This window comes from Enhydra lutris, unplaced genomic scaffold, assembly GCF_002288905.1.
Source record: "Enhydra lutris kenyoni isolate GAN:26980312 unplaced genomic scaffold, ASM228890v2 scaffoldscaffold1, whole genome shotgun sequence".
NCBI classification, from domain to species: Eukaryota; Metazoa; Chordata; class Mammalia; order Carnivora; family Mustelidae; genus Enhydra; species Enhydra lutris.
This window is the reverse complement of record NW_019154085.1, coordinates 17,951,292-18,200,573: the sequence shown is the minus strand read 5'-3', so window position 1 is coordinate 18,200,573 and position 249,282 is coordinate 17,951,292. Positions and strand designations below refer to the sequence as shown.

Here is a 249,282-nt window from a genome sequence, read left to right as displayed (position 1 = left end):
GATCTCCTGTTGGATTTGTAGGTGTTTGCAATCTTTAGATAAGCTATCTAGCTGATCTCCCGCTACCTGAAGTAGTCTCAGCCTGCTACTTCTCCGCCATCTTGACTCTGATTTAACATTTTCTGAAAAGGCTTTCCTCAATGTCATGCCTGATAATTAATTATCATTACAATGTCTTATAAACCTCTGCTTTATAGCAGGATCTCAATTCCGTACAGTAGCTCTGAAGTACCAATACATGGAAGTTGGACTAGACCAGCGGAAACTGTAGCCACAGAGGCTCCCAGACAAGTATCTCCAATGATATTTTGGGCTCAGCAAACTGACAACAGCAACCCACATCCTCAGGTGAGTCCAAAAGGGAAAGGAACCAATGCACAAACAATCTGGACCACTTTGAAGGATGCCGTGAGATTCAGTGTGGTGTGTGGAATATTTTCAAGATGTTAACGTGATCAAAGAAAATATTGTTTAAAATAATTTTTTATCTCCAATCATAAGGGGTTACATATTTATTACAGAAAATTTGGAAAAGCCAACAAAGAACAAAATTACAATTACAAACCATGATATAACCACTATTTCAATATTTTTATTAAGATTTTTCTTTTAATTCCAGTATAGTTAAAATACAGTTATATTAGTTTCAGGTGTTGAATCATAATATAGTGATTCAACAATTCTATACATTACTCAGTGCCCATTATGACAAGTGTACTCTTTACTAATATTAATATTTTAATGTTAATATGTTAATATTTTTGTGTACTTCTTTCCCTGCGAATACTTCTGATATAATTTACATCATACTGCAGAGTGTATTACTGATACAGTTCCGTATCAGTGTTTTTGAGCATTTCCCATTGCCATTACAAATCTTCTGACACATTGTTTTGCAGGTTTCATTTAAACGGATGCAACATTATTTAACCCCTCTTCTTTTGTTGGATATTTGAACTACTTCCAATTTTTGCTAAAACTTGAAATTATACTATTGAAATCCTTGTACATTATTCTTTGTACATGATTTCCCAGATAGTTCGGTAGGGTTTACTTCTTTAAGTGGGACAACTAGGATGAGAAGTGGGAATATTTTTAGACTCCTAATACTTACTGAAAAATTATTGTTTAGAAAGGATATACCAAACTGTGCACCCAGTGAATTCAAATAACTATTCCTCTTGATCCTTGTTACTCTTACTTGTAACTTGTTACTATCATCAAATTTTAAACTTTGTTACTTTTATGAGCAGAATATATTTTATTTGCCTTAATGTCCATTTCTTTACTTAGAAGACAATTGTATTTGCTCATCTGTCACTGTCCTCTGCCCAGTTTTATCGATGCATCAGCTTGTTTTATTAATGTATTTGAGCTTTTAAAACTCTAGCTATGGGAAACCTTTCTTTATGGTTGTTTCCTTTTAGTCTAATTTATAATGTGACTTGTTATATATAGACATTTTTAATTCCTACGAAAACATTATTAACCTTTTCTGACTTCTCACACAATTTTATGCTTGGAAAATTTTTCTGCATTAAAAATATCAAATGAGACTTCAGCTGTATTGCTGTAACATGGATTGATTTTTTGGGGGGGATGGGGGTGGTATTAATGTGGCTTGATTTTTTTGGACATTTAAGGTTTAAATCTACCTGGCTTTTATTATGGATGGCACGTTAGAAGGTGAGGCTATTCCCCTACTCCTACTTTTTTACTGAAATAGCCCATTCTTCAGGCAACCCCCAGTAAAATCAGGGCTTGGACATACGGCCTAGTCCTTCCCTCAGTTCCCCAGGCAGAAACAAGAACTGAGGTGATGTTTAATCAGTGTGGCTGGAGTGAGATGATGGATAGGAGAGTCTAGGGCTCCCTCTTCTGGTGTCTTGCTGACATCATTGTTATTTTGATTTTTTTAATTGTTAGCTATTATCAAATTATTCTTCTAGAAGGACTTTAAAATCATTTCTAAGATGCCAGGTTAATCTTACTAGTATTTTGGTTGGATTTGCATTAAACCTGTATTTTGAGGTGCAAATATCTGTCAGTAATGGCTGTATGTGGTTTACTTCTCAGTCTAGGTTTCTCACTGAGGGCACCTGGCTCTTTTACGCTTATTCTTATTTTGAATAAAGACCTTTCCCTTATTTTGAATAAAGAAAAAGTACCTTTTTCTTAATTATTGATGATGGTATACTGGAAAGTTATGGATTTTTTGAATGGTTTTCTTATAAAGAGAAAACTTTCTGAACTCTCTTAATTTCAAATACTTGTCTAGTTTGACTCTCTTGCTTCTAACTAAACAATCATGCAGTGTGTTGGGGGGGGGAGATATTTTGGTCTCTTTCTCTCCAATATTTAAACCTCTCATGTCTACTGCACGTCTTCATTCCCGAGAGAATCCAGATCTTCCAGAAAAATACTGGATAATGCAAGAGATGACGGGGCAGCTTCTTTTTACTTTAAATGGGAGGAGATTTAATGAGGGCACTTCTCTTATGCTTCTCCATTGAATAGGATGGTGTTCGTTGTTGGGTTGAAACTCCTTTTAATTTTATGGAAGTCCTTTTTCTATTTTACTTTTTTTGTTTTTTGTTTTGTCTTGTTTTTGTGGAAATAGGCAATCAGAAGTGATTTTGAATTTATTTCTTTTAAGTCTCCTTTTTAGCCTCATTTGAAATGATCTCATGCTTTTTCCTGTTGGGAGCATTGCACCAGTAGTCCCTGAGAGTAAACGTTCCTGGCATTGCTGAAACCAACACCTATATTTGTTCACAGTGGATCCTTTTTAAGTATGACTTAAATTTGCTTTGCTTATTTCTCATTTAGAATCGCAACATTTATGAGTCAAAATATTCTCTTTCTGTCACTCAACACTCTGTTAGTTTTGCGCATTTTCAGCAGCTACTCCTTTTTCATCTTGTGTCTGAAGCAATTTATCTAAGATAAGAATTATTTTATTTTTTAAAAAGATTTGTTTATTTATTTGAAAGAGACAGTGCAAGCAAGGGGAGGGGCAGAGAGAGAGAGAGAGAGGGAATCCACGAGCCGACTCACCAGGGAATGCAGAGTCCAATGTGGGGCTCGATCCCATGACCCCGAAATCATGACCAGAGCTGAAATGAAGAGTTGCACAACCATCTGAGCCACCCAGGAGCCCCAGAACTATTTGTATCTTAACAATTGATAGAATTTGGGGTACATGGGTGCTCAGTGGTTAAGTGTCTGCCTTGGGCTCAGGTCATCATCCCAGGACCCTGGGATCAAGCCCCACATATGTGTCCTGTTCAGCGGGAAGCCTGCTTCTCCCTCTCCCACTCTCCCTGCTTGTATTCCCTCTCTTGCTGTCTCTCTGTGTCAAATAAATAAATAAAATCTTTTAAAAAAATTGACAGAATTTAAGAGTAAAACCCTAGGACACTGGAGCCTTTATAATATTTAGATAATTTTTTCTCTTTCTTCAAAAGTGATCATCTGTTAATGCTTTGTTCAGTTAACTTTGATAATTTAATCTTCTTGAGAAAATTACTTACTTCCAGAAGATTTTCAAATTAGTTAAAGTATTTTAAACTTACTTTAAACTTTAAACTTACTTACTTTAAACTTTAAAATTATTTAAATTTTATTTTTCAAATCTTCACATTTCTACTCTAATTCAACTCAAATATGCTCAACTTTTATGCCAAAAGAATAAAATCACATTTGTATCAGAAGGATCAAATCAGTTATCTATTAGGAAAACCTATATTTTCAAAATACATAACTCCTGGTCAGTCTTTGGCCTATTTCACATAATCAATCGCATAGTTTTTCATGAAGAGTAGGATGTATAAGGTTAATCTGATGCTGGCAAGCATGAAGTTCATTGTAAAAAAGTGCTTCAGCTAAAAACCATGAATTAATGGCTATGGTGGCCCACACAATTAAATATAATTTGTATTGTTGTCTGGGCGTGTTTTAGAAGACTCAATATTAACACCCTTAAGAAGACATAAAACCGACCCTCATCTACATGTAACTGAGCAACATGAACTTTCTCTTACCTGTTGCTCTCCCAAGTGGTCAGTTCTCACTCCCACAGTACAAGTCCCCTTTGCAGCCAGTCACCTGGATTGTCCACTTAGCGGACCAAGCTCAGCTTTGAGGGGACTGTGGCTAAGTCTACCTCCTACAGGTAAGCTGCCCTCGGCTCTGATGTCTTTACATTACACCAGTGTCCATCAATTCGAAGTCTCTGCCCCCAAACGTGCCCATATAACTTACAGATAAAGATTCCTTCTTCCCGTAGGGGTCTTATGGCAACTCGCTATCACACAATGTGATGCTATTCAAAAGTGGGGGGACGGGGGAGGAAAACCAGTACGTCCACAAATAAGGAAACTGTCAGGAAATTTGGAAGAGAAGACGTAAGGGAAAGAACAAACTTAACAAAAAAAAATTCCAATGAAATTTTTCCATCACAGGAATTAGAGATGACATGTGGGGTGTGTGTGTGTGTGTGTGTGTGTGTGTGTGTGTGTGTGTGTGTGTATGAGAGAGAGAGAGACAGGAATTAGAGATGACATCTCGGTGTGTGTGTGGGGTGTGTGTGTGTGTGTGTGTGTGTGTGTGTGTTCTAAGGTCTGCAAACACTTTATCACGTTTTCAGTCACTTGTTTATTTGCCCGGCCCTCTGCGACCGCACCGGTAGGCGTTCCCTCCAATCAGTGCAATCAATAGAGTCTGACCCTGGGGAAGATCTTCAAAATCGTATCTGTAATGCTTTTCAGTCACCCAAGAAAAACTAAAGTTCCCACGCCGCAGTCGTGCAGGGGGGAAGCCGAGGCGAGGCTGGGCCCTGCGGCCACCCGCGCACTTCCTCCTCCCCCCTGCGCCGCCTGGGGCCGCTGCGCGCGTTAACCCTCCGCGGCCAGAGAGGAGCCCCTGCAGGCCGCGCCGTGGACCTCGCAAGCCCCCTCCTGGGCGCCCGGCAGAGCCGCCGGCTTCCACCTGCGGAGTCGCCCTGAAAAGCTCCTCTAGCTCCTGCTTTGAATAAGGGGAAGAGCCATTTTCACAATGCAGCCCCCCACCCCCGCTTTTTTAAACTAACGTTTCTTCTTTCCAAAGGAGGAAATTTAACAGAAGTTCTGGGTTTGGATTTCTCTCCTTTACTTCACTCTCGTTTCATTCTATCTCACGTCCTTCATGTTTATTCATGCAGTACATTTCTTCCTTTGATTTTAAAAAAAAAATTTAGGGGCGCCTGGGTGGCTCCGTTGGTCCAGCATCAGCCTTGGGCTCAGTTCATGATCCCAGAGTCCTAGGATTGAGCCCTGCATTGGGCTCTTTGCTCAGGGACCAGTCGGCTTCTCCCTCACCGTCTGCTTCTCCCTCCGCTTTTGCTCTCTCTCTGTCAAATAAATAAATAAAATCTAGAAAGAAAGAAGGAAGAATATTTTTATTTATACAGAAAGAACGAAAGAAAGAAAGAAAAAGAAAATTTTTTATTATACAAATAGGACCTCAATCTGTTTGCCTTATAAAAGGTTAAGATATTTCAGGTAATGACAAAGTTATTTTCAACGCTAACTCCCAACCCAGGGCGGGTTCCTACTTCCCCAGAGGTAATCTGTTTGGGGTAGATCTTTGCATTTGTTTGTGGTGTATTTATGCATTTTCAAATATCCGTGCGGGGGCATGTGTCATGTGCGTGCCCAATGTGGGCAAACGTCTGGTATCTATTAATCTTAAAAGCTGAGAATGCTGCCCACACATATATGCTCAAGGAAGCAAGTTCACAGCTCGGTTCACTGCAACATTGCCTGTTCTTTGAAAAAATTGGAAACAGCCTCACGTGTGTCAATTGAGAATGACAACCTAAAGCACAGGACCTATTGCTAACCTGAAATGCTTCTCAACTGCAGAACAACCCATGCCACATGATAACATTGATATTAATAATATAAAGTTCACTGATTCAAAGACTATGTGAGGCATTGGAAGCTGTTTGAGCATTTGAATGAAGAGGCAAATGGGCCCAGGTCACGCCAAGGGGCCACGGAGTACACCCCAACCAGATCGTGTGACTTTATGTCTGTAGTTCAGCTCCTTCTTCCTGCCCTTCCCTCTTCCTTTCTCAGGCTGTTCCCGTAGACCAGTGTTCCCAAGGTAGCCAGTCCCTCTTCAGATCATTTGCAGGAACCAGATGAGGCCACTGAGTGTAGCCACAGCTGCTTATAAATGTAGAGTAATGAAATCCAATCTTCCATCCAGACATGTGGGAGCCAAGGGCCAGTTCATGGTGTCCCAGAAGCTGGGCCAGGCTGGATCTGGTCAGGACTTGCACTTGGGTGCCATTCAGGGAGTAGAATGTGGTATGAAGAGTGACAAGGTTTGGCGGGAAAAACCCAAATGAGAGCTGCTGAGCTGATCACTATTAACGCAAAGAGCCTTGGTGATTTCAAAGAGATAAGCTGTGACTCTCAGTACACATCCATGTGGAGAGCAACAGAAAGTTAAGAAAGTTTAAATAGAAGGTGGCGGATAGAAGGGAAAGATTTTCTCTCTTTTTTTTAAGATTTTATTTATTTATTTGAGACAGAGTGCTCACAAACAGGAGGCGGGGCAGAGGGAAAGGGAGAAGCAGACCCCACTGAGCAGGGAGCCTGATGTGGGGCTCGATCCTGGGATCAGGAACTGAGTCAAAGGCAGACACTTAACTGACTGAGCCACCTGGGTGCCCTGAAAGGAAAGATTTCTTGAGCCAAGGAGGAGAAAGTGATCCAGCTGCTTTTTGTAGATGCTTTTGGGGAAGGAGGTTTTCTGGGCAGGAACCTAACTCAGGCAAAGGACTATTATAATGGATTTTTTAAATCTAAAGATCTTGTTTATGTTGAAATCCTTTAAAGAAAAGCATCATGTAAATATGAGATCATGAAACTTCCCTGTGAGCATATGAACATCTGCATCATATCTGAATCGAAACCCAAATACGACTCACTTTTTAATATGTGTAATTAATATGTATTATATATTTAATTTATATATATAATTATCATATTCCTATGGTGAATTTTTAGGAATGTGGCTTAAATTCAAACTAAAAGCCAAAGATTTATTTTCTGTATTTCTTGTTTCAGACTGTGGTTAGCCTCAGGAATGAACTGAGGAGAACTCATGAATCCATTAAAGCACTCCACAGTGAAAGAAGGTAGGACCCACGTGGGAATGCACAAACACTGACAGCAGAGACAAAGCAAAAGCATTTCATTTTTGCTTTTATGGCAAAAAATTCTACAAAGTTATCACCATGCCTTTTTTTTTTTTTTAATTTGGAAGAAATTCCTTAAAAAGAGAAATAGCCCAATAGGAAGGTAAAAGAGGGCTTTGGCTCTATTTGAGTAGTTAAGGATAACATACATAATCTGGTTAATTATATTAAGGTTGGGGAATGGAGAACAGCATAGGAAAAAGAGAGAAACTGTTATCACTGGTGGTCATAAGAAGCACAACACTGCCTAAAAAACCAGCCAGAGATGACATATAAGAATGTATCTTTGTCATCTGCTATCAAATCCCTGCGCTGACTCCTCTCTGAAAAATCCATCATAAAGATATATTTGAAACTCCAATTATGATCAAGGATTTTAGAGTTAGACTCTCATTTCACCTGAGTGTGACTGTCTAGAAGTTTGCGGGCTTTCCTTCAGAGACACTTCCTTTGGGTGGAAACCCAAACCAGATTCCAAGACTTCTTTAAGATCTTGGAAATTGGTAATTAGGAATTTCAAAGGCTCTAACATTGAGAAATCTTTTGCATTTCCCACTGGTAAGATAATGTCTACAAATTCCACAAATACGCCCACCACAATGATTAAAGGTAAGACTGTACTTTACTCAGCCAATTTTGATTGTATATGCACTCTGTAACAGGGACTATTTTAGGCCTGGGCTGGGGGATATCTGACAATAAGCCAAAAAAGAAGAAAAAAGTTGCCAGAATAAAGAAGCAATAAGCAATTATTAAGCAATAGAGTAATTAATAAATAACTAAAATAATAAGTAAAATATGTCCTATGTCATATAATGTGACTGTCCAGAGGTTTGAAGACTGGAGGTGAAGTCCAAAATCTCAGATCGTATCATGCTGTGTAACAATTAGACCTGGAGACAAATAAAGTAGGGAGGAGATGGGAGGTGTGGGAGGCAAGGTTCGGGGTCCTGGTTTGCAGTTTCCAGGAGGGCAATCAGGGATGGTCTCATGGAAAATACAATTGTGAGAGACGACTTGAAGGACGTGAGAAGTAAGGAGAGCAAGAACCTAGAGAAGGAGGGTTCCAAGCAGAGGGGCCAAAGAGAAGACTCTCAGGGGAGGTCAGGCTTGGTGTGTTAGAGTAGCCAAGAGCTGTGTGTGGGTGCAAGACAGTGTGGGAGCAAGAGGAGGCAGAGAGCAGGTGAAAAAAGACAGGGGGTGGGTCTTGGCCAGTTGTTGGGACTGCCTCCCAACAGTCCGCCTCCGAAGGACTTTGGCGTATTCTAAACTAGGGGGATCATCGGAGAGTTTTGAGCAGAGGAGTAACATGATCTGCTTTATGTTTTATTTTATTTTATTTATCATTATTTGGTTTATGGTTGTGTGTTTATTTTAATGCTTTAAAAGAATTGCCCTGACTGCTTGGTTCATTCTTAAACCAATAAATAACTCGACTTAGGAAGAGGAGCCAAAACAGATCCACAATTCATGAACTGCCTGCCTCGTTGTTCCTTCCCTATCCTGGTCAGGTGTTAGGTGTTTGGCCAGGACATGTATACTTTCGTTCTAAACAGAGTGATTTGAGACCAAAGGATAACAAATCAATATTCAAATTTAAGTAGCTAGTCAAGGTATGCTGCCAAAATTACTCCCTAACAGGCAGGGTGAGTTTTCTAAAACACCTCCAATGCCGACGAAGTTCTTGGTGGAGTCATGTATGTAGGAGGCACGAAGGTCAGCAGTGCGTAGTGAATGGTTGAACAATATGAAACAGCATTGATCAATGTGAAATAATAGCGGAGGCATGGACTTCTCTAGTCTCTTCTCCCACAGAGAAGACTCACAGCCCATGTCGCTAGGGAGCTAGTTAGTTTGCTGACCTCTTTCCCTTTCAGATCACTAAAAGTTGTCCTTTTTGCAGATTCCTTAAAAAACAGTTAAAACGATACAAAGGCAAGTTGCAAGCCATCTATGCCTCGCAGGAAGAAAAAAGTTGCAGATTTGAAACCAAGATTCACAGGCTTACAGCCAACCAGGATAACCTGTGGACGCAGCTACAGCAGATGGGGCAGGATCTCCAGGTAGGAAGTGTGGAACGTCCGGAAGTCGGACCTCAAATCCACTGGCCGTGGGAGGACTTCAGCCTGAAGCTTCTCACCTCATTTTGATCAGCCTCTTCTCTTTCCCTCTTCTCTCCATACCCTCACTTCCTCCCACATTCACCCTCAGACTCTATCCTTCTCCTTCAGACCCACTAGGAGAACTGGTGGTAGTATACTGGTACCGGTTAAGAAACTGTAGATCTAGAGCAAAGCGGTCCTTTACAGCGCTGATGCCTAGCCTCTTGGTCTGTGCTACCTTTTTACATTCTTAAAACATTTTGAGGATCCCAAAGAGCCTTTTTGGGTCATATCTATTGTTCTTTACCTTGATCAAAATTAAAAGTGAGAAGTGGCTTGAAAGTTTATTAATTTAAAAATGAAATAAGCCCATTATATATGGAACAATTTTAAACAGTAACTACATATTTTTTTTAAATTTTAGAAGAGTGGCATTGCTTTATATTTTTTAAAAAATTTCTTTAATATTTGACTTAACGAAAGACAGATTTTCATAACTGCTTCATTCAATCTGTTGCAAGATGTTATAGTTGAAGTATATGAAGAAATCTGGCCTCAGAGATTTGCTGTTGAAAAAGAGAATAATATTTTATTTTATTTTTTAAGGGTTTTATCTATTTATTTGACAGAGACCACCAGTAGGCAGAGAGTGGGGGGGGAAGCAGGCTCCCTGCTGAGCAGAGAGCCCAGTGTGGGGCTCGATCCCAGGTCCCTGAGATCATGATCTGAGTCAAAGGCAGAGGCTTAACCCACTGAGCCACCCAGGCACCCCAAAAAAGAGAATAATATTTTAATAGTCTGTTCACCTCATTGAAGATCTTTTTCTTTGGTAGTACACCAACACATAATAAGTGCTCATTTCTTAAAGGATAGTTGCAGCATTATATCTGAAACTGTATCCACTTCACACACTGTTTCATTAAAATACAAGGTTTTGTTGTGCTCTTTGAATGGATTTTCTACCTATGCATGATTTTGTAGTGTGATACACTGGTAATGTGGAAGTTCACTGAGCTATGCCAAGCTTCCTAATGCTCATTACACATATCCACCCCCATCCTGACAAAGAAATCATATTCATTAATATCACTATTAACCTCACTGGGAAAGTCTTTAGGAATTGGAAATCTGTTAGGCACATGGTAATGAATGTGTTTTCTGAAATTTTGATTTTTGCTTAAAAACTCAACTCTTTTTTTTTTTTTTTTTTTTTTGATTTTTTTTTTTTGTCAGAGAGGGAGAGAGAGCGAGCACAGGCAGACAGAATGGCAGGCAGAGGCAAAGGGAGAAGCAGGCTCCCCGCCGAGCAGGGAGCCCGATGTGGGACTCGATCCCAGGACGCTAGGGTCATGACCTGAGCCGAAGGCAGCTGCTTAACCAACTGAGCCACCCAGGCGTCCCAAAAACTCAACTCTTAAAATTGGCAATACATGTTTTTAATTATTTCCTTACTGTGCCAATCTCACTTCACTCATTTTTGAGAAAATATTTACCAAATATCCAAGTCTGAATTAGAGTCTGCAAGTCATTCTTTTACACCAAAGGCAACTTCTGTGTTTCAATAATATTAGAGGTATTTTACACAGTTCCCATTTCATCATACACAATATTAAAAAGACAAATTGTAATTAAGAAAATCGAGAGTTTTAGGTCATCAAGGATATTCTTGGGGCGCCTGAGTAGCTCACTTGGTTGGGTGTCTGCCTTTGGGTTAGGTCTTGATCCCAGGGTCCTGGTATTGAGCCCCATGTTGGGCTCCCTGCCTTGCAGGCAGTCTACTTCTCTCTCTCCCTCTGCCCCTCCTCCTCTCTTTGTGCTCTGTCTCTAGCTTTATCTCTCTCTCAAATAAGTAAATAAAATCTTAAAAAAAAGGGGGGGGAAGGGATATTCTTAAGTGGAACTGTTCGTTGTTGTTATTTGGTTGTTTTTTAGCTGTGAGAGCATGACGGTGAGGAGTACCATGACCACTAGCACTATTTGGTGTTGCCTTCATTTGTACTAAGACACCAAGAGTGCTTTAACTCCTTTAGCCTTACTTACTTTTGACTTTTCACTATCTGGGCAAATGTCAACATAGTGACCATCTAAGTATCATTGTGAAAATAATTTTGACTTCACAGACCTCTGAAAGGGTTTTAGGGATTTCCAGGAGCCTGTGGACCACACTTTGGGAATTGTGCCCTAGATTTTAAACCTGTGCCTTATTATGACCCCCCCCCCCCGACATACCTTCCCAGGTGCATCCTTATGAACATGCTTTATTGTAATACATTTTAGCTACCAATTCAATAGATGCTGATGTTCTTAGAAATTGCTTATGATATTTTTAGAACCTGAACATTTAGGACCTAGATTTTTTTCCCCAAATGCTTCGTGATTACTCCCTGTGATATTTTTAGAATCTGAGCTGTTGTATCTTTTGTGGATAGTTTTAGATGGACATTGAACTGACAGCATAAAATAAAATCAATAATAATGGATTTGGAAAGGAGAAAGAAAAATCTTGCATTAAATATCCTAGTATGAGATTAAAACTAAACGCATTTATGAAAACGGTAAGATAAATGTCAGTTTCTTCATCAAGTTTTCTTTATTCAGGCAGTGTTACAGTCACTCCCTCCTTCCTCGTCTTCCTGTCAAAGTATGATTTCCAAGGGTGACCATGGAAAGGCTGAAAGGCTTTGCAGGGGAGGAGATTCTTCCCAGGTCAAGAAAGCCACTGAGGATTGTTCAGAATGGGAACCTCTTGCCTCCCCAACCACAACTGACACCAAAGTCACTAAAAGTCACCAAAGTCAAGCAAATGCAGAGCAAGCTCTACCAAATTCAGAATCACCAGAGGCCATTTCGCAGCTGAAATCAACACAAAACACCAGGGCACAAAGCCAAGCACAAAAGATCTCAAAGGAAATCTTTAGCTCCCCAACCGGTTCTCAGGAGCGACTGCCGCGGAACAACCCCCAGATTGTTCCCACTGAAATGAATAGTCCTACTCTGGCACTGGCAAAAAGGAAAGAGACAGTTAACATCCAGGAGGGAAAGGATGAGCTCGAGGAAAAGGAACTACGAGAACTGTTGTCAAAACTTACAGATGCCTTCACTCTAGAAATGCCATCAGGTAATGTTTTCACAATCAACGGAGATAGTGATGGCCAGGGATTCAGGCTGCCTTTAAACACTTAATTTTTGTTACAGCAGGGATGTGCAGAGAGAGAGAGAGGGAGAGAGGATCCTCAAGCAAATTTCCCTGGTGAGCAAGGAGCCCTACACGGGGCTCAATCCCACGACCCTGAGATCATGATCTGAGCTGAAATCAAGTGTTAGGTGATTAGCCAACTGAGCCACCCAGGTGCCCCTAAATACTTGATTTTATAGCATTATCCCAACAGTGCAATTTATCAAGTGAGTAACAGAGTTGGGAACCTTTTGGACATCAGTAGCATCGGTGAACTTGATGTCTAGTATTGCCCAGTTCACAGTGTTTTTGTGAGCATTAATGTTGATAGACCATAAGAGTCTTTACCACAGCACCTGACACAGTCCAAGCATTCAATAATAGTAAATAACTACAAATATTTTAGAAATCAGCAGTTTTCAGAAGCTGAACTGGAGAAACAAAAACAAACCAAAAAAATGAGATGAAGATGTCAAAGACTAAAAGACTTTTCTAGAAAAAGAGTCAAGTTTTATGTGAAATTTAAATTCCATAGCATTTACATTACAAAATATTAAATTATAAAATATAAAATAAGTAACAAATAGTAGATGATTTTATTATGTAGTTAATATTATCAATAGTACTACAACAAATATAACTGGGCAGCCTGATGTTACCACTTACAAGTGGGGGTAATAAAGACCCTCTTCCTAGAGGATCATTGATTAGGTTTCTGTCATGTAAGTAGTACCATCATTAGCATCACTACTTCGTAAGATATAGCTCATTGCTAAATTCTGAAGGCTCTTTTAAAAAATGTTTTTTTAACTATAGTTATTTCTTGTGCTTTGGACTGTCTTATTTATAGTGTTTTGTTACCTTAATATATCTATGCACATATATCCATGTCTTTTTTGAAAGCCTCAGATCTTTTATATTTGAGGGATCATCTAGAGATTTGTGATAAAATGAAGGATAACATTCTCATGTGTTTCTGAATGGGAGGAGGCCTTCTCAGAATATTTCTGAATTGGTGGATGAGTTTGCTAGAGCTACCATAATGAAGTACCTACCACAGGCTGCGTAGCTTAAACATCCCAGATTAATTTTCTCACAGTCCTGGAGGCTAGAAGGCTGAGATCAAGGCGTCCCTCTGTGGGGGGCCCCTATCCAAATTTGCTCTTTTTATGAAGACACCACTCATATTGGATTAGGACCCACTCCACATAACTTTATTTTAATTTAATTATCTCTTTAAAGAATCTACTCCAAATATATTCCCATTCTGAGGTACGGGGAGTGAGGACTTCCACATATGAATTTAGGCAGGGAGACACACAATCCATCCCATAACAGTTGGAGAGCTATAGAATCAGGACATTATAATGTCAGTTGTGTATTAAAGTTGGCAGAGCCCAGTCAATGAAATCATTATTTGGTGATTCTAAAAATATGTGCTGTGAAGAGTTGGAGTTACAGTCCTTGTATTAGAGAAGACAAGATCACAAAAATGTCAGACGCATGCTCAGACTGCCCGAGACCAAGACAGGATGGGAACTCCTTGTGCCTAATTCTGAGGCCGACAGAAGTTTCCTCCCACTGTGTTTCTATCTTTACTTCTTTGGGGTCATGATGAGCACTCAAAGCAAAGTCAACATCTACTTGAACTTCTTTGGAAAATTTCACATAAAAATTTGACTTTTATTTTATAAAAGTCTTTTAGTCCTTAACGTCTTCATTTTTATTTTTCATTAGGTTTCTCCAGCTGAGCTTATAAAAGCTGCTGATTCTTCACAGCCTTCACAAATCCAGTGGGCTGTGTTGCACATTCCAGAATGCTAATAAGCTACATTGACTACACACGTTGGGAAGACATTGTCCCAACACTTAGGCAGTTTTATATCTGAAACTGAAAGATTCATGCATATTTTAAGTTACTTTATCAAAGTCTATTTATTTAAAAAAATCTATATACCTATATATACACACATGATTATATTATTAAAAGGGAAATCAGGAAAGGATAAAGCTTATTTCTACATTTAGATGATGCAATAATGTATAAAGATGCAATTAGCATTGTCCAGTCTTGCAGAAAATGAAAAAGTCTTAAAAAATTACCTCTTCTTCCACTTCAAATTTAAATAAAACCAATGAGATGCTTCTGTTAAAAGTATGCATTATTATACAAAAGTGCTTACAATGTTAGCAAGAAGGTGCACATTTTCCCTTTTTGTTATTATAGTGTGTATATTTTGTGATGATTCAGCAAATGCTAATTGATAAGATTGAAACTGACAGTCTTATTTCTCTTATATCAGCCTTGTTTCCATAATGCTCTTTTTAAAAGATTTTATATACTTATTTGAGAGAGAAAGCTAGCGAGCAACAAAGGGAAAGAGAAAGAGAGCATGACTGGGGGGAAGGAGAGGGAGAAGCAGAATCCCCTGCTGAGCAGGAAGCCTGACGCCAGGCTCTATCCCAGGACCCTGGGATCATGACCTGAGCTAAGGCAGATGCTTAATGACTGAGCCACCCAGGTGCCCCCCTTAATGCTTTTAAGTATCTATGTTAATCTCCATAGCTATTTGCATTTAATAAATACTGTCACGCCTCACTCAAATATTTCTAAGTAAGTTTATATCTTTGTTCGGTCTGGTTTTGAATATGATCCTCTTTGCAAATTCCACTCAGCAATTGGCAATATGGTTTATAAAAGTAGCCTCCATAATTTATGCACATTCTACGCACGCTTATCAAAACTACACCAACCCTAATCAGAACCAGAAGTGTCATAACCACACTGATGAAGAGGAGGAAAGGCAAACAAACTAAGATAGGGTATCGGTTACCTTTGTTTTATCTCTCTGTCACAGATGCGTCCGATGACAGCAGGAAGCTTTTGGTCATTTTACTGCTCCAGTTCTTTTTTTTTTTTTTTACTTGAGGATTATTTGGAAAATTAGAAAGTTCCACTGTTTGTAACATGCCAAGATTTACTCAGATAGTGTCAATGTCTCCAGCCGGTGCTACGATCATCCTAGTGGCTCCGCAGGAGTCCTTGGCTTCACCCAGAATGCAAATCAAATGAGACCCACCAGGAGGCAGAAGCAAAATTTATTTAAGATACATATATAGAGAGAGAGAGAGAGATGAACAGAGTGTCCAGGAGACTCAGAAGGGAAAAGAGGGAGTCTTGTCTTTGCAATTGTGGTGCGGTGCGTGTCTTCTCAGGCTCGCAGGAACCGGGCAGAACAATGGCAGGGTCCAGGTGTCCATCATAAGCACTTATTCCTGGAGTCAGGAGGTCTCGGCATGGAGATGTCTAGCATTGGTGATCTGGAATAGGCACACGATGGCTCTGCCCGTTCATGCCCTCCCATCTGTTGTGTTGGAAGAGACCCCCAAGATATCATACCTCTTTGTCCCTTCCAAGGAGGACAGACAATAAGGGGTGTATAGGTTGGAGATGCATGTTGTAGCAAGAAAAGAAGTAGAAAAGGAAGCAAAGGGGAAAAAATCCCAGCTTTTTCCTTCACAGGTCTCTTCGGTTTCCCTGCCTCCCTGTAGCTGACTGTCCTTTCAGACTGGAGTTTTGCTAAGGATTCAATACATTTTGGAAATTAAGATAAACCTTACATTACTTAAAAGCTTAATAAGACTAAAACAGCAAGCGTGATGGTCAGTTTGCAGGGAGTTGTAGACATTTACTGCATAGAGTCATTCAGTACCAAGACAGGGTAACAGGATGTCACAAGACTATGAGAGTTTAATAGAAAGTATGTAGAAGAGGTTCCCCAAGCCTCTTTAAATTCCAAATATTGGGCTGAAAATCAGTAGCAAACATTTTGCTTACACTTGCAGTAAAGGAATTCAATTTGAAAGCGTCTAACACTATTTGCTTATGTGGTGAGAAAAAAAAGACATAACACTCTAGGTTTATTTTCTCATTAAATGATTTTCATTCCATTTGTGAGTGAAATTTCCTGTGTCATCTCTGAAACCCTTTTCCAAGCTTCTCTCCCATCCCTATTTGTCATCTGTTTGCCACTGTACGTTTTAAGGATGAGAAGGGAAGGCCAGGGAGTGGATGTGGGAGGGTTATTCCTGTCCCTTTCTTCACGGGAGACTATCATCAACACTATTATTATAAATAACCAGAAAATGAGGCTTGAACTTTAGCAAATTCTAAGAACATAAAGGCAGTGCAAGCTCAGGAGAGAGAAGTGTGGCACTCTATCTTTAGCTCACTCATTTATCTTAAAGGTAGTCTTCTCAAATGATTGCCTGGGGATCCCAGGTCAGGGGAAGGGTATACTGAAATCGTATTGAATCTTTCTCTGTCTCTCTCATTCTCTCTCTCAAACATATGTATGTATGTATGTATGTATGTATGTATGTATGAAAAAGTAGAAGCAATTATTCTTGATGGAAGAAGATACAGACCTCCAGTAACTAAGCTCCATGAAGGTAGAAAAAAAAGTCTAATGAATTCATCATTCATTCACTCATTTATTCACTCAACAAATATTCCTCCAACATTACTCTGTGCTAGATGCTGGGCATTCATTTTGAAAGGGGTACATTACGTTGTTAAGATATTCTAGCATTAAAAAAAGTACTCTGGCATTATATGGAGAATGGTTTGGAGAAGGGCAAGGGGGTGAGCACAGAGTCTGGGTAAAATCTGTTGAAATCTAGGCAGGAAGTGGTAGTTTGCCCCGGGGGGATGGGAATACACTTATTGTAATGGGGAGAGCTGAGATGGGGGACTGCACATCAATAGTTCTGTTTGGATCACATGAAGTGTCAGTTTCCTGAGAGACATCGAAATGGGGGATATCAGTGTGTCCATCAACACGTACAATATGGAGCTCACAGAAGTCTTAGTACAGAGTAGATATTCAACGTATATGGGTTTGCTTAATTAGTTATTGTTGTAAGGAAGACACAGGCTCAGCATTTCTGTTTCCCAGCACAGTAATTCTAGACTAGACTAGATCTAGACTAGATCACGTAATACATTTTAATCTCTATATCTATCATTCTGGTAACCTCCTCTCACATCACTGATTCATTCAGAGACCAGATAGATTTTTTAATACATTGAAGTGAATTATTCTCCCATTTGTATTTCCTTTGGACTGTCGATTTCACAGATATTTCTAACATCTCATTAGGCTACCACCTGTGCTGTACATTAATTCAGTCCCGATATGCATGGAATCCGAGGTGTATGCCACGCATCATGCTAGGTGCTAAGTGAATGTATATCTGGCTTTTTTAACATTTCAAGGGACTGAAGCTTAAAAAGAAAACAGCCAAATAGTAAGAAAAACTTCTCACGAATGAAATGGATTTTTGCTCTTCTGTTTCTTTATTTTTGCATTTTAAGTTTTCAGGGGCTGAGGAGCAGAATGTCCTAAAATAAGTTTGTCTCTGGACAAGGTTTTATAATCAGTCAATAAAATATTATTTATTCAAGATTCTTATAATTCTGGAACAATGTTAGAAAATAGATTTAATAAGTCATGAATCCTCTCCTCTTATGTTCAACAGAAAACAGCATAGAGGAAGCCATTATATAAATCATGTAACCAAATTATGTAACTAATGTCTTTCTAAGTTTTCATTCCCTGCAATTTTATTTTTTATTAATTACACCAATAATATTATACTACATGTTCATCGTAGTATTAAAATGTCTAAGTGTACAGGGTTTTTAAAACATGGATTGTTTCATTGTGTCCTTCCCTCCTTGTCACCAGTTTCTCAAAGATAATACCTATTAACAGTTTAGTGAGTTTTCCTTCCAACATTTTTCTCTGTACATTTTATGCCTTACCTTTCTCAAAATAACTTAGATTGTTCTTTTGGCTTTTTTTTTTCACTTGACAATATACCTCAGACATTGAGCAATTTCATTTTTTATCACATGGTACAAATGTACCGTAATTTATTTATTGGTCTGTAATTAAGTTGCTTCCAATTTTTATGACCATAAAAATGGTTTGGTGATTATCTTTATGGACCTATATATTTATATGTATATGTGAATACATTTGTAGGATCAGTTCCTAGAAAGATAATTCTTAGGTTAAAAATTATGCATATCAGTCTTTTGGTTGATAACTGCCACACTGTAAATCTTTCTACAACACAATCCCTATTACAACAGATCATAGGGGACCACTCCAACCATTCATCAGTAACTATACAGCAGAGGTTCTCAGAGCATGGTTCCTAGATCAAGGGCATCAGAATCACCTGGGACCATATCAGAAATGCAAATTCTTGGGCCCCTTCCCTGATACCCTATATTAGTTAGGGACTGCCAGAGGAATGGAACCAATAGGATAGAGATAGGAAGAGGCAGAAAGAGACTTATTTTATGGAATTGGCCCATGTGATTATGGAGGCTGACAAGCCCCTAGATCTACTGTCAGCAAACTGGAAAACTATAAGAACCAGTGGGTGGGGTTCCAGTGCAAAAGCTGGCAGGCTAGAGACTGAGGAAGAGCTGCTGTTTTGATTGGAAGCTGAAGGCAGAGGAAAACTGATGTGGGAGCCACAAGGCAGTCAAGCAGAAGGAATTCTCTTACTCAGCTTTTCTGCTTAATTCAGGCCTTCGACTGATGGGATGAAGCCCAATCACATCAGGGAGGGCAATTAGCTGTAGTCAGCCTGCAGGTTCAAATATTCACCTTGTCCGGAAACACCCCCATAGCACACCCAGAATAACATTTGACCAAACCTCTGGGCTTTAGTAGCCAGTCAGGGTGAGGCATAAAATTAACCATCATAAGTACTGAATCAGAGCTCTTAGAGTAGGAGCCAGCAATCTGTCTTTACACCCTCCAGGTAATTCTGATAGATGCCAGAGTTTGAAGACCACTGCTCGAGAGTGGGCTTTCTGGCTACTCAGATTTGTGCTCAGTGTCATGGAAAAATGCCCTTTAAGAACCCACAACCGGGGCATCTGGGTGGCTCTCTGCCTTCAGCTCAGGTCATGATCTCAGGGTCCTGGGATCGAGCCCCGCATCGGGCTCTCTGCTCAGCAGGGAGCCTGCTTCCTCCTCTCTCTCTCTCTGCCTGCCTCTCTGCCTACTTGTGATCTCTGGCTGTCAAATAAATAAATAAAATCTTTAAAAAAAAAAAAAGAACCCACAACCAAGTGCAATTAGGAATCGATCATGGCAAATAATAGCCGTCTTATTTGTCAGCTGGTAGAGAGAGGGCCTTGTCATCAGGGCCTGGGGAGAGATGGCTTCCATATCTTCTCTGTGTTAGAGCTTTAGCAAGATCAGCTTGAAAACCTACAGGTGCTTTCTCTGAAGGACTCTCCCATTTGTTGATTTCAGGCCTGCAGCCTTCAGTAAACATGGACCTGTACTGTGGAGCTGAGCGGCTGTCCAAGGCCTTCTGTGCCCTTGTTGATCAAATCACCTTGTCCAGCTTGAAGTGATTAGTAGGAATCCAGGCTCCAAGGTCCCTTAGGATGGTGATGAAACATATTTTCCATAATCTGTACTAAAGAATTAAGTGTTTTGCCTCTCAAGAATTTGGTGTGAAGCATGAAGAGTATAAGTTTTATTTTTTTTAATCTCCCTACTCATGTGTCTTAGTTCCTCAGTTCAAAGTAAATCCTTGGGAGTGAGAGGTGGTAGAGGGAGATGGAAAGAAGAGGCCGAGTTGAATCTGGGTGTGCTGAGTTTCCAGCAGAGGGCTATTCTTAATTTAGATACCTTGGTAGTGATATCCAAGTGTGTGATTTACATGAATTCATGCTATTGTCTTCTTCAAATATCATTTAAATTATTGAATTGATGACCAAATTTTCTATCTGGACGCTCCTGACAAGAACAGGCAGAGAACTAAACACACACACACACACACACACACACACACACCCACACACCATTGAGTGGATGCAAAACTGGTGAAATCTGAATAAGCTCTGTGGATTGTACCCATGTCAATGTTCCGGTTGCATTACTCTACTGTAATTATGCAAGGTGGCACTACCATGGAGGGAAACTGGATGAAGAGTATATAGGATGTCTCTGTATTATTTCTTATAACCGTATAGGAATCAACAATGATCTCAAAATAAATTTATTTTGAAATCATGAACATTTCTTGCTAAAATCCTGTATGTGGGGCGCCTGGGTGGCTCAGCGGGTTAAAGCCTCTGCCTTCGGCTCAGGTCATGATCTTAGGGTCCTGGGATCAAGCCCTGAGTCTGGCTCTCTGCTCAGCGGGAAGCCTGCTCTCCACCCCACCCCGCCTGCCTTTCTGCCTACTTGTGATCTCTGCCTGTCAAATAAATAAATAAAATCTTTTTAAAAAATAATAAAATAATAAAATGAAATCCTATATGTGGTGAGTTTGGCTAATGTATCTGTCAGCCTCCCTTCTCTGCATGTATGACTGCAGTATAGGTGCTTAATTCCATAATGTCCAAAGATATAGCTGATAATTGTTTTACTGTTGGAGCACTTAGCTTCTAAGCACCTTATAAGCACTAACTCATTTAATCCTCAAGACAAAACTAGCAAGTAGATATCGAATTTTATGAGGGAGCTATGGCACAAGGAGGGTCAGTAAGTTTTCCAAAGTTTCTTGGCCAGTAGTTAATGATGTTGAGATTTGAACCTGGGTTCTGAGTCTGTACTCTGCTCTGTACTTTCTCTCAATAAATATTGCTCTGATTCTAGTCTTTTACATATTATCTTCATGTGCAATCCATGCTGCATTTAGAGAGGACTTTTTTTTATTTATGTGGACTTTTATTTATATGATCTATAATTTCTAGTACTGTTCCAGAAGAAAATAACGTCCAATTGAATAGGATTAGGACTAGGTTATCCCTGTTCAATCTCATAATATTTGCTTTTCAGCCTATTACAAATTTTTTATTTTTATTTTATTCACTGTCCTTCTCACTTTATCCTAGCTTATTCCTTATGAGTTTTTTTGTTAACATATAATGTATTCCTTAAGAGTTTAATAAGCAACCCCTAAAACACTGATCAGCAAGCCACACTCCACAAGCCAAATCCTGCCCATTGCCTGTTTTGTCCACGCTATGAGCTAAGAGTGGTCATTACATCTTTAAAAAATTGTTGAAAGAGTCAAAAGAAGAATGTATTGGGACACCTGAAAACGATACAGATTCAGATTTCATTGTCCATAAACAAAGTTTTATTAGAACACAACCATGCTCGTTCATTCTCATGGTGTCTATGGTTACTTGTATTCTACAAAAGCAGAATTGATTATTAGTTGCAATAGAGACAGATAGCCTACGATCATGATATTTGCTATCTGATCCTTTACAGAAAAATTCAGCAGCCTCTGTTGAATAGTACCCAGGTGAGGGTAATAATATAATATATTAATTATATTAATATATTAATTATATATATTAACATTAATATATTAATTAATTAATATATTAACACTATTTCTGTGAGCAGGCGTGGCATTTCTTCCATGGTTTATAAGAGATAATAAGTTTACATGATGGTTTTTAGGAATGTGATAAAAGGTATCAGAGAAAGTGGCAGGAAAGTAGAACCATGAGCCCATGTAAAAATACAATATGGCAGCTTTTAACGTGCTCATTCTCCCAACCAAGAAAAGCTGAGGCTGGTTTCCATCCCCACTTCCTTCCCCACTTCATTTCCCTGTTGTTAGAACTTGGTTAATTCTCAATTGCAGCTGTGTCTTCTGATAACCCTTTATTTTCTTTTTTTTGCTTTTTTAGCATCTTTATTGAAGTATAATTGACAAGTATATTGACATAAACTCCATATAATTATGATGCACAGTTGAACTTTTGACATATTACACACTTATGAAACTGTCACCACAGTCAAGTCATGAACATACTCATCACTCCCAAAAATTTCTTCAAGCACTGATTGTTGAAAAGACTACCCTTTCTCCATGGAATTGCCTTTGCATCTTTATCTAAGGAATATCTAAATAAATATTTTCCGATTACATTTAGATGAGGTTTTTAGTTTAAGGAGTCCCCTCAACCTTCCATGAAAAAGCATTTACTGATGTTTCCTTTAGATCTGGAAAAAGCAAGTAAATTGCTAACGTATCTGAAATTCAAACTGATTGTCCAGTATTGGTTGTGAAAGAACAACTGGAAAGAGGAAGTAATTAGAGATAAAAAATCACATTGTGTCTGGATCTCAAATACATTTGCTCATTGGACTTCTGTGCTGTGAACCTCATCAGGTCTGTTCATTTTTCAGGGAAAAATTTTTTATGGATTCTTTTATTATAATGCTGTTCATTTTACTTTTAGTTTGTTTTGTGATGCAAAGTATAACTAACCACTTACAGAGTTTTAATATCTAATCAAAATAGAAAATATGCTGGAGCACATGGGTGGCTCAGTGGGTTAAGCCTCTGCCTTTGGCTCAGGTCATATCTCAGGGTCCTGGGATCGAGCCCCTCATTGGGCTCTCTGCTCAGCAGGGATCCTGATTCCCCCTCTCTTTCTGCCTGCCTCTCTGCCTACTTGTGATTTCTCTATCAAATAAATAAATAAAATTTTTTAAAAAATAGAAAATATGCTAATTATAAAATACTCATGCTTACTGCTATTTTATTAGAGTTTAGATTATCAGTAATGGTAACATCAAATGTCAAAATAAAGATACTCCAATAATGTTACTTGGGGTCCAGAGCTCTTATTAATTTTGTTTCCATTAGAAGAATGCTTTATTTGCCATTTTTGTGCATTTCTTGTTTGTTCTTTGTTTTATATAGTATTCAAAAATATTATTTCAAACAAGAATTAGGTATTACAGTCAGTAACTGGTAATTAATAAATATAGTCCTTTGTATGCTTATACATAAGCAGTGGTTAATGGCTTGGAAGTCATGTAGTGTATTCAGTTAAATGTATGGCCCTCTGGTTCATTAATAGTATCCAGCATCCCAGAACAATTTGTCAGAGTGAATACAAACAATCTGACAAATAATCTGGTCCTCTTTGGAAGCTATTTTAACTCTCAGACAGTGGGATGATCTGACACTAAAGCCACCATTTGAAGGAACATGCTAGCAGGCTAAAAGAATGAAACTGTAAGGAAGTACTCTGAGAGAATGTAGCTTATGATTTATCTCTGGACATTCCCACTATTAAACAAATGATCAATAGTCAAGAAAAACATGTTTGTTTGTTTGTTTTTTAATTCCAAGATGTGAGATAACTATGAGGTGAGATTTATTTTCTCTTTATTTCCAGGCCACTGGTGACTTTTCCAATGAACTTAGACCCACTCCTGTGCAACTGCATGCTTATCAAACCTTCAATCAACTCTTTCTTCTTTAGGAAAGGTGTTCTTAGTTGCTGAGAATATGCACCTGAAAGTAGAGAAAAGGAACTCATTATTAGAGCACCAAATTATTCTCAGGTTAATTAAATATCAATACCTTGATTTTAAAAGAAAGTTTGTTGGGGCACCTAGGTGGCTCGGTCAATTGAGCATCTGATTCATGGTTTTGACTCAGATCAAGATCTCATTGGTTTTGGGATTAAGCCCCATTACAGGCTCCATGCTCAGTGGGGAGTCTGATTGAAGATTCTCTCTCTCTGCCCCTCCCCCTGCATGCTCTCTCTCTCTCTTTCTTTCTCTCTCAAATAATAAATCTCTAAAAATAAAAGAAAGTTTGTTGTTTCTATCTAAGAAACACTTAGTTGTCACTATCTAAGTCTCTATAAATTTTTTGCAAGAATGCATATGTAAATCTCTGTTTATGTGTCCTTTGTAATTTAAATAACAAAGTAAATTATAATAAATATAGTTCCTTGTTAATTAATGTATTAAGATTTTTTTCTGATTAAAAAAGTAAAAATAGTCATTGTATGATTTTTATATTAAAGTTCTTTGTATATGCACTTTATTCCATAATTTAGTTAACTGTTACTTTAAATCGTTTCCAAGTTTTCTGCTGTTATAAACAGTATTACAGTGAAATCCATGTACTGCATTGTTGGCCACATCTCTGAATGTTTCCTTAGGATTGATTTCTAGATGATTAATTTCTGAAGATGTTACTAGGAAATTTCTTGAAATAAGCAGAGTAAAAAATCAAGCATTTGTGAAACTAATGACATATATGTTCCTGAAGCATTGTTTTCTCTAATGCTTGGTGTTTAAAAAATAAACAACAAAATAACATTTGCCAGCTAGTTACACACCAACTGCAAACATCATCAAATTATATATCTAAATTTTAATTTTCTCATCATGAAGGAATGCAAAGATTCACAATTTTTCTAGAACATTAAACAGCCAGTCTCAGGCAGGCAGGTTTTTCTGTTTCTCACTGGCAGAGCAAGGTATGTTGAAGGAAAACACCATTATTTTTTGACACAAACAGGGATATACTTCAAAATCCCTTCATTTGCATTGAAGCCCTTATTAACCCATGAGTTAACCTTAACTCTGTTATTCTCCATTTGGGAGTTATCAGTCTACTCTTTTCCTCAATTTATAACTCTCTCTTTCACTCTCTCTTTCTCTCTGCCTTGACATAATGTGTCATAATTTAGTGGTTAAGCTGGGTACACTCTCTTCACACCTTCTGGACATTTTAACATTCAGTTATTGACTCATATCTTTCTAGACTAAATAATGATGATCTTTTAGTCTTTCCCCAAGTGATGCTATCTCTAGCCCTCAGAATTTTTGGAATTCTCATTTCTGGATACCCTCTGTTCCTGACAAGCATTGTTATAAACAACTACAGTATCCAGGTCACCACCCAGTTCAGTAAGCTGTCTTTGGGGTAAAGCTCTTCCAGACTCTACCCAAGTTAAATACATACCTTTCATTAATTCCTTCCTACAGAATCAGAGAATATTAGAATGGAGAATGTAAAGAGGGCCTTCTAATTCTTTCCTCACCCCTCTTTTTCAGATGAAGAAACTGAGGTCTAAGTAAGTTAATGAAGTTAATTGAAGTTACATAGATATTTATGATTTCTTATTTTCATATTTGTTGGCCCAATATTGACAAACATGATATATTAACATACAAAATTATATAAGAGTTTTATGTTTTTAACAAAATATGATTCATAACAACACACATTTCTCAAGTGTGCTTAAACTATTTAAATTTGAGGACGTCAAAATAACAAAAAACTTTTTGCATATTATGTAGACACATTCATTCTTTCCTTCTGTTCCAGTGATTCGATTTCCCCAAGAACATCACTTCACCTTCACCCCCATCCCAACCTGGTAGTAAATTAATCCCCCAAGGACAATAGAAAAAATTAGTGGAGAATCTGTGCAGCCACTAGAGATTTAATCAAACCTCTTGAGATGAAATCTCAATGTTCCAGCAACTATTTAACTTTTAGACATGGTGTCTCCTTGACCCAAGACCCTCTTTGACTGTGATTATACAATCGAAATGGAAAGTTTTGTTCCCTGATCTGCAAACAATTGTTTACGGCCAACCTTTAAATAACTTCAATAAAGTGAAATATTCCTTCTTGCTACATAGCCACTCTGGCTAAAATTTGCAGACCAGCTGAGTCAACACCAACTCTGTAGGAAGAGAAAAGAAGTGGCTCCTGGAGCTGAAGATAAATCTACTACCTTTAAAAAAAAAAAAAGATAGAAATGTTATGTGGCAATATGCTCAAAAAAATTGCGCATAGCTTCAGACGATTCTGATAGTGACACGCAGGCAAGCCGACTGGAAGCTCTTTTAGAAAAAGACCTTGTGGGGGCGCCTGGGTGGCTCAGTGGGTTGAGCCTCTGCCTTCGGCTCGGGTCATGATCTCAGGGTCCTGGGATCGAGTCCCGCATCCGGCTCTCTGCTCAGCAGGGAGCCTGCTTCCTCCTCTCTCTCTCTGCCTGACTCTTGCCTACTTGTGATCTCTGTCAAATAAATAAAACCTTAAAAAAAGAAAAAGAAAAAGAACTTGTGTATGTATATAATTATTTTCATGTTTGTCTGAATTCAAATATGATTTTCATTTATTCTATAGATATTTTAGTAATTTAAAGTGAGTGCGAAATACCAAAAAAACCCAATAAATATTGGTGGTCACTTGAGTATGACAACTAAATATGTGAAGAATGGGAAAATGAGTCCTAGACTACAAATGAAGAAAATATCCAATTCTATGGATGCTGATGTCTGAAGAGCCTCTGCTTAAAATGGTTTCTAAATATTGGTAACAAACATTGAAGGACACTTATTTTTGTGTTTCTTTAGTAGCTAAGCTGGTAAAAGAATATTTCCTCTAAAAGTGGAAATTGGTTTAAGTTACAATAACACTTGCCAAAATAATAAACTTATCTATAAATAACAGCAGTGGATTATCTGGTTTAATGGATCAGCAAAGCATGAGGATATTTAGCTAGTGAGGTTAAAACAAACTAGATATATAAAGGCTCTATAATATCTTTGGAAAGGATTGACTTAGAACTGTTACTGTTAAGTGCTATTCTAATAGAGAAATTACAGGGATATATAACAATTATAGGGATATATAATTATAGGGATATATAACAATTTGTATACAAATATACAAACAATTCTCACAATAAAATATACAAAAATTAGTTATGCCTCAGTTTTGCACTAGTGCATAAGTAATTCTAAGAGTCACTACCACCCAAACAGCCTTTGCTGAAAGGACTGGAAGCTCATTGGTTGAAACAACATTAAAAAAGGGGAAAAAAATAATATGAATAGGGCTAAGTTATCTATTTCTCAGCTTACTCACAGTGGCTCATTTGTTCTAATCCTAATTCCATAAAGGACGTTTCTTTTATTGCCCCCAGAGAAGACTGTTTTTGAATATAATATTTGCACCAGTGAGAATCTCTAAATTTGTCGGAAGTTCCAAATTACTAAAAATTAATCACTCCACTTGCTGGAAGTTAATTACATATTTGAGATTTGTTCAAAAAGCAACAAGGAGTAAATCTGCAAGCCAAACAATTTTTCTGCCCTTCATTTCACCAACTAAATATATCACAAGGAGCCCCTCCATTTATAGGGAGCATTTTTTTTTTCTATTTAAAAAGGGTGAGAGCTTGTATGTTGTGGATATTCCCCAGACTTCCATTCAAATCTTCCCAAATCCACAGCATGTAAAGACAGGTTATGACTGCTAATATTCAGGCTAATCACTTTATAGTTTTGTGTTGTACTTTGGGAATCATGCTTTTCCTTACTTGTATTTTTACTTTTCCTTGCTGCTGTTCACATGAAGTATGAGAATGAGGAAAATATGTGGATATAAACAGCTACCATGAAATACAAAAGGAAGTGCTATCCTATCATTTGTGTGCTCTTGCATGCTCTTGGGTTCACTCCTGAGAGCACAATTAATTCTCCTAAAGCAATTTCCCTCTTCCTCACAACTGAGCACATTCATATTTGATTGGCCCTTTTGAAAGACATGGGACCTAGAGGTGACCACCTTGATTTCTCCCTGCGTGCTGTGGATGTGCTGCTGAAATCTTCTCTTCCTTCCCAGACAATTGCCTCCTTCCTAAGCCATGGTTCCTGGAGAGGACACAGTCCACATAGATGTCCCAGAAGAGTTGGGCCAGATCCCAAAACAGTGCCCCATGCTTCAAGTTCTCAGAAGACTTCAGGTAGATCATAAAATCCCAGAAACCGGAAACAGTGTTAGAAATTCGAGGCTTCCACATTTCCAGGAGGAGCACTGAAGAAGATTCCCAGCACTGAGGATCAGCTTGGTTAAGAGCCAGCAGGTCTGTCTGGCTATAGCAGAAGAAAGGAGACACACAGCACATTCCCACAATGAGCAAGGAGCAGGTAAGTGTCAAGGGGTGGTAGATCCCTCTTCTGTTCCCAGGATTGGCCATGGCACTGAAACTGCATAGAATGGAAATAAATTACTAATCCTTGCTTGAGCTCCACTCAGTAATGAAAATAATTATGCCTTTAAAAACCTTGGTGCCAGCAAAGGAAATACACCATTGTCCCTAGGAATAGTCTTATCATACCTCCCCTAAGTCCCATTTTTTTTTTTTTTAAAGATTTTATTTATTCGACAGAGAGAGATCACAAGTAGACGGAGAGGCAGGCAGAGAGAGAGAGAGAGGAGGAAGCAGGCTTCCTGCTAAGCAGAGAGCCCGATGTGGGACTCGATCCCAGGACCCTGAGATCATGACCTGAGCCGAAGGCAGCGGCTTAACCCACTGAGCCACCCAGGCGCCCCTAAGTCCCATTCTATCTAAAATGACACATTGCCAAGCCATGTACTATAAAACCAAAATATTTAGATAGGAAGTACTTATTCCTAAGACATGTTCCTTTATGAGATGAGTAAGTGAACTTGTTTTCCCTAGAACAGAGGAACATAATTTAAAAGAATATTAAGTAAAAATTTAAAATCTTGTTGCATGGCTTTAATTATTTTATATATAGTTTAGCCTACTTATTCTAATCCAGGACCCCCATTCAATTAAGAATTTTAATCTATTTTATCCATAGATGTTTTTCTATTTGAAGACTTTCAATTTTTAAAAAGCATAAGAGGGACGCCTGGGTGGCTCAGTTGGTTAAGCAGCTGCCTTCGGCTCAGGTCATGATCCCAGCATTCTGGGATCGAGTCCCACATCAGGCTCCTTGTTCTGTGGGGAGCCTGCTTCTCCCTCTGCCTCTGCCTGCCACTCTGTCTGCCTGTGCTCGCTCTCTCTCTGACAAATAAATAAATAAAATCTTTAAAAAAAAAAAAGCATAAGAATTATAAAATGTTATAAATAAAAATGAACATAAGGTAGTGTGCTAAAAGTAGGGGAGCCAAGAGGTATATATTCAATCCATTAGAGTAGAATCAATTGACATTTTATCAACACCTAAAATGCTCCATGATTCTGATATAATTTTCATAAAGATAATGTTTTTATCATTTTTTTCTTCTTGCTATGAATCTCAAGAATTTTAGTGAAAACATTTGCCTCTCATTCAACTTTTCTGGCTCTCAAAGTCTGCTGTAATAAAATTAAACTATATAGGGGCCCCTGGAAGGCTCAGTCGGTTGGTTGGGCCTCCCACTCTTTATTTCTGCTCAGGTCATGATCTCATGGGTCGTGGAGTCAAGCCCTGCCCCCCACTGTTTGAAGATTCTCTCCCTCTGCCCCATCCCCCCAACTCTGTCTCTCTATGAAAGAAATAAATCCTTAAAAAATTAAACTATATAACACTTTGAAATTATGATGTTACACTTCAAACAAGTGCAATGAGAAATAATGTCCTTAAAATAATACTAATCTAAATTTTCTTTTTTCCAAGGAAAAAAGCTTATCTGACTCTTTAAGACCACACAAAATCACACTTAAACAACTCTAACATAAAGAAAAAACAGGAGGACATACGCAGCTCCCTTTCGGTTTTATCTTGTATTTCCAAACCTCTTAGATGTGAGTATCACGAAGGCAAGCAAGGCACAGCTCATAGGAATATGCCTATCCTGGAACATTTAAGGATAACACCGTAGGATTGAATCCTTCTCTTCTACACAGCAGCAGAACATACTGAGGCACCCTTAAATCAGTATTTGAGAAATGCCTTTGAACATGCTCTTTCCCTTTTGGAAAAGACATGTTGAGATTCAAGGCTATTCAAAAATATTTCAGATCACTTACACAGGATCTCTCCCTGAACAAAATTGTATTCAATACGTCCTCTTCTGAACTAAAATATCAAAGTCAAGTTGCCCCAAAGGCTGTTTATCCTTAGGGAACACGGCCAAGTCGTCAGAGGTTATTGGAAGACAGAGCGCGGGACGCTGTCCACTGTGCTGAAGTTAGTGTAGTCCAGGACTCGCTGTCTGCTCGCACCACAACACTCATCTTACTGGCTCTTTTAGGTTCCCTTCTCAGGACAGTTTTCCCCGAGCCTGGAAGTTCTCAACCCTGGGGTCCTTCGTGCGTCCCGCTACCAGCCCCGCTCTGGGCTCCCTGCGTCCCGATCCCACACCTGGTTCAATGGCCTAATCCTCTTTAGGGCGGAGATGCCAAGGACCTGCTGTGTCCTTTGTGCCCCATTATATTCTTTACACCGATGCTCAACTCCCAGGTTGTAGGAGGGCACCCCTTCGCACTTACCTGCTCAACCCTCCCCGGATTCCCTGGAGAGTGTGAAGAGGAAAAGCGCAGGCTGCTTCCCGAGCGAGTGACGGTCCCCAGCCCCGGCGTCCTGAAGGCTACGGTGCCTCTTAAGCAGTGGGAGTGTTCGGCGCCTCTCCAAGTCTACGTCAAAGCGCCGGGAACTGCCGCCACCTCTCGCCCCCAAGTCCATCTCCGGAACCCTCTTCCTCCGCCCCCCCTTCCCCTGGAGATCTCACTTCAGGTAACAAGCAGGCTTAACCGCACACACCCTCACGGACCCTAATGCACACCTACCCTCCACCCAGTGGAACTGAGTCTATATGCGGTTTGGCTTCCCGGTCTTACCTCGGAAGGCGCGGAGCTCCCGGCAGGAACTGGAAAGTTGGGACTTAGCTCCGCGACAGTCTAGAAGCAAGTGGGGCTCCCCAGATCCCCACGCTTCAGGCGTGCCTTGTTTGAGAATAAAAAGGGAAACTCGTGGGGTCCGAAAGGGCTCTGAGGAAATAGGGCGCCTCTTAAAGACATCTGGGTGTGAATTTCTCCTGCCTACCTGTAGTCCTCGGCTGGGAGGAGAAAAACGCACCTGGGGCAAAGACGGAGGGAGGAAAGGACATGGCCTTGCTGGCGGCTCTCCCTGTCTGGGGACAGGAGACTCCATTACCTCCAGGCTCTGTGGTCTGGATCCCCTAAGGAGTCCGTGTTGTTGCTGGCATCACTTAGGTCAGTCCACACCTCCGTATTCACAGCCGGGTCCCTGCTTTCTGCCTGGGACTCCCTTTTGGTGCTCCACTCACAGTTAAGATCTTACTGTGGGGCTAAACACTGTCAAGAGTCCAGGGCCCTGTAGAACATTTGTGTCCAATTCAACTGAAACACACCCAGCCTGGGGGCCTGAAGCAAAAGTTCTACGCTTGCTCTCTACGTTTGTTTCCAGGGCTTGCTCCTCACCTCAAAACCTTCTAAGTGTCCTAAAAACCACTTGTAGTCTCCATTAGCTGAAGGCTTTTGTGCCTGTTCAGTAGTATCCATGGTTACCTTCCAGAAGGGCACAGGAAGGAGCACTGGCTTGTGGCAAGGTTTACTAAAGGCAAGAACTGACCAGCTACCCAGGGGATAGAGATAGAGCTCCAAAAAGGATTCCTGAGGGGTTCTGGGCTTTTTATCCTGCTGTGAAACTAGATGGAGTGTACTTCAGTTTCTCAATCTATGAACTGAGCATGCCAACGCCTAATTATACCCTAAAGATGGGGGGAAGAAAAAAAAAAGGATGGGGGGAAGATAATAGGTGAGGTCTTGAACTTGCTTCCTGGACTTCAACATGCTCTCAGCCTTTTAGAGAAGTTCATGAGAGAAACGCAGGTGTGGGATCACAGGGAGAACCTTGTGGAAAGGAAAGGGAAAAGAGAGGGAAGAGTAGGTATTTTTGAGGAAGTGACCAATGAACTTCTTGAAGAAGAAATTATATAGGTGTCCTGGGCCAAAAGGAGAGGAGCTAGTCTCCTCTGGGCAAGGAAATCAGCATGAGCAAAGACATGGAGGGAGCATCCATCAGTTCTGTGTTTCTGGGAAGAAAAGGAAAGGAAAGAAGTATAGAGAGAGAAGGAAGAACAGAAGTAAGGTTTTGAGGATTTAATTCTGGTTTGGGGCATGTTGACATTTCCTTTGAAAATATATAATAAATATGCAGTGCTTACTTTTTTTCCAGTGCCTATGTGCCAGGTGCTATTCTAGATGCTATGTATGCTATGTATGCAGAAGGAACAAAACAAAGCCCCTTCACTCATGGAGTTTACATTCTAAAAGGAGTGGGGAAAGAACATTTATATTTTAAGTTAAAAATTATACACACACACACACACACACACACACACACACACTTGGATGGCTCAGTTGGTTGAGCATCTGACTTTTTTTTTTTTTAAGATGTTATTTACTTATGAGAGAGAGCGAGAGTAAGGGCAAGTGAGCTGGAGATTGGGGGTGGGGGAGAAGCAGAGGGAGAGGAACAAACAGATTCCAAACCCAGCACAGACCCTGTGGCCAACTCCAGGCTTGGTCTCAAGACCCTGGGATTATGACCTAAGCAGAAACCAAGAGTCTAGCCTTTAGCCACCTGAGCCACCCAGGTTCCCCTAGCATCTGACTCTTAATTTCAGCTCAGGTGCTGGTCTCAGGTCCTGGGGTTGAGCCCCTCTTGGGGCTCAATGCTCAGTGGGGAGTCTGCTTCTCTCTCTCTCTCTCTCCCTCTCCCTTTGCCCCTCCCCTGCTCATGCTTCTCTTTCTTTCTAAAATAAGTGGATAACTCTTTTAAAGAATTACATATATTTATAATGATTTGTGTTTCCAGTTTCTGTGTTGAACATTGAGTTTATAGCTATATGTCAAATATACTTAACCAGCTAATTAAATAAACAAACAGTGCCATGTATGAGTCAATAATGAGAGTCTATCATTCAGAGGCCATCCAAAATGTACATTTGGTGAAATGTGTCAGATATGGTAAGAAAAAGGAAAAGATTGTGAAAAACTAAAGCAGGATTGGGAAAGGATGTGGAGAAGAGCTATTCTATATAGAATACTGAGAAGCCCTTCCTGGTGAGGAAATATTGAATAAATTCTATTAAGGTGAAAGAGTGAGTCATACATAAACATAGGAACAAATGCTCCACGTGAGGTACAGGGGAAGAATGGAACAAGTGTGTTGTGAGGAGTGTTTTCTGGGCATAGTGGTAGGAAGTGAGGCCAGAACGGTGGTCAAAAACCGATTCTGGCTGCTCAATAAAGAATTGACTATATGGGACAGGGCAGAGGCAGGGAGTACAGTTGGGAGCTGCTACAAAAATTTGGACCAGATATGGTGAATTCAATAAAAGAGTAGCAGTGGAATTGATGAAAGCTAGTGGATTCTGAATATATTTTGATGATTTAAAAAAAAAAAAACAGAACTTATTGATGTCCTGGATACAGAGTGCAAGAAAAAAAGAGAAACTGAAGATGACTTCAACTTTTGAGGGCTAACCAACTGGAAGTTTGAAATTACCCCCAGCCAAGAGAGGAAAAGTGTTTTAAGGAATAAGTTGGGGAAAAAAACATCAAGAATTTGGTTTTCAAGATGTCAGGTTTGAGACGACTGTCATCCAAATGGAGATGCTGAATAGGCAGGGCAAATGTGGAGACTAATGATAAACACTTGGGATGCAGCATTCAAGAAAGAAGTCTAGACTTGGGATTTAGGTTTACCTGTAGGCAATAGTTAAATTTCACAGAAAAGTATGTAAAGTAGGTAAAATAGTAGCCAGAGGATAGAAAGTGAGATATGCCCACATTTAAATGATTAAGAAACAGAGTTAAGGGAACCAGAAATGTGTGGTGCCTTACAAGCCAAAGAGATAGAGATTTTTCACAAAGAAGGAAGAAATCAACCATATCACACAGATTCAGAAACGGGGGTCAATAAAATGAAGACCAAGAATTTTCCATTGGATCTGAAAAGTAGGAGGCTGCCAAGTTTGCTCATTAGGAGAAAATTTCAATGAGTGTTCAGGGAGGAGCGGTGGGCTGAGGAGAAATGGAAATGAAGAAATGCGGACAGCCCCTATGAAGCACTTCTGTGAAGTTTAGAAAAGAAGAGGAAGAAGGATTGGAACGGAAGATTAGGGATTAGATCTTTATTGTATTTATAGGCTGAGGGAGATAAACCATTAGAGAGAAAGGAAGTTGAAATTCAGGAGAGAAGGATGACTAACAATCTCAGAGGAAATAAGAAGCAAGGGGAATAAGAAATTGTTTTCAAAAAGTGGTTAACAGAAGGGGGCATAACTTGCTTTATGAACAAGGAAGGGGGGCTATCTCTGGATATGGATATGTCTGTAGGTAGTATGGTGGGGAGAGGTGCAGGAGTTGAGAGAGATGGTGAGAGATGGTCTCAATTCTCTTAATTAAGTAAGATGCGTAGTCATCCACAAGAAATGAATGAGGGGAGATGTTAAGGAGTGAATTGAAGAGTGAAAAGACTTCGGAATAATTATTGAAGAGAAGAGAGGAGATAAGACAGAAAGGGAGACTTAAAAAAGTACTAAAATCTCAGGCAAAGTTTGAGACCATAAATTTGTAACAAACAATTTTGCATGCATCCTTGGTTTTTATGAGGCAAAATAACTTAACAATGAAGACTTTAATGCTCTGTATCCAAATTGCCTGGGTTTATACCGTATCTTTCTCACTTGCCATATTTCACTGATTCTTAGATGCATTTTTTTTTCACATTTAACACCGCTGAAATCAGAATGTGTCTATCAGCTGATGGTATCTTCCAATTAGAATTGCAGCATTTTCTTTTGCTTTTTCAAAATAATGGGATGTCTACAGCTAATTGTATCTTTGATTTGATGTAAAATTGTGGGCAACTTGACCCCTGTGAAACAGTTTTCCTGCCTGTAAATGGGCAAAAATCTCTCTTATGGCTCGTGGAAGTAAAATTAGATCATACATGGAAAATACTTAAAATGCAGCCACATGTAGCAAATAATTGAGAAATGCTGGTTAATACTTTTCTCCTGCAGTGTTCATCCAGCTGAACGTAGAAGAAAAGAATTTTCTTTTTATTATTTTATAATAATAATATATATATAATTATTTCTTTATATTTCTTTATATTATTTTCTTTATATAATATATAAATATATATTTTATTATATATATAAAAAATAAATATAAATATACATATAATATAAATATATGTAATATAAATATAAATATATAATATAAATATATTATATATTATATATATAAATTATAAAATATAATATAATTTCTTTATATTATTATTACATTGATTTAGTGTTAGAGTTTTGTTGAGCAAATGCTGATGAAGAAGGATGCAAAGGACCAAATGTCATGAAAGCAAGTTAGAGAAGGAGCAAAGGCTGGGGTGGGGGAAGAAAGACTGGAAAGTGGGGGAACCTGGAGGTCTCAGTGAGAGGGGAAAAGGGGCAGCTGTGAGAGGCATAAAGAAAGAAGGTTCTAGTCGTGGAGAGGGACATTTATGTTTCACACTTTAGAGGTGGAACAGCTTTCAATTCTGAGCACAACCACTGAAATGAGTGACTGAAACGGAGTAAAATTAGAGACACTATAGATGAGCTACACCTTCCCTTAAGTCTGAAGATAATGAACTGAAACGGTCGTCCCTATTTAGAGAAGCTGAGGGTGTGCAACACTGCTGTCCCAATGAGGTGGCCTATACCAACTCTTACAATGAGAGGAATGGGTTTAAAAATATATTTTTTAGAAGTCTAGCTTGTGCCTATTCATATACTTTTTAAAAAAAATATAATTACTTGGGACTGGATGTTTTGACCTTCAGTAAAACTTTCACAGTACCACACTGGAAAACATTGCCCTGATGAAACATTTCTCATAAACACAATTTGCCACCTTGCACTCGAAAATTAAATAGTCATTTTCTTGAATACTTTTATTTAGAAAGGGATCCTAACGACTACATACTCTGTTGTAACATATATTTAGTATTCCTCGGTTAACAGAGAAATCTGGAGAGATTCCTAGGAAGAAATATATGTCTTTCATCTGAACCTTATAATCAGCTCAATAATTACAGGAGAAAAATAGCAGACTAATTCTCGAATTTAGATAAAACAAAAGCTGCCACCAAATGATTTGAATAAAACACTTTATACTCTATTTAACATGTAAAAATGCTTAGTTTGATATCTTACCCTTGTGGCTTCATCTCCATAAACTAAACTCTCCCTAACAATGCTGACTTCTTGTCAGCAATTACATTTTACAAAACATCATTTTCATAGAGTTGGTTTCATGTGACCCTAAGGAAAACATATTTTATCCCCTTCTTTCCCCATTTGCTGTTAAGATAAGGGGTTTTCTCTGGGTGACATAGTCAGTAAAAGTTAGAACATGGTCTGTTCCAAAACTTAGCTTTATTCATTGTCATTTATTTGTCTTAAATTGTGCATTTGTACAAACACACGCACTGTTACTCTCTGTTCTCTTCATTGTACAGTCTACCCTCAATCCCCTACTTGTTCCCCAGTACCAACTGTGGGGGAGCATATGGCAGGTCCAACTTAGAGAATCATTTTAATAAGCTTACATCTGGAATCACTCTATAACATCATCATTCTAACTTGTTAAAAATATTCAGGAAACCAACGGGTCATTTAAAATTACAGGATGCCAAAAAAAACCTGGTTCGACTGGCATTTGTCATCCAAAGAGTTGTTTCAGTTTTATGCCGTTGCAGCCTAAGGGCCAAAGAATGACTCCTTGAGACGTAAATCGCAATTAGCTGAATGTGCCCCATGGATCGATTTCCTGATTTTTGCCACTTGAAGCAATTCTCAAAGACATTAAAAGGGACTTCCGATTAATTTTAATGAAATTCGAGAGCAGTTATATGGTAGTTTGCATCTTCAACAGTACATTAATTTGCAAATGATGGGGACAGCCTTTAAGAATTGGATGCTTCTTTAACATTTAGGATCAGATAGTAAAAATAATTACTTTCTCTCATTCTTTTATGCTTTTCCATAATTTGAAGATGGCCATAAACAAGGACAACTTCCTGGAATGCCCACTGGGGTAAGTGGGTGAGTCATTCTTTAAGTGTTATCAGATTCATAAGGACACATTGCAGTGAAGTAGTCAGATGATATTGGACATTGATTCTAAAATGTGCAGAGAAGGAAAGTTACTCAGCATGCAGGAATAGTTCATTCATGTTTTTCCTGCTTGTACAAGTAAAGATACAAGTTGTGATCCTAGGCACAGTGGTGGTTTTTTTCAAAGGTACCTCGCAAGATACATCTATCATTTGCTCATCCTTTCCATTAGGTTGCAAAGCCCCTAGGGATTCTTACGGCTTTGTCAGGAGTTGAGTTTCTCTTGCAATAACCCTAGTCATTCAAAAGTGACCACAGTAAGGCCTGTCTTCTGGGCGACTCATTTCCAAAGGAGACCACAATACCAGTGATTTGTTTTCAGTTTGGTTTATCACCAAAGCAACAACAACAAAAGTCTAAGGTTTTAGTGATAGTAAGCTTCTTTTTCTAAGGCTTCAATCATAGCAGAGTAGCAAAAAACAACATAAAAATGCTACTTCACACAAAGGAGGAGTAACCAGAAAGTCAGGGGCCCAGTAACAATCATGCATTTTTGCCAAGAAGAAAACTTCTGTGAAAAGATCAATAAGGACATAGACCTACATGTTGAAGGCATAAAACATTTCACTCTCACGGTATGAGCAGGGCTCCTGGGATGAGGAACTTTTCCTAGACTCATGTGCCTCTAAGGGAGTTAGCTTTTCTCTGCACCAGATTTTGTTCATACTTTGTTCTGCCACAATTTTTTTCATACCTTGATTATGCACCTACCATATTTTAATTGACATACATGCTTATCTGTTTCTCCTCACCTTCCTACCCTAACCATTCCTTCAGAATGGGAATCAGGTCTAACTACTCTCAGCTTCAGAACCCAATTCACACATAATAACTTCTTAATCAATGTGGGTTTAATTTATTTATGAGAATAGTCTCATTTTGAACCTGAGACTGCAGCAGTGAGTGTCATTAATCAACTTTGGGTTGGTCAAATTTCTTTTTTTTTTTTAAGGTTTTATTTATTTAGGATAGAGAGATAGCAGGAGAGAGAACACAAGCACAGGGGAGGTGGAGAGGGAGAAGCAGGCTCCCCACTAAGCAGGGAGCTTGACATGGGGCTCAGTCCCAAGATGCTGGTATCATGACCTGAGTCAAAGGCAGACAGACACAACGACTGAGCACCAACGTGCCCAGCATTGGTCAAATTTCTTATGTCTGGACAAAGAAATTATAATGTCAAGCAGCCAATTTTGTTTTTTTTTTCCTTTATCCAGAGCCCCAAGTTTTTTATCATGCTTTTGCTGAATGGAGTTATTACTTTGAGATGATTATGAATACATTCTCTGAAATGAAGTTTTTGCTTCAAAGACTATCATCTAAAGGTAAATGCTAAGGATGAAAGTACAAAATCATTTTCCCTGAGGAAAAAATATTTCCCATTCAATGATAAGATTTTAATTTTTAGTCATTAGAAAATGAGAAACATTAAACCTAGTTTGAGACCATTTTTGTAACATGTTGTATTAGCTAGTAATGCCTTTAACTACAAGTAACAGAAAGCCTGACTATAGTAGCTTAAATAAATAGGGATTTATTTTTCTTACCCAGTAGGAAGGCTAGAGAAGAGTAGTACTGGTAGCTGGTACTAATTCAGTGGCCCAAAATATCGGGTCCTACATTTCTTATTCCCTTAAACTTCCTTTAGACTCTCAGGTTGGCTACCACAGCTCCAGGCATCACATCTACATTTAAGGTAGGAAGTCAGTAGAAGGATTGTTTCAGCCTACTTTTTAATCAAGAAATTATTTTTTAATCAAGAAAATGAAAACATTTCTAAAGCATTTATCAACAGACTTAGACCTAAATTCATGAGCTACACCTAGGTCACATGGTCATTTATGAATACAGGTAAGTTTGGGAGAAAGAACTCCAGTGGAAGGGGGTAAAGTACTTTGTCCAGGGAGTTGGGAATGGCTTTTGGGGAAGCAATCAGCAAAGGCAGCCCCAGAAGACGACATGAGCTGATGGAAAACTATGCAACCTTAACCCTACATTGGGATAACTCTTTGGCTGCTTATTTTTTATTTTCTTAGGTCTTAACTTCTTTATCTTAAACATGGAGGTCTTATTATTATTCACCAAACATTACATATTTGAGAAAGAGAAGATGTAAGTAAGAATGCAGTGATAGTAACATAAACTACTTGGGGATGTATATGAAAGCCCCTTCTTCTAGGACTTTGAGCTAACATTTCAGCTGTCCTATGCATCAATGTTTTCTGCAAATTATATGAGTCCAATTAGATAATCCCAAAATTCTTTTCTGTTTTATCAATTACCTATGATTTGTGGTAATAATCCATTTATTAAATAAGTATCTAGAAATCCTGGGGCTTAGAACACTATTGAAATTAAAAATTTGAAGTGGTATAATCATTGTAGAAAGGAGTTACAGATTTCTATACCCCATGAGTAAGTATATACTTCTCAACATAAACACCAGAGAAATGCTTACACTCGTACACTAATAAATATGTATAAGAATGTTCACAGACACACTGTTCATATGGCAAGTACCCAGAAACAACTCAAATGTATAAAGAGTAGGGAATAAATAAATTGTAGTGCTACTTCAATTACTACTTCACAGTAGTTACAATGAATGAAGTACGTCTAGTTGGAACACTATGGATGGTTTTATAAATAAAATACTGGAAATGAAAAGATAAGTCCTGAAAGTTTATATACAAAATGTCAATACCATATTTATAAAGTTAAGACAACTAAAACCAAACAACACATTATTAGGACTATGTAAAAGAATATAACCACACGCTTCAAATGGCAATGAAATTATTATTATAGGAATCAAGGTAGTAATTACATTAGGAGGGAAGAGTTCAATGTACAAGATGGAGGAGTTTCACACAAACAATATTAGTTATCACATTGGATAGTAGATTTATGGATATTTATTATAGGATTTTAAATAAATATGTAGGTAAGTAAATAAATATGTACATGCATACAGAAGTCCAGTGGACTAATGATAAAGTATATCAAGAATTGATTCTGATTATTTATATTTCAAGTAAAAATTTTTTTTCTTTTTTAAAGACTTTATTTATTTATTTGAGAGAGAGAGAATGAGAGAGAGAGAACATGAGTGGAGAAAGGTCAGTGGGAGAAGCAGACTCCCTGCTGAGCAGGAAGCCCGATGTGGGACTTGATCCCCGGACTCCAGGATCAGGACCTGAGCTGAAGGCAATCAAGTAACCGACTGAGCCACCCAGGCGCCCCCTGCTGGGCAGTTTTGGAAACACTCTGGTGAGCTGCTGGTCATAAAGACTGTAGAACTGGGGTGCCTGGGTGGCTCAGTTGGTTAACTGTCCACCTCTTGATTTTGGCTCAGGTCATGATCTCAGGGTTGTGAGATTGAGCCCACATTGGGGTATGTGCTGGGTGTGGAGTCTTCTGAAGATTCTCTCCTTCTTCCTCTGCCCCTCCCTCCTCTTAAAAAAAATAAAATAAAACAACTATTGGACCTGTTCTTTACCTGCCTCGGATGTAAATGTTTCAGACATCAAAAAACAAACAAACAAAACAAAAAAGAAAACAAAACAAAAAAACCCAGTAAAATAGAGGAGGAAATCAAAACAGCAAACAAAGTTAAAGCCATTCTTATCTGCTAAGAGACTCATGCCCTGTCTCTCTGGTCATTTTTGAAAAGTCCTATTTATAAACATGGCCCACCTCATTTCTAAATCACCATAGTTCAACCATACTCTGTCCAGAACCTTAATCCCAGTAGATTGTTTACACCACACATCTACCTTTTTCTAAAATGGTTCCCATGAGAAGGGTTAACCCCATAACACATCCTATATAATGGCCTCCCTCACAGTGAAAGGGAGATGGAGTCATTCTCAGGCTCTCATAAAATCTAGATGGGGAAAAGAGTATTAGGAGGGGTTGGGACGATTCTGTTAGGAGTGCTTCCAGGCTTTAATTTTTCTGTGATGGGAAAAAATTACTTGTTTCAAAAGCAAGAAATCAACGTTATTTTTAGCTATCAATCACATTTTGTGCGAGGAACTCAGTTTTAGATATCGATCACTTTTTGTGCAAGGAATTCAAAATTTATCTTTCTCTTTTACTATAATAAAAGTAAATATACACAAAGTGTTCCAACCAAACTAATTTCAGAGCTATTTAACTAACCTTCAAAATAAGGTTTTTCCAAACAAAGAGACGATCTATGTTATAGCCAAACAAAGGGAAAGTCAGCCAAACAAAGAGATGATCTATGTTATAAAATATTTGTAATAGTCCACTAATATAAGTGATATGTGAAATGTGGATATATGAATTGTTTGCCTTTCCGGGTAACTAACTGGAAATTGTACAAACTTTGATAGTCAAAGGACTTCTTCCAGGGACATTCATCTGTAATTCATTCATCTGTAAAAAGCAAAAGGCTTTTTATTTTATATGGACAGCTACCTACTCGGTATCTATGTCCTGAGAACAAAGCCAAACTGGACTGAATTGACTACATTTTCCTCCTTCCATCTGAGTGTTTGGTCTCATATAAATATTTGAGTACAAAGCCTTCTCAGAGTTTTTTTTAACGTTAATAAAGAAAAATTTATTTCTTCATTTCTAACCATTGCTAATGAAATGTGGCTCCGGGCAATACATCACCAGGAAAGGAGAGGTTATACAACTTTCTGAGAACTCAATGAAATATAGAGCCATTTTGATTATCTGTAACCATGATTCCCTACTTAGAATGGCTTCTTTTATTTCTTTTGTCCAAATCACATTTCTCAAAATGTCTGATGAAATGTCTAAATAACTTACCTTTCCTCTGTGTGGTACTAAGGATGTAATTTGGGGAGTCAAGAACAATTACCACCTTTGCTGTGTTCCACCTTATACCACTCGCACTTAAATCATTGTGGCCCAGAAGTAATACTTTTCTGTGGAGAGTCACCATGGTGTTATTAATAAACAGCTACTCTGCTGATAAATCAATATTTGGCTTCTACTAAGTAGGGGAGTGTCATGCTCATCTCTTGTTCCTGGAATGCCAAATGTTTATAATTTCAGTTTTGGACTAAAGAAAGTATAATTACGGTTATAGCAATGGAAATGAAAGGATTTTTTTTTTTTTTAAACCCATTCTCTTGTTATACAGAGATATTGTCAAAAGTTTCTTCAGGTTTGGATATCCCAGTTTAAATATATCCTAGTGAAGAATTTAAATATATTTAAATATATCCTAGTGAAGCTCCCAGAATTTGGGGAAGTTGATGTTGCCCTTTATGGAAAGCCATTATTGATTTCATACGGGTTGGGATCATGGCCACAGCAGGAAGACTGGATTCACCCTTTCTTGCTAAGTTCTGACTTGGGACCAACAGAATTCAGCTCCTCTGCCGGTATTATCTTTGAGCACATAGTGCCAAACTCACAGAAGCAATCTTCTTCCTCTGCTACATTTATTCCATATTTCAGCCCAGTTTCATCAGGTCTTCGTCTCCCCTGCTCTCTCCCTTTCCCTTTCCCTTTCCCTTTCCGTGGTACCTCTTCAAGAATCTGCCTCTAATTTCATGGCTTAAATTATTACATCTATAGATGGTTCTGAAGTAAATATTTCCATCCTAAACACTCCAAGGTATTCTATATCTTTGTTTCAAATAACATGCTGGACATCTTCACCTGATTTCTTTCAAGCACCTTTCAAGCACAAATTCAACAGATCCAAAATGGAATACCTCTTTGCCTCCTAAATCAGGATTTCCTCCAGGCTGTCCCCATCATCCCAACTACTAGGTATCAAACCTGGCCTTCATTTTTTACCCTTCCTTCTTTCTTGCTTCCCACAACAAGCTGCTCACTTTTGTTGATCCTACCTGTGTGAATTTGTCCCTTCCATTCATTTTTGCCTTGCCAGAGCCCTATTTCAATTCCTTCTTATCCTAGACCTGTGATAGGGGCCTGGCGTCCTAACTGGTTTGTATACAACCTCCTGGCTCTCTGTCCCACACTCCGTCTTATATACTACTGCCAGGCAGCTTCCACTACTCTGGTCCTCAGAAAACTGCTTCCTGCAGTTGCCTAAGAATTGAGCCCACACACCACAGTTTGTAATCGACAACTTTACCTAAGGCTACAGGTCATTCCTCACTTCCTTCCTTTCTGTATACTCTATTCTCTGATAAAACCAAGCTGCTTGGCGAATATTCCAGATGGGGTCTCCTGGGACAAAGACTCTGAGGCAGAGAATAGGGACAAGCAGTTTACTAGGGAGGGAAGGAAGTAGGGTTGGGCAGGAGACGAGTTTCCTCGCAGGCCATGGAGGAGGAGGTTTGGGAGGTGGTCAGGCCCTGAGAGGTGTTCTGAGTTAGGGCTAGAGGTCTGGGTCTTGATAAGCCCTCACTAATCCACCACTGGAAGTGGCCCACCTCAGCAAGGGCAGTTTTCTTCAGTTGAGGCAAACCCCAAAACAGCCAACAGCTGATGCCCATCTTCTGGTGGCATTCCCAGCAGTTAGAGGAACAAATCTTTTCTACTCCCTTTATTTCTCAAAGTAGATCTGAGCAACACATCACACACACACACTGAGGGGTCGCCATCCACCCTCATGACTCACCAACCTGCTTCTTTAGGGATAATATGCCCCACCCATTACATTCTCTAGTCTCCTTTGTAAAGGGGTGTGACTATGTGACTAAGTTCTAACCAGTGCCTGTGAAAAAAAGTGATCTGTGCAACTGCCAGATTGGTATCCAGAACTGGTACTCTGTCCATGTGTCCATCTTCCTTCCTGCTTCCTGGAAGGTGGGGGGAACGCTGGCACAGAGCACTTGTTTCATGGGACACAAGTACTAAGGATGGCACGCGGGAAGATGCACGGTGTTTGGAGTTACCATACCATCTCTGGACTGCTCATGGAAGGGAAAAAAAAAATTCCCATCTTGTTTAAGCCACTGGTATTTTTAGTCTTTGTTATTTTAGCTGAACTTGTACATCCTATCTAGTTCAAGTGATGATACTTTTCTTCCTCATTTCCATGTGTCCATAGTGCACCAATTGCTCAAAACCAGTTCAAATGCTATTCTACCCCGAGAAGTTTGTGGATCTCCTTCCTTCACCTCTGTAGCAGGAAGGAGCATTTTCCTCTGCTGATCGTCCATAGTCATCACAAATAGTCATTCTTTCCCTAGTTCTCAGCTCTTCTGTAAACTGTGATATACTACAGAGCAACATCTGGGCATTGGAATTCCCGATCCACCATAATTACCCAAAGGTCTTTCACTGGGAGATGTTCATAGTACTCATTGACTCAATGGAGTTCTTTTTCGTATCGGATTGAGCATGGCATTCCTATAATCTTTCGCTCACCAGTTTTGTAACCGAAAACTGTTACACTTGTCAGAAGTAACAAAGAAATCCCATTTTTTCTCTCACTCAATGCCCCACACATACTTCAAGCTGGTTTACATATTCCCTCTTAGGTGGAGTGCCATAGGAATACATTTTCAGTCCTGATGCTCTCTTCTCTCTCTCTAGTTCTAACAAGAGGTTAATATTTACATTTAGAGAAGAGAAGATTTTACCAAACAGGTTCTCTGAACTGGGATACTCCCTGTGTCCTAGGGGTGGCAGTGAGTAGTGGAGTAGTTAGTTGTTCCAGCAGCTCTGCAGGTTGGCTCAGCCCACAGAGGTAGGCAGCAAGTGATTCTCTCTGGGCATCTCCTGTTAACACCCTCCTGCTCCTTTTCTTGTGTTACAAGTTCTTTATTCCATGCTTTCTTGGGTTCAGGGAAAGATCCAGAACTGGACTGCCTGTGTCCTGAGTCTGGCCTTGCCATTTATTATAGAATGGTGATCTTTAAGGAAGGTGTTCAACCTCTTCAACATAGAGGGGTTTTTTAACTGTAAAATGGGAATAAAAGAGGGACAATAAAATGTGATTAGACCATGGGCTCTGAAGCTTAGAGTGCCTAGAAGTTTCATTCCAGCTCCACCAGTAGGTGTGCATGTCCGTGCATACCTAGAAAGCAGTGGAAGGAGGAGGAAAGACTTCATTAAGAAGGTAACATTTGAGGTGATGCTTGGGGGTGCATAGGAATTTGATTGGGCTGTGGGAGGAAGAAGAAGTCTTCTTAGCAGAAGAAACAGGCTAAGCCCAGGCCAAGAGATTAGAAAGGACTACTTTGCCCTAATGAACTGACTGTCTCATCCTTTTCTGGAGCCTGCAGGATACAAAACATGGAAGTAGTGGGTGTGCAAACATGCACACACACACACACATGAATGCACACATGCACACGAGCAGGAGAATGAAAACACAGATCCTCAGAGAGACCCACTTGCTGCCTATCTTTCTGGGCTGATTCTTTAGCAGCGAGAGAAAACAAAAGATTCAAGAAATTAACAAAATATGGATGGGGGCTATAGCTTGCTGATTAGATTATGATTATTTTAATTTTCTTTAAATTTTTGTTTTTTTTTCAATTTTTCTGTACTAGACATGTAAATTTTCATAATTAATCAGAAAAAATGTAAGTTGTTCCTTCCTGCTGAATTTTTCAGCTTCTGCATTTCTTTGCTTAAAAAAAATCTTTTTCATGGGGCACCTGGGTGGTTCAGTGCATTAAGCATCTGCCTTCGCCTCAGGTCATGATCCTAGGGTCCTGGGATAGGTCCTGGGATTGGCCCCCAAATAGGGCTCCCTGCTCAGCAGAGAATCTGCTTCTCCCTCTCCCTCTGTCCCTCCCCTCTGCTAGTGCTCTCTCCCTCCCTTCCTCCCTACTTCCGTCTTTCTCTCTTTCTAATAAATAAAAATCTTTAAAAATATCCTCTTAAAAAATATTTTTCTTATTTCCCTGGATCCAGAAAATTACGTAGGACCTCTGAATTAGCTCGATTGGTTGATTCACCCCTAAATTCAATTGGTTTTGAGAGTCAAAGACTGAAAGAAAGACTGTCTTAAGATTTGTGTGGATCTAGTCTGGTACTTCTGGTTGCCAGGTAACAGACATTCATCATCAATCACAGCACTGTCTCTAACAGACTGGCGCATATCGCTTAGGATCCAGGCAGCCACTAAGTTGCTTTAGTGAGCATTGAGACAAAGCCTATTTGCGGATGTATTATTAGTTAGTTGCTCACAAACAGGCATGTCTGCATAAGCTTAGCCCACAAAATACCACCAAAAGGAAGTAGCCCTGGACAGGCCACTTTCCGTAAGTCAACACTGCAAGTAGCAACTCATGTGATCCCTTGCCTGACTTCCACTTAGCAACCTTCTGCCCGGACTGGAAGCAAGGCAGTGTCTGGGTACTCCCTGGAGTGATCAGGCGATTTCAGGGGGCCACACGTGAAAACGTCTTACTAATTAGGGAGAAGTTCCATACTAGGGTCAAGAGGCTCAATCCTATACCAAGACAGTTTGTGCCTGCGGCACCTGGATCCACTCAATATTTTTAAAGTATGAATTGGCTGTACCACATAAAAAATAGGAAATTTTGTATAGAAGTCTGGATTTCTAGCTCCTCTGGAAAAATAAATGAAAGGGCAATAAGGAGCCAATTTTCCACCTGGTAATCACTGGCTAGAGCTGAGGAGAGATAGGGCGCGTGCTCTCCAGCCCAGCTCGGTTTCCCCGCCGCTCTTGTTTCCTAGGCTGCACTGTTCTGCTCATTTGGGTAATTTGTCGAAAGAAGTCCTTGCTTTATGGCCATTTCACCACCATAGAAAACCTACTGCATATAGTCCATGCGCTCTCTCTGTGGGATTTACAATGGCCCCATAGTCTTGCTGCAGACTAGAGGCGTCTCTGATGTTATTTACAATCCAAATTACCTTGAGGCCTGGGCCTGAAGAAGCAAAGAGCTTTGCTGCAAGCTCATTTACCCCCGGAAGACTGGAAGCTATTTAAAGCTCCAAAGAGATCTGAAGAACCCTTGAAATACTCCTGATCGGTCAGGACAAAGATTTTTGTTTGTTTGTTTTATTTTGCTTTGCTTTGCTTTGTTTTGCCTTGTTTTTGTAGGACCAATCGATGGACTCAGCTAATTTGGCTTTCAATGATCATCACCCTCAGATAAATGTTTTCCTAAGAGTGGACGCTGTGGGGTCACAAGCGTAGTCTTTGCAGCCACACCAGGGCAAGTGTGTATGTATGCAATCATCTGATAAAGGAGTATCAGTAGATCCCAGCAGGACAATTTTCTGGTAATGAGAGATCATGGCATTTGCTTTCTCTCCAGAAGTCACATCCGTGACCAAGAACTTATTCTAGTCAAGGAGCCAGACCTGCTGACAGGTTTCAGAAAAGCTCAAGGAATGGCAATCTCTCCAAAGCATAAAAGACAGATAAACACTACTGGACCGGAAGTGCACCCACACTTGGAAAATGATTCTGACACTTCATTAATCGAAGGACCCACTAAATGATGCTTTAAAAATATTAGTGTTTTTTATCCATCCCTTTGCTCCAGACTGAAATCAAGCCAGGGATCTTTATGCGAAGAAAATATTAGAAATTTACAGGTCAGGTCAAAAAGCCCTCATTGTCATCACCGACAGCCCCAAACATTTAAGACTGAGCCATGATGAGCAAGCACACAGTGGGAAAATATTTAAAGAATACAAGATTCTGGCAGGGAATCTTATAGTCATTATCTCCACACAAGCTGGAAGAATTCAGATATCTGAAAGTTCGACTCAATGTTATAGGTTGTTCTTCTTCAAGGAATTCATGAGTGGACTTCCACCAACCAAAATGAGTCTTGGTTAACCTAACAATAAGTTATCATGGCATTAGGTCCAATGGCTCAGCTTTTTTCTCAAATGCCACCTCCCCTGTGAAGGCTTTCTTGATCTCAAGGGCAGCGATAGAGTCTCCCTCTTCTTCTGAAGTACCTAATACTTAACGTCTGCCAGGGCACTTAGCACATTGTATTTACATGTTGCATTTTATTTCCAAGATTAAGAGCTCATTGTTGTGTCCCTGAGATCTGGCACAACACTGTACGATTTTTATAGACCAAGTGTTTGTGAAACATAGGAGGAAAAGAAGGAAAAAGGGAAGGAGAAAGAATGGAAACAGGGACACGTAGCATTCCTTAACCAAGGGTCTGAGCAGCTCTTGCTGGGTCTTGACACATTGCTTCCTGTGCCTTGAGCATGCCTCCCACTCTCCCACAGTGAACTCTTGTCATCTCTCAAGGTAGTTCAAAAGTCACTTCTTTCGGGAAGCCTTCCTGCATCCCTCTCCCACCTGCCCCACATCAGTTCTCATCTCTCCCATTCATGATATTTTGCACCACGTTAATCCTGTATCTTTCTCTTCTAAATTGTGAACAACTTTAGACCAAGAATTTCCTATTGTTCCTTCAATTTCCTTGAGGAGTTCCTGGCATAGAGGCTTCCTAAATAGTTCTTGAATGAGTAAATTGATAAATGGAAGTCCCTAACCCTTGCACATTAACCTAAAGGGTGCCTATCTTAAATTTCAAGTGACTTAAGAATTCCATTTTAAGGGGTGCCTGGGTGGCTCAGTCAGTTAAGTGTCTGCCTTCTGCTCAGGTTATGATCCCAGAGTCCTGGGATCCAGCCATACATGGGGCTTCCTGCTCTGTGGGGAGTTCACTTTTCCCCCTCCCTCTCCCTTGGCACCTCCCTCTTCCTCTGCCTCTTCCCCCCACTCAAATGCACACGCACACGCTCTCTCTATCTCAAATAAATCAATAAAAACTTAAAAAAAGAATTCTATTGTGAGCATATGAATCATCTACTTAATTAATTATTCACATCAAAGTTTTCACTCTAGGGCTGCTGTTCTGTGTCTAGGAAGTTTCTGGTTTCAGACCTCCTTTCTCAGTCAGCATCCAAGGGAGCATGGGGTAGAGCTCATTTCAATGTCAACCTCAAAAACAGAATGACTTAAAGGAAAACACATCAAAAAAATCAGATAATTCTTCTAAAGTCGAACTTAAAATGATACTCTAAAATTTCTTCTGGTTACAAGTATGATACTTGTGTTATTTTAAAGTGTTACTATATTTCTTTTATTACATGAAATGACATAGAAACAAAGAGATTATGGTGAATGGACATAAAATTTCCAAGAGATTATTCAGCTTGGGTAGCAGAGGCTCTTGGAGGGGAATCTTAAGTTAGGGGACTGAGAAGATAAGCCAATAGAAAAATAAACAAGGTTGAGGCTGTGAAAGGCGGGCAGAAGTTTTAGTTACACTATTAAGTTTGAACTTCATCCTAGAGGATATGAAGAACCCCTCCCTGCAAACTTTCAGCAGAACGATGTGATCAGATCAGCCTCTCTGCACATCAGTGTGGTACCAGTGAGTTACCAGAGTCTGCTGAGGTCAAACCAAGAATGGAGGAGACAGACTGAAAGACACTTGTAAAGAAGGAGTATCATTTGGTAAACAATTTCATGTAAGGTGTGAGGAAATTTCTTCCTTTGAATGTTTTTGATAAAACGATTTGTATAACCAAATACTTCTATTTTCTTTGTAGCTTGTTTGTAAATTCTGTACCAGGTCAGAAGTGTGGATCTTATCTCTAGTTACCCCCCTTAGATGCAGAAGAGAGACACTAAAGAAAAAAAAATTGATAATGGTATGATCCTAAGGTGGGCTCCCCCCATTTATGAGGCAGAGCATTTCCAATAAATCCAATGAAACTGATCTAATCAGGAATATGTTTCTCATGAATCAGAGATTTTATTTCGCTCCATTGACTGCTTTAATTTTCAATGAGCCTTTGATTGAGAAGCCCGTGCTAAAAAAAAAACCTCTTGATATCAGGTACGTGGCCATTTAATCACCACCACAAGATAACACAAAAAAGGGGGCCTAAGAAAACTGGTCGAAGTATAAAGCTACAACAATCTATCTTAGCAAAGATTTTAATACACACTTGACTAAAAGATGCATACAATGACTACTGAATCTCCATTCACAGGCAGCCAACGAGATTATGAATGAATTTATTAACTTCAAACAAAACTTGAGGTTGTACACTTAAAAAATTACAAACCATTTAAAAACAAAAATTAACAATGGAAGCAACAATGACTATAAAATATGATGGGATGACTTTAAAGAAAGGTTCAAGTATTATTTGTAAAGTTCTTCAGACACTGGAGTCTTTGAGAAGTTTGTGCATTTCCCATCTTTGCATAGTGAAAACAAAAATGAAAACAAAAAACATACTACTTGGTAAAACTCCACAGCTCTATGTGATTCATGTTTCATAACATGCACCTATGTGTACTGCTCATTTATCTAATAGGAGTAGCACTAATTCAGTGGGCTCATGCAGTATCCCAGGTGAGCAATGAAGTTAGCGCACACCTCCTCATCCAGGTGTCGTTAATTAATGCAGCAAAGAAGAGCGGATGAAATGGGAACTTGTCATCACCGAACGCTAACTCTTGTTGGGTAACAGTAAGACAGCGACACGTTTGGACTTTGAGCTCAAATTAATAAAAAGGACTATTCACACCACAAAAATCAGCAAATGAATGGCATGTGCAAGAGAAAAGACAGCAAAGAGTTTGGAACGACATAACCGAATACCACCCGAAGTAAGTATAATCCATTGTTTACGGTTGGTATGGTTGCATTATCTTTCATCTTCATACACAGGTAGCTTAAAGCTTGTGTATTTTACATATACACACAGATAATTTAACATTGGAACATAGGTGTGGTTACCTATGAAACTGCCAGTGTAACAAAAAGTTACACTGACATTTGCCATTATGTACATAATATTTGGGGACCACTGTGGTCTGATTTAAAACGTAACATCGCACACTTACAATGTTGTCTGTGAAATGCTCAAAAGTTAATAATAGAGATTTAACTTGTTTTGTAACCACTATGGTTTGGTTCTGTGAAGTCACATGTGGTGCCTCCCAAAGAGCAGTGAAATGTGCGTAGTGTAGTCAGTAACAGATGGATTCCGCCAGCAAGTAGGATCCAGCAACAAAGACATAAACAATACGGTGACAGGAAGAGATGCCAAGTAATCTGAGTTTTCTCTGGACTGAAAGAGCCATCGCCACTAGGTGGAGGGACACAGCCCGTGTCTCATGAAGCTGAGAATAAGGCTGATAAACCTTGGAGATAGCCCTGTTGTTAGGACACAAATATACAGCTAGTTCTAGAGAAAGACAGCTGACCTGGGTAGCACCTATTACTCAGAAAGCAGTAACAGGATTGAGGTTAGGTATTGATCTCCTGGAGCATACTGAAAGTAAGGTTTCTGCTCAACAACTGTGATATGGCCACAATTCAATATACCGGGGGGGGGGAAAAACCTCACAGTTTTAAGCAGTACATTTTTAGCACGTTATCCTTTCCAAAATCGAAGCAAAAATTGTGAGACTGGTGTCATGAATCTTGCTGAAACAGGACTGAAAGCCAAATCTAGCAATTCATTTGGTTGTCATGAAATGAATAGACGATGGCGTGTCCTGTTCCTGAAAAGAGGGTGTTAGAGAAGTGCAGGCTCTTGGGGTGGGGAGAGGATGCTTCAGGAAAGCTCGTCTCTAAGTGTCTAAGTGGGTGCTGAGTGAAGGACTCACGTACAAGTTTCTACATTCAAAACCAAGTCAGGACCAGATTTCTTTATTCACGTATATACTATGCCCTTGAACGGACACTATCTTGATCCTAAATGGAAGAAGAAAGTGGTGTCAGTGAAGGAAACTCAAGAGGGACTTGGGAACCCAGAATACATCGGCACATCTGCCTGGAGGCCAAAGATGAACAAATTTGTGAATAGTAGAATCCCATCGCAATCCAGAACATTCCACAGACCGGTAACACACTACGGGCCCCTGACAAGATTTATTGAAAACACACCACACAGACGTAAAGCCCACAACAGCAACACTCACAAGAAGGCAGCCCCTGCTGGGCGTCCGTTACCAGCTTGCCAGTGGGGTTCTACCACATGTATTTCAAGGCGGGGAGATGAAGCATGAATGAGATATTGACAATAACAGCTGTGAACGAAATGGAAAGTGTAACTTTTCCCCCCAGTTTTTTAACATTGAAAAGTTATTTTTTTAATTTAAGGCTTTAAGTTCATCCTCCTTTCACATTAAAGACAGGGAAAGAAAACTGTCAAAACAAAAAATGCAAATCATGAGCTTGGCACTTTTGTGATTCATTTGAGAGCGTGTCTACTTTCTTACATTATATACATACATGTATAATGACATCAAAAAATGTTAGACTTGTCAGTACATATATTTGCATTTACATAATTTTTGTGTTTTTAGTATGGGTTATTTAGTTGTTTGTGTCCCCCCTGCCCCGCTTTTGCTTATTTTTGGTTTCAAGCATTTCATTTCGTTCACGCATTTCCTTGTTAACTTGCACCTGCTTTGTGCCCAAACTCCCTGCATCTGTGGCTACATCTGTCTTTTTTGAAGCAAGCCCCCAAATCACTGAACAACACGTTACCAGAGAAGAGAGAGAGAAAACAGCGAAAAGAACCCAAAAGATGGGGAGCAAACAATAAACTCCAATCTACAGAGAACTTTTACAAGAAAAATATTCCAGTACAGACAAGTGAAAATGATGTCAAAATCTCTTATTTCCATATTTACATTTATAAAAGAACTATACAATAGCATCATAGTTCAAATTCCAGCTCCCATTTCCAAAGGATGCTTGGTCCAGGCGAGCACACGGGGAAAAGGACTCAACATGAGCAGGGGTCCGTGGAGTCTCTCGTGGCTGGCCTAGACAAGGGGGTGAGGGCCGGGCAGCACCCCCGTGTTCCCCGGCCGGTTCACCTCGGGAATTCAGCTGCAGGTTTTGCTGTGGACGGGCTTGCTAGCTGCTTGTTGTAGATAGGCCATGCGGATTTTACCCTTTCGAAAATTAGATCTTCATGCCACTGGAGTGTGTCATCGGTAGGAAAAGAAAAAAAAAATCATGCCAAATCATTTAGAAGGTAGTAAGTGCCAGCAGGCTGAGGAAAGAAAAAAAAAATCTTTTGCTATTTTTTAATGGTTCTTTTATTGCACTTAATTTTCCGTTATTGTTCCTTCTTCCTTTAGTTAGAAAAAAAAAAAAAGATTCTGAAATAGTTCTTTTTATCACATTGTCTTTGATCCCCTTTTCTTGACAGGTGGTAAGAGGGGTTCTTTGAAATTATTTCCCCAAAGGACAGTTTCCTGTTCCCCCATCCCTGTCCCCCAACTTCAGTGCTGTGGTCATTACCACCCAGCGGTCTTGCTCACAGATGGAACAGTTCCGGCAACGGTGCAGCGGGTCTGTCGCACCCAGAATCCAACGGTGCGAGGCACCAGGCTCACCCGCTGCCACCGCAGACTCAGATGGGGCCCTGCTGGGTGGGATCGAATCTCCTCTTCTTGACATTTCTTCCAGAGATGCAGGCAGAGAGGGAAAAATCCACAATATTAATCAGATCATGATGAGAGGAGGAGGATGAGAATGACAACAACGCTAGTTCCAGAGCAAAGTAATCAACTCACACGGGGGGCGGCCTTCCCAAAATAACTGGAGATGCGGGACAGCTCACATGTCTGAGTGTCTTTACAACATCTCTGCTAGAGTCCCTCCATTCGTAAAGACCCAAAGAAGCTTCGAGTTGTGCATTTTAAATCATTGGAAGCCTCCGCAGCCCAATCAGTCTCTTATTTCAGAAGTAAAGGCTACGGGCTAATTTTAACCAGATGAACATAACAGGAAGCGCCCTTCCCACATTCTAGGGGCCTATCAGGGGAGCTACGCAAAACTCCGAAGGGCTCCTCGCTGCCTCCTTCCAGGACTTGAGAGTTCTCTATCAGTGGACTGGCCTTTGCCAAGAGGGCCAAGAGCCTTGTTCTACCCAGTTATCTTGCTGCCTTGATGTGTGAGCTCTTACCCCACCATGGAACTAGCATTTTTCACATCTAGTACGTTGAAAACCAGAGTGCACGGTAAGACAGTACACTCTAAGGAGAATGGACACAGGCTCGGGTTAGTTAAGCAAATGCAGCAGTTAAGCCTAGTGGAAATAAGCAAGTTCAAACGCCTTGCTCACAGTGTCCAGTCTCCTAAACAGGGGTTCCTACGTTGAAAAAGAGAAAAAAGAAAAGAACCGGCAAGACACTACAGGGCAACAACGGAAGTTGGTCGCAACCTCCCCATGGTCTGGCTTCATGTGGGCATCAAGCAAGGGGGCTCATGCATTTAGTCTGCGCACTGGGCGAGTGCAACGCTGCCGTCAAGGCTTCATGCAAGACTGGAGCCCGGGGAGGCCCCGAGATCCCTCTCTCCTCTGCCCTCTCAGGGCCAGCCGCATCTCCTTTCAGCCCTAAGTGCCAAAAAATTACAGCGTGTTCCTCCTCCTCCTCCCCGCCACGTAATTCAAAATAAAAACAATACCAAAGCTCAAAATATGTATAAAGGCATCCCACAAAGTTCTCATTTCTCCCAAGATGACACTTTGATTACTTCTCTTTTGAAAGAACAAAAATCTTAAAAAATGAAACTTGAAAGAAAAATCTCCCTTCGCTTTTAAAAGGTCTCATTAAAAAGGCTTCATTAATGGCCTAAGCCTGCGTCTGTTGGCCTAGCCGGTATTTGCAACAGCGCTACTTCCTTTTTTCCCCAGTCCCTGTCACCTCCAACGACCTTCTTTTGAGTCAATGTTCTTGACTGCGGCTGCTTGGGGTTCCAAAAGGGACCTCTCCCATAATGCATGTGGCAGAGTTTGTTTGCTTCAGAGCACTGGACCTGTGCCTACTACCCACACACACAGCCCTTAAGGGTAGGTGTATGGTGTATAAGGAACAGCTCTACCCGGGAATCACATGGGGAAAAACAAGCACTGCTTGACCTTGCCAAATGACCCTGAAGGACCAGGGGCTCCAGCCAATTTAGCTATCTATTGCTGGAATTGAAGAGAAATGCGAAACTAATGCCCCCTCAATTAAAAACGAATACAGAGGAAAGCTCAAGCCAGATAGTGCTGTGTGTGTAAATGACTACACTGCTCATGTCTAAATTCCCTTATTCAAATTCAGGGAATGGCAGATAACTAGCCATGTCCAAGGTCTTGACTGCAATCCAGCTCATTTTTTAAAGGGAGATAGGAATTCCCATTTCAGCCCGGCATACAGTCAACCTCCAGTGTCCAAAAGCTTGTGCTCCTTGTCAAAGTCAGTGTTGGAAGTTTAGATTGCATTATTTTAAAGAAAATCTATTCTACGGGGTGAATGAGTTCCCCAGGTCAGACCAGGAGGCCATGCCACCCTGTAGAACCATGTATTTATATGGGAAAATGGACCCTGACTACCAACAGGGCACTGTATTTCCCCTACAGCCATCCCAGAGGGAGGAAGGCAGGGCCCTGTGATGAGCACAGAGAGGAACCCTCGCGTAGCAGGCTGACTGTGACTGCTCCTCACGTATCAACGGCAAAACTACTAAGGTGAGCTGTGAGAACTCACCATATATTGAGAACTGCCTGCCCTGAATTTTCTACATGAAAAAAATCTTTTTTTTTTCCATTTTAATGTGAAAGTGCAACTATCACAGGTAGATAATCGCTGTCTCCCTTCCACAACTGTTTCAACTGAATTCCCTCCACTCACTAGGATTGGGAAGACAATTGGGAAGACAACAAACTTTCTCATCATAACCCTTAAGGTATTTCAGGATCATTATACAATATGATCATAATCCATTAGTTTTGCTTTGACCCAGTTTTCATCAATCTTGATGATGTCTGAAAAACCTGTACTTTTGTCTACAACATATGTTATATACATATATATCTATACAACATCAAAACAAAGCTCTCTAGGTAACAACAGCCATCTCTGGTCTGTAAAGCCTCTAGTTCTTTCAAGGTTATTTACCCACTGCTATCACCTTCTTATCTTTCCACAATGAGTTATCACTGCTCACCAAGAATCCATCACTCACGACCCCTCCTAGGGGACCGTTGTAAGCCACCTTTGACAGCGTTCACTTCCCCAGAGGGCTGAGTCAGGGCACTGACCTTGGATCTTCCTGGCCAGGCTGCTAAGTCTGAATGAGAAAGCGCCTAACCCAGGAGCTGCAGGGTTTAAGGAATTAGGTTCCTTGATCCCCACTGGGATATGGTCATGGGATTCAGATACGCAGCAGCTTGGTTTTCCTCATAGGAAGACTACCTACGATTAATTCCATTTCCTAATTCTACAAATATAAAAAAACAAAAGACATTTACTCTTTTGAGAAAAGAGAATGAGCAATATTAAATTCCTTTCGAGTTTCATCCAACTTGATATTCAGAATTTCAACTTTCCTTGTGACAAACCCAGATATGATCCTTTACATATCATTCATGTGAGTACCTTCTCTTTAACCTGTTCTTTAGCACGTCCTCTGAAATGAACACAGGACAAACAGAATTGCTTATGGTCGAGATCAGGCTCAGTAAGAACTTGTAACCCAAGTAACTTCTCATAGAGAGGAAATCACGGTTACTATACAGATTTATTAAAGTAACACTTTTAGCATCAAGAGCTGCTCTGCCAAACGTATGACCACTACTACCACTGAATTACATTGAGAGAGCCAGTGGTAGGAAAGTGGGACATGGTAGCAGGGCTCCATAGTCTGAGGTGTGGTAACATGGTTGGAAGAGCTCAAGGCTCATCCTCAAATCCAATCAACAAGCTGTCTCTGTTACCTTCAAGTTCCTTTCCTATTATCACCTAGAATTTCTCTTTCTAAGCACCATGGCTTATGGTGTTCACATACTTCATTGGCATGTAAATAGCTATATCGCTCACATCTCATTCCTATATTCAAATTTAGGGAATATCCAATAAAAAGCCATGTCCAAGGTGGGAATGGCAATTCTGTTCATTTTCAAATAGAAACTTCAAATCGTCTTTTCATGTATTTTTTACCTTTCCTAAGATTTAGAAAAGATGCTACAGAATGGCCCTTCATCTACTTGATTCTTCTAGTGTCTAGTAAAAGCAACAACCCTAAAAATCGAATCAAGCAGCATTACTATTCAAAACTGAACAGAGTTGACTCATGAGTCTTCGTGAGTCAACCAGGACCAAGGTTTGCAATACTCTGCAGCACAACCCTTAGCTTTAGTCTGTGTGTATAGGTGATGGAGAGGAAAAGGAACATGGGGGCATTGAGCTTGTAAAAAGTGTGCCAAGAAGCTACCTTCATTTTTCACAGGATTTCTCAGAGAAATGAACTAATGCTCCGAAGACTGTGAATCCATAAAAACCACTTCTGGAGTATGGGCTTAACTGAAGTTACTACACATTACCCTGTGTATCAGGATGTGTTCAATAAAATAGCCTATGAAATAAAGCATTTTTTTCCTTCTTGGGAGTTTTACAACATCGCTTATGGAAATCTTTTTTGCATTAAGCAAAGCTTGCAAACTATTGTTCTGCGAGAAAGATGTCATCTAGATGTATATTGTTTTTTATCACAATTATCCTGACCAAACTTCATTATCACTTATTCACACAAAGGTGCACACAGTCACACATGCATGCACACTCACAGAGACTCATGCTTTTTACCACCTATTTCAGAGGAAATATGGCTTAAGAAAAAGTCTGTAGAGAATGGCAGACATTGTCAGGGGTCAGAGCATCGCTGTTTTCTCCCTTATACTTGAACGGGACAGGTATGGTATGACACTTCTTCCACATTTTAATGACTCATGGTGTTCCAGCCCAAGAAACGTGACTTTAGGAAAAAGCAATACTTCCCTTGAGCAGTTAACATGGTTTTCTTTGACCTAAAAGTTTAAGGACCCTCCAATTCTTCAGGCAACTTTGCTACTTGCTTTGCTTTTCTCTTTTAGTAAAACAATTCCAGGAAGGATTTCCAATGACTGGATTTAGAGCAATCTCTTTTACAAACTATTTTCTATTTCTGATCCTAAATGACCTTCTTTTGTATTTACACTGAACTCAGTGAAAAACTCAAAGACTTTCATTTCAACTAGCAAATAACTTCTAGACCAAGAGTCTCCAAAATCCCCAAGTGGGGGGAAAACCCAACCTGCATCATCGGGTACCCAAAGCCTTTTCTTGCAAAGTGGAAGTAGTGGTTTAACGTTTAAGGTAAACCACATGGCGACTGTTAAAATCTAAAGCAAATTCAGATAGCAATCAATAGTCATCACAAAGAGCAGTGGCTCCTCCAAGTTTAAACTTCTAAAATTAAAGCATTATTCTGGTTTTGCTTTTTTCTTTGCTTTAGGTCATAAAGATACTTCACATTATCGTGTGCCTCCCTATAATGTTTTCCTTTACAGTAACTGTTAGGGTCATAGGGCACGGGAAGGGGTATTGGCTTAGCACAGCAGTATGCATGTCTGCACGGTAGTCCCCACTAGGCGGTCAGCAGGGGCTGTTTCTCACCTCACTAGGTGTCCATCTCCCCTTCCTTTTCTCTGTTCTTCTGATGATCAGACATACTTCTCACATGTAAATAATCTGCACAGGGCCTAATCCACTTATATACACAGTGATGAAGGCTTTTCCATTTTTCCCCAAAGAAACATGCAATTCAAGCTGTGCGCTAGGCCAGGCCACTGTTTTGAGGTCCTGCTACAGAACAGTGCTCTTGTCTCCAAAGGCCGAGATGGTCAATTTGGCGTTGGGTGCGGCTGGATAGCAAAAGATGCATAGGACTGTTTTCCAGCCCTTGAAACTGAGGCTTCCTGATGCCAAGAAGGCTTAAGTTTGGGCAGAAGCCAAATTTATTTTTCTTGAAGCATATTTATAAAAAGTTCAAGGGAGCATTATAAAATAATAACAGATCATGGAACTACCATAATGTGCAATGACTTTTTAACAGTAATATGGCACTAAGAAAAAATTTTTGCTTGAATTAGGTTAGCCAAAACCAAAGAACAACAACAACAACATATATGTCTTTTGTTGTTGTTGTTGTTGTTGTAAGGTATCATGACTGACTCATTATCTGGGCAACGTTTTGTTAATACCACAAGGAGAAATTCAAGTTTGAGCTGCCCATTTTGTGTGTGTTTTTGAAAACACAATGATGCCAAAACTACGGTTTCAGCAAACAAGTTCAAGTTTTAAAATATCTCTGTAAAAAGGAAGTGCCATTTGGTAACAACTTTCCAAGTTGAAGCCATTCAACAACTTGTAGGCTTACTCATTAAATCTTAATGTAACAAAATTAGCAGAAAATGTTGAATGTATTGAAATCATCATGTGGTTTGTTTTTCCTTCATAATCAGTTTCTAATAACATTTTATCTGGTTTCAATATTTTGAATTCAGGATTCAAAATGTAAAATAGCATAAAGTTCATAATTGATGCAATTATTCAGATAATTCAAGTAAAAAACTTCTTCTATTGAGTAACCAGATGGAGGCAGAGTGGGCTTTGAATTTAGGTAATGGTCTTATTTCCCACTTAAATTTGTTCCTATAGCTCTGGTTGGGACTTAATTTATCACAGGGAGTATTTGGCACAGGAAGTTTTATCTATAAATCATAGTAATCAAGCCACCAAAGTATGAAAAGACATAAAAAGTAATTATCCAATGAATCTGAGCTATGAAAACACCTAAACTTGATAAGATAGCCTTACAGATTTTGATCATAATTAAGGTTGATTTGTGAATTTCTGCCATGTGTATTTCAACAAACTTAGTTCAGTGATCCATGCACAGTCCAAACTAAAAGGTTACTATGGAAACATACCAGTTAATTTGCAGTTAATTAGAAAATATTTAGGTATCACCACACCACAGATTTCAAATTCCAATGTGAAACCAATTCAGTTGGTTAGGGAATTAGTAAAATTTTTAAATCTATATTTTATAAAATAAGGAAGATTTTCAAATCACAAAGTTATGTATAATGTTATGTGTGAAAAATAATGAACAAATAGTTACTTAGGTTGTGAAAACCTCAAAATGTCAGTGGACTATAAACCAGTTTTAAACAGACACAAAGGATTTATATCCACTTATTTCCGACTACCTAGTTTCCTAATCATCATGTATAAAAAACTTTATCTCAGGATGCTTGCTCCTAAAAGCTGAAGTGTCTTCTCCTGAAGAACGTCTCCTTTGTTCTCCTGAAGCTTGTGCATATGGAATGCCTTCTACATTTCCTGTCCTCCTACGAGCCTGAAGATGACATCTGTGGATCGATGTTTCTTCTTTCCTAACCCATTTCTCAATAAAAATATTTACTCATAGCAGTTTAGTGTTAAACCTAGCAATCTTGTAGCAGGAACTCAAAACTTGGTTATGTAAGCAGAAAAGAGAAGTGCCAGAGCCACTGAGAAGCAGACATGCGCTGTTGCTTACTTAAATCCCCATCCTGTGCCCCCAAGGACAATAGCTGCTACCAGGATGGCACCAGCGATGGAGCCTATTATGAGATTGGTGGCACTAGGACCTGTGACAAAGGATCATGGGAAGAAAGTCATATGAGCCAACGCCTGTCGTTACCACAAGGGAAAGGCAGTTAAGCGGTTTCAGGAAGTAAATACCCTGCATAAAAAAAAAAAAAATTGCTAAACACGTCAATCACCTTTATTGACTTAGCTTAATTGCACTTCCGATGTTACGGAGAGCTACTGCTTGGAGAGGAATGGCCTCCACATCTAGAGTGTCTGCACTGCTGACACTGACCTTCCTTTAACTTCACCTGCCACCAAATTGGAAGCAAATGCACCCCAACAGCCAGCACTGCCCATCTTTCTTCTCCTCCTCCCTCCCAATATCATGAATCAAACAAGCAAAAGAGCACATCAAGAACACAGATGGGTGTGGATTAGCCTGACCTGACCGGCCCATGAAGGCAAGAAAAGAGGGGAAAATATTCTAATCAAGTGCTCTTTCAAGCCCCACACCAAGTGGTCCAAAGGCTACTTTTTTTTTAATCCCCCACGTGGAAACAGTTAACATTTAAAATTTAGAAGGAGGTTACTAATAAAGATCTGACTTTGAAGCCTTGCTCTCAGAGAGGCATTTCTTCACTGTAGGGATCCATACAGTATTGAAACAACAATGGTGGGTGGTTCCAAAGGCAAGACAGGGAGGAACCCTAAAATTCCTCTGGGGGATTCTGTGGGAAACGGAAATGAGATTCTGCAGGTCCAGTTGAGACTATCTTTCGAGCCCCCATTTGCAAGTTGAGGCTTGGAGATAAAAGGGAGCAGAAAGGACAGCAAGACAGAAAACCCAAGGTGCAGTTTCCATCAACTGTTTGAGTCAGAGGTGATACATAGGACAGCACATCCTCTCCACTCACAGGGGAAAATGCCTTATCTCAAGTTCTCAATGTAAGTGACATTGACTTTATCACAAGAATTATTTTGAAAGTCACATCCTTCGGGATGCTAATACATAGGTACAGGGCCCCTATTGGCAGCATACTTCCAGTCCTGACTGAATATCCTGTTCCGGAAGTCACAAAGCCACTTTTGGTATTTTCCCTAAACCCCTCGACTTTGTGACTATATTCATTTCTGTGTAAAAAATTCTCTTTTCTGCTCACATTGGTGCCCTCGACTGTGTACATAAATGGACGCCACTTTGAGCAGCACTAAAATCATGTGCATCACATGTTTTTAATTCAGAGACCACCCAGTGCTTGTCAGGGTGCGCAGAAAGGTGGGAGGACAGCTGCAATGGGGGTTCAAGGATGTGGTCTCTTCAGGATTGTGGGCTTGTGACACATTCTTAAGACTAAGCACTGCAGTCCTACAGAGCACACATCTCAGTGGCCTTCGGCAATGCACAAATAATAATGACTAGAAATAAGAGAGCAAGAAAGGCGGGCTGGTCACTGTGCATTGAGCACTTACTATGTGTCAGGTGCGGTTCTAAGCACGTGACAAGTATTAGCTCACTGGATCCTCACAAAAACCATACGAGGTAGGAAGGATGACGAGGTAGGAATGAAGAAACCGTGGCTTCTAGAATGTAGTGACAGAGGCAAGATTTGAAGACTGATTGGTCTGACTCTAAAGCTTATGCTATAAATCAAGGGTCAGCAAGCTGTAGCCCACTGCCCAAATCTGGCCCCACTTCCTGTTTTTGCGAAGAAATTTGATTGGAAGAAAGCCACACTCATTCCTTCTCTTGTTTACAAGTTGCTTTTGTGCAAAGACAGCAGAGTCACAGGTTGTGGCAAACATCCTGGGGCCTGCAACGTCAAAACTATTTACCCCTGGCCCCTTATGGAAAGTTCGAGAACCCCTGCTCTAACAAAACATTCCATTTATATGTATTTCCTTCCCAACCTTTTATACGGAAACATATTTTGAAACAAACATTGAGAAAATATTTATATTTCCACGTACATTATGCTTTAGACGTGATCTGCACTTTACTAGCTCAGAAAACAGGCTGGGTTAGTATCAATACATAATTCATGAGAAATGATTCCTGATTTACAATTCTAAACTACGGAGTAGAAAAAAAAGCCCCCCATCCCCGCCCCCCCAAGAAAACCCCAAACACACAAAAAAACCCAAACCTCTGTCCATGGAATCCTTAGTGAGTGCATGAACATGACACTATCAGCTAAGCTAGGAAGTTTTAAAACAATGTGTATTGTACCATTGTGGATTTTTAAAAATTTACATCTATGATTTAGCAATTATGGCAAAACTTAGATATAGAAGGAAAACAATCAGCTAATAAACAAAAACAGTGCATCAACCAAGGATAATAAATAACAAATCTATTTTTAGGGAAAAAATACACTCATATCGACTTACCTGTCACAACCAGAAATAGGCACAAACCAACAAGACTGGAAGGGAGGATGAGAACAAAGGCTGGGAACAAGGACCCTACTTTACGACAAACGCCTTGGGGTCTGCCTATCTCTAAGGCTCAAAGGGAAAATTATTAAAACGCATCCCTTAGTTGGTACACTGCAGTACATCACAATTATGGTCAATAAATAATCTAAAAAACACCATCGGAAAGTTTGTTTGTTTGTTTGTTTGGTTTGTTTGTTTTTTAGAAAACTACCTTTCTTTAACAAGGAATTTCACATAAATGTATATAGAAAATTTCCCCTGGAAAAGGAAAGTTACTTCTATATATAATCCAGTCTGCAGATCCAAGGTGAGATTATATAACACAGGGTTTGTTTTCTCTAAAGGTATTACCTCTGCCATACTACTTTCTTTTCTAACAAGTAAAGAGAAACAAAATATCTTTCCCAGTGTTTCTAGCAGCCCTGAGTTAACTACCTCACAGTCCCCAGGAGAAGGATGTGAGTGAGCAGGTGCAAGTCTAGTCAAAGTCCTTTAAACCAGGCGAGAGAAAGTTCAGGTACTCTTTAACACAGAGCAGGACCTTACTGATGTTCAGTGCCCGGCTCTCCTCGGCCCTGAATGGAAGAGCACCCGTGGGCTGTCATTACTGGGACTAAGGAGGAAACTGTGTAATAGGATCAACACGCCTGTAGTTTGGACCAGTTGAGTAGAGGGTATCCGGTGATTCCTTAAGACACTAGTACTTCATCCCTGGGCCACTGGGAAGTGTTACCACTGCCCACGTGAACACAAAGACAGCACATGAAGTGGTATTTCTGTCGTCTGTAAGTGTTCTCTAGAATTAGAGAGAGAGGGGAAAAAATCACAATAATCTTTTAGTCTGCAGATTAGCAACCTCATGAAGGCAATATCCCACGGAGAACTGACACCTATTTTGAGGCTGTAGATCAAGTACACAGTAACCTAAATGAAGGCACCAGAAGAGTTTATATTTCTGTGAGAGATCGACAGGCAAGTGACACACAACTTACTAGTTAATGCACTGGCTATTTTGAAGACAAAACCACCAGATAATTGGCAACTATTCACTGAAGGTTTTGCAAGTTTGGATAAATACCTCTTTCTTCTTCATACTCTTAGGTCCCAAATATTTATGTAAATTTCTAATTTGAAGTATCTATTTTATATGAAAAAAATGAAGGCAATATCCTACATATCTTCTTTGAAAAAATTAAGCCAAAGCCTCCCCTATCACTTTAATTAAATGGAAAATGTATTAGTGACTATCATTCAGATTATCTTAAAAAGAAGCTACAGCTGTTGATAATTCTTATTTAGATACGTGGATCTATTTGACTGGTGAAGATTGCATTCATTAAAGGACTCCTAATCAAACACTCATATAAAAATTTTTTTTTTGCCAATAAAAAATAATGACAATAAAAGGTCTGTATCTTGAAATGGCTTTTGGTAAGTAGAGGAGCAATGAAAGCTTTTGGACCATCATCTTAATTCTGAAGACATCATAAGCACCCCAGTATTATTTTATGCCCCACATTGTTCCAGACAGGAGAAGGTTCTTCACTGCACAAGAAAACCACACGACACAAACATATCCAAACCACACCACAAGTTGCACTAGCATGGGAATCATGTCAACAAGACAACACACACTAGGGGTCAGGTACCAAGGGTCAGCTCACACACCAGGAACCAAAGAGAAACACTCTGAAACTCACAAAGATGCTTACTCTATTCCCCACCCTGTGCCTCCAAAAATCACCCCCAGGGCCAGAATGGTGCCTGCCACAGCACCTATCAGCCTGCTTGTGGCCATGTTCACTGTGTGGAGGGAAAACGGAGATTTTTTTTAACATAGGAAATGAATTACACACTGATTTTGTTAACACACAAAATAATCTATTTAGTAAATCCTTTGAGAGTCATTTAAATACTGACATCTTTCCTTTAAGATTTGAGACGAAGGTCTACGTACACACTGAAAATACTTGAGGATAATTTTGGTGATTCTGAGGATAATTGAACCTCAAACTCCACAAACCCTTCTTAAAAACATCATCTCTTATAAATACTTTTAAACACATAAATAACCTAATTGGAATTAGAGTTCCTACAAGGAATGAGTTGGAATTAAAATGTTACTTAAATTGCATAACAGCAAGTCTGGATTTTAATTACAAAGTAACAGACCATTAGTATACTTTATAAACTTCTCAAACTGCAAAATAAGCCTAAGGAGCTATGCATTTTTAAAATTCAGAACTTTTTACCCAATTTTGTGAAAATCCTTACAAATTTAAAACAGAATTATCTTTAAAATTAAGCGTATTTTCACATAGAAGAATGTATTTCACCTAACTCTGCGATGTTTGGGTTTCTGTCCCATTAGTTGGGCATTTAGGATTTTTGTTTACAGTTTCCAGTGCATAAACTATTCACTGAGAGAAAGTTAGGGTCACTGAGAAGCTTGGGACGGCCCAGCGGTAGATGACTGAGTGGAGACACTCCATCCCCGCACATCACCCCTTCCATGCAGAGATTTTGGATACTGCTAAAAGGGCCTGCAATGAGCAGAGGTCCCCAAGATGCTCTCCACACAGGCAAGATGAAGCTTTGTGTTGAGGCAGGAAGCAGATTAGTTAAGATTGAGTGTGTGTGTGGGCCGGGGTGGGGGGCGGGGGAGGTGGAAGCATGTGGACATACACACACTCTACCTCTTCTCCATGTGAATCAAAAGTACTGGCTTCAGATCACTTTACTAATGAAAAGAGGGGCGGCATCACACAGACCATGTGCCATGAGACAGTGAAGCAAAACAAAGAACCACAATTTGAACTCAGTTTTTTTAAGGCGTAATACTGGTTTCATTGACCGTTTTGTCTAACTGTGCTTCCACAGAAGAAAGAGAACCTTGGATCTCCAACTCTGGTGAGCAGCTGTACTTCAATTTATCACAGGGCAAACAGTACGAGGGAGAGATTCTAGTTTTATCATTGGGTAGGCGTGAGCTGAGTTGTTCTTAAAAAGCAAAAAAAAAAAAAAAAAAAAAAAAAAAAGGATGGGAAACACAACAAAAAACAGAGAAAGTCTTCTGAGGGCACTGAGGGGAATGTTAAGAAGACCAACATATAAGGTGGTGGCGATATTTTCCAAACATGACAATACATTATAATCCAAAATAACCTAAACTGTATCTCAGATTTCTAAATTGTGGAGGCTAATACTGGAATGAAAGGTATTACAGATATAAATACTCATTTTTTTTAAGATCGTAAAAATCACTGCCTTCAGAATACTAAATTAACAAGGATATATTATTTTGTAATTGACTGATTGAATGAATGATTTTGCTTAAGATTTGGACATTGGCCCTCAGAGCCAAAAGGCGTGAAAGTCCTATTACCTCTTCAGTTTTTATATAAGCTACAACTCTTTATAATGCTGAATTGTAGGAAAACACACACACACACACACACCAGCAAAATGTGGTGCTAAATGAATATTTGTTAAATTTTAAAAACTATAACTGCATGAATGATGAATAGAAGAGCAATTTAAGGAGGCTTTTGTGTTTGCTATGGATGTAACTGTTCACTGTAGAATCAAGAAGATGAGGCTATCTGTCCTGCGTGTTTTAGAAACCAACCAGAGGAGCAAGGCATTGCCAAGTTGCTTCAAATACGCATTCCACATAAACAGATACAGTCTATAGTCTCTGCCAAACAAGAATGATGATCTCCAAATTCTTATCTGATAACCACTCTTAACAGCAAAGCAAGATAAAATAAGTGGGAACAGAGCTTTTTCAAAAGTATCCCCTCTCCTCGTTTGCCTGCCTTCTCCCCCACACTACCTTTCATTCTGGTACACTGAAAATGTATGTCAAGTACACTTGACTCTGTATCATGATACTTCACAGCGCTCTCTCTCCCAGTGGGTCATGACTCAACCTGCTTTTTAGCTGACAAGAATTAATCGAGTGGCTCGCAAGTGGGTAGATTTTTACAGGGGACAACTTTGAAAACTGAGGGTTCAGCTGCTCCTCACACCTACAAAGGAGATATCTTCTTATTAAAACAAACCAACAAACCAACCGTTGAGTCTTTGGGGGCCTATGCTGTCATTCTACTTCTGTACTAATTTATTTATTAACTGTCATTGTTCATTCATTCTCTCCTTCATTTATTTTTCTATTAACTGTCTTTTTGTGTTCCAGGAGCTATGGCAGGCACACGATAATACACCTTACTTTTCTTTGCATCCCACCAAACCTGGAGATGGAACTTGTAAAGACTCTAGCCGATAACGCAATTCCCCCATTAGGGATTTGACTTTGTTTCCTAACTCTTTAACGTACTTACCTTCACATTATAAGTTGTTTGTGGAAATTCTTTATTACCTAGCAGTATGTCTTCATTTTTGTTTCCTCATTAATCTCTGTTGTTTGTGGTTTATTATTATCACTGTTTTTCATTTGGGTTCCCTGCTATCTAGGATCACTCGTGCTAAAAAGGCAGAATTTTTAGTAAGCATGTAATATTAAGGTACAAACTATATCCTTCCTCCTTTTCATGAGACTCTCTACTTTATATGTAGAATTCTTCCACAGACAAGTCACGCTTCAGATAGCGTGAAACTGTGCTTTTGAAAATGAAGAGTTGGGGGTTTTTTTCCATACTTTTAGAGAGTTTCTGAAACAAAAATGTGCATTATTTCATCCATGTGATTCTAATGAGCCAAAGGGGCTATAATCCTGCATCCCTTAATACTTCAAAGGCAGGAGGCATCAAAGCCATCGTTTGTACTCTATAAGCCAAAGTTCTTTCTGCAGGGATTTATGATTTTGCTAAAATTTAAGATTAGAAATAAATACTAAATATACTCTTTAAACTTAAGAGTATAATATTGGCATGATGAACAGATGTGTTTTCTAGCTCCATATTTCAATGTTAAACACACAATCAGATCTCTTTACTCTTCTCCATAAAATTTTTAAAAAGCAATTAAGTTCATTTTCAGGTACATTGGGACAAATGTCTAAAAAAGATGAAAAACAAATTATTTCATAAAAGAACATTATTTCAGTCAGTTCACACTGTCACTGAGAATGTCATGGAGTTTTTCTGAACTCAAACTCAGCTACTAAAAAAAATTTTAAACCTGGTAAATCTTTAGGTTATTGAGGAGGCCATTATTAATGAGAAGAATACATAAGTGATACATAATTATACATGAGCATAATCATATATGGTAACATAATATCTAATGGTCTGGACTACAAAATCAAATATTTGTGTATTCACAAAGGAAGTTATCAACAAGATATATGGAAAAGGTACGTGGAAACACTAAATAATATCCTTCAAGGTATTAACACTTAGAAATTATTGTTCTCAAAATACTAAATGCTAATTACATAATACTCCCTTGGCAGGTAATGGATCAGCTAGCCAGCTTAATCATTACCTGGTTACTGTTTCACTTCTTCCACTTACTGGTATGCTGTGAGAACCAGCAAAATAACTGAATACTCAGCTTTAAATGAGGCAGTGCCCAATAACAGAAAAAGCAATCAGCTCAAGATTAGGTGATCTATGTTTGATTCCTGGCTCTGTCCCCATCTAGCGGTTAACCTGGATTAAGTTAGTTTTCTCCTTTGCAGAGCAATGGGTCTGGACTGAATGGCCACCAAGGCCCTTCTATCTCTGATTTGATGACTATGGACATAATGAGAGGGGCTGACCAAAGCTCGCAGGAATGGTCTCTGCCCTTCCTTATCAATGACAACATGTGATGTGTTCCAGTTTCTTCTCTTCCCTCCCATAATGGTGATGTGAATCATCCAATGAGAGATGTTCCATTGTATTGCATAATAAGCACCATGCAAAGATGTCCATAAATTGTCAAAAATTACCAGTACTTCTACTGGCTCTCCCTGTGGCAGGTGGGAGTTCCAGGCCTTTTAAAGGGTACAAACTTGTACCCCATGAGAATAAACCAAAATAATTTCTCTCCATGAATTCAGTGGACATATGTCAGGAGAAGAAGCACCAGAAGAGTCTTCATATGTGAAATAAATGACAATGTGGAGAAGGTGAGTGAAGTAATATGCAACAGAAAATCCTTTTTAAAAAAATCCCTGCTCACATGGTTTGTGCTTTGAAATGCTATTTCCTGTCTTTAATAATTTTGGTTTGAGAAGTTGGAGGAAATAAACCAGTGTGCTTTAAACGGTGGGTCAACAAGTGCAGAGTGACTTCAAAGGCATTATTTTTATGTGCTTTTTTTGTCCCTAATCAGATGGAGAGGTTGAATTTTTATTCTTCCAGAAACTTACTGTTAAAATAAAATACGCAAACCACACTGGCTCATTTCTGATGCCCCCAAATCAACTGAAGCAATGTCACAGTTCTCCTTGATTCTTACTAATTAGGCTTTGAGCCAGAGGCCTGCAGTTGGAGACAATTTATCCTTTATGCCCACGTTAGGAATAAAAAAGGCAACATCTTCAATTTTCTTTTTGAATTTTTTTCCTCCCTAACAAGAAAGCACACTAAACTAAGTATTTTTTAATATGCTGTCACTGTATCTATACAGAAAACCTTCACGTATGGATAGGACTGGTCACATCATTTGGGTGTCGCCCGTTATACATGGCAAGCAATTGAGAAGCACCCACTGTGATCAGTAAGGTAAGTGCCACCCAAACCACTTCCATCATGAGAAAGAATATATGGCATTTAGAGGAAACCCGAGGCACCTCACAAATTACTGAACCTACAGTCAAGAAAGTACAGATTGTTTCAATATCTGGAGTTCATGACGTCCTCCTCTTCAACAAGGCAATATGACATGATTACTGATAAACTGAAAATCAGCACTAATGTGCACCATTTTATTTCCTTCACATGTTCCCAGTGGGAAAGGATGTAACGTTTATTGAGTGCCTACAGTATGCCAAGGATATGTGGTCGTTTGATTGTAGACAGTCAATAAATATTTGCTATCTAGATAAAATTAGAGATAAAGCCCGGAGTTTCTCTATTACCATTTTCTTTTAACCAGAATATCAAAAATAAAATCATAAACTCACTACAAGGTGTTAAACTTTGATTTCTGTTGTTTCTCGCTTTACTAGTGTATTAATGGAGTTTTCTATATAGACTAGAAAGATATTAGTAACCATTATAGACAGAGCTCTTATTTATTCATACTAAAATTGCTTGCCTTTTCCAGAAATCTAATAATTTACAATAAGGACTGCTCTTCATTTGTAGTAATTAATGGCTTTTTTCAATTTAATCAAGATTACCAGAGTCACGAGGATTTCAACAATTTTAGAACCAGTGGGGACCTTTACTTCCCCTAGTGACTCCATTGTCTTCATTAAAAATGAGAAAAGAAAACATGCAACAGAAAAGAAACATACCAGGGTGTGTATATGGATTACCTCTGAGTTGTGGAATTAAGCGTGATTTTTATTTTCTTTTTAATCTTTTCTGCATTTTCAAACTTCTCTACAATAAGCATGTATTCCTTGAATGGTCTTAAGAGTTATTTTTAAAATATAGAAGAGCACCACAGGGACAAGGAAAATAAGACAGAAGCCAACTGTGAATCTTTCTCTAGATCGCAGCTGTTGACGCCTCCAACTAAGCTTTCTAGGCATGGGTGGGCGAGGGAATGGCGACCAGACAGAAGTCGACACCTGATAAATCCCCCGCCCCACCTAATGGAAGAGGACAGAGGGTAAGCCAGTTGAGCTCTGATCATCTCTTCAGGCATCTTTATACATCACCCAAAGAGACAGCATCTAGAGCTTTAGGAGAATGAAGAGAAACTAACATGCCATGGAGAGAAATTCTGGAAAGCGTGAACATCTGCTTCCCTTATAAGAGCCTTAAATCTGCTCTTAATCTAACGTCTGAAGGTGGATCCAAGAATTTTTTGTTCTAGTTCTAAAGTAACTAAAGACTGCATTTAAAAGTGGAACTGGTTCCTTTTTACAAATAGAAGAAGGAGAACAGAAATAGACTGTGAGGGCATGACTATGATTCTTACAGAATTTTAATTTCATGGCCATATTCTGCAAATGCACGAAGAGTGTTAAACACACCCACTATTACCGAACATTACACATGCACCCAGACCAGCTACATCTCTTCAGGAATCGAAGACCATGGAGCTTCATACATTTTTGAAGTTGTATTTTCCCATATGGACAACGCTGAAGTTCAGAGAGTTTAAATGAGTTTCATGCGAAACTAAGCAGATCAAATGATACAATTTCTATATGTGTTTTTCCTACCTACAGGGAAAGCATCATGATAATTATTTATAAAATGCCATTAGTGGTACCATGTAAAAGAAGAAGACATCATACATCATGATGTATGATGTCACTGGGATCCACCATCTGTCCTAGTAACTGCGGTTTCTCTGGTACAATGCTGTAGATGCTGTAGTAAGCCTATTGTAACGGATGCCTTTTTTAGATCTTTGAAAATCATATGAGGGATCTTGAATGGGGGAATAATGAGAAAGTGATTACCATGTTCATGATGACAAAGACTACACTATAACATAACGTAACAGAAGACAATGAGCCTGACACTGGGCCCTTGGGTCCTGGTCCCAGACCTGTGTCTGGTTACCTGGGTAATTATAGGATGTCACTTGACTTCAAGGCCTGGGTTTTCTCATCCACAAAACGAGGGTGATTCTTATGGCCATTGAGACGCCTTCCAGTTCTAAAATTTTAAGGGGCACCTGGGTGGGCTCAGTTATCTGAGCATCTGACTCTTGACTCCGGCTCAGGTCATGATCTCAAGGTCATGGGATCGAGTCCTGAGTAGAGCTTCATGCTCAGCACAGAGTCTGCTTGAGAGTCTCTCTCTCTCCTCTGCCCCTCCCTCTGCTCACTCTCCCTAAATAAATAAATAAGAAATAAATAAATTCTTTTTAAAAAATAAAAATTAAAAAAAATAAAATTCTAATTTCTTTCCATCTGATGGCTGATTAAAACAAAGTCCAGATCTTTCATGTTCTCTTTGAAGAATGAAAGTTCCGTGAAGATTTTCAACTTCTTTCTAATCAAAGCTGTGTTTAAACAGAGCACAGAAAACTGCCATCTCCCTCTGGAGGGACTTAAATATTGAGGAATGAGTAGTCTCATGTCAGCCAAAAAGACTCTATCTATTAGAAAACTGGCATAGCACAGATAAACTGTAAAATGATTAACATATGTGATTCTGGAAAAAGAAGGTTTCAAAGAAAGAAAGGAAACTGGAAGGAAGGAAACTGGTATACTTACTTCTTCCTCATCTCAGTTCTAAACTAAGAGGAAATTCAAATATTTTTGTATTTTGTATTGGTATTTGTATTGAAAGCAACACATCATTCTAGAATCCTTAATTCTGCAGTAACATGAATTATATATTTGAACGGCAAAAAACCAAGATATTCTGATGTGTCTCCTTTCAGATCTACTAAGGTGTTATACTGGCACCACTGGAAGAGTACCAACAAATTCAGCACGCAATGAATTGAAACCGAAATCACACGAACCCTTGGGTCCTTCATCCTTGGGAGGGTGAAGGTTCCTGACTGGGTCCCGGATGCTGCAGTCTGTCCCCGCCCAGGTGAAATCACAGATGCAGGTGGCTTCGTTACTGCACACCTGTGAAGAACAAAGAACACAGAGGGCACATATTTGCTGTGCTTTCCTGAATAATGGCAATAAAAGGAAAAGACACAACAAGATAAAATCATATCAACCCATACGGGAATTATCCTTCGCAGATAAGGATCTGAAGGAAATCATCATAGTCAGAGCATAGAGACTGGCCACACTCACAAAGGGAGAATAGCTAGAACGGAAATCTAACCACTGTGAACTCTGAGGATGCCAGACAATAAAGGTTTGAACCGGAACACAGATGCTTACTTACCCCATGGCCTGAACAGACTTTACCCTTGGAATCGAGGGGGCAGCTACTCATATTCAGGGCCTGAATCTGTAGGCACTTCCGATCTAAACACATCATGGATGGACCACATGGCGTTCCATCTTCTACATAGCCCACATCTGTATCATCATCTAAAATCACATGAGCACCACTAAAAGGAGAGAGAGAGAGTCATACAACCATTAGCACCATAGTTAGAAAGAGAAAGTCAACATGAATGAGGGCTTGCTCTTCAGGAAACTAAAGAGGCTGTCAGCTGACATGAATGGCTCCTAGTATTTCTCCACTTTTCCTTTTATTTCCCATGTCCCCACTTCCCCTTAATAAAAGAGCACATTGACATGAAATACCTCTCATTATCATTATTACACTATATGCCATCAGGAAAAAAATGTCATTTATTCCAGGAAGGATCTTATTGTCTAAGACTGGTTACAATGGTGTTCAGAACAATTTAAAAGAAAAAAACAGGGGCACCTGAGTGGCTCAGTTGGTTTGTCTGACTCTTGGTTTCGGCTCAGGGCATCAGCGGGCTCCATGACCAGTGGGGAGTCTGCTTGAAGATTCTCTCCTTGTGCCCCTCCCCCACCCACAAGTTCCTGCACACCCATGTGTGCTATCTTTCAAATAAATAAATAAATGTTAAAAAAAAAAGAAAAAAAAGCAATCATTTCACCAAGAGAATTTTATTCGTTTTATTTACCTAATCGATTTCCTAAATTTTGTTCAGAAAAATTTTTGCATGTTTCCAAATTTTACATTCACTCACATAAAGTGAAGGTTTGCTACTCTAAGGATACTACAGATAAAAGTTTGCAGATGCTAAAGGCAGTTCTGTAGGGGAATCCCAATAGTGTTTTGGGCAACAACAATACCATCTGAATGAAAGCATAGCATCTTAGAATTATTACTACTTTGAAGGAAACTATACTTACTTGGAATATGACATGACTTCCTGGTTTAAAAAAGAAGTTTCATACACCCTGTGCCTTGTTCTCACAGATATTTGGATATCAAATGTTTGCCTACAGTATAAATAGTATTTTAATAAATGCGTTCTGTATGTGATTGACTACTCATTAAGCCATCATCTAAACCAGAAATATGTTATATGAAGTGTAGCTTAACTGCCTTTTTTTGTCATAAAAAATAAAATACACATAGTGTTCAAATAGTGACCTATTCCAATGCTCAAAGCTTTAATCATGGGTCAAAATGGGTACTGTTAAGTCTACTTGATGATCATAATTACTGAGTGTCCCACTACTAAGAGTGGTCTGATTTTTGGGCAAATGTAATTTGCAAATCAATATACAACTTTTTTTTTTAATAACTCTAAACATGAAAGGCGATCATAAAATCAAAGTCAACATTCCTCTTGTGTGATACAGAAAAATTTCACCTAATTTTTCTGAATTTGTAATTCTTGTGATTCATTAGGTTTTCAAACATTTAATATATTACCTGCAGTCAATCACTCGGCCTTGATGGTAGAAGGAAGTTGGGATGATCTCACCCTGAAGCTGACCAATACGTGGAGCTCGAGTAAGATTGGTACAGAGTAAAAACCCACAGAACACATCACTGAGCATGTTAAATAAAAACAGAAACAGAACAGGACAGGAAGAATCAAGCTCAAAATAATCAAAACTATTCAGTCTGCATATATTCAAAATTTGAAAATATTTTCTCTCCTTCTAAATAAAAATGTGTGTTCAGATTTCATTGGTTGGCTATGACCCCCATCCTTCCTTGCTAACAGGATCACAGTTTTGTCTGGGTAGCAACATACACAGCCTCAAAGGACAGATCATGGCTGGTTGAAGCTAGTCATGGCACCCCTGACTCCTACACCCACTGTCCTTGCCGTCCCACTCTCCCTGCCCTAATAGAGCTAAAAGTGGCCTCTGGATGTTGAGATGTGAGGAAAAGCCAGCTAGGAAGTTGCTAGGGGAGAATGTTGCTTCTGGACAAGAGGTTAGAGCATGATGGGGAGAAAGACCTTTTGTTCCAACTCCCACGCTGCCTGACTTTGAATGTGCAGCCTGGCATCCACCTTGCTATAGTGAGCTCACGGCACAAGAATACACATGCTAAGCATTCCAGAGCAGAGGGGAAAAATCATCTGGATCTTTAGTGACATCGTTAAATGACTCAGCCCACCTGAAAGCAGCTACGTCCAGCCTCTCTGCTAAGTAAACAATGAACTCCCTCTTAAAAAAGGGCAAGAAATTGAAATGACACATAAAAAAAAAGAGAGAGAGAGAGACAGAGAGATCCATATCCAATAAACGCATGAAAATGTACTAAATTCCATTGGTCATCAGAGAAATGCAATAAAACCACAATAATGTAGCAGTTTATACCCACCAGGATGGAGGAAACTAGAAAGTTGGATGATACCGAGTGCTGGTTCAGTTTGTGACTCCACAACATTCTCATGTACATATTATTGATGGTCAGGTTTGCTATCAAGCCCATTTTAGAAAACCGTGACATCATATGGTGACACAGAAAATACACATATCCTTTGACCTAGCAAATTTTATTCTAGATGTAGGCATTAGAAGAATGTCTACAAATGTGCACTAAGTTACACGTACAAAAATACCCATGGCTGTGTGGTTCCTAACAGTGAACACATGGACACAACCTAAATGCCCGTGTTTGCAGAGTGGGGACTGCATCATGGTATGTGAGCATGAATACAAATGATAATAAAACCAATGAACAATAAACATGAATAGTGACACACACCATGCGAGACGCTTAAAATGCTGAACTTAAGAGGCAAAATACAAAATAATACATGAAGTATGATTCCCAAACGTTATACCAAACTTTTAGGCAAAATACATTGTTTAGGGAGGAAAACCAAGGCAGCCAAACTCTAAAAGGCAAGAAAATAATTGTCATAAAAGTCAGGATGAGTAGTACCTCCAGGAGCAAGATAAGGGCACCTTGTGGGGAAGGATACATTTTCTGCAATGCTGTGAGTTCTATTTCTTGATCCAGGTAGGGATGACATGGGAGCTCTTGTAATAATTATTTGGCAAACTGTCCATTTGTGTATTATTCACTTTTCTCCTTCTATATTCTATCTCCCAACTTTTGAACATTTCAGAAAACACGCATTAATTGTCTCCAACTCAGTGGTGGTTAGATATTCTGTTAATAGCTAGTCAAAAGCTATCTTTAACAATGATCCAATCCAGTGCCTCCCAAACTTTTTGAAGGGACAAAGATACAGAGAAATGATCAGGTTTGTTTAGGACATTAAGCTAATGAAAGAAGCTAATGAAATCCAGGTGTTCAACCACATGGATTTTTTACAACTTTAGGCCCCACTTCCTCCTAGTCTCTGGCACCTCAGAAAGAGGAGCAATATTTTGGAACATCTGTGCCTCACTTGTGAGACATAAGGTGGGAAGTTCTGTTCTATTATTTTTGTTTAATTTTAAAGAAACTATGGTCAAAGATTTATTGCCTCGTCAGACCTCATCCACCATCAAGGACTGCCTGGAATAGCAAAGTTTCATGAAGCACAACAGACAGATCATTAACTAGAAAAATAAACCTTCCTTAAATCCTTCCTCGGCCTCAGAATTAGAAGAATCCTCACTGTTAGGGAAGGATAATGAGGAATTTTGGCCCATAACTTGATGGTCCCATAGCTCCATGTCATTGAGGTAACCTTAATAAACTACTAAATCACAATTTTAATGTTCCTCAACTAATCTGGGGAAAATATTACCAATGTACTCTGAAAATATCTCATTTTCTCATTTCCTGAATATCTCATTTCCTGAAAAAAAAAAGATTCCTCTGGAATGCACTAACTAGATGATTTTTAGAAGGGGAAAAATATGATATGGACATTAAATGTTTAATGAAATCAAATGGCGTTGCACTCATGGAACGATCAAAAATATATATTACTTTGCATTATCCCCCAAATAGATACATAGTATACATATTTTGCTTGTAGAGCTCTGTGCATACTAGGACATTCATAGGCCATATGTTCCAGCAAAAGTAGAAAATTAAGACCTGACAGCATTGCATAATACCTTAGCAAAGTGTTTTTTTCAAAACAAGCATCAAGTAAAATATGACATATGAGAAATGTTCTGAAGTTTACAGAAATGTTGTTGAGTCTATGCTATGGTTAACAGCTTGGACCACAGCCATTTGCTTCTAGATATACCAATGTATTTTTTGAAATATATACCTGGGAACAAGTCCCACTTCAGACTCCTTGCTCAATGGAGAGTCTGCTTTTCCCTTTCACCCTCCTCCTACTTGTACTTTCTCTCTCTCTCTCTCTCTTTCTCTCTGTCAAGTGAATAAATAAAATCTTTAAAAAAAAAATCATTAACATTTATTTTGTGCTCAAGTCACATTTGAATCAGGGCTTCCAAATCACTCATCGTGCCCCCAAAGCTGACCACTCACTGTTTGCTGCACTGGATCCAGCGGTCTCCGTCCCTCCCACAGTTCCCCTTCTCCGTGCCTTCTGTGTTCAGCTTCTCATAACAGAACTTGTCAGACCCGGAAGCCTCTTGGAGAAGAACACACGAAGACCATGTGTTTTAGTGGCCTTTGTTATGCACAACCAGCAGCGTGCATGTAAATGTTTAACAACTGATTCTCCAGAAAAAGAAAAAAAAAAATCCGGACATATAGCATTTGCCAATTTCCATCATGTCAATTTCCATGGTGTAACATATGGCTAATTTTAAGCTATCAATGGGATGGTGACAGGTTTCTGAAATTCCTTAGAATTTAACACTTGGCTCTTGCAAGCTACTCCAAGACAGCTCCAACATGCTGCTGTTTTTAACTTGAGGAACAAACTGATTCCCAATTCTTGTTGGTGGGTTTGAGGGAGGGAAGGAGGAATGGTCATCAGCAGGAATTAGGGAGGTGGCAGGTAGAAAACGAAGAAAGATTCTTAAGCCTGTTTTATACAAGTGTTAAAAGATATTATAAAGTCTTAGGCAATTAAGATTTTATGTCAACACTTGGGTTTTGGTATTTAAACATTTTAAAAGACAAATGCGCCTCTATTATCTTTCCTCTGTCAAAACCGAAACACTGAAAGTAAATCTTTCAGTTAAATGATATTTGCCAAACATGGAAATCACTCCTGCAGGGGTTCTGTTCTCCTTTTCTGTGTTTTATTTTCCTTTGAGGGTGACCTAGTCTCAGCCAATAAGACAGACCCCTTCCTCTCTGTCATCTGGTCCCCATGAACCGAAGTTCACAGGACAGGCACTATAAATGTCAGGAAGAGAGTAAGTGCACTGGGATACCTGGGTGGTTCAGTCAGTTAAGCATCTGCCTTCAGCTCAGGTCATGATCCTGGGGTCCTGGGATCAAGACCCATGTAGTTAAGGCTCCCTGCTCAGTGGGGAGCCTGTTTCTCCCTCTCTTTCCCCTCACCCTACCCCCATTCATGCTCTTTCTCTCTCTCTCAAATAAATTTTTTTGTAAATCTTAAAAAAAGAGAGAGAGAGAGAGAGAGAGAGAATGTGCATTAACATTCACAGAACGTACTGAGAGCAAGGACCATGTATGCAAATCTCTGGGTCTGCACCTCAGGAAGGACATGCATTTCTTCTCTTCAAAGTGAGACAATACAACTACAGAATTTAAAAAATAAGTCTGGTACTTCCCCGGAGTAAAGGAACAGAAGGCTAATCTGAGGGGTAATGGTTAAATCCAAAGTACAGAGTGAATCACACAAGTGGTTGGATAATGAATGTGATCGCCACACTGAACCCAATCTTTGCATGTGCGCGTGACATCCCCTCTCTGACAGCCCTGTCACTGTGTGACACGGCTTTTTTTGGATGACCAGTCCCCAGCTTCAACAGATGCTTTCTGTGGTTCTGTGACTGAGATTCACAGTTCTCTTTATTTTCACCCTTTCCTAGATTTAAAAAAAAAAAAAATCATCACTTCAGGGGCACCTGGGTGGCACAGTCAGTTAAGCATCCAACCGTTGGTTTCAGCTCAGGTCCTGGTTTGGGGTTGTGGAATTGAGCCCTCTGTTGGGATCTGCACTTAGCATGGAATCTGCTTGAGACTCTCTTTCCCTCTCTCTCTGCCCCCACCTTCTCTCTCTCTAAAATAAACAGATCTTAAAAAAATAAAATAAAATAAAAACACCTCTCCAAGCTGTCTATGTCTTCAGCAAGACTGGCAGAGCAGGATAACATCAGAGAAACCCGTGTGTCATCACCAAGCAGGAAAACGCAACTTACTTGTCCCCCAGACATGCTGACATTGGTTGTCCCGGGTCTTGCATTCCCCATTGTAACAGCGGCCCTGGGGACAGGGACACACATTAGGAGGCCCATTACAGCCCGTTTCCTTGCCCCCAGATTTGGACTGCAAGGTCTCCTTTGTTGTTTTTAGATAAGTTGATTTGTTTTTCACTCCATACCCCAGTATTTTCACAGTGAGAATAAAAATCACAAACATCTTAAGGGAAGCAGAGTAGACAATTAAATTCTAAAACTCAGAACGGATCTCGTAGTACAGCTCTTTAAGTCAAAATTAATCATCTGAAATTTTAAATTTTACAGAAAACAAACGTTGGTACACTTCCTTGGCTGATTCCAAAATGACTTTTAGCTTCTTTTGGGTGTGAATGTTATATCAGAACACGGCTTCAGAAAAGACAAAACCCATAAGATCACATATGATAACACATTGTAACAGTCATATTTTCCCACAATAGGCTGACATTACTGAAAGATGGTCATAACTCAATAAATTAGATTCTTAATTCTTTAGTCATTATATTTTTTTCCCTTGCCTTCAACCTGGACAATTTGTCACCAGAATTTAATATCAAACTATATTTAGTCACCAGAATTTAATATCATACTATATTTAGGATTTGATATGTCATGAAGCCACCTAATTGGAAGTCCCTTGCAATAATGTATGGTTCTTTGAGATGTTATTTCCCTTCGAAGATATATTCATCAGAAGGAAAAAAAACCCTCACAAACTAGTCCTTTTAAAATTACATCAAAAACGTATAGCCTGGCGTGCCTGGGTGGCTCAGTTGGTTAAGCGACTGCCTTTGGCTCAGGTCATGATCTTGGGGTCCTGGGATCGAGTCCCACATCGGTCTCCCTGCTCATGGGGGAGCCTGCTTCTCCCTCTTCCCTGCTATGCTCTCTCCCTTTCTCTCAAATAAATAAATAAAATCTTAAAAAAAGAAAAGAGAAAAAACTTAGAGCCCAGCATACCTGATTTTGATTGCATGCGTACCCATCTTGCTTATGAAGGTTTGGTGGGCACTGAAAAAATACAATGTTTTTTGTTAATGTTCAACATAAGTACTTTCACATTATGTGTATAATTTATGAAAATGCAAAAAAAAAAAGGAAGCATGGTGAATATATATTTGGGAATGTTTAGGAAAACATAAGTAACCCCTTAAATAGAGTATCCAAACAATTTCTTCTATTATTGGTAAAAATAATAAATTCACCCATACAGTGAGTACTTTTTATTTCTCTGTCTTCCTTGAGGTGGACTAGAATAAGAACTTGCATTCACTTGGGTACAGAGTCAAGAGCAGAAGGAATTAAAATGGACAACGAAGGGCATGAATCAGCTTGTTATGTAGGCGTAGACACATTTGGGTTCTAACTCACAGGACCTTTCTCGGACCTGGGAAATGTCAAATCTGCATTTGACACCCCTGACCTCACTTCTAGGTCACATCACTGAAAAAGAAGAAACACTCTCTCAACTCAACGTGAGTGCTCATCTCTGTGACATCTCTGACCTCTCTGATGTGCTACTACAACAATTGTGATGGGATAGTTATTTCTTTTCCCAGGTCCACTTATCAAGTCTTTGTTTAAAAGTACACTTCATTTTCCCAAACGTCACCCTGAATGAATTAAAATTTTTGCTCCCTATGCACTTAATTTGCCACATTTGAGAGAATTGGAGATGGTTCAAGTCAAAGGCTCTGTAATACAGTGTTCAAAGCAAATATGCAAAGAAAAGGCAATATACAGGGAAAGCAAGTGACGAAGAAACACAGTAATAGGCGCCAAGGTCTCTCCCAGAGTCCCTGCCTTCTCAGTAAAGGACAGTTCTGCTTTTCCTATTGGTCAGACCCCAAACCATGAAGCCATCCTCTGTGTCTCTCCTTCACTCACATCCTTCTTGTAGTCGGTCAACAAATCCTATGAGTCTACCTTCAAACCAGAATCACATCTGACTACTTTTCTCTGTCTTCACTGCCAACCCCCAATCCAATCCACCATCATTCCTCACCTGAATCATGCATCAGCCTTCAACTGATTACCCTGCTTCTGCCCTCATCTGTTTCAGTGACTGGAGCGTCCTTCTAAAAACATAAATCACATCACACTGCTCCTCTGCTTGATGGCTTTCCAATGTACTCAGTGGACATCAGAGTTCAACATGATAGGCATATTTCCGTCCCAATCCATCCTCTCTCTGATCCCCTCCATGCTCTGCCATGACTGAGCTGACTCTGCGAACATGCCATGCATGCTTCTACCCTATGGCTTTGCCCTGCTCTTCCTTCAATCTTCCCCCAGGTTTCTGCATGGTTTGCTCTCAAAAACTGGAACTCTTCCCACGTTGGCCTTCTCTGTTCCCCATTTCCTGGTGTTTTTCTTCTCCATAGGACTTACCACCTCTTACTCATATATGTTACTTATTTGTTTGTCTATGGTCCCCATCCCGATGTGAGTTCCACACACGCAGGGATGATACGCGTTGTTCCCTGCTGCCCCCATCGCATCTAGAACAAAACTGGGCTCAATGGCTATGGAGTAGGTGCTCATTTACTGTTGGCTAACTGGATAAATAAATGAATAACCCACACAGACACAATTAAGTTCCTCTGTTCTGGGGCGCCTGGGTGGCTTAGTTGGTTAATTGCCTGCCTTTGGCTCAGGTCATGATCTCGAGGTCCTGAGATCGAGCCCTGCATCAGGCTCCCTGCACAGTGGAGAGTCCACTTCTCCCTTTCCTTTTGGCCCTCCCCGCAACTTGCGCTCTCTCAAATAAATAAATAAAATCTTCTTTAAAAAAGTTACTCTGTGCTGTGAAGTGTGTAAACCTGGCGATTCACAGACCTGTACCCCTGGGGATAAAAATACATTATATGTTTATAAAAAATAAAATTTAAAAAAAAAAAGTTACTCTGGGGGCGCCTGGGTGGCTCAGTGGGTTAAAGCCTCTGCCTTCGGCTCAGGTCGTGATCCCGGGGTCCTGGGATCGAGCCCCACATCGGGCTCTCTGCTCAGCAGGGAGCCTGCTTCACTTCCTCTCTCTGCCTGCCTCTCTGCCTACCTGTGATCTCTGTCTGTCAAATAAATAAATAAATAAAAATCTAAAAAAAAAAAAAGTTACTCTGTTCTTCACATATCAAACTGCTTATCAGGTTCACTACAGAAAGGTAAAGAACAAATTTAGAATTTGTAATTGCTAAGAAGCACTAACTCACAAAGGAACACTTTGAGATAAAATGCTTTGGTTCTACATCTTTCTAAAGACTTTCGTATACGCTTTCATTGACTACAGCTTTTCAATCAATCTGATGGTGATTATTCAAAGACATAATTATCAGCACCAAAACCCGGCCTACTGGGCCAACAGCACAGAAACACAGATCCTTGTGGCCTCCTTCATCCAACCAAATCCACTCCAAATGCAATCAGTATCTTATTAATCAACTAACAGTAATTATTCACTTACTCCAAGACCGATACAATCACACTAAACAAAAATCCAAAAGAAATGTTGCTACTAGAATAGGTATATCAGGGTCGAAAATCAATTTATCACAGTTGGCTTTTGTGATGTTTCAATAAAAAAAATCATTTGTAGAACTCTTTATTAATTTAAAAAAGCCCCAATTATAAACTGTTGTAGCTACATGCAAGATTTCTAATCAATTTATTTTTTGTATAGGCTAATAAAAGCAAGTTGCTTATCACTGAAATATTTAACATGGGAAATTATGGAATGTCTTACATTCTCTGGGGACATTTAAAACAGAAGAACCACAAATTTGTGTGCTTTATTCTGCCTGTGAGTAGAGCTCTTGATTCAGTCTCTAAATGCCATGCCAGCCCCCGGTTTCAGGCTGTGCAGGGAAGTTCACGGGAGGCAGGTTTCAACAGTGCAGTAGCATTTAAATGTGCTTATTTTTAATTGTGTTATGTCACCCATGTAGCGCTAACAAAGACACATTTCCCACATCTTTCAAAAATACCTTTATTATATCATCCAGTATCATTTGCCAAGGATTTCTCTCAGTTGCACAAGTACTGTTTATTCTGTGATAAACTGTGAATTTAAAAAGTAGCTCAGAGGCCTCAGTAAAGGCTAATATCAAAATTAAGCAAAGACATGAGATACAAGGCAAAAAGCTATAGTGTTGCCAATGATGCCGATTCTCAAAGATGCAGATAGTCTCTGAGATCCCCTTCTTCCTAATCATAACTAGTATCAATTAAATTCAAGGCTCACTGTCTATTACAAAGCAGAAGAATTCTGGGGGATCTTAACTCCCTCTACTCCAATTATCTATTTCAGGCACATTCTGGTCATATAAGGAAATTACTGCTAAAAGAACATGTTATTCTAATATGCCACTGAGAAATTAATTTAACAGCTCAATTTTCACCTTACATACATAAAGTGAAAGAAACGTTTGGGGCGCCTGGGTGGTTCAGTTGGTTAAGCGTCCAACTCTCAATTTCGGCTCAGGTCATGACCTCAGAGCCCTGAGATCGAGCCCCACTTTGGGCTCACGCTCAGTGCAGAATCTGCTTGTCCCTTTCCCTCTCTGTGCCTGCTCGCTCTTGCTCTCACTCCCACTCTCTCTCTAATAAATAAGATCTTAAAAAAAATGTTTTAAAAATTTAGACAGTAGACTATTAAGTTGAACATAGAGCCCTCATTATAAAAAACCTCACTTCCAGTAAGTTCTATGGCAATTCAGGAATTAAAGGCCGAAATGAAAAAACTGTACTTCGAAAATAGCTGAACACAGAACCCAAACCATATATGATGGGTATAAGAACAGTAGTATTCTACAAAACTAAAAATACAACTCAGTGAAACAGCGCACCAGGATTGTCACAAAACATAAAACTTGGCACAAAACACAGAACCCACAATTCTAACACTTTTACTATATTCTAGGAAAACACAAAGAAACCTATTTACATATCTAAATAGAAGAAACAGATATGCATAAAAATCAATACAGAATAGTGTGAACATATTTCACAGGATCACGTCCTTAAAAGTGTCCCTTTGAATTGAATCTCAGAAAATACACATCAAGAACGTTCAAAAAGGTTAGTTAGAAACCTTTGTCTCCCCCTCCTCTTGTTCCTTCCCAGTGAAGGGAACTCAGCCTCCCTCCAGCTACTCTGCACTCCCTTCCCCCTGAGCCAGGTAGAGTGACTGAATGACTGACAAACCTGGGAAGAATTACTGGCCCTTTGCCTCACTTCCGCCATTCTTCTCTTGCCTATCCACATAAATCATACTATCCTCGCTGCTCCTCCAAGACATGTAAGACAACGGCCCATCGCTGCAAGGAGAAGTCATTCAAGACCTACTTTTGTCAATAAGCTGTTCCTACAGCCTGAATCTGGGATCTATAAAGAGGCTCACTTAGCTCTCACACCAAGTTACAGCTTTCAACTTGGCCATATTCAAAATGAAAGATGGTATTTTGACCTCCAACCGAAGTCTATTATGGGGAGCCCCTTGGAAACCATAATACCTGGCAAAAGACAACTCCATTTCTGGGCCATTTACCCTAAGGAGAAAACCCTGAACAAGAAATACTCTTAAAGATGCGTAAAGATGTTCACTGCCATATTAATTATAATAATGAAAAACTACCAACAACCTAAATATCCCCCAATGAATAACAAGTCCCAAGTCAACTAATGAATCCACATGACAGACTTATGCAATTGTAAAAAAGCGTATTTATAAAAACTGTGGAATGGTACAGGAATATGTTTTTGAAGTCATAAAAAATAAAAGTAGAATGAAATTCAAAATTCTTACCTATTCCCTAACTGCCCTGATTCCTGTCTTCCTCTTGATTTTTTCCCCACTACTCTTCAGTAATTCCTGCTCTCATTCTATTTCTTGAAGAAGCCAAGCTTCCTTACTTGCTGTTTTCGGACTAGATCCTCCTCCTGTGCCTTTCTATTTAATTACCAACTCCTCCAGGAAAATACACCTGCGCACCCCACCTAAAGCCCCCCGCCCCACATCCCACACCACCTTACGTTACACTTAGCACCACCAGATGTTTTTGTTAACTTACTTCTCCACCCAGCAGAATGTAAGCTCCACAAGTTCAAGGACTTGACTATCTCGTTCCCTTCCATATCCGAACATTTACAGCAGTGCTTGCCTGGCACACAGCAGGTGCTCAGCAAATGTCCATTTGAATGAAAAATGAAGACTCAAAAATAATGTGATTTAAATTTCTAAAACATAAAAATTATATAAAGAAGGAATGCTAGTAGACAACATTAATTATGTTATAGTAATAGGGGGCATGATGCTAGGACCTTGCCAGTGGGGGAGAGTTTGTGACAGAACCAAGAGAGGTGGACACCTGCTCCCGTTCCCTTCTTTAATCAGAGCAGTATTCCTTGTTCTCTGCTTTCTACAGTGGGCATCCAACCAATTTTTTTCTTAAAAGTAGGGTTTGGTGGCTTAAAAATATTTGAAAACAGTACATTAATTCTTCATCAGTGTGAATATGCTATCTTAGATGTGGGGACAGAGAGAAAAATCAATTCACTGGGTAGAAACCATATAAAGGAAACTAATTATGAAGCGGAAATTTGGAAGAAAAAAGAGATCTAGGTCCAGGAAACACAATAATTATTCCTAAAATAAAGGCATATCGGAGATCTAGAAATTACTAGAAAATAAAGTAAAACAAAACAAAAAACAAAGAAACCAAATAATCATATTCACACATGTAGCCCAACTGAAAGCTTTCCAATGTGTACAATATTTGCAAGTAAAATGTATTATTTAAAAACTCAAGTTTGTCATACCTGGCCAGAGTCTCCAGTACAATATTCAGTAATATCACACCCGTTGACAGCATCCCGACATTCATACCCTCGTGGCTGAAACTGCACATCAAAATTCAGTATTAGGAGCTACTGTTTATTAGTATTTCAAATACCTGGCATTGTTATATTCACCAATAATTCAGATACTATCCCAAAGCCATTACCACACTCTTTTTATGAATTAGCAAGATGGTTGCAGAATAGAGTCAAGGCCCAGATACCATTCTCTGTAGTAAATATGAGGCATTAACCAAGGCATTAAATGTTCAGATTTTAAAACCCATGGTCTCAGAGTATTACTTTTGGAAAACAAGGTAACAGCAATTCTATAAAGAAGATAGAGCAGTATGGTTTAAAACAAAAGAGCAAATCACTAAAATATAAACATTTAAGATCTCTCTGAAGATTGATAGATACACCCAACCTTCACTAATTGTCCCTATTAGCTTGGATCTTAATTGTGCTTTAGCTAAATACATACAATCAAATTTCAGAGAATTCATATGAACTTCTTTCAGTGACACAAGTCACACTGAGGGAATGGGTGAAAGATGAAGGAAAGAGATCATTGATGTCAAGCGATTTATACTCTGGAGAGGGGGGAAGCATAAGGCAACTAATCTAGAATTTCTTAAAGTACCATAATGCCTAATACCTCTTGGTACAGAATAAAATAATAAAATAATGTAACTTTATGGTTATAAGGATAAAATAATATAACATTATGGTTATAAGGAATACTAGAGGTTTTGTAAATGAGAAAAAGGAAGATTTAAAAAACGACTTCTCAAGAATTGACTAGAGGTTCTACCGATGAAAGCAAACTATGTCCATACACACATAAGCTGTATATATACGCATATAAATATACACACGTAGATTACTTCTTTGTGTAGCTTTCTTGCCTTTATAGGGGATTTAAAAAATCAAGCATAAAAAATGTGAGCACTAGGTTTGAGGTTCATGGTCCAAAGTAAATGAGGCCCAAAATAAATGTACAGATACATAGCAGGAAATGTAAAGAAAAATGTTGTAAGTAGGTCATATTATTAAAAAGACCGCAGGAATTGTCCCTCTTCTATTCAACCATTTATTCAGTCATTTAATGTAGTATTTATCTACCTTAGCAGGACAACTCTCAATGTTTATTTTGGAAGGAGTTTACGTATATTTTCTTAAGGGGGAGCTGAAGGATAGGATAGTTGATAGTGCATCCTGGTAAAGGTAAAGGGTTTGACCCACAGAATTTAGGTAGCTTTACTGATTCTACAAAATTGTGAAAGCACAGGCCAATCAACAAATGTTTGGCAAGCTCTACAAATGCTCTGTGTACACTGTGAGAGATTTAGCCAACAAGATGGAAGTGTCGGGGGACTCACAAGACATGAGGTACTGTTACAGCATGGCCCGTCGCTGCAGTGGGCCCCGTTGGAGAGAGAGCACTTCTTACAGCACAATCCATAGCATTCCTAGAGGGAACATTCACGTGAGTAAGTGAGAAAGCTTACAGGCTGGTCTTTCATCCCACTCTCCACAGGGGACGTACGTATAATCCACATGAGGAGACTTAAACAATAACAAGCAAATATTTCAGGAAGTCATCACTTTAAACAATGATAATATTCCTTCCTGTCATATTTTTCGGCCAAGTAAGATCTTCTGTGAAAGGGCTTCCCTACCAAAAAGTAAGCTTACTTCTTAGCAGGCACCTCACCTTCAGTTAGTTCCAATACACTCTTAAGACTCTTTTTAAAAATATTTTATTTTTAAGTAATTTCTACACCCAACATGGGGCTTGGACTCATAAACCCAAAATCACGAGTCATGTGCTCTACTGACTGAGCCAGGCAGGGGCTCCCAAACTCTATCTAGTTTCATAAAGATAAAAATAATACACACCACAGAAAGACTATTTTGTGATTTGATAATAGTTGAATGGGATGAATATGAACTATGAATTTTTAAGAGGTAGGAGATTTGATTAGAAGAACCCATTAGGTTTTTTTTTCAAACTAGATCATAAGGACATGATGAATTCTAACATGTCTGAGCTGGGATTAAGCATTGATGAGAGAGATGAGAAAGACAGACAGTAAGACCCCAGAGGAGGACCCTGTAGACTTCTTGCTATTCTTATAGCTATTCTTGCTATAAAGGCGGGAAGGATCTCTTATACCTACCACGTGTAAACCGCAGTCACATTCCTCTCCAGCCTCCACATATCCATTTCCACATTCTGTGGGCTCAAATAGCTAAAAGAGATTAGGAAGAGAAAGGAAAAACATTTTAGTTTATCACAGAAAATCAACACGCAAATAGGGCTACCTACATGGTCCTGTAATCATGTGCAATTTTTCTGTGATCTGTTGTTAACAGCATCTTACAAATGATGTCTGTGTGGTAACACTGTTCACTTATTAATAACACTTCGAATAACCATATGGGTAGTATTTCTTGGAGGATTCTCTGGAGGTGGGCTCCAGAGATGACCTCTACCATTAGAATTACTTATTAATGGAAATGAGCTATCAAAAGGAATAGATCATTTATTACATTTGCTAATGGAGCTCAGATGCGATGCTAAGACTCACCGATACCTAATTTACTGACTTATCTCCAGGCAGCTGAGAAAACATAAAAATTGTCAAACAGATAAAATGTTTCAGTCACAGCCACATGTAATGAATACCATCAAGGAAATGCAAATAAGTGTAGAAGAGGTGCCGTTGGAAATCCATGCCCATCATTCTCATTGAAAAGAAATCTGTCCTGTCTAAAGTATACTAAATAAATGTGCAGACATATTCACGGAGGTATAGAAATCTTTCAATCATTCCTGGAACACTGGAGGAGTCGAATTTCTAGAATAATGCACTCCACTAGTGCTATGAACTTCCCTGCCAGACAACCTATATTGTAGCCAATTGTGGAGGCTGCTGAGCATTTGTGAGAAACAGTTCTTTTTTCCCTCAGCTGGGGCAAGATCTCCCTCTTCAAGCCCATTACACTTGCATGAAGACTGGAAGAGCACATTCCAATCCAAATGCTCAAAGACAGGAATATGAGAGGGCAAGAAAGACTCCTCCTCTAGACACCCCAAGGAAGGGTTGCCTTCCACCGAGGCCATCTAAGAAAGACCCGATTCTCCTTCCACTTCCAGGAAAGAAAAACTCTTATTCAAAACAAGAAAGTTCTCCAGGGTACTTGGGTGAGACTCCTCCATAGGAAAGTCCAATGAGTGAAATCAACAGTCCTAATCTCTGTGGTATTTTATCAGCAGGAAGGACAAAATGGAAAGGGGAAGCTCGGACTGGAACATGGCTAGCACTTCCTTCAGGCCTCGCGGGGAACCAACTGTTAGATCTCGCTCTTAGGAGCCTTCTTCCAACCAGCAGCAGGCCTTGATCACAAACTGGGTGGAAACCATAGCAGGTGGGAAGGATCCCACAGCACAGAAAAGAGGCATGCAGATAATGTGGAAAATAACATGTGAGTCACACATGCGCACATTCACTGACTAAAAGCACTTAGAAAAAAAAAGTCAGTTCTTTGATACATACATACAAATTATTCCACTGGAATACACAGGGGCTTTTAAAAAATCCTTCTACCACGTAGCTTAAAAAAAATCCATATTTACTAACTTTTAAAATTGAAGATGTATCATTATTTTTATTTAGTTTACAAGTTACCTGAATAGTTTTCTTTCTCCTGACAGGCAGTTTCAGAAATCTAATGATGGATCCTTCCACACACACACACACTAGAAACCTTAGGACTCACTGCTGTGCTCTCAGGCAAAATACTTCTAACTGGCTGGTGAGACACGAGGCAGGTGAGATGAGTCGTGTACACTTCAAATCGTTAATGCCAGCAGCTCCCATCAATTCACTACTACTCCTTTCCCCCATTTTGAACACTTGGAAGTTTTCAGATTTCTGTTCTGAGGGTCAATGCCATGAAAGGCAGACAGCTGAATTTAATGGTTGCAAGGTCACTTTACAATTCCTTTTTCTGCAGACTCACTGAGAATTTATACAGATGTCAGGCATCCAACTAACATCCCCTGACTACAGAAGTATCACTTAATTATGAGAATAGGAGTAAATTATTCTGTCATTTATACACATTAGTCAGTGATTATTTTTCCTTAAGGTTAACATGATTTCATTACTCTCTCAATTTATAAAGCATTACACATTTTGTATAGCAAAGGGACTATATTTGACTTACGAAGTAGTATTTTCAAAAGAAACATAAAATGTGCAATGTTAGAATTTCTATACCGTCTGCTAATTAGCAGCAATCCTGCTTTTATGCCTGTTGAATGATTCATTTCCAAATATGTTACTAGAGGTCCACAGTGCCTTATGCAAAAGCTTTGTAGGGCTGCCTGGGTGGCTCAGTGGGTTAAGCCTCTGCCTTCAGCTCAGGTCATGATCTCAGGGTCCTGGGATCGAGTCCCGCATTGGGCTCTCTGCTAGGCGAGGAGCCTACTTCCTCCTCCCTCTCTCTCTCTCTCTCTGCCTACTTGTGATCTCTCTGTGTCAAATAAGTAAAATCTTTAAAAAAAAAATGCTTTGTAGCCAGTGAGTTTGAAAATTCTGGCTTTGCTAGATTGTAGAAAAGTATGATGCATGTTCTATGTAATAGTCCTGAGGGGCCTGGTGCATACCCTATAATCACAAACATTTCTATTTCTGCAGCAATACTTACGACTATTTACACTATGAGGGGTTATAAATGTTTTTAGTCCAAGAGAAGTTTTACTGCCTAATGTGTTTTCTGCAAACTCATAAAAAAGACTTCCAATTTTCAGAGCTTTTTGAGTTAAGGAATTAATGGATAAGGATTGTGACAATGCATATATGAATTTTGATGAAATGACAGTTGATACCATGGACCTTCCCACATAAAGAGACTATATATAATAAATAATAAATATGCATATGTATTTATGCGATCCATAAATACTTTGGGCCATCTTTTGGCTAGCTTCTGTGGGTATTTCCTATATCTATATCTATATCTATATCTATATCTATATCTACATCTAATATCTAGATACCCTAGATAGGAGAATAGACCACTCAAAAAGAAAAGAAAAAAAGCCAAGGAACTAGTTGTATTCTTTGAGAGAATGTCAATGGAAATTGGAATTTTCGTCAGAGAAACAGGTTAAAGCGATATATGCTAATCTAACCCACAATCTCTAAGCAGCGGGTTGAAAATCCTAACATGTAAATTTCAAAGATATTTTGATTGAAGTATGTTTGTTTCTTTGTTTGGAGGATAAAGTGGGAGGGGTACAACTAGCACTGAAAAATCAGAGACTCACAGCAGCAAAACTATGGTTTTGTGACTCATTTACACAGGATCAGATTTCATATGATAATGGCTTTTATGACTAAATACTAATCAGACTGACAAATCCCCTCCTCCCCCAAAAGACCTGTTTTCCAAGACAAGTATCTGGCATTTTCAGTGTTCCACTGTAAAAAGATATGTAAAGACATATAAAAAGATATTTGCATCTCGTTTTATTAAGGCAGGAGCTACTTTTCAACATTTCCCACTGAGTAAAATGCAAACATGGCTTTTCAATCTTTTCCCATAAGAGATTTGTGACTGATGATTGTGAGAAGATCTGAGGTGTATATGATTTCTAAGGCTATATTGCTTTCATGAATATTATGTACATTAAACAAATTTCTTAGAAGTAAAAAAAAAAAATTAAAGAAATAATTACACTTCCTGAGTTACTAACCTTTGTTGGCCTGTTGAAAAGACAGGCTCCCCCTCCTCTCTGTAAAAAGTCTCTATATTCCAAAATGCTGCACTTTGAGAACTTTCGGGAATGGGACACCCTGAGAAAATAAAGAATCAATTATGTAAATAATTTACCAAAAGCAGTCATCAGAGAAGAAATTAGAACCCGTGAAATTAGAGCAACATGTTCACTCTGGATCTAGACGATTCCGCACAGGTTCATTTATGTTCAAATTGCCAAATAAGTATGTGTGGTAGAATTTGTAAAAATAGATAGTCAAAGAAAACCACAGATTGTGAGCCAGGTTATAACTTCCTCAGCAGCCAAGCCCTTCTATGCCTAGGCTTAGAAGAGTTTTGGAAAGCTTATCACAAAACTTCGCCACCTAGGCTATATTTTAAAGTGTGGTCATTTTTATTTGCTCTCTCTCAGTAAAGCAAGCACTTTTTTTTTTGCCTCTGTCCTGAATAAAAGATGCAAAGGAACCTATTAGTTTTTACTTTGGAGGAAGGAATTGTGACAATCTAGTAAAGATTACATAATGCAGACTGCAGGAACACCAATGAGGCAAACAAGGAAATCGTAAAGTATTATTATATATATATATATATACACACACACACACACTATATATATCACTATATATATACACACACACACACATATACATACATGAATATATATATATGTATATATGTATACATGTTTTTAGCACATATACACTTAGTAAAAACAGAATGAGGGTAAGCTCCTTCTGAATTAGAATTAGGTTATAGCTTTTCAGGCACAACGTCAAATATATTCATGACTTAGGAATATGATATGAGCCTTTTTGTGATTTAATTAATCCAATTACTATCTCTACGTCAGTATATAGGGAAATATTATACACATGATTAAGGCTGAGTCCTACACACTGATTCTTCGGGCATATTTTTCATAGTACTTGATTTGAGAGTAACAGGCCACTGATTTTAGGAGGCAATCCAAAAGTTTTTTGTATCCTGATGCATGAGGGTAGTATATGCAAGTAGGAAAAAATTATGCCATTGTTGACAGTGATCCCTTAAAGGGACTATGTAGAAATGTGTACTCAAGAAAATATATATATTAACTTTAGTTGTGTTTTGTTTTTTTTTCTATCCTCCGGGTGACCAGTCCGAAAATTTATTTAGAAATTAGGAGTTTAGAAGACAGAAAGTGCCTCTTTATAGAAGCAACATTATAAATGGTATTACCTTCCTATAGTAGTCCTCAAAAATGCTGTTTAAGCCGTAATTTTACTAAACTACGGCACAACAGTAAGGGGAGCATGAAAGTTAACAGCTTCAGGTTTAAACTGCATTTCTAGAAACATATGTTCTAAAGCAGCAGGCAGAACTGTTGACTATCTCTGCAAATCCTCATTTTCATACTCCTCTTTTCCCCATGAGCCCGACTCCTGGTGGGAACGTAAAGAAGGGACTCTGTACAAGTAGGTCAGGGCCTCTGGCCTCAGGAGAAGGGGAGGACCAGAAATGGGCAATATATTGAGCAGATCTCTGGCATGGGCAGAAGAAGAAGGACAGACACGGGTGAAACAATGTCTTCCATCTAGTAGGAGTGGGCTCTAGCTTAGGAGCCTTGGATTAGTGGCTCCCACCGGGACAGGAGCCAGGTTGGGGGCGGGGGGAGAGGGGGGCAATGTTTCCAGGCCCTGGCTCCCAGCCCCTCCCAGGCATGACTCTAGTTCTCAAATTATCCTCACAAGAAGAGAGGAGATAGGTGCGAAAATGTTCAAATGTCTATCAATAGATGATACCTATTTTAGACACAATAATTCTGTCTCAATAAGAAAAAAGCTCTATCAATTATATAAGCAGTATGGTACCATTTTTACTACACCAAATATGTCTATTTGTGAGTTCCTTAAAATATAAATTGATGAAGAAATTGATTTTCACGACTGCTTCAGACAGACAACGAGCTTGTATTCTAAGTGCACTAAAAAAATCAATGCCTCTACTAAACTTAGAAGCATTTAATAATGGGCTTCTTCTAAAGGTTAATAGAAATAGAAGTTGTTATTATACTTTACTGTTATCAACAACTTTAAATGAAAAATTAAAATATAAGGTGAATCAGTCCTTTCATTTTTAAAATGTCAGAAAATTTATGATTGAACTTATACTGAGTGCTGAGCCTAAACGACCCCGAGAGACTGTGTAGCACTTACATGTGGTAATGTCAGTGAAAGGCATAAATCAAATGCATGTATAATGAAAATTTACCCTGTTTCCTCCATGATGCAGCCACCCCAGGATTCTGTGCAGTCACATTCTAGTCCAATGAGATAATAAAAAGCAACAGAAGAAAAGAAAAACAACAAAAGTCACATCTTTAATTTGCATTTCCACTTTTGAGATAAGTCCTTATTACCAATTCCATGTCATGTAGATACAGAATGTGAAATCTCACCAAACAAAATCTATTTCCATTCAATCAATATTTCTTTACATCCCTTCCAGAAGTATAGGTTATTTCCTAAGACAACAGCTGGCAAGATATAAAACTGTCACTCTCTTCATTTTTGTAACTCAGAAAACTCAACTGAGTTCCTAGTTCTAATGTTTAATGAAAAGTAGCCTGGTCTGGAAATGAAAAGCCTGAGTTCTAGACCAAGGTCTACCTGAGTTCTAGTTCAAGGTCTCCCTCATAGGCAAGTCCTATAGGCAAGTGACCTAGTATGTATTGGGTTTTAGTGTTTCCACCTTGAAAATGGAGAACAGCCTCTCTGCCTATCGCCCAGAGTGGTTCGAGGGCTCACACAAGATGAGCGCCAGCACGCGCTCTGTGAGCGGTCAAGCTCTACTGCACACATGTCGTGAATCATTCCTGAAACCTCCCCCAATAGAGCATATTGGAAGTTACAGGAGAGAATTCACTTGCTAGATTCAAAGCGAGGTTTGGCCGAGATTTGCAGAACACTATGCTCAAAGGTTTAGGAAAAGAGAGCGTTCTAAAATGTAAGTGTAAATTGTCACTGAAACTAAACAACAATCACGAACTCAACCGAGATGCCAGAGACTGACATACTGATACTGCAATGGGCTGTTCTTTTCATTTACTTTTTTTTTTTTCCTATTCTCTTTTCTATTATAGACAAAGATATTTTCAAAGAAAGGCTTCCAGATAGATTTTTTAAAAGTCAAAGTTCAGAACTAAAGAACTATCCACCTAAACAAACAAGTCACAAAGGAATGAAACATTTTAGGAAGGACCTACTCCAGGCATTGGTCCTAAACCCCTACTTCTCACTGCATCCCCTCACCCAACTCCATAACATCTCCCAGCTGACCCCAGCGCTGGCCTCTTCCAGGCTCCAGGGTTCCCAAACAAGGTCATAAACCTGGCCCTACTCCCTTCTGATTTTAAGGCCATCTATCCCAGCTGATGAAACACAAAACACCTCCTTTAATGTGTACTATGTGATTCCTTGGAAAGCAAATACTCTGAGCAAGATTCTAATAAATGAAAGTTTGTGGATATTTGCTAAATGCCACCAGACTTAATATACACATCAAGTGATGACTTAATATACCCATAAAGGGAATCAAGAAGCCCCGGATACATATTTTGTTTCAAATTTCCCTAACACTATGCATTAATAATAATTATTTGATAGTCATCAAAAAGGTATAAAATAAATGTAGGATAATGTTATAGTAGGTTTTTGTCCTTTTCTTCCTTGGGGAGCTGAGGTGGGCAGGGAGACCTTTACTTTTAGCATCTGATATTTTCACAGAGGGGAGCAGACTTCCACTTAAGAGAATAATTTGAGGGAATACCTTGGTCCTTCCTTCCACGGCATCCTATTATGACTTTTTTGGGTCTTAGGCACTTTTGCCCCATGCCACAAGAAATGTATCAGAAATTGTATTTTACTACTTTGTTGGTCTAAAGAGAAATATAATCCAGGTTGGATTTTATTCTGATTTTTAAAGAAATTGAAATTTTTCGTGGATTCCTAAAACCATTGTGGGCTTTGGATACTTTGCCACTGGAAGCTCAGCCCTGTCTTTCCATCTTCCTGGCCTCTGATTAATGAAGAAAGTGCCGTGAGCACTCACTGGCTGAGTTTCCCCACTGGACGGGGCCCCACCTGTGGCCCTGTTTGGATTTCCCCTTGGCATGACCTGCCCATGAGAGGGGTATCCTCTACCCCCTGTTTCCAGGCTTAAAGGGCCCTCAAAGCAGGGCTGCCTATAGGGGAGCCTTCTTCTTGAACCTTCCTGATGGGACCATGTGGGTGAGTTCCGAGGTAGGTAGGTGGGAAAGTTTAATTAGAGTTGGAGGTCCTCTTTGACACCGGATCTAAGCTATTTCCTGATCCAGCTGCATTATTACTTTTTAAATTTCTTTTCAGCGTAACAGTATTCAGCTGCATCATTATTGACTCCCAATGGAACTTTTTTGACACCTAGTGTCTACACTCCACTGCTTAGAACACAGAGGGTGACGGTTCACCCTCTCCCTTAAACCCCAACACTCCGCAATGTGAGAAAGAGCTGCTCCTGTTCTGAGAAAGCGAGTACGATTTTATGAATTTCGAAGGAGAATATCTACAACCCAAACAGATTGGGAATTACCTGCAGTTGCTCATTTGATCACCTTTTTGAAGAGGAAGGAGGTACACTACAATTAAGCTCTAATGACTAAGGAATAAAAATTATTTATTTATTATTGACTGGACATGCACTATACAGACAGAATGGCACATGAAAGTGAGTAAGAAGGTCAATGTACATACTTGGCTTTCTGCTAGAAGGTTCCCATTGGATTCCAAGGTTTTGAGCCAGGCTCTGCGATAATACTTGTGCCACTGCCATTGGAAGACCATACTGTTTTTCAGAGTTGAAAGTGTGTGGGAGACATTTGAGAGAGTGCACAAAGCTAGTTATTATTTCTTAATCATCACCACATATCATCTCAGTTCCCTAAGTAGAGCCTCACAGCATCAAAAGATGGCATATGCTCCTTATCACTTCTTCCTTGCAACTGGGCCCAAGAAGCAGAAAGCCTCTCTTCCTATGTGACGTCTCTCAGAACTTGATGCTCTCACATGGAAACATAAAATATAAGCCATAAAAGGCTATGCCCTGATTCAACTCATACCAAACCAAGAATAAACTCAACTTACTACAAGTATGCCAAGAAAGGTCTCGACTGAATGTTGGCTTTTGGGATTAGCTGGTATAATATATTCTGGCATTGATCAGGGTTTAGATACAGTTGGTTTGGCTTTTTGGGTGCTGTTGCCAGCTGGTGTAAGGATTTCCTTGATATAAATGAAGGTACTAGAATCCAAACAAAGAGACTAAGGAAATATTTGTTTCAATGAATTCTACAGAGGGATAGGTAGAAGGCATAAAGATGGAAAATTTACATAGAGAGAAAACAAAAATACTGATTAAACATAATCATAAACTCTTTGATTTAATGGAGTTAAATCTAACATGCGTAGGAGAGCATTATAGCTTAAAATTATCAGGAAAGGAATAGTAAGTTTATAAAAATTTATCCACAGAGGTGAAAAAAATATCTGGACCAATCTTTGGCATGCATTTGCCTGATAAACATGAAAAGCCATAATTATGAAATGAAGCAATACCTCTCTTCTAACACCAAAGACCACTTTGGGTTCCAATTACTAATATAAATCACTCATACCTTATTCTTATGTCATTGTCATTTTAAACAAGCCTAAGAGGGATGGAAACTAGGTCACAGGGAAGAAAGAGGTCAGATGCAAAGATAAAGCTCTACTTTAAGAATATTGATCAAATTTACCTCATTCACACCAACTCCCCTTGTGCGAGAACAGACACCTCCAAAGTAACTCAGACTGCTTCTCTTATAGTGGAATGTCATACGCCTAAAGAAAAAAAAAGAAGTGCTCTCAGGAACCAATGTAATGACCATCATATACACCCTCCCAAGACATGCCTACTCACTCTTCTACACTGAACACTCCAAAGTCATTCTCCCTCAAAAAATTGAAAATTATATTTTAAATACCTTTAGGTTTATGTTGTCATAAATACCTTTAAATTTATGTTATGTGAAGAAATCTCAGTTGAGCAAACATTAATCGAGCACCTACTAAGCACTGGCTGATTATTATAAATTACAATAAATTTCTAAATTATTATACATTGCTGATTATTGACTGAGAGACAAGGAAGTAAAGAACTAAGGTGAGAGGCAAGGAAGGAAGAATCTGATGGGTCTGATTCCAGGACAGAACACGGGACGAGTGTCTGAAAATAGCTTTGCCATGAATGGAGAAGGAAACCACCTAATCTCTCGAAAGACAGTATGGTCATCCTTTTCCTCACTGATAAAATCTCAATTTTATTCAATGGTTCACTTCCAAAGACTGTATTTCCTGGACTCTCTTGCAGCTCTGTGTGGCATGTGACTACGAGCAAATGATTCGTTGGTAAAATGGATATGTGCATGCTTTCAGGAAATCTGCTTTAAAAGACCTGACTCAGCTGGAAAGAGAGCTCTTTTGCAATCCTCCCTGCCTGTATTCCTGGTGCCTGTAATAAAGGCTGATGCACCAGCAGCCACCTTGAATCATGAGTTGACCTGGAGGATGGAAAGTGTTAAAGTAAGAACGTGCTCCGAAAGTAAATCTTACGACCATGGAACCACCATGCCAGCACCCGACAACTTACCTCCCTGCTACTTATATGACCAGAGAGAGGAATCAACTCAAGATCCGTACACTGATGTATAACTTAACAGATACAGTAAGGGGATAAAGATCAATGTCAACCTAAAGACTGCAGGTACGTACGAGATGAGGTGCACGGCATCGGCGTGCTGTTTCATACGCTGCCGGTATTTGGAGAACTCATGGAGCATCTGCACAGGGTTGGTGGTGATCTCAATATGATCTTTCTCAGTCCAGGTCTCTACTGCGACCAGGACAACCCTGGTATTGAGCTGCTCCTTGTAAATCTGAGGGTACACATGACAGGTGCAGGAGGAAAACACTGGGTCAAACATGCACAATCAGTGATTCAGAATCAGTGGAAGGACAGGAGGGGAGGTGAGAGGAGAACATGAGGCCACAATTAGCTCATCATAAAGAATGTTCTTAACTTTCTCATTTCCAAGAAAAAAATAAAGACAAAAAAAGAAAGAAAACACAATTACAAAATTCAGCTTCTCCTACAAGACTATTTTAATCCCAAATCAGCACATTCATTGGCCAGGCATCTCACTAGGGGATGGACAGTAGGGATGTCAAGATTCTACAGTCTGGACATAAATTCCAAGCAGGGTTCAGTAAAACCACTCCCAAAGAGTGGCTTGAGCCTGACCTATTGGCTCTGAGTAAGTGCAGTACCACCAGTCAGTCCTGGAGGATTGAAACAGATCACCAAATCCTTGCACCAGTGCCCAGGAACAAGGCTGGCGTGTCCTTGGAGGCCCTCTGCCATGACATGTAAAAGAACACTGGGAGGAAATCCTAGATCTGGGCCAAAAGAGGGAAAAGCAGATTCATATCACCCACTTACCCCTCACCGGTGGCCTTACTCCCTATATTTAAACTGTGTTTTTCTGTTCTCTTTCTTGACTTTTGGCCAAGTAGCTAAACAATTCACACAATTAAGCAATTTCAAAGACTACTGTCATTTTGTCCTATTTTCAAGCTAATTAAGAAAATAATGGGTGATCTTTGAACACACAGAAGAAAAGGAATATCATCATGCCTAAATCAACCTGAGGCTATCATGATTTTACAACAAGCTAGTTAAATGTAATGTCTTTTAAAAATTAGTTGGTCAGCTTCAGAACCTTGTATGACAACCCAAAATAAAAATTCCACTTTGCAAGAGGTGGTTCTGTTCAATCATGGTAGAATGACCAACACAGAGATGTTACCAAGTCATCAGCTTTGGCAACTTCTCTTTTCCATATTCACTTATAGCCTCCTCTGAGAAGACTGCTGACAAGAGCTGAAATTACAGAAGATTAATAAACCAGGTGTAAACTGGCTTTCAGAATTTCAGTCCCAACTCTATATGGTAGACTCTGCCCATCCGCCTGTATTACACCTTTACTCAACTGTGCCTACAGGTATGACATGTTGTGAGTATTTACATGATGAAAGGTTTGGGGACTATTTCGAAGGCAGTTCTTTGGAGGAAATAAGTATCATTTAGACAGTTGGCAATTCATAAAAAGTTGTGTTTTTTTTCCAGTTAAGAGGGAACATACCATAAATATCAGATAAAAATAGACTTAACTGAACAAAATAGCACTTTACATTAGAAAACAAAGTAGTGTGCTGTATTTAATCTAGGACCAGCCAAACTGCACTATTCATTGGAACACAACAAATAATGTTCACATCTACGTAATTCTACCTAAATCAGGAAACAGGAAGAAAATCTTAACCATTATTCTCTGTAGCTTAAAAATGAGACAGAAAAAAATATCAGTATGAACGATTATTATAGAGCTAGAAGTCTTTGTAAGGAGATATAGAACTTACTCTTTCAAATTAATTTTATTTGGGGGACTGTGCTTAATTGTCCTCTAGACATAAAATCTGAAGCCTTCACTACTAAGAAAATAAATCTCAGTTCTTAAAAAAACATACTCCACTTGAATCAATTAGCTCTCTTATACTTAAGACAATAAGCTCAATTGGTCATCAGTAACAAAGTCTCTAGATGAAGTGTAATTTACGCTCTTTTTAACAGTTAATTTTCTCTAGTGTTTTTGTCCTTTGCCACCTTTTAGGTGACAAAGAGGTCTAGACATCACTTAGAAGCAAAACTAATGCATCTTTTGGATCCTGAGAATGACCCAATCATCCCCAAAACTCTGTTAATACTATTTTTCGTGAAGCAGAACACTCTATAATTTCTTAGCCAGATGAGCTTAAGGATTGTGTTTTTACTTTTGCCCAAGAAAGAACTAAAGTAAAAAGTAAACAAAGAAATATAAACCATCCCATCTTGGAAAATACGTTCAAGAAAACTGGGATACTTACAGAATCCACAAGGTTGACCACGGACTTTGCAAAGTTATTGGTGTGTGCATGAGAAGAACGATACTTCTTATACTGGGGGGGGAAAGGATAAACCAGTCACTGCCAAATCATTATTTAATGTTAATTTCATATATCAGTAAAAGCAGACATTTTAAAGAAAGCAATAGTACATATGGGGATTAAAAATAGACAATTCTAAGTCCACCATATTGGATATGGTGGTGTTTATTAGGCAGCAAAACTCCATCTAAAACACCTGTAACCAGTTCCAAGTATGGAGAGAACCTGTAGAAACCTGTGTGAGAAACTTTACACCTGAGAAATGAGTTGTTCACTCAGTTTTAATGTCTACAAATGCAATCTTCTTGTGTTCACTGAAACAACCTTCACAGTTTACGAGGGGCTTAGCCAAGAAATTTAGTCCCAAGTGGACACGCTTCTCCCTTTAAACTCAAGACCAGACACAGATCACGAAAATATGTTAGACAACACTTTAGATACTAGCCATGATATAGATCGCATTTCTTATACACATTCATATATTCTTTCAGAAGAATGTCTCCTCCAAGGAGGCCAGACAGAGCCTTTGCCTTTCAACTGTTCCAAGTCAGAACAAAGGAGGGACCAAAGTAAAAATGAAGTGCATGGATACTTTAAGACTGTTTATGGTTATTTATGATTATTTAAGAAATAAATAAAAATAAATTAATAAAATAATTCCATAACAACATCTGGAGGGCTACGGTTTTAGCAAAGAATACTGAATAGTATGTCTTTGAGAGGACATTTGAAAACTGATTTGAAAACTGATTGAAAACCATGGGGGGATCACGCCCTCTACTGAGGAAAAAGGAAAACATACTCAAAACTACTGAACAAGATTTACACCATAAATCTTTAAAATCTGTCTTAAATCATAATCTCTAAAATAACACATCTTTCATAAAGATTAAAAACAGTTCTACACTGGAAATCCATGAAATCCTTTTTTTTCCTCCTCTGCCCACTTTCACACTATAAATTTGTCAGGCTCCCTTCATTTCATTCTCTCTCTACCCCTGGTACTATGTTTTTAAAACAAAGATTATATGTCTTCATGCTTCCATACCTGGTATTTATTTTTTATGATACTTTATACACTGACAACCCATGACAGATGTGCAATAAATCAGTACTGTTATTGGTAGTATTCACTAATTTATCACCATTTTTCATTTATAACATTTACTATAATGTGAATGTTTATATCCCCCCCAAATTCATATGTTGAAATCCTAACTCCCGAAATGATGGTATTAAGAGGTGGCACCTTTGGGAGATACTTTGATCATAAGGTGGAATTCTAATGACGGGGATGAGTGCCTCAAAGGAAACTCCAGGGAGCTCCCTTGCTCCTTGTACCAGAGGAAGTGGGCACAGAGCAAGGTGCTGCCTATGAATAGGGAAGCAGGTCCTCGCCGCCTGCTGGTACCATGATCTTGGGCTTCTCAGCCCCTAGAGGGGGTGAGAAATAAACTTCTGTCATTCACAAGCCCACCTAGTCTGCAGTGTTCTGTTATCAAGGCCTGAATGGACTTGGACTCAGAATGAACTCAAACTTGATGTTACTGCTGTCTCCATGCATTGTGATCTGATCCAAACTGTCTCCATGTGTTCTTTTATAGTAAACTGTTCTCCATGGCCCAGCATGTAACTGGGCCAAAAACATCATATTGATCTAAGTATCGTAGGGCACTTTAACAGGGTTTTCAAACCTTGCACAAAGAAGTTGCTATAAAGAGCTAAGCATTTTAAGTTGTCCAGCAGATTCTACACGCTAAAAAATTTCAAAGATATTTTTTAAAGTAAAAGCAAAAGCCTCAACCTTAAGTCCCTTTGGGGTGATGAAAATAACATAAAAGTCTTGACATTAAGAAACACACATTACAAAAAGAAAGGAAAAATATTAACTGACCCCTAGTCTAAGGCAGTGGTATTATATACCTATGACAATTAACTTTCCTGTGCTTCAGAACATTAATTTATCCATTTCGGAGACTTCTTTTTGTAGAATAATGATCATGGGAACATAGGACATGCAAGTTAAAAATTAATAAAATGAAGTCTTTTTTGCTGTTGTGATGTTTTTCACTTATTTCATATTTGTAATCTCCATGTCTCTGATTTCCTTTATAGAAAGCTCCCTCTGCTGTGGGGTAAGTGAATGAGAAAGGTCACGCATGGAAGCAAGAGTCCAGGTAAAAGATAATGAAGGTTGGACAGCTGCAGAGAGAAGTGAGTGGGTTCGCAGGGTTCGCAGGACGTGCTGATGTTATAGGATGTGGAAAATAGGAAGGAGAAGAATTAAAGAGGACTCCTAGGTCTTGAACTTGAATAGCTGGGGGAGTAGAGGTGTCATTTAAAATAATAAGAAAGACTAGGCAAAGAGAAGCTTAGGACTAAGGAATCAAGAGTGCTGATTTAGAAATGTTAGAGATGCCTGTTCAATACTGAACCTGGCAAGCAAGTAGACAGTTGGATACGTAAGTGTGGATTCAGGAGGCTAGAGGCATAAAGTAGAGAGCGATGAATTTAAAGTCATGATATATTTTTAAATATTTCATTTATTTATTTATTTATTTATTTTGAGGGGCAGGGGCAGAGGCCAAGGGGGAGAGAGAGAATCCCCGGCATACTCCCCGCTCCCAATGTGGGGCTCTATCTCACGACCCTGAGATCATGACCTGAGACCAAACCAAGAGTTGGACACTTAACTGACTGAGCCACGCAGGCACCCCTAATGTCATGATATTACTTAAAGGTTGAAACTGGCAGTGTTGACATTGGGAAGAGTTATAGAGAGAAAAGAGAGCCCAAAACCAAGCTATGAGCACTCCCCTAACCTAGAGGCCAGATGCAAAAGTCTAAGAAGAAAGGGCCAGTGAGGTAGAAGAGCTGTTGTGTCAACAGAAGCCGAAAATATTTCACACAGGAGAGCGTAATCAACCGTGCTGCTGAGAGAGCACAAAAGAGGACATCCAGGATACGCACAAGATTTGTTCACTTGAAGTTCCACTTAACTGAGCAGCTAGGATTTACCAGGATCTATAGGTGTTTCTCCTACAGCAAATATTTCTCCTCACAACTCTTTGAGATAGGTGTTATTAGACAATGTTAGAAAGGTGGACAGTGAAGTTCAGAGAAGACAAGGAACTTATCCAAGGTCACACAGCTGGAATTCAATGCCTACTTTGGGTTGAGATAGGAGATAAACTTTTTCAGTTAACAATTCTGATAAAATAGTTTATATATATTCCCAAGAAATCATGGTTCTTGATGAGAACTCATAATTTGTTAATGTGCCCATAAAGGATAGTGGTTTTTAAATAGGGTTTAAATTGAGGCTTAAATTGAAAAATATTTGAGCTATAACACACTTGCACTTGGACTTATACGTATGGATACAGCAAAAATGTAAGCAAAACTTTTTTCATGCACTTTAAGATATTTCAACCAATTTTCTATTAGAATAAGGCTTTTCATATTTATATTTAGTTCAAGTGACTCAAAGAAATATTTGCAGACCTTTATCAAGGCTATAATTGGCTCACAAATTGGGTTCCACCAGCCAACTACCAAGATGCTTTCTACAAAATTGAGGGATTTTCCTTTCCTAATTGAAAGCCACTGATAACATGATGCTTGTTCAAAATAAGGTGTCTGCCTTTTTTCAGGAAGCCAATATTAGGTTACTCTGAATTAAAGAGATTAGCTTGAATGTGAATGTAGGCAAAATGTTTCTATTTCCTGCATGAATAAGAAATAATTTTGCATACAAAGAAAGATGTTCAATCTCCATTTATGATAAAACTTACTTTCACAATTTGTGATCACTGAAAATAATTTACATTTAAAGTGCCAAATTTTACTTTGCCTTCCCGAACAATTACAACCCTTAACGAAATTTGTTTTTTGGAAAAAAAAATAAAATTAGTGCTTGATTTTCCATCTGAGGATGACAGTTATCAAAACAACTGCGTTGCCTCATCTAGCACAAAGAGTGTATAATGAGTCATTTCAAGGATGATCACTCTAAAACCCAACAGTAAATCTACAGGTATTAAAAAAAACAGATGTTAATTATTCTAGTTCAGTTTTACTTTAAAAATGTGAACTTCAGGACTCCGATCCAAGTTCTGATTTACTACTTCCTTGTGGTAATCAAATTCAAAAACAATCTTCATTTTCTTCATTTCATATAAAGCACACCTTAAAAAAACTTTTTCCTCGCATCTCAAAAGAAAAAATCCTTATAAAATGACATACTTATGTGGGAGTTGGATGTATCCTGGCCTCAAAGCAAAAGGAATATGTTGTCTTGTTACTCCAGATATAATATTTATTTAAATAGTAGAAATCACCTTAGGTAATTTCTTTCTACTTTAGGTACTCTTACTACTCAAAATTAAAACTTTTTATTTCATTTCTTACTATGTATTTCTTCCAAGTTTATCAGTGAAAATTACAGTTCTTTTCTTCTAGTTTCAAAGATAGATAACATATCATGACTAGTTCTCACTCAATTTTAATAATAATAATAATAATAATAAAACAATTACCAAGGTTTACCGTGAACAAATCTGGTAGCATAAAGAAGATAAGTTTATCACAGAATATATGGTATAATGTGCAGAAAATTTCCATATATGAAAATAATATTATAATGGGAAGGTGCTATTTTATATTCATAAGATAATGACAAGATTATTTAAATGCTTCCATTTAAAAGGATTAAAAAATAAATCCAAAGTATATAATATTTATAAAAAATGGCTGTTTCCAATTTATACAGTTACTGATACTTAATCTAACTGATAGCTTTATGTACCTTCCTACCAGAGTATGGTGGAACAGGAGATGCGGAGATACAAGTCATGGGTTGGAGAAGTGTTCTATTCATTCCCAGCTTTCTATGAATGTACTTTGTGAATTTAAAGGCATTGCATGAATCATAATTATTCCTTCCATGACTTTAAAAGTATTTGCATAATGGATATTAAAAAAAGGGGAAGTATCTAATGCCATAATTTCACAACATGCCACAACGCTAAGGACTGAGAAGTACCTACAAGAAATCTCAATGTCCCAATCAACAAAAATAGTTCAGATGAAAAATTTTCTTGGGGTTTCAAGCAAATTAATGTCCTTCTGAAACTCTTAGTTTAGCCTTTATTATCTAAAATGGTTGTCTATATATTTGGTTTTCCTTCCAACCAAAGAGGACCTCTCCTCTCCTTCTGCTAACATATATCAAGCAATATATTTAAAAGCTACTGGTAAATAAAATAAATCTGCATATATAATTAACAGGTATTCCATTTAATAATACTCAGCTTAACTAAACCAGTACTTAGCAAGTAACAGAAAATGTCTGCTAATGTAGAGAGTCAAGTACAAGTTTAAAAATAAATTAAGTCATATTTTTTAAATTTATGGTTCCAAGGCCTTTTCTTGAGTAGGTTCTACTAATTAGAATTGCATACTGTCATTTTACCCTATCACCTACTAACCTAATTTTGTCTCCTTAAAGTAAAACAAGGACTTAATGATATATGCAAAGCAATGTGAATTCTTATTGCAATCTTTTACAAGTTTTTAACCCATAACTGCTTTAAATATTTCTTAAAATATTCTCATCTTTCCAGAAATATAACTCAGTTTTCATAAAAACAGCTATACTCTTAGTTTATATAATTTTTTACATTAAATTATACAGTTACAAGAAGTACAACAAGCCTACACAGTCTGGGAGGCTCAGCAATGGGGTACTGGAGTCAGGTTCCAACAGTTCACAAGAGCCAAATGGATGCAACTTTTCCCACCTCCTCATTTAGTGACCTCACTCCAGTAGCTTGAAATCAGCCATGATGGTAGTATTTACACTACAGCTATCAGCAAACATTATAAACCAAGGCTATTTTCCCCACAGAGCTAGGTGTTAAACATTTAAGCACACCCCAAGTGTTGGTTATACTAGCAAACAGCCTATTGGACAAGACTCTTTAGAAAGCTCTAGGCTTCAGTCAACCTGTTTTACAAGGGACACAATTAACTACAACACGGGTAAGAAGGTTTCTGCTCAGGGCACCTGAGTGGCTCAGTCACTTAAGCATCTGCCTTCAACTCTGGTCATGATCCCTGAGCTCACTTCTCCCTCTATTTCTGCCCCCTCTCCCTGGCTCATGCTTGCTTTTTCTCTCTCAAATAAATAAATGAAACCTTTTAAAAAAAGAAACTTTCTACTCTATTTTCAAGAACAGCCAATGGAGGCAGTAATTATTTTTCATGTCTCTTAAATGTTATTGAGATGACATATTAAATCACAGTTTACTTTGACATTAAGTAACACAATATTACTCATCTTTCCAAAATTTAAAGAAGATAAGTCATCAAAGACTGTCTCTTTGGACATGCTTTTATTATACATCTTCATTTCCTATAATTACATCTGCCACAAGTCATAATAATTTGTAAGAAAAAAAATGTTCTCGGGATGCCTGGGTGGCTCAGTTGGTTAAGCGGCTGTCTTCGGCTCAGGTCATGATCCCAGCGTCCTGGGATCGAGTCCCACATTGGGCTCCTTGCTCGGCAGGGAGCCTGCTTCTCCCTCTGCCTCTGCCTACCATTCCGCCTGCCTGTGCTCGTGCTCTCTCTCTCTCCCTCTAACAAATAAATAAAAAAAAAGAAAAAAATGTTCTCGGAACAAAGACATGGAATAGTTAGAAAGTAGTGACCAAATACACAGATAAAGAAAAGTATAGCATAAGAATTTTAAATGAAGGTATGTAAAAGATGTCAAACAAATAGTTAAATCCATTCATTATAACCACTAAATATTCATCTGTTTATTTGAGTTGTGAAAATTCTATAAAGCCCAGTGTTTCCAAACACATGAAATAAATCAAGGCATTCAATAGTTCCAAAGAAATAAAGCATCTAAATATATTGGCCTTAATAAGTAACAAATAATGATTCAATATAAAGTGAAATGTATTCTTTCTTAAGCAAGCTTCTAGGTCTAAAACTCACTGATTCTTTTTTTTTTTAAGATTTTTGTATTTATTTGTAAGAGAGAGCATGAGAAGGGGGAGGGTTAGAGGGAGAAGCAGACCCCTGCTGCGCAGGGAGCCCAGTGTGAGACTCCATCCTGGTACTTCCGGATCATGACCTGAGCCAAAGGCAGTCACCCAGCCAACCGAGCCATCCACGCGCCCCTCACTGATTCTTCATATTCTTACCGTTTTGTGATCATTAACAATCATAAGTTCCAAATATTTCATTTCTTCAAACACACCACGAGATGGCTGTGAAAAATAAAAATATGGTCAGAATGGTGGTGGATGTATCTATGATGCTATTAACTTGTGGACTGACTTTGAATTTCAAAAGAACTCTTTGTTGCCTGCTTTATAAACACCCTGGAAGAAGTTTGGTCAGCAAAATCAAAAACAGTGACTATAAAATGTGGATAAATGTTCAAGTATTCAGAAAAGAATTTATTTAATTATCATTAAAATACTCATCAAGATAGAGAAAAGCCTGTGTTATTTTTTTTAAAGATTTTTTTTTTTAATTTTTAAGTAATCTCTACTCCCAACATGGGGGTCGAACTCACGACTCCAAGATCAAGAGTTGCACCCTCTGCCAACTGAGACAGACAGGCATCCCCAGTCCACGTTATTTTTATATGATTTTCATATATAAAAATACTCTAGAGAAAAGTGTACAGTATAATTCTGCTAAAATAAATAAATCTCAACTTCTTTGGCATTAAAATGTGATAAAAACGATTCTTGCCTACTTAAAACTTCAAAGGAAATCTACTTAAAACTCATTTAATAAGAATGGCACAGTACATGTGGAACAGCTATCAATATAGTCAAAAGAAGCATTAACTCACTAGAGTGAAATTTTAAAAATAATAATGTACTAAATCTTAACCACACGACTTCTCAAAGGAGCAAACATTGACAATAACTATTTTCTAATTGCTTCTAAATTTTGATTATTCCTTGATAATTTTAAGAGCAAGTACTAAGCATTTTAATTCTTTTTTCACAGTTGAAAAACCGATAATGACTCTATTTCTTTATGCACAAGGTCACTGATCAGTTTATATTTGATAGGGGTGGAATATAGTGAAATGTCAGTACTCTATATAAAACTTCTTATTACCAACCACATCTTTAAGACTAAGAAAAAAAAAGTCTCTAGGTAAAAAAACAAAATTTGTATCCATAAGCATAAAGAGAGGATAATTTAACCTGTAACTAAGTTTCTGATGACTGGTGATCTAATTTTTTCACAAAAAAATACATGCAGCAAAACATTATCTAAAATGTGCAATTTTCAGTATAATTACTCATTAAGTTATCTAGTAAATTACCATGTAATCTATATGCTGTGGAATTAATTCTCGGTTACATAGCATTCACTATGTAATTACAAAACAGTCCCCATCATTACAGCTTTCTAATCTATTATGAAAAAGACTAGGAACATAATTCCAGTTACAAAGCTCCTATACATTTATCAATACATGGGAGCTATACTACAGTCGCTGATTATATAATTATATGATTCTTATTTAGTAACTGTCATGACACTAATGGTCAAATAGATCCTCAGGAAAACGTATCCAGCTTCAAATTTTGGTAAAACAGAGCTTTCAGTCTGAAAGAACTGCAAACAAGCATCATTAGCCAACATTTCAAAACCTAACACTTCTCCTTACCCTTTTGGGTGAACAAAAATGTTTCCAACAATGTTATATAAGCCATATGAAAAAGTCTGCTGTACTTTTAACAGAAAAAAAATGCACTGTAATTTTCATAAGAAAATGCTTTGAAAATGAAGCTAAAACAATACATTCCTTATACAACATCAAGGTTCATAGGACACTGTAACCAGTTTATATCAAATAGAAAAAGCTGACTAAAATGCAATATGCCTGTAAGACTCAAACCATAGGAAGAGTTTGGTTTGTCGTTTTGGTTTGTGAGAAGATGTTGTCCAAATATAAACTGTTTTAGATATGGTCAGATACCATGTGATTTCAGGCAAACAATTTAACTGAGTGAAGTGGCCCCATCCATGGTTCAATGCCACACTCACGTTCACTGCTCTCTTCCTTCTCCTTTTCAACCATTGCAATTCAGACAGAAAGGGCCACCGGCCACTGCTTTCCATACCTGTGTAAAGGAAAAGGGAATACAAAAATTTATACTTGACTGCAGTTCAATGGGAGTATGTTTTTAAAATATGTGAAAACTATATGTATTTATATATTTATATATATATATTTAAATACATATACATATGTATTTAAAATATATGAAAAAAAAAAAAACTAAGGCAGGAAAAAAGAGAAAACTTGAACAGACCAATTACCAGCATTGAAATTTAATCAGAAATCAAAAAACTCCCCCAAAATAAAAGCCCAGGACCAGATGGCTTCACAGGCGAATTCTACCAAACATTTAAAGAAGAGGTAATACCTATTCTTCTCAAACAATTACAAAACAATAGTCAGAAGGAAAATTTCCATATTCATTCTATGAGGCCAGTATCACTCTAATACCAAAATCAAATAAAGACACCACCCAAGAGAACTACAAATCAATATTCCTGATGAATACAGAAGCAAAACTCCCTAACAAAATACTAGCAAACTGAATCCAACAATACATTTTAAAAATGCATTTAAACTCATTTTAAAAACTCATTTTAAAAACCCACAATCAAGTGGGATTTCTTTCCAGGACTCCAGTGTGGTTCATTCAATATTCACAAAACAAGCAACATGATACATCACATCAATAAGAGGAAGGATAAAAACCATATGATCATTTCAATAGAGGCAGAAAAAGCATTAGACAAAGTACAACATCCACTCATGAGAAAAGCCCTCAACAAAGTAGGATTAGAGGGAACATACCTCAACATAATGAAAGCATTATGTGAAAAACCCACAGCCAACATCATACTCAAGAGGGAAACACTGAGAACTTCTCTCCTAAGGTCAGGAACAGGACAGGGATGTCCACTCTCACCACTTTTATTCAATATAGCGCTGGAAATCCTAGCCACAGCAATCAGAAAACAAAAAGAAATAAAAGGCATCCATCTTGGTAAGGAAGTAGTAAAACTCTCACTATCTGCAGATGACATGATACTATATATAGAAAACCTGAAACACTTCACAAAAAAACTACTAGAACTGATAAATGAATTCTGTAAAGTCACAGGACACACAATCAATGTACAGGAATCTATTGCTTCCCTACACACTAATAATGAAGCAGCAGAAAGTGAAATTAAGAAAAAATCCCATTTACAATTCCACCGAAAACAATGAAATATCTAGGAATAAACTCAACCAAAGGAGTGAAAGACCTGTACTCTGAAAACTATGAAACACTGATGAAAAAAATTCAAGGTGATACAAAAAAATAGAAAGACATTCCATGCACATGGACTGGAAGAACATATATTGTTAAAACATCTATACTACCCAAGTAATCTACAGATTTACAGCAATCCCTATCAAAATATCAAAGCATTTTCCACAAAACTAGAAACAACCAATCCTAAAATTTGTGTGGAACCACAAAAGACCTCAAATAGCCAAAGCAATCCTGAAAAAGAAAAACAAAACTCGAGGTATCACAATTCCAGACTTCAAGTTATATTACAAAGTGGTAGTAATTAAAACAGTATGGTACTAGCATAAAAGCACACACACAGATCAACAGACCAGAATAGAAAATCCAGAAATAAACCCACAATCATACAATGAATTAATCTTCAACAAAGGAGGAATGAACATAAAATGGAAAAAAGACAATCTCTTCAACAACAGCTCATGCAAAAGAAGGAAACTGGACCACTTTCTTCTGCCACACACAAAAATAAACTCAAAATGGATTAAAGACTAAATGTGAGGCCTAAAAACCATAAAAATCCTTAAAAGAGCACAGGCAGTAATTTCTCTGACATCAGCCGTGATGTCTAGATCTGTCTCCTGAGATAAGCGAAACAAAAGCAAAAATAAACTATTAGGACTATCTCAAAATAAAATGCTTTTGCACAGCAAAGGAAAAAAATCACCAAAACTAAAAGGCAACCTACTGAATGGGGGAACATATTTGCAAATGACATATGCAATAAAGGGCTAGTATCCAAAATATATAAAGAACTGATACAACTCAATACCCCAAAACCAAATAATCCAATTAAAAAATGGACAGAAGAGGGATACCTGGTGCCCCTCCCCTGTTGTACATGCAGGCACTCACTCTCTCTTTCTCTCCCTAAAAAAAAAGATTTTTAAAAAAGGATAAAAGATATGAACAGACAGTTCTCCAAAGAAAACATCCAGATGCCCAAGAGACACATGAAAAGATGATCAATATCACTCATCATCAGGGAAATGTAAATCAAAACTATCACCTCACACTTGTCAGAATGGATAAAATAAAAAACCCAAGAAACCACAAGTGTTGGCGAGGCTGTGGAGAAATAGGAACTCTCCTTCACTATTGACAGGAATGCAAACTGGTGCAGCCACTGTGGGAAACAGTACAGAGATTCCTCAAAAAGTTAAAAACAGAACTACCCTAAAATCCAGCAATCACACCACTGGTATTTACCAAAAAAGTACAAAAACACTAATTCAAAGGGGATACATACACCGCTATGATTATTGCAGCATTACTGATAATGACCACACTATGGAAGGAGCCCCGATATCCATCAATAGATGAAAGAACAAAGAAGATGTGGTACACACACACACACACACACACACACACACAGGAATATTACTCAGCCATAAAAAAGAATGAGTTCTTGTCATTTGCAACAACAGAGATTGGAGCTAGAAAGTATAATGCTAAGTGAAATAAGTCAGTTAGAGAAAAACAGATACCATAAGATCTGACTCCTCTGTGGAATTTAAGAAACAAAGCAAATGAGCAAAGGAAAAAAAGAGAGAGAAAAAGAGACAAACCAGGAAACTCTGAACTATGGTGAACAAACTGATGTCTACTGTAAGGGAGGTAAAGGGGAGGGGAATGGGTAAAATAGGTGATGGGGATTAAAGAATATACTTATCATGATGCAAACAATAAAATAAAATAAAAATATCATGTGAAGAAACAGCAACATCGATAGCATATATCATCTCAAAATCAAAATAAACTAAGGTGAAAAAAGTATTCCGATCACTAAACAATTCACATTCTCATGGTCACAAATCTAATTCTATCTGTAATGTACAAATTCTAATTTATAATTCAAATAATATTTTCTTCCAAACATCATCAAAAACGTAACCAGCCATTCAAGAGTCATTAGAATATGCATATTTGACCTAATACCACCTGACCCTCAATATCTAAAATTCACTGTGCTTAATTCATTTTAGGTTTAAAAATAATGTATGGCATAAGACTTTGAATGAATTTTTAAGACTTCTGGCATTAATGTACAGAAGCAATACTGCATACCCCAATAATCCAAAGGAAGCTTTGTCAACATCAATATGCTTAAGATGCCTCAGAACCAGAGCGTAAGAACGAGAAAATACAAATTGTCTGAAAAGCAGGAAACCGCCAGAGAAATTTAAGGATGAGCCTCATTGCAAAACACCATTAAATTTAGCCACACTGTCTGGTTTCTAACAGGAGTTTACTCCTGGGTTTCATATTTCAGTATTTCCATCAGCAAGGACTCTCCAGGTCTCATTCTACACCAGCCACAGTTCACACCACTGCCCACCCACATGGCTCCCTGCAGAGTACTTTCACCTCCTGCATGTGCATGGAGTTCCACCAAGGCCCGGCTCCTACGACATAAAAAAAAATGGCCGTCTTAATTCAAACTTACTGAGATTCTTCATTTGCTTAGAATATTGTCCTGCCAAGGTTTTCTGGATTATATGTGGTCGACCGGTGCTTTTCTGAAACAAAAGCAGTTGTGGACCATTAAAAAGCAAGCTTCTACAGAAGAGTGTTGGAACTTTCTCCAATATCCTTCTTAAAATGGGAACATTTATATGTTAATGTTTTAGCTATCAAAAATGATGAGTATGTCTTATCGGAACCTTAATTTTTTTTAAAAAAGAGAGCACTATCCAATTGTTCCAGTGTAGATAAAAACGTAGTTTTATTAGCTATTCTGAAACCTTAGCTTTCTTCAAAGCCATGAATAGGAAATTCACAAGAAAGAAACACAAATGGTCAATGAATGTATTAAAAAATGATGAATGCTTTAATACTCCTTCAAAATGCAAATTAAAAAAAAGATATACCAATTTTGCCATCCAGTTGGCAAAGGTTTTAAAATTATGATAACCATAGTTAATTATGGTTGCAAAGTAAAAAGCACTCTCATACTCTGCTGATAAGAATAAATTGGGAGCATAGTTCAAAGAGAAATTTAGCAATGTCTATCGATGACCTTGAAAATATTCATATCCTTTGCCCTAGAAACTACACTTCTAGAAACATCTTATTTCCATTATTATTATTATTATTTACTATTAGCTTCCATTACTGAGCACATAGTATGAGCCAGACACCATTAATGTACTACACATTACCTGATTTAATCCTCACAAGAACTCTATATAATGCATATTTTATCTTTATTTTACATATAAAAATACTGTGATTCAGAGAGATCCACCATTGAGCTAAAATTCTATTACAGAATAATGATTCAATTTATTTTAAAAATATAGAAGAACATATCATTGAAAAACTGGAAGAATGTATACTGAAAGGTGAAGAGAAGTTCTCTCTCCGGGATGGGATCATGGAAACTTAAAACGTGGTTAAGTGTTTGCTTATTTTGCTTTTCCAAATTTCCTATGATGTATTAGTTTCATAAGCAGAAAACTAGTTATCAAAACAGTGTTCTTAATACATTACATATGAAGCTCAAAATAATTAAGAGTTTTGCTATTCACTACTTGAGAGATAACATGAATTTATTAGAAATATTCCATCCATATTACTTGACTTGCTGTAAAGCATAATAAAACCAGTAATAATAAACTAAACATCAACAAATCTAAATTGAACTTCAGTAAATTCTTAATTCTGATAACAGGTAAAATGATACTCAGAGCAATGAAACTCACAACTGGATTAGAAACACAATTTTAAAAGCTACTAAAGTTTCAAGCCCTTTTCCTTCTCCTCTCCCCATGGTGAAGATGAAGACAGATTGTTACATGAACAAAAAGGTAGGGAGCAAGGAGGAAAGCAAGAAAAAAGGGAGTAGGCATGGAACAATCAGCCCCTGAACAACATGATTATGGGTATAACAATGTAAAACTGATGCTTTAAATACTATGACAATAGCAGTTTGTACTTATAAATTTCTTTAACAGCTTATTAAACATAGTCACATACATTTCTTAATTCATCAAACTTGCAAAACTGCCCTATTGGGGATGCATTGAAAAAAAAAAATCTTATTTTACATATTTACATATTGTGCATATTTAAAAACTTTGAGTCTTAGGGAGTCATTATTTGGGGGTTTTGTTTTGTTCTTTGTTTTTTTTTTCTTTTTTAGCATAATCAGCACAAGAAATCAAAGTCAATTGTTTGCTGACCGAGTCAAATAATCTTGCTGTATACAAATTATTTACCTAACATTAAAATAGAGGGAAAACATTTTACTGGATCAAAATGTCTTTATCTAGGGGTGGTTGTCTTTGTTATCCAGTAATTTTCATATTTACTGGTTGAAAAAATGATACAGGTTTAAGCAAATATTAAACATTAAAATTTAATCACACCTCTGTCTCAAATTGAAACTTACACCGTGTGTGTGTGTGTGTGAGAGAGAGTGTGCATACACACACACATTGCCACAGCAAAAAAAAAAAAAGTGTGTTCAACTGTGACGATCAATAGTCTAAATGGCTTGTGCCCAAGTCAAAATTTATCTATAAGTGAAAAAAGATAAAAGATTCTTTAAAAGTTTTCTGCACCCCCATCAAATGATTGCAATATTCTGACTCGATCACTGTCAAAATACTATTTTCCCATTAGCAGATCTTCTCACTGATATGACTTCCCTATTGCTACCTCTCAGAGCCTTCATCTCCTACAACTCTCCCCTTTATCTACTACTGTCCAACCTAGCTGGACTCCTCAAAGTTCCTATAACACACACCCCTAACTCAGGGCCTTTGCATTTTCTCCTCTCCTACAAGGCTCTTCCAGCTCCCTAATTTCTTGAAAGTCCTCCTTCAAAAGTACCACCTCATTTTGCCCTTCCTTGTAATTCTTCCTCCTTGGCTTCATTTTTTTTCTCCTTAGCATGCTAGCTAACAAACAGTATGCAATTACTTACTCATCCTGTTTTTTCTCCCATCTACCTTTGTAGACTATAAGCTCCATAAAGGTCAGGCTCTATGTCTATCTTATTCACCACTTTATCCCTAGCACCTAAAATAGGGCCCAGCATGCAGTAAGCCCTCATTATAATACCTAATGAATACAAATCAAATTTCAGACTTGTTTCGATTCTATTAGTAAGCAACAGTAGTAGAGTATATGATTGCTTTTTTGTGCAATTTTATTGGGATATAACAACATGTAATATTGTATAAGTTTAAGGTGTAAAATATAATGATCTCTGTATATATTGCAAAATATGTAAGTGTAGTTAACACCCATAATATCACAATTACTCTTTTTGCTTGTGATGAGGACTTGTAAGATCTACTGTCTTGGGTGATGGACACTGGGAAGGGTATGTGTTGTGGTGAGCGCTGTGTATTGTGTAAGACTGAAGAATCACAGACCTGTACCCCTGAAACAAAAAATACATTACATGTTAATTTTTTAAAAATCTACTGTCTAAGCAACTTTCAAATATACAAAGATACTATGGTCACAAAGTTGTACATTACATCCCAGAATTCATTTATGTTATACCTGAAAGTTTGTACCTTTTGACCACCTTCATGAATTCCCCCCACTGGCTTCTGGTAACCACTAATCTGTTCAGTACTTTTAGATTCCACATATAGGCAAGATCATACAGCATTTGTCTTCCATTGTCTGCCTTCCTTCATTTAGCATAATGCCCTTATGGTTTCTTATCTAGGTTGCTGGCCTCTGCACGATTCTAAACCTTATTTTTTTTCCCCCATCTCTAAAAAAAACTAAATGCTGTCTAATGTAATCGTAGTTCAGCTACAAATTTTCCCACTGAAGATTCTCATAAAAGTTAAGTATATGCTTAAAGTTATACAATTATCTAAAGAAGAAGTGAGAATAAAAGCTAGTTTCAAGGGAAAGAAGTGGGTCGGTACAAAACACAATGTCCTCTTTGCTCTGTAGACTGGAGAGAACTGCCTTTACTTCCAAAAACCTAGATTTCTTGCCTCTTATCATTCTTTACTGGTGCGTGGCCTGGTGTGATGAGAAAAACAACTTGTATTTTTCTAAGCTGCTGCCTAGGCATTTTACAGCATGATAACCTTGCTCACACCCAGGGTCTGGACATTTCGATAAGAACTTGAGTTTAGGATTCCTGCTCTAAGTTCCCTCTTTGCTCTTCCCAGGGTATCTTTTTTTAAAAACCACTTAGAATTAAGCCCACTATACGTCAGAGACCTCCACTCTAGCCCTCTTTCAAGTAATAGGTTCTTGCTACCCTGCTCTCTATCTCCTGCTCACTCGTGACCTGGGATGGAGGACTGCCTTCCTCTGGCTTACTGATCCCCACCCTAGATTCTGGAATCTGTATGTAATAAATCCTGTGACTTCATTTCCCCTGTGTGAGTGTGCTGAAACTGCACCTTCAATCAAAAGAACCATGGGCTTCACTTCCCCAAAGCGGGAGCTTGGATGGTGACACAGCCATCTGCCAAGCCCATCCATTTAGGTGACTTATGTTCCCCAATGCAGCAGGTCATAGCCTGCACATTTCTAAATTCAATACACAAGCACCAGCTTCTCAACACACCTGGGATGTGCAATTTAAACTTCAAAATTCACAGTGTCATTCTACGCTTGAAATAAGGTACTACATATAAATGTACGCTGACATCCACATTATGTTCCTTATGGCTCAAAGGCAAAGATGCTAAAAGAATGAAACACCATAAGGAAACTGAGGTCACAGACTTACCTCATCGTGAATCAGCTCCAGCGGTTCTATCATATATACAAAGGTATCATCTTCAAACATACCACTACGAGACAAGAAACCGCACGAGGAGAAAATTAACAAAATAAGGCAAAGAGGAAGAACCAGCAAATGAGCTTCACACTACATCTTTAAAAATGAACACTATACCTGAACAAATTATCTTTATACTGCCCAAAACCCAATTCATCTATCTATGTGGAATCCCACTGTGGTCTCAGCGTTGTCCTAGACAACAGCTAAGCTACAAAAGGTGTTAAACAGCACACCATGAGCATATAAATTATAAATGTTATAATTAATTTTTGAAACAAAATGGAAACATTAGAAGATGAACTTGGAAAGGACTATTCATGCAGTTCCAATGTGTCCTGTTATAATTCCAAGACACTCTCCAACTAGTACGAATTTCTTGTTACACAAATCTAGTACCACCTATAAGAAAATGGTTTCTTTGCTCGTTACCATCACCTAAAACCATCTTATTCTGCAAAGGCAAACAGAAGCATATTTGTGGCTTCCAACTGTGAATTTCCATTAAGCAGTATGACTCTGTGTTGCATATAATTGTGAGAGATATAGGAAGATAAGATTTTCAAGATCCTTTTGCATCACATGGCCACAACCAGGTCTTTACATTGAGGGTTACTATTTGGGTCTCAAAGGTGCTTAGAGAGGTTTTTCTAGAGCCTGCCTTGACGCCAATATATAAGCTCCTTTCTTTGGCCCTCCCATCCTCCCATGGCCCATACCACCTGTCTGCTACATTCTCGGGTGTACATCTTTGGGAAATCTCCCTAGATGAGATTTGGTCACCCCCATAAGTCCCTGACACTCCCCTTCACAGTTCCTACCAAAAGGGTAATTCAATATTAATCTCTGTAATCATTTGTTTAATCCCTGAGTCTCTTGCAGACTCTAAATGTTAAGACAGCAGAGACTATGCCCTCCTTGTTCATGACTCCATATCTAATCCCTAATGTGCGACTGGCACAGCAGAGTCCCCACAACAAATGTCTGGGAAAGAAAAGATGGGAACAGCGCATGGCCGAAAACAAGTCCAGGCTCCCACAGGAGACTCGCACGTACTGAAGTCCATTGCAGGTCGACAGAGCAGCCCTCGAGTCCTTGACTCCTCTGATGCTGCCGTGGTAGTAACAGTGCTCTCCACCCTACAACACAGAAGAAGGTTTTGCTGATAAACAATGCTCTCTGGGTCATCATTCACTATTACTGATGCTCCTATAAGCCAAAAAGAATTGCAAAGATGGTCCTACAAACTCCTCCTGGTTGACAGGAAGTCTCAAAGGGCACGAGGCCATTTTTCAACTTTTCTACAATGACACTGTGTTATTATATTTAATAAAGGAGAAAAGGCTATTAACAAGAATAAGACACCAATGTAACTGGTACAACCTACATACCTTTCTTAAACATGTAAGGGAGTAGACACTTACCAGATATTGCTATGGAATAAGGTCTTCTATCAAACTGAGGAGAAACCCCAGAAGTGTTGTTAATAACTGTGTTTGATAGGGGTGCCTGGATGGCTCAGGTGGCTAAACATCTGCTTTTGGCTCAGGTCATGATCCTGGGGTCCTGGGATCGAGTCCTGGTTTGGGCTCCCTGCTCAGCGGGGAGCCTGCTTCTCCCTCTCTCCCCACCTGCTCATGCTCTGTCTCATTATCTCTCTCTCTCTCTCTCACACACACACATTAATAAAGTCTTTTTAAAAAAATAATTGTTTAATAGAAAACTACATAAAATCTTATTGTTTGCTTCCCTACCTTTTAAATTCATTTTAAAAATTTCTTAGAAGTACTACATGAACTTAATTTTCAAAGTCAAGTAGTAACTGTAAGGCATATTTTAAAAACACAAGGGTGCCTGTGTGGCTCAGTCCGCTAAGTGTCCTATTTTTATTTTCTACTCAGGTCATGATCTCAGGGTGGTGAGATCCCCGCAATGGGCTCCCAAACACCTGGGATTCTGTTTGAGGATTGTCTCCCTCTTCCTCTGTCCCTCCCCTTGCTCACGCACCCTCGCTCTCTCCCTCCCTCCCTCTCTCTCTCTCAAATAAATAAATCTTTAAACACACACACACACATACACACACACACACACACACAGCACTTACTTTCTCCCTTTCTCCTCACATCCATGACAATCATTTTTAACTCTTTTATCTGTTTCTTTTGCTGTTCACCTATGTATTTCTGAATGGAATATCTATACTGCTACATCCTGGTTAAACATATCAGGTAATTTATCACATCTATTTTATTCCAGGAGACAGTCCTCTTGTCCCCCTTCAGCCTTCCACAGGGCTTGACACAGAGCCACCAGCCAGGAGTTCTGTTTAGGGCCATCCTGGGAACTCTTCTGCTCCCTTCTATACATAATCCTATACCCCACATCTCTTCCATTCATGATCTCATGGTCTCTCCCCTTTTTTGAAGGTACACATCTTCTGGTACTTTCTTAGAAAAGTCACCATGGAATATAATTTGGTGAAAACTTTGTATATATAAAAATTTCTTTTTCTATCTTCACACTAAATCAACCATTTGGTGGATAGAAAATTCTAGATTAGAAATTATTTTCTCTCAGCATTTCAACACCATTGTGCACAGCTTCTAATGTTGCTGCTGAGAAATGGCAGCTATTCTGATGCTAGATATTGCCTATAAAATGTAACTTTTCTCTTTTAGGAAAACTTTTTATTCATCCCCATTTTCATGAAATTTCAAGACATGCCTTGATCTTGATGTGCGTCTTGGCTTATTCACTGGGCTGGCCACTCAGACAAAGCTTTTTTTTTTTTTTTTAATTTTATTTTTTATAAACATATAATATATTTTTATTCCCAGGGGTACAGGTCTGTGAATCGCCAGGTTTACACACTTCACAGCACTCACCATAGCACATACCCTCCCCAATGTCCATAATCCCACCCCCCCTCTCCCAACCCCCCCTCCCCCCATCAACCCTCAGTTTGTTTTGTGAGATTAACAGTCACTTATGGTTTGTCTCCCTCCCAATCCCATCTTGTTTCATTTACTCTTCTCCTACCCCCTTAACCCCCCATGTTGCATCTCCTCTCCCTCATATCAGGGAGATCATATTCAGACAAAGCTTTTGATTAAGAAAATGTACACAGTTCATTGCTAGGAAACTTATTTCTCTGAAAATCCCCTCCTTTCCATTTTTGTCTATAAACAGAGCTCTTCTACTACAAAAGGGATGGTATATGGGGTATGAAATGCGTCAGGGATGTAAAAGCCCTCCATGTAGACTTTCAACAAACCTCTCTGTTTTCATGTGCCTTCAATTCCTGAATCCTCAATTGGCTTGCTTCTTGGGTTTCCCCTAATGGAACTTAGCAGAACAGGAAAAGCTCAAACTTGACAGTTACTCCTCATCCATTTGCTTTCTATATCCTAAAATTGTATGAATACCTCTCATCTGCAGTCTTTTCTTCTGTCTTTGTCCTTGTGGGTTTATATCCTTTTTCTATTCTTTGGTATTTGACTAGGTTATTGGGAAGGAACAGAGATAAATATAATCATCGAATCTACACTGTTTAACCAGAAGCTTCTTATTTGTTTTCTGAAATAGAATATACTGATCACTTTTCATTGACGATTTACAGTCATTTTGATTACTGTTCATTATATTGTATTACAATAGCCTCAGAGGTTATTTACAGTGATAAGGACATCTACCCATATACCAAAGACCACTCCCCAACCAACTCAGTTTTTTCCCTCTTAGAAACTATAATATACATTTCCAGCGGTGGCAGTCTAAATTTGGTATTATAACTTTGTTAATATTTTGTAAAAGTTTGCTCTTGTATGGGATTTGATTCTCAAAAGGCATTCTTTTACAAAAATATTGACTTGTATGCAACATGAGAAGTTTTATTTGCATATTAACCCTGGAACTTATAAGGACAAATGGTATCACACGTCTCAGCGATTTGCAAATCCAGGTCAATATTCCGCAATTAAATTCCAGACTCTTCACATGATTCTAAAATCAGCCATAGGTAACTGTAAATTCCATCAAACTGGTTATTTAGCACTTTGTATCACACCAAGAAGTTCTTTTAAGTCAGGTGATTATTATTAGTGCATAGCAAACAAGGTCATATTTACTTTACCTTTCTAAAAAAAAAAAGCTATATTTTCCAGATTTTCCTAAAAATATTTTTTCCCAGGAAAGTACTTCCAAGTCCTTTCTTAGATTTTATTTTAATTCACATTAGAAATTGAAGATTGATGCTCTCTCAGTATAAATGTCATTGTTAGTTGTTTTAATTAAGGTAGGATATTATCTAAAGAAACCATTTCAATTTTCTGCATATTTGAAGGTAAATCACTATATTTTCTGAACCTTAAATAACACTTGAGGTAACATGCAATCCCTAATCTATTATCATAACAAAGCTTGACTATCTGGATTACGTGGTTATAATTAAGGACTGAGAAATTCAGCAGGCTCTAATTTAGTTTTAGTATCTTGTAGTATTAGAGGATTTTCTGAGTTTCTTATTACTAAATTTATAACAAGTTTTTAAGAAAGCATGACCATAAAAATACTATTTGGTAATTCTCCAGATGTATGCAGCATTTTATAAATACTACCGCAAAATAAACTCTCAAAGTATTTCATATTCAAAAAATCCTAGTTGAAAAGGGTTATGGAGGGGAGGGTGGTGGGGGGATGGGTGAGCCTGGTGGTGGGTATTAAGAAGGGCACATATTGCATGGAGCACTGGGTGTGGTGTATAAACAATGAATCTTGGGACATGTAAAAAATAAAATTAAGATGTTAAAAAAAAAGGCATGGGAAAATAAAAACAACCTAAGATATGGATATGCTAAATAAAAGTCCAGCAAGTAATACATTAAAAAAAAGAAGAAGAAGGAGAAAGAAAGAAAAGAGGCATTCCCTCTTGGGTAACAGGGATAATGGGAGAGGACCAGGTGCAGGACCACTCCCAGAGGGCGCTGTGAGCACTGACGTTGGAGAGTCAGCTCTGGGGGTGCCTTCCACCTAAGGATCTAACCAACTGGAACACTCAGTCACTATCTCATAGTAACTACTACCTCCATGTACAGAAAAGGAAACAGTGACAAAGTACAAAAAGGCTCTGATAAGGGCAGCAAAAAGCCAAACTGAATGACACATTTTCAGTCTCCCCAGTTTGAGTTTCTTTCCCCAACAGGGAAGGCCACAGACAGTTCGGGAGCCCTGGCCAGCCACTTCGCAATCAAGGAGTGCATCACAGATCTGTGACTAGGCAAGAGGCAGGCAGAAGAACAAAAGGGGCTCATTCAGCACATAACCCGAGTCATTGCGTATCCACACAGGCATCAGTGTTTTTGGATTCGTAACTGTCAGTGAGTTACTTAAAATGCAACAAAATGGAGCATCTAATAAGCGAAAGTTTTTGGCTAGTTAAAGGAACTTAAAAATCCTAGTAATCTACCTCGTAATCCTACCACTTCCCCACATCCGAACTCTCCACAAGCCAGATGATGTTCAAATAATGGTAACCCTGTTCCATGAGGTTGCGGAGCTCAGAATCCTACTGGAAACCACTAGGCCACTCCTGCAAATGACGGGACCCTGACTGAATGTGCATCTTTGCAAACACTTCCTGATCAGAAGCGGCTTGGGAATACCCCTGTCTGAGTCCAGTGCCAACAACCTAAAGAGGAAAACAGATTTGGTTCCCTGGTATCATTGATCGATTGACAGAAACAGTTTGATTCTTTCTACTCAATTTCAATACAACCTGTTGGAAAATAGAAACTACTATTTCAATTTGATTTATTTTAAAACTGCCCCACCTTTGTGTCTGTTTAATTATCTCATCTGCTCTTCAGTGAAGTTCAACCAGCCAGTCCTTATTATCTTCATCATTTAAGAACCCCCATAAACTCCTGGGGCGCTGAGTAGCACAGATGGTTAAGCATCCAACTCTTGGCTTCCATTCAGGTCATGATCTCAGGGTCATGATCTCAGAGTTGTGAGATCGAGCTCTGCAATGGGCTCCATGTTCAGCATGGCATCTTCTTAAGACTCTCTCCCTCTACCCCTTCCCCACTCTAGCTCTCTCTCTCTCTCAAATAAATAGATAAATCATTAAAAAAAAAAAGTCTCATAAACTCCTGAACATTGGATAAACATTTGAAAAGAAAATACACAGGCCTGGGGCGCCTGGGTGGCTCAGTGGGTTAAAGCCTCTGCCTTCAGCTAGGGTCATGATCCCGGAGTCCTGGGATCAAGCCCCGCATCGGGCTCTCTGCTCAGTGGGGAGCCTGCTTCCCCCTCTCTCTGCCTGCCTCTCTGCCTGCTTGTGATCTCTCTCTCTCTGTCCAATAAATAAATAAATAATCTTTAAAAAAAAATACACAGGCCTTAGCTCATAAATGTGTATATATATTTTGATATTACAGCTTCTGAATGTAATAATAAAATAGAACACTATATTCAAATGATTATTCTACATGCATATCTTTAAATTCAAACTTTTCAATCATCAGGTTCTATTAATCTATTTACTACATCAGTAGGCTGATAGCGAAAGAGAAAAAGATCTCTTTAACCAGACACATATGCCTGAATTTGAATACTGCAGCATAAGGAAATGAAAAAAATATTCCAGACAATCAGGGAATTTGAGACCCCCAATACCAATTTAATTATTTACCTTCATAGACTTAATAGGAAAAAAATGTTCAAGTATTAGAACAGTTTAGCTGTACCAACACTATATAAAATTTTAATAGTTCATACAAAATTATCCTATTCAAAATTAAAATAGCTTTGTGAGGAGCCAGTGTTGTCTGCTCTCTTGATTTTTTTTTTTTTTTTAATTTCCCAGCCAGGAGTCATACCCACAGAGGCCCATTTCCTCCAATAGCAACCCTGCCAAGAACACTTCACGGAAGGAGTGAGCTTCAACAGAGCCATGGTGATGATTCGATTAAAAAAAAAAGTACAGAAACTTCTAGGAGAGTGATGTGATTACAGTGATAAAGCAAAAAATAAAGGTAGGTTTTTTCTGCTTGGTTCACTGATGTACACCCAGTACCTCGAACAGGGACGAGATCACAGTAAGCTGAATCAGTTATCTGTTTAATGAATACTAATGACTTATTCATGAGCCTGAGTGACAAGACCAATCTGAAAGAAGCAAAGGATTCATGTTTGTTGAGAAAATTCACCCTTTTCAAGAGTGCAATGTAGAGGTTTTTAGTCACTCACAGAGGTGTGCTACCATCACCACTAATTCCAGAATACTTTCATCACCTCAAAAGGAAATTCTGCACCCATGAGCAGTCATTTCCCACTCCTCCTCACCCCCAGCCCTGGAAACCATACCCTGCTTTTGGTCTTCATGGATTTGCCTATTCTGGACATTTTCAACAAATTGAATCATACAATATATGGTCCTTTGTGACTGGCTTCTCTGACTTAGCATAATGTTTACAAGGTTTATCCATGTTGCATCATGTACTTCCTTACTTGTTATGACTGAATAATATTCCCTTGTGTGGGTATATCACATCTTATTTATACATCAATTGATGGCCATTTGGATTGTTTCCACTTTTTTGAATAATTACGAATAATGCTGCTATGAACATCTATGTACAAGTTTTTGCTTAAACATATGTTGGATACCTGCCCAGGAGTAGAACACCTGGGTCATAAGGGAACTCTATGCTTAACTTTTTGAGGAACTGCCAAAGCGTTTTCCAAGCAGTTCCACCATTTTACATTTCCTACCAGAAGTCTGTGAGGGTTCTAGTTCTCCACATCCTCACTAGCACTTACTATTGTCCGTCGTTCAGATTATAGGCATCCTGGAGCATGTGAGGAGGTAGCCACACAAGTTTAAAACCAAATGAGAGAGTGACCCAGGACTGAAACAGATTAAAGCATCACCTTCATTTCTGCTAGTACTATACCAAAGGAGACGATCAGCTGAGAATCCTGCAGGCCTGCTAATGCCACACCCTGTGTTGGCTAGATTGACCCACCCGAGGACAGACAACATGGAACGAGAACCACCCCCAACAACATACCTACACACACACACACACACACATCAGGCTGCCCCTGTGCAACTTAGATTACAGAAGAGTACCGAGAACGGGCTCTTCCTGTAGGAGGTGGAGCCCATAAAAGAAGGGTATAAGAACAACAACACAAACATACCCAACTCCTTCCCATCAGTTAAGTGGCTCTTCCTTCCCGGAGCAGGAGTGAGCAAGGGGACAGGAAGAGCCAAGGTGAGTAAACAGAGCCAAGAAAGGGCATTTTCCTTGCCCAATAATGATAAAGAGGAATAAAGTAGAGGGAAGTGGGGATGGGAGCATAGCATCTATCCGTTCAGTTTCCCCCTGCTGGCCAGCTGAGACCTCTTTTCATAAGCAGAACTGAAACCAAAGTACTAGTAAGCACTCCAAGTTATTGGTTCATCTCAAAGGAACTTAATAGAAATGGTTTAAGTTGAAAAGGATTTTTACACTGTCCTATTGATACCTAGTTCACTTATACAAGAACTAAAATACCAAAAATTAACTCATTTTTATAGGTTCGTCAACAAAGTCAATCAACAAGTCACCAAAGTTGTTTCATCGCATGCTGTGTGCAAAGCACCGTGTTGGAACTCTAACAAAAGCAATTGCTCTGCAGAATGCAGAACAAAAGTCCTTCCATACTCATTCACTGATACCTGGCCCCTGTCCTATATTGATTACTTAATTCACTGACCTCTCCAATTCCTATCGTTGCTTCACAAGGAAAGAAGTCCTTTTAACCCACTTTCAGCCAATAAAAATAAAAGCCTTAGACACCAGTCTCTCTTGGGAAGATGTGGGAACTAGATAGGGGCTTGGTGGTGGTAAAGAGGGAAAACCTTGACAAGCTTCTTCAAAGTGTGGAATCATCATTCTGTTTGAAACTAATTCTCGGGATACTTTAAATATCTGCACTTGAAGTTAAAGCCAAATAGGCTTGGAATAATTCTTTTCCTCTCTAATGAATAACACAGTGTGTGTGCACATACTTTTTTTTTTAATATTTTATTTTTTTTAAATATTTTATTTATTTATTTGACAGAGATCACAAGTAGACAGAGAGGCAGGCAGAGAGAGGTGAGCGGGAAGCAGGCTCCCTGCTGAGCAGAGAGCCCGATGTGGGGCTCGATCCCAGGACCGTGAGATCATGACCAGAGCCGAAGGCAGAGGCTTTAACCCACTGAGCCACCCAGGCACCCCATGTGCACGTACTTTTGTCTAAGCAGTGTGAAATCTCTGGAGGATAGGCTGCACACTGGGTTGAACAGGTTTAATTAGCCTAAGCATCCTTACACGTTAATTTCCTTCACTGGTACTCTGTACAAAGATTTTGCTAACGTGGAAGGCAAACTGAAGTTCAAAAAAAAGTTTTACAAAATATGTGTGTAATGGTAGGAAGAGTGTGGATCTAAACAAACTTTCAGAAAGAAAAACTACCAATATGTACCAAACCCTTTAAAGTACCAATTCTTTGACTCAGAAAAATCCCATTCTCAGAATTAATCCTTAAGCAATTATTAAAGATGTGTTCAAAATGCATGAGGAGGGGCACCCGGGAGGCTCAGGCAGTTGGGTGTCCCACTTTTGGTTTCGGCTCAGGCCACGATCTCAGGGTCATGAAATCGAATCCCACATCAGCTCTGTGGAGTCTGCTTCAGATTCTATCTCTCCTTCTCCTTCTGCCCCTCCCCAATCTCCCCGCCCCCTTGCTCTCAAATAAATAAATAAATAAATAAATAAAATCTTTTTTAAAAATGTATCAGGAAGGCCTTTCCTTATAAATTATTTGTATAGTAAAAGACTGGAAGCAATCTAATGTCTATTACTATGGGATTTTAAAATAAATTATAGCAAATGAATAGGAAAGGCTATTATGCATTTTTAGAAATAAAAGCTTAGGAGATTATTTAAGACATTTTAAAATGTTCATAATGTTACTAGGTTAAAAAATTTCTGCTTCAACATAACATGCACCATGTCATCTTGGTTTTGAGGGGTGTATATACAAATACAGACACATACGAAACAGACTGTTACCATGAATTCATTACATATGAAGCAGTAAGTTTGGGTATATGACCTGTTTGGAGAAAATGAGGCATAAATAAGGGAAAAACAATGAACACAAGAACAAACTACAATAAACACTTCCTTTGCCACAGCTGAAATACCCTTTGTTTTTAATTCTAGTTGTAACTGATAGGAGTTTTGATGGGCCTTTTTTATAAGGCTTCCTTCTAGGACCTCAAATGACTTCTGGAGGCCAATTAGCTATTCTGCTTCTAAAAAAAAAAAAAGAAAAGAAAAAAAACCTGACTGAATTTGTTAGTGAGAAGTTTGACTCAGGTTACTGAGGCCCGCAAAGGTGACTCCTTTGCTGAGTCTGTAAATTCTCATGCCATCGTCCCTCCTCGAGACTCATGATTCAACCTCTGCAGTGCTCAGGGCACTGGCATGGCTGACTGAAGCTTTGGTTTGTGCAAATGCCAGAAAGCACCGTTCCCATGCCTGATTTCGCATTTCTGCTCATTTTCCACAGCATTCACTTAGGGAGCTTCAACAAACCCCAAGACCTAGCCTGAGGCAAGAACCGACAGAAGAGTAAAGATAATATCTGAAGTTCTTAACCTGTGGCACACAGTTCCAAGGTTGAAAACACACACCGAAGTACAAATGTGCCCACTGTTAACTGGACAGTTATAAATCCTGAGAAATCCCATAACCCCCTGGGCAGTATTTACCATGAAGGCCACCCATAAATATTTGGCAAGAAGCTATCCTCCTGAAAAATCCTAGTTCTCTGTGCTACATAGCCCCGCAAGCCCACACGTGAAAGGCCCACTTCTGTGCCCATACTCATTAGCAACATAGAAAAAAAAAAAAAGGCAACGTTTCCCATTATATTTTGTGTCCCTGTTTCCTCTCCTGTGCCCGTGGTATTTGTTCCGTGGACCCTGCTTAGGCTCAGTGGCACTCTGTCGACTTCCTACAAATCAGACTCTCTGAATGTAGCCATCCCAAGGATTTTCATCCTGACAGGCAGAGCTCACTGTCTTCCTTACATGCAAATAATCTTATTTGCATCTAAACCCACTGGCTCCTAACTGACACTCAGTTAAGAGAACAGTTAATCTCCATGGGAGGAAATCAAGTACCCAGTTAGCTTTCTATGACAATGCACGGTGGGCTTAAGCAAGTTTATTGGCCCTCTCTCTCTGCCTCAATGTCTTCCTTCCTTTGCATAACACAAATACCAAGATCCATCTCCCAGAACTCTGGTGAAGATTAAGAACAATGTTCCTGAATCTCCCTTCCCCAACCTGTCCTCTGTCCTTCTTGGACACCAAAGTCTCTCAGACTAAACAGCCATTCTAGTCTCATCATTCAGACTCTATGACCATGAGCTGGTGATCTCTCACTTGAAGGTATTGCTATGGAGCTGTAAAGCTCTTTATACCTTTCATTTACAGAAGATACTGTATATATAACCAAAACAATAAACATTTCTTCATTGACCTGAATATACAGACTCTCTAATGCTATCCTTAACATTTATAAGTTTTAATAAGTTTCTCCTAAACTCATTTTAAATTTAAAATAGGACCATAGTACAAGAGAACAGTTAATTTTATTGAGAGAGACATCAAAACAAAGCAGTATGCAATGAAGAATTCTATGAGCAAGTATGTTTATGCTACAGGATTTCCAGATGTTCTTAACTGTACCTTGGAGTGCTGTGGCTTCCCATTTTCGTAGTGGATCTCCACATAATCAGAAGACAGCAAACCACTACAGGGGAAAGAAAATAGAGTGATTTTGGCATCCAAGACACTTAGAGGTTTTAAAAATAATCAGCTCAGTAGATGGCTGCCCGGGGCATGCAGACCACAGAGCGGCTTTCCACAGCAAGCACAAATAGGTTCTCATCAAGAGCCCTAAACGTTCTCCAATAACAAATCATGCCTGTTAAACAAATCATCACTCTCTGAGAAAAAGACAAAAATATAGATACTATAAGGGTGAACTCTGTTTATACACATTATGCATCATTTGACTGATAGGTTAATTAATATGGAACCAACGGAAAAGGCAGGCAGGAAAAGGAGGAGACAAACCCTATAAAAATCCCACAATTATGCTCTAAGTAACTGGAATCTCAAAAACATTATCACTGAGGAAAAGAACAGCATAAAGGCCAGACAGTAAATATTTTAGGCTTTTCGGGCTCCATGGACTCTGCCACGACTTCTCAAGTTTAGAAACAGACACAGGTGATACAAACAAACGAGTGGAACTGTGTTCCAGTTAAGACTTCATTTATGGACACTGAAATTTGAATTTCACCTAATCTTCATGTGTCATGACATTTTTTCTTCTTCAATTTTTTCAACCATTTGAAAATGTAAAACACACTCTTAGCTTGAGGACTGTGCAAAATCAGGTATGCTCAGTTTGGCCTGTGGGCCACAGTTTGCCAACCCCTGGAATAAAATAACAGTCAACAATAAAGACTCTGAAATCAGACAAAGTCGGAATGAAAGCCTAGCCCAGGCCCTCCTTAGTGCTGTGATCATAGGCCAGTTACCAAACTCGGCCTTTACTTGAGTCAAACAAAGGTGACAGAGAGCATGAATCTCATGGGACATTAGAGGTGACATGAAAGCACACGCCAGGCATAGCCCAGAACTCGGCACTAAGTCCATGCTCAGCAATGAGAATGAGGCGCCACTGCTTTTATTTTAATTCAATTTCTCCAAACACATTTCTCCCCATACAGTGTGGAGAATGCAAACTATGAGCCTTGGAAAGAGCAGGCAACCACTGGGGCATCTGAGTTGCTCTTTGGGCTCTGCCACTAGAAATAATGATGACAAATGGTAAGTTCCATGTGTTGAACATTTACTAGGTCATAGGCACTGTGTAGGGACTAGAAAGAGGTTAACTCATTTCATCCCAATGGTAAGAGGAGGACAAAAGTAGGTTCTACTATGTATGAGCCAGATGTGTGCCCTAAATTTAGGCTTCCACGTCCTCTTCTGCAAAAGGAAGGGCTGGAGAAGATGACTCCCTGGGTCCCTTCCTGCTCTGACATTCTAGTTTCTCTAGTTCTGCCTAAGTGTAGGTTTTCTTGTTAGGAAATCTTGACACTACTGCTTTAACAGAAGTATGGAAGAACTCATCATTTTGAGAGCTGCATCTGATGCAGGTCTAACATGCTCCAGTGAGGAAGGCTGGAGGTGGCCGGGAGCCAGTCAGCAGAGGGGGAGACGCATGAGCACCTCCAGCATGGTCTCCTGCACCAGCTGAAGGTCAAGCTTTACAACACACAAGTAAGGCAGATGCTGATACCTTGGACAACTTCTTCTATGGAAATTACTCATCAAATATATGTCTACTGATGTTTCTACATCTGAAACTAAATTGTGGTGCATCTACTCGTTTTAAAAATCTAAGTAATAGTCCAAGTAACGACAATTCTTAACTCTATATACTTGAAAATACCTGACAGGGTACAGAAACATCTCTTTTTTCCTAGTTAATTAAGTTAGCAACTAGCACTGTGAATAGACATAAACAGGGCTGTTGATGGTAATATTTCTCTGAGGAACACTTCCACAACACCAAGGCAGAGAGAGGTTTTACTAACTACCTTCTAATTACCTCTCTCTACAGGTAATTCATTATTTTCAAAATTCTCAACCACACAATCACTGGAGTATGTCTAAGAGTTGAAAACAAATTTATTTGCTTGTGATGACAAGGGCATATAATAGCTTTCTAATCATTAATTGCCAAATCTGATAAAGGTCACTTTAATTATCCTACTTACGCCTTTTAAAGGGCTTCCCTTCACCAACCGCCAACCATGGACATGACTGTTTCTAACATATGCTGCATTTGAAGATGTCTTAAAGAAGAAAAACAGCGACTTTTCCAGTCATGTGTGATAGACACTGAGCTGGACATAACACTGTATGCTCCTGTCACCTCAATATTCCACCCTCCACCTCCTATAAAGAACCACCACCTCAGGCGCCTGGGTGGCTCAGTGGGTTGAAGCCTCTGCCTTCAGTTCACGTTGTGATCCCAGGGTCCTGGGATCAAGCCCCGCATCGGGCTCTCTGCGCCACCCCCCCGCCTGCCTATCTGCCTACTTGTGATCTCTGTCTGTCAAATAAATACAATCTTTAAAAAAAAAAAAAAAAACCCACCACCTTCCCCATTTGCTCCAGCCTTTCCGCCAGTCTGACCATGGCACTCCCTCCCTTAACACTGTTGCTGTCACTCACCACAACATCCCAAAACCTGGCATAATCCCTAGCGCAAAGTAAGCACTTAATAAACATCCACCAAGTGTGCAAACATCTACTAACATCTACTGTGTGCTGGGATTAAGGACACAACTTTCTGAAACTGAAACTAAGCCAAATCAGCACACATGTATGAGATTAGTCATCTCACCCTAAAGTAAGTACTATTTGTAATCTCCCTGAAAGTGAATTAATAACAAAATGTAACCTAATTAACTATAGTAGTCTTAAAGAATTATGAAATGAGATCTTTCAGTGACAGACAAGTAACAGTGAAAAGAACAGTTAATTATGCAAGTAGTGTGTCTCTGTCCCCACCCAGAGGGGAAGGAGTAAATAATCTCCATCTCTGGATGCCTAAGGATGGGTTGTCCGGTAGTCTCTGCTTGCAGATGCTCTTCAAGGCCTTCCCCACCTCTGTTTCTACTGGTTGCCCCAGAAGAACTTCCTATTGCAAATGCTGATCTATCTGGCAATTGCGGTCCCAAGCATAAATGATCAAGTTGCTTTGTTGATCAGCCAACCGGGTGCCTGACCACCTCTAGAAACTGATAAAAAGTTTTGGAACACCCTAAATTCTGAAATAAACATCCTTTCTCCAATCATTTAAGTACCAAAAAGATATTACAGGACTACTACAATGCTTCTCGTCCTAGTTATCTGGTGAAAGTGGTGATTCTTGGAAGTAAAGGAATAACTGTAGGATGAAAATTCAAAGCAAGGTGGAAGAGAGAGGAAGACCTGGAGGAAGGAAATTCTCTTGAACTCCCCTCCCTCTGCACTTGATGGTGAATCCGTACCACTGAGGTACAGTGAAAAGAACATGAATTCTAGAGTCAGACTAAATGTGATTTTACTCAAATATGAAAAACAATGGTAAACACCTTGAAGATCCTGAACTCTAAGAGCAAGAGAACGGTAAGACTATTAAAACATGGCAAGGGAGCCAAGAATCAAACCAAGGAAGCGAGCTGTGCTAGAAACGATGCTATGCAGCCACCATATCCCACTTCGCTTTCCCCTTCTTAGCACGGTAAGACTACATTTCAAAGCTTCTCCAGCAGTGAGGTTAAGGCCAAGAGATTGAATCATGGCTCATAAGATATGGTGGGAAGTGATGTCTACCCCTCTAGTGTGGACATTATACTCCATGCATGATTATCCAAGCTCTCTCTTCCATGGCAACTCTGGAAGCCCCGTGCCCCAGATGGCATGGCTACAAGATGGGTGCAGCCTAGGCTCCTACATCATGATCTGGAGAAGAGCTTCTCAGGAAAACCACTGAACTTGTATTGGACCATAAGGTGGGTAAGAGATGAAATTCTATAGTGTTAAATCTCAGACTTCATCTTTATTACAGAGACATGGTTTCAACTACCCTAACTCCAAGTTTTATCACAAATAAGAATTTAGAAATTTAATATTCAAAGAATTTCAGAATAATCAGCAGATATACAAAGAAAGCCACTACAAGAGCTAAGCATTGGAAATTCACACAAAGAGAGAAATATGCTTTGGGGAGATTTTTTCCTATATAAATAAATATATGTATATTTTTATATATGTATATACATAAATAATTTGTTGGAGTCCTCAAGTTTGAAATTTATGTGTCTCACGAAAATAAGCCCACAAATAGCCAAGTGGTCAAAACTCCCAAAGGTTTGTATCTTCCACTTAGACTCATTATGGAGAAGCCAAGCATCCCAGTAACTGGGAAAAGTTACTTAATAGGAATCCCTTATGACTAAAAATCTTATTAACCAAAAGGGGTAGATGACTCCTAAGTTGTTTTGGGGGGGGGGTTGGTTTTTTGTTTTGTTTTGAAAATAATTTGAATCTTCTTTTAAAGAAAGAATCGTATGCTTTCTTTTGGGTAACCCTGTCATGAAAGGCTGAATAGACTAAATCAACCAAACTGTTTGATTAGGTAAAGGTCAGGGCCTTGGGCTATGAGGGAACTGCTAGGAAAGACTAAGGCTGGACCACAAGGACACTATCTGGTCTACATGAGTTCAAAGTCATTTACTTCCTTATAAAAAAAAGTCAAACTATCAGTCTCCAGAAGCGCACATCTGAAATCCATGTTCCGTGAAACTGAAAGACACTGAAATTTGTTGAATCCTCATAGTTCATACCCCTGACTAAAAAATTGTGTGGGTTACTAGGAGCAGAATGAGCTCTTCTAAAAGGACCTAGAGGCCAACAGGGGCATCAGTAGATCTAAGGAAAAGTTGAGAATAATAGTAGCAAGCAACAAGGCTTACCAACTGAGTGGTCATATAATTTGTCATCCAAATCTGGCCATTTTGCTCATTAATAATTATGCCAGGACAACAGATGTAAAACCAAGAAGTTCTGGGACATATGGTTACCCTACCTCAAAGTCAAATTTTAGGTATGTACATCAAGTTCTATATGGAAAGTCAGGTTAGTCTATGAAATGAAAATTATCCTAAAGCTGAGATGCTACTAAGCAAGCAGTCTGTGAATATGTCTCCTTCTCCAGTTGCTTTTGGCCTCTGTGATTATGTTTATATGGCCAACATTTTAGGGCAACCTTGGGTAGTGCCCTTGGGTTCTCTGAGTGCGTAACATCAGGAGAGAGCCAGCAATCAGAGATGTGGAAGTCAGGAAGCTACAAATCCACATTCACCGCAGCACCCTGGACTTGTCAGGTCTTGACCAGCCATGCTTCTTGTCACGCGAGGTCTTCATTCTTAAGAGTGCGATAGCACAAATATTTTAATTCAGTCCTCAGTAGTAAAACCCAGAAGTTACTTCCATGTGTGTTCAAGACTGGGATTGGCACAGAAGTCAACATTTATATGAACAAAGAGTAAAAAACTGTGTGTAGAAAAACAAGACAGCCACTAATATCTAGTTCCGTAATGTAGATTCACTCATCTGATTACCATCTGTTTGGCAGGGCTTAGCTTCTCAGTGTTGCAGGTGCTGATCATGCCCTGGGACCCCTGACAGATTCACCCGAGAAGTTTCCTGCTGCCCTCTCCACCAGGTCTCATTCATTCATTTAATAACAAACGCTGGTCACTATGGAGATGAGCACCTTCATGGGGCTTCAAGCACAATAGCATTGTACAATGAAGCCCCCTGCCTGTTCCCTCTTTACACTAGAAGCTTCTCTTTTCTCCTTTTATATACATACATATTTTTAATTCATCAAATAATTACTATAACTTGTCATGAAGAGAAACACAGAATTTAAACTCAGTACATTCATACAAGCGTAAGTTTGTAACCTTGTAATTATCCTCTGTCCTTATGTTGCTTTCCTTTTTTGAAAACAATAGGATTAAAAGTCAAATGGTTTTTCAATAGCCACTTTTCTCAGGGTTTAGGAAAAAATTAATCATCCCACCTAAAATAATTTTTATACCGAAAGTGTTTCAGCTAGAAAATATATAATCCTTTGAATGTAAACAATACAATAAGACTTTTAAGCTGTGCTGAAAGATTGGACGCATGAAGAGGTTGGAATTTAAAAGAGTAGAAATGATATGTTAAGTGGGTAAAAGTAATTACAGATTGAATAGAAGCTTTGTGTTAAGTCAAACAAAGACAGCCTGCCACGCGAGGGCTGGGAATGTGGGCATATTTCATAGGAGGGGAGCTGCAGGTGGAGAAAACTCCTAGCAGAAGCAGGATGTAGGGGTGTAAACCTCTTTGAGGGTCACAACAGGAATTTAATGAGTTTCTAAGTCACATAAGAGATTGCGGCCAAAATTTTAATGTGGAGGCGCTCTTGCATCTCTTAGGTGTTGGGCCCGTGCACCATAATACTACCTAATAGAACAGGGAACAGCACGGGCAGGACTGCAAGTGAACAGACAGAGAAGCAGACAAAGGAGAAGCCAGGAGAGAAAGGAGGAATGAACTTGAGATGTAAACGCTGATGACCACCGCTCAAGCTGGCTTGATAGGCCAATGAGAGTAGCCAATTAAGAGTTCCCTTCTAAGGAGATGGCATCGACAGATATCTTTAATTAGATAAAAATTAATTTTTCCTCGTTGGCTTTGAAGTCAGACCATATGAAGGGGCTAACGTGTTCCGAGCTGTGGCTGCCAATATTTCTGCAAGTATATACCAGTGATTCTGAGATTCCTCCATAATAGAGTCCCAAGTATTCTCACATACGTGGTTTTACCCCCATATATTGTTAAAAAAAAAAAAAAGATTTTTAAACACCAGGAAAACTGAATCCAAATAAAAACGGCGCACCTTTTCATACCTCTTGAAGACGATTACACGTAACTGAAGTGCTTTGATGCCTAATTTAAGCTAATGATGAATACTACAGTGTGCTGAATATTACCAATGCAAGTTCTCTTCCAACATGCCCCACACTTCTTTTTACAGCTATGAAACATGGCATCACACACAGTGAAATCATGCAGAATGGGTATGGACCTGTGATCCGCCTTGCCTTCCTGTAACCTTGTCCAGGACAGACAGCGTTCAATTCCTGCCACGTCCTAAGATAAGAACTCCCCGCTTCTTCCATTTTTCAGTTTATCAGAAAAACTGCACATCCGTTTACACAGTGTTCCATTCTTTCCAAGTATGCATGAAATGGTCAAAAGAAAACTAATAGAAAATCTACCAGAAATAATAGGCATTAAATAAGGTAGCTGGTCACAAGATTAGAATGCAAAAATAAAATACCCAGTTTTATGTGCACCAGCAAAAATCAACTAGAAATAGTCTAGGGGAGAAGATTCTACCAATAATGATGAAAAGAGAAATGAATTTCATATATGTGTTATGCCTGTAGATATATAGACATACATGTATATATGCATAGATGTATATATACTCAATAACTTTAATGTTAATTCCATGCAAGATCCAGTAAATTTCTGTAACTTGACAAAATTATTCCAAAGTTCATCTTAAAGAACAAGTGCTTATGATTACCCAAACATTTTTCTTAAAAAGGGAGTTACAATAGGATATTATTATTTTATTTATATTACAATTATAATAACCAAGATACAGAGCACTGACCTGATGAGACAGATGGCCCAAATGGGAGAAAAGAAATTCACGTTTATATAAAAAATTTTATATACGAAAATAATGGCATTTTAAATTGGTAAAAAAAAAAAAAAGAATAAAGAATAGATATGCACAGGACAAGTGACTTAACATTTTTGGGAATGTTAAATCCCTATTCATATCTTACACCAAAGTAAAAATATATACATTAAAGATTTATATTTTTTAAAAGAAAGTTACAAAAATACAGCTGAATGTTAGGAAGGAAAGGCCTTTTTAAGCATGATATTAAGACCAGAAATAATAAAGAACAACAGATAGGACTATAAAAAAATTTTTAAACTTCCATGAGTTAAAAAATACCACAAAATTTCAAGAAAAACTAAGAAAAAACATTTGTAAAACATGAAAAACAAGGATTGCCATCCTTTACATAAGGAGCCAAAATTAAAACCACGTAAAAACAGATAAACAATTCAATAGAAAATGGGCAAAGGATGTGGGCAGGCAATTAACAAAACAGAATGTGCAAAATGCAGTTCACAGAAAAAGAAAACAAGAAATACTAATGGTTCTCAATTATATACAATTGCACTAGTAATAAAAGACCTGTAAATTAAAACGACCATAAGAGACCAATTTTTCCCATCAGTTTAGAAAGTAAAAATGAATAATAACAGCCAGAGCTGGCAAGAGTTAGAAAAACGAGCACTCTACGCAATACTGTTGGGAATGTGTTATTAGTGCATCTTGCTGGGGACAATTTGGCAACAGCTATCAAAGTCCTAAAAACACACTCACCATTTAAATCCATAAGTTTTTATAATCTCCTAAGTGCTACTTAGTTAAAGGTTTCCTGAGGAAATAACTAAATAAGAGCACACACACACACAAACACACACACACAGACACACACACCCACGTGCGCGTGCGCGGGGATTCCCTGAAGATGATGTAGCAATGAGTTGGCTTTTTTATATGTGGTTTTAGAGACAATTAGAAAGATGTTTACAACATTAGTCAGTGAAAAAAGCAAATAAATGAATATTATTATGTTTGGTAACTTTTTAAACATATGTTTCATTTACAGAAAGCAAAATGTCTGCAAAGATAGACACTCAAATAGAACAGCGAGCTATTGTTTTCTGGGGAACTTTCAACGGTTTTTATTTTCTTTCTTTGGCTCACGCATGAATTCCTGAGTTTTTACCTTGAATATATATTACCTTTTAATATAAGAAGCCACAATACAAGCTATATTTTTTTAAAAGAAGAGGAACACAGTGCCTTTAGGAAGAATTTAATGAAGGGCTCATTTTAGGCTCAGGACAGGAAAGGAATCACAGCAGCTGGCAAGGCCACCAGCCACCATGCGGGGAGTATCGGCGGGCTGTCTGCCTCTGTCTCCCGACTCAGTGCTCCCACTGTTCCGTGAACACCTGGGGGCTATTCATGCTAGACTAACTTCGTGAGGACACAAGGGGAAAACAAAACAAAACAAAACAAACAAACAAAAAAACACCCAGTCCTTACCCTGGAGGTGTTTATCATCTCATACCTAAAATAAGACAAAGCCACAGGTCGCCTGGGATGAATAACAAAGCATCAAGCGGAGGGGGGGGCACCCCCAAGGAGGAAATTCATTTCAACAATGATGATCAGGAACTTTTCAATAAGAAAGCAAGGCCAAGGCACTTGACCCAATACGGTCAGGGAAACAGAGGCGGGAAAGAGCAGGTCATACAGACAGAGGGAACAGGCCATGCAGACAGGGAGGCATATTCTGCTGAAAGTCCAGCTGGGCTAGGGCATCCTTCATGGATGAGGTTTGGGCCCAGGAAGGACACCGGGTTCAGCAAGGAGCTGTGACCTGGGGAAGAAGGGCGCGCTAGAATCGGGAACGCAGCACTTCGGAGGCCAAACTCGATATTCTGTCTGAACGGAAAGCACGCGGTACATTCTGTGTCCTCAGAAGCTGCAAAGACTGTAGGGCCTGGGCAGGGCTGAATACAGATAAGGTTCTTTTACTGGGTCAATTAGAGCCATCTGCAAAGTAATTAATGTTAGCAGCAGGAGAGAACAGCAAAAGCCCAGCAGAAACGCTAAGAAAAGGCCTTCCACAGATGAAAACCTGTAGCCTTAACTTTCCTTCACTCATTCAATTAACGGCTGAAGACCGAGGGAGAAACAAAACAGGCGGGGGACAACTAAAGGTTTCACAAAGACTATGTGATTTTTACCTAAACATTTCCATTTCTTTAAATGGTTTTACTGTAAATTGTAGCTATTTGTCCTATCCAAATGCTAGTGTGAACTCGCAATTTTATGTTCTTTTAATAGTTGAAGGAACAACACGGAGGATATTAGGAGATGGAGAGGAGAAGGGAGTTGGGGGAAATTGTAGGGGGAGACAAACCATGAGAGACTGTGGACTCTGAGAGACAATCTGAGGGTTTTGGAGGGGTTGGGGGTGGGGGTTTGGGTGAGCCTGGTGGTGGGTATTAAGGAGGGCACGTATTGCATGGAGCACTGGGTGTGGTGCATAAACAATGAATTCTGGAACACTGAAAAAAATTTAAAAAATAAAAATTAAAAGAATTACAAATAAAGAAATAGTTCAAGGACAATAAGATTTTTGTAGAAGAGCCACAGTCGTCTTTTGTACGCTTTCTTCCTCTTCCTGCTCTGTCTAGAAAGAGTCTAACCCTTTGTCTCGCTGGTGCTGCTCTATCCTGAGGCTGGATGGTGTCTGCTGGCCAGACCGAACCCCAACGCCACAGAGCAGGTCCCACGGGACAGACTGACAACAGGGATGCAGGGCCCTATAAAGGAAAAGGTATTTGAAACTGTCATCCTAGATTTCTCTGTACTAAGCTGGAAACAAGATTCTATGCAATAGTGGATCCTTCATACATAATATAAAGGGGATTTTAGAGATCATAACCACAGCCTTTCCTAAATAGTACATGCTTTAAAGAAACTATCACAACATAGCACCTAGAAACGTACTTCTGCAGTAACATCAAACCAAGATGGCAGACAAGAACACAGAACAGGGGCGCCTGAGTGGCTCAGTGGGTTAAGCATCTGCCTTCAGCTCCGGTCGTGATCCCAGGACCGAGCCCCGCATCAGGCTCTCTGCTCAGCACGGAGCCTTCTTCCTCCCTCTCTCTCTGCCTGCTTCTGCCTACTTGTGATCTCTCTCTCTGTCAAATACATAAATAAAATCTTTAAAAAAAAAAAAAAAGAACACAGAACGGCAACAAGAAGAGGAGGAAAACAAGAACTTTTTAAGGGTTTCTTCAAGTACAAAATGACTAGTATACAAAATAGCACCCATTTTTAAAATTACCTCTTAAAAAAACAATCTTCAAATTCATCCCCTACTTCATGGCATCAAAAACTGACCCACTGGACCTTTGATTGTTAAAAAAAAAAAAAAAATCACGAGTTCTAAGGTCCAACTAATAGCTCTGGCCAGAGAATTTTTCATACTTCCAAACTATGTGCCATTTTGACATAATAGCAAAATAATGGGCCTCTGAGGAGTGTAGAATTTACCGGAAAAACTATTTGTAGCTTCTGTGGAAAGGGGATTCCATCCAACTGGTGTAGACTTTCAGATTCAGTGTAAGTCACTGTAGTGCTAACTTGGCCTTTTTCACTTTGCTCAGCGTTCTATCCTCAGTTATGAGAGAATGCCTGAACTAAACAAGCACCCAGATGTATGTATTGTAGACTGAATTAACGTCAATGAATGAACGAGTGAGTAAACAGGAATCCAGAGATCCAGTTCCTAGGCTGACTCTGACACTGTCTCTGAGACCCTGGAGAAGTTCCTAATATTGTGGAACAATATTGGGTGAGTTTTCTTACAAAAAAACAAGAATGTTGGGTTATAGGATCCCTAAGGACTCTTCCGAATTTAAAGTAGTGATGTGAGTATGACTGCCATCATCTTCTACCCTAAAAATATACCTGTGCTAAGCTGGGAGTTGGGGGTCATTAACGCACGTGTCTCATCTATGCGGTACACGCTTTGTGAAATAATCAGCTGCCACATACTGGGATGACTGCGGCCAACATCTTCAAGAATGGTGCTAGAAGAAAAGTTCCACCCATATTCCATACATACTGTAAAAAACCTCTTTACAGTTTTCTTGTTAATTCTACATGTTCCTATGTACCTCAGCCAAAAAAGAACAACCACCTCAATTTCCAAGATGTAAAGTGATAAACTTTTCTACAGATTAGATTAATAATGAATAAAAAACTTTCCCATAGAAACTAATCTAACAGCTAATATTTAAGAAGCTGAAGCTATATCTGTGTTAACACCAACCTATTTAAGTGGTGTGCTAAAAATCAGATAATAATTACAAAACCATTACTTAATTGTAACTAAAAAAAAACCTCAAAAACTTAAAGTCACACTAACATGCTTTATTGTAAAGATACTGAAAAACCAGGGCACCTGGGTGGCTCAGTGGGTTAAAGCCTCTGCCTTCAGCTCAGGTCATGATCCCAGGGTCCTGGGATCAAGCCGTGTGTTGGGCTCTTTGCTCAGCGGGGAGCCTGCTTCCCGCCCCCCCTGCCTGCCTCTCTGCCTACTTGTGATCTCCATCTGTCAAATAAATAAATAAAATCTTAAAAAAAAAAAGATACTGAAAAAACAAAGATAACAGGGAATACTAAGTATCCTGATTAAGTAGCTTCTGGTAAGCAAATCTGATGAAATTTCATGTCACTTTGAAGGATACGTATAAAATAGTGATCACAGGTGAGCAATCTATTCCAATCTAACTGCATAATCTGAACATTTTGCATAAAGCTGAAAGTGAATTTTTATCTCTTGAAAGCTACTCAAATCATTAACTATTGACACTTGATTCTCTAAATATATGTCTTTAAAGTCACTTTAAATAATTTATGGGAAGACACATTCCTTCTATTTTAATGTACATAATGTGTCAGTGCCAAAATCAAATCGGTGGTAGAAAAAAGCAGAACAACAGATATCTAAAATAACAGAGTTTTAAAACAATTTCTATAAATGGGCTTTTCCTCTAGCCAGACAACTTCCATTAAATTGTCTTAAAATGTTAAGTCCATGTCGACAATCTTACCCACATTCACAATTAAAGTGCCCCGTAATGTTTGGATCAAAAGCAAAACCTTTATAAGATTCTAGAACCAGCCAAATCCCAGGGAGACTGACACAGAAAAAAGGAGAAACTATGCTATTTAGGTCCTTTCAGAGAAACTATTTTTAGTTTTATCTTAAAAACAGGCATTTTTAGAACCCTCATGAAAATTCTAACAGTTAACTATGGCTCCATAGTGGCAAATTCACTAAGTATCAACAGTAAGTTCTAGAATCACAAGTTGGAAATGATAGGGAAGGAGAAAGATCCTGAATGAACTGATTCACACCCAGGTTTGGTAATTCACAATAGGGGTAGAAAATGGAGTAGACTACACTCAGAGAAAAATCCAAAAGCTACTAATCCAGGAGAGTCAAAACTCTGGGCCAAGAGAATATTCAGGAGTTGAAATGCATAGAGTCTAGAGATTATGCCATCATGTGAACACCAGATAAGCAAAGGAGACTGTCCAAACTACCATCCCATAGAAATGGCAGGTGCCATGTTGTATCACAGTTTTTGATACTATCACCTACACAGAAGAGGTATCCTGACAAAGTTCTGTGGATGATGAGTCCACAAGCCAGGAAGTTCAGAAGAAATAAAAGACAATCATGCTTAGTGAAATAAGTCAATCGGAGAAAGACAACTATCATATAATCTCCCTGATATGAGAGAGAGGAGATGCAACATAGGGGGTTAAGGGGGTAGGAGAAGAGTAAATGAAACAAGATGGGATTGGGAGGGAGACAAACCATAAGTGACTCTTAATCTCACAAAACAAACTGAGGGTTGATGGGGGGAGAGGGGTTGGGAGAGGGGGGTGGGGTTATGGACATTGGGGAGGGTATTTGCTATGGTGAATGCTGTGAAGTGTGTAAACCTGGCGATTCACAGACCTGTACCCCTGGGGATAAAAATATATTATATGTTTATAAAAAATAAAATAAAATAAAAATGTAAAAAAAGAAAAAAAAAAGAAATAAAAGACAAGACAAAATGGTACATCACACCCCAGTGTGAGGAATCCACAGGCACTGAGGGTCCTACAAGCAGAGCTCAGCCCCAGGTAAGGAAGGTGAGGCCTGAGATAATACATGGCAGCAAGAAAACTGAGACTGGGGCTACTTTCTGTCTCTATCTTTAGGTAAGTATCTGTAAGTCCAAAGCCAATCCCAGGCAGTCTGCCCACAAAGAGTGGGAATGTATGGCTAAATGAAGAAGGAAGGGGGCGCCTGGGTGGCTCAGGTGAGTAGGGGCCGGGACTCTTGATTTCACTTCAGGTCATGATCTCAGGGTCGTGAGAGATGGAGCCCCTGTCAAGCTCCATACTGGGTGTGGGATCTGCTAAACATCCTCCCTCTGCCCTTCCTCACCCCCCCGCCCAAACGCTGCTCATACTCTCCGTCTCTCAGAAAGAAGGAAGGAAGAAAGGAAGGAAGGAAGGAAGGAAGGAAAAAGAAAGAAAGAAAGAAAGAAAGAAAGAAAGAAAGAAAGAAAGAAAGAAAGAAAGAAAGAAAGAGAAAGGAAGGAAGGAAGGAAAAGAAAGAGAGGGAGGAAAGATGAGAACAGATGTGATAGTAAGATTACTCTAAGAGCACACATCTACTATTTCAACTGTTACCTAGAGATTAATGAAAGGAGTATGTGTATGTGTGTGTGCGTGTACCCATAACTTCTTAATGGGCTCTCTATAACAAATGGTAAGACATGGAAATTACTAGTATGTATCCTTAAAGACCAGGAGTCATGAGGTAAACAGAAGTTATGTGTTCTCTAGCTAAGCGACCAATATAGGAAATTTCTAATCATTCCTTAGAACATCAGACAAAGGTATGCCCAGTGTCAGTCCACTGAATACTTTCATCGTATACATCTGAAATCTTCATTTTACTCTATTTCTAATTTCAGTAAGTCAGCATCAACAGCTGAACCCTTTCAGTACTAATCCTCCTTACCATCCTACACAGCTTTCTTTTTTTACAGAATACAAGGAATAAACGAGCATCCACATTTTTTCATTTTCTTCTGAAAATTCCACTGTTATTACTTATTACTATTTTTCTGGCTTTGTCTTTGGTTTTGTTTTTAGGTAAACAAACAAGCAAGTAAACAAACAAACAAAAAACAACTCCCAAATCTCCTACACAAACTTAGACACTAGGAATGTTCTTTCTCAACCTGCATGCTGAGTATATATGAATGTCCATTTTATTATTATTCCTTAAGTTGTAAAAACATGTTTCCATTCTTTTATGTATGATATTTCACAACTTTAATAGATTAGAGGAAAAGGAATCCAAAATATCTGTCAATAATAGAAACAGAAGAGCCCAGTCCAATTCTGACATTTAATATTTTGAATATGAGACAAAGGGAGCCAGAAGGGACCAAGGAAAAGGTATCTGGAATTAGAAAGCTCTCACTACCAAGACCAGAGGGGAAAAATGTCTAAAGAACATGTGGGAAGTGAAAAGCACAGAGAGAACAAAAGACAACTTTCTCCTTCCCTAAAAATAGCAGGCTTATTAGGCCATTTTTAGATTCCAGTGTTCGTGTAGGAGTCCATTTCTATTAAAGGAGTAAAATTTAGAAAGGGAAAAGAAGTTCTTGGAGAACACCAAAGTACAGAAAAGAAAAGTTCAGAAATATAACAAACTATAATAGACCAGACAGGATTTGAAATATCTATGACTTTATTACCAAAATATTTAACCCTTGAACTAGACAGCTAATGGAACAGGAGATTAAAGGCAGGAGACAAACAAAATTCTCCCATGCACTGATTTTCTGTGGAGCTACATAAGGACAGAGAAAGATGTGTGTGGCTCAAGGTTAAGTAGACCCCACAGGGAGCTGCCGTGGCTGATAACTGGTTTCAAAGAACATGGTAAGTGATACCATCCCACGTCCTTCACTGTAACAATCTACAAATATAAATTTGATTTAAAAAAAAAAAACAAATACTGGTTTTTCAATCGCCCTCGAAACTACCTTGGCTGGAAAAAAAATCACTCTCAGTTGTTTTGATAGTTATTTTAAAGCACATTTCTGAATTCACAATGAATTTCTGAATTCTGAATTAACAATGCCAACAAACATCTTCCCTTTCTCACTCCCACCTTCTCCTATTGTTTAAGAAATTTATTTGCACACAGGAAGGTGGAACTCATGAGCAATAACACCAACAACAGATCTAAGGAAAAGCAAGACCAGTGACACACAGTACCGAAGTATACTCATATTATAAAGCCACTTCCAGATATTTTTTTTGCTCAACAAGATAAAATCTTTCTCAGAGTTCTTATTTTTTCATCAAAGAAAATACATTACAGTGCTAGAATATTTAGAACATGCAATAATTCTGGAATAGGTTATTCTAGGTCTTTTTTCACATTCATGCTCAGAGGATCAGGTATTATTGATCTTTTTTTTTTAAGATTTTATTTATTTATTTGACAGAGATCACAAGTAGGCAGAAAGGCAGGCAGAGAGAGGAGGAAGCAGGCTCCCCACTGAGCAGAGAGCCTGATGCAGGGCTCGATCCCAGGACCCTGGGATCATGACCTGAGCTGAAGGCAGGGGCTTTAACCCACTGAGCCACCCAGGTGCCCCGTCAATCCTCTATTTTTATGCACAATTTTAAAAATCCTGAGGCCATGTAATGACACTCAGCCTTTTGCATGACTAATAATATCTAAAACCAGAGGACTTTTTGAGATGACTAATAATTTAAATACACACACTAAACTATCAGAAAGGATGAGTGAAGTAATAGCATAATGAGGCTTTTTCCTTTTTTCTCCTATAATTCTTAACTAAAAAATAATTTTAGTTTGCTTATTCTTTAAGAGGATATTAAAGAGCTTGTTTTAAAAATGAAAGATATTTCTAATATTTTTAATCCCATAACTTCAGATAACAAGCACATGGATATCAGTTCTCTTTAGCTCTTTTATCTGCATTCCAGGCATTGCACTATTTTCTAATTGCCCAAATTTTACCACAGGTGTCACTGAAGCAATGATCCTAACAGCCCAACCCCAGGCATCTCCACCCAGCATTGGATAACTCGGTGAAGGTTCCCAGCTAACAGATCCTCACTGTTACCAACTCATCCATTCTATAAATCCATACTGCCAGGATCACAATACCCAAGAGAAATGCATAATGGTCAAAATACTTCCAAGAACTGAAAATATTTCCCTCCCTCTCATTTTCTGTCTTAAGGCTATCATTGTTTTTTTTTTTTTCCATGTCCCATTCCTTACACAGATTATAAACCCCTCATACACAACAACTGAAGAATAAAGAAATAGAGGGGTAAAAAAACTACTCCACGTTCCCTATGAAAAGAAATGGTCTTAATTTCAAGTTACCAAAAACCAGGAAGCTAAATACCGAAAACTCTGAGCCAACATGTATGTCCCCAGAATCTGAACTGCTCAAAGAACTTTTCAGATGTTTAATAAAGGAGGCAAAGGAAGTTAACAGGGCAAACTTCTGTTCAACACACAGAGCTCCCAGGAGCTCTGCAATGAGCTCCACTAACCCCCTCATGCCTCCAGGAAGATGGCCTCTCCCAAGGAGAGGAACAGACTGTGAAGCGTGAATAGGGCAACAAACCCAAACAAGCTGTGGGTCCCTGGCTCTCTCCCTGTATGCCACTCCCTCTCCTCCTACACGATTCTTCAAAAAACAGTTGGTCTCAGGCATGGAGTCATGAAAACCAAAAAGAAAGGAACAGGGAACTAGAGCATAAATACGAAAGAAGGAAAGTACCAAAGCCAGGAGAGATGAAGGATATGCGTCACAAGGAAACAGAGGAAAAGCTCAGATAAACACTTCCTTATGACCTCAAAGAAATTGTAGACATGGCCTCTTTTTTAAAAGGCTCTCAAAGAAACATCATAAAAGAATAGAAAAAGATAAAAAGGAAGCTGGCAAAGATCAGGATGAAAAAAATGAAATAAAAATAAGTAAGTGTTCTAAAGATGCAAATCAAGCTGAAAACAGGAAGAGAAAAAGCACAGTCAGGAATCAATGAGAAAATGACATAGATCTGACAGATACAGAAGACCACTCCTACACACTGTTATTATTCCTGAAGAAGAGAATAAATAAAATGGAAGAGAAAGAAAAGACAAAAATGGAACATAGATTTCCTAAAATCAAAGAAAGCCTTGAGTTTGAAGCTCAGACAAATCAGTTTTCAGTTCCTGGAAAACTTTATAAAGCACCATTTATACTGAATAGTGTTATTAATCTTGGGGAAGCTACTAATATGAAAAAATCATATAATCATGTTAAGCCAGAAGAAGCAGTCTCTCTAAGGAGAGAAGATGAGTTGCCTCTGATTCATCCATCCACAGCAATTCTCAATGTTCAGAGATGGTGGGGCCAGCCCCATACGGTCCCAGGGGAAGTATGCTCCAAAAATTTTATATCCAGCCAAGTTATTCTTCAAGTTTAATGGCAATAAACAAACATTTTTGCACATTCAAGAAATCATGAGCTACAACACTCAAAAATCTATCCTGAACAACAAACATTTCAGTTAATGCCAGTCAAGCAAAATACAAATAATTCAGGAGGAATGGAGAAGCCATGGTAAAAAAATATTATGACTAACAGGTAAGGAAGAAAGTGGAAGAAGAATAAATATATTAATTTCTTCTTCATTCTAATATACAATCCAGTTGAAACGTTCTTTTTTTTTAATCACTCTAAACAATGTTCTTCACTGTTTACAAGTAACATTTCATCGTTGAAGAAATATTCACCTGACTTTCATCAATTTCTTTCATTTCACTTCTTCTCCTTTCATTAAATTTAATACTTATTAAATTCCAAGTTTGTTAAATTTAATCACTTATGTTTAAAATACATTATAGAATAACCTCTCTTTTTTAAATGATCTACCAAAACTTCTATCTATATGCATAGGGAGTTCTCTGAATTAAGTTTACAAATGTTAATAATGGTGACTTCTGAATGGTAATTTTTAACTTTTTCTTCTGTACTTCCTTGCCCTGACTTTGAGTTTATAATAAGCAGTATCATTTAAAAAAAAAAAATTTCCTTCAGAAAATTGCTTTCTATGTAACAGCTACTCTTCCATGGCTCAGAAGTACAAAAATTTTTGACAATTAAAAAGAAACTAATTTAAACAGCCTCCATTAGCTTCTTTTTATATTCAGTAACAACAGGTCCGTACCTTCAATTGAGGATGTAGAAGTAACTTGGAATACCCATGACTTTGTCACGGCAAGCTGCCCTTCTAATGAACGTCTGCTTTTGGATAGAAATCACTAAGACTGAACTTTGCCAGTGACCTCAGAGAGAAAAGTTAAGAGAATGATCCATCAAGCTACTAAGGTGCTTTGTTACAAGTCCAATGCTGTTCTTAACTTCTCAGAAATAAGAAAATATTTTTATTCCTCAAAGGTACTTGAAACTTGGTAGGCGTTCAACGCATGCTAACATCTACTTTAAGAAGTAATACCTGAAAAGCAGAGGACTTTGTTGAGCCCTTTACTTTTCTAAATACTATTGGGAAAGTAATTTAAAATGAACTAGGCAATGAAAGAAAAAAGAGATGAAAGTTACCCTTTTTATCTCTTCTTCACCCATTCTCTTCATATCCTTATTTCTATTGGAAAACAGACCTAAAAGTGAAGGAATTCCAAGCAGGCTGCACAGTGATGACTGCCCTATAGATTTGTGCTCTATGATCACCATGTCCTCCCAGCCTAGATATTAAGGGCTTGAATAAGTCTATCATGAAATAAAGGACATTCCTGCAAAGTTTAAAGACACCTACAAACTGAAAATAATGTTTGTATTTTTCTATCAGCAAGACCAAACACAAGTATAAAATTATGACTTGAAAATACACAACACTGGACATTCAGACAAAATCTCCCTAAGAAAACACACTTTCAAATGAAGCTCTTGGTGAAACTCCATAAGGTAAATCCCATCAGACAAAGATCTGACTGCATTTGTTACCTAGAATGTCATGACTTTATCAACTGTCAAAGCTTTCAATATGCTTTATTTGTGTTAAAAAAACAAAAAAGAGCCCTGTATTTATTTCTAACTATGTCAGTGTTGAAAAGCAAAATGCCCTTAAATAGATATGAATCTCCTTTTATTGCAAGATCATATAGAATCCACAATGTTTCTCAGATCATCTGCACACTTTCTTACATTGTTGAAAATTATTTCGGCCAAGTCACCTCTTGCATTTATACTTCTAGGTTTAGCAGATTGTTAATTCAGGCAAATGTCTACTGTTCAAGGTCTAAATGCAAGTATGGCTAACTGGAAAATAAGATTTTTCTCATTCCACGTAGACAAAGCTTAGAGTCATAACTATGCACTTGGGTTAAGAAATTAAATGTCTTGTCAGCAACAAAGAAATTAAAAATTTTTCCAGTTGATTAGAAAGCAGAGAAGGCTTTATCTTCCAAAAGCAAACACCCATAAAAATAAAAAGATTGAATCTGCAACAATGAAGGTAAAATTCAAATGAAGATAGCCTTTTTACCTGAACAAGCAAATATGGATGTCAAGTTGTAATGGAGGAAAAGTCTGACAGAGTGAAGGTCAGAGAGTGGAAACATAGGAATATTAAGGTGCATGATGACTTAGACTGTAAACCGGTGGAAGAGCCCAGGAGAAAGACTACCAAATTGAGATTCTCCTCTACCTAGCAAAAAAACATCCACCACTTGCTGCACCTTGGGAACAGAAGTATAAGACCACCACATTTTACTTTTCAGCTGAAGTTGCTGCTGCTCACATCCCTACCCTGTTCCCTCTTTATTCCCCCCCATCATCCTGACTTCTCCAGAGTCAGCACATGGTAACACATTCCTCCCTAGAAACCCTTTCCTCTGCAAAACTTGCTCAAATAGGACAATGGATAACTGGGAACATTAAGATTCCCTTTTGTCTGTAGAGACCATAGTGATGAAAAATAATGCATGGCTTATCTAGAGCCTTGATAAGAAATTCCAAGGAATTTTTGGTGGCCTCTGAGAGGCATACGTTAACTTGGAAAGAAACAATACAGTCTTGTGAGAGAACGCAAAACTTTTAAGTCTAACCCTTCTTAGTATGATGATCCACTTTAGGTCAACACCCAACTAGGCTAGACCCTCCTAGGAATCAATGTGAGTCTGCATTGCCTCAGAGATACCAAACTCTCAAGAGAGGAAAAGCTGGATGAAAACCTGGATTTCCCTGCAGATAGACGGGACCACCTCTTTAGAGACACCATGCAGCTCTAGAGCTAATATATTGATTAACTCTCAGGCTACCACTAACTAGATGTGTGTTCTTAACACGAAAGAAATTCTCTGTGCCTCGGTTTCATCATCTGCGTTCATCATGTCCTGGGCTGTAGTGAGGATTAAATGAGTCAGTTCAGGGGCGCCTGGGTGGCTCAGTGGGTTAAGCCTCTGCCTTCGGCTCAGGTCATGATCCCAGGGTCCTGGGATCGAGCCCCGCATCGGGCTCTCTGCTCCGCGGGGAGCCTGCTTCCCCCCTCTCTCTGCCTGCCTCTCTGCCTGCCTCTCTGCTTGCTCGTGATCTCTCTCTCTCTCTCTCTGTCAAATAAATGAATAAAATCTTTTTTTTTTTAAAGATTTTATTTATTTATTTGACAGAGAGAAATCACAAGCAGGCAGAGAGGCAGGCAGAGAGAGAGGAGGAAGCTGGCTCCCTGCTGAGCAGAAAGCCCGATGCGGGGCTTGAACCCAGGACCTGGGATCATGACCTGAGCCGAAGGCAGCGGCTTAACCCACTGAGCCACCCAGGCGCCCCTGAATAAAATCTTTAAAAAAAAAAAAATGAGTCAGTTCACATAAAGCACTTTGAACTGTGTCCCACACTGGAAGTTCTCAGTAAGTCAATTATTATTGTCATTTTTGCCTGAATCCCAAATCTTGCTAACTTCGTCTGTCTGAGTTAAAATTTTATCCTTTTGCTGATAGTTCTGGAAGTGTAAACCAGATCTAAACTGTTGTTGCTAGAAGCCTATGGTTGCAAATATACCCACCTGCAAATTTAAGAGAAAGTAGGTTTGATAGCCCTTCTTGATCTGCAAGCCACCTGTCTCTACCAAGTCAGGAGAAGAAACCTTATTGGAATCAAGTCTGGTATTTATTTAATACCTTGAAATCTACATTCTTAGTCCCAGAACCCTCATCAAATTTCTGATTCACTCACTTTTCCTTCTATTTAATCTTCACTATTTAAATAACTTAAAAGATTTATTACAGGTGCACTTGGGTGGCTCAGTCAGTTAAGTCCCCAACTTTTGATTTCAGCTCAGGTCATGATCTCACGGTTGGGAGACGGAGTCCCACATTAGGCTCTGTGCTCAATGCAGAGCCTGCTTGAGATTGTCTCTCTCCCTCTCCCTCTGTCCCTCCCCTGACTCATGCATGCATGCTTTCTCTAAATAAATAAATAAATAAATAAATAAAATCTTTAGAAATAAATAAATAAATAAAAGATTACACAGTTTAATAATTCCAAGCACATAATCTATAATCACATACATAAGAGCCCTCCAGGCAATACACTCCATACTGGGAAAGGAAAATGACAAGAGCTATCAGCAGGAAATTCTAGGTTCTAGGACTCAACACATACCAGAGTCACCTTGGACAAGAGTCTATTACTGACTTTCAGGGTATTCATCTGTAAATGGTAAAATGTGGTGCAAATTCTATAAATAACAGGATGTAACAGACTGATAGTTATGTTTCTAAAGTTATTCTGTTATCAAGTAAAATAATACCCCTTATTTTCCAGACCTCAGATTCCTGATCCTCTTAACCACCTGGAAAGTGGCCTTTGAAATCATTATTTTAAAGGCAGGGCATCTCTTACACTTGACTAGAGAAGACTTCAAGTCTTTATTCAAGGTTATTAACTCCTGATTTACCTAAAATGCTAATAATTTTGGTTATTTCTTATTCTGGCTATAACATATTAAAAAGCAAAGGAGCTGGGATGACACAGCAGGTTCACTGGGAGCCAAAATTACAGCCCATAGCACTAAAACAGCCACGATGTGTATTGCACTGCTGGTCTAGCAAGCAAACAATCTTGTATGTCAAAAAAAAAAAAAAGTGAAAATACATTTAATATATATTCTATCAAAGAAACAAAAAATACTCATTTTGGAAGGATTCTTTCAAAAATAACACATTTTTTTAAGGTTAGCATTTCAAGGAATAAATTAGTTATCTTCAAAACCCCCTTAATGTGAAACAATCCTGCCCCAGCAACCTTATGTTTTCTAAGTTTCACAACACTAGACCTTTGAAAATAGCCCTTTATAGGTTTTAGGCAATGGGAAAAGATAGGTCAAAATTTACATCATTTCAGCATACACAACTGGATAAGTGAAGCTGTGATCATTTTGAGCGATTTTAAAATAGAACCTTACTACAGCTTTCAATCAAGTGCTTTCAATCAATGAATAGAAAAATAGAAAACAAGAGACTGTTAGGAAATCCTTACACCAAGCAAACCCAGAATCAATTGATGACAGAATATCGGGCAAGAGATTATGAAGCGTCAGGAAGGAAAAGTGTACTTTGTTGGAGGAACGGAACAACTGTTACAGGTCTGCTCCACATGCCGGTCTCCCCCACACTGCCCCTTGGCTGGTTCACCATGTACCATTTGATAAGCTAAGGCTCAGAGTAGTGCCATTATTTCCCCAAGTGACAGAATCAGAATGCAAATTGAAACCTTGAGCTATAACCTAAAGCATACTTTCCACCATGCCACACTATTACTTTGCTCATTGCACAAATCCTGACTGCGTCTCTCCCTTGCGTCCAGCAGTTCTAGATGCTGATGGGCCATGCATTCCCTCATCCCTCTTAGCATTCCCACCTCTTCCCATCCAAACTTTTCTTTTTATCCCACAGTTACCAAAGGCTCTCTTGGCATATGATATAACACTTAACTTTAAGTAAGTATGAATCCAAGGGTTTCTGGGTGGCTTAGTGGGTTGAGCCACCAACTCTTGATTTCAACTCAGGTCATGATCCCAGGGTGGTGAGACTAAGCCCCAAATGGGGCTCCATGCTCAGCAGGGAGTCTGCTCTAGGATTCTCTCTCTCCCTTTCCCTCTGCCCCCACCACTCACTTGTACATGTACGCACTCTCCCTCTCTCTAAATCTTCAAAATAAATACATAAATATGAATCCAATTCTTTAAAGGGAATATGCTTCTCCTTTGTAATTATGCAAACTTTTCAAATTAACACCGTGACAACACCAAACAACACAGTGCACTAGAAGAGTAAAATTTCCATTACCCTAAGGCTCAGGGCAGCCTGACCAAACTAATGCCATTCCAAGGGAACCGATTTATACCAAAGGAGATGTTGATTTACCTTATAAGGTTTAATCTTACATTTCTGAAATCATTAACCAATAAAAATAAACAATAGCTCCCCAACATACAGAAAATAACTATGCTTAGAGGAAAAAAAAAAACACTCAGCCCACCCTACAAATGAATGGGATTTAAACACTCTACTGAGCATTATGCTTTGCTCAAGAGGACTATGGCAGACTTTCTGTAGGGCAATTCTGCAGTACTACATCAAACTCTGTATACACATGTCCTGTGACCCAGCAATCCTGCTGCTGGGTATATGCCCCTAAGAAACTCTTACACAGGAAGTGGGTCCACAGGTCCTTTACAATATGGCTTGTGGTTGTAGAGACCTGAAGGAAATCTAGATTTTGTCCCAGGAGGAAATGAAAGAGTGTTAGATACTCTCCATGGGATACTCTCCAACAGTTAGCTAGATGGGAGAAATATACACAGTTAAAGGCATAGGTTTTTAAACATTGTTTTGAGTAGAGATCTGTGGTAAAACATTATTTATAAAATAAAATTAAATGCCATTAAAACTGTAATATCTATGTTTATAAGAACACATGCAAATTGGGACACTGGGTGGCTTAGTCGGTTAAGCATCTGCCTTCGGCTCAGGTCATAATCTCTGGGTCCTGGGATGGAGCCCCACATCGAGTTCCCTCCTCAGCGGAGAGTCTACTTCTCCCTCTGCCCTTCCCCCCGCTTGTGTTTGCTCGCTCGCTCTCTCTCTCTCTGTCATTCAGCTCTCTCTCAAGTAAATAATTTTAAAAAGAATTATAAAAAAAAAAGAACACATATAAATAAAGACCATGTCAAACACTTTAGGATGATTGCCTCATTAGGATAGGAGTGGGGAGAGTAAGATGACTGGAGATGGACAAGAATGAAAACATCCTACAGTACTGGGCCTCATCCAGGCCAATGATGTAGTGTGCCATGAATGAGAAAGATGATTAATGGCATGAATGGCATATGTATAGCATATGCCCTCTGCACCAGAAGTTATGTGAAAATTAAGGGATATTGGTCATAATCACCAAAGCGTTCTATTTAGGAAAGCGTGACTTCTTTTCTACTATTCTTCAAGTCAATGCGAAATACTGATTTTTACCACGAATATTTGTTGTACATAGTAAAGATTCAATAAACAGCATGCTATTGAAAAGAATACATGCATTCAAAAAATACTTATTTCATAAACACAGAGGAAATGTCTTTGCTGGCTCACAGGTAACACAGAAGAAAATCACTAGTTATTGATGAAAAGTTTTTACATGCATTCATCAGAAGTTGGCCTGTTTTGAACAAAGACAAATGATCAAAAACTTGGCCAATTTAAAGGGCACACTCTTAAACACAAAGGGCTTTCTGTGTGCATGTAAAAAGAAAATATTCAATCAGATTTGGATGCTATATCTGTTAAGAATAATAAATATAGGGGCACCTACGTGGATCAGTCATTTAAGCATTGACTCAATTTCAGCTCAGGTCTTGATCTCAGAGTAATGAGTTTAAGCCCCGTGTTGGGCTCTATGCTTGGCATGGAGCCTACTTTAAAAAGTAGTAATAGTAAATATAAAAAATAATAAATATGAAAATGCTCTTTATATATTTTGGATATTAAACCCTTCTCAGATATATTATTCACAAATATCTTCTCCCATTTGGTGGGCTACCTTTTTGTTTTGTTGATGGTTTCCTTCAGGGTGCAAAAGCTTTTTATTTTGGTGTTGTCCCCCGTAGTTGAATTTTGCTTTTGTTTAGAGTACATTTATCGTGATGAGCACTGAGTAATGTATAGAACTGTTGTATCATTATATTATACACCTGAAACTAAATAATACTGTATGTTAAGTATGCTATAATTAGGGGAGGGGGATAGAGAGAGGGTGGTAGAGTTATGGACATGGGGGAGCGTATGTGTTATGGTAAGTGCTGTGAAGTGTGTAAACCTGGCAATTCACAGACCTGTACCCCTGGGGCTAATAATACATTATATGTTCATTAAATTTTTTTTTAAATTATGCTATAATTAAAAAATATACTAGGGGCATCTGGGTGGCTCAGTCAGTTAAGCATTTGACTCAGTCAAGCAGGTCTTGATCTCAGGGTCGTAAGTTTGAGCCTCACCCTGGGCTCTATGCTGGCTGTGGAGCCAACTCAAAAATATCTATCTATATATCTATCTATCTAGAAGGAACTCAGTGTGCTTTTGATATTATTCTCCCCAATATAATCAAATAAGATACCAATTAACTTGGGGGCATCAAGTTTGATTTTTAAAATAACCTAATATTATCTCCAAAGAAGATACTACAAATATTTTTAAGTTATTGCATTTCAATTTTAACCAGAATACTAAAACATTTTAACATATTTCAGTGCAATTTTAGAAAAAAAAAAAAACCTAAATTACACTTAACACATTGGGTCTTATGTCTACTAATGGGTAGTTACTAACTGTTCTCTTAATAGACTGATTAAGTTCAAGTCATCTGTAAAACACAGTGAGACAAAAAATCTGGCAGAATTCATCCTCAGATTGCTTTCACCTTGCAGAAAGTTCTTCCAGACTTCAAAATACCATTTTCTTAAACTGCAAAAGGCTCCTGCTGTTTAATAGTACTGAGCACTGGCAGGGAAAAACTATAAATAACTTCTTACATGCCTAAAAAAATAATACTTTCCAAGTATTACAAAAATTCTTTTTATAACTTTCCAATCTTTTCTTCTTGAAAAATTATCTGTATTCTTATTTCATTTTCTAGGGAACACCTACAAGCAGACCCTTGGTTATTCTGAAGGGACAATAGCAATCTCATGACCAATTTCTAGACACTGCTGTCTAATTGAAGTAGACTAATACTCAGCCTCTATGATTGAGAGGCTTTTAAGTGCAAAAAGTGAAACTGGAAGATAAAAAATGACAGAGAGATTGAAGAAAAGGGCTTCTTCATAAGGCAGCCACAGTCTAAGAATCAGCTACCTCAGGCTTGGAGGTGTTCTGGAACACACTAGAAGACAACTCAGTGGGGTAAGAAGGGATGTGAAAATCAGCTGGGGAGTTGGACTACATGACTCTCAATGTATGTAAGCCCCATCTCTCATGATTCAAAGGAAGTTCAAGAAGAAGCTCTAAGTTGTTCTTGGAAACCAAATATACAAATATACCTGAAATATCACTCAAAAGTCACAATTACAGCCTTTGTAAATCCCTCCAGTTTCAAAGTGGAAACTGAAAAGTAGCACACTTTAGCCAAATCAGCAAAGGCAGAAAGCTCACCTAACTCTCTCTCCTTTAATACAAGAAATAAGACCCTTCAAAGGGCATTTATTTTATTTTTGTGTTTATTTCCAGTTTTTATTTAAATTCTAGTTAGTTAACATATAGTGTAATATTAGTTTTGGGAGTAGAATTTAGTGATTCATCCCTTACATGAAATATCCAGTACTCATCACAAGTGCCCCCCTTAACACCCAACACCCATTTAACTCATATCCCCATCCACCTCCCTCCATCAACCCTCTGTCTGTTTCTTGGTAGTTAAGAGTCTGTTTTATGGTTTGCTTCTCTCTCTCTCTCTCTCTCCCTCTTTCCCCGGCTCTGTCCATCAACTGATAAATGGATGAAGTTATGGCATACACACACACACCCACACACACACAAAATGGAGTATGTGGCATAAAAAAAAATGTAATCTTGTCATTTGCAGTGACGTGGATGGAGGTAGAGTGTATTATGCTAAGCTAAATAAATCAGTCAGAGAAAGACAAATACCATGTGATTCATTCATATGTGGAATTTAAGAATTAAAAGGACATTTGTATCTCGACTTTAGACTCTGAAAAACACCAGAATAGATAATATTCTGTAATTAAATCCAAGTCTCAAAAGATAATTTGGACTACACTTTCTTCAAGTGTCAAGAAAACACCTTCTATTTAAATTTATCTAAAATAAATAAATAAATAAATAAAAGCATGAGGGTGATACATTCAAAGCCCTAACTGAGAACTGGAAGATGACAGGGGGATCAATGGATGGAGAAGCATGGTAGGAAAGTATCCCCCACCTACCCAGACCCCTCTCAGGTGAAGGCAGATGACAGTGCATTCAGCTCAAAGACCCTCACGCTTAAGTTCTTGGACTTCCCTTAGTGCCAAGAATGGAGTAAAGATTGACTCTCTGAATTTCACACAAAGGAAAGGAGATGGACTTCAATGCTACTCTAGAAAAAGCACTTTTACAGTGCTGTTGGTCAAATCATACTGAGAAAAACGTTTGGATTCCAGGGTCTGTACCATCCGTTGCTGTGGTAGAGATAAGTCTTCGCACCAATTGAAAGCCGTAATTATCATCCATTAGGATGGCTAACCACCCATATACCTGTGCATCACACCTGCTCAGTAACACCTAAGGATCTGTGGATTTTTTTTTTTTTTTTTTACTTTGAGAGCCATGTAATTTAATTATTACTGATCAGGAAGTAGACTTCAAAGAAAAAGCCAAAAATATCGTTTCTCTTTTGCCTTTCTATACAGCTTTGCTATAGGACAATGGGCACAACATTATGAAATTCTCCATGCTGACATTAATATCTCCTAATCAGTATAACTAGGCATTAAGCAAGCCTTCTAGACTGGGCCTTATGGGAAGAAAAAAGAATTTCCTTCATATAAAACACCCCAAAAATAACTTTTTAAACAAGTTAGGCAATTTTTAATCATAAAGAGTACCTCCACACAGCAGATCTTGAGGAGAGCTATCAAGTCAAAACAAGGAAAATGCAGTCTGGGCATGGTGGTGATGGTGCTGGGTGCAGGGATGCTTGCTGCCTTCAATCCACACACCTGAAAACCCTGACTCAAACTGCTTTTATCAAAATAATATCTAATCATGTCTTAGAGTTTGTTCCTTTTTTTATAGTTCACCAAATCGAAAGGACACAAAGAGCCCAGGTATTCAAAGCTGGCTGAAAAGAGATATATTATCTACTTCTCAAAGCAGCGCTGTCACTAAATGTTTACATTCAGTCACGAGTACCTTAGTGATTATACAGGAACAGAGTTAACTAAACAAAGGGAAACCTGCACATCTGCATTGCTAACCTTGGTAAAATATCAGTTCTTCATCTTTATAGTTCATTAAACTGCTCCTAGCTGGAAAGCTGGATCAGGTAGAGATACTGGTGAGAGAAGGATGCAAAATAACTCCCTGTATCAACAGTCCGTCACTCATATGTACCCAGTAAAGACTGTTCCTTAACAAACATTGACTCGACAGCAAGAAAAATGAGTGCTCAGAAGAGTTACTGCCCCCACACCCAACCAAAAGCATTATCTACTCATCCTTGAAGTAGTCCTTCAAAATTCAGCTCAACCATCTCTTCCTCTGTGTAACTTTCCCTCATCCCACCCTGAATTATAAGAAGTTATCTCATTCTTCTTTGTTTCCCCATAGTGTAGCAAAGCACAGTGGGACCGAGTGAGGGCTGGCGAGGCTAATAGTCACATAAAGAAACCCTTTACCATCATCTGAATAGCTTTAAAGAGCAAAGCATCTCCTTGGGGTCAAGTACCAGGTCAGTCAGTGCTTAATGAATAAATACTAACAGTAATGAGGAAGAGCCTCAGACGCAATTAAGTCTCTAAGAAATTCTAGGGATTTATAAGAGACATAGTCTTGTCCTTATGCTGCGAGATCCTGCCTGTCACATAGTTTAGTCTGATTTATTGCATGTGTGAAGTCATCTGGGCAAAAAATAAAGGAAGAAGAAATGATATGTGCACTCTACAATGTGTTAGAGATTTTCCACCTCTTACTTGAAAAAATATGCCTGTAAGAAAGATAAATATATTTTTCATTTAAAAAGTATCTTAATTGAAATAAGGACTTGAAACTACTGCAGAAATGGTCTTATGGAAAAGCCATTATAGATTGGTTTGTTTTTAAATATAACTGAAACATAAACCACGTGGATATCATCATGGAAGATGAGTTAGGCTGACTGTTTACAAAGATCACTTTTATAAGCAAATCATAATAAACAATAGTTAGGATTCTAATACTGGGGATTCTAATATTACAATTAATTTTAAAGGATTAGGGAAAATGACTCTAAATGATGATTCTAGCCTATGAATCATCAAAAACAATGGTTCTAGAAATAACACACTTCTTATTGGTATCAGATGGCCAAGAATCTTAATGAGCCCTTTTATCTGATGTCAAGCTCTTACTTTATATAAATCTATACTGTAGTAAGAGGAAATTTTAATATAGTATTGTTTAAGGCTAGATTTACACAAAGTATAGTAGTACTGAAAATAAAGCAAGATGTAAAAGACAAGTGATGCAGAATTTATTTATCTGAGGTTCACCTTTGTAGAGTTTTTCAAACATAATTCCAGTGGGATTCCTTCATCACTAAAAAGTGTCTCAACTCTCAAAGGCTGTGATAGTGGGCACCACTGAGTTCTGATCCTGACTCTGTCACTTACTAGCTGCGCGATTTTGTTTCTTTCTCTAAGCCTGCTTTTTCTCTCACTCCATCTCTCACCTTTCTTGCTTACCTTCAGACCCTCACATTCTAACCCTCAAACCTTTGGCCAACTCTTAAGTCTCAGATCTGAGCTTAGACATCTAAGTTTCCCATCCATTCCCACCCCTACTACGTGTGAAAAAAGCATCCTTTCTTCCTCCCCCTAAACCCCGCCCCGCCCCCCAACCCCACCATGGCACAATTCAGACTGTCACTTAAACAGCTATAAACTTTTTTCTCTTCCATTATTCTGTAAGCTTCATGAGGGGAGGACTTCTCTTTGGTGGCTTCAACAATGTCTGGCACTTAGCAGGTACTAAATACGCATTTCTGAAATAAGAAGTGCTCGGAATGGTTTATAAAAGGTTTCAATCCATGGAAATCTATTGATAAATCTGCCAAGGCTAGAAAGAATTTCATGCACTTGGCTAATAGAGAGTGTCAATATGAAATGTCCATTTAAGTGTAACATTTCTTTATCATTCACAAAACCATGGTTGCAGATATTAACGATTATGCAATCTAACGTCGTGGCAACATCAGAGCAAAAAGGATGTTCCTCTGTGACAGGAAAACGTTTATATCTCAAGACAGACAGATAAACTTCTTTTATCAGATAATGGTAATTATACCCCCCAGAATGTGGCTTTTCTCACCTGTCAGAAAAATAAGCTCTACATTCAGTAACTACCATGATTAACTCATCTCAGATGCCTAGTATCATCTAATCCTCTCTGCTTTTCAATTTTTTGTCAAGATTAACTTCTGCCACAATTTTTATAAATATATCTGTCTTCAAAAGACCAAGAAGTGAAGTGCCCGGTTGGCTCAGGCAGGAGAGCATGCAACTCCTGATCTCAGGGTCATGAATTCAAGTCCTACTCTGGGTGTGGAGCCTACTTAAAAAAATAAAAAATAAAAAAGACCAAGAAGTGGCCAAAGAATTAATCAGATTCAAGTTTTACTTGCCCACATTGTACCTTAGGGTGGATACCTGGAAAGGGTCTTTTTTAATCATTAGTGAAGACATAGTCTCTTAATTCATTACCTATGTCTTCTATTTCCTCAATTAAATAAATAGTGCAATATGATCCCACTGACAGTTAGATCCCTTTGATCTTGCTAGAAATTCTTAGATGACTTTTTTTTTTTCTCTGTGGTACTAGAGGCTATAGCCACAGATTTCTCTTTTCTGGCCAATCACAGTATTATCTCTGGGAACTTAAGAGTCTAAATCTAGCCCTTATGACCCTCCTTATTTCCTCAGCCTGGTGTTTCATTTCCCTGGGTTCCAACACCTATAACAATTATTGTCAATAGGCAAGAGGGTATGGGATAAGAAAGTCTCATAATTACCACAGGCAGAGGGCAAACATCCACTGTCTTTAACCACCCAAGAGTTATACTAAATCTCATCTACCTATGGAAATAACCAGTACATAAATACCAATGGTTTAATTCAGATTTTATTTTTAATGTTTCTGTTATTATTATGTTTAACTATGAAAGTCATTTCTCAAACTATTTTGAAATTAGGTCAGATACACATCCTAAAAACTGGTACTAGAACCTATTAATATGTAGGCAATACTTACTTTATTAACATTTGTCAAGTTTCTGTACCCAATCCACCAGCATATAGATGTGTCATCAAAAGCAAATGACAGTAATAACATCCAAAGCATCCAAAGCAATACGGGGTTAACTCTCCAACCAGAAATACCAAGGGAGACCTAAAATGTACTCACCTCCTCCGAGAAAATATGGCAAAAAGAAGAGCTACCCAGCACTACAGAATCAAAATGTTCAGACCTAGACAGGAAAAGATGCCTGCAGGAGAGGAAACCCAGCAGCAGCTCATCCCTGACAGCAATGGGAAACTTAGAACACTCTAGGGCTTCTAGGACATATGAAAGTCAATATTCATCCACATCATACTACACATGACACAGTGGCAATCAATACTTAGGGCAACTTTGAGGACCTCTACCTGTTAAGATTCCTCATCATCACAGAAATGTCTTCAAAGCCACCAAAATAGTTTGACCCTTCCTAAAGTACATAAATGCAAAAGAGACCATAATCTCTCAAAACAGTACTTGGAAATTATAGTAGGAATATTAGCTAGGAAAGATCTACCAATTAATAAGTGGCAGCTTAATGCTGAATGTCTCACTGCAATAAGTAATAAATGAATTAGGATGTGGGCTCATTTTTTAAGGCCACCATAACAAAGTACCATAGCCTGGCAACTGAAACAACAGAAACGTATTTCCTCCTGGTCCTGGAGATTGGAAGTCCAAGATCACGGCGTGCACAGGGTTGGTTTCCTCTGAGATCCCTCTCCTTGGCTTGCAGATGGCCACCTTCCCACAGTGTCTTCATATGGTCTTTCCTCTGTGCACACAGAGGTCTTTGTCCAAATTTCTTCTTCTTATAGGAACACTGGTCATATTGGGTTAGGGCCTACCCTAAAGACTTAATTTTAACTTAATCACCTCTTTAAAGTCCTTTTCTCCAGGAGCCCGTGGGTTGCTCAGTCAGTTAAGCATTTGATTTCAGCTCAAGTCATGATTTCGGGATCTGGGATCAAGTCCCACACATCTGGCTCCCCACCCAGCCAGGAGACTCCTTGTCCCTCTGCCTCTCCACCAACTCATGCACGTGCTCACTCTCTCTCTCTCTCAAATAAATAAAATCTTAAAAAAATAATAATAAAGTCCTTTTCTCCAAATATGGTTACATTCTGAGGTACTAAGGGTTAGGACTTCAACATATGAATTCAGGAGGGACACAGTTCAGCCCACACAGATGGTCTGCTCAACAAATGGATTATTTGAAATCCTACTGGGGACGTCTGGGTTTTCTTTACATTGTTAAATTTGACTAAAATAGTTCAATTCTTTTTTCCTACTTAATGTGAACAGATGAGCAATCATTAGCATTATGCCCAGTTCATTTGTAATTTAACAGTCCAGTGCTGTGATCAAAGCAGAACTGAATAAGACTCCAGACTGAATCCCATGCTGAATCCCAACACAGGACTAAATCTCACCAGTCCTCAAGCTGCTCAGCTGTAAAATGGGGATTTTCACATCTTCCTCACAGGGGTCTAAAGGTATTTAAATAGGAGAAAATGGGTAAAGGGCTTAGCAGAGGGTCCATCATCATCATTGCTACTGTAGCAGAAAGCCTTCCTTCTGCAGACATCAGAAGTCAGGAAATAGAGGACTTAGCCTATGAATTACGACCAATGGGCAGAAAATAAGATGGAAGTGAGGGGTCATCACTGGCATACTTCACCAGCCAATCTTGTTTCAGAAGTCCTACAAATCCACAAACTGAGATGGAAGACAGAACAGTTCAGTCTTGGGCTAGCATACAGGCCATCTGCCTCATACTCTTCTTTAGCCACTAACTCCTGGTCCCAACTCCTGGTCCTATTCACTCATGAAAGGAAAATGGGGCAGGAAGCCTGTCTCTTCTCTAAATGTTCCTTCTTACAAACCAAATTTAAGTTCAAATCTCCAAATCTGCAGAGCTGAAAGAGACTAAATTTTCCACTTAGAATCCAATGAATCCAAAAGGGCAGTTTGCCTTCCATCTACTCCTTGATAGTTTCAGCTTCTTTGAGTGAAGGGGTTCACCAGTCTTCACTCCCTACAGGAATCTGAGGCTTTCCTGCTCCCCACACCTATACCTTTGCTCCTCCACTTCCCTGTGTGCAATGTGCTTTTCTCCCTCCCATATCTCCCCAGCTGGAAAGCATGTGCATGTAGCAGACTCTGCCCTGCCCCACTCTGCCCTGGCCCATGGGGCAGTGTGGGGAGTGGGGGGATTGGGGGGCAGCTGCAGGCAGCTGACTGGGAAGACCCAGATCCTGGCCCCAGGACATGTTCTCTAACTAAGAGGAGGCACTGGAAGTACTCAAGAATTATTGCCCCCAGAAACAGCCCTCAACCAACAACAGACTGGCAGTTGGTGGACAAAACTCCTGGTTTCTCACCCCTCAGTTGGATGACATTCTAGGGAAGAATTCCCCAACTGCCAGGGTTCCCTCAGCAGGAATGAGCCCCAGTGGGAAATCAGCTTTTTTCAGCTCCCTTCTCTTCCACATCTCACTTCCCCACTCTCTGAAGGTATTCCTGGAATGTTTGCCTCAGATTCTGCTACCAAGGCACCTGAAGCCAAGACAGCATCCTTTAAGATGAACCATCGAATCCCACCTTCCCAATAAAACCTCCCCTTGGCACCAAGGCCTCACTTCCTATCATGTTTTAATACTATTTGTATATGTTTTAATCCCATTTTTCCTACTGTGGTTTCCCAAAGAGGAGAATTCTCTTACACAGCTCTGAATTTCCTGGGTCGCTCAGCACAGTATCTTATGCAAACAAGATGCTCAGTAAATGTTTGTTGACTGAATGAAGAATAAATTAACCATAATAATCAACACAAAAGTCAGGCACTTTATTTAACCTAACTGAAACTACATCAGTGTGGCTCTTTTCTTCTTTCAAAAGCATTGCATGAACTACTTTTAATGAGCAAATTACTGTGTGCATATATTTCTTTAAATCAGCATTTTCTAAATATTCAGCTTAAATCAAACACCCCTGATTCCCAGAAAAAAATGAGAACAAAGACTTTTTCCTAAATCCAGAACTACCTTACTGAATGCATTACTTTGAGTTTTTCATCATGCCTTTACACTTAACACTTCTTTGAGTGCCTCCCTTTCCATGTGGTGACACTAAAACCACTTTAACCATCTGCATCCTTACACTGCCCCACCATTCTGCACACACTCATCAATACACACCTCAGACCCCATCCCTGAGTGAAGGGAAACATCACCTAGCTCCACATAGAAGAGCATCGTAGTTGAGGTCTGGGTACTTCTCTCAGCTGGGCATGCTACACTGATTTTTCTGAGATTTGGGGTGGCCCAATGTCAAATGTCACCACTACCTATGTATGTATCTCAAGGCCAAATCTCATCATGATCCAGGTCTAGCAGTGTCTCTCATAGGTTTGTTGGAGGATACAGAAGGCTTAACCTTTGTTGGGGGGCCAGTTACCACTCCATGTTCTATCCAACAGAGTATGTACATGAAAGAATGGGGCTGTATGGGACAAGCTTTGACCCCCAAATACAATTTTCCTAATAAGTGACATTGGAGAATGTGGCTGTAGCCTTGGATTAAGGGGCTTTCCTATGAGCCCACAGAGGTAGACTGACTCAGCCTAGCTACCTGGTTCCACGCAGAAGAGTTACCGTAACAAGTACCTGAATATTTGTTCTGACTGCTGAGTGGAATCTAGAAGCACCAAGCGATTCCCCACCTTTTCCAAAACTAGATATGCTGGTGTGAGACACTCTCAAAGCCTAGTTCCATCATTTTAGATAAAGCAACCCTGTTAATACCCAGATTATGGCCCAGTGGATGTCAGGTTCTACACACCTATGCTCACTACCTTCAGTGCATACCAACCACAGGCCCAACTGCCCAATTAACACTCTAATTTTTTCTTCAGTCCTCTTTCAGCAGGGAAAAGATCATATGGTATACCACCCTCTTCTCATCTACAAAGTCAGAAAAAATGCTGACTGAAACAAAAATGGACTTATGCTGTTCTCATCAGATCAGAAGCTCGGTGAGATCAATGACTCTTTAATGCTGAATCCCCCAACACACACAGACACACGCACACGCACACTGAGGGGGGGACTGTCTGATGTCTCTTCTTATAAGAACACTAATCCTATCAGATCAGGGATCCACCCTATAACTTCACTTAACCTAATTAACTCCTTATAGGCTCTATTTCCAAAGACAGTCATGTTGGGGGTTAAGACTTCAATACAGGAATTTTTAAGAGGCACAATTCAGTCCACAGCATTGAATGCACCCTTTCCAATTAGAAGACATGTATAAGTACCACACATGATATCATTTAATCCTTACAACAACCTGCAGCTTAAGAAGAAAACTAAAGTTTAAGAAGTTAATAATATACCCACACAATGGCCTATTATGTATTTCTTTATTTAGTTTTAGGAACTTCCTTCTCTTTTCTTATTTATTTGTTTGTTTGTTTGTTTGTTTGAGAGAGAGAACATACGCATACACAAGGGTGGGGGGCAGAGGAAGAGAGAGAATCTAAGCAGGCTCCAGAGCCAGTGTGGAGCCAACTCGGGTCTTGATCCCACAACCTTGAGATCATGACTGGAGCTAAAATCTAGAGTCAGACACTGAACTGACTGAGCCACTTAAGTGCGCCACAATGTCGTATTATTTGATGCAGCATAGATGAACCTTGAAAACATTATGCTAAGTAAGAGGGGCGTCACAAAAGGCTACAAGCTGTATGAATTCATTTATAAGAAATGCCCAGAACAGGCAAATGCACAGAGACAAAAAGTAGATGAGTGGTTGCCAAGGGCTTAGAGAAGAGGGGAAAGGAAAGGTACAGGGTTTCTTTGTGGAGAAACAAAAATGTTCTGGAATTAGATGGTGATATAATTGCACAAGTCTGTGAATATAACACACTGGATGGCACACTTTAAATGAGTGAATTTTATGGCATGTGAGTTATTTAAACTGTTACTAAAAAGAAGAAACTTGCCCAAGGTCACACGGCTAGTAAATGGCAGCCCTCAGATTCAAACTCAGGTTGTCTGATTCTAGAACCTGTGCTCTCACAACCTTTATGTAGCTCGGATTACTGTTATTCCCTAAAACAGGTGAAGACACCAGCAAATTAAATGGTAGGTAATAGGCTTTGGCATAATTCCAACCACAAGTATGAAGGAGACAATCATTGGACTCCCCCGGACTTCCAGGATCAATATACACTAAACATTGTTAATCTAGTAAAACTTTTTAAAGATTCTGAACTTGGAAAAACAGTTATTCTAGAAGGGAAACAAAACAAAATTGAAAGGGGGAATATCCTAAAAGGAAAATGACCAAAAGTCCTGTGAGGCTGCAGCAAGGATTTTTTTTAGGCTAAGTAACATGTAAATCCAACGGTGTGACATCCATGCTTACTGCCCTCCAATGGCTTTCCACCAAACACATCTCTGTAGAGGCTCTGTGGGTGATGGCCCTTCATGATCTGGCTACAGGGCTTCCTCTTGACCTCTTCTCCTCATTCCACCCCACTGCACTTACTCTCCCCATGTCCTCAGCTTTCTAGCTCTGGTGGTGACTCATATTTGACAATCAGGTTTCAACTCAATGTCCCTCCTCTGACAGACCTTCTGGCTTCTGTGATATCCAAATCATGTTGGCCACCTCCACGTGTGGCTCCTCTGATCACATATGATCTGTCTTTAGTGAGAGAGTGAAGCTCTATGGCGGGAGGTGGGGACCCTCCCCATCCTATTCCCAGCAGCATCAGCACCACTGTGGTCCCAGGCATACAATGGATGCTTGCTCAACATTTGTTGAACAAACCAATAAAACACACATCTCTGCCATGAGATGCCTCAGCAAGCCAGGGCCTTACTTGTCCAAACTATAAAAGCACAGAGTCAGCAAGTCTCCCCTGTCAGGAACCCACCTCAGGTAGTCTTCATAAGCTGGCAGTATAGGCCTGGCAAATGCATGAACCATTTAGATTCCGTGGCCACCGCTTTGATTAGTTTGTGTTGATATCCATATGCTCTCATTCCTTCACTGAGCCCACATACTTACCATATACATTTTTCTTTTCTATTCTCCAACAATTTAAAATTGTTGTAAATGGTGTGGCCACTCCATGGTAGAAATGAGATCCCTCTTTCCTCAAAAGCTCTTTCAGTTCCTCTGTGACTGATTAATTTAGTTTACTCTAACATGGATCAGACTTTTTAGTTAACCCCAGCCATTGAAAGTCACTTAAACTAGAGATGTACCCAGTCCACACACATCATACTTTTATACAATTCCCCATCTCTGGGTCGCACCAGAATCGCACAATCATGCTGAGCTCAGAAGACGCGAGACTCTGCACCAGGGAGATATCACACGAGTACAGACAGCTCTCATGCCTCCTTTCCACTGCATTTACTTTTCCCTACAAAGACCTCCATTTTCTCCCAGCTCAGTCTCTAATCTCCACCTGACCTCATCTCTCTTCTTGCCCAGCCCAAACACGGATACTTAACTACCCAAGTAATTCACCAGTATTCAAAGAGCTGTGTCTCCACTCTTCTTCCCCTGTGCTACCACCAGAAAACCTGATCCACAATCTGCCTCCTTTTTTTCTTTCATATACTTAACTGATGGAGCATGCCAGGTTAAGGAGGAAAACAAAACAAAACAAAACAAAACAAAAACACCATCAGGAAGAATGACTCAAAGACTGACATGTAACATATCATTTCTAATGATGGTTGCTCATACATTGTTCAACACGACCTTGGTAAGCTTCCTCACCATCCCTCCAGCAATTAGCCTAAATTTTCATCATTTTTCTCACCCTCAACCCATCCTCCCTGACCATCAAATCCCCATGGCAGATAAGGCTATCCTCAAGAAGGAAATCTCAAGAGGCATTTCCCAAATGCCATTCCTTCACCTCCAAACCAATCTCTACCTGCATACACCCAAAGGTTGGGAATGCACTGTCCCTCCTGGTTCAAAACCACATTCTGCCCTTGTGCTATTGGTCTCATGACTTTTTGTCCTCACCCAGATCTGGCTCTGTAAATTAACTCCTGTCTCTTCTGCATCTTCACCTGTCCCTCTTTCTAGCTCCCATTGCTCAGCCTATCAACTTGCTGTGTTACACCTACCAGCCCATTGCTTGGCGCCAGTGTCTTCTACTGGCCACTGCCCTCCTCCTCTTTCCCTCTCACCCAAACCTCTTCGGTGGACACCTGCTGTCTTCACATCACCTCCTCTCAGTCACTGCCAGCCTATTGGGATGTGGCTTCTACCCCCAGAGCTCCACTGAAACTTACTGCCTTCAGACCAGTGATAGCTTAATGGATAAATACAAAGGGCAATCTTGGCTCCTTATCTCACTAGATCCTTTTGCATGTGAGGCCATAAATCACATCTTTTTGTTGTGAACTTCTCAATTTATTCATTCTCCCGATTCTCCCCCCATTTCTCTGAGCACTCAGTCTCTGTCTCTTCATGGGTTTCTCTTCCTCTCCTCAACTCTTAACTATCCTCCCAGCTTCTGTTCTTGTTCTACCTATCCTCCCTGGGCAATCTCATTCACAACCATCCTTGTCATTATTAACATTATATGGGAATAACTCCCTATAGTCTCTAGCCCCCATCTCTCTCTCTCTTTTATTTAAAGATTTATTTATTTGTTTGTTTGTTTGTTTGTTTAAGAGACCGAGTGAGTGAGAGAGAGAGAGCACGTGCTCACAAGGCACAGAAGAGGGAGAGAGAAGGAGAAGCAGACTCCCCACTGATCAGGAGAGCTCAATGCGGAGCTCGATCCCAGAACCCTGAGATATGATTTGAGCTTAACCAACTGAGCAACCCATGTGCCCCTCCAGTCCCCAACTCTTCCCTGAGCTTCAGATTATTACACCACCAATCTCCTAAACACGGCCTCATGTATGTCCCAAACCCTTCAAATCAATTCCAATTTCACATCTTTTTCTCTTCATCATTTAGCCAGTTGTTCCCTGTGTTGCCCATTTCATCTGGATACAACCTTCTGCCTAGCTATCCAAACAAGGCACCTGCCAACTTTAACTCTTCATTTTGCTGTGTTATCTACATCCAAGTTTTCCTAATGATTTTTATCAACTGAAGATTTCTTGAAAGCATTTCCTCTCCGTGCCTCTTAGCACTTCCCGAGAGCAGAAATTCTGTTTGTTCCCCTTACTTCATTTTTCAGACACCAGGGGATAATGGCCAAGATCTTAAGCATGACATACAAGATCTTCCATGAGTTGAGATGTCCCTGGGCCTACCTATCCTGACTCATGTCCCTCTGCCTCCGCCTTGTAATTTACCAGGAAGTTCAACAAAAATCTCATGCTTCCTGAACATGCCGCACAACGAGATACCCCTGCCTCCTTAGCACACACTCTTTCCTCTGTCTACATACAGCTCTCCATTTCCTCTCCCCCTTCCACCCATCCCCAACACTTCTCACTCATGAACTCCTGCCCTCCAAGATTTAGCTCAACCATCACCATTTCCAGGATGACTTTTCACACTCCTCCTGCCTGCAGAGCTGCCTCTTTGGTGCTCGCATAGCACCCCATGCTTATCTCTAGCACAGCAAATCCCACACTCTTCTAAAATTATATATTTATCTATCAGTGTTTCCCGACTAGACTATAAGCTCTTCGAGGCAAGGACCACTCAGAGTATGTACTCAACTTGATTCCTCTGCATGTTAATACTAGAGGTCAATAATGTTCTGAGGTGTCTTCAGACCTCTGTGTCCAGTGGACACCCCACGTGAGCCTTCCTTGGTTATGGGGGCTCTGCTGTGGCTATGATGTCTTCATGTTCAAAACACATGGCAATGTTGGTTGCTATCACCACCCTTCAGCCTGGAATGGCAGTCTCCATTGCAGTAAGAGTTAAAGGAATAGAGGGCCTTAAACAAACTAAAATTAGCCATTCCTTGCTACTCAACATAGTCTAAGATTTGGCAAGACAAATCTCTTGGGCAGATACAGTGCTGACACAGCAGGATGAAAAGACGCTCAACCAATGCCCAGCAGACTCAAAGAGGAAAACCTGCAACACCTTTACCGCAGGAAATTCTGAGTTCTGCTGATTCATTCTGACTTAAAGCTGCAATAACACTTGAGTAAGGAGCACCCATGCTGACTCTGCATTTTTTTCTGCAGAGCTCACAGAATTTGGCATACAAGAAATTTAATAGTTGTTCTTTATACTCTTTTGCAATTTCTCAGATATTGACTGTGGTCACCTACATTATAGTGTCTGATAGCATTACGTGGTGTCTTTCTGGCAAAGATGCCGTCCTGGTCAAAATACTGCTAAGAATGTAAAATAATGATTGGAGCTCCCTCAGCTACAGAAAATCATACAGGACATATCTTTCACCAAAGAAAGTCTCACTGCTAGCTCAATTAGAAGCTAAAGAGTCCTGCTTAAGTAAATAGCTCTTGTTCGTGCTTTGTACAAAGATATCTGTACAACTGGTTCCAACTTAGGAAACAGCACTTAAGTATCAACATAAACACATGCTCAGAGAAAAGCTAGGTGAATTTTCATCAGGACCAAATCCCTAAGAAACTGTATTAGAGAAAATTACGAAGCAAAGAACCTTCTCAACATCAGCATTGCAAGTTATCATTTTCTTTGTTCTTTGTACGAAAGCCATGCAAACTGCATAATGAAAAGTAAAATGGAAGAAATTTCTAGACTTACGTCTAATTATACTTGAGTCAGTGATTTATCATGCTTCCTATATAGTAATCATTATAGTTAACATTTAATTAACTAGCATTACTTCAATATTTATTCCATTTAAAATCATACAGTACTGTATCTGAGATATTTAACAAATTAAACGTTAAATGCCTTTTTTTTCAGGAAAAGAAAAAAAAAGAATTAACCTCAGGCTTTTATATTTTTCTTTAAGTGCAATATGACATAATCACTAGAGAATATCAATTGCTTCAACAAGGGCACTATTTTGACTAAAGCATCATTATGAAGTAAAGTTTTATTGCACTTGCTTCTTAGCAGGATTATTATAACTAAATACTTACTTGTTCAGTGCGAGGTCAAGAATGAATTTGGAGCCAAAGGCTTCAATCTGGAAGCTTGCCTGGGCCAGATGGACAGCCTATGGATTCAAAGAGACAGAAAGAACCTTAGCTTACTTTCCTGTCTTTAAAGCTATTGTATTGATATCAATGATATTAAATAAGAAAAACATTTTTATGGATTGATGCACTTCTTCTGAGATTCTTGTGTAACAATCCATTTCTTTAAAAAGATACTAGGTGCATTGTCGTGGCTTCACTTGGAAGACGTAAATACCTGTGTAGCAAAGAACTAATAAAAGACAATCAGTCCTTTAAAATGAACCCATTGTGATAAAAATCAAGAGCATATTCAGCTGGACTTTCAAAGTGACTATGATGAATTATGCAAAAGTCTGACTAATTAAGGCTTGATTTCAGCCTATTTTTGTGCACAAAGCTAATAAATTCTTTCTGCACACCTAAGTGAAAAATCATGTCAGTGCTCGGCTCTTCATCAGAAATTGGAACTTTCTCTAAATGGTGTATCAGCAGAATGTGTCAGTAAAATGCAACCTTTTCCCTTTGGAAAGCACTTAGAACCATGCCCCTTATGAATATTCAGAGTTTCTGTCCCCTTTAAGGGTCATACATTTACAAATACTGTTGTTATTGTGCCTTAGCTCAAAATACAAAGATTATCTCATCTAAACCTGAGTCATATGTACTAAATGTTGAAGATTAACTTAGTTCATGGAAGTATCTTTAACAAATGCAAATTAATGAATCAATGTAGTTTTGTTAAAGTACCACCCAAGATAAAATTCTCCTTTATCTCCCATCAGAAAAAAAAAACAACAACAACCGAACAAAGAAGGATAAATGCAACACCTACAGTCACTCCCTCTCCCTACTCACAAACATCCTTCCTGCAGACTTCATTCCTAAGGCTCAGTGGTGTCACAAATCATCTATGACATGGTCCCTAGTCAAGCACAACTGCTGATGGGATAATCACTATAATAACCAAAATACAAAATAAAAAGGAAATTAACAAATATTAAATTTTAAATACAAAGCAATGAGAAAGAAGGAGCCCAAATTCCTGACACCTTGGCACACCACGCCAAACCCCAAAGAACCATGTAGAACAGGGTCATCGCACTTGATCTGGGCTTCCTGCACGCAGACAACTACATGACAGAGAAGGAAATTACTGTCTTGTTCAATGAGGTCTCCATCAGCAGCAGCAGAACCTCTATCTTCTGACACAATTATCATATACTCTTTAATCTAAATTCATTCTGTGTCTTGAAGCCTTAATTTTTACATGAAGATTTTGATGAATAATTTGTACAAGGGAAAATTTTTCCATTTCTGAGTCCCAAAAGTTTTTAAAAAAAGAAAACTTACTTCCTGAGGAATAAGATAAGCCCTTAGGCCTATGTTCTATTAAGAATATTAAAGAGGAGCGCCTGGGTGGCTCAGTTGGTTAAATGACTGTCTTCAGCTCAGGTCATGATCCCGGGGTCCTGGGTTCGAGTCCCACATCGGGATCCCCTGCCTGCCCTGTGGAGAGCCTGCTTCTCTTTCTCCCTCTGCCTGCCACTCTCCCTGCTTGTGCTCTCTCTCTCTCTCTGTCAAAGAAATAAATTAAATCTTTTTAAAAAATATTAAACAGCAAATTAGAGTTCATTAATGTCACCCTGGCCCTAAAAAGGTGATAAATGGACCTCCTTGAGCAACTTTATAAACACTAAAAAGACCTGACAGTAACCACTAAAAGGCTGACCTTACATCAAATAAGCAATGAGACAAATACAAACCCCAACAAAAGCCTGTTGTAAAATAAAGTAGCTGGTGGGAACCACTTACCCCATGTTCTAGACTTGGTGGGAGTAACACAATTTGAATGTCATTAAATACGTTGATTATGAGTCAATGTGACAAGATTCAGTTTAATAGAATTTAATGAAGGTGCTACCAAATAACATTAATATTGGGATTTTCCTTTTGTTTTTTATCTATTCACTCCCCACACAGGTGTTAAGTCCCACTGTGTGCATAAAGAGGTCTAGGACTCAGCCCCTGCCCTCAAGGGCTGTCTTCAGGGAAGCAGGGAGAGCTGCCAGCCTCAGGAGGCTTCAGGGGCCACAGGAACCATTCACTGACAAGGTGAAGTTTAAAAAAAATTTCCAAAAGATGACTAAGAATCCACCTGCCAGGAGAAGAAGAGATGTTCAGGGCATGGTGGAAAACATTTGCAAAAATAGTTTTAAAAATCAATACGGGAAAAAGCCTTTTTAAAATTTTTTTAAAAAATTAATGTGGCCTATAAAGAAAATAACTTTTAGAGGAAATGTCAAACACTGAATCTGAAAAGGTGGGCTTTGTGTGATGTGCTCAATGACATGGTTGATCTCAAAGACAGATGTGTGGCCCAGATAGCAAGCTCGCCTCTAAACGTGCCCCATGCTCACTCTGCACAGTGTGTGACGCATGACTTAGCATCGCCACCATCACCAGCATCAGCACCAACACCACCATCCTCACCACCATAAATAACAACATTATGATACAAACATATTGACAGACTATTCTCTACAACAACTGAAACAATCACAATGCCATCAACAACATCCCTGTTTCTCCATAGGGAAAGAAAAAAATCTGATTGTAGTACCTTAATCAGTAAGAAGGTTTTAACATTTTAACTTATTGTAATGCAAAGAGGCAGCACATGTTCCTATAAAAAGACTGAAGATTTCCTCAAGCATTCATCTTCCTTGCACATACCTCAAACAGAATTGGTATACTCATCTTATATATCTGTATCCATGTTAAAAAATTTCAATACAATGGTGTATATTATGTTTCTTATGTTGTTTTCTCTTTCCATTGTTATACATTCAGCATTTGTACAGAGAAATAAGTACCCAACAAATGCTACTTTTCTCTATCATTCCTCTATTTCTCCTCTGTCTTAGACATGATTAAAGTAGCTTTTAACTTCTGGAATCTCTGTGTCCCATACCAATTGATCATGTTTTATTTAACAAAATACTATGCAGTTTTGATAATTGCCAAATTTAAATGTTTCAAATCAGGTAAAATAAGTCCTCCTCATTATTGTTTTCCAAATTACATTTTTGGATATTCTTCATTTTTACTTCATATTAACCTACTTCTTCCAAATGACCAAAAAAATTAGAAGAATGGCCAAGATGAGTAGAAAGCTTTATAATATGCAGCCACATCACTTAGTTTATTAAATATTTTAGAGATGCCTAACCGACCAGGACCACTAAAACCCCTGAAAATACAAAGGCTACCTCAAGTATTGCTCTTCTTTTACAAAGAAGGAACCGTACAGTGAGGTTTAGAAACGTGTTCAGTAGCACACAACTAGATCATAGGAATACTTCAGAGAAAAGTTCACAAACCACACATAAGGTCATAATGGGTTATTTTCTCCTTTGGGATATCTGTCAAATAGACTTGATGACTAACACTTGTTTTTACAAGGACAGTCACTGCAATTGCACTGGGGTAAGAATGCTGGGTTTTACAGTCAAAGAGCATCATCTCCCGACAAGAATAAGCACATCCCTGGGCTCAGAATTACCACCCTGAAGGGCTAAGAACAGCTGTTGCCTAAGCACCTTGATATATTTCTTTTGACTCAGAATCTGGCACAGGGAAATTACAGGAGCTCTATAAACAAAAACAACTAAACTCAATTATATACACAAACCTCCTTCACTGAAGAGCAATTTACACATTTTTTTTTTAAAGATTTTATTTATTTGAGAGAGAGAGCATGAAAGGGGCGAGGGGCAGAGGGAGAAGCCAGCTCCCCGATGAGCAGAGGGCCTGATGCGGGACTTGATCCTGGGACTCCAGGATCATGACCTGAGCCGAAGGCAGTTGCTTAACCAACTGAGCCACCCGGGTGCCCGCAATTTACACATTTAACAATGTGCTTTTGTTTTCTAGTCCCCCCCCCCCCCCCCGTTTTAGGAAATGGCACCTCATGGTATCATATTAAATAACTTTGGAAGATGGTCAGGTTCCCAGTGAAGACTGGCTTTGCAGCTTATCATCAAACAATGTTATGATTTTGAGCAATCGTGTATATTACATAAGCTGAAGAGCCACGGTTACATTTTCTTGGGACTTAATATTCTAAAACAGTTGACGTTAATATGGACACGAAGACAAGAGAAAATTATGACTCTCTCTACTTACAGAAATAGAAATCGGGCATTTCCAGAGTACATATGTTTTCATGCAAAAATGCCTCACATATAATGAGCGTTCACTCAGTATTCTTTACTACTTGGCAAGGATTTGTGTTTTCTACAGAGTGCACACATAACTGTAACTAAATATAGGGGGTGGAAAGTTTACACTTTCCCAGAATTCAGAAAATATTATGAGACTGTCATAATTCAGTAGAAAGTGAGCAACTTGAATTAAGGTATCAATGAAATCAATCATAACGTCGTCTGAGCAAGTGATGTGCTTTAGTACACTCTATAATGTGCATGGTGTGGGAAACAGAAGAAAATGGGGAAGAAGTTCTCCTGCTCTTAACATATATTCAGTTTACTTAGGGAGACACTCATTTAAGTAATGAAGAAAACTTCTCTGGAGTAGCATAACAATAAAACAAGCAAATGTTTTACAAATGGACTGCAGAAGCCCTGAAGAGAATGAAGCAGGCCTAAGCAGACATTAGTGGGAAGATTCCAGCTCTGCCTCCTAAAGAAGAGGGTTGTGGGCTTCTAGGAAAGAAGGTGCTAGAAAGATCAAAATGCTGTCATTAGAGTTAGAACACAGGATTAATAAACTGTCTTTCTTAGTAGACAGAATCACGGAAAAAGTAAAACAGCAAAGTAGCTGATTATTAGTGAGACTGTAGGTAATTTTTTTCTTTGTTCTTTCCCTCACTGCTACAATATTGTTCATTCTATGTTCATTAAAATATTTTACTTATAGTGTATGTGTTTCCATCTGTGTATATAAACCATAACCTTTTCAGGAACTGTTTTCCTCTTCCTTTATCTTTTTTGCTTCTGGTTTTTTGCCCCTACTCTTGATTTTTCAATAGACCCTCCAAGAGTTTCTACTCCCTTCCCTTCAAATATAGGGGGGAAACTTCATAGACTCTCAAACACCACTTTCTTTTGAGGTTCAGGACATTTGATGGTGTTTCAGAGAAGGTGGATTTGGAAATTCACCAACTAAGAAGGAAGAGAGCAGCTACTCATATCCTAGAGGCAGCCTGCTTTGTTGTAATGGGTTGAGTTGCTGAAGGAAGAAGCTTCATTATGGAGCCTTGTACCAACGTGGTTATACAGAGTGGTTTTCTGCTCTTTCTGCATCACAGGAGACACAGAGTCCAGTGACCTGAATAATTAAATTAAAATAAGAAATAATCAAGTTTAAACTGGAATAAACTTGAGGAAAAGGCATCCCTTTCTTTAGATCATAGAGGCTTTTCCATAAATAACTAATCTGGGTCTATCCTCCACACAGCTCAAGAAACACAGAAATCTAGCTTGTGGAACTTTTTCCTGTACAGTGTAAAAAACTCAAATATGTAAATATATCTTAGGAGTTTGAAAGTCCAAAAGGAAACATCAACTGACCATTTTTAATTATACCTAGTTCCAATCCCTTATCCTAAGTTTGCACATTGGTGATTACCAATATGATTGAGACTCTTATATAATAACTATATAATAATTAATAATAATAATTAATAATAAAAATAATAATGGCCTAGGGGAGGCTGGGTGGCTCAGTCAGTTGAGTGTCCAATTCTTGATTTCTGCTGTGTGCATGATCTCGGGGTAGTGAGATAGAGCCCCACGCCTGGCTCTGTGCTGAGCATGGAGCCTGCTTGGGATTCCCTCTCTCTGTCTCCCTCTGCCCCTCCCCCTGCTTGTGCAGGCACTTGCTCTCTCAATAACTAAAAAAATAATGCCCTATATTTCTTGTGTTTTAATTATCTCAACCAATCAGAATAATATGGCACCCTGTGCAGTTAAGGTAGTAAACGGATGTTTGATTGCCTTTTTATAGAAGAAAAACATTATTAGAAGGCACACAGAAGTTAAATGATTTTTTGTTCAAGGTCACACATCAAAAGAAGAAAGATGAAGTGTCTGCTTCAGTTCAGTGAGAAAAAGTGCCAAGTTCACACCAGAAGTCCGCATCCCTCCAAACCTCAGCATTTTCTGTTATTAAAACATAAATAATAATAATAGCTTGCCAATAGGATGAGGATGAGGATCAAATTATATAATAATGTAATCGAAAGTTCCTAGAAAAGTTTGGCCACATGGAAAGAGCTCAGTAATTTGGGAAGAAGTGGGCAAAGTAGGAGGAGAAAGAGAAAAAAGAAGAAAACTATATTACTGTTTTGGAAAGGTTATCAGTCAGCTCCACCTTAAAAGTTCCCTCCCAAAAGAGCTGGCCACCTTCTAGAAAATCCAGTGTGCATTTATACTCTGCAAAATTTGCAAATTTTATATTTTTTATTGATAACTACCATTAGGCATTATGCTTTGACTTTGTTCACATTGTCATGTGTTTAAAATAATATGAATCATTTTCCTGAGATGTCGAACAGCTGCAAATGTTACACGAAGGCAATTTTGCAAATTAAGGTAATTTGCTGAAAATTCTTCCCAAGATGCATTTAAATAGGTAGCTTGTGGGAGAGAATATCATCATGTTTCCTTCTAGCATGTTCCAATTCACAGGATTACTGGTTAACCCATTAACAAATCTGCACTGAATCCCAACCTGGTGTGAGATAATGGGGCCAATGTAAAGATCGAGAAGAATTAGTATTTATATCAAAGTTTATAATGCAGTAAGGAGAAGGAGATGAGAAACCACAAAGAATAAGAAACATAATACTTCAATTAAATAACATAATAATGAATATTATTTGTAAAGATGCCATGTAAAACTCAGGAATGATTAACTGCCCAATGGTATGGTATGGGTAACAAGCACATTAAATTTAAGGGGCCAGAACACTGAAGATTGCAGACAGCTGAGAAAAGCTTCCAGAGAAGTCTTTCTCAGCATTTAAAGATAGGTAGAATTCAGATAGCCTTAAAATTGATTTCATAGGATGAAATTTCAGAGTGTGTCTAAGTGTTTGCTAATAAACAGAGACTTGAGTAACATGTTTTTTAAGTCAAATCCAGGAGAACTTCCATTCTGGAACACTAAACTGCAGTCTGAATCGTGGTAGGAATTAAAACACGTCAGTTTATTATAAATTAAAGCATTTCACAAGATCAGTAAGTCATGTGAGCACATACAAGTGCAAAAAAATACTAGTATATTTTGTTACTCAAGCTATCTTTAGCCTTACACTAGGAAGCTGGAGCCCCCACCGTGATGGACATTTCAGAAGTAACACCAGAACAGCAGCAAAGCACACTGTTCTCACAAGACACATGCAGATCAACATCTCCCAGTGATGGAGGCATGTCATTGCTTGACCTTGTTCTCTGAGCCAACCTAGTCAAGAAAGATAGAACTTCAGTTCTGAGGGAAATCCAGCCAACATTCAATTATCCAATCTGATGGTACAGAAAAAAAGGATAGCATGTTGAGTTTTAACTTCTGACCAAATCTTTCCCAAGAGTGCTTTACTAAATAAACCAGTTTTAAAAGAGATTCCAGTTTCACCTTCTTCCCTCTTCTTATCTATCCTCACTGGGTTTATAGTGATAAGATAGATCCTGAAGAGAAAGAGGAAAATGGGCATTGATAATCCAAACAGATACTCCAGTGAATAAATCATGAGTTAGGTGCAATAAAAATTTATTTTTAAAATTCCTTGTGGCCAGCCAAAGAAGAGAAGCTAATAATATTTGAGGGGGGGGGGGCTCTTTTTAGCCCTAAAGAGACACACTAAGATCTTCATTAGTGATCATTTTGTAACTCAGAAGAACTCTGGAAAAATATATCTTCAGTGACAAAACATCTTTGGACATGTCTATGAATTGTCTCCCATACATTTATCCCTAGTGATTAATGTTTGCTGGATACTGAGCTGACAGTGCCAACTCGAGAGAGAGATGAAATCATAAGCCACTAGAGCTCTTGCTCTTTGAATATGGACAAATCATTAAAAGTATCACTACAGCTATGTTATTTAGCTTTCATATATTTTCTGAAAGATGAGTAAAATACAACTATGACAACAGTTACCATGGAAACCGTTTCTTGCTGCTGCCTTCCTGAATAGTAACATTTAATTTGATGCATTAATCTAGTAGCTGAGGTATGATTCACCTTTTTTTCTCATCAATTCCTACATCACCAAACCACACAACCCCAAGGAGTGATTCTCTCTCTGCTAACGCTCTTTGTCATAAAGTAAGAACATATTTTGTCTTTCTAGCCAGAATTATTGAACACCCACTAAATAATCTAAATAAAAGAATAGAAATAGAGTATAAGTTTTAAAAAACAAACAACACCAAGCTCCACGCTGAATGTCAGTGACTCATTACATGACAGATTTTTTAATTTGCTTATATAACATCAATACTACCCTGAAAGCCCTCCACGAGGAGGCTTATTTTCCTTGTCTATCAACTCTGGTCCTTGGAATGCTAGCTACAAGAGCCCAGTGGGCTCAAATATCTATCCAGAGAGAAAGAAAATTCTTTAACTGAGATCTTTATAATGACCACACAAGGATTAGTTAACAATGAATGAATCTGAAATACAAAAAGAAAATTATGATAGAGTAATTACACAGTTCACTTGAGCATTTTTATATTCAGCAAATCACGAATGATATAAATTCAAGTATGAATTTCCAGTTTTCCTAAGAAACTACTGAAAATGTATAACCAAAGGAAGCTAAACAGACCTATCCAGACCAGATCTCTGGTCTCTTAAGATATTTTTATTCTATTGATCCTCATTGGTGTGTCTCCTACTATTCTTGCTCAGAGCTGATTTGTGTTTGGATCTCTACCAACACCATTATTTCTAGTTGAAGAAATTCCCCAGGCTACACTTATGAGTTCGTCAGAAATACACAGCTCTGTGACAATGGTATTCGTAAGTGGTCTTTGTTTTCCTTAACTATTCTCTGCAAGATATGTGTCACAAGTTGTATGCTACTGGGTTGATCCTCCTTATGTCTATAGGGACCCAGCTCCTTCTACATTTATGGATTAGAGAGAGTTTTGTGTTTTCTGGTTCTCAGTTGTGTCTGGTTCCTTTTCTTTGTTCTGATTTCCGACCTTAGCTATGGTCATAGATGGGTTGCATTCTGCTCTTTTGGATCATAAGAGTAACTATCAAATGAGGGACCAACCCAAAAATGGATTTTCCCATTTTACAAACATGTGGGTGCCATTAGACTTCTTCACTATTAAGAACTATTCCTGGACATAGAATCTCAGTTGTCAAGCATCACAGTTTTACTCAAAACAGGCATAAGTATGATACACATACTTTACTCAAAGCTAGATATGGAAACACTAATATTGATGTGACCTCATTTTCTCTAACATTCATCTTTCACAGAATTCTGAAAAATGCCAACAATTCAGCATGTAGCCATGTAATTTTTAAAACTATAATATTTAAAATATTAACAGTAACACAGAATATCATGCCCATTTTAGTAAGCAAATGATAGATTTCACCATGTCTACAGAATGTTTTAGGTTCATTAAAACTCCATTTTAATTTCCAAATAAGAATCCAAAATTACATGGAATCTTGAAAACATATGAAAATAGAAGTAGTACTTTGGAATATATCGTTGTCTCAGATCAAGTGCTACCTCATTAGCATCTACATTATATATGAAATAATTTACTGATTCAACAAATAATTATTGTATCTACCATGTTTCAAGCAGAGTTTGCATTTTTTTGTGTATTGGGGAGCAGTGGGGAGTAATACAATCAACAAATAAATTAGACGATAAATTAGATGATAAATTCTACAGGTAAAAAGAGAGAAACTGACAACAATACAACAATAGTAAGGGACATTAACATCAACATCCCATTTATATCAATAGATAGATCATTCAGATAGAAGAGATCAACAAGGAAACAATGGGTTGAACAACACATTAGACCAGATGGACTTAACAGATATATACAGAACATTCCATCCAAAAACAGCAGAATACATATTCTTTTCAAGTGCACATGGAACATTCTCCAGGATAGATCACATGTGAAGCTACAAAACAAATCTCAATAAATTTAAGAATAAATTAAGAAATTTAATAAGTCATATTGAGCATCTTTTCTAACCACAACAGTCTAAAATTTCAAAATCAATTATAAGAAAAAAACTGGAAAAAACACAAACACATGGAGGCTAAACAACATGATACTGAAAACCAATAGGTCAATGAAGAAATCAAATTAAAAATCAAAAAATACATGGAGACAAATGAAAATGAAAACAGAACAGTCCAATCTTTGGGACACAACAAAAGCAATTTTAAGAAAGAAATTTATAGTGATTCATATCTACCTCAAGAAACAAGAAAAGTCTGAAATAAATAGTCTAAACTTATACTTAAATGAACTAGAAAAAGAACAAACAAAACCTAAAGTTAGTAGAGAAAAGGAAATAATAAGAATCAGAGCAGAGGGACACCTGTCTGGCTCTGTCGGTAAAGCATGTGACTCTCAAGCTTTGGGTCGTGAGTTCAAGCCCCAAAATAGGTGCAGAGCCTACTTTAAAAAAAAAAAAAGATTAGAGTAGAGTAGAAATACATGAGACAGAGACTGAAAAAAAGCAATGGAAAAGATTAATGAAATGTAGAGCTGCTTTGTCTAAAAGAAAAAAAAAACTGATAAACCTTTAGCTAGACTCATCAAGAAAAAAAGAGAGAGGTCTCAAGTAAAATCAGAAATGAAGGAAGAGAAATAGCAACTGACATCACAAAAATACAAAGAATTCTAAGAGAATACTATAAAAAATTATATGCCAACTAATTGGACAACCTAGAATAAATGGGTAAATTCCCAGAAATATACAATCTTCCAAAACTGAATCAGGAAGAAACAGAAAACTTGAACAGAGTGATTACTTGTAATAAAATTGAACCAGTAATCAAAAAATTCCCAAAAACAAAAATCCAGGACCAGATGGAGCCACATGTGAATCTTATCAAACATTTAAAGAAGAATTAACGCCTTTTCTTCTCAAACTATTTCAAAAAATAGAAGAGAAGAGAAAACTTCCAAATTCATTCCACAAAACCAGACCTAGGGGCACCTGGGTGGTTCAGTGGGTTAAAACCTCTGCTTTCGGCTCGGTCATGATCCCAGGGTCCTGGGATTGAGCCCCACGTCGGGTTCTCTGCTCAGCAGGGAGCCTGCTTCCCCCTCTCTCTCTCTGCCTGCTTGTGATCTCTGTCAAATAACTAAATAAAATCTTTTAAAAATAAACAAAAACAAGCAAACAAACAAACAAAAACCAGACCTACCCCATGGCCAAAACCAGACAAAAACATGACCAAAAAAGAGAATTACAGGTCAATATCCCTGATGAACACAGATCCAAAAATCCTCAACAAAATATTAGCAAGCTGAATTCAACAATACATTAAAAGGATCACACACCACAATCAGAGGGGATTTATTCCAGGGATACAAGGATGGTTCAATATTTCAAAAATCAATCAATGTGATACATCACATTAACAAGAGGAAAGATAAAAACCATATGATCATCTCAACAGACACAAAAAAGCATTCGACCAGAAAACATCCATTCATGATAAAAACTCTCAACAAGGTAGGTCTAGAGGGAACATACTTCAACATAATAAAGGACATATGTGAAAAACCCACAGCTAACATCATACTCAATTGTAAAAAATGGAGAGCTTTTCCTCTAAGATCAAGAGCAAGACAAAGATATTTACTTTCACCCCTTTTATTCAACACAGTATTGGAAGTCCTACCCACAGCAATCAAACAAGAAAAAGAAGTAAAAGGCATCCAAATTGTTAAGGAAGAAGTAAAACTGCCGGTACTTGTAGATGACATGATACTCTATAGGAAATCCTAAAGATTCTGTAAGAAAGGAAGAAAGAAAGACAGAAAGACAGACAGAAAGGAAGAAAGAAAGACGAAAAGAAACTATTAGTAGTAATGAATTCAATAAAGTTTCAGAATACAAAATCAATATACAGAAATCTGTTGCATTTCTACATAGTAATAAAAAAGCAGAAAAAGAAATTAAGAGAATAATTCCATTTACAACTTCACCAAAAAGAATAAAATATCTAGGAATAAATTTAACCAAGTAGGCAAAAAGAATAAAGTATGTAAGAGGTACAAAAATTTAGATCTGTATATTATGGAGACGTGATAATATTAAGTTGGGGGGACAAAGGAGGATTCATTTGGGCAAATGTCAAAGGTGACATTTGGGCAAAGTTTGGGAGGTGAAGGAATAAGCCACATGGATAGCTGGGGAAAGAGAAGTCCAGGCAGAGGGAACAGCTAGTTGCAAAAGCCCTGAGGCAGGAGCATATCTGGTATGTTGAAGACTAGGCCAATTTGGGTCAAGTGGAGCAACTTAAGGGGAGTATCATAGGCAATGAATAAGAGAAGCAATGAGTTATCAATTGTGCAGGGCCTTCTAGCCACTGTTACAAACTCTGCCTTTTACTCTTCCTGAAATAGGAAATCACTGAGGATTTTAAGCTAAGGAGTGACATGATCCCCTTTCCATTTTTCAAAGTTCACTCAGACTATTGTGTTGACAATCACCCAATGGCTGAGGGTTGGAGGATCAAAGGAAAAAGCAGAGGGTCTAGTTAAGAGACTGTTGCAATAATCCAGGTAGGAGGTGATGGCGGACTGGACTTGGGAGTAACATCAGAATTGACAGGAAGAGATCAGATTCTGGGTATGCAGTGAAAGCAAAGTCAATGGGAGTTGCTTACAGATTAGATGTGGTTAGAGGAGGTATGAAATAGAGGAGAGAAGGAAAACCCCAGAATTTTTGGCCTGAATAACCAGAAGACATAAGCAACATATCAACATGGGGAACACCTTCTGGAGAAGGTGGGAGTGAGAACTCAAGACTTCCATTCGGGACCACTAAGTTTGATATGCACCTTATACATACATGCAAGTGGAGATACGGAGAAGGCAGATAGATATAAGGCACGAAGTTAGACCTTTCAATTAATGTTTATTGAGTGATTAAGTGAATTAAGAAGTAATAAATGAGGGGCGCCTGGGTGGCTCAATGGGTTAAAGCCTCTGCCTTCGGCTTAGGTCATGATCCCAGGGTCCTGGGCTCGAGCCCCGCATCGGGCTCTCTACTCAGCAGGGAGCTTGCTTCCCCTCGCTCAGCCTGCCTCTCTGCCTACTTGTGATCTCTGTCTGTCAAATAAATAAATAAAATCTTAAAAAATAAAAGAAGTAATAAATGAGTAAGTGAATAAGCACTAAATGAATGAGTGAGTAAGTGAATGAATATTGGGGACACAAAAAAATTCCAGTAAAAGAACTAGTGAGGAGTGTATAATTCACCAGATAACTTACTGTCTGAAACAGTAAGTGCTTAAATAAGAAAAATAAGATAACTGGGGGGGGGGGGTTATTGTAGAGATCCGTACAAAGCAACCCACTCGCTGGGTTTTAAAATAACGTTTTCAATTAAAACAGTGTCACTTTGGAACCCAAGAGGTATATTATGCACCACATACTCCCTCAAAAGAATTCAAGTCCAAGAGCATCATTTTTATATGTCTTGTATGTATGTGCTAAAATTATAAAAGAATGATCGGCAAATGAAGAGGGTAGTTCACTAACAAACCACACGGATTGCATGCATGGATGTATATAAATATATATTAAGTATTCTTAAGAAACAACACAATGCTGATCTTTGATTTCCCACAAAACGATTTCCATATTCTGGAAGTCATTCTATCTTAACTGCTTTTAATATCTTAAATGTGTCACTGCTTTTAGGTATACATTGTTGTTGCACCTCATTTTAGAGATTTTTAAAGGTATGCATTTATTGATTTTAATTTACTAACTGTATCTACCACCTTAGGGGCCTGAACTTAAGTCACAGAAATTAAGGTATATCCCATGCCCTACTAAATAATGCACATTTCTCAAAGTCTTTAGCCAATTTGGTATTAAAGTTTATATTGCAAAAATTAGAAATGAAAAGAAGCAAGAGCACTGTATAAATCTTTTCATTCCTACATCTGTTCTTTGGGCTGCTACTTATATTACCAAATGACAGGAAGGAAATTTCTCTTCAATATTTTTTTAAAATCACAATGTTTTTAATTTCAATAGTTTCAAAGAATAAGAAAGAGATAAAGCAATTTTTAAATTTTCATTTTATTTCAATCATAGTTATTTTAGGTCATTTTCTTTTACCTAAAATAAGCAAATAACTCTACCAAGGAAGTATCTAATTAATCATGACTAGAGAGGGCATGATGTTAGGAATACCTGATAAATAGTCTTAAAAAAAAAAAAAACTTCTTTTAGAATATGAAAATCTTTCCACAAATCTAAGACTGTAACATTTAACATTGTTTTATCTTAGCCAAGAAAGAAAAGAGCCTTTTAAATTAAGACTTCAAGCAAACTCTTCTTTCTGCTTTCCATTCCAGGTAACACTAAATTAGCTAGTTTCTCATAAAATAGAAAATATAGAGTCTGCAAGAATATTGTAGTAGTTATGTCAGGGCAGCAAAAGATAAAGTCTCAGCACACAACTAGATTTATGTAGGAAGCAGTGTTTATGTTAAAGGATAGAAAGAACATTGCTCCCATTTTCCTAGCCTAGAACTTATAAAAGTTCTAGAACATGGTTTCTCAACCTCAGCACTATTGACATTTGAGGTTGCATGAATCTGTGCACTGCCAGATGTTTACCAACATCCCTGTCCTCCAAACACCAGATGCCAGTAGCATCCCACCCCAAGTATGACAACCAAATCTATCTCCGGACATTGCCAGATGTGCCCTGGGGAGAGCAAAACTGCCCCTGGTTGAGAAACCTTGATCTGTCTGTTCAGGAAATACATGAATTTATGTAGATTCCTCTAGATGCATTGCCTTTATACAAAATTTAACCTTGATTTCAAAGTTCATTTTCAGTTGTCACCAAAGCCCTTGAAACAAAACAGCAGGAAGCAGCTGATATCAACAGAAAAGGGGAGTTTGGCTCTTTCAAAAGTTAAATGTTATGTAACTAAGAAACAAATTCTTAAAATTTATACCACAGAAATCCCCCCAAATTAAACTTAGGTTTAAATCTGTTAAATGAGCTCACTTGTATTCTTCCAAAAATAATGAAGAAATACAGCAACTATCTACACAGTCCAGAAACTTGATCTTCTAGAAGGATGCTTAATGTGGCTTTTTTTTTCCCTCTCAAAGTGGCAGCTTCTTATTATCATTTGAAATGTCATTTGGTGACTCAAAAGAAAACAACTGTAATTTAAAAAGCAAGAAATGAGGGGGAATAAATCAGTATGTGGCTTCCGTTTAGAAGTTACTAAGCCATCTTGCCATGATTAATGTAATGTGCTTTCTCCATGGGCATAAAACCCCAGGTCTCTAAATATCATTTATATACTGGTAGCTCCCATATTGACATCTCATTCCAACCTGTCCCTGAGACCATGGCCAATTTACTCTTCAACATATCCACACAGATGACCCAACAGTCTGCCAGAAGGGCAGACTTTTCTCTTAGCCTTCTTTTCAACTTCCCTCCAGCCCTTTCCCTATTGGAAAATAGTAACATTTCATCCCAGGAAAAAGCTTTACAGTCATTCTTGATTTCTGTATTAATTTCCTATTACTGCTATAACAGATTTCCATAATTTTGTGACTTAAAACAACAAAAATTATTATCTTACACTTCTGTAGATCCAAAGTCCAAAATCAAAGTCTAGAGTCTAAAGTTAAGGTGTCAGTAAGGCTGGTTCTTTTTGGAGGCTCAAGGGGAGGATCTGTTTCCTGACCTGTGCAGCTTCTAGAGGATACCTGTTTTCCTTGGCCCCTGGGTCTTTTCTCACATGGCTCCAACCACTGGCCCATCATGACCTCTCCTTCTCTGACTCTGACTCTTGGGACCCTTGGGAATACATTGGGTCCACACAGATATTCCAGGATGATCTTCCAGTATCAAGATCCTTAACTTAGTCACACCTACAAAGTCTCTTTCTATCGTGATTTATAAGAAGTACATATATTTAGTCATTTAGATGACCAAAAGATATTTCTCATATACATTTGGTCTTCATCCACAGTTCCTGGCTCACATCTCCAAAAACCCTTGGAACTTTCTGAGATAAAAGCAACGGGAACACCATTTGTCATAATATTTGGTCTCTTGTCCTCAGTCCCTAAAATCACTTCAGAGCCATAAAGGTGCAATGATGTCTTGTTATTCATGACAGGCTCCTTTCTACCACAACTGGATTATGTTAATGAGATGACTTTTGGAAAGCACTTAAGGATGGGGGCTTGTTCCAGGGGAACCAACCACAAACAGGGGTTTGGAAATTTCTGTCCTACCCCTTGATCTCTCAGGAGGACAGAGAGGTTGGAGATTGAATCAGTCACTGATAGTTAATGATTTCATCAATCATACCTATGTAATGAAGCCTCAGTAAAAACCCAAAAGGAGAGAGAGAGTTCAGAGAGCTTTCAGGTTGGTGAACACATGAGGATTTGGAGAGAGTGACCCAGGATGTGGAGCAGTCTTGTAGGACAGACCCTCTAACCTGTGGGATCTGATGTCACCTCCAGGTAAATAGTGTCAGAATTGCTGGTGTCCTGAGAATTGCTTGTTGGTGTGGGGAATCCCTCCACACTCTGGAATTTGGTGATTAGAGCCACCTTCGACCATGTGAGGTAATTATAGTCACTGGTTCTGGGGATTAGGATGTGGGCATCTTTGGGGGGCCATTATTCTGTCTACCACAACTCCTCCCTTCTACTAGTCTATCCACCTTCAAATCATCAACAAGCTGGAAGCTTACTTCTAATATACACCCCAAACCAACTACTTCCTTGTAACTCCTCTGCAACCATCCTAGTGCTGGCCACAGAAACTCTATCCTGGACAACTGTGAGCATCTCCTAACTGGTCTCCTTGCTGCCACTCTTGCCCCTATACATCCCATTGTCTTTGATGCAGCCAGAATAATCTTTTTTAAAAACAAATCAGAAAATGTTATTTCTTTGTTTAAAATTCATTTTAATGGTTTCCCATAACAACCAGAACAAAATCCTGATAGGCCTTTCATCCTCTGGCCCCTTTTTACCTTTACAAAATAATGGAGGAGGAAATACACAATCTTTCCACCACAGAATTTCTCTCCTTCCTTCCCCATCAACCTTCCAAGGCTGAGAAAGAACTCCCAGCAATTCACTGAAGGAGGGCACTTGTGTTACTTGTGTTTCACTGTCCTTCCACTGTCCCTCTGGGTCTCTCCAGAGGCAGAAGGCAGCAACTTACTACTAATTCTAATCTTAAACCCTGCCTCTCAAAGTCTGTCTTGACTATAAAATCACTGCTAAAACTACCAGAAAATTAAAAATATGTAAGAAATAAAAATCAAGAGGTAAGGGAAAGAAAGGAAGGAGCATAACAGTGCGATATATTCTTCACATTTCATAGCAAGCAGAGAAAAGATAATATCTTAGGTTGATGGGTCCAAAAATAGGGCAGAAATAAATTATTCAACGTTAAAAGAACTAAAAATAAAAATTTAGCAGTCTTTGGGGAGTGCTGGGAGAGAGAGAGTTTTACTCTTCATTTTATTCTTTTATGAACTCTGAATTCTTAAACCATGTAAATAGAGTAGAGTAACTACTAATTTTTCACATATATTTACACTAATTTTACAAGTGAAGGTGTATTGTTTATATATGCAAATTTGTCATCTTTCACCTACGGTAACATTCCTTTCCCTCTGATTCCTAAGACTGTTCTTTGGAACCCTCCCCCCACCCCCACCAGAAACTCCCACCAAGGACTTCTTGGTGATAAATCAGACGGCACCCAGCATGATCTCACCAGCAGCAAGAATCTCTCTGTAACATCATTCTCAGGCCCTTCTCTGACTCTATTTTTCAAAAACTCTTTTCTCCTGGGAATCACCTCACACCAACTATTTCTGGATAATTCTTACTCATCTTCCAACATGCCAGAATCTCAGAATTCTGAGAAACCCTAGCAACATGATACACACACGCACATATGCACACACACACGCACACACAACTATTAAAACTAATAAATGAATTCAGCAAAGTTACAAAATACAAAATCACACAAAAATTAGCTTCATTTTTATACATGAACAATGCAGGTTCCTACAATGATATTAAGAAAACAGTTCCATTTACAATAGCATCAGAAAGAATAAATACTTAGGAATAAACTTAACCAAGGAGGTAAAAAACTTGGACACTGAAAAACTACAAAAGCATGGATGAAGGAAATAAAATAAAACACAAATAAATGGAAAAATACCCTGGGTCCATAGATTAGAAGACTCAATATTATTAAGATGTCAATACGACCCAAAGCAATCTACGGATTCAGTGCAATCTCTATCAAAAACAGTGACTTTTTTTGCAGAAGTTGAAAAGTCCATCTTAAGATTCATATGGAATTTCAGGGGTCTATAAGTAAGCAAAACAATCTTGAAAAAGCTAATATCAAGCTACAGTCATCAAAATAATGTGGTACTAAATATAAACATATAGACCAACGCACTAAAGAGCCCAGGAATAGATCCTCATGCTATGATCAAATGGTTTTGGACAAGGGTGCCAAGACCATTCAATGGGAAAAAGACAGTTTTTCCAGCAAATAGTAAAGGGAAAATTAGATATCCATATGTAAAAAAATGAAGTTAGACCCTTATCTTACTCCATATGCAAAAATTAACTAAAAATGAATCAAAGGCCTAAGTGTAAGAGCTGAAACTGTAAAACTCTTAGAAGAAAATATGGGGGAAAGCTTAATGACATTGGATTTTGCAATGAGTTCTTGGATACAACACGGAAAGCAGAGGCAACAACAACAACAAAATAATTTGAACTTCATCAAAATTAAAAAGTTTTGTGCATTCAAGTACACTATCAGTAGAAAGCTCAACTCATAGAATAAGAGAAAATATATCTGATAAGAAATTGATATCCAGGATATATAAAGAACTCCTGCAACACATCAATAAGAAAACAACCCAGTTAAGAAATGGGCAAAAGATTGAGCAGATATTTCTCCAAAGAAGATAAACAAAGAGCCTATAATAAGCAAATAAAAAAGGGCTCAACATCATTAATCATCAGAAAAATGCAAATAAAAACCACTATGAGATACCTCTTTACAACCACTAGGATTAAAATGGTTGATGTCAAAAAGAACAAAAACAGGAAACAAGTGTTGACAAAGATGTAAGAAGAATTGGAATCTCCTGCATTGCTGGTAGGACTATAAAACAATGCAGCTACTGGGGTCCTTGGGTGGCTCAGTGGGTTAAAGCCTCTGCCTTCGGGTCAGGTCATGATCCCAGGGTCCTGGGATCGAGCCCCACATGGGGCTCTCTGCTTAGTGGGGAGCCTGCTTCCTCCTCTCTCTCTCTCTCTGCCTACTTGTTTTATCTCTGTCTGCCAAATAAATAAATAAAATCTTAAAAAAAAATGCAGCTCTTGTGCAACATGTGGTGATTCCTCAAGAAATTAAAAACAGAATTACTGTAACCTCCAGTAATTCCACTTCTGGGTATCAACCCAAAGAACTGAAAGCAGAGATTCAAAAAGGTATTTATACATCCATGTTCATAGCAGCATCATTCACGACAGCCAAAAGATTGAACATTCCAAGCATCCATCAACAGATGATGGGATAAACAAAATGTGGTAAAGACATACAAAGGAATATTATCCAGCCTTAAAACAGAAGGGAATTTCGATATATGGTACACAACATGGATGAACTTTGAAGACATTATGTTAAGTGAAATAAGCCAATCACAAAAGGATAAATATTGTGTGATTTTCCTTCTATAAGGTACCTGGGATAGTCAAATTCACAGAGAGGAAAAGTAGAATGGTAGTTGCCAGGGCCTGGGGAAAGAAGGGGGTGGGGAATTAGTATTTAATGGGGACAGGGTTACAGCTAAAGAAGCTGAAAACAGTCTGGAGATGGATGGTGGTGTTGGTGGACAATAATGTGAATTTGCTTAATGCCACAGAAATATACACCCAAAATGATTAAAATGGTTCACTGTTTTTAGCCATAATTTGTAAGAGAAAGGGAGTCAGCATGTGAACTCTTCTTGGTTAAAGGCAGTTAAGATGCAGGGCCCCTGGGTGGTTCAGACATTAAGTGTCTGCCTTGGGCTCAGGTCATGATCCCAGGGTCCTGGAATCGAGCCCCATATACATGTGCCTCCCTGATCAGTGGGGAAGCCTGCTTCTCCTTCTCCCACTTTCCCTCTCTGTGTCTCTCTGTGTCAAAAAAATAAAAATCTTAAAAAAAAAGAAAAGGCAGCAAAGATGCAAAGCCCACAACTTTTATTTCCTGGTTATAGCATGTTTAGGAATATCACAGCATCAAAAAAAGAAAACAAAAAAATAAGAACCAGAACTGTATTTCTGATATTTTCACCCAGTTAAATGCTTCTGGTTCAGAGGTCTATATACTATTCCATTTGACATGGTTTTATAATTATTACATTTCATTCCAAAGCCAAGAAAACTATCAACTGCAGATGAAAGTACTTCTTGGGTTCTGTTTTGTGTGGAGACTTGGGGAGTGAGGAGAAGAAGGAGAAGGATGTGGATGTTTATCTAATTGGGACATTCCTTAGGGAAATTATCATACAAATTCATGCTATTTATAGTATTTGGAGCCACACCATCCCCACCTTGGTAATTAGCTCCACAAGGAAAACAGTTGACCTTACAACAAAATGCCTGATTGTAGCCTGCTCCGCGAGGCCTGATTGTTAGCAGAGGTTTAGGGAAGACTCCTCTATCCCCTAGAGTACAAACGCCATGCTGACATAATCCTGCTTCAACCTGGCTTAGAGGATTGTAGCCCTAAGGCACCACCCCACATCTTTGGGTATTCACTCCTGCCTAAGTATGCCACTCTCATTGGAGATGACTCAGTCACGGTCACCTGCAGCCATGATACCAGGGACACCCAGAATGTCACCCTTCCCCACAAATATCCTTACAATGACTTCTAAGCCCACCTTCTTTTGAATAAAAACAATCTTTATTCATAAAAGAGCAGTTCTTGGCTTGGGTTCCCTAGATCTGTACTTAGTAATAAATGGGTATCATTTACTGAGTAAATTATATACTCCCTATACGCCAGGTACTATGCCAACCACTTTACATGGGCATCCCATTTCAGTCAGGCATAACCTCTGGGGTGAAGACTATCATTATGTCCATGTTATTGATAAGTATTGATGATATTAGCAGACGTGACCCGTGACTCCCCAACCATTCTTCCCTCACGACATTGCAAATGAGTTAGTAAAGAAAGTCAATATCTGACATTCTAAACAGCCTAGCACAAATCCTATTTATCCCACAAATAAATGTCTACCCTGTATCATTAAAGTGCCAATTTTCCTGCTTTGCACTGAAATAACATCATGTCTGTGTAGGAACACTGGTTATCACATGCTGACAAATAGTTTAAACTGGATGTTAGTAAAAAAAACAAAGGGTAAATGAACCAGTTCTTATTAAATTCAACTTGTTTCAAAGACCTATTTCTTCAGGCTGAAGACCCCTATGCTGGAGAATATTTTTCCAAAAAAATAAAAGCTTTTCTAAAATGGTCAAATGTCTAACTTATAGTTTAGGAGCACCGAAACACCCTTGGTTCAGTTAACAAGAAGGAAGGAAATCTGAGAGAGGAAAAAAAGAAAGTCAAGGAAGTATAAAAAGAAAAGGTAAGCAGGTAAGCAAAATACTGTAAAAATGTCAGGATTTTAAACAAGATTACTTATCTGGAGTTCTCATTTGGGGGGAACAAAAAAAAAAGATTAAAAAAACCCCACAACTGGTTACAGAAGAAGGCCAGGGTGTGTGTGATTGTGTACCATGGTGTAATTAGTTCATAGATCCATTTTATAGAGAGGAAAGTTGTCTAAAAGGGATAGAAACTTCCCTGTTCAACCCACAAATACTATGTAATAAAAGAATAAGAGACTGGAAGTTCAGGCCATTCTGGTCATGCCAACAATTCCCAAGACCTAGAACAACTAACCTGACTTCTTTGGACTTGGTTTTCTTATCTAGAACACAGAAATAATTATCATTAATAATATACCCTGTTCTGTTGCTGTGAGGACTGTGTGAGATAATAGATATGAAAATGACTTTATAAAACCGTTTAGATTCACTACAAAGGTAATATATTATCTTTGCTATTACCAGTGTGTTGCAGAATGAGTTGCAAGTTGATTTAGTGCATTCTACTTAGCTGAAACAGTAAAGAGCGAGAAGACACATGGAAGATGAGGGACTCCCCTAAGTGTTGATTGATTTATATTATTAATGGAGCCCATTTGCAAGACTCAAAAATCAATGTATTCGTGGCCCTGGAATATTTTTTATGAAACGCCTCTAGGTGCACTTAGATTTGATTTCTAAAATTAATCTTTAGCCCCACCGAGGGCAAAAGGAAGTGATGTAAGAGCATGTGATTAGCCTGTTCTCACTACCTCCCGAGGGTTAAAAATGGGCTGGGTTGAGTCCCTCAAGTGGACACACCATGTAGCTAAGAAAGAAGTGAACGTTCTCAACTATATGAAAATAGATCAAATTAAAGAGCAGTAGAGGGTGTCTGGGTCGCTAAGCTGGTCAAGCATCTCTGACCATTGATTTCAGCTCAGGACATGATCACAGGATTGTGAGATTAAGCCCCGGGAGGGACTCCGTGTTGGGGGTGGAGCCTTCTTGATTAAGCTTGATTCTCTCTCTCCCTCTCTCTGCCCCTCGCCTCCCACTGTGTGCATGTGCTCTCTCTCCCCCCTACCCAAAATAAATAAATAAATAAATATTTTTAAAGAACAATATAGTCATTAGTTATAGGGTGTTATTTATACTTCTGTTCATTGGTTTCTTTGAACTTAACTCTCTATAATTAGTGTCTATCAGTAGAGGATACTTATTTGAATTCCATCGTTTTCATTTTTAAATAGAGAAGATTTTGTGTTGTTAGATCTTATTAACAAATAAATATCTTTCAAAACAGAATTGAAAGTAGACCTTCAATTCATTAATTTGTTATGCTCCAGATGGGGAAAGTAGCCTCTGTCTACTCTATAGCCAGAAGAAGCACCTATATTTAAAAACAAAAATAAAACAAAACAAAAACAAGAAAACCTTATTCAGAGCATCAAGCCAGGTTTGGCTCCGTCCCAGAATGGGTGTCCCATGTTGGAGAATGCACCTTTCATGTTACTCTATAAAAAGCAAAAACTGTATCCTAATTGGCTATGAATGAACATGATTGTTCTTAACTTTACATTATTCTGAGTAAAACATAGTAACTGGATCTATCCTTTTTATAATAGAATCCCTAGCAATAGCTTTGATTAAAATTGTACCAAATTTATATAAATTCTAAACACAAAGCCTCCTTTGTAAAATTACAAAATTCAGATGCTGAGTGGATTTTGAATGAATGAATTATGTGAATGAATGAGTCTTTCATAAGGTTAAAGGGTACCCCCGTCATTTGTCAATTGAATACTTTGTGTGAATAAAGCCTTATGACTACGTACATTTTGGAGAGGAATAAAAAATTTTTATTCAGAAAAACGTATACTCTAGGAACAATTCATTACTCAGATCTTAAAGATAGAGAAGACAGGGTCTTCTGAAGCAGGAATTTAACAGTATTTGAACCTACAACAAAAGCCTGAGAACACATTAGGGAAAGATTCATTTGTGGCCACTGATCACAAGGATTTTCCCTAACTAGCCCTGGAGTTTGGACAGATACAAGTGGAACCATCCAGACAAAACTACCTCCTGCCATGGGCTGACCTTTGCATAAAAAGGCCTGGAAAAATGCCAAAGGACTGCAGAACAGCAAACGTGTATACAGTATACAGAAGGGAAGCTCTTCTCTAGAAAGCTTCACGTTCTCTCCTTCACTGAGCAAGTAAAATCCACCAAGCTAAAACCATGCTTGTTGCATGTCGGTAAAGGGAGTCACAGGATGAAGTCAGTATTCCGAGATTCATCTGTCAGCAGTGGGACTGATAGACTGACAGAGAGAGACAAGAGGTAATGACAAGAACACAATACAGAGAGGAGGAGGAATGTATTCAAGGGAGAAACGTCAAGACTTAATAAGTGACTATTTATAGACAGAAGATGAAGGAGAGAAAAGAGTCAAAGATGACTCCCCAGGTTCACTGTCAGATGGCTAGAAAAACAAACGTCCCACAGAGGAAAATGAGGGAGGCAAGTGGACAGCTTTCTTCCTGCCTGACTAGACTCCCAGACTGGGGGATGCCACCACACCTGGGCAACTGCACTGGGCAATTACATGGTCCTGGATTATTTTTTGACTGGCTCCAGAGAGAAGGACAGAGGCCCAATCTGTTAAAGAAACCTGAGAACAAGTGAAGACAGGATGACACTAGTAGCTCCATAGTTAGCAGGAATGAGTCAAGCCCTGAGCAGAAAGAGCTGGAAGACTTCTGAGAAACATGCACTGAAGACAGACTTGGGAGGTACACCTCAGCTCAGACTGCTAAAGAGCCAGTAGCCATCCCATCAGTCCAGGGTGAAGTGACCAAATACGGTCCAGACTTCACAGGACAGAAGAGTCCAAGAAACACCTCCCGGGGCCAGGCAAGGAGCAGAACAAGGAAGGCTGAGTGCGTGGTGAGGGAGGGGCAGGGGAACAAAGTCAACAGTAGAGGAGTGACGGTAGGTGGGTCACTCCCACCCAAGAAAATGGGCCCAGTCTTTCGACTTGTCAAGGGAATCATCACACTCACCATCTTCTAACACATACATTATTTCATCCTCAAGCACTTGTCAGTGCCTGACATCTTTGTGTCATTGTCGCTGGTGTTGCTCTTGATGTGTTCAAGGTCTGTCTCATCCCACAAGGTAAGAGAAGGTAAGTTCCCTGAGCCGCCACAGAAGTGACCCTTAATCAACACTGGAAAAATAATGCACTCACCTCCTGACGTCTCGGGGCTTCACCATCTGATATCTAATATCTAATATCAGAATATCTAAACCCCTTAGCTCTTCACACTCTTCACAGTCTTACACACTTACCACCACCACTCCCATGGACCGTATTCTCTCTCCTGCGTGGGCTTTGCAAAGGATGAGACCTGGGTTTAAATCCTGGCTCTGTCTGCCACTGACCAGCTGTTCGTTCTTTTTGAAGACACCAATTAAATATCTATAAACATGTCCATTACTGGGCTTCTAGAGGACTTAGTTTACTTATTTATTTATTTATTTATTTATTTATTTATTTATTTATATTTTTCTGAGAAAGAGTGTAAGGGGGGATGGGAGGGGCAGGGCAGAGGTAGAGAGAGACTTCAAGGAGGCTCCACACTCAGTGCAAAGCCTAATGTGGGGCTTGATCTCACAACTCTGAGATCATGACCTGAGCCAAAATCAAGAGTCGTCGCTTAACTGACTGAGCCACACAGGTGCCCCTAGGGTTTTTTTTTGTTTGTTTTTTTAATTGACTACAGATGTAACACTAATGCCCAATTCTTTTAGATTTCCCACCCTTGGCTTTCCCTTCTCACACTGATCACACTGAACTCCTTACTGTTTCTCAGCAGGCTGGAGGCTTTGGCTGCTCATTCTGTAAGTCTCCTTCCCTTCCTTCACCCACCACCCTCTCTCCACCTCCCGAAAACTTACCTCCTAACTGCTCCTTAGGGCCAGCTCAATTGTTTCTTCCTCCACAACATTTTCTTTGACTTTCCTGGGTGCCCACATATTTTTGTTCTTACAACTACCAACTGCACTGACATGAACCACACACCACCAACTGCGTTGTTTCTGAAGCCCATTCAATTACGAGCAAAGGTAGGGACTCAGTAATACTCTTCGCCACTTTTCCCAGAGTCTGGCACAGTGCCTGATTCAAAAGGCATTCAATAAACGTTTAGTGAACCAAGCAGAACTAATGTACCACAGATGTAAATCTGATTTATCCGAAACTATATAGGTGGACACACCTCTTATTCCACCATTGAGAATTAACCCATGGCAATAAAAAAAAAAAAAAAACACAAAACTGTCACATGGTCAGCTCCTGATTATCCACATTAATGATTAATAGCGGGTGACAGTGATGGGAACGATCTAAGAACTGTCGATACAGATATTTTCACTATTTTAGGTAATGTAAACATACAGTGCAATTTATACAGCACTAAAAACTCAAGATCAAAATTATCTCTCCTACTGATCTGTCACTGTGCCAAAAATTCTCAACAGTAACTTGAGGCTCTTTTGAATTGTCAATTTGATTATAACACAGAATTTCACAGGAAGCACTGTGCTCTTTCTATCATACGAGTGCTCAATCATCAATTCATTCAACAGCTATTTACTGACAGCCTACTATATACCAGGCATTACAAGCAAAACCATTACAAGCCTGAATTCTATACACTACAATTCTGTAATGACTGCTTCAGAACACCTGGAAAGCCTGGAAAGAAAGGTGAGGCCAATGTAAAAGTTTGTATTCCCGTATAACCATATAATCACCACTCTATCAGTTCTGAGAAAGGACCCTGTAACTCTTCCAGCTGCCCTACACCAAGAACAAGGGAGCAGCTGGATGGTCAGGAAATGTGAAACCAGTCTTGTTCTGACGTTGAGTAGAGTGCAATAATAATCATCGTGATCTAAATTCATTTAAACATCTCTCTTCTCTCCCTTCAGTCTGGGGTGGTAGAGAGAAGATTTGATGAAGAAAACAACTTTTGTTTTTTCTGAATTGCTGCGAGGCATTTACAGTGTGATAACCCTGCTCGCATCCAGAGTCTGGACATTAGGTAAGGACTTGAGTGTAGGATTTCCAATCGGAGATGAGGGTTGGGATTGTGGGCAATTTTTGCCCCTTCCCCCCCAAAAAAACAATGCCACTGAGCTGCAAATGGCTGACTAATTCCCTCTCCCAGACCACTCAGCCTCTCCAGGAAGGAAGCACTCCTTGCTAGTGGTCTGTGCTGTTGCTTTGTGCTGTTGTGTATTGCTCCTGCCAGGTATTGCCTCGAATCCCTGACCTAAGTTTTTGGTGCAGTCAAAGGTCAGACCACCCTGCACCGACCAACAGGCAGGTCTCAGTCTGAGGTGGGCGAGTTGCCCAATAGTCTCTAAACAAGACCTTCAGGGCATCGGGTCTGGAGGTGATTGGCTATAATTATACATGGAAAGTTCCAGGATTGAGCCAAGGATGTTAGTTAAGGATGATAGGGCTCTGACCCTCTCCCTCAGGCAGGAACCAGGGGCTCCAGCTATCAAGTCTTGGGAACCAAGGAGAGATTCCCTAGGTCAGTGCCCGAAGGGAAGGCCAGCTCCTGGACCCACTGCATCAAGTGATCAGGACCAGGTGCTGAGCTTGGGAAACCAGCCCTATCCCATGACAGCTCTACCAGGGGGATCATGGCACCCTGGCGGGCAAACACTGCTGAGGCAAACTTCTTCTACATTGCTGCATTCCTTGCTGCCATCACAGATTGTCCCTCAACTCCATGGGATACCAGAAGTCCCACCCCTGCCATGGTATGGCAAAACAAATTTTGTTTTAAGATTTTATTTATTTATTTGACAGAGAGAAACAGTGAGAGAGAGAACACAAGCAGGGTAAGCAGAAGAGGGAGAAGCAGGCTCCCTGCTGAGCAAGGAGCCTGACATGGGGCTCGATCCCAGGACCCTGGGATTATGACCTGAGCCGAAGGCAGATGCTTAATGACTGAGCCACCTAAGTGCCCCACAAAACAAATTCTTAATAAAATTCTTAATAAAAGCAGGGCCCCCAAGCACATGGTACCAGCTCTTCCTAAGTTCCCAGAGGAGGTCAAAAATCTACCAGATACTTGTAAGATGTAGGATGGCTTAGGCTTTACTTAGCATAGTGGCATACCTACATGCCTAATTACTAGAGCTACATTTTGGGTGCTTGGGGGCATTCCCAAATACACTGGCTAATATTACCCTAGTGGAGGAGAACCCCAACCCCACAGAAGTTGATTGGGACACCCTAGAAAAGGAGGCGGCAACAATGAGCCTGGGAAGAGAGAACCTCTGTCCCAGCATCATAACAAAACATCCGATGACAACCAGCATGAACGAAAAACAAAAACACCTAACTATGCCATGATACAAATGCAACATTTTCTAGAAAAATATGTCCAAAGGGAAGGGAGGAAGGGCACTGACTGACTTCCAAGCTTTTGTTTGCAGAAGCTCAGATGCACAAGAGAGCCCCCAGATTTGTCACCACAACAAGGGCACTCCCAAATACATCAAGCCATACAAGAGGGGATGAATCTGAGGAAGAGACCATCCCACACCTCCAGAGCCCACAGGGATAAGAAGAATGACACTCTGCCTCTCCTGACTTCGATGTTTATGGCTTGGCACTGGGCCCATCAGTCTGTCACATTATTTCTGGGTGAGTCTGGGCTCACTGAGTGGACAGCTCCAGATAAAGTGCACCTCCTCTTGTGTAAAGTTGAGATGGTTTAATGAGTATATTATTTTGCTGAACATCATGCTCCAAAGAGCCCCTGACCATTTCCAACCCAGAGGAGATGCCCTTGGATCCAGGATCTAAGTTCTTCTTAAAGGGCACTGCCCTTCATTATAAGGCCATGCTGTTATAACTCATAAAAATGTTAGACACAGGACAACAGGCTTCAGACTTCATCAGTGTTGTAGCTAGACAGGAAAATGAGTGTTCCTGAAGCCCAAATCTTGTTTGCTGGGAAAGGCAAATGGAACCCACTGCCCCCTCAGCCAGGAACCCAATGAAGGTGCCCTTTGGGAATTTGGGAGTTTCTAGGCCCCTCTTCAGTCCCTACTGACCAGCTTTGCCTTGACCCAGCTCCCTCCCTCTCAAGGTCACCAAGAGGTCTCACTGTATTAGCAACTCTGGAGATCGGGTGTCCCTAATGACTTAATCTCTGGACAGCCCAAAAACAAGTTAGAAGCCTTTGCCTGGGCACTGAGGGCACCTCAAGGGACTTCCAGCTGCTCCCCACAAATTCCACCAAGGGAAGATGCCATCACATCTCGGAACATTCCAGCCCCCGTAGTAGGATCCGGAATCCCATATCCTTATCTCTGAAACCGGCTGCCAAGGCCCCTGCCCTAGGCAGTTTTCTGAACTTATCCCTCCTCTGATAACATCTGTAATTATCCATTGTGACACACATAACAGGCAACATTTTACTATTCTCACTGACATTGGAGCCCAAATTATAGTGCTACCTAAGAACCGCTCCAAACATAAAGCCAGGGCCATCCTTCTAACTACAAGGCATAACAGAAGAGTAGAAGGCATTCAATTTCCATTGGATGTCACTATTGGAACAATCTTTATGAAAAATCTTTTAGTGCTAAAGGCTTCTTTGGCCTTACCCTATCCCATTACAGGTATGGTTGCCTTGACATGCCATTGTGCCATCTGGAACAATCCCAAATTCCTGAACTTTCTAGTGGGAGCTGTACACTGGGAGCCCATATGACTGCCAGCTCCCGATTAAGATGGTAAATTGTCCCCAAATATCACTTGTGACAAGGGACTGGGAGACTGTAGTCTATAATGCAAATTTACTAAAGGAAAAGTCACTAAACACACCATTTCTCCTTTCAATTCTCCCTTTTGGCCAATATTAAATCCCACTTCTAATGAGTAGCACCCTACAGTTGACTACTGAAATTTAAGTGCTCAGGTACTCCCTATTGCGGAAGCTCAGAATCCTATCCCCAACATTTTCCAGTTAAGCAAGGACATGCAGAGGGCTCTAAGGAGACTTCTTTGGCCTTGATGGATCTAGCTAATAGGTTCTATTCAGTATCAATCACCAAGGAATCCCAACGGCAGTTCACTTTCATGTTTGAAGGCATCCAATATACCTTCACCTGACTGCCTATGGGCTCTCTTAACAGTCTACTATTGCCCATAGTCTTTGCCAGCAAGACCTGAATACCCTTACAATGGTCTGCTTGCACTATGTGGTGCTGGACTGATGACCTTCTAATGCAGGACCCCTCAGAAGACGGGGTGTGAGAGGCCCCAACAGGGCTGGTGATCCACCTACAACATCAACATAGGGTGGGCTACTGCCCCACATAAGATTCAAGAGCCAGTCACAACTGTGTAATTTCTGAGTATTAATTGGTCCTCTAAAGCCTGGAAAATTTCACTTGTGGTTAAACATCAGTTGGTAACTATCAGTTGGTAACACCCCCCACCAAACTACAGCAAGCTCAACATGTCTTATCATACTTTGGAAACAACACATACCATGATTACCCATCATTTTTAAACCCATTTATACAACTACATGCAAATGCTCCACATTTTGGTGGAGGAGCTCAACAGCCTTACAGCTGACATAAAGATCAATTCCATCAGTTGACCTCCAGATCCCCATGGTTCCTCTTTCTGGGTTGAGGCACTGGCCACGATGCACTATGCATCTCGGATTCTATGCATGGACTAAACATGGCTCCTCCTAGCTGCCTTATAGGCTTCTGCACTATACAGCTGCCCTTCGCTGCTCACTGCCCCCTTAGAACATCAATTCTGTTCACTTATTGCCTTTGTTAGGAACAGAGGCCTTCGTGGTAATGGAGCCCATTCTCCTGTGCACCCACCTTACCATTATGCTATGGACAAGGGATGCCTCCCAATGATGGCTCACACAACTACAAATGCCTCTTTGCTAAAATGGGAATGGTACCTTCAGGAACAGGCTAAACCCAATGTGATGTGTCTTTCCAAATTACAGGAGGATATGGCTTTCCCACTCTTCAGTCCCCTGCCCACAGACCTTGAAGAACTGATGGACAATGTCTTCACTGCCTAAGCCTCTGGTAGCCCCTGGAAGAGCTGATGGAATGAGAAGGAGAGTCTGTGTATTTTCCCAATGGTGGCACCATCACCATACCCAGTGGAGCCCACTGGAGAACAGCAGTGTACCATCCTGCCAGTAGCACCATGTTTATCAAAGATGGCCAGTTGGGTTAGCATAGCTCACTGAGCTTGTAGCAATACAAATGGCTGTGCAGAGCGCAACTGCCCATGACAAGCCTCTTGTCCATATTTTTACTGACTCATGGGAAGTTGCTAACAGAATAAAGTATTGATCAAGCCAATGGCAGCAGAACAATTTTCTCATTCAACACCATGCCATTTGGGCTGCCCCAATTTGAAGAGACATTGGCCAGGCACTAGTTATAGTTAAGGTTACTTGCCTTTCATCACATTCAAAGGCTACAATTCCAGGGACAACCTTTACCTGAAAGTGGCAGCCCTGGTGCAAATCCACATCGCCACCAATTGGGGCTCTCTGCCACCAATTCTCGACCAAAGCCTCCATGGCTCCACCCACCACCACCACCACCGAACCACAGCCCTCCTCTGGCCCTCCGCACACATGCATCAATCAATCCTTGGCTCCACCATTCTGACCTTTCTTAGTCACCACTTCCCTGCTCCTTATTCCCTGGCCAAATGGTCCCATATTCTCTTTAGCTCCTGGGGGAGCTGCTGCCCCAGTGACCTGGACCCACCACAGGGCATTCTGCTTGTTCTGAGCAAATTATGCTCCCAAACCAAACACTGCACACTGTCCTGTCATGCTTCAGGTCTATGCCCTTGTAGTCTCTGACAGGTGGCTTTCACTGGGGCCATTTCCTCTATCAGTGGGCACTATCCACTTTACAACTGCATGTGTGGATCCCTTTACTGGCCTATTGCTTGCTACACCACCAGGAACACTGCTATGGAGCAGATAATCTCTTTCTTTTCTAAATACATCCTGTCCCATTCAGCCCTGCAGACATCATTGACTCAGATCAAGGATCTCATTTGACTTCCCGTATCAGAGCACTGGGCTAGTACTGGGCTCTCCTACAGGGCATGCAGTGGTACTTTCATCTCTCAAGTTGCTCCTTATGTTACAAGGCAGTAATCAGACTCCTAAATGGGCTTTCTGGCTGCCAGGGGCATTTACCACTTTAGACTCTAGGCCACATGGCCACCATGATCCTCACACCAAGTGGACTCATTGGGCCATGCTGCCTGTGATTGTGATCAAGAGGGAATCTGATGCTTTCGTCTTACAGGACAATATTATCTACATTTTCCACAACTGTTTTTGAGTCTCTTTACAGATTTAAAATGTTGATCATCTCACCTTCCAGTACTCATTGATGACCTAATCAGGGACAAGTGGTCAGCTATGACATCCTAGTCATAGTCCTGGCCCATTAGAAAAACACAGACCCACCGTACTGCTCCTGGAGCACACTTACAAGCTTGATATGCAAATTCCTCCTGAAAGTCCAATGTATAGTGGCTTTATTGATGGCTCATTTCTCCTAACCATACCTCCCCAAAGGAGGTAGAAATAATTGCACTGGGACCCACAGAAGGGATGGTGTGGAGCTCTAAAAGGGCAAGAGGCACTCAGGCTGGTTGACACCAGCAACATCAGAAGAGGACAGCACGGTGATACAATTACACCGCTCGGCCCTACCCCACTTTGAAAGAGGCTACCCCTGAACTGGTGACCCACAATAAATCTTCACTATGGGGCAGTCAGTGGACAGGTGCACAATGATAAAATACAGATGCTCACTGCTGCTGGCCTTACTCTGTGCCTTGTGTGCCATCTGGATCATGGGGCTTCTCTTCCACCCAGAGAAGCAACACCCAGAGAAAGTTGCTGGACCATACAGCACTCGCCCACACCTGCACCCTAGTGCAGCATCGGGGGGTGGACAGCAAGACTTGGAAGCCAGCCCTTAGAGGGGCTGTGCTCAAAAGCTTCTAGGTATGGATTCTAGCTTAAAGCCCACCAGCCATGCGTACATATCCACCGGCATCCTGACCTCTGGGCGCTGATCATGACATGGCCCTAATTTCAAACCTCATTGGCTGACTGGCTTATGTAGTTCAGACACTTCTCTAGTAATATAGAGCCAAACATTAAGTTGTCAGGAGCATATGACTAAATTTTCTTTAAACCAAGCTACATAGGTGCCTCCAACCCTTACTATTTTTTTAAAGGTTTGTTTGTTTATTGAGTGAGAAAGCACCCATGAGCGGGAGGGGTAGAGGCAGAAGGAGAGAGAGAGAAAAGCAGACTCCACGCTGAGTGCAGAGCCCAATGCAGGGCTTGATCTCACACCCTGAGATCACAACCTGAGCCAAAACCCAAGAGTCAGACGCTTAACTGAATGAACCACCCAGGTGCCCCTCCAACCCTTACTATCTATGGATGGAGACCTCCTTGGAGAACTGTACTGCTGAATTATTTATGAGGTGCACCCCAAGGATCCCCAAAATTTACTGAGAATTTGTGATACCAGTAAATGCTCCTGGTATGGATGTTTCAAGCAGAACTTAATCTGGGCACCCCAATGTATGCAACCTTACTAGACCCCCTGACCCTCCAGTTCCCCTCCTGGGTAACCACCTGAGAGGGGCACCCATCTCCAGATGGCTCCCTCCACCTGTGACAATGCTGGAGGTGACAATGCCCAAACGTACAACCTCATCCCAAACACTGCAACATTCCACTATAGCAGAGAGGAAACCCAGGAAGATGCAGCAGCTGCTACGGGCAAGCACTCCCCAGGACTTGGTTGCTGAACCAGATACCTGTTCATATGAATTCCCTGCCAGTGACCCCTTTGAGTGACATTTCACACTTAACTGTGTGTTTACCCCAAACCCCTTGCTTATCGCTATTCTTGCTGCTCAGGTGTGAGGCGAGGCTGTGGCTGCCAAGTCGTTCTCCGCTGTGCCTTTGAGCTTGGGAAGGCCAAGGTACGTGGACATCTCACTCCCTTCTGGAGGCCCCTTTAAACCCTTAGCGCAGATGCTTGCCTTCTCCATACCCATCAGATTGGCCCACACTATGCATCCATGGAGTCCGTGAAGTTAATTTCCATCGAGAGGACCCCGTCCTGGCTGCAGATCTGCCACTGCCACCGCAGACCCCTCTACACCCTCTGGAAGATGTACACTTAGAGGGTACCTCTCTACAGCCCCCACTCACAGCTCCCATTCAAGCCCTCCAATAGTCTTATACTGTTATACAATGGGCAGAAGGCAAAGCTCACTCTGAAGGGCTGCTGTAACTGCTGGGCATGTCACTGGACTCCACAAAGGCTATTTCCCATTAGCGGTCTATGCAGCTGATTTATTAACTCCGCCCCCATTTGGCCAACAGAAGCCACTTTACCAGTCCCCGTAGCCTGTCCTGCAGCTCTGTGCAATGCTCAGCTTCTCCCACGCGCGACACTTTGCAAGGCAGCATGTGGCACCTGACAGGAGCCCTCACACGTCCTTTTCCAATCCTCACTATCTCCCCGGGTACCAATGCCACGAACTGCTGTATCCCCAGACTGTATCCCCAGGAACACAATATCCATCGTCTTGGGCTTCAAGGCCCAGCCATTCAGGGGAAACCTCAACTTATTCCAGGTACCCTGATCAAGCAGTTGATGTCCACTGTGGGTTTAAGGCCCTGAGGCATCTCACACATACGTGGTTCTCCATATATGCACTTCTCTTTCCCTCCACTTCCAACGCATTTGCATGCCCGCTGGCTCCTGGGAAATCCCATCTGTCTTTGGTCTCCCTGGGTCTACCCTTTCAAACCACTGGATGGAAACCTGACTTTGTCTTTCTGCCTCCCTGACATCAAAAGTGTACAGCACTCACTCACATTTTGTCAGGCGCAGGCACGGTACTAACTAACCATCACAAGGACCGAGAGCTAGGCGCTGTTGCATTAGGCACCCAAAAGCAAATGACTGAGGTAAACGCCAGCCTGTCAGCCACCCTGGCAGAACACACTGGGCTGCTACACCAAAGCCTAATTTTAATGCAATGACAACGTGGTTCTTGAGCAGAGACGGTTTTGGGTAACCGTTTAGCCTCAGATTACTTATTGGCCAAGGAAGGTATATGCACTGTAAAGGGGACCACCTGCTGCATGTATATTGATAATTCTGGACAAATTCAGAGTAACTTATGAAGGACAGCCCAACACATGTTTCATAACCTCACCCAAGTCTGTAACCAAACAACTACCTTAACTTTACCCAAGGGCTTTATTTTCTTGGCCAGATCTCAACAAAAGAAGGGAACGGTTAATGGACAGGATTTCAAACCTTCATTTGTCCACTGATAGCACTGACTGGCATTTTTGCTCTGCTCAGATGTTTTATGTGCTGGGTGACCAAAACTCTGACAGTGGTTTTTACTATCCACCATCCTGACAGTGCCTAGAATTTTCCCTAAAGTTTAATATCCTAAAGATTAACACCGGGTCAATTGGGATGAGAAAAATAACTTTCTTTTGTTGTTTCTGAGTCGCTGCTTAGACGTTTTTCAGCATGATAAGCGAACTCACACCCAGAGTCTGGACATTTAGATAAGACATTGAGTTTAGGATTCCCACACTTAGCTCCTGCTTTGCTTTTCCCGGAGCACCTTTTAAAATAACCACTGCGGGGGTGCCTGGCTGGCTCAGTCAGTGGAACAGATGACTCTTGATCTTGGGGTTGTGAGTTCAAGCTTCATTTTGGGTGTAGAGATTACTTTAAAAATAATAAAATAAATTAAATAAATAAATAAATAAAAATCTTTAGGGGCACCTCAGTGGCTCAGTTGGTTGGGTGTCCAACTCTTGCTTTTGGCTCGGGACATGATCTCAGGGTCGTGAGATGGAGCCACATGCTCGATCTGGGAGTCTGCTTGAGTTTCTCTTTCCCTCTCCCTCTGCGCCACCCCCAAGTCATTCACTTTCTCTCTCCAAAATAAATAAATATCTTTAAAATAGCCACTTAGGAGGTAAGCCCTGGAAAAGTTAAAAACCTCAGCTGCAACCACCTCATAAGTAGTAGGAGCTTGCTACTCTGCTCTCTATCTCCTGTTCATCCATGACCTGGGGTGGAGGGCCGCTCAGGTACTAAAGAATCCCTATTCAGGTGGTTGGTGCGCCCTCATTCTGCAGGTCATAATCTGCATATTCTTAATTCCATTAAGAATTAAGACTCTTAAGAATTAAGAATTGGGGTGCCTGGGTGGCTCAGTGGGTTAAAGCCTCTGCTTTCGGCTCCTGGGATCGAGCCCCACATTGGGCTCTCTGCTTAGCAGGGAGCCTGCTTCCTCCTCTCTCTCTCTCTCTCTCTCTGCCTGCCTCTCTGCCTACTTGTGATCTCTGTCAAATAAATAAATAAAATCTTAAAAAAAATTAAGAATTAAGAATTAAGTCTTAATTAATTAAGAATTAATTAATTTGTCCCCCCCCACCCGCATAGTAGGGAAGCTCTGTGTGCAGGGCAACTGAAGTCAAAGGAGATGACTTCTGTCTTTCCTAGACCCCGTGCTGTGCATAGGGTACCTCTTCCATCCCTTCCCTACAGGAAGAGAAAAGAATCCTAAGGGAGTAGGATGCAAAGCAAGTAATTTTTGACTAAAGGAAAGTTTCAGGAAAAGGTTTGAGGGGGAGAGAATATACCATCCTAAAATATGCTTCTTTGGCATAAGGATTATTTTAGGCTGATTATTTCTAAGAAACAGCAGACACAGGAGAAGTTTTGAAAACGGGAGTAGAAGTCCTTCTGTAAGAGTCATTTACATTTTATAAGAAATCTCCATTTGTAAGGGTCTCTCTATTTCTCTCACTCTCTCTCTCTCTCTGTATCAAGAAGACAATGATTCTAAATCTCTAGGAACTCTCATCAGTGGAGAAGGCAAAGACTTACCTTGCCATTGCTTACTGTGCTTTCCCTGACAGCCTCCCACAGCTGGGCCCCCACCTCTCACCCCAACATCTTCTTTTGTTTCTAGCTGGAGATGTTATCTAAACTAGTGATGTGGGCCCTTCTGGAGAGAGACTCAGTTTTCCTGAGTCTCTCCCAAGTACATTGAGGAGATACACATGTTAGAAACTTCTGTTTGTTTTCCTCCTGTTAATCTTTTATTGCAGGTTTCGGGTTCAGCCAAGAATTTAGAAGGGTCGAAGGAAAATTATTTTTCCTCCACTACAAGCTCATTAACTTCCTTAGAAACAGACCTCATAGGATTATCTCTGAATGGATGAATGAATGAGTGAATGAATAAATGAATAAATCTAAATCGTTTCTCCCTCTTTTTAAAATGTATGGCCCATTGCATTAACACATTGCATTACTGGTTCAAAAATGCTTACATTCAGTAATCATAAATTTCCATTTTTGCTTATAAAAACCTCTACACATAAAAGAGACAAGTCTTGGTAACAAAACAAAACTGAATTTTTCCATTTCATATCCTGATACATCTATAAGGTGGTAAACTGACTTTCCAGCAAGTAAAAAAAAAAAAAAATTACAATAATTCATCAGTAAACAAAACTGTCTACAAAGAAACTTGAATTGCGGTAAGCACCAAAACTCAAGGAATACAACCATCTAGATCTGAGGGGACCACATTCCCCATCTGCAATGGAGCATCTTGGTTTATGCCTATTATCCCAGCATAAATATTAAGCAAGCTCACTGTCACTCTCCACAGTGGCAGTTTGGACAGTAAGTTATACATCACCCTGCCTAGAGATAAAAAGGGTCCTGACAATCTCTGACAAAGAGAACTTTCAGGTTTTCAGAAACACTGGTATTATATAGGTGCTCTGCACAATCTGTTTTTAAACTCACAAATTTTGAAAGAGTTAATAACATTTTCACTTTCACAGTTGTAAAGTAATAAGGACTGATCAACACTGAATATTTATGAAATAAATACAAAGTCCTGCTTTGCAACCTAGATCTGGGAACTTCTCCCTTCACCTCTACCCCCAATCTAAGGATCCATGAGAATGGCACAGTGATTCAGCATTTCTAAGGCATTCATTAAAATGTGCTTGAGTGCAATGAAATCAGGAGAGGAAAAAAGGTACCTAATATACAGATATTAAAATCAAAACTTCTTTTATAAAACCAAAAATGATGAAATTCTATAGATTCTCTCTTGCTGAAACATTTGTAAAGCAGCTAAACTGACAAGTATCTCTCATCACTATTATTAGGCAAGTCATCCTAAGATACAGCAGAAAACATATGGCATACTTTTTGTCAACTAGTTCAAGAGAGGCTTAAAAACAAACAAACAAACAAAAAAAAGGAAATCACAGAACACAAAGGGAAATTTCAGGGCATCCACGATACAAGATACTGTTTATACCTGTGTGGAAGCACCTTTTAGAATCTTGCTTATCTCATTTTTGTGTCACCTGAAGGACAGACCATGTCTTGTTCATCCTTGTACTCCTTATCTCTTATCTCTGAATCTTTAGCTTACTCCTTTGCACAAATGTGCAACTGTTTGTTCAATTAAACTCATAAGAAAAGGAGAAAAATGCTCTCATATATCATTTCCATGTAAACATTTTTTTTCTGAGATAAAAGAACATCCCCCCCCCCATGGAGGGTGGAAATGGAGAAGAATCATTTCAACTGCAAGTATGTGTTCCACAGTGAGAAATTTATATGAGTGGCAGGAGAAAGTTTAACAAAACTTATTATCATAAAAATTAAGTGTAGAGTAGTCAAACCATGTTCCACCCAACAAACCACATAACTTTCCACCAGTATACAGGCATCAGCCATTGCCTCCATAATTCGAGTTATAAAAATATTCCACTGAGATTTTTTTTTTTTTTTTTTAGTCCCAGCTCAGGAGGGCTTGAACATTCTTTGAAATGGGCTTTAAGGAAGTTTTTGGTTTTGTTTTGTTTTGTTTTTTATTCCTCCAGCACCCTATGCAAAGGCACTGGGGTTTGAGAACCTGCCATTCAACCGTAGAAGATCTCCTTAATTAGGAAAGCCATAAAATGGGTCCCAATGCATTTATCAAAAGGCTCTTCAATTCTTCCTCCTTAAAGTCACCACCCACTCCTCCTATCAACAAGACAAATGGGCAGGCAGGATCCAGGAGTCAACCCATGAAGTTACATAGGAGCTGATGTCATAGATGGGTAACAGCCACTTCATAATACTGTGAAACAAAATTAACTGCTCCAATAATAGTCAATACGAAGGAAGCATTTTCTCAGAAACCTGACTTGTAGAAAATAATAAAAGTGAAATACTCGGGCTTCTTGAACTTCCTATTAGTTCTTTTACCATCTTGGGAAACACACCCAAGAGCCTTAAATTTCTAATTTCCCATTTGCAAAATGGGAGTAAATACCATTACAACTTATCTATATTTCAGAAGACTAATAAAAACAGTGATATAAACCACAGATATTTTTCTTAAATTCTAGATCTTAGACAGTACTTTTCACCATTGGACAGGTTTAGCCCAGAGTAAATTCTTGACATACAAACTCTATTCTCTGCTCCTGATGAAGAAAAGAGGCATTGATGATTGACCTATTTTGTAAATCTGTCCAAAATACTACTAACTCAAATAAAGAACAGTAAGCAAGACAAAAAGATCCTTCAAACTCTTTGAACATTAAGCCCCTTCATCTTCCATTGAATGCCTTTTTAAAAATCAGTGCCACTTTCTGAACCATCTTCAAAGTAAAGCAACCACTTGCAATGAATGCAGATTAAGTCCTGAAAGACTATGCTGGCCCAAACTGGTCTCTACATTATTTACACAGTTTGCCATCATCTTTTAAAATGTCAAATTGTTTGCCTACTGAAAACACAACAGAAAAAAAAAAGCATTATTTCCTACTGATCAATGAAAGAAATTTAAAATCAAATGTAAACACTCAATTTCTAAGTGAGGAACTGATAGGGAATCTGCAAACAGCCTGTTACAGCGAATTTGTGTGTGCGACCTGAAAGCAGTTTTCATCATGGGAGGGAGAACACTGCACCCTTATATAAAGCCTCACAGATATAAGTCGGGACCATCAACATGCTCACTCAACTCCTGTTCAGTGCCCAATGCACCTGAAAGACACCTGAACCACATTCCAGCTAGGAATTTAAAAAGCCATGAGAAAATTTAAGTTCCCCAGGAGAGTCAGAGAGAAAAAAACAAACAGCAATCCTGCCACAGGAGATCCCAAGTTTACTTCCTCCAGTTTCTTCCCTATCGTAATATTAATTGATTTACCAATAAAAATGCTGCAGTAAAATCTGTGACATCAGATTCTGGCAGAAAATCAAATCAAAGGAAAACTCTTCATGGCAGCTCCTTTTGCGTACCCAGACCCATGCCTACCTGGTTATGTTTTTGCTGGTGTCTTGTCTTTGTGTCCAGAACATGATAAGGACTTTCTGAGTCTTGGTTGATGTAATAGATGAGTCTTGAAGGCAGTGTGATTTCTTTCTGCATTGCATTACTGTAACTGATATTACTGCTGTTATGCTGTTGAAATATGCTGTCTTTATCTGCCAGGACTCCCAGATTTTTTTCTGCAGTTTCATTCCAATGCGGAGCTGGGGGGAGGAGGTAGAGGGAGTGCACAAAGATACACAAATACACACATATGCCCTTTAAGTACATAAGTACTACGATGTGTTTTTCCATTAATTGCAAAAACAAAGTTCTCTGTGTATAAGCAGGTAAGAAGTAGAGAAACAGCAAAGCAAGTTCTCGCAACAGTGAAATGGCCTGGATAGGTTAACAGCCAATGAGGCTTAGACAGTAATGTACTATTTCTCTTTATTTGTGTTTTATATGTACATTTCTAACCAGTCTTATACTTCTAAATATGGGGGATGGGGGTGGTGGGCGGCATGGACTTGAAGGAAGACATTAAATGAACATGCTCAGAGGTTCTGACCCTCATCTCCACCCCTTCTCTAAGTCTACAGGAGCTCAATGGGACTCTGACTAGGAGTATCCCGTCCATCCGAGAGCTAAGAACGCTCGCTCCTGAGGTAACTTGAGTGCTGAATTCATGGATATGGGTTGTTAATTGATTTATTAAACAAAACAGGCAATTCCTTTTGCTTTAAACTTTGAGATGAGCAAAAATCTTTTGCCATAGAGGGAAGGAGATCCTGGCAGCTTTCCAATTCCTTATTTTTCCGCCAAGGCCAGCTCTCTGCTTCCAGTGATTTCCAATCATCAATGTATTGACTATCATATTATCTTAACTGTTCATTATAATGACAGGCATTTTGAGAATTACAAACCAAAGGTTTATACCTCCGAAGTTTCCCTCCCCCACCTTAATTCCTACGGCAGTGAATAAACCCAGTAGGCGATTTGAGGGAACAACACATTACCCCTAATTATCATTACGTCCTCCCGCATTCGCATTCAGGCTCTCCACCCAAGAAGCAACTTGCTCCCTCGCTGCATTTACCGGCCACTGGTTTCCCCTCTGCCAAGTTGCAGAGATCGCTGAGGGACCCCGCATCCACTAAATACCTTCCAGTGGAACCGGCAGTAATTGGAACGGGTTTTTAGTGAATGCAACAGAAATGGACTTCAAAAAGTGAACTGGCATGAACCGGGGCTTGGGAAAGAGGGGTGGAGAGGCAGGCAGGGTGGCTGGGAAAGGCCGAGCCCGGGACGTGTCCGGAGCGCACGGACCCGCGTGCCCTTCGCTTTCCTCTGCAGGGCCCCGCAGGCAAGGCAATGCAAAGGGCACCGGGGCCATACCCACCGCTGGGTGCAGCAGCCCCCCAGGCGCGGGGCCGGGACGAGGTGGCGAGAGGAGGCAGCAGAAGAAGGACGAGGAGCAGGCGGCAGGGCGGCGCGCGGGCCAGGGCGCGGATAGGCGCCGGGCCGGCGGGGCCGCCGGAGGGGCCGCGGGAGGCTGGGGAAAGGCTGTATCCCGCCAGGGGCGGCCGCAGGGAGCTGCTGCCGGGCGGCTTCATGGCTCATAGCTCCCGGGCGCCGCTCGGTGTGGCCGGCGAGAGCGCCGGGCTGGGCTGCGGGGAGGCTGCGGGCGGAGCCGATCACGCCGACTCGGCGCGCATGGTGCGGCCGCGGGCAGGGGGTCGGGGCTCGGGACTAGAGGCTAGGCGGCGCCCCCTCCCCTGCTCGCCTCTCAGCCCCTCCCGGGCGGCCGCTGAAGAGTCCGGGGGTCCTAGTCGCTCCGCCAACTTGGAGCCTCCCCAGATGCTCCTCCCTCCCTGCGGCGGGCGCGGCCGCTCCAGCGACTGCGGGGGCTGCTGCTGGGGCTGAGGACGCTGAGACGGCGCGTGAGAGCGAGCGGCGCGGGGGCGCGCGGAGCGGGCGTGCGCCCCGCCCTCGAGAGCGCGCCCGAGCGCGCCTTCGGGTCCTGATGCTGATGCTGATGCTGATACTGATGCTGTTGCTATTGCCAGGCACAGGACGCACTGCGCATGCTTTATCGTGGAGGGAAGCGTGGGAGGTGGGGGAGATGGGGGGAGCGAAGGGGGTAAGCAGCAGAGTGATGCAGCATCCCGGGCAGCATCAGAGGTGACGGTGGCATCTTCAGAGGTGGGGGCAGGAGAGGAGGAAGGCTGGCAATCAGAGATTAGCCAGAGGGGAAGAAAGAAGAATGAGAGGGTTTCCTGGCCAGAGACAAAGATGCTCTGGAGGAAACAACCAGCCAGAGAAATCTACCTACTTCTTCTACCACCGCAAATCTTACGTACTCCACTCCCCCTCCTACTCCAACCCCCTCCTCCGGGAGAAAGTAAGGCCAAGCATTTCCTTCTTAATCCTTTATGTCCTTTCTTCAAATAAATATAAGGGATTGCGTCCAGGGAGGTAAAAAATAGCGCTGCTTCTCACTCAGCTCACTCCTAGCGGGTGAAGCGAGGGCTTTGAGGCACGTTTGCTGGCTGCAGGCTGGCGGGGACTGGAGGGCGCGCTGAGCTGGGCTGCTTCGCAGAGAGCCAGACCTCCTGCGCAGGAATCCCCAGAGCTGGGGCGCTCCACCCCGGCCTGTCCCCTGTGCCTATGCCTAGGGGTTTTGCAGAAAGCAGAAATTACCTTTAGATGTTTGCTCAAAAGTTCAGAAAGCGTGACAGGGTTTATCTGGAAAGACGTAGAAATTCTGTAGGCAAGAAATACGGAGATTAGAAACTAAGTGTGTGGCAGCTATCTGGGCAAATCCATCGTCTGACAACCATGTGGGTGGGCCCGCATTGGAGAGGACACATTTCAAATTTTGAGATCTAGTCCTGACTTCTGCAGAGAAAGGAGGAGGTTTTTCTCTTGTTGCTGAAAAAAAAAAAAAAATGTAAATCGAAAGTCCCTGAGTTAGGTAAGTTAGCAGGCACTAACTACCATGGTTGGTTTCAAATTAGGGCCTGTGGCATAGTTCTGCCCCCAAATTCCCACAGTGCAAGCATTCTTTTATTCATCCATCCAATGACAGCAAGTAACAATATTGTCTTACTCCATTATTTGTCTTTAAAATGGAGATTATAACATCTACTGTGGTGGAGCCAGAATTCCACAAGTAGAAAAAAATTGTGTGTGTGTGTGTGTGTGTGTGTGTGTGTGTGTGTGTGTATCTCACCATAGTGATGACAGGGCTTAGTGTTGTTAGCCATATTCTCCACACCAAAAGGGTCAGAACAAGTCTTCCCAAAATGTGCCACTTTGGCATGTGGACTATTTTGGAAAACCTGTGGGCTCAAGAGAAAGTTTTGCATCTTCCTTAGCTGCCTACAAGTATTTAAGTTGGGGGTCCTTCCCAGAATAAGATTTATTACCAGGGATAACTTTTTTTCTGAGTAACCCCTTGTACAGCAGTGCAAACAACTAATTACCAAATATCTGCTCTTACTCTTATTGCCTTGGGAATTGCCCTCCACCCTCTGAATCCCCAGAACCCATCCCATTCCTTAGCCCAGGAGAGCAGATATATCTCATTTTACCTTTCTGTCTTTAGAACTCTCATATATGTGGAGTTCCTGTATGTATGAAATTAAATCTATTTTTCTCCTTTAATCTGTCTCATGTCAATTTACCTCTTAGACCTGCCAGAGGAACCTTTGAAGTACATGGGAAAATCTTTCCACCCAACAACCCCCACTAAACAAAGAAGGAAGAGGGAGGCAGGAGAGAGATAGCAAAAGGGAGAGAGAAAGGCAGACACATATACAGAGATCAAAGATCACAGAGTTGTTGGGGGTTAAACACTAATATTAGTTTTTCCTCTCTGTATCAGAGCTAAGATATTAACTATTACACGTTTATTAATGTAAGTTTGTAACTGATGCTTCTTCCCCCAAATGAAGGCAACAATAACGTTCCTTTTAGTTCAGTCTTGTGTCCCTTGCACCTAGCATAGCATTTGTGGCACAGAGAAGGCTCTCAGAAAATACATCATGAATGAATAAACAAAAAGTGTGTGGTAACTTGCAGTAGTCACAGTGTAGCAGGTTGGTGAACACTCCCATCTTCCTGGAGTTCCTACTTATACATCAGTGTTCTTGGGTGTGCCTCAAGACAAGCACGTCCTGGCTTATATCTGATATAATGATATAATGATATATATAAGACAATAATTATATATATTACGTATATATATAATGATAAAATCTTGAACAAGGGCTTGGGAGAAAGGAGGTGTACAAGGAATGAGAAGAAAGAAGGAAATGAAACGAGAAAGATGCTGAGATCCTGTTTTTTTAAAGGACTATCTCGCAATTGAGTGCGTCTCAAAGCCAATTCCGATAAATAAAGCTACATGTCAGCCTGGACCAACCTAACACCCACCAGTTTAAGCCACCCTTCCACGTACTTGGGGAAGAGCATTAGGACTCATTTCAGTTTCAAATAAGGAGCAGGAGTTTTCACAAAGCAGGATGTTGTCTTTTGCACTAGAATCAAACGACTGCATTTATTTGTAGAACTTTAATGTTTGCAGACATGTCTGGAGGCAAGATAATGTATCAGCAAATGAGATCGGGAGTTAGAGAAAGAGTAAATCCCTCAGAAAAATTTACCAGAGGTTTGATCCTTAAACCATACATTTAAGGGAAGATTAAAAATAGAATCAAATATTCTTTAAGTAGATAATATGTTAGATTTAGTAATAGTCTCATTAGGTAGCTCGGAATATTTATGGTTATACAGTTTTGTTCCAAATATTTTCTGTGCTCTCCCGATATTTAATAACTTTGTTAATTGCCACCTGCTTCTTTGCTCTATATTCCTGTTTGTGCAGACTACCTTTCCCCTGTCCAAAAAAAAAAAAAAAAAAATACTTAACTGGGCTGCATCTTGGTCATCCTTGATCCCCAGAGCCTAAGACATAGTACCCAGAATGGAGTCAGCATTTGATGAATGTGCGTTGAGTAGAGGGACAAGTCACAGGCAGGATTCAGCAGGCTGGACTAGAATGCAGAAAGCAGTATACCAGAAGTTTGAATGCTGTGACATCTCTGGTTAGATATGTGTGCAGCATCCACTGGCATCAGGGACCACTGGACTGGCTAGATCCATTTGGCAGACATGAGAAACTGCCGCAGTTGTAGGTGAAGGCAACAGGCCAGAAGGTCCAAGGAAAGGAAATTACTCCAGAGGATGTGGACACCAAGTGAACACAAATAAGAGTGTGTGTGACCAGTGCCCAGAAAGAATAGCCATACTGCTCACAAACATGGTTCTGCTCATCTGGTTCTGGAAGACACCAGAAGTCCTCTCTTTGCTACAATCTGTTGCAGGGGCAGAACTGGACCCACTTTGTAACCAGTGAGAAAACTGGGCCTGGTTAGGAGCACGTAAAAGGTAAGGGTAGGGGGCACCTGCATAGCTCAGTAGGTTAAGCATCTGCCTCCAACTCAGGTCATGATCCCGGGGTCCTGCTCAGCAGGGAGCCTGCTTCTCCCTCTCCCCCCTGCTCATGTGCGCTCTCTCTCTCTCTATCTCTCTCAAAGAGATAAATAATGTTTTTTTTTTTAAAGAAAGAGGTAGAAATATTAGATTTGGAAGGCACCTGCCTCTAAAGGGCTGAGACTGGGGGAGAAGGCAGATAAAGGGATCGCAAAAGGGGGCCTCGGAGGGCAAAAGCTGGGGAAAAAAAAAAAGAGGGTGATGGAACAGAGCAGATTTACAAGAGCAAGTAGAGTGGAATAATCATGTGGCCAAAAAGCCAAGGTCGAAGAAGGCACGCAGCAAACTGGTGGCTGGCACTGAGGCCAAGGGGTGGTCCATGGAGTGAAGCCACAACGAGAACACAGACAAGGGGTGGCACAGCTCCCATTCGATAGAGCTGGCTGGGGGCAGATCCTGAGACAGATTCCGCTCTGGAAGGTTTCTCCTTCTCTTTTTAGAATGGCTGTGAATACTGATTTTACAAGTAGAAATGAATATCACCAAGGACAGAAGACAATGTGCTTCTCAGGGAAAGTGAAAAAAGAGTGAGATCTATTATGGGTGCTTTGCACATGGTTCAAGGGTCAGCAAACATTTTCTATAAAGGGCCAGATAGTAAATATTTTAGGCCTTGTGTGCCATATGGTCTCTGACGCATATTCTTTTTTTTTTTTTTTTACAACCCTCTTAAAAATGTAAAAAGCATGCAGCCTGCAGGCTCTCGTTTGTCAACCTACCATTTTTAACTACATGTGTGTATAAATATCTATCTTAAGCTTAACATTTTTCATCAACTGCATTATCTCGTCTGTTTGAGAGCAGAAAAGCATGTGTAATAATAGACATGGTTCTAACTCCCCAAAAGCCACCTCTTCACTGAATTTAGCTATCCATCTCATTAGCAATGCAATTGTCTAATTCTTAATACACATGCATCCCTTGAAGGGATTCCTGAGGAGAGAAGCAATCCTCCGTCTAGAGATAATTCCTAGACTTAAGACAATGGAGGGGATGCCAGAAATCACTCCCCCCACCCCACAAAAAAAAAAAAAAAAAAAAAAAAAAAAACAGATACTGAAAGATCCCAGACTGCTCTCTTGTTTTGCCAAAATGTATTTTCTGGTGAGCAGGGAAATGCTGAATAAATGCCACAGATAATGACAGGTCAGGGGATGGGGGAACACACACAGTGACAGACCTTCTTGGAGCCTGTTACCATCTGTGACCTGCCTGTACTCCTCGAAACTTGGTCCTGAGGAGGCTCTGACGTAGCAGGTACAGTCTCCAGACACAGGGCCATGCCTGACGTCTCAGGCAACCTTCAAGTGCATGAAAAGTAAGCCCACAGGTCTATGTTAAATATGCCTCTGCTCGTTCTGAAGGACTGACCGCAGTAGGACAGCTTCAGAAGTCAAGATGTGACTTATTCCAACAGTCCTGGGGCAGGGAGGAAAGAATGTATTACCAAAACTGCAATGGCCACAGGCAATCCTGGTGGAATAGTTGAAGAAAAATGTATCAGATTGTCGAAGCATGAACGTATCTAAAGAAAAGTAACCACTGTTAGAAACCTAAAATTAAGTTCTTCACAGATTTGACATTAAAATGAAGGATGATTAGGACTTCCTGACAGAATAGGATACATTTGAAAAACAGTTTAATTTTTTTCCCCACCACACAAACACTGGGCTAGTTTATCCCACCATTTGGAGCATTTACAAGCTGTAGCACAAAGGGATAAACAACCAAGTCCTGATGATTCGTGGTGATGACATATGCCATGCAAAACTTGGAAGAATTATGTTTATTAAGAATAATCTGAGTCAATAGGTAATCATTAAGCCCTCACCGTGTCACAGAGCAAAACAGTGGAAGGAAATTGCCACATACTAATTGAGTAGGTAGGCGGAAACCTCAACTACTTTTAGAGACAGCAAGTGAATTTTATCTGAAAAGGTTAGAACTCCAGCAGCAGAATTAATATACCAATGATAATCCCTAACATTTGCATAATAACAATAGCTAAGCCCTTTAATAATGTCTGCTTTAATAATTACTATGCATTTACACATCACAAAGTGCTTTTATCTGTTTTATTTTATTTGATCTTCAATTCTGTGACATAGCGAGGGCAATTACTACTATTTTTTTAGACACTCCATCTTAGATGTGAGGACACTAAGGCTCACTGGTTTTGCAGTGAGTCTCCCTCCTTGACTGCACATCCAAATTACTTAGAGAGCTTTAACGACTTATCGATGCCTGACCATTTAGAACCTTCAAGAGTGGAATCCAGCATCAGTATTTTTAAAATCCTCCTAGATTAATTCAATGCGCAGCTAGGGTTAAAATGCACTGGATCAAGGGATTTCCCAAGATCACATCAGAACTGGAATTAGAACCCTGATTCCAAGTCTTGTATTGTTCCAAGGTCTTTTTCCCTACATCTGCTCTTTTCACAAGTTAACCTTGAACAAGAAGATACCAAAAAAAAAAAAAAAAAAAAAGTTTAGTATAATTGCCACAGAACCTAAGAAAATATAGAATTAGAAAACATTTGAGCCAGAAGTTATGTTTGAGATCTTTTAGGAATTCAAAGTTATTAGCGTACAATTGTAGAAGCAGAGGAGCAGAGTTTCAGCTTGTTGCCAAGGCCACACCAATCTGTGGCACAGCTGGGACTGAATTCAGGTTTCCTTTCTCCAGGCTTTCCAGTACTTTCCATCATGCTTTGTACGTGGTGTGTTTTAAAAAATGAAAAACAAAAAACAAAAAAAAACAAACAAAAAAAACCTGGCAAAAATCCTGGTCATTCGACAATGGAATTCATTTCTTATCTCCCACATGACAGTGCTTTGTAAAGGCAAAGAAGGTTTTAGCTACGAGGTCTGGGTCCCAGTATGATCAGTCCCTCTACACAGAGTTCCATAGTTCGGCTGCATAGAAGATCCTCATGCTGCAGCTTGGGAGTGCCCAATAGGAAGGAAAAGTACTGCGGAGGGTGGTCCCACACATCTCTGGAGGTAATCCATCCAAATAAAATAGCTATTGTTCTCCTACTTCTCTTGTCTTTCATGTCTCAAATATTTCCAAGAGGTAATTTTCTCATCTAGTGAGTTTCTTGTACTACCTTCAGTATATCTTCAGAATTCAGCAGATGCAGCTTCTTAAATCCTATTTTAGATAGTCCCAAATTTGGTGAGAAAAAGAAAGGAACACAGGTTAGAATAAAAACAAAATAATAACAAAATAACAAGGAGGAGGAAGGAGAAGAAATATCTATACAACACCTACTATGTGCAGATTGTTGGAGGCTACGGCATGGTTGGAGTCAAGGATCAAACCGGGCCCTGACTTGTGTCTCCTTCAAAGTCCGGACACCTTGACAAGGTTAAGGATGGAAAAGTTGAGTACACTGAGAAAAGGGTCTGTGCTATGTGTCGTGCGCTCGCCTACGTGACTTCCCACACACTCCCCCTGCAGAAGGGAACAATGTGGTCAGGGTCATGAATTCTTAGTTGGTCCTTGTTGTTCTGTACCTCCCATAACCCACTCCCTGGTTGATTGTCTTGCTAATGGCTTTAGCCGAAATTACCTGACATCACGAGGTTTGCTTGTAGTTAATGTAAACTTGTTATAGAAACTTGCAGTCATCTGACTAGGTACTGATGTATTACTCCTCCTATTGTGGTCTGCCTTATAAATGATTGTAAGATGTGGAATAAAATCGGCACTGTTGGACATCCTCCTCAGTGTCCCTCCTGCCCCCATCTCTTTGTCTCTTAATTTCTTTTCACCATCCTCTTACCCTCACGTTTTCCTGATCAATTTGTTGCGCTGGCTGCGGCACCAGATACTGAGTTAAGCACTTTATCTGGATGATCTCATTTAATTTCATACAATTCTATGAAGGATCTACTGTTATGACCCCCATTTTGACTGATGACATTAGATTTTGCCTGCCATCATGTGACTACTGGGAAGCACAGTTGGGTCAGGAGCCATGTTTGCTCGACTCCAAAGCAGAAATTGCCAACCACACCAGAATGATTCACCAAACTATCAACCTATCAAGTGTAATAATAAAATTCACCAAAAATATTATTAAAATTCAATCTTCTACCCATTCCACATTTAATTAACAATTGATTTGTTTAAAATGAAACTGAAAAACATGGTACTGCATAATCTATTCCACAATTGCCACAAAACAAAAAACCTGCAACAGTCTCTTGAAAGAATCTGTAATATTTTTAAGTCACGGCACTTGGCTACAAATACAATTTTAGACTTTATTTTGTCTGTTTAAAACCACTGACATAGGGGCACCTGGGTGGCTCAATCCATTAAGCGTCTGCCTTTGGCCCAGGTCATAATCCCAGGATCCTGGGATCAAGCCCTGTATTGGGCTCCCTGCTCAACAGGAAATCTGCTTCTCCCTCTGCCCCTCCTCCCACTCGTTCTCTCAATCTCCCTCTCTCTCTCTCTCAAATAAATAATCATCATAAAAAAAAAAAACCACTGACATATTGATCCACACACAGAACTCTTCTGAATTATGTCTGTAACTCTGCATTAGAGATTTCTGAATATAGACATTCTATACAATTATTTGCATAATTCCAAAACAAAACCTAATTATGGTCTAGACATTGGTTACTTACATTGAAGTAGCACTTCACAAGTGAGGGCCAAGATCCTCACTAGAGAATTTAATTTTTTCTAAATTTTAAATTAACCACATAGCCACCCATTAGACTTAATCTGATCAATATTACAATTAGCAACAGTTATTAATCTACCCTATTAAACAATATTAGATTTTGCCAACATATTAAAATTTTGAGGTTTCTAAAGACATTAAACCTTGATCAGGAGTCATTACATATTTGTGTTCTGTTATTTATTCTAAGGCAAAAAGAACAGCTAACATTTATAGAGCTCCTTAGATCACAAAACATGTTTTGCTCACCCTTTGTCATTTACTATACTGCAGCATATAAATTAAAACCTAGCTGGCTGGATTATCTCTGTTAGCTTGTCATGGGGCTTGACTATTCATGTCATGGATACAGACGTGGTTAGAGACAGAGAACAAATGATAGACACAATCACTTCTCCAGAATGAAAAGAGAAACTCAAGGATTCTCCAGAAACAAGTTTTAAGGCTTTTTATTTGCTATTTTGATAAATTATCTGTGGGGTAGACTGCATACTGAAATGCCCCATCATGCAGAAAACACTGAGTTCTTCCATGTAAGAAAATGTTTGGGTGAACAGAGATAAACTATAATCAAATTTCCTGCGGCTGTGTGACATGGCCAAAAAAACTAATAAAAGAATTTTATTATCAACAAGTAAGTTTTGGAATAAATAACCTAAACTATTTACATATCTAAATGTATACATCCTACCATCATATATCCCCCCACACATGGAATATTATCCAAATTATAGCTGGCAATAACACCCAGATCCATGCACGCGCTCTCACACACATACACAAAGTCCTTCAACTCCAATGTGGGAAACAGACTGAAATTGACTGGCCCCTGAATAAAACAATTTCATCTAAAAAAATGACAACAAAACAAAATTGATAAATAGGTAGAAAATATTGTCAAAATTACACCAAACTATAGTGTACAAACCCTAAAAAGGAATTAAATGTGATCCTTGAAAAAGAGATTTTAAATTACCAAGCTGCTGCCAGAGAAAACACCTACAAAAATAAGGACCATACCATCTGGCAAGATAAAGAATGAGCGAGGATGTATTCGAAGACTAACATCATAAGCGATGTGGATAAGGGGAACATAACTATCCAAGTCCTAAAATATCTTCATGAAGGGGTAGCATCTGAAATTTGATAAATAAATTCTGTGCAAATAACAAGCAGCACATCACATAGTGTTAAATTAATTTTTAGTGGACCCTCTGAGGAAACGTTCCCTGCTCAGAGATCTCCCCACTTCTCAAAGTTTTTTAAGAAATCAGTTCCCAAGATTATGTCCACACTTCATCTTCTTCCTCCCAAAGTTCCTCTCCAAATCCAGCCATAGCTTGTTCATTTAGAGTCAGGTACCTGTCCTAAGATGGACCACTCAAAGTGTTTCACCTTCCAGGCACACTTGATTAGTTTACTATGGCTCATCAAGTCCTTACTTGAGATTTTTTTTTATTAAGACTTTTTTAGAAAAAAAAAAAAAAGACTTTTTTAGAGCAGCTTAAGGTTTGCAGCAAAATTGAGGGGAAGGTACAGAAATTTCCCATTCTCCCTCTCCCTACACATGCATACCCTTCTCCAATATCACATCCCCCTACCAGAGGTACATTTGTTACAAGTGAGGAACCTACATTGACACCAAGTCACCAAAGGTCCATAGTTTACGTAACTATCACTCTTGGTTGTTGTACATTCAATGGATATGGACAAATGTATGACATATATCCATCATTATGATATCATATAGAGTATTTTCACTGCCCTAAAAATACTTAGTGCTTTGCCTATTCACCCCTTCTCGCCCCATCTCTGGACAAGTACTGAACTTTTTACTATCTCCATACGTTTGACTTTCCCAGAATGACATGTAGTTGGAATCCTGTATTGTGTTTCCCCTTCAAATTGGCTTCTTTCACTTGTTTGTATGCATTTTACAGTTCCTTCATGTTTTTTCATAGCTTGATAGCTCATTTATTTTTAGTGTTGTATAATATTCCATCATCTGAAAACACAAGTTTATTTAGCCGTTCACCTACTGAAGTACATCTTAGTTGCTTCCAAGTTCTGGCAATCATGAATAAAGCTGCTATAAACATCTGTGGGCAGGTTTTTGTGTGAACATAAGTTTTCAATTCTTTTGGGTAAATACCAAGAAGCATGTTTGCTGGATCGTATGGTAAAAATATGTTTAGTTTTGTAAGAAACCATCAAACTGCCTTCCAAAGTGTATGTTCCATTTTGCATTACCACCAGCAATGGAAGAGAGCTTCTGTTGTTCCACATCGTCACCAGCATTTGGTGCTATCAGTACTCTAGATTTTGGTCATTCTAATAGGTGTGTAATGGTATCTCATTGTTGCTTTAATCTGTATTTCCCTGATGGTATACGATATGGAGCATCTTTTCATACATTTATTTCCATCTGTATATCTTCTTTAGAGAGATGATTGGTCATGTCTTTGACTCATTTTTAAATTCATTTGTTTGTTTTCTTTTTGTTGCATTTCAAGCATTCTTTGTGTATTTGGAATAACAGTCCTTTATCAAATGCATCTTTCAAAATATTTTCTTCCATCTGTGGCTTGTTTTTTTCTTCTCTTGACACTGATTGTTTTCTGCAGAGTGTAAGGTCTTAATTTTAATGAAGTCTAGCTTCTCATATTTCTTTCTTGGATTATACCTTTGTCAATATCCACAAAATAACCTACTGAGATTTTGATTGGAATTACACTGAATCTATAGACAAAGTTGGGAAGAATTAACATCTTAACAATACTAAGTATTCTCGTCCATAAACACAAAATATCTTTCCTTAGTTTTTGTTCATTAGGGTTTTGTGGTTTGCCTCAGATAGATATTGTATATTTTGTTAGGCAGACTTACATGTAAGTATTTTACTTTTGAAGGTACTAATATAAAAGGTATTGTGTTTTTAATTTCAAGTTCCACTTATTCATTGCTAGTATATTGGAAAGCTGTTGACTTTTGTATATTCACTTTGTGTCTTACAACTTTGCTATACTTGCTTCCAGGACTTTTTTGGTTAATGCTTTTGTATTTTCTACATAGATGATCATATCGTTTGTGAACAAACACTGTATTACTTCTTCCTTCCCTATCCATATATCTTTTATTTCCTTTTCTTGTGTTATTGCATTAGCTAGAACTTCTAGAACAATGTTAAAAAGGAGTGGGGAGAGGAGACCTCCTTGCCTTGTATGAACTTTTCTTTAATTGGAACCAGTAAAAGAGAGTGGGTTCCTCTATGGGGATATAAAGCACGGCATTTTTGTTTCCCATTGTAAAGAAGTTGAGAATAGTGCCCATTTGCAGTGAGAAGCACTAAGAGGATCCTAATAAGGAGAACAGAAAATCTGTTTTCCAAACTGAGAAACTTTTGAGAGTGAAACAGTTGCTATTAATATTTAAGCCAAGAGAGGAGGCTTAAACCAGAAATGTCTTGGAAAAACCCAAATATATCGTCCTCCTGGTTCTTACTAATAAACAGACAACAATGAAAGAAATGAACAATATCTATTCTTACATGTTTACTTTTGTATGCAGAATTTGAATATTGCAGAGGCTGGTTTTGAAAAAATAAATAACCTTCATCTTAATTGTAGTACTAAAGTTAACTAAACTGATTTTCTATGATTCTGGTTGCTATAGAGCAACATTAAAAACAACAAAAATAGAGACATCTGATTGGATCATTTGGTAAAGCATGCAACTCTTGATCTCACAGTTTGGGCAAAGAACTTACTTTAAAAAACAAAAATAGCAAAAAGATAGTATAATTCACATGGAACTGGGATGCCCAGAATTCCCCTTAAATAAGGGCTTGTTGTCCTAGTTGTTGGGAATGGTGTCAGCAGACACCCTCAGATGTCAGTCCATGTAGGGACTGTTTCAGTGGCAGAGAGTATTATCATCACCAGGGATGCCCAAGACCACACTATTCCATGGATGATCCACATTCAACTGGTTGAGGGAGGGATATAAAAGGTCTAACCATTTTGAAAAAAAGAGGAAGGACTCAAATAAACAAAATCATTAGTGAAAGAGGAGGAATAGCAACCAACATCACAGAAATACAAACAGTTGTAAGAAAATATTATGAAAAATTATATGTTAAAAAATTGGACAACCTAGAAGAAATGGATACACTCCTAGAAACATATAACATACCAAAACCAAACCAGGAAGAAACAGAAAATTTGAACAGACCAACCAGCAATGAAACTAAATCAGTAATCAAAACCTCCCAATAAACAAAAGTGCAAGGCCAGATAGCATTATAGGCAAATTCCACCATTTACTTATTTATTTTTATTAATATATAACGTATTATTAGCCCCAGGGGTACAGGTCTATGAATCATCAGGCTTACACATTCCACAGCACTCACCATAGCACATACCCTCCCCAATGTCCATAACCCAGCCACCCTATCCCTACTCCTCCACCCCCCAGCAGCCCTCCATTTGTTTTGTGAGATTAAGAGTCTCTTATGGTTTGTCTCCCTCCCGATCCCATCTTGTTTCATTTTTTCCTTGCCTGCCCCCCACAGCCCCCTACCCTGCTTCTCAAATTCACCAAACATTTAAAGAAGAGTTAGTACTTACTCTTCTCAAACTATTCCAAAAAATAGAAAAGGAAGGAAAACTTCAAAAATTCATTCTGTGAGACCAGCATTACCCTGATATCAAAATCAGATAAAGACACCACAAAAATGAGAACTGCAGGCCAATATCCCTAATGAACATAGATACAAAAATTCTCCACAAAATACTAGCAAACCAAATCCAACAATACATTTTAAAAAATCATTCACCACAATCAAGTGGGATTTATTCCCAGAACAGAAGTGTGGTTCAAGAGTCACAAAGCGGGGCACCCGGGTGGCTCAGTGGGTTAAAGCCTCTGCCTTCAGCTCAGGTCATGATCCCAGGGTCCTGGTATCTAGCCCCACATCGGGCTCGCTGCTCAGCAGGGAGCCTGCTTCCTCCTCTCTCTCTGCCTCCTTGTGATCTCTGTCTGTCAAATAAATAAATAAATAAATCTTTAAAAAAAAAGAGCCACAAAGCAATAAGTGTGATATATCACAACAATAAGAGAAAGGATAAAACCATATGATCATTTTTAAAAATATTTTATTTATTTATGTGTGAGAGAGAGAGAGCAAGAGAGAGCATTAGCAGGATGAAGGGCAGAGGGAGAAGCAGACTCCCCACTGAGCAGGGAGACTGATGCTACGTGGGGCTTTGTGCCAGCACTCTGGGATCATGACCTAAGTAGAAGTCAGATATTAACCAACTGAGGCACCCAGGCACCCCTGATCATTTCAATAGACGCAGAAAAACCATTAGACAACATACAACATCCACTCATGAGAAAAGCCCTCAACAAAGTAGGGTAGAGAGAACATACCTCAACATAATAAAAGACTTATATGAAAAACCCACAACCAACATCATACTCAAGAGGGAAACACTGAGAACTTCTCCCCCAAAGTCAGGAATAAAGACAAGGATGTCCACTCTTACCACTTTTATTCAATATAGTACCGCAAGTCCTAGCCACAGCAATCAGAGAACAAAAAGAAATAAAAGCCATTCAAATTGGTAAGAAAGAAATAAAACTTACCCTATTTACAGATAATAGGATATTATATATAATACTCCTAAAGACTCCACCAAAAAACTACTATAACTGGTACACAAATTCAGGAAAGTTACAGGATACAAAATCAATGTACAGAAATCTGTTACAATTCTACACACTAATAATGAAGCAACAGAGAGAGAAATTAAGAAAACAATCTTATCTATAAATGCACCAAAAATAATGAAATATGTAGGAATTATATTCCTACTATATAGGAATATGTATATATTCATATATATATATATATATATATATATATATATATATAACCAAGGAGATTAAAGATTTGTACTCTGAAAATTAGAAAACATTGATGAAAGAAATTAAAGACAACACAAAGAAAAGGAAAGACATTCCATGTACATGGATTGGAAAAACAAGTATTGTTAAAATGTCTATACTATCCAAAGCAATCTACACATTCAATGCAATCCCTATCAAAACATCAAAGCATTTTTCACAAAACTCGATAGAACAAACAATCCTAAAATTCATATGGAACCACTAAGACCCCAAATAGTTAAAGCAATCCTGAAAAAGAAAAACAAATCTCGAGGTATCACAATTCCAAATTTCAGGTTATATTATAAAGCTGTAGTAAGCAAAACAAAAATACACACATAGATCAATAGAACAGAATAGAAAACCCAGAAATAAACCCACAATTATATGGTCAATTAATCTTCAACAAGGAGGCAAGAATATCCAATGGGAAAAAGACAGTGTTGAGAAAAGTGAACAGCTACATGCAAAAGAATGAAACTGGACCATTTGCTTACACCATAAACAAAAATAAACTCAAAATGTATTAAAGACCTACATTTTGAGTTTATTTTATTGAGTTGAGTTTATTCAGGTGAGACCTGAAACAGTAAAAATCCTAGACGGGAGCACAGGCAGTGATTTCTCTGACATCAGCCATAGAAACTTCTTTCTAGATATGTCTCCTGAGGCAAGGGCAATAAAAGCAAAAATAAACTATCAAAATAAAAAGCTTCTGCATGGTGAAAAAACAATCAACAAAACTAAAAAACAACCTACTGAATTGGAGAAGATATTTGCAAATGACATATCTGATAAAGGGCTAGTATCCAAAATATAATAAAGCACTAATACAACTCAACACCCAAAAAACAATCCAATTTAAAAATGGGCAGAAGACATGAACAGACATTTCTCCAGAGAAGACATACAGATGGCCAACAGACACATAAAAAGATGTTCAATATCACTCATCATCAGGGAAATGCAAATCAAACCCACAATGAGATATCATTTCACACTTGTCAGAATGACTAAAATCAAAAGCACAAGAAACAAGTGTTGGCCAGGATGTGGAGAGAAAGGAATCTTCATGCACTCCTAGCAGGAATGAAAACGGGTGCAGTGTGGAGGGTCCTCAAAAAGTTAAAAATAGAACTATCTTACAATCCAACAATCACACTACTGGGTATTTACTCAAAAATACAAAAATACTAATCTAAAGAGATACATCCACCCCTATGTTTATTGTAGTATTATTTAGAATAGCCAAACTATGGAAGCAGCACAAGTGTCCATCAATAGATAAATGGATAAAGATGTGGGATGTGTGTGTGTGTGTGTGTGTGTGTGTGTATAAAATAGAATATTATGCAACCATCAAAAAGAATGAACTCTTGCCATTTGCAACAACATGGATCAAGCTAGAAAGTATAATGCTAAGTGAAATAAACCAGAGAAAGGCAAATACCATATGATTTCACTCATATGTGGAATTTAAGAAACAAAACAAAGGAGCAAAAGAAAAAAGAGAGAGAGACAAACCGATAAACAGACTCTTAACTATAGGGAACAAATTGATGGGTACCAGAAAGAGGGGGGATGAAATGGGTGAAATAGGTGATAGGGATTAAGAGCACACTTATTGGGGTGCCTGGGTAGCTCAGTGGGTTAGGCCTCTGCCTTCGGCTCGGGTCATGATCTCAGGGTCCTGGGATCGAGCCCCGCATCAGGCTCTCTGCTCGGCGGGAGGCCTGCTTCCCCTCCTCTCTCTCTCTCTCTGCCTGCCTCTCTGCCTACTTGTGATCTCTCTCTCTGTCGAATAAATAAATAAAATATTTTTTAAAAAAAGAGCACACTTATCATGATGAACACGAATGTATAGAATTGTTGAATGACCATACTGTACACCTGAAACTAATATAACACTATATGTTGACTATGCTGGAACTAAAATTAAAAACTTAATAATAAACAAATAAATAAATACATAAATCCTTGACCATTCTGGCTTGCACAGTCAAATGTAGCAAATGGAAAATACAAGACACCCAGTTAAATTGGAATGTCAGAGAAATAGTAATTTTTAATATAAGTATGCCTCATTCATCTTTGATACTAATCTAAAACTACGCAAGTGGTAGTTCCTGAAAGGTTGGTTGCAATGTAGAATTTAAAACCCTATCACTGAATATTTTGTACTCTGTCACATTAAATACATAGGGCTATGTAGCTGATGGCTACTTCACCCAATGTGTTTGCTTTAGATGGGGCATATTTATAATACAGTAGAGCTAGGATTGTTCTGGTCTTTGTATCAACTTTATGGTATATCTGAGCATAATCTGAGTATATGTATGGTATATCTGAGTATAATCAAAATGTATACATGTTCATTTCCGTTTTATTATCTTTTAAAGAGAAATGCTGGTAGTTATTCTTTGATTTACTGACCATGATATTTCAGGGTCTCAGTCAAGAAGGCAACCCTCCATCACAACATTGGTCTTTCCATTTGGTGGTAGTTTGTCTTGCTGAAGGGTTAATAGGAAATACACTTCAGCATAACTCAGGAACTGCTGAGAACAGCAGAATGGCAGTACTTTGCAGTGGCAGGAGCATGTTATTCAAGACTGAAGAAGGATCAAAGCTCATGTCTCAGCCTTATGAGGAATTTAAAAAGTGGTACATGTGGAAATCCTTTTAAGCTCTAACATGCTGCAAGCTTGTCAATTATCATATTTTGGAATTTACACTATCGCTGATTGATATAAATTATTATAGTGAAGTATACAGGTTTGGTTTATGCCTCCAATATTTAATATTTATGTTATGGAAGAAAACGATGCTTTATTGCAGCACAAGCCTTGGGAAAAATCATGAGTTGTAATTTGGCAATACCCAAGAACATGTACTCTATTTCATTTTCTGGGACTATTCCCCCAGAATGAGACAATGTTTGTGAGTGAACAGCCACCCTACAGGGTAAAGCACTGAAATACATGTTATAATATAGTGATTTTATTATTATAAATATACATATGCCTTAGAATCTAGGGTTTCTTTTCCCTTTATCACCATATGTTTTATTGGCTGTCAATCACTATAAAAAAATAAGATACAAGCCATGCTCAGTCAACCAGGTGAGACAAACACAAAAGGAAACCGCCCCTGCTCCAGTACCAATGATACACAGAGGTAACAGCAGCAATTATAATCTCTACTCAACAAAGTTCATCTTACACCCACTCTGTCATGCACCCACATTTTGTTCAGTCCCTGCCCTACCACTCCCCCTTGGCCATCTCACTTCCCATTGCTTCTGTCTCCTCACTATCCTTTCCATCTCTTCCTCGCTTCTCTAGAATCATTTCCTCATTCATCTACTTCCTTGGGATCAGTACTCCTTAGGCTGACTATGGAACATATAACCTTTCTCTCTTGGCTTTGAAATCACTTCTCAGAAATTAAGCCATGCTAAATAGTCCAACAGGCTAACCAGAACCATGTGTGGGGGTGCTGTGGGGCATTGTTAAGCAACGACTAGCGAGGGCAAGCTGAAAGAAGGCACCCAGAACAAGGGAGCCTCCATTTTCAGTGAGGGAGCATTCCAAAGGGGGAGAAGCAACGCCTCTAACAAATCTGGCTGTGTGCCCACTTTGCTGGGATCAAGCCTCTCTGCAGATCCTGTTGGCTGTTTTTCATTCGTTCGTTCGTTTGTTTGCTTATTGCAGATGAAAAGCTCCCATAGGTGTTCCAAAGCAAAAAGAAATATTACTGCAATAATGAAAATAGCCCATCACAGAAGGAAGCTGGCCACACTTAAAATGGAATAAAGTAAGACAAAATGGCACCAAATCATGAATTCAGAGAAGTTATGGGTCAAAAGTTGTTAAATTCATCCTCCCTCCCAGAGCCGAGATTCCCAGTACAACACGGGTAGAAAAGTCAAATGCCTATAGAAACCAGGTAGGCAAGGGAAAAAGTGAAGGTACTGTCCCATTAGAAATGGTACAGACCATGGCAAAAGGGGGAACACATGCCTTATCTACATGGGGAAGCCCCTACATAGCTCTGTCCAACTGTGACCTTCAGGTAAATGGGCCCATTGCTGCTAGATCTTCCAACTTCTCAAGAGGAATTGGAAATCCAGATTTTTGGTGACTTTTAAAAGTGATTAACTACTAAGACTTAATGTTAACTACTTACTCAAATGTTTTTAAATATCTCCTGAAGTCAAAGACAACATAAAAGTGGACCAGATTTGGCTCACAAGAATGACTCTTGCTCTGTGAAAAACTATCTGATGGCCGAACACACATTTCAATAGCTCTAGTCCTGAGCTCTTTCTTACCTTCAACCAAAGACCATGTTGGCATAACTTTGACACTACATGCTATTAATTCTGTCCTCTGGATCAAGACAGAACAACCCTGATCCTTGTATCTCCTTTCTGTTCTTGAAATATGTTCTTCAAAACCAAAATGCCTATGTCTTTATAACCTCCTTCTTTCTTATCCATCAAATCCCTTTTTGCTCTCCAAACTGCTTTTTTTTTTTTTTAATTTGTGACTGGGTTATGCTTTTCTTTAAATTTTGTTTTGTTTTCATCTTTTTCCTTCTTAAGTACCCTCAGAGACCCCTTTTCTAAGGGAGTGGAAGTCTATTGCATTCTACTCCTGGCTTCTCTCTATCCCTTCACTGTCTCCACCCCTGGAGATCTATCTGATGAGTAAATTTGAAACGAATAAACCAGACATGCTCATATCAACTTGCTTTTCTTCTCCTGGGACTGACCTACCCACAGAGAAAAGAAGTCCTCCAACACTAACAGACTGATGTTTCAACTTCCAACTTTCTTTCAATTTGTACAGAACCTGTTTAGATAACTGGGACGTATCTATTGGGCCCTCTGAAAAATACAATCCACCTGGTCCCAGGAATTCAGCTAGATAGCTATCAAATCATTCTGAACACCTGCAAACTCAACCAGAGACCTAAGAAAAGAATTGTACTACAAATAGAAAAGCAACCAGTTTCTGCAAGGTAGGAGGTGTAGAGAAATGAATCGGAGGCAATATATGGGGAGATAAACCGTGGGAGGAGGGGGCCTCCATCAGCCGGCTATCGGGAAGTGATACAGCAGTGGTGTACAGAATTAGAACTTTTAGAAGTCTGCTCCAGGGAGGGACGGCCTTGCCTAAAAGGTTCTTAGGTGGCAAAGCGGGGTGGAGTCGAAGGTGGGGTACTGTGGTTTCTCAGGATCTCCATGGTCGTAGAAAGAATGGGAGTGCTGGAGTGCAGCAGAGCTCAGGGCAGCCAGCTGCAAATAGTGAGCCCAGGAGTAGGCTTTCAACTCAGGGTTGCCATAAACCATGAAGAGAGTCCCAGCCGGGCAACTACTCTCCAAGCTGGGACCCAGCAGGCAGCAGAGTCTGGGAGAGACCCTCCTGCTTCCTCTGGGAAGAGCTGTGTGGGTACACGTAGGATCTGGCAACTTCTGGAGCGGGGCCTAGGAAATGACAGAGCCCCAACAAGACTCCCTCCCCAGAAGGAGCAGTATGGGTGCCCACGGCAGGAGTCTGCAGGGTTAGGAGACTCCAAGCGGGGTTACGTACCTAATATAGAAATGCTCAGTCACAGGCTGAGTGAGCACAGAGTGCTGACGGAGACCAGGGAGAGAGGAGTGATTGACTGCTTTTCCCTGAGGGCTCAATGAAGAGCATGGGGGATGTGAGCTCTTGGCTTCAGGGCTGGAGATTGAGAGGACACCATTTTCATGCTCATCTTCTAGAGCTGTGCAGAAAGCCTTCAGGGAACAAAAGCCACATACAACCATCCGGACAGCTTACTTAGCCTGGCCCCATGGCAAGGGCAGTGCAGTCCCCCGTAGCCAAAGACACCTGAGAATCAGTGCACCAGGCACCACCCCCAGAAGATCAGCAAGAACATCCATCTAAGACCAAGTTTACGGATTACCCAGAACTGCTAAACTCTAGCACTAGGGGAAGATAGTGTATAGAATTCATGGTTTTTTCCTCATGAGTCCTTAGTCTTTCAATTTTAATTTTTTTTCTCTTTCCTTTTCAACCAATTTTTTATTTCAACTCTTTTTTTAGTCTTTTAATTTTCATTTTTACAGTTACATTCTATTCTTTCATTGTATTTAATTTTTATATAGAGATATAAGTTTTTCTTTCTTTATAATTTTGGGATGTAGTTTCTTCTAATAGACCAAAATACTTACAGAATCTAGTATATTTCTCTGTTCTCTTCACCTGTCTGATTATATTCTCTCTCTTTTTTTAAAATCTTTTTTAAGGGGTGCCTTGGTGGCTCAGTCAATTAAAATATGTTTTTTAATTTTCATCTTCACACTTACATTCTATCTTTTCAATGTATTTAATTTTATTTTTGTATATATATATATATATATATATATATATATATATAAGTTTTTCTTTCTTTACAATTTTGGGATGCAGCTTCTTCTAACAAACATACCCAACTACACCCAGGATATTGTGTACTGCTCTGTTCTGTTCACCTGTCTGTTTTTATTCTTTCTTTTTGTTGTTGTTGTTGTTTTGTCTTTTAAGTTTCATTTTTACAGTTACATTTTATCCTTTCATTTACTTAATTTTATTTTTGTACATACATAAGTTTTTCTTTCTTTACAATTTTGGGATCTAGTTTTCTATCAAACAGGCCAAAATACACACAGGACCAGTGTATTGTTCTGTTCCATTCACCTGTCTGATTATATTCTCTCTCTTTCTCTCTCTCTCTCTCTCTCTCTCTCTTTTTAGAATTTTTATTTCTTTTTCAGTTTCCAGTGTATTCTGAATTGTCTAGACTATATTTCTCTGGGGTCACTGTTGCCATTTTAGTATTTTGTTCTCTCATTCATCTATTCTTCTCTGGGCAGAAGATGAAAAACTCACCTCAAAAAAGAGAACAAGAGGCAGTACTGACTGCCAGGGACCTAATCAGTATGGATATAAGTAAGATGTCAGAACCAGAGTTCAGAATAACAATTGTAAAGATAGTCGATGAGTTTGAAAAAAGCATAGAAAACACTAGAGAATCTCTTTTTGGAGAAATAAAAAGAACTAAAATCTAATCAAGTCAAATTAAAAAGGCTATTAATGAGATACAATAAAAAATGGAGGCTCTAACTGTTATCCTCTAACTGGGGATAAATGAGGCAAATGAGAGAATTAGAAGACAAATTGGTGGAGAATAAAGAAGCTGAGAAAAAGAGAGATTAAACAACTCCTGGATCACGAGGGGAGAATTTGAGAGATAACTGATACCATAAACTTAAACAATTTTAAAGTAAGTGGAATCCCAGAAGAGGAGGAAGGGTTGGGGCAGAAGGTATATTAGAGCAAATTACACCAGAGAATTTCCCTAATGCGGGGAAGGAAACAGGCATTAAGGTCCTGGGCTGCAAGGGTGGCTCAACATCCTCAAATCAATCAATATGATACACTACATTAATAAAAGAAAGGACAAGAAACATATGATTCTTACAATACATTCAGAAAAAAACATTTGATAAGGTACAGCATCCTTTCCTGATTAAAACTATTCACAGTGTAGGGATGGAGGGAACATATCTCAATATCATAAAAGCCACATACAAAAAGTCCACAGCAAATATCATTAACAATGGGGAAAAGCAGAGCTTTTCCCCTAAGGTCAGGAACATGACAGAGATGTCCACTATCACCACTGTTGTTCAACATAGTACTAGAAGTCCTATCCTCAGCAATCAGACAGAAAAAGAAATAAAATGTATCCAAATCAGCAAAGAAAAAGTCAAACTCTCTCTTTCTCTTTGCAGATGACATGTTACTCTACGTGGAAAACCCAAAAGACTGCACCCCAAAATTGCTAGAACTCATACAGGAACTCAGCAATGTGGCAGGATATGAAATCAATACACAGAAATCAGTTGCATTTCTATACACTAACAATGAGAGAGAAGAAAGAGAAATTAAGGAGTCGATCCCATTTACAATTGAACCCAAAACCATAAAATACCTAGGAATAAACCTAACCAAAGAGGCAAGGATCTGTACTCAGAAAACTAGAGAACACTCTTGAAAGAAATTGAGGAAAACACAAAGAAATGGAAAAACACTCCATGCTCATGGATTGGAAGAACAAATATTGTGAAAATGTCTACACTACCTAGAGCAATCTACACATTCAATGCAATCCCTATCAAAATACCATCCACTTTTTTCACAGAGCTGGAACAAATAATCCTAAAATTCATATGGAATCAGAAAGGACCCTGAATAGTCAAAGAATGTTGAAAAAGAAAACCAAAGCTGGGGCATCATGATTCCATACTTCAAGCTCTATTACAACGCTGTAATCATCATGACAGTATGTTACTGGCACAAAAACAGACACATAGATCAATGGAACAGAATAGAGAACCCAGAAATGAACCCTCAACCCTATGATTAACTAATGTTTGACAAAGCAGGAAAGAATATCCAATGGAAAAAAGACAGTCTCTTCAACAAATGGTATTGGGAAAATTGGACAGCCCCATGCAGAAGAATGAAACTGTACCATTTCCTTACACCATACACAAATATAGACTCAAAATGGATGAAAGACAAATATGAGACAGGAATCCATCAAAATCCTTGAGGAGGACATGGGCAGCAACCTCTGCAACCTCAGTCACAGCAACTTTTTGCTAGACATGTCTCCAAAGACAAGGGAAACAAAGGCAAAAATGGACTATTGGGACTTCAACAAGAAGCTTTTGTACTGCCAAGGAAACAATCGACAAAACCAAAAGACAACTGACAGAATGGGAGAAGATGTTTGCAAATGTCTTATCAGGCTAGTATCCAAATCTATAAAGAACTAATCAAACTCAACACCCAAAGAATCCAATCAAGAAATGGGCAGAAGACATGAACAGACATTTCCCCCAAAGAATACATATAAATGGCCAACAGACACATGAAAAAATGCTGAACATCACCTGGCATTAGGGAAATACAAATCAAAACCACAATGAGATAGCATCTCACACGAGTCAGAATGTCTAAAATTAACAAATCGGGAAACAACAGATGTTGGCAAGGATGTAGAGAAAGGGGAACCCTCTTACACTGTCAGTAGGAATCCAAGCTGGGAAGCCACTCTGGAAAACAGTATAGAGGTTCCCCAAAAAGCTGAAAATAGAGCTACACTATTACCAAGAAATTGCACTACCAGGCATTTACCCCAATGACACAAATGTAGTGCTCCAAAGGGGTACCTGCTCCCCAATGTTTCCAGCAGCAATGTCCACAATAGCCAAACTCTGGAAAGAGCTCAAGATGTCCATCAACAGATGAATGGGTAAAGAAAATGTGGTATATACACTCATATACATACAATGGAATACTACTCTGCCCTCAAAAAAACGAAATTTTACCATTTACAACAACTGGGATGGAACTAAAGGGTATTATGCTAAGTGAAATAAGTCAACCAGAGAAAGACAATCATCATATGCTCTCACTCATATGTGGAATTTAAAAAACAAAACAGAGGATCATAGAGGAAGAGAGGGAAAAATAAAACAAGATGAAATCAAAGAGGGAGACAAACTATAAGAGATTCTTTTTTTTTTTTTTTAATTTGACAGACAGAGATCACAAGTAGGCAGAGAAGCAGGCAGAGAGAGAGGATGAAGCAGGCTTCCCACTGAGCAGAGAGCCCGATGTGGGGCTTGATCCCAAAACCCTGGGATCATGACCTGAGCCAAAAGCAGAGGCTTTAACCCACTGAGCCACCCAGGCACCCCAAGAGATTCTAATCATAGGAAACAAACTGAGGGTTTCTCGAGGGGACAGGGGTGAGAGGAGGGGGTAATTGGGTGATAAACATTAAGGAGGGCATGCAATGTGGGTTTGAGTCCCACACTGGGCTCCTCACTGGCACAGTGCCTACTAAACAAATGAACAAACAAGAAATAACAAGTGTTGGTGAAGATGTGGAGAAATTGGAACATTTGTCCACTGTTGGAGGAAATGTAAACTGATAGAGCCACAGTGAAAAACAGTATGGAGTTTCCTAAAAAAATAAAATTGGATTTACCATGCAGCAAGTCTACTTCTAGGTAAATACCTGAAGGAAGTGAAGTCACTATCTTGAAGAGATACCTGCACCTCCATATTAATTGTAGCATTATTCACAGTAAACAAGACATTAAAACAACCTAAGTATCCATCAACATATAAATGGATAAAGAAAATGTGGTATATATATATATATATGCATAGAATATTATTCAACCACAATTAGAAGGAAATCCTGTCATTCACAACAACAGGGATGGACCTTAAGGATATTATGCTAATGAAGTAAGTCAGGCAGAGAAAGACAAATCCTGTATAATCTCACTATGTGGAATCTAAAAATGCTGAACTCACAAAAACAGAAAGCAGAATAGTGATTGCTGAGGGCTGGGGTTGAGGGAAATGGAGAATGGTCAAAGGGTACAAAGTTCTGGTTATAAGATGATTAAGGTCTGGGGATCTAATGTATGAAACAATGACTATAGTTAACAATACTGTATTATATATGTGAAAGTTGCTAAGAGTAAATCATAAAAAGTAACTATGTGAGGTGATGGAGGTGTTAACTAATCTTACTGTGCTAATCATTTCTAATATGTACATACATCAAATCATCACATTATACACCTTAAACTTACGCAATGTTATATGTCATTAAAGCTGGAGAGAGAAAAAGAGAGACACACCCGAAGGGATCTCCTGCATGCCAAACATACTCTTTACCTCCATTGTGTAGTACTAGCCCAATTTTCCTTTAATAGTCAGGATCATTCATCCCAGCCAGAACATTAACTCTCTTCTTTGCCTACTGATTCAAAGGCCTAAGTATTTTTAAATGACTAGAAAGCAATCTTAACTTCCAGTTCAATGGAATCACCTGTATGCCTCCTGATGGAAGCATTCCTCCCTTTGGAGATAAGACCTCCAGGCAAACAGACAATAAGGTCATGGGAACAGGAAACAAAATTTTGCCATTAGGTTACTATGGGTAATGGTGACTGTTGTCACTCCCATTTCCACCACTTGTTTCCTGGACCCATGATTTCTGGCTTTGGGAGAAATAGCACCATTTATTAGATGCTGATTCAGAGCACATACAGCCTTCTGCAGAACCTTGCCCCAGGTTGCAAAATATTGCAACCTAGATGGCACTGTGATAAAGTCTTCTTAAGGCCATTCCACCATTCTATCAAACCAACTGCTTCAGGATAATGGGGAATATTGTAAGACCAATGAATCCCATGAACATAAGCCACCGCACACTTCTGTTGTGAGGTGAGTTTCTCAATCCAAAGCAATCCTATGTGGAATACCAGGCCACTAGGTAGGCATTCTGTAAGTCCACAGATGGTACTTTTGGCAGAAGCATTGCATACAGGAAGGCAAATCCATATCCAGAGTAAGTTTCCATTCCAGAAAGATCACGGGCATTTGGACCATACTTATTTGTGCCTTCAGGGCCTGCTTAGGCCCCATCACATATATACTACTTTCATTTAATGATGGAGTATTGCTGTGCAAATCCAACTTTATGGCTTAGTGGGAGATAACACCCAGTTCATGATGGGTAGTTCAGTGTGCAAGTTAACTTAGTTTCCCATAGCTAAGTCTTCAGGCTACTAAGGCTCAGTAGCAGGTCAAGAGTTGTCTCAAAAGGGAAGTAGTTATCTGCAGAGGGTGACAGGCACATGTCCTAGCAATGAGTCTCAAGTAGTTGCTACTTCCTGCTCACTAGATCCAACTAGAATAATGTCATCAATGTAATGCACCAGCATGATAGTCTGTGGAAGGGAAAAGGGATCAAACTAAATTATGGCATAGGGCTGAAGGGTTGATATACTCTTAGGTAGGAGAACGAAGATATACTGCTGGCCTTGCCAGCTGAAAACAAACTGCTCCTAGCAGATCTTAGCAATAGAGATGGAGGAAAGGTATTTGCCGGATCAATAGCTACATACAGGTATGAGGGGATGTATTGATTTGCTCAATCAATGAAACCACAGCTAGCACACCAGTTGCAGTTGGAACCACCATTCAGTTAAGTGTTTGATAATCTACTATTATTCTCCAGGATTCATCTGTCCTCTGAACAGGTCAAATAGGAAAGTTGAATGGGTATTTGATGAGAATCACCACCCCTACATCTTTCAGATCCTTGACGGTGACAGTAATCTCCACACTCCCCTTTGAAATGTAATATTGGTTTGGGTTTGCTAATTTCCTAGATAGAGGCTGCTCTAGTGTCTTCCACTTGGCCTTTCCCACTATAATAGGCAATGGTGGAATATATGAGAATGGAGTTAATGGGTAAAGGATAAAATTGGGAGTCATGGGCACCTGGGTGGCTCAGTAAGTTATGTGTCTGCCTTCAGCTTGGGTCATGATCCCAGAATGCTGAGATCAAGGCCCACATCGGGCTCCCTGCTAAGCAGGGAGCCTGCTTCTCTCTCTCTCCCTTTGCCCCTCCTCCCTGCTCATTCTCTCTCTCTCTCTCTCTCTCTCTCGTAAATAAATAAAAACCTCTTAAAATTTTGGGAGTCATAATGCAGGTGATATTTAAAACCTTTCTATCACCTTACTACATGAGATCACCAAGGAAATGAGTGGAGATAGAGAAACTGAGGACTGACCTTGGGACTATACCAACTATAAGAGGAGGGCAAGATGGGCAAGAAGACTGGAAAGGATCAGCTTGTGAGATATAAGGTAAACCAGAGGCATGTGGTGCCCGGAAGTCAAGTAAAAGTCATGTTTCCAGAAGGAAGGGATAATCAGTTGTGCCAGTGCTTGATAGAAAAAGGAAGATTAGAATTGAGAATTTTCCATTGAATTTAACCAAAACTAAACTATATATATCTTGACAGTCTGCTTCTTTGTGTTTGTGGGTGTCAAATCTGGAGCACCTGGGGACTGCAGAGCTGCTTCTACCCAGATGCTTTGCCTGCAAGTTGTAGCAATTTATTAGAAAATATTTACTGCTCTCCACGGTGATATCAGAAGCATGTGTGATTAAAGGAAAGTTGTTAAAGACCTCTGAAAATGTGATCTTTTCCACTGTAATATAGAGTTTACAAACGCTGTCTAAACTTTCAAGAAAGAGAGATTTTCCTTGTCCCAGGTATTCCTGCAGCCCTGCCAAGAGCTTATTTCAGCCCCCAATAGGGGATATTGAGTTTTACCAATTACATTGTAGGTCACAGAAAATGTGAGCATGATCCACCACCATCAGCATCATGGGGTGTATGTATGATGGGGTCAATGAGAAAAGAATGGTTGACTCACAAAATATTTGTTCTTGCCCATGACTCCATAGTTATAAGGAAGACAAAGACCTAGAAAGATCAAGACAACTGGGAGACAGTGTTTCCCAATATTAATAACATTCAGGCCTAAATTAAAATAACAATATTTAATAGTATTTGTTTAGCATACTGAGGTAAACAGAAAGTTCCAATGTCTGCCAGTGACCATTCCAATGGTTCTGGTCACCTCAAACCCCACCTCGGTGCCCCAGCATCCAAGAGACTCAATATCTTAGCACTATATACTTAAAAATATCAGTTGGGAAATCTTCCCTATGTTCATTTGGCTTATTTATCTCTATATCCCCAGAATCTAGCACATGGCCACAGCACTCAAAAATGTTACAGAATGATAGACATGAGTATACAGGCTCCTTTTGACCCCATGGAATGGAGGGTGCAAGATTCAAATGGCTGAAGTCCCCAGGAAACTGTATGGACTATTCAGAATCAGCTTGATCAGAGGAAACTGATATTGATCCTCATCTATCATTTACATCTTTTTTTTAGATATTAAAATGCAGGCAACAGGGGTGCCTGGGTGGATTAGTTGGTTAAGCATCCAACTCCAGCTGTGAGATCAAGCGCCACATCAGGCTCTGCACTGATCATGAAGCCTGCTTGCGTTTCTCTCTCTTCCTCCCTCTCTGCCCTTCCCCATTAATGTTCTATCACCCTCACCTTAAATAAATAAATAAATAAATAAATAAATAAATAAATCAGACAACAGTGTGAGCCAAGCACACATTCATGGCTAATAGAAATGCAAAGAGGTGTGCCATTATGGAAATGTGAATGATACATCTTAATATTTTCAAACCTCGGACTTTCAGAAATCTCTCCTACGGAAAATTTCAAAAATACAAACAAAATTTTATATTCAGAGAAACTCATCATAACATTTTTTTGCACAAGGTATTGATTAAATAATCATATGATAGAATTTTATAAAACTTAAAACTTAATTTACAAAGAGTTTTGATGACATAGGAAAATGTTTATATTGCATGATTAGGTGATAGAAACAGAATACAAAATGGTATATGATTTATAATTTCAATCATCTTAAAAATATATACAATATCAATATTCAAAAAAGGGCTAAATAAATACTGATTGATGGGATTATAGGAATTTTTTGTTTTCTTCTCTTTATGTATTTTCTAAATTTTCTATAATAATAATACTGACATTTTTATAATTAGAAGTATTTTGGTAAAATCAAGTTTCTGGAATCAGTAATGAGATGAAAAATGTTTATAATACTAAGAAAAAATCAAGATGAACAGTATGATTACAACAGCTTAACTTTTATAAAAAGCATATCTATATTTAGAAAAGAAAACTCCAAGATAATAAATGTGGTTTCTCTGAGGAATGAGATTGGGGCAATTATCATTCTCCTTTCTACCTTTCTGCATTTTTCAATTTTGCACAATGGAAATATATTAACTTTATGTGATAACAGCAATATAATTCCTTAATTTTTATTCTAAATTTAATCATTAGGTGATAGTTGGTAGAATTTTCAAAGTAGAAGATTAAGTACAACTAAGAAGGAGTATCTAATTAGCATGCAAAGAAAAAAATATTTGGCAAAAATATCCGTGAGACTAAAACAGACTCTTTGTAAGCTTGAGAAAGACCCTATTCAACTCCATTTTCATAATCTAGTCTGCAGTCATTGTTGGACTTGAGAACAGCAGTTACACTTTGACATTTTCTGTACTATTACAGATAGTGACTTCTCTCTCCATCCCAAACAACTCCAGCTAAGTCAGTTTAAATTTAAAGCATTTCTGGAAAGAAGATACTGTATAACAGACATAAAGACAATTAAAATGCAATGTTATTGTCTTTTTCACTTTCAATATGTCATTACCAAGATTCACTTATCTTAGTGACAGATGTGGAGTGTTAACCAAAAAAAGACATGACCTTAGCATCTGGTGAGGGAATCTATCTTTCCACCGATCTGTGTTGACACGAGCTAGCAATATGGCTGAGATTTCCTCCTTGGAAGTGAATTTTGCCCCATTACTAAAATACCTTTCTTCATAAATCTGACAGTGTGAGCACTGGGAAGCCCCATTACCAAAATACTAGCCAGTACTATCTTTAATGGGTTAGAAAGTGAGCAGTTCCATGCTTCTAATGACTGGCTATTTGGGGGCGATAACAGAAAGGAGCTGAAGGACCTACCAAGATACAAAACTATTCAAAGGGTGAAATTTATTTCTTCTGTTCTTCAGACTACAACCTGCCAATCACTTTGGATTTTAATGTTGGGAATTAAAGGAATTACTATAAAGCAGGACTTTAGCTGATAATGAGTTATCTGTTTTAAACTAAGACTTTTTTTTTTTTCCTAAGGGAACATTTAGTGCATCAGAGAAAGTATTTACCAGGAAGCCTCCTTCCCATCATCTGACCCTCAAGCCATAACCCCACCTACTTTACCATAAATACAAAGGTTCATTGATACAGTAGAGGATCCTTTGAAACCTATCCAAACCTCTCTCTCCATTCCTTCTACTTACACATCTCTAATATAAAAGTGAAAATAGAACATAAATATAGATAAATGAATGTTTAAAGCCTGTGAAGTAAAATAGAAATAGAAAAAATAAATAGGAATAGAAAAAATAAATAGGAATGGAAACAAATAAATAAATAGAAAAAAATAAATAGGAATAGAAAAAAGGACATGGTTGGGCACATGGGTGGCTCTGATGGTTAAGTGCACACCTTTGGCTGAGGTCATGATCCCAGGGCCCTAGGATCAAGCCCCACATGGGCTCCCTGCTCAGTGGGGAGCCTACTTCTCCATCTACCCTCTGCTTCTGCGCTCTCTCTCTCACTCTCTCTTTCTCTTTCTCTTTCTTTCTCTCTCAAATAAATAAAATCTTTTTAAAAAGAAAGAAAAAAGGACATGGTGGCATAGGGTACTAGTAGCTCACCAACCAACTAGTTGCTCACCCATTTAATTTCTCTCCTTTCTGGGTACACAGCTAAATTATACTTCACAGCTTCCCCTGCAATGAGGAGCCATGTGACTCAGTTTTGGCCAATGGGACACAGACAGAGCTGGACCATAGATCCTCCCTCTCTCACCTCACTTGTCAAATGAATGGAGAAGCCCCCAAGGACACAAAGAAAAGTGAAGAAACATGGTAGAAAAGAACTGAAAGAAGAGAGCTTCCCAGGACTATTTGTCCTGGGAAGACCCATGTTGAACATCCATATTGCATCAGCAAAAACGAAACTTTCATTATGTTAAGCCACAAAAATGCTGGGGTTGTTTGTTTTAGCAGTTAGCCTATCCCAACTAAAAGAGACATGGTTACATATATTTACATAATGATTGCAACAGGCATATTCATAGAGACATTCACCTATGTTTTATATCCAGAAATTTTAAAAAGACAAATTTGATATTTTCAGCCCATTTCTAAATAATTTGAATTATGGTCTAATTTAGCAATTCACTTGTTCTATAAATGTAGTTAAACATTAAGACTCTTTGTATAATTTGGCTGGCTGCTATAAATCTGAGAACTTTATATCACTCTATGTAAGTCATGATTTAGATTTTGAGAGTGCATGACAAAGGAGGTAGTATTTCAGCTCAGTCTTGAGAGTAGTATTAGAGTGATCAGGTGATTAGAGTCCTAGAATCAGGGGATTAGAGACCTAGCATTTCAAACCCAGAAGGTTCTTACAGTTGAGGAAAGGAAGAGCCAGAAAAGTTTCAACCTGTCCAAAAATCACACTATTGTACTGCAACATTTCCTGGTTCAGAAGAGGAATTCCTTGACTTCTAGCCAAGTGTTCATTGTATGTCACATTATCCTTCATATCACCTCACTTAGCAAGATATAAATATTCTCTGAATAATCTGTTATTAGGCAATGATTATATGCATTTACAAATATTCAAATGTCTATACATACATACACACACACACACACACACACACACACACACACACACACAGGTTTCCACCTGAACTAGAAAAAACCTCTAATGCAACTATGTCTATCATTAAGGAATATTACCTCATTTTTGCTTGTCTTCCAATAGGAAGTATCTAGCCACACACACTGTGTGGTAGCTTGTCTTCAAAGAGTGCCCCCAAAGTGCATGCCTCATGGTATCTATATCCTTGTATATAGGATCTCCTAATACACTGACTCCAGATTTCCAACAAAATGTGCCAGGAGTGATGCAGTATCACTTCAAGACTTTAGGAAGATCAGTTACTTGTACTTCCTCCTTCTTGGAACATATAGTTTGGGGAATCTAGAACCACAGTATAAGAAGTCTAGCTACCCTACCAGAAAGACTATATAGAGAAATCATGTAGAGATAAGAATTCTGAAACTACAAGGAGAGAGGCCCAGCTGTCCCAGGACTTCAGTAAGCATCTGACTGCAGCTAAAAAGAGACAACAAACACTACCAGATGTTCCCAGTCAACACACAGAGCAGTGAGAGATAATAAAATGGCTGCTATTTTAAGTCACTAATTTTTGGTTTTGTTTTCCCTTCTGATTTCTCTTACTTAATTGAATTAGCCAGAATCTTCAGAACAATGTGAAATAAAAATTTATTCATTTGCATAATTAAAATAATCTATATAACTTGTCATTTTGTTGTAATTTGAAATTTTTAATTATATAATTACTTTCAAGTTCTTCTTCCCCTGTGCAAACATGTTTTCCATTTCTGTTGTAGATTTAACTCAGTTTTGTTTAAAAGTTTCATTATAGATATAAATTGTTGCATCTTCTTGGTGAATTGACCCTTTTGTTATTATATAATGTCCTTCACACTTCTGATGGTTTTGAGTTAAAGTCTATTTTGTCTGATGTAAGTAGGACCACTCCTGCTCTTTTTTGGCTACCATTAACATGGAATATCTTTTTCTATTTCTTCACTTTCAGTCTATGTGTGTCTTTAAATCTAAAGGACAACTCCTATACATAGCATACACAGACTTTCCTCAACTTATGATGGGTTACATCACAAGAAACTTATTGTAAGTTGAAAATACCATAAATCAAAAATGCATTTAATATACCTAACCTACTGAACATCATAGCTTAGCCTTGCCTACCTTAAATGTACTCAGAACACTTAAATTAGCCATAGTTGGGCAAAATTATCTAACACAAAGCCTACTTCATAATAAAGTGTTGAATACCACATGTAATTTATCTAACACTGTACTAAAAATGAAAAACAGGATTTTTTTATAGGAATAGAATGACTGTAAGTGGAAAGGAGCAAGATGACAGAGAAGTATGAGACCTAAATATCATCAAGTCCCAGGAGTTCAGCTGGATAGTCATCAAACCATTCTGAAGAGCTACAAACTCAACAGGAGAGAGAAGAGAAGAGCAGCAATTCTAGGATCAGGAAATTGACCACTTTCCGGAAGGTAGGACATTATGGAGAAGTGAATCCGAGGCAACATTCAGGAAGATAGACCACGGGGGGAGGGGTTGGCTCCCAGCAAGTGAGAGAGCAGCAGAGCACAAAATTGGAACTTTTAGAAGTCTGCTCCACTGAGGGACATCACTCCAGAGGCTAAGCAGCGGGGTGGAGCCCTCATGGGGACAGTGTGGTCTCAGGACCCACAGGGTCACAGAAAAACCCAGGGTGCCTGAGGGTGGCAGAGCTCCCAGGTATTGGAGTGGGGAATCCAGCTGCAAAGACAGAGCCAAGGAGTGTGCTCTCAGCTCAGGGTTACGTTAAACCGTGATCCGATGTACAGTCAGGCCACTGCTCTTCAGACAGGGACCCAACAAGCAGCAGATCCAGGGAGATTCACCTTCCTCCTCTAGGAGGAGCGGTGTGGGAGCATGCTGCAAGAATCTTCTGGGTTTGGAGACTCCAAACAGGGCTGTGTGCCGGAGATAGAAATGCTCAGTCACAGGCCAGGTGAGCTCAGAGTGTGGCAGGAGAGCAGGGAGACGGAAGTAATTGACTGCTTTTCTCTGAAGGCGCACTGAGGTCTACTCAGATCTACTCCCCGTCATCTAATAATAAAACTTACAAGTCTCAATGAAAAATAGAAATTCCTGAAAGCAGCACAGAACAAGAGGTCTGTAACATAAAATGGTAAAAATATTAGATTGGCATCAGACTTATCCACAGAGACCTGGCAGGCCAGAAAGAACTGGCATGATATATTCAGAGCACTAAATGAGAAAAACAGGCAGCCAAGAATACTATATCCAGCTAGGCTATCATTGAAAATAGAAGGAGAGATTAAAAGCTTCCAGGACAAACAAAAACTGAAAGAATTTGCAAACACCAAACCAGCTCTACAGGAAATATTGAAAGGGGTCCTCTAAGCAAAGAGAAAGCCTAAAAGTAACAGACCTGAAAGGAACAGAGACAATATACAGTAACAGTCACCTTATGGGCAATACAATGTCACTAAATTCATATTTCAATAGTTACCTTAAATGTAAATGGGCTAAATGCCCCAATCAAAAGATACAGGGTATCAGAATGGACAAAAAAACAAAACCCATCAATATGCTGCCTACAAGAAACTCATTTTAGACCCAAAGACACATCCAGACTTAAAGTGAGG

The 249,282-nt window shown here is 39.2% G+C and overlaps 3 protein-coding genes across 3 annotated transcripts in view; 1 reads left to right on the top strand and 2 right to left on the bottom strand.

The window, feature by feature from the left end:
• LOC111145396 (dystrotelin) overlaps positions 1-19,973 on the top strand; it is a 54,170-nt gene extending 34,197 nt beyond the window's left edge. Inside the window, exons 10-12 of the mRNA XM_022500276.1 lie at positions 9,153-9,312; positions 11,950-12,469; positions 19,870-19,973. Coding sequence (XP_022355984.1) covers positions 9,153-9,312; positions 11,950-12,469; positions 19,870-19,973 — 784 coding nt within the window. The remainder of the gene's footprint in view (positions 1-9,152; positions 9,313-11,949; positions 12,470-19,869) is intronic.
• A 3,786-nt stretch (positions 19,974-23,759) lies between these two features.
• LOC111149503 (family with sequence similarity 237 member A) lies at positions 23,760-28,400 on the bottom strand. Its single transcript, XM_022506631.1, has 2 exons — positions 27,989-28,400; positions 23,760-23,899 (listed from the first exon to the last, which is right to left on the bottom strand). The coding sequence occupies exons 1-2, from the start codon at positions 28,398-28,400 to the stop codon at positions 23,760-23,762; spliced, it is 552 nt and encodes a 183-aa protein (XP_022362339.1).
• A 23,561-nt stretch (positions 28,401-51,961) lies between these two features.
• LOC111143916 (ADAM metallopeptidase domain 23) lies at positions 51,962-214,695 on the bottom strand. The gene is made up of 26 exons (XM_022497947.1): positions 214,482-214,695; positions 213,086-213,303; positions 172,553-172,629; positions 130,123-130,186; positions 119,385-119,467; positions 118,278-118,341; positions 114,006-114,078; positions 110,232-110,308; positions 108,356-108,421; positions 101,079-101,150; positions 98,868-99,031; positions 97,853-97,937; positions 96,813-96,903; positions 94,294-94,342; positions 92,021-92,120; positions 88,434-88,505; positions 87,633-87,722; positions 86,233-86,313; positions 80,380-80,430; positions 79,381-79,444; positions 77,567-77,672; positions 74,576-74,695; positions 73,094-73,262; positions 72,711-72,822; positions 60,691-60,781; positions 51,962-53,738 (listed from the first exon to the last, which is right to left on the bottom strand). The coding sequence occupies exons 1-26, from the start codon at positions 214,693-214,695 to the stop codon at positions 53,690-53,692; spliced, it is 2,502 nt and encodes an 833-aa protein (XP_022353655.1). The 3' UTR covers positions 51,962-53,689.
• Positions 214,696-249,282: the final 34,587 nt, after the last annotated feature.

What these genes read in the sequence shown, in the direction of transcription:
- LOC111143916 (XM_022497947.1), bottom strand. Translation starts at nt 214,695, where the DNA reads ATGAAGCCGCCCGGCAGCAGCTCCCTGCGGCCGCCCCTGGCGGGATAC. An exon ending in GGGGAGTTGGTGTGAATGAG is followed by an intron (nt 96,904 to 97,852) that starts GTAAATTTGATC and finishes TCTGAAAAACAG; the next exon opens with TATGGTCTTCCAATGGCAGT. An exon ending in GTAACAGTACCTCATGTCTT is followed by an intron (nt 86,314 to 87,632) that starts GTGAGTCCCCCG and finishes TTTGATGTGCAG; the next exon opens with TTTCAGCCACGAGGGTATGA.
- LOC111149503 (XM_022506631.1), bottom strand. Translation starts at nt 28,400, where the DNA reads ATGGCCAATCCTGGGAACAGAAGAGGGATCTACCACCCCTTGACACTT. An exon ending in GCACGCAGGGAGAAATCAAG is followed by an intron (nt 23,900 to 27,988) that starts GTGGTCACCTCT and finishes CTCTACTTTCAG; the next exon opens with GTGCATATTCTCAGCAACTA.